The following is a 218,821-nucleotide window of genomic DNA, read 5'->3' on the forward strand; positions in this document are numbered from 1 at the left end:
AGGGGCAGTGGGGCTGACTGGGGAAAATGGATCAGCTCTTGGCAGACTTAATGGGCTCTATGGCCTATTTCTGCTCCAATGTCTTCTGAAGTTAAATTAAAAATTTTATATGTACATTAAAAAAAAATAGATCTGCAGCATGGTAACTGGCCCTTTTGTCCCACAAACTCATGCCACCCAATTACACCCAATTGACCTGCAACCCACCTTTGAACAGTGGGAGAATATTGGAGCACCCCCACACAGATACAAGGAGAACATACAAACTCCTTAGATTCAAACCCGTTTCTGGCATTGTAGCAGCGTTGCACTGCTATTCTAATCGTGCTGACCCAGTTCCTCCAGCAATTCTGTCTGCTCAAGATTCACAGCTTCTGTGCTTCCTTTTTTTCTTGCAATTCTCTTCCTTCATCTGTCACCTGTCAATCAACCATCTCCACATCTGTCCATAATCTTTCATCATTCCTCCCTGGTTCACCAATTTCCTACTGGCTCCTGTCCAACCCTCCCATCCTGTCCTCATTATTCGAACCACCTCCCCTCAAAATATTGACAGTCCTTTACTTCCATGGATGTTGCTCAAACAGCAGAATGCGTTTTTGTTGCAACTGTTAGTGACTGCACATTCAGAAAACACCATATGTTGACCTTCATTAATCAGTGTATTGAGTCTAGAAATTGAGAGGTCTTGTTGCAGTTGTACAAGACATTGTTGAGGCCCCATTTGGAATATTGTCTTCCATTTTGGTCACCCTGTAATAATCAGGATATCATCAAGCTGAAGAGGAAACAAGATTTATGAGGATGTTGTGAGGACTTGCTGTCAGGATAGGTGGAGCAGGCTAGGCCTTTATTCCTTGGTGAGCAGGAGGACGAGGATGATCTCAGAGATGGACAAATCACGATCAGGTGAATGGAGAGCTTTGCAAATCAGTAACCAGATGACAGATTTAAAATGAGAGGGGGAAGAGATTTAACAGAAACCAGAGTGGTAACTATATTAATACAGTACAACTCCGATTATTTGAAATGGTCGGAACGAGCCCATGTCAGATAAATTTTTGTGGAGAACTGGTCAATTTTTTTTAAAAACAGCCCAGTAGCAACAACAAATCACTTGTATCGATGTTTAAACAACAAGGGAAGGCTTTTTAAGCATTAAAATAACGATTAATTCTTACCAAAAAATTGTTGGCCACAAGTCGCCGCAGATCCCCAACACGAGCCCACCGCTGCTGCTTCTCAGGCTGGAGGAACACTCACTGGCGAGTTGGCGGGCTCCTGTCTGTTGGCGGTCACCAGAGCACCTGTCACCTGAGTCCAGACTCCGAATTCTCCTCTAAGCCTACCACACACCAGGGAGTCTGGTGAGTGTGTGTGCAATAGTACACCGAAAGCAGGGTTTGGAGATGGGAGCTCTGTTGTGTTGAGGAGGGATGGAGAAAAGGAGACAGGGGGCCATTCTTGCAGCAGTCAAATGTTTCTCCCTCCCCCAAATATAGTCAACATTTAGGGACTTTTCAGCTGGGAGTAAATATATACAAACATAATGAAAAAAAATCTTTATTAATAAAGACAGAAAACATCCTAAAGTGCAGTGTGGTAAAGCAGTCTTCTCATTGGATAGATTTATTGTCCTTGAAGAGGAGATCATCATTACAGGATCACAGACAGGAAATCGCATGCCTGAAAGAACAATCAACATAAACAAACACATGGCAGAATTCCAAAGCAAATTTGAAGACATTCATCAAGCATTTTGTCAGTAAATACCATACAAAACTATACATTATATTGTACAGTCATTACAAAATTAATACATTTCTTGGCTTCACAAATTTATGTAAAAATGAATAGACAGTAAAAATCCCCAATATCCAGAATTTAAGCAGCTGGCAACCCAACAGGCAAAAGGAAATTAATAAATTACAATAAATAAGAATAAACATAAATTTAAATAAAAGTTTAAAATTGTAAAGATAAATGATCTCCAAAGCAACACAACCCCTTGGGGAAGATGGGAGCAAACATTCAGTCAGAAGAGTGCCCCGGTCACGCCCTGCCTGCAGCAGCTGTTTGAATAATGTTTCAATAAAGTTGTGTTTGAATAAAGTGATGGTGCCCCAAATGAAGAGCAGCCGGCCAATGCTGTTCACTGCTATGGTGACTCTCCCAAAGTGTCTCACTATCCCTGGCTGGTAAGAGTCTTTATCTTCATTGCATTAAATATATTAGTAAAGGTTTTATAAACTGGGGTAGGGTTTATGACGACAGCTTGGTTAGCTCAGCAGTGTTACAACACAAAATCTAAATTGGAACTTCGGTCGCTATTAAGTCATGGGAATTACCTAATTAAGGATTACTATACTGATTGTTTTCCTATTACTACATTTTGCACTGTCTTTTAAACTGTCTTCTAAATAGAGGTGTATGAGTTAGGCAGGAGGGGGTGGCATGGCCTTGATGATAAGCAATGATATTAAATCACGAGAAAGAAGGGACTTAGGGTCCAAAGTGGTAGAATCCTTTTGGTTGAGTTAAGAAATGACAAGGGTAAAAGGACCCCAATAGCAGTTATATACAAGCCCCCAAACAGCAGCTGGGAAGTGGACCACAAATTACAGCTGGAAATAGAAAATGCGTATCAGAAGGAAAATGTCAAAATAATTATGAGGGATTTTAACATGAAAGGGGATTAGGGAAAATCAGGAAGGTACTGGATCTCAGGAGAGAAAGTTTGTAGGATGCCTATGGGATGGCTTTTTGGAGCATCTTGTCAATAAGCTCACCAGGGGATTGGATGATGTGTAATGAACCTGAGGTGATTGGGAAACTAAAGGTAATGGAACCTTTTTGGAAGTGGTGATGGCATTCAGTTTCAAATTTGAAAAGGAAAAGCTGATATCAGGTGTCTCAATATTTCAATGGAACAGAGGGAATTACAGTGGGATGAGAGAAGAACTGGCCCAAGTTGATTGGAAAAGTAAGCTAATTGGAGGGACGGCAGAGCAGAATTGGATGATATTTCTATAAAGTGCAGGATAGATATATTCTAAGAAAAAAGAAAATTATGAATGGAAAAATGGAACAAATGTGGAGAACAAGAGAGGTTAAAGTTAAAATAAAAGCAAAAGGAAGAGCATTCAAGGAAGCCAAAATTAGTGGGAAAACAGAGGACTGGGAAACTTAAAAACTTATAGGAAGAGACAAAGAAAGTCATTAGAAAAGATGAATTATGAAAGGAAGTTGGCAAATAACATACAAAAGGAATATTAAGCGCATTTTTAAATATAGAGCATGATGCTGAACCAAGCCATGAAAGACCCCAACAATGAAGACGCTGTTTACATCCGGTACCGCACGGATGGCAGTCTCTTCAATCTGAGGCGCCTGCAAGCTCACACCAAGACACAAGAGAAACTTGTCCGTGAACTACTCTTTGCAGATGATGCCGCTTTAGTTGCCCATTCAGAGCCAGCTCTTCAGCGCTTGACGTCCTGCTTTGCGGAAACTGCCAAAATGTTTGGCCTGGAAGTCAGCCTGAAGAAAACTGAGGTCCTCCATCAGCCAGCTCCCCACCATGACTACCAGCCCCCCCACATCTCCATCAGGCACACAAAACTCAAAACGGTCAACCAGTTTACCTATCTCGGCTGCACCATTTCATCAGATGCAAGGATCGACAATGAGATAGACAACAGACTCGCCAAGGCAAATAGCGCCTTTGGAAGACTACACAAAAGAGTCTGGAAAAACAACCAACTGAAAAACCTCACAAAGATAAGCGTATACAGAGCCGTTGTCATACCCACACTCCTGTTCGGCTCCGAATCATGGGTCCTCTACCGGCACCACCTACGGCTCCTAGAACGCTTCCACCAGCGTTGTCTCCGCTCCATCCTCAACATCCATTGGAGCGCTCACACCCCTAACGTCGAGGTACTCGAGATGGCAGAGGTCGACAGCATCGAGTCCACGCTGCTGAAGATCCAGCTGCGCTGGATGGGTCACGTCTCCAGAATGGAGGACCATCGCCTTCCCAAGATCGTATTATATGGCGAGCTCTCCACTGGCCACCGTGACAGAGGTGCACCAAAGAAAAGGTACAAGGACTGCCTAAAGAAATCTCTTGGTGCCTGCCACATTGACCACCGCCAGTGGGCTGATAACGCCTCAAACCGTGCATCTTGGCGCCTCACAGTTTGGCGGGCAGCAGCCTCCTTTGAAGAAGACCGCAGAGCCCACCTCACTGACAAAAGACAAAGGAGGAAAAACCCAACACCCAACCCCAACCAACCAATTTTCCCTTGCAACCGCTGCAACCGTGTCTGCCTGTCCCGCATCGGACTGGTCAGCCACAAACGAGCCTGCAGCTGACGTGGACTTTTTACCCCCTCCATAAATCTTCGTCCGCGAAGCCAAGCCAAAGAAAGAAGAAAGAAAAAAGAAATATAGAGTAAATGAGACACAGGTATAGGACCAATTGAAAATGATGGAGAAATTATGATGGATAACAGAGGAATTAAATGAGTATTTTGCATCAGTCTTCATTGAGGAAGACCATGATAGATAGTCAGAGCTCTCAGGGTTACAGTTAAGTACAGTCAAGATTATTAGAGAGATAGTGTTTGGTGAGCTGAATGGACTGAAGGTGGATAAGGCCCCCGGACCCCTTGGGTTCTGAAAGAAGTGGCTTTGGAGATTGTGGAGGCATTGGAAATGATTTTCCTCAAATCAAAAGACTCTGGGATGGTTCCAGAGGATTGGAAGGTCGCAAATATAGTTCTGCTGTTTAAGAAAGGGAAGCAGAAAAAAAGGAAATTATAGGCTTATTAGTCTGAAGTCGGAAAGTTATTGGAATCGATTCTCAAGGACAAGGTTTGAAATTCCTCGAGGTACATGACCTGAAAGGTCCAAGCCAGCATGGTTTCATGAAGGGAAGATCCTGCCTGACAAACCTATTGGAATTTTTTGAGGAAATCTCAAGTAGGGTGGACAAGAGAGAGGCTGTGGATGTTGTGATTTGGATTTTCAAAAAGCCTTTGATAAGGTGCCACATGAGAGGCATAATACGATGAGAGCTCATGGAACTACAGAAAAGATATTTGAAAGATATTCGGCTTTCTGCCGATCAGCCAAAGGGTGGAAATAAAGGGATCCTGTTCTGGTTTGTCCCTGTTACTAGTGGTGTTCTGCAGGGGTTGATGTTGGGGCCACTTCTTTTTACAATGTACATTAATGATTTAGATTATGGATTGAATGGTTTTGTGGTGAAGTTTTCAGATGACACCAAGTGGTGGAGTAGGAACTGCTGAAGAAACTGAAAGGTTGCAGAGAGACTTGAACTGCTTAGGAGAAGGGGCAAAGAAATGGCAGATGAGATACAATGTTGAGAAATGTATGGTTATACATTTTGGAAGAGATAGAAGTTGGATGGGGAGAAAATTCAAAATTTTGAAGTGCAGGATAACCTAAAGGTTAACCACCAGGTCAGCGGCAGTTAAGAAAGTGAATGCTACATTGGCATTCATTTCAAGAGGAATAGTGTATAAGAGTAAAGAGATGTTGATGAGGCTTTATGGGCATTGGTGAGACCTCATTAGGAGTATTGTGTGCAGATTTGGGCCCTTTATCTTAGAAGAGAAGTAATAATGTTAGAAAGAGTACATAATGTTAGTATTTCAGGATGACTCCTGAAATGCAAGGGTCAGCATATGAGGAACATTTAGCAACTCTTAGAGTATAGAAGAATGAGAGGGGATCTAGAAACATTTTGAATACAGAAAGGATTAGACAGAGTAGATGTGAATAAGGTTTCACTTGGTGGGTGAATCCAGGACAAGAGGGCACAGTCTTAGAATGAGAAGGTACTCATTTAAAACAGAGATGAGAAATTTCTTTACCCCGAGGGTAGTGGATTTGTGGAATTCATTGCCACATCATTGTGGGAGTTTAATAGGTTTCTAATTAGTCAAGGGATATGGGGAAAAGGCTGGAATTTGGAACTAAATGTGAGAAAGATTTAGCTCAGGGTGGATTTACAGGACAGACTCAAAGGGCAAAATGGCCTACTTCTGTTCCTTTATCTTGTGATCCTGTCTTTCTTTTATCATTGGATTAAGTACTGGAACTTCCTTTGGAAAGGCAAAATGATGAATAGTTTAACCACAAGGGTTGAAACAGAGGGTAACCTGGGGAAAATGCAGCTGTCAAGCAGCTCCAACAACCTGGGTTTAATTCTGACCTCTGGTATGGTCATATTTGCATGTTCTCGTTCATGTTCTCGTTCACCCATCGATATGTTAGTTGGTGGATTAACTGGTTACTGTGAATTACCTCTAGTGTACTTCGATGGAAGAACGAAAGGTCAAGGCCCAAAATGTTGGTTACCTTTTACTTCCTTTGCGTAGAGTTTTGCAGCTCATTTGTGCATTGCAATAGACCCCAGATTCTGCAGATTTTCTTGTTAAACTAGATTACCACATTTATAATCAAGAATGGACCATAAATTCTGGCCTTGCCAGCCTCTTCTCATCCCATAAACAAGGAAAAACACTTCTGGGCTTTGATGCAGAATCTGGGTGGTTGAAGTAAAAATACAGAAATGCTGGAGGAACTCAGTCAGTCTTGCAGCATCCATAGGAGGTAAAGATATATTACCGACATTTTGAGCCCTAGCCCTTCAAGGTATAAGCAAGTAAGCATCTTAAAGACCAGAAAGGGGGAAGAATGGATGGGGGAAGGAGTCCAGACCAACAACCAAAAGGTGTTGATTGAATATGATAAGAGGAAAGGTGAGAATTGATTTTGGCTTTATGAAAAGGGGGGGGGGGGAAGAGAGAGAGAACTAGAGAAAATGAAACAGGGTGGGGGGGGGAGGAAAAGAAGGGGAGATTCTTAAAGGAAACAGGAGAGGTCAATGTTAATGCCATCTGGTTGGGGTTCCCAGACAGAAGATGAGGTAAAACCTGAAACTGCAAACACCATGGTTGTAGTAAAAATACAATGCTGAAGGAACTCAACAGGTCAAACAGAGACCACTACGTAGCAAAGATAAAAGTATATAACCAAAGTTTGAGGGGCTCAAGTCCAAAACATGTTACATGAGGTGTTGTTAATCCAATTTGTGGTGGTCACAGTTTAGCAGTGCATGAAAACATGGATTGACATATCAGCAAGGGAATGGGATGGGAAATTGAAATGGGTATTCGCTGGGAGGATCCACACTATTGCGGTGGACAGAATCATGGTGTTATTCTGACATGTGTTGAAATTTCCTCTCATAAATATTGGGAGCCAGATAATGGAAAATGAGTCAGAAATGGAGATGGAGAATCTAGCTGGGTGGTGTCTGAAGAGCAATCTTGCTCTCAATGTCAAAAAGATCAAGGAATGGCATCATGAAGAAAGCCTCTACTTCCTCAGGAGTTTGCGGAGGAGCTAGTGGAGTTGTTCAAGTGAACCAGTACGGACTTGAAGGGCCGACATGGCCTGTTTCAGTGCTGTAAATGGTTATATGGTTAAGGTACTTAATAAAGTGATCTCCCAGTCTCTCTGATGCAGAGGAAACTATAATGGATGCAGTAGATAACTCCTGTAGATTCACAAGAAAAATATTGCTTCACTTGGAAGGCCTGTGTGGGACTTCAAATGGTGATGAGGGAGGAGGTGTGGGGCTTAAGAGGAGAATCTCCTGTGGTCACAGGTGCAGATGCCAAGAGAATGATTAGTAGGGAGCAGTGGACATGGGAATCACGGAAAGAGTGGTCCCTGCGGAAGGTGGAACCTGTTCTGATGGGATGGTTTGCACCTGAACTGGAGTGGGGTTTACAGGAAAAGTTAATACAATATGGAGAATTATCGGGGTATAAAATGAATTGGAATAAAAGTGAACTCACGCCATTGTCTGAAGCTGATTATTCTGTTTGTAAAGGAATAGTATATTTTAAATGGACTGATCAAATTAAGTATTTTGGTATTAAAATAGATGGACATATAGATCATTTATGCTTTAAATTATTTGCTGTTATTTTCTGTAATTAAAGAGGATTTAATTAAATGGAAAGATTTACCGATAACTTTAGTTGGTAGAGTGATATATAAAAATGAATATATTTCTTAAAGACTTCAGTATTTTTTTTTCAAACTAATCCTTGTAATATTCCTAAAAAGTTTTTTTTTTAATTTGAATACAGTAGTTAGGAAATTTTTATGGAAGGGTAAAATGGCAAGAGTTTCTATTCATAAGTTAACATGGAAATATGATTTAGGAGGATTACAACTTCAAAATTTTTAAAATTATTATAAGGCCTCAGTTAACATTTCTTAATAGAATGTTTGATCTTGATAGTATTTTGACTGGGGGGGTGGGGGGATATAGAATTAAATAGAATTAGTGAGGATAGAAGGGATCAGTTTGTTTATAAATAGAATGTTAAATTATTAAGTTCTTATAAGTCACCAATTTTATCTCATTTGATGGATATTTGGGATGGGAGAAATAAAGAAATTGGTACTCAAGGTAAAATATCTAGATATACTCCTTTGTAAATAAACTTTTTCCTTTTATGGTTAATAATGACCTTCTTAAGATTTGGGATCAGAAAAGGATTAAGATGATAAATAATTGCTACAAATTAGGTTGATTTCTTTCATTTGAAAGAATGAAAGAAAGATTTCAAATACCAATTCAGACTCTTTTTTTGTTATTACCAAATTAAATTAATGTTATATGATTTCTTTGGGGAGAATTTGTTTCTTCCAAAAGAGTCAAAATTTGAAATGTTGGTTTGTGATGAAGGGAAGAAAGGATTTATTTCTGAAATGTATAAATTATTGCAACAGAAAATATCTAAAATTGATTGGCATAAATCAAGACTTAAATGGGAAAAATATTTGGGAGTTGATTTAGATAAAATTTATTGGAAGACAATTTGTAATAATAGTATGACAAAAATTATAAATGTTCAGTCTAGACTTGCAACTTATAATTTTATACATCAATTATATTTAACTCCGGAGCATTTAAAAAGTTGTTCTGATTTGTGTTTTTGATGTAATGGTCAGAAAGATACGTTTTTACATTCAGTATGGTCTTGCGATAAGGTTAAGCCCTTTTGGTCTTGGTTTAAGGATTGTTTACAGAATATTTTGAAAATAAAATTTTCTTTAGACTCAATTTAAAAAAAAAATTGGTGATATAAGTGGAATTTGTTTGGTATATAAATTGGATAAATTTCAAATAGCTTTTCTGAGACTGGCATTAACAGTGGTGAGGAAATGTATAGCAATTTCGTGGAAAGATCAGATAGAACTTAGTTTAGAGAAATGGCATTCAGAATTAAGGTTGGATAAAGATAGCATATTTAAGGGATAAATATATTTTTAAGAAGATTTGGAGCCCATATTTGATTATTTTAATTGGAAAATTTGAATGATCTGGATATAGTGGGGTTTCCTTATTTCACAATGTATTAATTTGTGTTTTGGTGTTTTTCTTTTCTTTTCTTTTTATTAGGGGTTAGGTGGGTTATGTGGGGTAGAGATGGGAGGAGAGGAGTATATTATTATAGGGGTGGTTAGAAGGTTTTTTTTTTTAACATATATGAACCATGTTAAAATTAGGATATATTTGTATTATTGTTGTAATCATGGTTGCTTATATTTTAAATAAAATAATAAAAAAAAGAACTGGAGGGGGAATAGCATCCTTGTGGGTCGATTTGCTGGTGCTGCTCCAGGGGGAGGGGAACCAGAATGATAGAGCAGGTAGTGGGGTGGAGCATGTTAAGGGTCATGAGAAGACTGCGTGTAAAGACACAGAGGTTTGTACATGATTGAAATAGATACATCTGAGATTATTTCTATGTGAGGAGTATTGTCAGTAAGGCAGATGAGTTTAGGGTGTGCATTTGCATGTGGGATTATGAAATTATTGCTATTAGTGAGACGGTTACAGGAGGGGGCAGGACTGGCAGCTCAATGTTGAGGTTCCGATGTTTCAGAAGTGATAGAGGGGGAGGGATTAAAGGAGGAGGAATGGCAGTGCTAGTCAGGCAAAATATCACAGCTGTGCTTAGACAAGACAGCACTGTGGACTTGTTTACAGAGGCCATATGGGTGGAGTTGAAGAATGGGAAAGATGTGAACACACTAATGGGCTTGTATTAGAGACTGCCCAATTGTCCAAGAGAATTGGAGGTGCAAATCTTTTGGGAGATAGACCATTGTAAGAAAAAGTTATGGTAGTCAGAGATTTTAACTTTCCACAAATTGAATGGAACTCCCATACTGTAAAAGGACTGGATGGCTTGGAGTTTGTTAAATGCATTCATGAAAGTTTTCTAAATCAATATATAGATGTACCAACGAGAGAGGATTCAATACTTGATCTCCTATTAGGGAACCAGGGAGGTCAGGTGGCAGAAGTCTGCACAGGTGAGCATTTTTGGTCCAGTGAACACAATGTCAAAAGTTTCAAGTTAAGGATAGATCTGGTCCTCGAGCTGAGGTTCTAAATTGGAGAAAGGGCAATTTTGTGGAAATGAAAAAAGGATCTCGGAAGAGTCAAATGGAATAAGTTGTTTTCTGGCAAAGATGTGTCCGGCAAGTGGAAGATATTCAAGGGCGAGATTTTGAGGTGCAGAGTTTGCAAGTTCCTATCAGGATTAAAGGCAAAATAAACAGGCATAGAGAACCTTGGTTTTCAAGGGATATTGATGATATGATTAAGAAGGTGTATAGCCAGAATAGGCAACAAGGAGCAAATGAGGTACTTGCAGAGTATAGCAAATATAAGAAAATACAAAAGGAGGAAATCAGGAAGGCACGAGGTTGCTTTGGCAGATAATGTGAAGGTAAATCTGAAGTATATTAAGAGTAAGAGGATAACAAGGGACAAAATTGCTCCCCTAGAGGACCAGAGTGGTCAACTATGTGCAGAGCCTTCCGAGATGGGGTAAGATCTTAAACAGTTTTTTTTGCATTAGTATTGACTCAGGAAACTTGCATAGTGCATGTGGATGGAAGGGAAATAAACAGAAGATTAAGGAGGAGGTGGTGATTGCTGCCTTACAACGAATACGAGTAGACAAATCCTCTGGACCAGATATGACAGTCCCTTGGACCTTGAGGGAGACATGTTGAAATTGCAGGGGCCATGATGGATTTATTCAAAATGTCCTTAGCCATGGGAATGGTGATGGAGGACTGGAGAGTAGCTCATGTTGTCCCGCTGTTTAAGAAAGGTTCCAAAAGTAAACCAGATAACTATAGGCCAGTGAGCCTGACGTCAGTAGCAGGTAAATTATTGGAAGAAATTCTGAGAGATAGGATATACAAGTGTTTGGATAGCCATAGGCTGATTAAGGACAGTCAGCATTGGCTTTGTGTGTGGTAGGTTGTGTTTAACAAATCTTGTGTTTTTCGAGGAAGTTACCAAGAAGGTAAATGAAGAAAAGGCCGTGGATATTGTCTACATTGACTTTAGTGATGCCTTTGACAAGGTCCCACATGCGAAAATCTCTTGGTGCCTGCCACATTGACCACTGCCAGTGGGCTGATATCGCCTCAAACTGTGCATCTTGGCGCCTCACAGTTCGGCGGGCAGCAACCTCCTTTGAAGAAGACCACAGAGCCCACCTCACTGACAAAAGACAAAGGAGGAAAAACCCAACACCCAACCCCAACCAACCAATTTTCCCCTGCAACTGTGTCTGCCTGTCCCGCATCGGACTTGTCAGCCACAAACGAACCTGCAGCTGACGTGGACATTTACCCCTCCATAAATCAAAATTGGCTGTGTGGGAGAAAACAGGGTGGTAGTGGATGATTGTTTCTCAGACTGGAGGCTTGTGACTAGTGGTGTGCCTCAGGGATCTGTATCAATACCACTGTTGCTTGTTGTCTATATCAATGATTTGGAATGATAACGTGGTAAATTGACCAGCAAGTTTGCTGGTGACACAAAGATAGAGAGGTGCTGTGGAGAGTGAGGAAGGTTTTCAAAGTTTGCAGAGGGATCTGAACCAACTGGGAAAATGGGACAGTAAATGGATCAATGTGAAGTATTGCATTTTGGAAGAACAAATCAAGAATGTAAACTAAATGGTAGGGCACTGAGACCTGGGGATACAGGTACATTGTTCCCTGAAAGTGGCGTCGTAAGTGGACAGGGTTGTAAAGAAAGCTTTTGACATCTTGTACTTTATAAATCAAAAGTTTTGAGTATAGGAGTTGGGATGTTATGTTGAGGCCAAATTTGGAATATTGTGTACAGCTCTGGTCACCTAACTACAGGAGGATATCAGTAAGATTGAAAGACTGCAGAGAAGATTTATGGATGTTGCCGGGTCTTCAGGAGATGCGTTACTGAGAAAGATTAAACAGGTTTGGACTTTATTCCTTGGAATGAAGAAGAATAAGGGAAGATTTAATAAAGGTTTACAAAATTATGAGGGATATAAAGAGAGAAAATGCAAGCAGGCTCTTTCCACTGAGATTAGGAGAGATAAAATACATGGCTTTAAGGTGAAAGTGGAAAAGTTTAGGGGAACATTAGGAGGAAGTTCTTCACTCAGAGTGGTGAGAGTGTGGAATGAACTGTCATCTGATGTGGTGGGTGCAGACTCGATCTTGAGTTTTAAGAATAAATTGGATAGATACATGGATGGGAGAGGTCTGGAGGATTATGAAATGGGAGCAGGTTATTGGGCCTAGGTGAACAATAGTCAGAATAGATTAGAAAGGCCGAATGGCCTGTTTCTGTGCTGTAGCATTCTATGGTTCTATGGGAGGAGAGGGGAATATGTGTCTGGTGGTGGGAATCACATAGAAGTTTAAGAACCTGGTAGCCTGAACACTAGGGTTTTTAAAGAAAGTTTTCAGAGATATCAATGGGTGAAGCTCTGCAAGAAGTCTGTAAAGTTGTTTCTATTTATAGTGGATGTGTTGGTTGCAATCTGGATCTGGTTGGGGGACATGCAGAGCCCAGGTGAGATTTGAATCACCAAGAAGAGTACACCAATGAGGAACAGAAGGCAAACTTGTACGAGTGGGAAGAGAAGCCACCAAAATGTGTTACAGCACAGACAGATACATGCTCCAACTGGTGTATATGTGCAAAAGCACTAGCAGACTCTGAAATAATGACATGATTGGAGGGTAAAACACTAAAATGCTTATGTAACTTTTAATGGTGCAGCCAATCATCTCACTTACCTGACAACTCATTAGAAGCATGGCTTCTGTTTCTTTCCCATATATCACAGAGAAAACTGGACAACATCCACATAGACTGCTATGTTCAGTGACGTTGTGTTCAATGAGGGCTCGAAATAGCTGCACTGTCACCCCCTGTAAACAAACAGATGGAATCATGAAGCTCCTTAATAATGATGAGCTTGGTACCCATAATATGGTTAAGAGTGGCTGAAGGTTGCTTTGTCCATGATGACTAGACTACATTGACCTTGGGCTTAGATTTTCTGGCTCACAGATAAAAAGCTGCTGAAGCCCATGCATGGGAAACGTGGGTTTGGATTAATACATGGCAATTACAATCAGCATCTTATATGGGTTTGGACCATGTCCAACAAGAGTCCAAACATCTCCCCATGGACATACAAGGAACAGTATTTATTGCTCTCCTGGTAAATGTTTTTCGCTGACCTAGAGCAGACCATTTGGTGAAGGTAGGGAGTTCCATGGTTTTGATCAATCAGAATCAGGAACAGAAGAGACTGCAGATACTGGAATAATGAACAAAAAAAGTCAAACTGCATTCTTGGAGGCAAAAGGTGCATGTTAACATTTCAAGTTGAGACACTGCCTCTGGAGACAAACTGGGTTTTAACAACATGCATCATTATTTTCAGGGTGACATCAACCCAACACTGGGTGGTTACTTTTTCTTTGCTTTAGTGTCCAGTCTCTCTGATGTAGAGACCACAATGGGACCAACAGATGCAGTTGACCCTTGCAGATTCACAAGTGTTGCTTTACTTGTTGGAAGGACCGTTTGGGGCCTGAATAGTGGTGAGGGAGGGGGTGTGGTCACAAGTTAAGCACCTTCTGTGGTCAGAAGGATAGGTGCCAAGGTGGCAATTGGTGGCGAGGAAGGAGTGCTCAAGGAAGTCATGGATAGAGTGGTTTATGCAGAAGGCAGAGAGAGGAAGAGTAGGGAAGATGTGCCTAGTGGTGGCAGAAATATGTTGGATGTGGAAGCTGATGGGGCGGTTGGTGAGGACAAGGCGAATCCTGTCCCTTGTTGCATGTGGAGGTGGAAGGGGCCGGGGAAGATGTGCGGGTAATGGAGGATATGTGGGTGAAGGCCGAGTTGATGGTGATAGAGGGAAAGAAAGCCACGTTGTTTGAAGAAGCTCGATCTGGCATGGAAGTCCTCCTCCTGGGCGCAGATGTGACAGAAGAATTGAGAGAAAGGAATGGAATCCTTATGGGGACAGGGTGGGGTCATCGAACTGAGGGAGTTGGTGGGTTTGTAAAAGACGTTTGTTGAGACTTTGTCTCCCGAGATTGAGAGACAAAGAGATCAAGAAAGGGAATTGTTGCTAGAAATGTATGGTTGGGTGGAAGATGGTAGCAAAATAGATGAAGTTGAGCTCATCATGGGTGCGTGTGGCAGCACCAAGCACCAAAGTTGTTGCTGATGTAGTGGAGGAAGAGTTGAGGGACCTTGCCTGTGTCAGCTTGTACCAACAGACACAGCTGGGGCCCTCCAGACCTCTCCCATCCAAGTATCTATCCAATTTATTCTTAAAACTTAAGAGTGAGCCCACATTCACCAGTCAGATGGTAGCTTGTTCCACAGCCCACAACCTTTCCTCTTTCACCCTAAAGCCATGTCCTCTTGTATTTTAACTCTCCTAATCTGTGAAAATAGCTGACTCACATTTACTGTGTATACCTCTCATAATTTTGTAAACCTCTATCAAATCTCCCCTTATTCTTCTGAGCTCCAAGGAATAAAATCTTAACCTGCTTATTCTTTCCCTGAAACTCAACTGCTGAAGACTCGGCAACATCCTAGTAAATATTCTCTGCGCTCTTTCAATCTTACTGTTATCCTTCCTGTAGTTTGGCGACCAGAACTACACACAATACTCCAAATTTGGCATCACCAATGTCTTATACAACATTCAAACTCCTGTACTCAATACTTCGATTTATGAGCCAAAATGCCAAAATCTTTCTTTACAATCCTGTCCACCTGTGACGTTTCAGGGAAATGGGTATCTGTATTCCCAGATCCCTTTGTTCCTCTGCACTCCTCAGTGCTCAACCATTTACTGTGTATGTCCTACCAAAATACAACACTTCACACTTGTCTACATTATATTCCATCTGCATTCATTCTCTGGCCCATTTTTCCAGTTGGTCCAGATCTCTCTGCAAGCTTTGAAAGCCTTCCTCGCTGTCCACAACACCTCCAATCTTAGTGTCATCAGCAAACTTGTTGATCCAATTTAACTCATTATCATCCAGAGCATTGATATAGAACAACAAACTACAATGGTCCCAGCACCAATCCCTGATGCAAACCACTAAACACAGACTGAGAAGCAATCATCCACTACCATTCTGTCTTCTCCCATTCAGTCAATTTCAAATTCAGTTTACAACCTCAGATTTCAGATTTATTGTCAGAGTACATAAATGACATCACATACAACCTTGTGATTCCTTTTTCCTGCAGGCACGCAGAATTACCTCTCCATGGATATCTAGTGTCTGAAGCTTCTGAACTAATTTCCCACGTGGACTTTGTAAAAGGCCTTACTATGTAGACAACATTCACAGCCTTTTCCATATCTACTTTCTTGGTAACCTCCTCAAAAATCTCTAAGATTTGCTAAACATCACCTACCACAAAGCCATGCCGACTATCCTTAATTAGCCCTTGGCTGTCCAAATACTTGTTTACCCTCAGAACACCGTCTAATAATTTACCTACTACTGCCAATTTTCTGGTTTACTTCTGGAGCCTTTTTTTAAACAACGGAACAACATGAGCTACCTCCAATCCTCAGGCATCTCACCCGTGACTAAGGACATTTTAAATATTTCTGCTGTACCCCTGCAATTTCTATACTCTCTCTTAAATTATGAGGGAAAATCATGTCAGGCCTGGGGAATATATGAACCTTTCTTTGCTGTAAGACAGCAACCACCTCCTCCTCTTTAATCTCGATATGTTCCATGCCACAACTGTTTGTTTCCCTTCCTTCTTTATGCAGTATGCCAGTTTCTGGGATAAATAATGATGCAAAAACAAAAACTGTTTAAAATCTCCCCCATCTTGTGAGGCTCCACACATCTAGGGATGTCTTCTAGGGAACCAATTTTGTCCCTTAATATCCTTTAACTCAGCATACTTATAGAAACCTTTTGAGTTTACTTTCGCATTATCTGCCAAAGCAACCTCATGTCTTCTTTTTTCCTTCCTAATTTCCTTGTATTTTCTTTCATCTTCTATGCTCTTCTAGCACCTCATTTGCGCCTTGTTGCCGGTACCTGCTTTACATCTCTCCTCTTCTTAACCAGATTACCAACATCCCTTGAAAACCAAGGTTCCCTATGCCTGGTAATTTTGCCTTTAATCCTCTGCACTCTCAAAATTTCACCTCTGTAGGCCTTCCACTTACTGAACACATTCTTGCCAGAAAACAACGTATCCCAATTCATTTTTCCGAGATCATTTCTCATTTCCACAAAATTGTCCTCTCTCCAATTTATAATCTAAACTCAAGGGACCAGATCTATCCATAATTAACTTTAAACTAATGACATTATGGTCACTGGACCTAAAATGTTCATCTGCGCATACTTCTGTCACTTGACCTGTCTGGTTCCCAGTAGGAGAGTCAGTATTGCACTCTCTCTAGTTGGTACCTCTATATATTGATTTAGAAAACTTTCCTGAACACATCTGACAAACTCCAAGCTTTTATACTTTTACAGTATGAGAGCCCCAATCAATAAGCAGAAAGTTAAAATCTGCTACTATCACAACTTTCAGTTTCTCACATCGGTCTGCCATCTCTCTCTCTCTACAAATTTGCTCTTCCAATTCTCTCTGACTATTGGGTGGTCTATTATACAACCCCATCAGTGTGGTCACACCTTTCTCGTTCCTCAGCTCCAGCCATATGGCTTCTTTTGACAAGCCCTCTGGGCTGCCCTGTCTAAGCACTCCTCTCCCCTTCTTCCCTCCCTCTATTACGTCTGAAACACCGGAAGCCCAGAACATTGAGCTTCTGCCCCTGCCCCTCCTGCAACCAAGTCTCATTAATAGCAATAATGTCATCTATCTTTTCTTTTTTATTAAATACTTTAAAATTTTAAAACCACAATACATTTCAATTAATAATGAATTATATATTCTCTTTCTTTGGCTTGGCTTCGCGGACGAAGATTTATGGAGGGGGTAAAAAGTCCACGTCAGCTGCAGGCTCGTTTGTGGCTGACAAGTCCGATGCGGGACAGGCAGACACGGTTGCAGGGGAAAATTGGTTGGTTGGGGTTGGGTGTTGGGTTTTTCCTCCTTTGCCTTTTGTCAGTGAGGTGGGCTCTGCGGTCTTCTTCAAAGGAGGTTGCTGCCCGCCAAACTGTGAGGTGCCAAGATGCACGGTTTGAGGCGTTATCAGCCCACTGGAGGTGGTCAATGTGGCAGGCACCAAGAGATTTCTTTAGGCAGTCCTTGTACCTTTTCTTTGGTGCACCTCTGTCGCGGTGGCCAGTGGAGAGCTCGCCATATAACACGATCTTGGGAAGGCGATGGTCCTCCATTCTGGAGACGTGACCCATCCAGCGCAGCTGGATCTTCAGCAGCGTGGACTCGATGCTGTCGACCTCTGCCATCTCGAGCACCTCGACGCTAGGGATGAAAGCGCTCCAATGGATGTTGAGGATGGAGCGGAGACAACGCTGGTGGAAGCGTTCTAGGAGCCGTAGGTGGTGCCGGTAGAGGACCCATGATTCGGAGCCGAACAGGAGTGTGGGTATGACAACGGCTCTGTATACGCTTATCTTTGTGAGGTTTTTCAGTTGGTTGTTTTTCCAGACTCTTTTGTGTAGTCTTCCAAAGGCGCTATTTGCCTTGGCGAGTCTGTTGTCTATCTCATTGTCGATCCTTGCATCTGATGAAATGGTGCAGCCGAGATAGGTAAACTGGTTGACCGTTTTGAGTTTTGTGTGCCCGATGGAGATGTGGGGGGGCTGGTAGTCATGGTGGGGAACTGGCTGATGGAGGACCTCAGTTTTCTTAAATAAATAAAATGCATGTGGTGTATAACCTAATCCCTCCCTATAACCCCCTCCCTCCCAAGTACCCCTAAGAAAGAAAGGAGATGATTATCAAATAGATATATAGATTCAAATCGACTGCCATGAAACTGAGAACCACCACCAGGACAAGCTATTGAGAGCTTAAATTTTCAAACCAACATGTTGTAGATATGGACACCATATTTTTTAAAAAAGTTATCTTTTATCACATAAACATTTTTTCAAGAGGAATACAAGATCTCATTTCAATATGCCTTCTTTGCATCCCCAAATCCATCTCTAATTTCCAAGTAATACCTACACATTTACTTGAACAGCTAAAGCTAATCGTAAAAATTCAATTTGATAATTAATCTTAATTTTAAGATAAACATCTTAATATTTTTCAACAAAAATAACATTGGATCCAAGGGAAGTTTAAACTTTAATATTTTCACAAAAAAACTCTAATTTGTATCCAAAACAGCTCAACTTTAATACACTGCCAAGTTAAATGAAAAAAATTATCTATTGTTGCGGCTCACCACGAGGCAGGCAAACCGGCCCTGCTTGTAAGCCACGTGGTGGGGCAGCCGGCCAAAATGGCGCCGTCGGGGGGGGGGGGGTGTTGGGGGTTTCCCTTCCTTCTAGCTCGTTGCTCAGAAACCCGCGCTGGGGGACCACGTGACGCCCGGGTGACGTCAGCACCCTCCAGCGCGGTTCTCAGCCAGGTCGGGCTGGGAGTACAAGTGCAGCCCAGCAGCCTGCAATAAACCAGTCTGCTCATGGAGCTCAACCCATCTGGTTGTGTGTGTGATATTGCAGGAGCAGTGTAGCTGCCGCTACACTATCTCTTTATCACATCTAAAGCATAATTCTGAAGATATTAAATCTTTTTAATTTTGTGGTGGTAAATATAATTGATGCAAAAAATTATATTGTACTAACTTATATCTTACATTAATAATTTTACCCATATAATCTATACATAACATTCTCCAAATATTTTGATTTAGGTAGAACAATAGATCAATTTCCTACTTTAATCTTTATTTATGAATATCTGATCTGGACATTTTCCTTTGAAGTAATTTATACATTTCTGAAAAATTTCAACTTCAGACTCTCGAGGTAATCTTAGACTTTGACCTAATTTATCAATTAAAAAAGACTTGATAATAACAAAAAAGGTATTATTTTGAACATTGTATTTTGCTTTCATTTGTTGAAAAGAAACAAAATTACCAGTTTCTAAACAGTATTCTCGTTTTAATCCCCATTTGATTCCATATCTTTAAAAATTGATTATTAACAGTAAAAGGAAAGAGCTAAAGGTGGTTTATGAGAAATCTTACCTTTCCCACCTATCTCAATCTATTTTATTCAATAATTCAATTAAATGTTTCAATATAGGTAGGTACTTATTAATTATTATTAATAATTTAGTGTTCCATTTTTAAATAAATTCTTGTGCAAATATTTCATCTATTTTAGTTAATTCTATCTTAGCGTATGTTAAAGATTTATCTAAGTCAAACATTCCATTAATAAATTTCAACTGAGCAGCTTTAGAATAATTTGGAACATGTTTGGAAATTGTAAACCTCCTAGTTCAAATTTCCAAGTTAATTTCTCCAAACATACTCTAACCATTTTACCTTTCCACAAAAATTTCATAATGATTGTATTTAAATCCTTTAAAAAATGAGGTACATTACAAGGAATGGACTTTAAAAGATATTGCATCCTTGGAAAATATTCATTTTAATACAATTAATTCGACCTATTAATCCTCTTTAATTTTATAAAATAATTTATAAAATAATTATAAGTAATTATAAGTAATTCAAATTGTATATCTAATTTTTTAAAATCAATTTTAATACCCAAATATTTAATCACGTTATCTGACTACCTAAATTGAACAATCTTTTTACATTGAGTATAATCTCCCTCAAAGGCATAATTTCACTTTTATTCCAATTAATTTTGTAACCTGATATTTCACCATATTCTTTTAATATCTTATACAATGAATGCAAAGAATTTTCAGGATCTGTTACATAAAACAAAACATCATCAGCAAATAAATTAATCTTATATTCATCAGAATGAACCTTAATTACTTTAATAGTAAAACCTTGTCTTATTAATTGTTCTAAAGGTTCAATTGCTAAAACAAATAAAGCTGGAGACAAAGGACATTCTTATCTAGTTGATGACAAAAGATTTTTGTCCATTTGTCACCACTTTAGCAGAAGGATTTTTGCATAGAGTTTTAATCCAACTAATAAACACCAATTCAAATCAAAAATCTTCTAAAATAAAAAAATTCCATTCTAATCTAGAAAATAGGAATTAAATGAATTTACAGCAATATTATCTGCAGAATACTGTGGAGTTTTGTTTTTTTTAAATCCAGATTGATCTAAATGAATTTAATTTGGTAAATATTTAGTCAACCTATTTGCCAAAACTTTGGCTACAATTTATAAATCAACATTTAATAATGAAATTGGTCTATAAGATTCAGTCTTTAACAAAGCTCTATCTTTCTTAGGCATTACAGTTATAACTTGCTTGGTTCAGCATCATGCTGAAGAAGATTGAAAAGAGGGTTGGTGCGAGAACACAGCCTTGCTTCACGCCATTGTTAATGGAGAAGGGTTCAGAGAGCTCATTGCTGTATCTGACCCGACCTTGTTGGTTTTCGTGCAGTTGGATAATCATGTTGAGGAACTTTGGGGGACATCCGATGCGCTCTAGTATTTGCCAAAGCCCTTTCCTGCTCACGGTGTCGAAGGCTTTGGTGAGGTCAACAAAGGTGATGTAGAGTCCTTTGTTTTGTTCTCTGCACTTTTCTTGGAGCTGTCTGAGGGCAAAGACCATGTCAGTGGTTCCTCTGTTTGCGCGAAAGCCGCACTGTGATTCTGGGAGAATATTCTCAGCGACACTAGGTATTATTCTATTTAGTAGAATCCTAGCGAAGATTTTGCCTGCAATGGAGAGCAACGTGATTCCCCTGTAGTTTGAGCAGTCTGATTTCTCGCCTTTGTTTTTGTACAGGGTGATGATGGTGGCATCACGAAGATCCTGAGGCAGTTTACCTTGGTCCCAACAAAGCTTGAAAAACTCATGCAGTTTGGCATGCAGAGTTTTGCCGCCAGCCTTCCAGACTTCTGGGGGGATTCCATCCATACCTGCTGCTTTGCCACTTTTCAGTTGTTCGATTGCCTTATATGTCTCATCCAGGGTGGGAACCTCATCCAGCTCTAGCCTTAGGGGCTGTTGAGGGAGCTGGAGCAGGGCGGAATCTTGGACTGAGCGGTTGGTACTGAAAAGAGATTGGAAGTGTTCTGACCATCGGTTGAGGATGGAGATCTTGTCGCTGAGGAGGACTTTGCCGTCTGAGCTGCGCAGCGGGCTTTGGACTTGGGGTGAGGGGCCGTACACAGCCTTTAGAGCCTCGTAGAAACCCCTGAAGTCGCCAATGTCCGCGCTGAGCTGTGTTCGTTTGGCGAGGCTAGTCCACCACTCATTTTGGATCTCCCGGAGTTTGCGCTGAAGATGGCTGCATGCGCGACGGAAGACTTGTTTCTTCTCTGGACAGGACAGCTTTGTAAGGTGAGCCTGGTGGGCAGCTCGCTTCTTTGCCAGCAGCTCCATGAAAGACCCCAACAATGAAGACGCTGTTTACATCCGGTACCGCACGGATGGCAGTCTCTTCAATCTGAGGCGCCTGCAAGCTCACACCAAGACACAAGAGAAACTTGTCCGTGAACTACTCTTTGCAGATGATGCCGCTTTAGTTGCCCATTCAGAGCCAGCTCTTCAGCGCTTGACGTCCTGCTTTGCGGAAACTGCCAAAATGTTTGGCCTGGAAGTCAGCCTGAAGAAAACTGAGGTCCTCCATCAGCCAGCTCCCCACCATGACTACCAGCCCCCCCACATCTCCATCGGGCACACAAAACTCAAAACGGTCAACCAGTTTACCTATCTCTGCTGCACTATTTCATCAGATGCAAGGATCGACAATGAGATAGACAACAGACTCGCCAAGGCAAATAGCGCCTTTGGAAGACTACACAAAAGAGTCTGGAAAAACAACCAACTGAAAAACCTCACAAAGATAAGCGTATACAGAGCCGTTGTCATACCCACACTCCTGTTCGGCTCCGAATCATGGGTCCTCTACCGGCACCACCTACGGCTCCTTGAACGCTTCCACCAGCGTTGTCTCTGCTCCATCCTCAACATCCATTGGAGCGCTCACACCCCTAACGTCGAGGTACTCGAGATGGCAGAGGTCGACAGCATCGAGTCCACGCTGCTGAAGATCCAGCTGCGCTGGATGGGTCACGTCTCCAGAATGGAGGACCATCGCCTTCCCAAGATCGTATTATATGGCGAGCTCTCCACTGGCCACCGTGACAGAGGTGCACCAAAGAAAAGGTACAAGGACTGCCTAAAGAAATCTCTTGGTGCCTGCCACATTGACCACCGCCAGTGGGCTGATAACGCCTCAAACCGTGCATCTTGGCGCCTCACAGTTTGGCGGGCAGCAGCCTCCTTTGAAGAAGACCGCAGAGCCCACCTCACTGACAAAAGGCAAAGGAGGAAAAACCCAACACCCAACCCCAACCAACCAATTTTCCCTTGCAACCGCTGCAATCGTGTCTGCCTGTCCCGCATCGGACTGGTCAGCCACAAACGAGCCTGCAGCTGACGTGGACTTTTTACCCCCTCCATAAATCTTCGTCCGCGAAGCCAAGCCAAAAGAAAAGACAGTTATAACTGCATTAGAAAAAGACTCCAGTAAAGAATGGATTTCCATTGATAGTTTCAATACCTCCATTAATGGAAGTATTAATAAATCTTTAAATTTCTTATAAAATTCAGATGGAAAACCATCTTCACCTGTAGACTTTTGCATAGTATTAAGAGCATTATTTAACCGTACATGGGGAATCTAAATCTTCATGATCTTGGCAATTTAAAGAAGGAAGATTAAAAAAAACTATTAATCTTTACTTCATTATTGGATTGAGATGTATATAGAAACATAGAAGATAGGAGCAGGAGTAGGTCATTCGGCCCTTCGAGCCTGCCCGCCATTCAATGAGATCATGGCTGATCTTAAAGTTCAGTATCCCATCCCCGCCTTCTCTCCGTAACCCCTAATTCCCTTAAACTGAAGAAATATATCTAATTCCCTCTTAAATATACTCAATGAACGTGCCTCTACTGCTCTCTGTGGCAATGAATTCCACAGATTCACCACCCTCTGAAATTCCTCCTCATCTTGGTCCTAAATGGTTAGCCTATTATCCTCAAACCATGGCCCTGGGTTCTGGACTCCCCCACCAATGGAAACATCCCTTCCACATCCATTCTGTCCAGTCCTGCCAGAATTTTATATGTCTCTATGAGATCCCCTCTCAATCTTCTAAACTCCAGCGAGTACAATACCAAATTGCGCAATCTTTCCTCATAAGTTATTCCAGCCATTCCAGGTATCAGCCTGGTGAATCGCCTTTGCACTCCCTCCATTGCAAGAACATCCTTCCTCAGATAAGGTGACCAAAACTTCACACAATACTCCAGGTGTGGTCTCACCAAGGCTCTGTACAGCTGCAGTAAGGCATCCTTATTCCTATACTCAAACCCTCTTGATATGAATGCCAACATACCATATGCCTTTTTAACCGCCTGCTGTACCTGCATGCTCGCCTTCAGTGACTGGTGCACAGGAACCCCTAGGTCTCTCTGCACTTCCCCATCTCCCAATGTATTGCCATTCAAATAATAATCTGCCCTCCGGTTTTTATTACCAAAGTGGATAACGTCACATTTATCCACCTTGTAGTGCATTTGCCATGTATCTGCCTAGTCCCCCAATTTATCCTTCCTGACCCGCTCTTCAGTGCACACAACCCCTCCTAGCTTAGTGTCATCTGCAAATTTGGAGATATTACATCCGATCCCCTCATCCAGATCATTAATGTAAATTGTGAACAGCTGGGGTCTCAGTACAGATCCCTGTGGCACCCCACTGGTCACCGCCTGCCACTCAGAAAATGAGCCGTTTATCCCAACTCTCTGTCTTCTATCTGCCAGCCAGTTCTCAATCCACACCAATACCTTGCCCCCAATCCCATGAGCCTTGATTTTGCATGCCAGTCGTTTATGTGGGACCTTATCGAAGGCCTTTTGGAAGTCCAGGTACACCACATCCACTGGCTCTCCCCCATCTATTTTACCTGTCACCATCTCAAAGAATTCCAATAGATTTGTCAAGCATGATTTACCTTTTGTAAATCCATGTTGACTCTGTCCGATCCCTTCTCTCCTAGTCATATGCTCCGTTATTACATCCTTAATGGATTCCATCATTTTGCCCACTACTGATGTAAGGCTCACCGGCCGATAATTCCCTGCTTTTTCTCTACTCCCCTTTTTAAATAGTGGGGTAACATTAGCTACCCTCCAATCCATGGGTACTGATCCTGAGTCTATCGAGTTCTGGAAAATAATTCTTAAAGCATCTGTTATCTGAATGTCCACTTCCTTAATTACCCTAGGATGTAGATTATCAGGCCCTTGGGATTTATTGGCCTTCAATCCCTACAATTTCCCCAAGACCTTGTCCTTAGAGATACTGATTTCTTTCAGCTCCTCCCTTGCATTAGTCTTTGTGTTCCCCAACATCTTTGGGAGGTTATTTGTATCCTCTCTTGTGAAAACAGCACTAAAGTAAGAATTTAATTGGTCTGCCATTTCTTTATTCCCTATTATATATTCCCCTGATTCTGACTGCACGGGACCTACTCTGGATTTCACCAATCTTTTCCTCTTGCCATATCTATAAAAGCTTTTGCAGTTGGTTTTAATGTTTGCCCCAAGCTTGCTTTCGTAATTTATTTTTGCCCTCTTGATTAATCCCTTTGTCCTCCTTTGCTGCATCTTGAACTGTTCCTAGTCTTAGGATTTGATACTTTTTTTGGCCAATTGATATGCTCTCTCAGGAGTCACGTGATGGAGTAGTGGCCGGTCGGGGAACTCCAGCCCTCTCCGGAAAAGTAAAAAAAAACACAGAAAACACAAAGGCACAAACACAAAAATTAAAATAAAGTGGAAGTAAAGGTGGGAAGAAAATGGCAGTGAAGAAAGAAAAGTCGAAAGCAACGGGAAGAAGAGAAGAAGAAAAGACATCGGAAGAAGAAGGTGAAACCTGTCCGAGGAGCCTGCCGCGGAGAGAGAAGCCCGCTCCCTCAGGCCAGTCGAAGTCCCGAGCTCGGGACTACAAAAATGGCTCGCGGAGCCAAGCAAAAGTGCGCAACCGCGCATGACAAAAAAAAACTGACAGGAGGGGGGACCAGCTGAGGAGTCGATCTCCACAGCTGAGAATGACAGCTACAGCACAACAACAAGAAGAGAACATAGAAAACAACGAGAACAAGAAAGAAGAGAGTAAAAAGAAATCAAGGAAACAACAGATGACCAACCCAGAGGAAGAAGAAGAAGAAGAACATAGAGAAATGGAAGAAGGAGGGAAGGGCAAGACAATGGAAATTTTTTTTAAAGAATATATGGAATCAGTAAAAGAATGGCAATCACAAGAATTTAGTGAAATAAAAAGAAGAATTAAAAGTACAGAAGAAAAAATGAATAGATTAGAGATGATCATGTCAAATATAGGAAAAAGAGTGGACAAGGTGGAAGAACGAGAAACAGCCGTAGAAATGGAAGTAGAGGACTTAAAAAAGAAATTAGAAGAATCTAATAAAAAAGTTAAAGAGACACAAGAGCTGTTAGCTCAGAAGATAGATATAATGGAAAATTATAATAGAAGAAATAATATAAAGATAGTGAGCCTTAAGGAAGATGAAGAAGGCAAGAATATGAGAGAATCTATAAAAGATTGGATCCCCAGGGTCCTAGGAAGACCAGAATTACAGGAAGAAATGGAAATTGAAAGGGTACATAGAACATTAGCCCATAAACCACAGCCACAACAAAAACCAAGATCCATTTTAGTAAAATTCCTAAGATATACAACAAGAGAAAATATATTGGAGAAAGCAATGAAGAAAATAAGAGAAGACAAAAAGCCACTGGAATACAAAGGTCAAATATTTTTTTTCTATCCAGACATAAGTTTTGAGCTCCTGAAGAAGAGAAAGGAGTTTAATACAGCAAAAGCAATCCTATGGAAAAAAGGATATAAATTTATGCTAAAGTACCCAGCGGTACTTAAAATGGTTATTCCAGGGCAGCAAAACAGACTATTCTCGGATCCGGAGGAAGCACGAAAATTTGCAGAACAACTACAAAACAGACAGAGAGATGAAGACATGTAACGAGAGCAAAAATGACCACAAACTATATGTATGTGTGCATATGGGTATATATATATATATGTGTGTGTGTATGTATATATGTGTGCATATGAGTGTATCCGTATTTAAAAGAAAATATATAGAGTATAGATAAGAATTAATAAGGGAAAGAAAGGGAAGAGAGGAAGTAAGGAGGGAATTAAGAGTGACCTTTGTTATATATGAAAATTAAAATCTTTTCTGGGGGGGTTGGGTGGGGAGGAGTTACAGTCACTGTGAAATCAGTTGACGCTTGCGAGTGAATTCGCAAATCCAAATGGCGAGGGGAGATGTGGTTGCCCGACAAGGGATAAAGGGCAACTCAGGAAGGGGAGGGGATAGTGGGGTTAAAGAAATTTTAGATAGGAGAATAAGGGAAATGTTTGATGTTTTAGAAATGTTGTCTTATAAAGTGTTCAAAACAAGAAAGCAGAAATAGATAAGAAGGAAAGGTGATGATGAGGAAACAAAGGAAAGATAAACAAAGTATGAAATGGCTATGTTGAACTATACGACTTTAAATATTAACGGAATACATAACCAAAGCAAAAGGAAGAAACTGCTAAATTTACTGAAAAAAGAAAAAATTGATTATTGCATTCGTGCAAGAAACACACTTAACTGAAATGGAGCACAAGAAATTAAAGAGAGATTGGATAGGACATGTAACAGCAACGTCATATAATTCAAAAGCTAGAGGAGTAGCTATATTAATCAGTAAAAATGTACCAATTAAAATAGAAGAGGAAATAATAGATCCAGCAGGGAGATATGTAATGATAAAATGTCAGATATATTCGGAGTTTTGGAATTTACTCAATGTATATTCACCTAACGAAGAAGATCAAAAATTTATGCAAGATATTTTTTTGAAGATAGCAGACACGCAAGGGAACATACTAATAGGAGGGGATTTTAACCTTAATTTGGATTCAAACATGGATAAAACTGGGAAAAAAATTAACAGAAAGAACAAAGTAACCAAATTTATAATTAAATCGATGCAAGAAATGCAATTTTTGGATATATGGAGGAAACAACACCCAAAGGAAAAGGAATATTCATATTATTCGGGTAGACATAAAACATACTCAAGAATAGACCTATTCCTGTTATCAGCTCGCATGCAAGACAGAGTTAGAAAAACAGAATATAAAGCTAGAATATTATCGGACCACTTACCCCTGATATTGACAATAGAGTTAGAGGACATCCCTCCAAGAATGAATAGATGGAGATTAAACTCCATGCTACTTAAAAGGCAGGATTTTAGAGAATTAATTGAAAGACAAATTAAAATGTACTTTGAAATAAATACGGAATCAATGAAAGATATGTTTATACTATGGGATGCAATGAAAGCGTTCATCAGAGGGCAAATAATAAGTTATGTAACCAAGATGAAGGACTACAATCAGGAAACAGAGCAGTTGGAAAGGGAAATAGCAAATATAGAAAAAGAATTAGCAATGAAGGAAGAGAATTGGCAGATAAAAAAATAAAATATGAAACACTACAAAAATATAAGGTGGAGAAGAACATAATGAAGACAAAACAGAAATATTATGAACTAGGAGAAAAAACGCACAAAATTCTAGCATGGCAGCTTAAGACAGAACAAACTAAGAGAATGGTATTGAAATCAAGGAAAAAAGACAAACAAATCACATAAAATCCAACGGAGATTAATGAAAACTTCAGAGAATTCTACGAACAATTATACCAAACTGAAAACGAAGGGAAAGAAGACAAAATAGATGAATTTTTAACTAAAATTGAACTACCAAAATTACAAATAGAGGAACAAAATAAATTAACAGAACCATTTGAAATAGTAGAAATACAAGAGATAATAAAAAAACTACCGAATAATAAAACACCAGGAGAGGATGGATTCCCAATAGTATTCTATAAAACATTTAAAGATTTATTAATTCCTCCCCTCCTGGAAGTAATCAACCAGATTGATAAAACACAAAGCTTACCAGATTCATGCAAAACAGCAATAATACCAAAGACAGGGAAAGATCCACTCGCACCAGCGTCATATAGACCAATATCTTTACTTAACACAGATTATAAGATAATAGCTAAACTATTAGCAAACAGATTAGCCGACTATGTACCAAAAATAGTAAATCTAGACCAAACTGGATTTATTAAAAAAAGACGAACAACAGACAATATTTGTAAATTTATTAACTTAATTCATGCAGTAGAAGGAAATAAAGCTCCAACAGTAGCGGTTGGTTTAGACGCAGAGAAGGCCTTTGACAGAGTAGAATGGAATTATTTATTCAAAGTACTACAAAAATTCAGTTTACCAAAGAAATATATTAATTGGATTAAAGCATTATATAAGGGGCCATTTTCTCCCCGACCTTGGCACAAGGTTCGACACCCCGGCGATGTCAGAGCTCCTGGCGCGGATCTCAGCCAGGTCCGGGCTGGGAGCACAAGACCAGCCAGGCAGATCTCAATAAGTGAGTTTTTGCTCACTGAACTCAACCCGTTTGGTTGTGGAGTTATTCAGTAAGCAGAGTAGCTGCCGCTACATTGGTGACCCCGACAGGTTCAAAAGCTTTTCAACCCGATATGAACGACTCTTCGATCAACGCTATAGCCATCAAGCTTCCTGACTTCTGAGTTCAGGAGCCTGAGACCTGGTTCAACCACACAGAGGTTCAGTTTCACCTCCGCCAGATTTCATCAGATGCGACCAAGTTTTATCACGTGGTCACCGCCCTGGACCAGGTCACTGCCAAACGAGTGCTGCACTTCGTTCACCTCCTACCTGCAGAAGATAAGTACGGGACCATCAAGCAGGAGGTCACGGCTCCCTCGGCCTCTCCAGATGCCAGCGCGCCACTCGGATGCTGCACCTCGACGCCTTGGGAGACAGAACTCCAATCACGATGATGGATGAGATGCTCTCTCTCATGGGCGATCACACCAACTGCCCACTCTTTGAGCACATTTTCCTCGACCACATATCCGAAGACAACCGGCAATTACTGTGCCAGGAGAACTTCGATGACCCTAGGAAGATCGCTCAAAAGGCTCAGGAGCTATGAACGATTCCCAGAGGGCTCAGCGGTCCAGCAAGTTACGAGTCCCGGCCATGACCATGCCAAGCCTTCCTCTAACATTGCGGAGGAACACTTGGCCCCTGCAGTGGCCTCAGACACCATAGCCAGAAGCAAGTCATCCACTTCAGGCCTCTGCTTCTTCCACCAGCGCTGGGGAGCCAAGGTTCAGAAGTGTCATCAGCCCTGCTCGCTCCAGCGAAACGAGCAGGGCGGCCGCTGTTAAGGGCTGAGGCGGCTGGCCAAGAACACAGCCCTCTCTACCTGCAGGATGCAATCACCGGCCGACGCTTCCTCATCAACACTGTGGCCCAGATCAGGGTCATCCCGGCCACAGCCATAGAGTCCCGGAACCAGCCTCGAGGACCTCCACTCCGTGCAGCCAATTCGACAGAGATCCGAATGTATGGTCACAAGACCATCCACTTCAAGATCGGCCAGTGGAAGTTCTCATGGAAGTTCAGTTTCATCCTTCCCAACCTCCATTCTGGGTGTCGACTTCCTCCTAGTCCACGGACTCCTGGTCGACCCCCAAGGTAGGCAACTTGTCGATGCCCATACCTTCCAATCCATTCGCCTCAACACCTCCTGCACAGAGCAGCCGCAGATGACCACAGTCAGCGCACCCAAGGAAGAGTTTTAGCACATCCTGGATGAGTTCCCGTCACTCCTCTGGATAAGCTCCAGTGAGAAAAAGAGGAGTTCTCGCATCTGCAAGAGCTGGGGATCATTCGACACTCCAACAGTCCTCAGGCCTCACCGCTCCATCTGGTCCTGAAAGCCTCCAGTAGCTGGCACCCCTGTGGAGATTATCGACGGCTTAACAACACGACAGTACCTGACCGTTACCCCATCCCTCACATTCAGTACTTTACGGCCAACTTGCATGGCACGAGGGTGTTCTCCAAGGTCGACCTGGTGCATGGATGTCATCAAATCCCGGTGCACCCCGAGGACATCCCTAAAACAGCCTTCGGCTTGTTTAAATTTCTACGCATGCCTTTCGGACTCAAGAATGCCACCCAGACCTTCCAGTGCATTTATCTGGACGACATTCTTGTCGCCAGCAGAGACCGGGTACAACACAAGTCTCTTCTCCCGACTGGCCGACTTCGGCCTAACGATCAACCCGGCCAAATGCCAGTTCGGGAAAGAGTCCATACAACTCCCAGACCATACCATCACGGCCGAAGGAGGTACACCAGCTGTTACGAACATTGCTGCAATCAGAGAGTTTCCACGCCTGGACAACCTCAAGGGGTTATATGAGTTCGCGGGTATGGTCAACTTCTATAACCGATTAATTCCAGGTGCTGCACGTTACATGCAGCCACTCTTCGCACTCATTGTGGCCAAGGACAAGACTCCTGCCTGGACTCTAGAGGCCAACAGGGCATTCGAAGCCATGGAAGTTGCCCTCGCGAAGGCAATCCTGCTCGTCCACCCATGCACCGATCTTCATATGGTGTTCTCTGTCGATGCCTCTGCCACCGTCATTGATGCCACCCTGGAGCAGCAGGTTAACGGACAGTGGAAACCACTGGCATTCTTTAGCCAACTTCTTCATCCGCCAGAGCGCAAGTATAGTGCTTTCGACGTGAGTTGCTGGGCATGTACCTTGCTGTGCATAATTTTTGCTATTTCTTGGAGGGGAGACCTTTCACCATTTTTACTGACCACAAAGCCCTCACTCAGGCGCTCGCTATGGCTAGAGATCCCTGGTTGGCCCACCAACAGCGTCACCTGTCCTTGGTATCGGAGTTCACCACCGACATTCGGCACAAGGCAGGGAAAGACAATGTGGTCGCCGATGCACTCTCCCGACCGGCCATTTGCTCACTGACACCCGGCCTAGACTACTACCAGCTTGCCCAGGATCAGAAGTCCGAAGAGGAGATGCAGGCCTTCAGGACTTCCATCACGGGCCTGCAGTTCCAGGACCTTTCAACTCCTCTCAGTGATGATACCATCCTGTGCAATATCTCCATGAGCACCCCACGATCAGTGGTTCCCTAGCAGTGGTTCAGGCAAGTCTTCCACTATATCCACGACCTTTCCCACCCTTCCATCAGGTCCACGGTTCATATGGTGGAATAGTGCTACGTCTGGCACAGGCTTCAAAAGCAGATTGCAGACTGGGCCAGAACCTACACCCATTGCCAGCATTCCAAGGTACACAGGCACACCAGAGCACCCATGCAGGATTTTGAATACGTCAGAGAACGGTTCAGCCACATACATGTGGACATTGTTGGCCCCTTACCAGTTTCCCATGGTAACCATTACCTTTTCACGGTGGTAGACCGCAACACTCATTGGCTCGAGGTGATCCCGATGCCAGATGCCTCCACGGACTCATGCTCCCAAGCACTTTTGACTGGTTGGGTTGCCTGGTTCAGGGTCCCGACCCACCTCACCAGCGACTGTGGTGTGCAGTTCACCTCCACGCTCTGGGTGCAGCTCGCCAACAGACTGGGAATCGAGCTGAATCACACAACGGCCTATCACCCACAGGCCAATGGACTGATTGAGCGATTGCACCACCACCTTAAGTCGGCAAGCCCGCCTCACTGGCCCCGACTGGGTGGATGAGCTGCCTTGGTTACTCCAGAGCATCCGCTCGACACCCAAAGAAGAACTGCATGCGTCATCAGCCAAGCTGGTCTACGGTGCACCGCTAGCCCTGCCCAGTGAGTTTATCAATACACCACACAACCCGCAACAGTTTACTTCCCCTGTCTTCGGGCCCAGTTAGACACATGGACCTCTTACATTCCCAACGAGCTGTATTCCGCAGAGTATGTTTTTATCAGGCGAGACACTTCCACAGCACCCCTTCAAAGACCGTACGAAGGGCCGTACAGAGTCACCCAGCGTTCAGGATCCACCTTCACACTGGACATTGGTGGTAAGAGGGAACTGTTTACTGTGAACAGATTAAAGTCAGCACACCTCGACCCCAATGAGCCAGTGGTCGCGACTCAACCCAAGAAGCAAGGCTGCCCAGCAAAAAAGGACATTGGCGCCGGTTCTGGGGGGGGGGGGGGGGTGGGAGCTGTGTGGCGGCACACCATTAGATGTGCGAACTGGACCTGCATGTCACACACGTGGTGGGACAACTGGCCAAAATGGCGCTGTCGGGGGTATCTCCCTGAACTCGGCACCAGGCTCAGAAGCCTGCGCTCTGCGGCCCACGTGACGCCCCGGCGACGTCAGGGCCCCTGGTGCGGTTCTCAGCCAGGTACAGGCTGGGAGCATAAGACCAGCCAGGCAGATCTCAATAAACAACTTTTTGCTCACCGTTTGGTTGTGAGACCATTCATTCAGTAAGCAAAGTAGCCACCGCTACAAGGGAATGATTTTTTTTTAACCTCTTAAATAAGATTTTAAAGCATCCCATAAAATAAATTAATCATTAACTGAATCAGTATTAATATCTAAATATTCCTGGATTTGATTTATAGTTACAAAAATCAACACTTCCTAACAACGAAAAATTAAACCTCCATCTATAAGTTGTATTAATCTTTTCAGAACCTAAACATGAAATCAACAGAGGTGAATGATCTGATAAAATCCTAGCCTTATATTCTGCATGCATTACTCATCCTTGTAATTGATCTGAAATTAAGAAACATATCTATTCTGGAGTAAGAATCAAACCTAAAAGAATAAAATGAATAATCCTTTACCTTCAGATTTAATTTTCTCCAAATATCAACTAAATTCAAATCAAAGTTAAAATTCTTTTTGCAGTTTTTGTTTTGGTTACTGATTTTTGTGATTTATCCAATAATGGATCTAGACAACAATTAAAATCAACAACTATCACATTATCATGTGCTTTTGCAAGAATCCTGAATAAATTTCTCATCATCTATATTAGGTGCATAAATATCCATAACCATCCAAAATTCAGAATAAATTTGACAATTCACTAAAACAAATGCCCCTATAGTATCTTTAACAGTAGATTGCAATTTAAATGGTAACTTCTTATTAATTATAATGTCAACTCCTTTTGCCTTGGAATTAAAAGATGAAGCTATAACTTGACCTATTCATTCTCTTTTTAATTTTTGATTTTTTTTCAATTAAATGAGTCTCTTGTTAAAAAAAAAAGCAATATCAATTTGTAATTTTTTTAATATAAACTAAAATCTTCTTTCTCTTAATTGGGTTATTGAGCTCATTCACATTACAAAATTTAAATTATTTACTGCCATATTATAAATATATAAACAGCTCTCCAGCGCATGACGTACTGTTTTGCGGAAACTGGCAAAATGTTTGGCCTGGAAGTTAGCCTGAAGAAAACTGAGGTCCTCCATCAGCCAGCTCCCCACCATGACTACAACCCCCCCCACATCTCCATCGGGGACACAGAACTCAAAACGGTCAACCAGTTTACCTACTTCGGCTGCACCATTTCATCTGATGCAAGGATCGACAATGACATAGACAACAGACTTGCCAAGGCAAATAGCGCCTTTGGAAGACTACACAAAAGAGTCTGGAAAAACAACCACCTGAAGAAACACACAAAGATCAGTGTGGACAGAGCAATTGTCATACCCACGCTACTGTTCAGCTCCAAATCATGGGTCCTCTACCGGCATCACCTATAGCTCCTAAAACGCTTCCATCAGCGCTGTCTCCGCTCCATCCTCAACATTCATTGGAGTGACTTCATCACCAACATCGAAGTACTCGAGATGGCAGAGTCCGCAAGCATCGAATCCACGCTGCTGAAGTTCCAACTGCGCTGGGTGGGTCACGTCTCCAGAATGGAGGACCATCGCCTTCCCAAGATGTTATATGGTGAGCTCTCCACTGGCCACTGAGACAGAGGTGCACCAAAGAAGAGGTACAAGGACTGCTTAAAGAAATCTCTTGGTGCCTGCCACATTGACCACTGCCAGTGGGCTGATATCGCCTCCAACCGTGGATCTTGGTGCCTCACAGTTCGGCGGGCAGCAACCTCCTTTGAAGAAGACCGCAGAGCCCACCTCACTGACAAAAGACAAAGGAGGAAAAACCCAACACCCAACCCTAACAACCAATTTTCCCTTGCAACCGCCGCAACCGTGCCTGCCTGTCTCGCATCGGACTTGTCAGTCACCAACGAGCCTGCAGCAGACGTGGACATACCCCTCCATAAATCTTCATCCGCGAAGCCAAGCCAAAGAAAGAAGATAAATCTAAAAATAAATAACTCTCGCCACTTGTCCCAACAGTTCCCAGCTCCACAGCAGTTTAAAAATTTAGTAACATCTCCTAATAGAAAAAAGTAAGAAACCTCCAAAAAGTAAAATATACCCCCCCCTCCCAAAGTAATATTAAAAAAAGAACCAGTACTACTCCCCTCTATTATACAGGAAGTGGCCTTCAACACTAAGTACCTCACAGCTGCGGAAGAAGGCGGCAAAATAGTCTGCCTCCCCTAGACAGAACATAAACAATCATATTTCATCAGTCCATCAAGTATGATAAGTTTATTTTAGATCCTTATTTACTTGATCATCATCGATCTCAATCAATTCTCAACATTCCAATATCTGAGATCCATCTCAAGTTTTATCTTGACTCAATTTAGGTTGTTTAGAAGAATAACTCAGCAGCATCTTTTTAATTATTAGGCAATGAATTAGCAAACTCTAAAGCTTCATCTTCATCAGTAAAAAACCATGATTGGTCATCTCCAACAAAAACTAAGTATAACTGAGTATCAAAAAGCAAATTTATATTCTTTTTCCTGAAAACAGATTTCGCCAGAGTCCTCTGCCTTTTCGACGATACACCTTACATTGAAATAAATACACCATAGAATATTTCTATCATGTACAAAACCTTTGATTTCTTTCTGAACACGCAGTCCTTGCATGACCTTTATCCTCCTCCACTTCATTTTCTGCTTTAACATTCTGGTTCCTCTCCCCCGTAAACCTACCAGAGAAGCACTAGCAAACCTGCCCTCAAGGATACGAGTCCACTTCCAGATGTAAACATCCCTGTCAGAACATGTCCTACATTCCCTGGAAGAGAGCCCAATAATCCAGAAATTTGAAGCCCTACCTTCTACACCATGTCTTCAGCCACATGTTAAGTGAATTATCTTCATATTTCTCATCTCACCAGTACATGCCACGGGTAGCAATCCTGAGATCACTACCCTGGATATCCTTTCCTTCAACCTAACACCTAACTGCGGAGAAGGTGTGGCGTGATGTGGAGAAGATGCTTCACCCAACGGAATTAATTAAAACCACTTTTTCAGAATTTTTTTTATAAAACAAGTTTTAAATTTTCTTTTAAAGAAATACTATGAAGAAATCAAGGACACAGACAATGAAAAACGACTCCTAAAGAGACAACAGTTTCTTGGGTCTACCTTAGAAGTGGATCCTGGAGACATGCTTCTTCCTCTGAGATTGACTTGGCAAGTCCCAGCAAAATTTCAAGCAACTCCAGTGCCACTTACCCGGGGAAATGAGGAAGATGGTGCTGGAGTCAGAAAATGACAGGTACAGCTGTCGGAATTTCAGGATCAAGCGCGCATGCGCAAATCTCCACGCAAGCGTGTGATACAGACTGTGACTCTACTTGTGGGGCAGGCTGAGCCCTCACAGCCCAGTGCTTCTGGACTGTTGATGGGGGAAACCGAAACCCCTCAGGCAGGCTGAACAGACACCAACTTCAACAGAGGAAGACATCAGGACTGAAGAAAACAATACTTTACAAGTAATGGAGGGAGAAGAGATGCTGATACAACAGGGAAGGCCCTTACCTCAGTATGTTGTCCAAGAAAGTCAAGCTGGAGTTTCTAGTTACTCATTACGTAGACCCATCAGGTCAATTGGATACATTGTTAAAACAAATTCAAGTATTATCGACTCAAATGAATTAAGGATTTAGTCAATTAAAGATCAATTTGAAACATTATTTAGTAGTATGAAGGAAAAAATTATTACTATTAAGACTGATGTTTCAAGATGTGCTAAAACGATGGAAAAAATTCAGGTTAAAAATCAAAAAATCAAAGAAGATTTTCAAGACTGTCATGATGAAGTAGAACAATGTAAAGATATGGTTGGTAAATTATTGGAAGATTGTTATACTGCTTGGGAAGTTCAGAGAAAAAAGTTGTTGCAAAAAACTGATGTTTTGGAAAATCAAAGCCATAGAAATAATGTGAAAATTGTGGGGTTGCCTGAAGATTTTGAAGATTCAGATCCAGTACAGTTTTTTTACAGAAATGGATTCCTGAAGTTTTGGGAATTGAGCATTTTCCAAATGGGTTGGAGTTGGATAGAGCTCATAGAGCTATTAAAAGGAAACATTTTCCGGGTCAACGGCCATGCTCTATTCTAATTAAAGGTCTATGATGTCAAGATAAAGAAATGATATTGAGGGTCGTAGTTCAAAATGCGAGAAAACATCAGACTCCTCTGCTGGTTGGAAACAATAGAGTATTTTTCTATGCAGATCCGAGTCAAACATCACAAGGAATTTAATCCTGCTAAGGCTGTTTTATGGAAAAAAGATATAAATTTGCCTTTAGATATCCTGCCATACTTAAGATCTTTTATGGAGAATATCAGTCACAATTCTTTGCTAATGACGATTAAACTCTTTTATTTGCTAATTCATTGCCTGATAATAAGAAGGGGAATCATGATCAATCTTCCCAACAGTCCAGATGGTCCAAGAGAAGAAATAGTTCACAGAATGTGCACCATTATGAATTAACTGAAAGTGATATTGATGATGATCACATTAATAGAAACTTCGAAGCAGTTTATCATGCTTGAAGTATTGATGATTACTGTTGTTTTTTTTTTCTCCCTATTCTGTTTGGGGAGGCGGATTTTTTTATTTCTCCTTCCAAAGTACAATAGAGGGGAGTAGTACTGCTTTTGTGTAAGTGGTGTTTTTTTCTTGAGGGGGGGAATCCTTTTGTTTTTTTTAGGGTTTCTTTCTTTTCTATTTTATTTTGAAGAACTGCCGTGGATTGGAGTCCCATCACCTTTTTTTAATGCAATTAAAAGTTATTCTAAAGAAAAATAGAGATTCCTAAAGATTGAATCCTATAGACCTATTTAATTGTTAAAAGTTGATTATAAAATTGCAGCTCAAGTCTTTGCAAATAGATTGGCTAAGTATTTACCATTTAATTCATTTAGATCAGGCTGGATTTATTAAAAATCGTTATTCTGCAGATAATATTGCAAAATTAATCAGTTTGATTAGTATTTCTCAGAAGGAATCTGACTTACCAATGGTTTTATCATTAGATGCTGAATTTTTTTAAGTATTGGAGAAATTTAGGTTTGGACCAATCTTTATTAGTTGGATTAAGTCTTTACATAAAAACCTTTCTGCCAGAGTGGCGACAAATAGTCAAATATAGTCATCATTTTTATTCAAGAGATCTACTAGACAAGGTTGCCCTTTGTCCTAGCATTGTTTGTATTATCTATTGAACCTTCAGCTTAATTGATAAGACAGGATAGTAATATTAAGGGTATTAACGTTAATTCTGATGAATTTAAGATTAATTTGTTTGCTGATGATGTTTTGATTTATTTAACAGAACCACAGAATTCATTAAGTTCATTATATAAGAGACTGAAACAAAATAGAGAAATATCAGGTTATAAAATTAATTGGGATAAGAGTGAGATCATGTCGTTGATTGATGGTGATTATACTCAATGTAAGAAAACTATTCAGTTTAAATGGTTAGAATTGATAAGGATTTGGACAATCTATTTTATGAAATAAAGATAAATAATTCCACGTATAAAGGAAGATTTGAATAAATGGAAAGATTTACCTATTAATTGTATCAAGATGAATGTTTTTCATAGAATTCAGTATCTTTTTCAATCTATTCCTTGTAAAATTCCTCAGAAATTCTTTAAAGATTTGAATTCTATAATCTGGAAGTTTTTATGGAAAGGTAAAATGGTAAGAGTATCCCTACAAAAATTAACTTAGAAGTATGAATTGGGAGGTTCACAACTTCTGAATTTTCAGAATTACTATAAAGCAGCACAATTGAGGTTTATTAATAGAATCATTGATTTAGATAACCCTTTAATATGGGCTAACAGAGTTAAGTAAATGGAATACTGTTAATTATTAATAATAATCCACCTATTTTGAGACATTTTATTGAATTATGGACTGATAAATGATGAAATAGGGGAAAATTTCAGGTGAAACACCTTTGTATCAGAATATACTTTTTCATTTTACTTTTTTACAGTTTTGGAAAATATTGGATCAGAAAGGAATTAAAACAGTACAAGATTGTTATGAAGCTGGTTATTTTATTTCTTTTCAAAGAATGAAAGAAAAATACATGTTTCCAAATAATACTTTTTTGTGATTATCAAGTTAAGGCTTTATTATTTGATAATTCTGGACATAATTTAAGATTACAAAGACAATCAAAAATTGAAATTTTGCTTATGGCAGTACAAATTCAGAAATTTCAGAAAAGTATAAATTATTGCGAAGTCAAATTCCTAAATTAGATATTCACAAATTAAGATTATAATGGGAAAAAGATTTAGGAATAACAATAGATCAAGATGATTAAGTATGACTAAGATTGTTAATATGAGATATAGATTAGTCCATTATAATTTTATACATCAGTTGTATTTAACACCTCAGAAATTAAAGAGATATAATTTAAATTCTTTAGATGTAAAGAAGTAGGTTCTTTTTTTTTACATTTGACTTGGTTATGTGATGGTGTTAAATCAAAAGTTTTAAAAGTTTAATTACCTAATAAAAATAACGTTGGGTCCATTGCTTAGTTTCAAATTGAGATTGACTATGTATCAAATTGAGTTTTTAGATTAGAGATTGCTCTAGCAAGAAAATGTTCAGCTATTCCTTGGAAAAAATGAGATTGATTTGGGATTGCAGAGATGGCATATGGAAATGAAATCTTGTATTCAATTGGAAAAAAATAATTTGCTTGACGATTATCGATTTTTTTTCCAGAAAATATGGAGCCCTTATCTAGGTTAAATGGGTTAAAAAATGTGAATCTCTTGTGGCTCGTTCTGGTGGTATTGCTCTGATCCATGGCAGTTAATTGTATCTGTGATTGTTTAAATCTCTTTCTTCAATCCTTTTGGGGTTATTGGGTGGGAGAGGGTTGGCTTTTAAAGGGTGGCGAGAAGAGGGAAAGGGGGTTATTTTGTAATCCTATATTGGTTAAATTTTAAATAAAATATTAAAAAAACATAGCACTAAACTCCCTGAATTCTCCTTTCAGGACCTCCTCATCCTCCTTACCCACATCATTGGTCCCTATATGGACCACAACATCTGGCTGCTCACCCTCCCTCCTGAGAATGCCGTGAACTCGATTGGAGATATCTCAAACCCAGGCATCAGGGAGGCAACACAACATTCAGGATACTCTGTCGTTTCCACAGAACCTCTTATCTGTCTTTGTCCCCTCACCATGGAATCCTCTCACCTTTGTTCCTCCCTTCCCTTCTTAGCCACAGGACAAGACTCCATGCCAGAGACCTGACCGACCAATGGAAACAATTTACATACCTCTATCTTATCTATGTCTTTCACAATTTTATGTTTCTATAAGATCAGTTATCATTCTTCTAAATTCCAGCAAGTACAGGCCCAGATGATTCAATCTCTCTTTATAGGCTAACCCCTTCATTCAACTTCCTCTACACTGCCTCCAAAGCCAGTAGTGAGGGTAGGCAAGATACAAACCAGAGGACATGGGTTAAGTGTGAAAGGGGGAACATTTAGAGGGAACGTCTTCACACAGAGAGTAGTGGGAGCATTGAATGATGTGCCACCTAAGGTGGTGAATGCAGGCTTAATTTTAACATTTAAGAATTTGGGCAGGCACATGGATGGGAGAGGTGTGGAGGTTTATGACTTGGGTGCAGGTCAATGGGATTAGACAAGAAAATATGGTTCAGCACAGATTTGAAGGGCCTGGTTTCTATGCTGTCGTGTAGAGACCAGAACTACTCACAGTAAATTTGTAAAATCATACCTGCCTTTTCTGAATCTATTTCGCTCCAGATGCCTCACTATTTCTTTTTTAATGATAGCTTTAAGCATTTTCCAAACAACAGATGTTAAACTAACTAGCCTCTTGTTCTCTGTCTTTTGCCTACATCATTTTTGAATAGTGGCGTGACATTCGCCATGAGTAGTGAGACTGGGATTAGTGCAGAGAGAATGGAGGGCAAGACTTTCTGAGGAGGTGAGATTGGAATGGGTGAGGGGAGTGGTAAAGTCGAGTCAGTTGATGTCTTGCTGGCAATTGGAAATATTAAGGTCCAGTGCAAGCAGAAGGCTGCAACGAAGTGTCCAGGAGGAGGAAGACGGGTTAAAGTAGGAGGAGTTCTGGTGGGGTGTGGAGAATCTTGGTTGTAGATGTAGGCACGGAGACGGAGTAGATGGAAGAGTTCAGCATCACGGCATGGAGATGGTACTGAATTTCTTGACATAAAGTGTTTTATTTGGATGCACAAACAGCTAACGTGTATTGATCCAAAATGGATGTGAGTCTAGTAAGTTCATCTATTTTCCATTCTCATGAGGAAAATAAATCAAAATTAGACTGCTCTGTGAAAGATGCTTACCTGTGAATTAATGCACATTCCACATGAGCAAGTTACAGAGTCACTGCTAATGCTCAGGTAATTCCTACAAAAGAAAAGAAAATCCTTTGCTTAGTTTGTTATTTGTTTTGCTCACGTCTTGCATTGAAATAAGTTGTAGAGTAGGGGAAACGTGTACTGTCAAAAAAAAATTCTCATTTTTCCCTTTATTCATCCACTCCTAAACTTATGATAGGGTGCAGTTCCAAAACCAAACTGAATGATCTTAATTAAATTCATTAAACAGGACCATCTCCTCCAGTTCAACCAGCTGGAGGAACCAGTTGCATGACAAATTGAGACTCTTTATTTAAAATTACAACAAAACCCCTGGTATCCAGCATACATGGAGATTGGTAAATGCCAAATAAGGAATTTTCCAGTTGCTTGAGATTGCGTGTTGCGTAATTGGCAAACTAACAGCAAGGCTCGCCAATTTTAAACTTCTGTTCTTTTTATCTATTTATTTTTCATGATTTTTTTTGCCAATTGTTTGATGCTACTGGTTGCTTAAATTCTGGATAACAAGTTTTGCTGTATCTCATGGTGGAAGTTGATGTGTAAACTTCTGCTAACTCTATATATTAGTTAGGCAAATAGTTATTAAATTCAATTCTAAATCAGTTATAAGTCTATTTGCAAGAAATCAAAAGAAAGATACTTGATTAAGTAACCATATCCACTTAGAATGCACAATCAAGGGTGAAATAAAATCAGTCAAGTCAAATTTAGACATACAGCACGGTAAAAGGCCATTTATTCAGAACAGATTCGGATCATCATAAATTTGAAATATTGCAAATTGGAACATCTGCATACAAATAATTAAATATTGTTTCATGAATATGAGAGACTCAGATGGTTAGTATGAGCAGTTCCTTTGGTCATTCAGCATTCTCACTGTCCTTGAGAAGAAGCTGTTCTTCAGCCTGGTGATGCTGGCTCTGATCCTCCTGTATTTCTTTCCCAATGGGAGCAGCTGAAAGATGCTGTGTGCAGGGTTGAAGGGGTCCTCAAATGATTTTGCATGCCCTCTTCAGACAACAATCCCAGTAGTTCAAGTTGATGGGTGGGGATGGGTAGAGAAGAGATATTAGTGATCTTCTCTATCATTCTTATGGTCCTGTGGATTGACCTCGGATGAATTTCTCTGCAGCAACCGTAGCCCATTTTGATGCAGCCATCCAGGACCCTCTCGATAGAGCTCCTGTGGAAGGTTGACTGCTTCGGTGTTCCCAGGAAGTGCAGTCGCCGTTGTGCCTTCCTGGCAAGTGAACAGATGTGTGTGTCCACAATAGGGCACAAGTTAAGTGAATTCAAAGGAACTTGCTGCTTTCCATTCTGGCCTCTACAGTTGTTGATGTGTAGTGGAGAGTGGCTGGTCATTCCTGGTCCTCCTTAAGTCCACGATCATCTCCTTAGTCTTGTACACGTTGAGACTCAGGTTGTCACAGGATCTTCCACCTCTTCCCTGTTGTGCAACTCATCATTGTTGCTGATGAGGCCCACAACTGTTGATAACACCATTGGAGCTGGATCTGGCAGTGCGTGACATTTTTCAACTGACCTGGACAGACTGCAGTCTTTCCATTAGGAAGTCTGGAATCCAGTTACAGAGTGGGGTGTGGAGTCCCAGGAAGGACAGCCTCTGGGGAATGATCATATTAAATGCCAAGCTGAAGTCGATGAACAGCAGCCTGGCATTTTAATCAATCAGAATTTATTGTCATGAATTTATGGCAACATCACAGTCCAAATATTTACATTAACCAGATTACAAAATAAATAAAAATAGTGCAAAATAAAAAGACAAAGTAAGATGTCTCTGGTTCATTCAAAAATCTGATGGCGGGGGAGGAAGCTGCCTTTGCACCACTGAGTGCTCGTCTTCAGGCTCTTCCACCTTTTCCCACCTGATGGGAACAGAGTGAAGAGGGCACGGCCTGGATGGTGGGTCCTTGATGGAGGTTACTTTCTTAAGACATGGCATCGATGGACTGAAAACCATGATGCCACAGGCCGAGTTGTCAACCCTCTGGAGTTTTTTCTTGTCCTGAGTGAAGGCACCTCCATACCAGGCAGTCATGCATCCAGCCATAATGCTCTCCACCATACACCTGCAGAGAGTCATACTGAATCTCCTCAAACTCTTCAGAAAGTAATGGAAAGCTTTCTTTGTGATTGCATAGATATGGAAGCTCCAGGACAGATCCTCAGAGATGATGACACCCAGGAATTTTAAGTTCTTGACTCTCTCCACTGCTGACCCCTCGATGAGGACTGGATTGTGTTCTCCTGATTTCCTCCTGGAGTCTACGATCATTTATTTGGTTTTGCTAATGATGAGGGCAAGGTTTTGTTCTGGCACCACTCTACTAGCTGATCTATCTCCCTCCTGTACATTTCCTCATTGCCATCTGTGATTCTGCTGACAACTGCAGTGTCATTGGTAAATTTGTAGATAGAATTTGAGGCATCATTCTCCAGGTGGGCCAGCTCGGTGAAAGGACAAGGCGATAGCAATTTAGGTCCATCAGTAAATTGAAACATGACTCAACAGTTTCTTTTGCAACATGAGATCAGTTAGATCACTGCAAGGTGACCCATCAAAGCACAGAAACTGAACTGGCCAAGCCTGCCATGATGATTTCAGGTCAAGAAACACCTGAACAAAGAACTGAACAATTGGGAAGGAATGATCCCAAGTAAAGAATGACCAGAAAAGCTTCTTGTTCAGGACAGTTACACTATTGACTTGATTTGTAACTTTTAGAATGAGACTTCAAAATGCAGCCAGGGGAGTTTGACAATTTCTAAATATTCAATCATCTATCAAAGCCAACTTTTATTTTCATTACAGGGAATCTACATCACTGCTCTTAATCTAAACTGTTGCTAAGTGTACGGTTTTTTTATGTTAAATCAAAAACTCCTAAAATTACAAAGTATGCACTGGCTATACATTTGCTTTGGAACACAGATCTCATTAAAGGTTCTCTACAAGGCTCCTTTACATAAACCACAGGTATCAAGGGGTAGCTGTTAAGGAAGGGTCACGAAGACTAAATGCAATCTCCCCTCAATATTTTTCCAAAGAATGATCAGTGGGAATCCCTGGATATTTAACAAAGCCAGAAAGCTGAGATATTTTCTATCTTTCAAGCCCTATCGTATCCAATCACCTTTTTCAACCTTCTTTGCATAATGTTATTTTTCAGAAATGATAGAGGCTATTTGAAGTTTTAAGAATCTGTTCATTGATAGATAGTTTGCACCATTTTAGTAGCTTTCTGCTAAATTTAACCTGCCCACGCCTTTTTTTTTATATAAAAGATACAGTACAATCTGATAATCCAAAATAGGATTCTACAAAATCCTCATTTATCTAAATTTTTTTTAAGAATCAGAAATTCTCATTTATCCCAAATTTTGTCAGAGCCAAAGTGACCTAACAGGTTGAAAAAAATTAGAAATATGAAATTAGAATGACGATTGTCTTCCTTTCAGGTAACTCCCTCCCCTCTCTTTTTCCATTTCTTTTTTTTTTAACCTTCCCCTATTGACTTTTCAGCTCTCCCTCTCAAACTGCACACCGCTGTTTCCCAGCAGCAAGCAGTTATAGAAATCTCTTGGATCATCAAGGAGAGCAGCCTCCCAGGCAGGAGTGGGCCTCTGGCTTCCGCACGAGCCTCGAGCTCAGTAGCATACCCTCCCCTCCCCTCTATCCTCTTCCCTCCTTGGCATCTTCAAATCCCACTTCCCCAGTGGGTGTGCACGGTAGGCCTAGGGAAGGATTCGGAGTCAGGACTCCGGCAACTGCATAGACAGGTGCTCGCTGACTCGCCAGTGAGTGTTCCACGGGCCCGAGAAGCCTCCCTGGGGATCAGTGGCAGTGATGGCTCATGTCGGGCAGCGGTGGATAGTCTTTGTGATCGGCAGCCACTTTGGATTCGTGTCGGTAATCGGTGGCAGCCAGCATTTTTTTTAGGTGAGAATTAAACAATTGAATGCTTAAAAAGCACAGAAACTGAACTGGCCAAGCTTGCCATGATGATTTCAGATCAAGAAACACTGATACAAGTTATTTGCTGTTGCTACTGGGCTTTTTTTTTAAAAAATAACCAGTTCTCCCCAGAAAAAACATTAACCTGACCCATTTCGAATAATCTGGTATTTTCTTGAATCAGTTTTTTTGATTTTCCAAGAGTCTGGATCAAGTTTGTAGATGAGTTATTTTAGTTTAATGCCTTCTTATAAAAGTGTAATATTTATGGGAAATTGTTATGCATAAAAAGACTTTTCTAGTTAAAATTAAAAATGCTTGGGAACAGGATTTAAATTTGACTATATTGTATGTGGATTGGGACAATTTTTAAGTTGATCAATAGCTCTTCATTATGCACGTCATTGTTTATTATAATTTAAGGTAGTACACAGAGCACATATGTTTAAGTTTTAATAGTCTCACTTTTACTCTGCTATGAGTCCCTGTTGTGACAGGTGTAAGAGCAGTGAAGCTTCATTAATTCATATGTTCTGGACTTGTCCTAGTCTAGATAAATACTGGAGAGATGTTTTCCACACTTTGTCTACAGTTTTTAGAATAGATTTGGTACCGAATCCTTTGGTGGCTCTTTTCAGTATAATAGGAGGGAAGGATTCTTCTTTGTCTCTGGTACAGAGTCTTCTTTCATCTCTCTTTCAGCAAGACGTGCAATTTTACTTAAATAGAAGGATGCTGCCCCATCTACTCATGATCACTGGTTGTGTGACATCATGTCTTATTTGAATATGGAAAAGATTTGTTATTCATTTAATAATTCAGATAAAAGATTTTAGACACTGTTGGGGTTATTTATGACTCACTTTTTAATGATATAATTCTATTTCAATGTAATCAAATTGTCCCAAGAAAGCTGGGACATTTTCCCTGTAAACTAGAAATCCCATGCCACCTCTGATGATTATTATTATGCAAATATTGGTTATAATTATGCAAATATTATGACCTCTCTGAATCAATTTTAAATTACTTCCACGATTCAATGTGATGAAAGGAAGATCTGAGTATGAGTCACTAGTGACGTTTCTCCTTTGAATGTTCAGTTGCTCCCCTTCAACTCACACAGGTAAAACTGGTCAACAGTAAGCAGGAAAAGAAGTCATTCAGCCTCTCAAACCTGGCCTAATTTAATTAGAAGATAGGGGAGGAATGTCAGATTTGCACTGGTATGGATTTTTCCAACAATTCAAACACTTAAATAATGTAAGTCTACCTGTCTTAGTTTTGAACAATTAAATTGGATTCCTGACTGAAGGAGTGGCTGCAAGATTTTCACATCCTTTGTCATCGAGGCATACAGCATGAAAAAAAGGCCTTTGAGCCCAACTTGCTCGTGCTGAACAAGTGTTCCATTCACACTAGTTCCACCTTCCTTCATTTCCCTCCAAATCCATCCTATTTATGTATCTGTCCAAGTTGCTCTTAAGTGTTACAATAGTACTTCCCACAACCACCTCCTCCAGCAGCCCGATTTCATACACCCTCAGGTTCCTGTTGGATATATTCCCCTAACCTTAAACCTATGTCTTCTGGTTACCGATTCCCTTACTCTGTGCAAAGGACACTCTCCTTTCACCTAATCTATTCCTTGCATGATTTTGTACATGGCACGGCAGGCGTAGTGATTAGCGCAACATCTTTACAGCACCAGCAATCTGGACTGGTCCCAGGTTCGAAACCTGCTTTGCTTGTAATGAGTTTGTATGTTCTCCCTGTGTCTGTGTTGATTTTCTCTGGGGACTCTGGTTCCTCCCACCCTTCAAAAAAAGGTAAATGGGGTGTAAATTAGCCAGCAAGGACTTTTAGGGCTGAATTAGCCTGTTACAGTGCTGTTCGCCAAAGTTTAAAAATGTCTGTGAGATCACCCTCACACGCTCCAAGGAAAAGCCCAAGCCTGTTCAACCTCTCCTGAGTCCTAATCACTTGACTCATTGACTCCCTTGTTATTCAAGATGACTGTGAGAACATTTCTTACTGGCCAATCCCAGGTATATGGAGAGCTTATCTGGCTCTCAAGATCTTTGGCAACTAACTTGCTCTGCCACTTTCAGTTAACAGCCCAAATGCATAAGTATTGAAAGTCAGGTCTTCTGTCTCTGCTCCAGCTATTCCCATTGAGCACAAGTACAACGCGTGCAACAGCACCATTTAGTTGAAATTGCTATTGGTTTTCTGATGAAAAGAACGACTTTCTTTGGTTCTTAAACTTAAAGACCACAGACTTTGATACCCCAATTCCAATTCAACCACTTTTATCTACTACATATAAAAGGAAGGCAAACATATTCTAGGCTTAGAACATAACCCAGAAAACAAGCCCTTCAGTTTGAAGTCAGTGCCAAACTAGTATTGCATCTATTCCCATTGAATTGCACCCATTCCATATCCTTCGCGTCCATGTAATTATCTAAATTTTTCTTAAATGTTAAAATTGAACCCACATTCACCACTTCAGCTGGCAGCTTGTTCCATACTCCCATCACTCTCTGAATAAAATCCCCCTCCCCATGTTCCCCCTAAACTTCTCTCCTTTCATCCTTAATCCATGTCCTCTAGTTATCTCACCTAACCTCAATGGAAAAAGTCTATACCCCTCATAATTTTGTATCTATCAAATCTCTCTTCATTCTTCTACACTCAAGGAAATGAAATCCTCACCTGCTTAACCTCTCCTTGTAACTCAGTTCCTCAAGTCTTCTTTGCACTTTCAAATTTATTGACAACTTTCCTGTAGATAGGTGATCTAAAGTGCACACAGTACTCAAAATGTGGCCTAACAATGTCTTGTACAATGTTATCATAGCAATGGTAACCAAATTTTAACCCTGATACCATCTGTTGTACACGCTCCAAGATTAGTCTGTTCTCTGAAATGCAAAAGCCAAAATTAAATGCAGATTTCTGAATGGGCAAAGCAGAGCTTTAACCTTGGTTTTTCAGCTATTTGAAATAAATAGGCTAAGAAAAAAGCCTCCAGGAAACCATCCAGAAATTCAAATTGCAGACACACAGGAGGCTGCAGACACTGGAATCTGAAGCTACAAGCAACCTGCTAGAGGAACTAAATGGGTTGAGCAGCATCAGTGGGAGAAAAAGAATGGTTCATATTTTGGATCAGAACACGATGTCAAGATGTAGCAGAATGTTTCCTGGTCCTGATAGGATTTTTCCCAGGACCTTAAGGGAGGTCAGGGAGGAAGGAAATAGCGCAAGCTCTGAAGGTGATTTTTCAATGGTCACTGGAGGAGGGTGGTGCCACGGGATTGGCAGGTCGCAAACTAGGTTCCATTGTTTAAAAAGGGCACAAGGTGTAGGCCAAGCAATTATTGACCAGTAAATTTGACATCGGTGGTGGGGAAACTAATGGAAGGAATTCTTGGGGATAATATGTGTAAATATCTGGAAAGGATTGATCAGGGATACCCACATGGGTTTGAGGGGAAAGTCATGTTTGACGAATCTTGTTGAATTTTTTGAAGAGGTGACCAGAAAGGTTGATTAAGGTAGAGCAGTAGACGTAGTCTATTTGGATTTCAGTAAGGCTTTCAATAAGGTTCCACATGGAAGGTTGGCGAGGAAGGTTCAGTCACTAGGGATAGATGTTGAGGTAGTCATAGACGGGTTCAACGGTGGCTAGAAGATGGGCACCAGAGAGTCATGGTGGACAACTGTCTGTCAGGATGGAGGCCAGTGACAAATGATGTGCCTCAGGGATTGGTGTTGGGTCCTTTGTTGTTCGTCATTTACATTAATGATTTGGATGATGGAGTGGTAATTGGGCGAGTAAATATGCGGACGATACAAAAATAGGGGGAGTTGTAGATAGTGAGGAGGATTTTCATGGACAACAGAAGGATTTGAACTGTTTGGAAAGGTGGCAGATGGAGTTTAATGTAGGTAAGTGTGAGGTGCTTCATTTTGGGAGGAATAACCAAAATAGGACGTATGCAGTGAAGGGGAGGGCATTGAGGAATGCAGAGGAACAGAGGATCTTGGATTAACGGTTCAGCGTTCCTTGAAGGTGGATTCCCATGTAGATAGAGTGGTGAAGAAGGCTTTTGGTATGCTGGCCTTTATAAATCATAGCTTAGAAATATAGAAGCTGGGATGTGATGTTGAGACTGTTTAAGGCATTGGTGAGGTCAAGTTTGGAGTATTGTGTGCAGTTCTGATCTCCAAATTATAGAACAATATAAATAAGGTTCAGAAGATGCAAAGGTTTACAAAAATGTTGCCTGGATTGCAGTATCTTGAATACGGAGAAAGATTGAGTAGACTGGGGCTTTATTCATTGGAGCGTAGAAGGTTGAGAGGGGATTTGATAGAGGTATTTTAAATTATGAAGGGAATAGATAGAGTAGATGTGAATAGGCTCTTACCCCTGAGGGGTCATAAGTTAAGGGTTAGGGGGCAAAACTTTAGGAATAATATAAGAGGATGCTTCTTCACTCAGAGAGTGGTGGCTGAGTGAAATGATCTCCAGAAGAGGTAGTTGCAGCAGAGTCAATTCTGTCATTTAAGAGAAGATGAGTACATGGATGTGAGGGGGTTGGAGGGTTATGGGCAAGGGAGTGGGTAGGTGGAACTAGTGGAGTTAACATAAATCAGTGCGGAGTAGAAGGGCTGATATGGCCTGTTTCCGTACTGTAAATTGTTATATGGAATGTAATTTGCAGCACACTCACCTGTTGCAAACAGGGCAGACGAGTCTATCTGGATCATCGAACCCTTCAACAATGGCATTCATGCATGCATCATCAAAATGTAAACTAGCCTCATATTCTTCTATGATGGCTTTTTCTACAAGGGAGAAAAAAATACAGAAAAATCACAAATGCTACTTTATACAAACTGTCAAAATTAAGATTTTTAAAAAAGTTTCTTATTTTTTAATTCTAGATCAAAGTTTTAACAACCAAAGAGGCAATTCAATGTTTTAATTTTTGTTAATTCTATTTATTTTTGTTGTGCAACTATCTCTTCAACTTTGACAAGCTGTGTTTTATTCATCTAATGTGACTATTTCTGTTACTATTTTAGCTTCAATATCCTGCTCTTTGATTTTGTTCCTATGTTTAACTATATTCATAATTTACTACATTTCCATCCTTCAGATCAATTCCAATGTAATTCAATTTGCCACAGTTTAGAGAGGATTTCTATATCTCAAGTACAGGAGAAGGAGAGAGTTGATCAGTTGGGATAGGCTTCATTCAAATCACGTTGATTTCAGGTGTCTATGGAAGCACTCCACTATGCCATTTGATTGTGGGTGATAGGCTGTGGGTGATGCAACTGGGTCTCCAATGAGCTGGCTACGTACAGTGAATTGGGCCCTTCTGTCCGATGTGATGTGGGCTGGGATGCCAAAACGTGCTACCAAAGTTGCAACTAGGGCCCTGGGGCAGGATTTGATGGTGGTGATGAGAGGAACTGCCTCTGGCCATATAGTGAAATGGTCCACCATGGTGAGGAGGTACCATGCTCCCCGTGATACCTGCAGTGGCCCTACATATTGACATTGATGTGATCAAATCTGCGGGTTGTGGGTTGGAACTGCTGTGGGGTTGGGGGGGGGGGGGTGCGCACTTTGGTGTGCCTCTGGACCTTGGCTGTCTGACACTGTGTGTATTTTCTCGCCCAATCACTGATCTGTTCTTTTTTGACAAACTGACTGGATACCATGCAGATTGTGATTCGGATCAAGGGGTGCGCTAAGCCATGCACTGAGTCGAACACTCGCCGTCTCCAGGCTGCCAGGATTGCCAGTGGCTGTGTCACAAAGTCTGTTCAACTGGACCCAAGGGTTTGTCCTGCAGCTGCAGTCCTGAGACTGCGGTCCTGTAGCTGTGCATCCCCTTGTTCTGCCTCTGTGAATTCTGAGTAGCTGATCCCTTGTGCCAATGTTTGGACGATTGGCCTGGATAGAGCTTCTGCCAAAACATTGTCCTTACCAGAGACGTGCTGGATCGCTGTTGTAAACTCCAATATGTAAGAAAAGTGCCACTGCTTCCAGGCTGACCAGGGGTCTGATACCTTGGTGAACGCAAACGTTAGGGGCTGGTGGTCAGTAAAGGCTGTAAACGGTCTGCCTTCCAGAAAGTATCGGAAGTGCCAGATCACCAGCTCTCTGTTGAAGGCACTGAATTTCAACTCGGATGGTCTTAAATGTCTACTGAAGAAAGCCAGGGGCTTCTAGTGTCCGTCCACAAGTTGTTCCAGTACCACACCAATTGCTCTGTTTGATGCATCCACTATAACAGCCGTTGAAACATCTGTCCTGGGGTGTACTAGCATGGCAACGTTTGCCAGGGCCTCCTTTGTTTGGATGAAAGGTGCTTCGGCCTCCGGGTTCCAATTATGGTCTTTCGTTTTACCCAGTCAGAGTGAACAATGATCGCATGATGCTGGCTGCCGCTGGGAGGAAGTGGTGGTGGAAGTTTACCATGTCCACAAATTCCTGCAGCCCCATGTCTGTGGTAGGCCCAGTGAACTTCCGTTTGGCTTATAATTTGTTCAGCAGGGGTGTTTGAAATCCTGTGACCCAGGAAATAGATGATGTCCTGCCTGAATTGGCATTTGGCTGGGTTAATAGTCAGTCCAAACTTGCTCAGTTGGTGTACAGTTGGCTGAGGTGGGATAAGTGCTCTTTACGATTCCTGCTGACGATCAGAACATCTTCCAGGTATATGAATAGGAAATCCAAATCCTGGCCCACTACATTTAGCCCAAAAGGCATCTGCAGAAACTCGAATAAGCCAAAAGAGGTGATCAAAGCAGTTTTCTGGATTTCTTCTGGCTGCACCGGGATTTGATGGTAACCATGTACCAGGTCGACATTTGAAAAGATTCGGGCTTCATGTAGGTTGGCTGTGGTCTTGGATATGTGGTGGGGGGTAGCAGCCTGGTGTAGTGGCTTCTTTCAGCTGTCTGTAGTATACACATGATGCCAGCCTCTGGCTGTCTTCGGTATCACGTATAGCGGTGAGGACAAGGGGCTGTCTGACCTGCGGAAAATCTAAAGCTCTTCCATGCACCTGAACTCCTCTTTGGCCAGGAGGAGCTTGTCTGGGGGTAGCCCTCTGGCCCTTGCATGCAGGGGTGGTCCTTAGGTTATGATGTGGTGCCACACTCCATGGTTCAGTGTGGTCTAGGTGAACTGCAGTTTGAGCACTGATGGGAATTTGTCCAGGACCCTGCTGTACACATCACTGGATAATGTGTGTAGGCTGCCTTTACCGAGAGGGAATGTTTGGAAGGTTTCAGCGTGGACCAGCTAGCCTCCTGCCCTTCAGATCTACCAGCCTCCTGCCCTTCAGATCTACCAGCCTCCTGCCCTTCAGATCTACCAGCCTCCTGCCCTTCAGATCTACCAGCCTCCTGCCCTTCAGATCTACCAGCCTCCTGCCCTTCAGATCTACCAGCCTCCTGCCCTTCAGATCTACCAGCCTCCTGCCCTTCAGATCTACCAGCCTCCTGCCCTTCAGATCTACCAGCCTCCTGCCCTTCAGATCTACCAGCCTCCTGCCCTTCAGATCTACCAGCCTCCTGCCCTTCAGATCTACCAGCCTCCTGCCCTTCAGATCTACCAGCCTCCTGCCCTTCAGATCTACCAGCCTCCTGCCCTTCAGATCTACCAGCCTCCTGCCCTTCAGATCTACCAGCCTCCTGCCCTTCAGATCTACCAGCCTCCTGCCCTTCAGATCTACCAGCCTCCTGCCCTTCAGATCTACCAGCCTCCTGCCCTTCAGATCTACCAGCCTCCTGCCCTTCAGATCTACCAGCCTCCTGCCCTTCAGATCTACCAGCCTCCTGCCCTTCAGATCTACCAGCCTCCTGCCCTTCAGATCTACCAGCCTCCTGCCCTTCAGATCTACCAGCCTCCTGCCCTTCAGATCTACCAGCCTCCTGCCCTTCAGATCTACCAGCCTCCTGCCCTTCAGATCTACCAGCCTCCTGCCCTTCAGATCTACCAGCCTCCTGCCCTTCAGATCTACCAGCCTCCTGCCCTTCAGATCTACCAGCCTCCTGCCCTTCAGATCTACCAGCCTCCTGCCCTTCAGATCTACCAGCCTCCTGCCCTTCAGATCTACCAGCCTCCTGCCCTTCAGATCTACCAGCCTCCTGCCCTTCAGATCTACCAGCCTCCTGCCCTTCAGATCTACCAGCCTCCTGCCCTTCAGATCTACCAGCCTCCTGCCCTTCAGATCTACCAGCCTCCTGCCCTTCAGATCTACCAGCCTCCTGCCCTTCAGATCTACCAGCCTCCTGCCCTTCAGATCTACCAGCCTCCTGCCCTTCAGATCTACCAGCCTCCTGCCCTTCAGATCTACCAGCCTCCTGCCCTTCAGATCTACCAGCCTCCTGCCCTTCAGATCTACCAGCCTCCTGCCCTTCAGATCTACCAGCCTCCTGCCCTTCAGATCTACCAGCCTCCTGCCCTTCAGATCTACCAGCCTCCTGCCCTTCAGATCTACCAGCCTCCTGCCCTTCAGATCTACCAGCCTCCTGCCCTTCAGATCTACCAGCCTCCTGCCCTTCAGATCTACCAGCCTCCTGCCCTTCAGATCTACCAGCCTCCTGCCCTTCAGATCTACCAGCCTCCTGCCCTTCAGATCTACCAGCCTCCTGCCCTTCAGATCTACCAGCCTCCTGCCCTTCAGATCTACCAGCCTCCTGCCCTTCAGATCTACCAGCCTCCTGCCCTTCAGATCTACCAGCCTCCTGCCCTTCAGATCTACCAGCCTCCTGCCCTTCAGATCTACCAGCCTCCTGCCCTTCAGATCTACCAGCCTCCTGCCCTTCAGATCTACCAGCCTCCTGCCCTTCAGATCTACCAGCCTCCTGCCCTTCAGATCTACCAGCCTCCTGCCCTTCAGATCTACCAGCCTCCTGCCCTTCAGATCTACCAGCCTCCTGCCCTTCAGATCTACCAGCCTCCTGCCCTTCAGATCTACCAGCCTCCTGCCCTTCAGATCTACCAGCCTCCTGCCCTTCAGATCTACCAGCCTCCTGCCCTTCAGATCTACCAGCCTCCTGCCCTTCAGATCTACCAGCCTCCTGCCCTTCAGATCTACCAGCCTCCTGCCCTTCAGATCTACCAGCCTCCTGCCCTTCAGATCTACCAGCCTCCTGCCCTTCAGATCTACCAGCCTCCTGCCCTTCAGATCTACCAGCCTCCTGCCCTTCAGATCTACCAGCCTCCTGCCCTTCAGATCTACCAGCCTCCTGCCCTTCAGATCTACCAGCCTCCTGCCCTTCAGATCTACCAGCCTCCTGCCCTTCAGATCTACCAGCCTCCTGCCCTTCAGATCTACCAGCCTCCTGCCCTTCAGATCTACCAGCCTCCTGCCCTTCAGATCTACCAGCCTCCTGCCCTTCAGATCTACCAGCCTCCTGCCCTTCAGATCTACCAGCCTCCTGCCCTTCAGATCTACCAGCCTCCTGCCCTTCAGATCTACCAGCCTCCTGCCCTTCAGATCTACCAGCCTCCTGCCCTTCAGATCTACCAGCCTCCTGCCCTTCAGATCTACCAGCCTCCTGCCCTTCAGATCTACCAGCCTCCTGCCCTTCAGATCTACCAGCCTCCTGCCCTTCAGATCTACCAGCCTCCTGCCCTTCAGATCTACCAGCCTCCTGCCCTTCAGATCTACCAGCCTCCTGCCCTTCAGATCTACCAGCCTCCTGCCCTTCAGATCTACCAGCCTCCTGCCCTTCAGATCTACCAGCCTCCTGCCCTTCAGATCTACCAGCCTCCTGCCCTTCAGATCTACCAGCCTCCTGCCCTTCAGATCTACCAGCCTCCTGCCCTTCAGATCTACCAGCCTCCTGCCCTTCAGATCTACCAGCCTCCTGCCCTTCAGATCTACCAGCCTCCTGCCCTTCAGATCTACCAGCCTCCTGCCCTTCAGATCTACCAGCCTCCTGCCCTTCAGATCTACCAGCCTCCTGCCCTTCAGATCTACCAGCCTCCTGCCCTTCAGATCTACCAGCCTCCTGCCCTTCAGATCTACCAGCCTCCTGCCCTTCAGATCTACCAGCCTCCTGCCCTTCAGATCTACCAGCCTCCTGCCCTTCAGATCTACCAGCCTCCTGCCCTTCAGATCTACCAGCCTCCTGCCCTTCAGATCTACCAGCCTCCTGCCCTTCAGATCTACCAGCCTCCTGCCCTTCAGATCTACCAGCCTCCTGCCCTTCAGATCTACCAGCCTCCTGCCCTTCAGATCTACCAGCCTCCTGCCCTTCAGATCTACCAGCCTCCTGCCCTTCAGATCTACCAGCCTCCTGCCCTTCAGATCTACCAGCCTCCTGCCCTTCAGATCTACCAGCCTCCTGCCCTTCAGATCTACCAGCCTCCTGCCCTTCAGATCTACCAGCCTCCTGCCCTTCAGATCTACCAGCCTCCTGCCCTTCAGATCTACCAGCCTCCTGCCCTTCAGATCTACCAGCCTCCTGCCCTTCAGATCTACCAGCCTCCTGCCCTTCAGATCTACCAGCAAACCATGGGCCCTTAGGAAATCTGCACCCCCCCCCCTACGAGTCGTTTATCCACCATGGCCAATGTGAAGTCCCATTTAAACGTGTTGGCACCGAGTTGTAGTTGGACCTTGCATTTGCCATAGGTCCATATGGACCTACTGTTTGCGACTCTCAAGGTGGGTCCACACTGTCGGGTCCTTGTCTCTAGTGAGGTGGGTGGGATGATGCTGATTTCTGCTGCCGTGTCCACGAGGAAGTGGCGACTGCACCTTTTGTCCCACAGCCCGAAGCAATCAGTGGCGGCTGGCCCTGGCGTTTCCTTGAAACGCGCAGGGTGGTTGGCAGCAGTGGGCTTCTGTTCCCTATCTCTGGTGATTGAAACTCCATTGGTTCTTGGTGTCCTCCATCTTCCACCAGGGTTGCTGGTGCACCTGTGTCCCACTGGGCTTGGCTTGCTGTGGTGTCCGTATTCTGGTTAACTGGCTGCTTTGTTATCTCTCTTAGTTCTCCAGAGGATGTCTGTACTGGTTGCTACTTTTTTTTGGAGGGAGAGGGGTGTCTGTGAAGTCTGCATCTGCAAGCGTCAGTTGGATGTTGCCTGGCAGTTGTTTGAGAAATGCCTGTTCGACCATGAGGCAGGCCTTATGTCCCTCTGCCAGCACCAACATTAAAGCTGATGGGATTCTGTAACCCAAGCCATCTGGATCATCAGCATAGCTGCTCTTTGGCACCTAGACTGTCCAAAAAGTGCTGAGGAGTAGCAATTTCAGTGCTGCATATTTGTTGCCTTCCTCTGGTGGAGAATAGATGAAGTCATCTACCCAGGCAGCAGTTTCCTGATCCAAAGAGATCACCCCGTGGAAATACTTTGTAGAGTCTGATGTTATTTGCCTGATCTGGAAATGTGCCTCCATTTGGCTAAACCAAGTGTGGAATCACAGAGTCCAGAAGGTAGATAATTTTAGCACAAGGGCATTCACTGCTGCTGCATCCATAATGCTGGGTCCAAAATACCTTTCGGACAGTCAGGGTTTTCAATGCAGCATTCGCGCTAACAGAGTGAATAATGAAACTGGCAGTTGATAGGTTCATTCCAAAGATTGCTGATTTATTACTTGGTTCACAGAGGCTTTTTAAGGACACAACCTGTTCCCACCATTGGGAACTAGAAGTTGCGTCACTAACTAGCAGATTTTGTGCATGCAGGCTCTTTCCTTTGGGGAAAGGGGAAGATGCCCGGTGCAATTGGAGCCAGTTCACCTGTACACCAACCGTGTTGGTGGTCATTACCCCTTACTTAATAAAATCAATGAAGACTTAAGATAGATGGAATTACCTATAACTACCGGGAAGAGTTAAGTGCATAAAAATGATTTTTTTCTTTTTCAAACATTGCCTACATTTATTCCACAAAAATTTTTTAAGGAATTGAATAAATATGTAAGAAAGTTTCTTTGGAAGGGCAAAATGTTGAGAGTTTCATTAGAAAAGTTAACTTGGAAATTTGAATTGGAAGGTCTACAACTTCCAACATTGTTAAAGCACAATTGGGATTTTTCTTCCTTTTTTGAGAAGGGAGAAAAAAAACACCATGGATTAAGAGAGAGATGGATAAAATAGCTGAGACAATATCTGAAGATTTTATATATAAATGGGATAATAAATTAATAATTGGAGACAGGGATACTCCACTGTTGAAACGTTCGATTAATAGATGGAATATGGTAAATGTTAAATAGGGAATGAGGAATTATGCCATTAATTCAAAATAGATTTATTCTCTTTATAATGAATAATAGACTTTTTAGTATTTGGTCCAGTAAAGGAATTAAGAGAAGAGTGGATAGCTTTGAAAGGAGGAGCTTAATGTCATTTGATCAATTGAAATATAAATATGGGATACAAAATAATACAATATTGTGTTATTAGCAAATAAAGCCGTTCTTGTGGGACAACACCCCAAGACAAGCAAGCAGCCTGTGGACACCTTGTTTTGGTATTACCACAGGCGTTGGGGCATAAATGCCCGCAAGTGCCTTCCACCCTACTTATTTGTGGGAAACACCCAAGCCAACCTCCAGAAAGGGCTTCTGCAGATGGCGAGAAAACTGCAAGCCTATTTTACGTATGGGACCAGTTGTCCCAGCAAAAAATTCTGGTAGTCACGGGTTCATAAGTTAGTGCTTTTCCACCCACCAGTTTTGACACATGACATCCTAACGCAGACCTGCAACTATGAACAATTCCAACGTTCCATCTTTTGGCTCTAGGAAGATGAATATCAAGTTCAAGAATCATCTCTACACTTTGCCATTTATTATAGCTGCAGTATCCTGATCTTTGCTTGGTGCAGATTTTCTTCGGGCTCATTCATTCCTCATTGACTTCAAGGGTGTCAGTTAATAGATGGAATTACTTTCCAGACTATTCCTCTGGCAGCCCTGTTCTGCATCTTCAAACATTAAGTACACCAGTAGATGAACTCTCCAAGCTGTTGGAAGATTTCCCCAAGATTACTACTCTACAATTTTCTGCCTCCAATGCAAGGTTACACGGGTGATGAAGAGTAAATCTGTTTGCTTCACTCTAAAAACACCTTGTGTGGTTATTTCGTCATGGCCACACCACCATTCATCAATGGTGACATAAATTAACGGAGTGGTACAAACAAGGTGGTTTGCAGTTACCAAACTTTAAAAATTCTTATAGAGCAGCACAATTAAGGTATTTATCAGACAAGGGAAAAACCAGATTGGACTACAATAGACCTAGATAAAATAGGGGAGAAGGTACCGGAACATATACTTTATAAGTGGGATGAAAAGCTGGTGCATTATAAAAGGTCACCAGTACTGCATCAATATATGGAAGAAGATTCACTTAGAAAGGAAAAAAACAAATTACCAATAAATTATTATTGACGCAAAATCAACTAATCCCTTATACAATAGATAACCTTTCCTTTAGAGAATGGGAGAGAAAAGGAATTAAAAGAATAGAAAATTGTTTTTTGGGAAATAATTTATTAACATTTGAACAAATGAAGTACAAATATGAAATAACTCATGCTACAATGTTTGCATACCATCACCTGAAAGCCTACTTAAAGGACAAATTGGGAACCAGACTGAGATTACCAGAAGGAAGCAGCTTTGAATGTGATTACAGACACAATGATAATAAAAAGATTTATAACGAACATGTATATCAAGCTGCAAGAGAAGGAAAATGATGAAATAAGCTATAAACCTAAACAAAAGTGGGAAAAAGATTTAAACATAAAGATAAAAAATGAAATATGGGAAAAGTTATGCTCTGGAACTATGAATATAATAAACACAAGGTTACGCATGATTCAGTATAATTGGTTACACAGATTATATATCACGTCCCAAAAGTTAAAAAAATGGGATCCAACATTATCAGATAGATGTTTTCACTATAAGAAGGAAACGGGAACAACAGTACATGCAATTTGGGCATGTGAGAAAGTGAAAAAGTTTTGGGAAGATCTAAATCTGGTATTAAATAAAAATCACAAAAAGCAACATACCAAAAAATTCAGAGATCTTTCTTCTAAGTAATATAAGAAGAATTAAGCACAAAAAAGATTTATTATGATAACCTTAGCTGTAGCAAAAAAATGTATAATGTCAACTTGGAAATCAGAAGAGAGCCTGAGAATACAGCAATGGTACATGGAAATGAATAAATGTATTCCATTGGAAAAAAAATAACATAATTTAAAAACTAAAGTCATATTATTTGAACAAATTTGGGAACCGTACATGGAACACAATAGAGAAGGCTTGCCTCTGCCTCGGACCTCCACCTCCTAAAATGATAAGACAAAATGACTTGATCCAGTGTGTAAAAGTAGATGATACAATTTTCTTGTTTATTTTCATTGTGTGATGACATTGTTTAATGGTTTTATTGTATTGTATATGTTGAACATTTAATGGGTTTGGAAGGGGGGGGAAGGGTAGGTAGGGGGAAAAAGGGGAGAAAATGCCATTCTGTATATTTACAGACTCCACTTGAACTGGAGGGGGACCAATGTGCTGGCAAGTAGATTTGCTAGAGCTGTGGGGGTAGGTTTAAACTAGTTTGGCAGGGGGGTGGGGAACAGAGGGTGAGAGCAGTGTCCAGGGAGTATGGCCACCTAGTTATGAATAAAAAAGATAAGAAAGGTAGGATGGAGATTAGGGTAGAAGGTAAAAAAGAGAATATATGTGAGGGTCATTCTCTGAGATGCATATTTTAATGCAAGAAGCATAGTGAACAAGGTAGATGAGCTGAGAGCATGGATAGATACTTGGGGTCACGATATTGTGGCAATTAGTGAGACCTGGCTACAGGAGGGGCAGAACTGGCAACTTAATGTTCCGGGATACATTTGTTTTGGATGTGATAGATCAGGGGGTAAAAAAGGAGGAGGAGTTGCTCTGCTTGGTGGCAGGATGGTATGGAGGGATCGACCAGTGAGGCTGTTTGGGTGGAATTGAGGGGTGGAGGAGGCAAGAGGGTGCTAATAGGGGTGTATTACAGACCACCAAATGGGCCAAGGGAATTAGAGGAACAAATTTGTAGGGAGATAACATATATGTGTGAAAATCATAGGGTAGTGAACATGGGAGATTTTAACTTCCCACACATTGATTGGGATATCCATACGGTTAGAGGGCTGGATGGGCTGGAGTTCGTTAAATGTGTTCAGGATTGTTTTCTAAATCAGTTAGTAGAAGAACCGACTCGGGATGGTGTAATACTGGATCTCCTGTTAGGGAATGAGCTAGGTCAGGTAGCGGACATTAATGTTGGAGAACCAATTGGGTCTAGTGACCATCATTCTGTTAGTTTTAGGGTAGTTTTAAGGAAGAGCAAGGAGAGGCCTAAAGTTGAGGTTCTGAATTGGAAAAGAGCAAATTTCGTAGGAATAAGAAGGGATTTGGGGAGTATTGAGTGGGACAGGATATTTTCAGGTAAGGATGTTAATGAAAAATGGAGGATATTCAAAAAAGAAATTTTGAGGGTACAGAGTAGTTATGTCCCAGTCTGGATCAAAGGAAAGGCTGGAAGTCATAGGGAGGCTTGGTTTTCGAGGAATATTGGAAATTTAGTTAGGAGAAAAAGGGAGGTGTACAAGAGGTATAAAGAGACCTTTTTGGACAGACTTAGCAGTATTTTTTTTGAACAGGTCAATGAAGATCCAATGCTTTTTGTATTAGGTAATATATCAGGGATTAGACAAAAATTAAAATTTAATATGTTTCACATGGAATTTGTGAAAATTGCATTAGCAGTTGTAAGAAAATGCATAGCAGTGTCGTGGAAATCAGATTCATATTTGGGAATGGATAGATGGCATGCTGAAATTGAAGGAGGACTACAAGGAGTGTAGAAGGAATCTTAAGAAAGAAATTAGAAAGGCCAAAAAAAGGCATGAAGAGGCTTTGGCTGACAGAGTAGAAATAAATCCAAAGGGTTTCTATAAGTACATTAAAAGTAAAAGATTAGTGAGAGATAAAATTGGACCCCTTGTAGATAGCGAGGGTAGGCTGAGTGAGAAGTCTGAGGAAATGGGGGAAATTTTAAATGATTTCTTTGCCTCGGTATTCACTAGGGAAAAAAATGTTGAACCAGTTGAAGTAAAGAAAAATAGTGGGGAGGTCATGAAGCATATAAGCATAACCGAGGAGGTAGAGATGGCTGTGTTAAAAAAGAAAAAGGTGGATAAATCTCCCGGACCGGACAAAATATTCCCTAGGACACTCAGGGAGGCTAGTGGACAGTTAGTGGGGCCATTAACAGAGATATTTAGGATGTCACTGGCCACGGGGGTGGTACCAAAGGATTGGAGGGTGGCTCATGTGGTTCCTCTGTTTAAGAAAGGGTCCAAATGCAAACCTGGGAATTATAGGCCTGTAAGTCTGACGTCTGTGGTGGGCAAGTTGATGGAAAGTCTTCTGAGGGATGCTATTTACAAATTTTTGGAGGTACAAGGATTGATAGGGAGTAATCAGCATGGTTTTGTCAGGGGTAGATCATGCTTGACAAACCTGATTGAGTCCTTCAAGGGGGTTACAAAAAAGGTTGATGAAGGGAAAGCTGTGGATGTTGTCTATTTGGACTTTAGTAAAGCTTCTGACAAAGTTCCCCACAGGAGGTTAGGAAAAAAGGTGGAGGCATTAGGTATAAATAAGGAGGTAGTGAAATGGATTCAGCAGTGGTTGGATGGGAGGTGTCAGAGAGTAGTGGTAGAAAATTGTTTGTCCAATTGGAGGCCGGTGACTAGTGAAGTTCCTCAGGGTTCGGTCCTGGGTCCACTATTATTTGTTATATATATTAACGATCTGGATGTAGGGGTGGAGAATTGGATAAGCAAGTTTGCGGATGACACAAAGATTGGTGGTGTTGTGGACAGTGAGGTAGATTACTGTAGATTAAAAGGTGATTTAGGAAGGCTAGAGGTGTGGGCTGAGAAATGGCTGATGGAATTTAATACAGATAAGTGTGAGGTGTTACATTTTGGAAAGGCAAATCTAAATAGGTCATATGCATTAAATGGTAGGCTATTGAGATGTGCAGAGCAACAAAGGGATTTAGGAGTGATGGTAAATAGTACCCTCAAGGCTGATACTCAGGTAGATGGTGTGGTGAAGAAGGCATTTGGAATGTTGGCCTTCATAAATCGGAGTATTGAATTCAAGAGTAGGGAGGTTATGATGAAATTGTACAAGGCATTGGTGAGGCCAAATTTGGAGTACTGTGTACAGTTTTGGTCACCAAATTATAGGAAAGATATAAACAAAATAGAGAGAGTGCAGAGAAGGTTCACGAGAATGTTTAGGTTTGAGTTACAGGGAAAGGTTGTGCAGACTGGGGATTTTTTCACTGGAGCGTAGAAGATTGAGAGGGGACTTGATAGAGGTGTTTAAGATTTTAAAAGGGACAGAGTAAACGTGGATAGGCTTTTTCAATTAAGAGTGGGGGAGATTCAAACTAGAGGGCATGGTTTAAGATTGAAGGGGGAAAATTATAAGGGGAACATGAGGGGAAATTTCTTTACGCAGAGGGTGGTGGGGATGTGGAATGAGCTTCCGGCAGACGTGGTCGAGGCGGGATCATTGGTTACATTTCAGGAAAGACTGGATCGTTACATGGATAGGAGGGGACTAGAGGGTTATGGACCGGGTGCTGGTCAGCGGGACTTGAGGGTGGGGATTTGCTACGGCATGGACTAGTAGGGCCGAACTGGCCTGTTCTGTGCTGTAAGTGGTTATATGGTTAAATGTTTGTATGTATTTTGATTGATGTGGTCCACAGTGTGAAAAATAAAAATAAAAAAATTTAGAATGAGATTCCACACTTCAGTACATTTAAAATGTCCTAATACAAAATAATCTTATTAAATAAATAAAAAATCATGGGTGACATGATCATTGACTCTTCTCCACCTGTCTTTTCCCCATATCCCTTAATTCTTTTATTAAAATGTAAAAATCTGAACCTTACATGTTTAATGAAGTAGCCTAAACTGCTTCCCTGGGCAGGGAATGGAAAAATAGTTTTTCCTCATTTCCATCTTAAATTTACTCCCCTGAATCTTGAGGCTCTGTCCCCTAATTTTGCTGCCTGTCTTATCCATCCCTTTAATAATTTTATATGTTTCTATAAGATCTCCTCTCATTCTTCTGAATTCAAGTGAGTATAATCCCAGATGATTTAGTTTCTCCTTGTAGATCATCTCCAGGAGCAACCTGGTGATCCTCCTCAATTGCCTCCCAGACCAGTACATCTTTCCTCATGTATGGAGGCCAGAACTGCATATGGTACTCCAGGCCTCACCAGTGCCTTGTACAGTTGTAGCATGACCTCTCTGTTTTTGTAATAAATCGATTAAGAAATTTATTTCAGTCATGTATTCATTATTGCAAAAGAGAATATGGAAACATGGAATTCATAGATCTAGACAAAAATGGGAAACTGTCTTGGATATTAGTGTTGGGGAGAAAAATTAATCGGAATTATGTCATAAAAGTATGACAAACACAATAAATGTTCAAAATAATTTTCCCACTTGGGAAATATAATTGGTTCAATTATATTTTTACTCCACAAAAATTAAATAGGATGAAATCAGATTTATCAGACAAATGTTTTAGGTGTAATCAAGAGATAGGTACTTTCTTACACCCTACTTGGTCATGCTCAAAATTGAGACCTTTTTGGACAGACTTAGCAGTATTTTTTTTTTTAAACAGGTCAATGCTTTTTGTATTAGGTAATATATCAGTAGTCCGTGAACTACTCTTTGCAGATGATGCCGCTTTTTGTATTAGGTAATATATCAGTAGTCCGTGAACTACTCTTTGCAGATGATGCCGCTTTAGTTGCCCATTCAGAGCCAGCTCTTCAGCGCTTGACGTCCTGCTTTGCGGAAACTGCCAAAATGTTTGGCCTGGAAGTCAGCCTGAAGAAAACTGAGGTCCTCCATCAGCCAGCTCCCCACCATGACTACCAGCCCCCCCACATCTCCATCGGGCACACAAAACTCAAAACGGTCAACCAGTTTACCTATCTCGGCTGCACCATTTCATCAGATGCAAGGATCGACAATGAGATAGACAACAGACTCGCCAAGGCAAATAGTGCCTTTGGAAGACTACACAAAAGAGTCTGGAAAAACAACCAACTGAAAAACCTCACCAAGATAAGCGTATACAGAGCCGTTGTCATACCCACACTCCTGTTCGGCTCCGAATCATGGGTCCTCTACCGACACCACCTACGGCTCCTAGAACGCTTCCACCAGCGTTGTCTCCGCTCCATCCTCAACATCCATTGGAGCGCTTACACCCCTAACGTCGAAGTACTCGAGATGGCAGAGGTCGACAGCATCGAGTCCACGCTGCTGAAGATCCAGCTGCGCTGGATGGGTCACGTCTCCAGAATGGAGGACCATCGCCTTCCCAAGATCGTGTTATATGGCGAGCTCTCCACTGGCCACCGTGACAGAGGTGCACCAAAGAAAAGGTACAAGGACTGCCTAAAGAAATCTCTTGGTGCCTGCCACATTGACCACCGCCAGTGGGCTGATAACGCCTCAAACCGTGCATCTTGGCGCCTCACAGTTTGGCGGGCAGCAACCTCCTTTGAAGAAGACCGCAGAGCCCACCTCACTGACAAAAGGCAAAGGAGGAAAAACCCAACACACAACCCCAACCAACCAATTTTCCCTTGCAACCGCTGCAATCGTGTCTGCCTGTCCCACATCGGACTTGTCAGCCACAAACGAGCCTGCAGCTGACGTGGACTTTTTACCCCCTCCATAAATCTTCGTCCGCGAAGCCAAGCCAAAGAAGAATATATCAGGGATTAGACCAAAATTAAAATTTAATATGTTTCACATGGAATTTGTGAAAATTGCATTAGCAGTTGTAAGAAAATGCATAGCAGTGTCATGGAAATCAGATTCATATTTGGGAATGGATAGATGGCATGCTGAAATTGTAGTTGTACACCTCTTGAAAAAAATAACATATAATTAAAGAAATAAATGATCATTTAACATTTTTTTTAGTGCCTATACTTACATAATATAGGCATTATATTAAGAAATTATCCCCCAAAACCTTATCAAGTCTTTGATGTTAATATGTTCAATATTGAAGAGGCAAAATTTGATTGAATTTAGTGAAACTTTAGTGGCCAGAAGTATTTTTCTTCTATATTTCTTATATTTATGTTTTTTGGGGTTATTATTTTGGGGGGAGAGTGTGAGAGAGGTTGGGAAGTATAAAATACATCTTTATCTTTAGAGATGAATGAAAGATAATTCTGTATTTGGATATTAATACATCAACAAAATTTAAATAAAATATTCAAAATAAGTAAATACACTACAACTTCGATTATCCAAAATGGTCGAGACCTATGTCGGATAAATGTTTTTTTTCGGAGAACTGGTCATTTTTTAAAAACAGCCAGTTTAAACAAGGGAAAGCTTTTTAAGCATTAAAATAATATTTAATTCTCACCAAAAAAAATGCTGGCCACCACCGATCTCCCAATCACCCCCGCTGATCCCGACATATCTCCAGTGCTATTGCCAATCCACAACACGACCCCAGAGCCATTGCTGATCCCCAATACCTTTCAAAACGTGCAATAGGGTCAATAGGGTGTAAATTGGGCAGCACGGACTCGTGGGCCAAAATGGCCTGTTACCATGCTGTATGCCTAAATTTAAAATGAGGCTTATGGAGTTTTGGAGACACATAACAAGATAAGCCAAAGCTAGCATGGTTTCCTGAAGGGAAAATTTTGCTTGACAAACCTATTGGAATTCTTTGTGGAAGCAGCAACCAGGCAAGATAATGGAGATGCAGTGGATGTTGTGTATTTGGATTTTCAGAATGCTTTCTACAAGGTGTTGCACATGAGGCTACTTAACAAGATGAAATAACAGGAAACAACAGGGTAGAGCACTGGCAAGAATCAGAATAAAAGGATCATTTTCTGTTTGGCTGTCAGTTGGTGGTGGTCAATATTTTTATGTTGTATATTAATGATTTGAATTATGGAAAGAATGGCCTTTTGGCTGTTTTCAGATGATACAAAGGTAGGTGGAAAAAACAGGGAGGCTGCATAAGGACTGAGATTAGGAGAATGGGCAGGTAAGTGGCAAATGAAATACAGTGTGGAGAGTGTATGGTCATGCACTTTAGTAGAAAAAATAAATGAGTAGTCTAATTTTTTTTTTTAAATATGGGGAAAATTGAATACACCCAGATGCAAAGGGACCTGACGGTCCTTGTTCATTATGGCCTGAAGTTAACTTACATGTGGAGAATAAAAGAGCGGGGATATGACATTGAGGCTTTATAAGGCATTGATTAGACCTCAGAGTATTGTGAGCAGTTTTTGGCTTCTCATTTAAGAAAGGATGTGCTGATGTTGGAAAGGATTGAGAGGAGGTTCACAAGAATGATTCCAAGGATGAAAGGGTTTTGTGAGGAGCACTTGACAGCTCTTGGCCTGTAATTGTTGGAATTTAGAAGAATTGGAGGGGGGGGGGGTGGTGGGGGGGAAAGAGGGAAAAAAAAATCTAATTGAAACATTTTAAATCTTGGACAGAGTCAATGTAGAAAGGTCATTTCCCATGGTGGGAATGTTATGTGGAGAAGGCAGGGAAGTGGAGCCAAGTGGGAAAATGGATCAGCTCATAATTAAATAGCGACGTAAACTCGATGGGTTGAATGGCTTATTTATACTCCTATGTCTTACGGTTAAACCACTGCAACCAATTTTAAAAGAAATTTAATTATGCAATTTTTGCATAAAAAATAAAAAATGAATTTTTTCAATAAGTTTTAGAAAAGGAAAATTGTACAAAATTAGAATAAATTTCACAATTCAACATCAAGTCAACTATTTTTCCTCTTTACTGATATCAAACAGCAAAATAATTTGAAGAATATTATGACACCATTTTTTCAACACTAAGGTGCCTGCAAAAACAGCAATCTAAATAAACTATGATTTGGAAGCACATCTACCTTCATTCAGGAGTTCCTGTTCAATTTCTTCAAGTTCAGCCAATTCACTTATGTTTTCAAGTGTATTCAGTACCTTGGGATGAAATCAACCAACAAAAATGAAAAAATTAAAAATTAAAAAGAACAAATTCACACCATAAAGTTCAAATCAAACAAATTTATCTTTTGATGCAAAAGACAAGGAAAACAACAATCCAAGTCATGAATACAATGTATTCAAGATTGATATTTATATAAAAGAAACAAAGGCGAGAATTGATATGAAAAGGATACAGAAATTACCTCAAAAGGTTCAGAACCATAAAGCATTATTATAATAGTTTACAAATCCCATAATCTATACAAGTGACATACAATGAATTCCAACTGTGACAGATTATGTTATATTTTATATTGTATATCTTCTTCTTTCTTCTTTGGCTTGGCTTCGCGGACGAAGATTTATGGAGGGGTTATGTCCACATCAGCTGCAGGCTCGTTTGTGGCTGACAAGTCCGATGCAGGACAGGCAGACAAGGTTGCAGCAGTTGCAAGGGAAAATTGGTTGGTTGGGGATGGGTGTTGGGTTTTTCCTCCTTTGTCTTTTGTCAGTGAGGTGGGCTCTGCGGTCTTCTTCAAAGGAGGTTGCTGCCCGCCGAACTGTGAGGCGCCAAGATTCATGGTTTGAGGCGATATCAGCCCACTGGCGGTGGTCAATGTGGCAGGCATCAAGAGATTTCTTTAGGCAGTCCTTGTTCCTCTTCTTTGGTGCACCTCTGTCTCGGCCAGTGGAGAGCTCGCCATATAACACGATTTTGGGAAGGCGATGGTCCTCCATTCTGGAGTGTGACCTGCCCAGCGCAGTTTGATCTTCAGCAGCGTGGATTCGATGCTGTCGGCCTCTGCTATCTCGAGTACTTCGATGTTGGAGATGAAGTCGCTCCAATGAATGTTGAGGATGAAGCGGAGACAAAGCTGGTGGAAGCATTCTAGGAGCCGTAGGTAATGCCGGTAGAGGACCCATGATTCGGAGCCGAACAGGAATGTGGGTATGACAACGGCTCTGTATACGCTTTACTTTGTGAGGTTTTTCAGTTGGTTGTTTTTCCAGACTCTTTTGTGTAGTCTTCCAAAGGCGCTATTTGCCTTGGCGAGTCTGTTGTCTATCTCGTTGTCGATCCTTGCATCCGATGAAATGGTGCAGCCGAGATAGGTAAACTGGTTGACCGTTTTGAGTTTTGTGTGCCCGATGGAGATGTGGCTGACAAGTCCGAAGCAGGACAGGCAGACACGGTTGCAGTGGTTGCAAGGGAAAACTGGTAGTCATGGTGGGGAGCTGGCTGATGGAGGACCTCAGTTTTCTTCAGGCTGACTTCCAGGCCAAACATTTTGGCAGTTTCCGCAAAACAGGACGTCAAGCGCTGAAGAGCTGGCTCTGAATGGGCAACTATAGCGGCATCGTCTGCAAAGAGTAGTTCACGGACAAGTTGCTCTTGTGTCTTGGTGTGAGCTTGCAGGCGCCTCAGATTGAAGAGACTGCCATCCGTGCGGCACCGGATGTAAACAGCATCTTCATTGTTGAAGTCTTTCATGGCTTGTTTCAGCATCATGCTGAAGATTGAAAAGAGGGTTGGTGCGAGAACGCAGCCTTGCTTCACGCCATTATTAATGGAGAAGGATTCAGAGAGCTCATTGCTGTATCTGACCCGACCTTGTTGGTTTTTGTGCAGTTGGATAACAACGTTGAGGAACTTTGTGGGGTATCCGAGGCGCTCTAGTATTTGCCAAAGCCCTTTCCTACTCATGGTGTCGAAGGCTTTGGTGAGGTCAACAAAGGTGATGTAGAGTCCTTTGATTTGTTCTCTGCACTTTTCTTGGAGCTGTCTGAGGGCAAAGACCATGTCATTAGTTCCTCTGTTTGCGTGAAAGCCACACTGTGATTCTGGGAGAACATTTTCGGCGACACTAGGTATTATTCTATTTATGAGAATCCTAGCAAAGATTTTGCTTGCAATGGAGAGCAGTGTGATTCCCCTGTAGTTTGAGCAGTCTGATTTCTCGCCTTTGTTTTTCTACAGGGTGATGATGATGGCATCACGAAGGTCCTGAGGAAGCTTTCCTTGGTCTTGTATATAGATAGGTTTTAAAGGAGATTGTGGGTTTTTTTTTAAAGTGTAGATCACAAAAAGATACAAACACCAACACAGATCTCATTTAAAATGCAGAGCTCTGCTCAAGCCAAACAGTCCAGGCTCCAAGTGCCTACAAAGACTTCACAAGCAGGTGTTAATTGGACATGCCAGTGAGTGATGGGATTATTTTGGAAAGCAACAGATGAGATCAACAGTCTGTCTGAATACAGTTGCTGTTCTAGGAAGGTCATGTGGTTTTGCACATAGAGGGAGTCAAACAAGTTTTTCTCTGAGGGAGAGAGAGAGAGAGAATTCAGTTCTACAGTTCAGCAGCGGGACTGGAACATGACAAGCTGGTAAGCTTGTGGTAAAACCACATTTTGAACACGGGTTGTGAGTTTTTAGTTCAGCCTGGTCAAAGCCCTTGTGGTCCATACAAGAGGAGATGGCTGGCTGTATATTTCAATTGAAATAAGTGAAACAGAAAAGGAACTCTGTGGTGACCTGAAAGAAAGAGGTTATCATCTGGAAAAACCCTGATGGGGCAAGTTTCTTTGGCAAGACACTTAAATGGCTGATCAGAAGGAATCAGTTGTGGGTGTCCAATAAGCAACAAATCTCTCTGAAAACTGACAAGAATCTTCCTGAGCAGTAACCATTTACCTTTCATGCACCAAAGCCTGGTGAAGATTCATAAATGTTAAATTCTAAGCACAGTATAAGAATTGCCTGCAACCAGTGAACTTGGAGGAATTAAAATTGAGTTTGGACTGTGAATCAAAGAACTTACACACACTTTACATACAAGGTCCTCTCACATGTGAGCTGATTTTTTAAATAGACACTGTAAATTTTCCAAAGTGTGCAGGTGTGTGGTGGAATTTGGGAGAGTTGATGAGAATATGGGGGGACTTAAATATGGACTTAAAAGTAGTGGTCGGTATGCACTCAGTGAGTCATTGGGCCGATTTCTGTGCTGTATTTTTCTGACTTATCTAGTCCAACGAGTCACTCCATTAAGTTTAACAACCCGATGAAACAACATTTCTCTGGACCACAGTGCTCACACATACACAGTACACAATGATCACATATACAGACACGAGGTAATTGTCATTCAAGGCAAAAAAAAAACTGCTGATGCTGGAAATCATAAATAAAGACAGAAAGTGCAAAAGACTGTCAGGAAGCATCTCAGAGTCAACGATTGCTCGTTATCATTGACTCTGCTCACTGAGTTCAGGTGGACCATCAAGTCCCCATTTATATTCATCCCACATTAATCCCATTTTATTCTCCGCACCTTGCTGTCAAGTTTCTTGATTTTACCTCTCATCCAGACATGAGGAGCAATTTAGAGAGGCTCATTAACCAACCAACATGCACTTGTCTGGGACAATGTGGAGGGGGGCGGGAAAGGGAAGAAAAGAACTGCAATACCAGAGTGGGGGGAACTTGCATGGTCACAGGGAGAATGAGCAAATGAGCAAGCTCCAACTTCCAAGGTAAGAGTTGAACCCAGGTCAGTGAAGCTTCAAGGCAACGACTTTTCTATCTACACCACTGTGCAATCCCATTTGTGGGAAAAGCAGCAGAGTTCAAATGCATTTCACCAGAACTATCCTCAGAAAACCAACCTCACCCATTCTCTTGGTCCAATCCATCCCTCCCCACCTTCTCAACTAAAAATTATCTATTCTCCCTTTCCCAATTCTGACAACATATCTTCAACCTGAACACAAACTGTTTCATTTTCTGCAGAAGCTGCCTGTCCTGCCATGCATTTCCTATATTTATCTGCCCAAGGATGGGTGCTGAAGCAAACCAGACAATAGGGTTGGATTAAAACAGCTTAGAATTCTCATAAATTGCAGGCAAAACAGAGCAGTGAAATTATAAAGGATTTTGCAAGCATAATAAAATTATTGCTCAATAAAGGGAAAGTTTAAGCACTGTTGTTACATCTACACAACTGTAGAAGATGGGAATTCTAAACTGACTTAATCTAACCCTATTGTTCTCAGTCTACTCATCCGAACACTGTAATTGCTGGTTAAAGTACATTGAGGCCTATCCTCCATCAAAGTCTACATGGATCTTTCATGTACATCTGTAACTGGGCTTTTTCCAATAAACATTGCAGCACAGGTTTCCGCTCAGAAAAGTGAAAAGGGGAGCTGTGCCTGCCTCTACACCCTAGACCCTGCTGCATGTACTTGTTTAGGGCAGGAGAATTTGTGGCTGTGTAAACATATCAAAACAGTATGTTACAAACTGAGCAAAATATTGTTACTGACATGTTAAATTGAATATCAAATTATACATACACCTTGTTACTTAAAAACAAAAATATTTGCTGAACAAATGCATTTCAATGACTGATTATGAAAAGATCAGAAGCACTCTGTGCAAGACTTCACACACATTTAATTTGTTTTGTTCTATTCCTTCCATTTATTTCAGTGTGGCTCAGGACTTGCAGATCTCAGGACTCTCAGGACAGAGGCTCTATAATTTGAGAATGGTTATGTTCATATTTCAGATCACGTAGATTACATAAGGGCTCAGTGGATGCAAGACCCACATAGATTGCGGGCTGCTGGCGACTTGCGGTTGAAGGAGCCACAACAGATTGCTGGAGACTGGGTCATGGGAATGAGGTTACAGAACTGTGATTCAAGAGGGCGCTAGAGGTTTCCTGATCATATTGGTGGCTTGAGCCTGCGTTGCCAATGGTTTGAACAGGAGTCTGTGCAGTTGCAGAGGCTGCAGGAGAACTGGAGGTGAATATACAAACACTCTGTCTCTGAAGGGACTCTTTTTTGCTTCTCTCTTATTGTAAGGGCCCTTGTCAATGCTCATGGCGACTCTTTGCTTGCCTTATGGCTGATAAAAGTTGAAGCATATCAAACATGATAGGCTTCATTTTTATTTATTATTCCATGACAATAAAAGGAATTTTAAACCTTATTCAAAACCTAATAGATTTTAAACTAACTAACCTCTGGCAAACTCCCCTCCTTCCACAGTGACGGTAAATGTGTGTCCAATGCTTTCCATTCTTCTTCCATCACTTCTTGCACAAGAAAGGACTCTCTAAGATTACAACCTTGATCATTTCCCACATGCCTGTACCTTTCCAAAAGCTTGGTTCGACTTTTCTTCAGTCTTGCTACACATCTCTAGTCAAGGAGAAAGTTGAGAAAACAAAATCAATGTGGATGATAATTAAATACTTTGTGTGGCAAAAACAACCAAAATCATAAGCAACATTTGAAAGACAAAAAAGTCTGCCTACAAACTTGACGGCAGAGGTCATGAAAAGTACTAAATGCTCATTTTTAATCTGGTCACTTGAACAGAGGGTTTAATGTGAGAATTATTTATGTTAATCTCATTCCCTAGCTCTTATGACACAGGTTTGTAAGCATCAGCGATTAAAGACAGGAGGTAGGGAGTTGGTGCTCACTGGTTCCTTGCCATCCCAAAGGTGTACAGTAGTGGAAGAAGGTTAATTTAAAAACAATGCTGGAGAAACTCAGCAGATCACATAGTATACTTTATAGAGCTAAGAAAAAGATGCATAACCAATGTTTCAGGATTGATCAAGATATGGAAAAATGTCAGCAGGCGCCTGAACAGAATGGTGAGGTAAGGAGCACAGTCCCACAAGTAGGAGGTAATAGATAGATGAGGAAGGGCACACCAGCAAGCAGGGGAGGAGGGATGGCTCTTTGAATGGAGAGGGAAGGGTGTGGAGAGCTGGAGGAAAAAGGGGAAAGGGAGGGAGACTGAAGAGTAGGTCAGCAAAAACCAGAGGTCAATGTTAATGTCATCCAGTTGGAGAATGCCCAGATGTTAAATCAAGCGTTATTTCTTCAGTTACGGATAGTCAATTACGATGGCCATGAGGCCAAGGACAGATGTGTGAGCATGGGAGTGGGGTACATAATTGAAATGGTTGGCCTCTGGAAGATCTCTGTCGCTGATGTGGACAGAGCGAAGGTTCCAATCTCTCTGTCATGGAGAAGGCCACAAATGGAGCATCGGATGCAGTAGATCACTCCTGCAGATGCACAAGTGAAGTGTTGCTTCAATTGAAAGTCCTCATAAAAGGCTCAGTAATGGATAGGGTCAAGAACTTCAAATTCCCAGATGTCAACATGTCAGAGGATCCACAGTGAAGCAATCATGAAGGCTTGCCAGCAGCTGTACTTGGTGAGGTGTTTGAGATTCCATATATAACTGAAAACACTCAAAAACTTCTACAGATGTACCATGGAGAGCAGAGGTGCCTACGCTCAGGACAAGAAAAATCTCCAGAGGGTTGCTAACTCACCCTGCAACATCATGAGCACCAGTCTTCGCTCCATCAAGAACATCCACATGAGGCAATCTTAAGAAAGCAACCCCTCACCACCCAGGCCATGCCCTCTTCACTCTGCCACCATTGGAGAAAAGGTACGAGAACCAAAAGACAAGCACTCAGCATCTCAAAGACAGCTTCTTTCCCACTGCCATCAGATTCCTGAATGATCAGTGAATGAAAGTCACTGCTGTACTTTTACTTCTCGTGAACATTTTTTTTTTGTAAGGTGGTTGATATCAATGTCTGCACTCTGATGCTGCTGCAAAACAATGAACTTCATGACATGCTAGTAACAATAAATTTGGATTCTGTTTGGGCCCCAAATAGTGGTGAGGGAGGAGGACCACCATTCAGGGTCCCAAACAGTCCTTTCAAGTAAAGCAACACTTCACTTGTGAAGGGGTCACCTAACACATCTGGTGCTCCAGTTGTGGTCTCATCCCTGTCTGCCGCAATAGCGGGGATCTCCTAATGGGCACCCATTTCAATTCCCTGCCCCTTCGCTTCCTTATACATCTATTCATGTTCTCTTGCACTGTCAAACTGAGATCACGTGCAAATTGGAGGAACAACATATCATCTTCCATCTGGGCACTTTACCACCTGATGCCATTAACATCTATTTCTCTGGTTTCCATTAGTCTCCCCACCATTTAACCCTCTCTCCTTACATCTTGCTCTCTCTACATTTTGCTTTGTCTTCTTTCCCCCAGCTCTGTATTCACAGCCAACAACCCCTAATCTATTCTCTCTCTTATCTTCCTATCCTACATAATCTATCTGAAAGCAACTGTTGAAGCACTGCTATCTTTTCAGGCAGTAGTCACTGAAACTTGATTTCCAGCACCTCCAGGTTCAAAAAGTGTATCTTCCCCACCCCACCATTTATCAAGTTTGTGAAAGTGCACGTGCCACATGAGCCATAAACTACTCAGGACCACCAAAAGATGTCTGCACAATTGAAAGATTCTTGTATTAAGTGCAACTGTGGATATTTATCTATCCTTTAATATTTTTTCGTCTTATGGCATATTGAGATCATTGAATTTGTATTGTTCTTGGTGGATTATTCGCCCGTGACCACAAGAAGAAAGAATTTCAGTACTTTGTACTTCTGCATATAACAGTAGACTATCAACTCTGCTGTCAAGTTGGAAACTTAACATTGGCAAGTACTGAAGAAGTAGCCATCAGAGAACTACAGGGAATTCCCACCGTAGGAGTGGAGGGAGCACTCCAAATGGCCCAGGTCTTCAATACAGTAGGCCACACAATGTTCTTTATGGCCAAGATCTCCAACCAACATTTGCAAAAAGCTTACAAACGCTTCAACACAGCGAAAGACTAACGTTTCCAGGTGCCGTGATGGTAAAACCACCAAAACGTCGCGTCACCTGCGAGTGTCTCCAGCACCTCTTCATATTCAACGAGAACCACTGAGTTGACAAGACATTTTTGTTCAACTTCAACACAAAGAAATAAGAGGCCATTCAAACAGTTGAACTGGAGAGAGCACTCGGTTCCAGACTCACCTTCCTGTACATCTCCTTCCACGGGGTGGCGCGGCCTTTGTACAGAGCTCGGTATCTGGACACCACAGCAGCCATTTCAGCGCCACCGCCACCCTTACTGACGACACGTACGCATGCGCACACCAATCACAGAGACCAGTCCGCTCGCTGGCCAGCACGCGCATGCTCCCGGCCGGCCGCCATGGAAACTGACGTCACGTGGACAGGCGGCGAAGATGGCGAATGTGTGTGAGCGGTGGTGGGGTGAATTATTGAAGCACCCACTTCTAGATCAGCTCAGGAAAGGCGACTGGCGAATGAATGAACCGACGAAGAATCTCGTCTTCTGTCTCGACAGCGACATCTTCTTCTGGGACGGGGGTCTGAGTGTGTTTTACACCACTAACCTCAAGAAACTGAATTCGGGCATTGTCTCGCACCAGGTGAGGAGGAGAGGGAGGGGGAGGAGAGAGGAGAGGGAGGGGGAGCAGAGGGAGTAAGGGGAGGGGGAGAGAGGGTGGTTTACTTTTAAAAATATTTTTATTGATGTTTACATTAAGTACAATTATATCTTTTGATGTAAAATTTTTAAAAAAGGATAATTCAGAACCCTTACCACTAAGCAAGGTTAAAAGGTGACACATAGGAATCAAGTGACGACAACAACCTGGAGATGGACAGCACGGCATCAAAGCTTCAGAACACCCAAATTCTTTAGGTTATGATAATAATGCATAAATGGAACTCGTGTATTTTAGAAGTTCATCTTTAATGGCATATCTAATTTTTTCTAAACTTTACAAGACATAATCTCAGTTAACCATTGTGTATGTGTACATGAAGTGTTGCCTTTCCATTTAATCAAAATTGCACGTCTGGCCATCAATGAAGTAAAAGATAAAATTTGGTTTTGAGTTGGAGTCAGTAAAACATCATCTTGAACTGATCTGAATGGAGCAATTAAAGATAACTAAAGATAATATGAAAGATAACTTTCCAAGATATTCTGGACTAGGGCAAGTCCAGGACATGTGAACCAAAGAAGCATCACCAGTTTTACATTTGTCACATAGAGGATTTATATCTGAATAAAAATGACACTATTTAAAATTGGACATATGTACTCTATGGACCACTTTAAATTTTAATGGTTTTGTGCATAAAAGGAGGTTGTATTAATTAAACTATAAATAGTCATAAACCTCATCTGAGGATGGAAAATTCAAATCCTGTTCACAATGAGGCTATTATTTTTAAATCAAGCAAATTATTATAAATAAGAGATATTAAACTTTTATGAGAATGTTGTAAATCAAAAAGTGTATTAAGGATGTTTGCCGGAGGATTCGCGGAAATTCGGGGATCTGAGATTGAACAAAATGTCTAATTTTGTAAATGTCAAAATAAATGAGTGTTTGATAAGTTGAATTTTTCCATTAATTGTTAAAAGGAAGCAAAATTGTTTTGAATAAAACATAGTACCCAATCTGTGCCTGTCATTAAAGATAGTATCTTGCAAAGAAGGTTGAAAAAGATGATGTTGCGCGTGCTAGGACAGAACATGAAAGCAAGTACAGTTGATACTTTATTGATACTTCGCCCTGCCTTATATAAGCCTGCCATGCCTGGTTGTTACACTATTTCTGGCGGAAAACGGCGTCACAGGCTTGCCAGCCATGGATAGGCCGGGTGTTCGTACTAGTGCTCGCTGTTTCCTGCTGGGTGGCCAGCAGCTTGTGAAGAAAGTCGATTTAGTTAGCACAGCCCTTGCAGGATTGCTGCGTTCAGATGCCATCTTTCATGTTGGCATGCTGTGGGCCGCCACACAGCCACCATCCCTCCCCCAAGAACCGATGATCCGGGTGCTATCCTTGATTTTGGGCAGCATGCAGTGTGGAGCTGCTAGGTTAATTGGCTGGCTGGTGTCCAAATGTGCTGGTTTGAGCCAGTCAATAGTAAATGTTTCCTCCTTGCTGATATTCAGCATACCCTGACCACCTGGTATGGCCCCTCATGTGGCCGCTGTAGCGGCCCCCAGGGTGCCCCTCTATAAAAATGTGCACAGCTTCTCGGGTTCCCAGAGATGAACGTCTTGGGCTGGCCGAGCACTTAGGGCTGTGTCAGGACCAGTGTGCCCAATCATATTCTGTCTCTCAAGGGCTGCCAATGGTGTTTCGTCTGTTTCTTTGGTGACAGTCAGGAATTCCTCGGCGATGACCAGGGATTTTCCATACACCATTTCAGCTGCTGAGGCATTGAAGTCTTACTTGGGTGAGTTGCAGGTTCCCAGGAGGACCCACGGCAATTCGCCGACCCAGTTTGGACCTTTGAGTCGGGCCTGTGGATTCTGCCTATGGAGCCTCTTCATCAACCCGTTTGCCTGGGGATGGTATGCCATGGTGGAGTTGGGTTCCCAGGAGGCTGACTAAGGCCACCCAGAGCCCCAAGGTGAATTGTGCACCCTTATCTGATGTCAGGTACTCCAGGACTCCAATCGGGCTACCCATGTATTTATTAGGGCCCTGGCGCAAACCACCATTGAGGTTTCCTCCACCTTGTTAGACGGCCCACCATCATCAACAAGTACCGTGACACCGACAGGGTTCCCACAATGTCTATGTGCATATGGCTGAATCACAGTCATGCCGGTTTGAAGGGGGGGGGGGGGGGCACATTAACGTGTGTCTGTACTTTTTACATCTGGCAGTGCGTGCAAGTTCTGGCCCATTGGCTGACCTGCTTGTGGAGGCTGTACCAGACAAACTTGCTGGCTTCCATCTTGATGGTCAGGCGTGCCAGATTGTGGACCACATTGAACAATGGTCATCTCCATGCTGCTGGGACAATGGGACGAGGCTTGTCAGTGGATGGTCTGGTCATCAGGGCCGATGCGGATGTCCACCAGCTTGAGTCACGTCACTGCTGTCCTGTACGCGGGAATGTCGGGGGCTGTCTGTGGTGCCTTGGCCAGGGTCGTGTAATCGAATGCGTCGACCACAAGTTGGTCTTACTGGCAATGTGCTCTATATCCATGGTAAACTCAGATATGTAGGACAGATGCCTCTGCTGCCTGGTTAACTAAGGGTCTGACACTTTCTTGAAGGCGAAAGTCAAGACCTTGAAACACCTCCCCTCCAAGAAATACTTAAAATGTTGGACCGCTGAGTACAATGCCATGAGCTTGCGGTTGAAAGCACCGTACTTGAGCTCGGGGTTACCTGCTGAAGAAAGCCAGGGGTTGCCATCATCCCCCCACCCCCCCCGACCCTTTGCTCAAGTACTGCTGTGTTGGATGTGTCCATCGTAAGGGCAATTGGGATATCTATTCTCTGATGCACCCAGACCGTGGCATTGGCCAAGGTGTCTTTGGCCTTCTGGAAGGTTTCTGAAGCTTCCTCAACCTCTTTTTGCTTCCCTGCCATGAGTGAGAATAAGTGGTGATAGAAATTCATCATTACTGGTGACTCCTGGAGGCCTTTCACTGTATGTGGCTTGGTGAAATGCCTGATGGCCTATACCTTTTCAGACAGATGTCACCCCGTGTCTCTTGATTCTGTGTCCCAGGAAGTCTATTGTCTCTCGCCTTAACTGCTATTTGGCCAGGTTGATGGTCAGGCCAAATTCATTGAGATGGTTGCTTAACTGCATTATGTGGGCCATGTATTCTTGCTGGTTGTGGCTGGCTATCAGAATATCGTCCCAAGTAAGTAAATGCAAACTTGAGATCCTGGCCCACTGCATCCATCAGATTCTGGAATTTCTGAGCTATGTTTTTAAGCCAGAAAGACATCTTCAAGAACTTAAATAAACTGAAGGATGTGATAATGGCGGTTTTAACAATGTCCTCCATGTGGACTGGGATTTTGTGATAGTCCCTTATGACGTCAACCTTGGAGAATATCCGTGCTCCCTGTAAATTCGCAGTGAAGTCTTGTATGTGTGGCACTGGATACCTGTCTGCCATGGTGGCCTTGTTGAGGTGGTGACCTACATGGTCTCCATCCTCCTGCCACCTTCACTACTACATGCAGGGGGTGTCCCCAGTGACTGTTTTTCCATTTTTCCCACCTCTTCCATCTTCCGGGACTCCTCAGGGTTCTCGGGGGAGGCTGCGTACCCTGGCATGTAGCGGGATGTAGGATGTGGTGCTGAATTCCGTGTTTTGGTTCTGTTGAGGTAAATCATGGTACCACAATGGAGGAAATTATCCAGAATTCATGCAAACCTGTTATCATGGACGATGACAGAATGTAGGTGGGGTGTGGGTAGCTTGGCCTCCTCTGGGGGAAGGTCCGGAAAGTCTTGGCGTGCTCTAACTTTTTAGGTCCACCAGCAAACAATGAGCCTTGAAAAAGTTTGCTCCCATTAGTGGTTGGAGAAATACTCATTTGCTAGTAAGAGGCAGATATCCTCCGGCACCAAAAAGATCTGTTTGAAGAGTAGACACTGCTTACTGCCGTCTGCCAGCAGCAGCATGTCCCCTCATTAAGGCAGACAGTGAATGGTCGCTTAGGCTGGGCAATCACGTGGCCTGTTTGCAATGTGAGAGGCTGAAAGTGCTGATCAACAATGCTATCAGTGCCTCATACCTGCCGGCCTCTGGGGGCTGCTACAGAAAGTCCATTATTCGGCCTGCCGTCTCTTGGTTAAGTGTCACTACCATCGCAGAGAATGTTCCAGACCCAGAAATTGACTTCTGTTTGTTGAAACCAGACGAGGGCTGAGCAGTCCAGAGAGTTGGCAGTTCAAGCCAAACTGCATTTTGAAAAGTCGAGTTGCTTGTATTGTCCTCGTTGCTGGAGTTGTTTGTGCCGTGGACCTTCGGGGGTCACCAATGAGGCAAGCGGAAGAAACTCTGAATCGAGTAGAGTTTCAAACCTACTGATTCAAACTCGAGCACCTGAAAGCTCCACGCTGGTCCCAGCGGTCTCAACTTCCTGTCCATGATATTGCCCCACACTGAAAGCTCCCGAGAATGTCTCTGACTGCAGACTCAACCATGACTGCTGGCACTGGTTCGCCTCCCACATGGGTGTGCTGCTACAACACCAACATTTTTGCGACATCTTATTGTTAAATAATTATTACACAGTCTACATTAAATTACCCCAATACAGAAAGAATAAATGTATATTTTTAAAATTCAATGCAGATGTCTCTTTGTGGCCCCGGAATAGATTGTAAGTAGTCAATAGGGTAAGTGGTAATGGAAAGTTCAAGAGCCTGATAGCTGTTTTTGGATCATGCCTTCTTTCTCAAGGTAGCAATGAGAAGAGATTCTGACTAGGGTGTTGGTGGTCCTTTATGATGTTGGCTTCCTCCTTGAGACAGTGCCTCACATAGAGGTATTCAATGGATGGGAAGTTGGGGCCAATGATGGACTTGGCTAAGTTTGCTATTTTTAGAAACTGGTCCCTTTACTTTACCTTGCATAAGTTGGGATACAGAATGTTACCATTCTCTCATTTGCAGTATTTTACAAAACCATATTAAAATAATACTGCCAGAGCCAAATTCTTTGTGATTGTTAGGCTTGGTGGGTTCCTTGAAATTCATATGGGAGTGTGTTCTGGGGCTGAATCCAATCAATGTGCATCCATCTTAAAACTAAATGTTTATCACTGATAAAATGGGTTCTTGTTACAAATTTGAATCTAATCAGTAGTGATTAACATAAAAATTAGTTCATCTTGAAGAAACTAGTTTCAATAAATTGTCATGATCAAAGTGGTTACTGTGGGATACTGTGTATCCTTCTGGTGCAGTAGAAACCTCATTATCTACAATTCAATCATCCAGAAATTCAAACAACCAGCAAAAAAGATTGAGGAAGAAAATAAATAGATAATCAGATCAATAAGATGGACCCAGTGGGGGAGTGTGAGAATTCATTGGACATGTTCAGTTTTGCCCTGCTGAACTAGCAATGTCCCTCAGTGCATGTGGATTCTTTTCACTGTCACTGCTTACATGGAGGTGCATCTGGTTGTCAGCATGAGGAAGGTGTGCCGAGGGCCAGAGCAGGGAACGAGTTGGAGCCGGTGGATGGGGATAGGATATGGAGGTTGAAGATGGCAGCTGTCAAAGTTTGGATTTTAGACCTGGCATGCAAGAATACCCTGATTTTTGAGGTGACATTTTTAAGTTTCGAGGATCATTCTATAATCTGGATTTTTTTTTAAAAAACTCAAATTTTAAATTGGTGAGGATTAATTAATAATAGTAGAGTGTAGTGGCTAGTGCAACTTACAGCACCAGTGATTGGGGTTCGAATTTAAATTTTGTAAGTTACGGGAATTACCTGATTCAAATGAACTTCACATAATTAAAGACTAATATTGATTCCTTCTAATTACTTGACATTTTGCACTGACTTTTGTCTTTTAAATAGCGTATTCGTAATTCAGGTGTATTAGCTTGGCATTGAAAGAGTGAGCCTCAATCAACCGGAAAATTCGTATATCCGCGATCCCCATAGATGCCGGATAATGTGGATTCTACTGTACTTTTGCACTTGGGGTTAATACCTTTGCCACTGAACATCATGTTTGCCAATAAATAGGTTGAGGACTTGTAATTCTGAATATCAAACCAATAAAATTTCACTTCAGGATTTTAATCAAGAAATGTTCAACGTGTTTCTGATTGTGACATGAAATGAGTACAATTTTTACAATGTTCTTAAAATCTGTGTAATCTAATTGGCTGAAGCTGGAAGCTGGAGTGGTTGACATCTTCAATTCCACTTCCTTCAAAGTGTCATCTATTATTTTGGTGCCCAAGAAAAGCAAGGTGACCTCCCTCAACTACTATTGGCCAGTGGCACTTGCATCGACTGAAGTAATTTGAGAGGTTGGTTACAGAGCAGATTAACACCTGTCTCAGGAAGGACCCAGACCGACTTCAATTCATATTGTCACAGCAGAACAATAGCAGAAACTATCTTGTGGCACTCTGCATTGTATCACTTGTGCCACAAGACATCTACAATAACAACAACTTAGCAAAAAAGAAACCTGACCAAACTGAAGGATCTGGGACTTTGTTCATACCTCTGCAAAAGGATCCTCGACTTGCTTGTTTGTAGTTCCAATCAGTGCGGACTGGCAACATTGACATCTCCTCATTGACCATCAGCATGGATGCCCCTAGGCTTCATGCTTATGACCACAGAGCTATGTGTGGCTCCAACACAATCTATAAATTGGCTGATGATACCACAGTTGGTAGAATAAGTGGAAATAATGAGTCAGAATGGAGATTGAGAATCTAGTTAGGAGGTGCCAGGGGAACAATTTTGCTCTCAGTGTCACTAAGACCAAAGAGCTTGTTGCTGATTTTAGAAAGTGGAGGCTGAGGGACTATGCACCTGTCCACATTAATGGGATGTAGGTAGAGAAGGTTAGTTATTTCAAGTTCCCAGGAGTACATGTTTCAGAAAACCTTTCCTGAAGCCTTAAACATAGAAACATAGAAGATAGGAGCCGGAGTAGGTCATTCAACCCTTCGAGCCTGCTCCGCCATTCAACGAGATCATGGCTGATCTTAAAGTTCAGTACCCCGTCCCCGCCTTCTCTCCGTAACCTTTAATACCCTTATACTGAAGAAATATATCTAATTCCCTCTTAAATATATTTAATGAACCTGCCTCTACTGCCCTCTGTGGCAATGAATTCCACAGATTCACCACCCTCTGGGTAAAGAAATTCCTCCTCATCTCGGTCCTAAATGGTTTGCCTATTATCCTCAAACCATGGCCCCGGGTTCTGGATTTTCCCATCATTGGAAACATCCCATCTGCATCCACTCTGTCCAGTCCTGCCAGAATTTTATATGTCTCTATGAGATCCCCTCTCAATCTTCTAAACTCCAGCGGGTACAATCCCAATTTGCGCAATCTTTCCACATAAGTCATTCCTGCCATTCCAAGTATGGTGAATCGCCTCTGCACTCCCTCCATCGCAAGAACATCCTTCCTTAGATAAGGTGACCAAAACTGCACACAATACTCCAGGTATGGTCTCACCAAGGCCCTGTACAGCTGCAGTAAGGTATCCTTGTTCCTATACTCAAACCCTCTTGATATGAAGGCCAACATTTGCCTTTTTAACCACCTGCTGTACCTGCATGCTCGCCTTCAGAGACTGGTGTACAAGTACCCCTAGGTCTCTCTGCACTTCCCCATCTCTTAATCTATTGCCATTCAAATAGTAATCTGCCCTCCAGTTTGTATTACCAAAGTGGATAACCTCACATTTATTCACATTGTAGTGCATTTGCCATGTATCTGCCCAGTCCCTCAATTTATCCAAATCACACTGGAGCTTCCTGACCCCCTCTTCCGTGCACACAACCCCTCCTAGCTTAGTGTCATCTGCAAATTTGGAGATATTACATCCAATCCCCTCATCCAGATCATTAATGTAAATTGTGAACAGCTGGGGTCCCAGTACAGATCCCTGTGGCACCCCACTGGTCAATGCCTGCCACTCAGAAAATGAGCCATTTATCCCAACTCTCTGTCTTCTACCTGCCAGCCAGTTCTCAATCCACATCAATACTTTGCCCCCAATCCCATGAGCCTTGATTTTGGAAGCCAGTCGTTTATGCGGGACCTTATCAAAGGCCTTTTGGAAGTCCAGGTACACCACATCCACTGACTCTCCCCCATCTATTTTACCTGTCACCATCTCAAAGAATTCCAATAGATTTGTCAAGCACGATTTACCGTTTGTAAATCCATGTTGACTGTCCGATCCCTTCTCTGCTAGTCATATGTTCCGCTATTACATCCTTAATAATGGATTCCATCATTTTGCCCACTACTGATGTAAGGCTCACCAGCCTATAATTCCCTGCTTTTTCTCTACCCTGCTTTTTAAATAGTGGGGTAACATTAACTACCCTCCAATCCATGGGTACTGATCCTGAGTCCATCGAGTTCTGGAAAATAATTCTTAAAGCATCTGCTATCTGAATGGCCATTTCCTTAATGTAGGATGTAGATTATCAGGCCCTTGGGATTTATCTGCCTTCAATCCCATCAATTTCCCCAAGACCATGTCCTTAGAGATACTGATTTCTTTCAGTTCCTCCCTTGCATTAGCCTCTATGTTTCCCAACATCCTTGGGAGGTTATTTGTATCCTCTCTTGTAAAAACAGAAATAAAGTAAGAATTTAATTGGTCTGCCATTTCCTTATTCCCCATTATATATTCCCCTGATTCCAACTGCAAAGGACCTACTCTGGATTTCACCAATCTTTTCCTCTTGACATATTTATAAAAGCTTTTGCAGTCGGTTTTTATATTTTCCGCAAGCTTACTTTCATAATTTATTTTTGCTCTCTTGATTAATCCCTTTGTCCTCCTTTGGTGCATTTTGAACTGCTCCCAGTCTTTGGTTGTGGTACTTTTTTTTTTGCCAATTGATATGCTCTCTCTTTGGACCTAATGCTGTCTCTAATTTCCCTTGTTATCCATGGTTGAGTCACCTTTTTTGGTTTATTTTTATGCCAAACCGGTATAAACGATTTTTGCAATTTCTCCATTAGATCTGTGAATGCTTTCCATTGTCTATCCACAGTCAACTCCCCCATAAACACCACCCTATCAATCTTACTCAACTCCCGTCTCATACCATCATAATTCCCTTTATTTAAATTCAGAACCTTAGTCTCGGTTTTAATTTCATCACTCTCCATGTCGAGTGAGAATTCGATCATATTGTGACCGCTCCTACGCAAAGGGCCTCGTACAACAAGGTTGTTGATTAGCATAATCATTGCATAATACCCAATCTAAAATGGCCTGCTCCCGAGTTGGTTCCTCGACATATTGGTCTAGATAACCGTCCCGTAAACATTCAAGGAATTCCTCCTCCTCAGTATTTTTACTAATTTGGCTAGTCCAATCCATATGCAAATTAAAGTCTCCCATGATGACAGCTGTTCCCTTATTGCATGCTTTTCTAATTTCTCTTTTAATGCCTTCCCTCACCTCTACACTACTATTTGGAGGCCTATATACCACCCCCACTAACGTTTTCCGCCCATTGCTATTCCTCAGATTCCGCATCTTCCGAGTTGATATCCTTTCTGTCAATCGTGTCGGTCCCTTCTCTCACCATCAATACTACCCCACCCCCTTTTCTTTCTTGCCGATCCCTCCTAAATATCGTATACCCCGGGATGTTAAGTTCCCAGGCTTGCCCACCCTGCAGCCATGTTTCTGTAATCCCAATCAAATCATATTTGTTTATCTCAATTTCCACAGCTAATTCATCTACCTTGTTCCGAAAGCTTCTTGCATTAAGATATAAAGTCTTCAGATTTGCTTTTTTCACCCTCCTTGCTCTTTCTGATTTTTTTACTTTCACTGCCTAACCTAACTTTTCCTGTTTTATCTTTTCTGTCCTTTGCCATATCATACAGGTTCCCACCCCCCTGCCAAATTAGTTTAAATCGCACGCGACGGCTGTACCAAACCTAGCTGCCAATATATTGACCCCTTTTGGGTTTAGGTGTAACCCTTCCTTCTTGTAGAGGTCATGCCTTCTCCAAAAGAGATCCCAATGATCCAAGAAGCCAAAACCCTGTCTTTTACACCAGCCCCTCAGCCACACATTCATTTTTTTTAACCTTCTATTTTTGTCCTCAGTTGCACTTGGCACAGGTAGCAAACCAGAGATCACCACCCTGTCTGTCCTATTTCTTAGTTTCTGTCCAAGCTCTCTGTAATCCTTTTTCAGTACTTCCTCCTTTTTATCTATGTCATTGGTATCCACTTGTACCAAGATATCAGGCTGTTCGCCTTCCCCTTTTAGAATACCCTGGACCCGATTTGAGATATCCCGCACCCTTGCACCAGGGAGGCAGCACACCGTGCGGGCATACCTATCTGGCTCACAGAATTGTGAAGAAGGCACACTAACACTTCTTTGTAAGAAGTTAGAGGAGATTTGGCATGTTGAATATTCTTCAACAGGTGTACTGAGGAGAGTATACTGACTGGTGGAAATTTGAATATCCAGTACAACAAAGGAAGCAAACGTGGATGTGACCTCCTGTCCATTGAACATATCTCTGAGTCGCAACCTCAAGAAGGCAAACAAGAAGGGCCCCATCACCCTGGTCACAACTTTTTCTCACTGCTTCCTTTGAGTGGAAGGCACAGAAACCTGAAGATCAGCATCTCTGGTTCAAGAACAGTTTCTCCCAGCTATCAGGCTCTTGAACCACCCCTTGTTACACTAATTGTGGACTGCTGTGACATCACTAAAGAACCATCTGCAATGTTCTAGTGCCACTTTCTTCTCATTCTTCTTGAACTATGATGACAATGAATATTTAAGTACCTATCTTTATATTATTTTAATATATAGTTTTTCAAAAAGTACCTGTTTGGCTGCTGCAAAAAATAATTTCAATACATATGTGCATTAATCATTAAACTCATTGTCATCATTCACATAATTTGTTAACTTTTTCTCCTGCAGACTTTACTATGTATAAATCCACCCCTGTTTGAAGTGAACGAAGTTTTGCTCAGTCCAACACAGCGTCACGTGCTACTTATTGGAACTAAAGGCATGATGGTTTTGGAACTTCCACAAAGATGGGGAAAAAGATCAGAGTTTGAGGGTGGAAAATCTGAAATCAATTGCCGGTGAGTAGTTTTAGTTACTTTTTTATCTCTTTGCTCAGAATAGGGCAAATCTATAACCAGAGTACAAATTATTAAGGCGAGGTGGGAGAGATGTTAACATGAACTTGAGAGGGAACTTTTAAAAAAATTTATTCAGAGGGTGGGAAGTATATGGAGGTAGTTGATGTAGGTACTATTGCATCATTTAAATTTTTAGACATACAGCATGGTAACAGGCCAATTCGGCCCCACAAGTCCATGCCACCCCTTTTATACCCCATTAACCTACACCTCGGTATGTTTTTGAAGGATGGGAGGAAACTGGAGTCCCTGGGGAAAACCAATGCAGACTCAGGAAAAAGTGTACAAACTCCTTACAGACAGGTGCAAGATACAAACCCTGGTCCAATCACTGGCGTTGTAACAGCGTTGCACTAACCACTACGCCATCCTTGTCGCATTTAATTTGATTGATGCAAAATATGGTTAGGATAGATTTAAAGGAATTTGGGCCACACAGGCAGATCGGACTATTGTGGGTTAGATATTTTGGTCAGCCTTAACAAGTTAACATTGAATATTACAGCACCGTACACGGCCTTTGCCCCTCAATGTTGTGCCAATCTAGATATTCCAACAAAAACCCTCTACCCCCTAACCCTCTATTTTTCTTTTGTAAATGCCCCTAATATTTCAGCCTCCACCACCATCCTTGGCAACCACCTGTACCGCACGGATGGCAGTCTCTTCAATCTGAGGCGCCTGCAAGCTCATACCAAGACACAAGAGAAACTTGTCCATGAACTACTCTTTGCAGACGATGCCGCTTTAGTTGCCCATTCAGAGCCAGCTCTTCAGCGCTTGACGTCCTGCTTTGCGGAAACTGCCAAAATGTTTGGTCTGGAAGTCAGCCTGAAGAAAACTGAGGTCCTCCATCAGCCAGCTCCCCACCATGACTACCAGCCCCCCCACATCTCCATCGGGCACACAAAACTCAAAACGGTCAACCAGTTTACCTATCTCGGCTGCACCATTTCATCAGATGCAAGGATCGACAATGAGATAGACAACAGACTCGCCAAGGCAAATAGCGCCTTTGGAAGACTACACAAAAGAGTCTGGAAAAACAACCAACTGAAAAACCTCACAAAGATAAGCGTATACAGAGCCGTTGTCATACCCACACTCCTGTTCGGCTCCGAATCATGGGTCCTCTACCGACACCACCTACGGCTCCTAGAACGCTTCCACCAGCGTTGTCTCCGCTCCATCCTCAACATCGATTGGAGCGCTTACATCCCTAACGTCGAAGTACTCGAGATGGCAGAGGTTGACAGCATTGAGTCCACGCTGCTGAAGATCCAGCTGTGCTGGATGGGTCACGTCTCCAGAATGGAGGACCATCGCTTTCCCAAGATCGTGTTATATGGCGAGCTCTCCACCGGCCACCATGACAGAGGTGCACCAAAGAAAAGGTACAAGGACTGCCTAAAGAAATCTCTTGGTGCCTGCCACATTGACCACCGCCAGTGGGCTGAAAACGCCTCAAACCATGCATCTTGGCGCCTCACAGTTTGGCGGGCAGCAACCTCCTTTGAAGAAGACCGCAGAGCCCACCTCACTGACAAAAGGCAAAGGAGGAAAAACCCAACACCCAACCCCAACCAACCAATTTTCCCCTGCAACCGCTGCAATCGTGTCTGCCTGTCCCGCATCGGACTTGTCAGCCACAAACGAGCCTGCAGCTGACGTGGACTTTTTACCCCCTCCATAAATCTTCGTCCGCGAAGCCAAGCCAAAGAAAAGATATATATATATATATATATATGCTGTCGATGCTGTCCACGCTGCTGAAGATCCAGCTGCGCTGGATGGGTCACGTCTCCAGAATGGAGGACCATCGCCTTCCCAAGATCGTGTTATATGGCGTGCTCTCCACTGGCCACCATGACAGAGGTGCACCAAAGAAAAGGTACAAGGACTGCCTAAAGAAATCTCTTGGTGCCTGCCACATTGACCACTGCCAGTGGGCTGATAACGCCTCAAACCGTGCATCTTGGCGCCTCACAGTTTGGCGGGCAGCAACCTCCTTTGAAGAAGACCGCAGAGCCCACCTCACTGACAAAAGGCAATGGAGGAAAAACCCAACCCCAACCAACCAATTTTCCCCTGCAACCGTGTCTGCCTGTCCCGCATCGGACTTGTCAGCCACAAACGAGCCTGCAGCTGACGTGGACTTTTTACCCCCTCCATAAATCTTCGTCCGCAAAGCCAAGCCAAAGAAAGAAGATATATATATATATATATATATATATATATATATAATATATATAAAACTTGCCCTGATGTCCTCCCTTCACTTTACAGAGACATTCACCTGGTGTTTACTATTCTTGCTCTGGGGAAAAAGGCACTGGCCAAAGGACTGTATGAATGATAAGTTAAAGCCCTAAATTGGGGCAAGGCCAATTTTGATGACATTAGTAGAGGCTTTTTTTCAAGTAAAGAGATGTCTGGCAAGTGAGAAGTTTTTAAAAGCCAGATGGAGAGTTAGGCACAGCATGTTCCTTTGAAAATGATGTGGAAGACCAGCAGGAGTAGTAATCCCCAGATGACACAGAAATATTGAGCTATGGTCAAGGAAATGGAGGTATATCAGTTATCAGCAGCTGAGATCAAATGAATTCCTTAAGTGTCAGGGATATAGAGGGGAATCAGGAGGAGAAAAAGCAGATAGGAGCTAGTTTTGGTATTTCAAGAAACTCCAGAGATTCAACAACATGGGACCTCATGGAAGTAAATACCAATGTCTTGAAGAGAGTCCATAGACCAGAAAAGGAAATGCAGGAGATCTTAAAACACAGCAGATAAATCCCTAGGACTTGACAACATGGTGAGAAATTATGTGGGCTCTGGCTTGGATATTTATAATTAGCCACAGATGAGGTGCTGGTAGTATTTAATTAGGGCTACAACATACAAGCCTGGGAACTCCAAATCAGTTATCTTAACATCAGTTATGGATGATTTTTAAAAACAGGATTGACCTGCAATTGAAAAGGCAAGGACAGATAGTAAACATGACTTTGTGTTTGGAAAATAATGTCTCACAAATTTGATCAACTTTTAAAAAAAAAATTAAACGAAGATTGATGAGAACAAGCCATGAACTTTAGCAAGGTATTTCACAAGGTACCACATAGTATGACCAGTACAGAAATTTAATCATCGACGATCCAGGGTGAGCAAGATAATTGGATATAAAATTGCATTCACTGTAGAAGTCAGAGGAGGAATCGAGGGTTGGTTTTCAAATTGGAGGCGTGTGACCAATGGTGTGCTGCAGGAGTCATTGTTGGGTCCATGGAATGCTACAGCACAGAAACAGGTCCTTTGGCCCTTCCAATACTCTAATGAACTATAATTCTGCTTCATTCCCCTGACCTGATTCCTTCCATACACCTCCCATGTGCCTGTCCAAATTTTTCCTAAATGTCAAATTGAGCCTACATTTACTGATTCAGCTGGCAGCTTGTTCCACACACCCACCACTCTCTGCATGAAGAAGCTTCCCCTACTTTCTCCTTTCACCCTTAACCTATTTCCTCCAGTTTTTATCTCTCCTAACCTCAGTAGGAAAGGCATACTTGCATTTACTCTATACCCATCATAATTTTGTGTACTATCAAATGGTAGAAAGCTACAGTACAGGCCATTTGTCTCTCAATGTGCTGTCCCATTGTCCTATTTTTTTTAAGTACTAAACCTTCCCTACCTGAGACAGCATGGTTGGCGTAGCGGTTAGTGCAACACCTTAATAGTGCCAGCGATTGGGACTGATGTTCATATCATTGTCTGTAAGGAGTTTGTACATTTTCCTCATGTCTGAGTGGGTTTTAACTGGGGATTCCGGTTTCTTCCCACCATTCGAAGCATACTGGGGTGTAGGTTATTTGGGTGTATATTGGGCGGCATGGACCCGTGGGGCAAAATGGCCGTTTCGGTGCTGTATGTCTAAATTTAAATGTGCCCCATAATCCTCTCTTTTTTCACATTCATGTGCCTATTTAAGAATCTCTTAAATGCCCCTAATATTTTGGCCTAAACCATTCTTGACAGGCACACACAACTCTCCTGTATTTAAAAAAAAACTTGCTCCTGATGTTTCACCAAAGCATCCCTCCCTTCACTTTGTGTGTGTGTGTGTGTGTATGGAACAGGTGCTGACCATAATCTCTCATAATTCTATGCCTTGTGGCAGCGCACTCTCTCATGGTGAACCAGCCCAGCGTATAATGCCACGTGGCGGGGTGGTGCTGTCAGGGTTTTCTCCCTGCCTTAAGTCTCCTGCTCAGGGAGCGCCTGGGACAGTGATTATGATGTCACAATGCACGAGATGACTGAGCTCATGCTGCCCTTAAAAGGGCATGCGCTGAATTTGAATAAAAACAGTCATTATCGACTTTCAATGTGGTGCTGAGTCTTTCTTGGCTTTGTCCAGCATTACAGCTTCTCTCATCATGTCCCCACTCATTTTTCTACGCTCCAAGATTAACTGTTTAACCTTTCTCTGTAACTCCGTTCCAGCAACATCTTTGTCAATCTCCTCTGCACTCTTTCAATCTTTGGCCAAAACTGCACACAATACTCCAAATTTGGTCTCACCCATGTCTTGTACAACTTTAACATAACATCCTGACTCCGATACTCAATACTTTGATTTATGAAGGTTGATATACCAAAAGCTTTCTTCACAACAATATTCACCTGTGATGCCACTTTCAGGGAATTATGTATCTGTATTCCCAAATTCCTCTGTTCTACTGCACTCCTCAGTACCTTGCCATTCACTGTGTTTGTCCTTTCCTGGTTTGTCCTTCCAAAATGCAACACCTCACAATTATCTGCATTAAAGTCCATCTGTCATTTTTCATTCCATTTTACCAGCTGGTCCAGATCCTTGTGCAAGCTTTGAAAACCACCTTCTCTGTTCACAACACCTCCAATCTTAATGTCATCTACAAATTTGCTAATCCAATTTGCCACATTACCAGATAATTGATATAGATGACAAACAACAATGGCCCCAGTACCGATCCCTGAGTCACACCACTAATCACAGGCCTCCAATCTTAAGAAGCAATCTTCCATCACTACTCCCTGGCTTCTCCTGTTCAGCCATTGTCGAATCCAGTTCACTACTTCACCATGAACGCCTAGAGTCTGAACCTTCCTGACTACCTCCCACGTGGGAACTTGTCAAAGTCCATGTAAATATCCACAGTGCTTCCTTTGTCAACTTTTCTGGTAATGTCGAAAATCTCTATAACACGATCTACCCCACACAAAACCATGTTGATTATCCCTAATCAGTCCCTGGATATCCAAATAATTGTATATCCATCCAATAATTTACCTTCTACTGACGTCAGTCTCACCGACCGAAAATTTCCAGGTTTACTTTTGGAGGGTTTTTTTAAACAATGAGAGGTACCCTCCATTCTTCTGGCACCACACCTGTATCTGAGGACATTTTAAATATTTCTTCAAGAACCCCTGCAATTTCTGCACTAGCCTCCATCAAGGTCTGAGGGAATATCATGTCAGAACCTGGGGATTTATCCTACCCTTATTTGCTTTAAGATGGCAAGCACTTCCTCCTCTCTGCATAGGTTCCATGACCTCACTGCTTGTTTTCCTTACTCCCACTACTCTGTGCCCATTTCCTGAGTAAATACTGATTTTAAAAAAATTATGATCTCCCCTATCTCTTGGCTTCATACAAATTGATTTTCTTTTTTTTTATTCTTTCTGCATTGTATGGTCAGTTTGTTTACATTTGTTATCTGTTTACAGTTCATTGTTTACATGTTTATGCTGAGTATAGTTTATTTTTTGTACTACCAGTTTGTGGTAAATATGCCGTTCTCACAGGAAAAGAGAATCTCAAGGTTGTATGTGATGTCAATGTATGTATTGTGGCGGCTCACCACAAGGCAGGCGAACCGGCCCCGCTTGTAAGCCACACGGCGGGTCAGCCGGCCAAAATGGCGCCATTGGGGGTTTCCCTTCCTTCCAGCACGGGGCTCAGAAACCCACGCTGGGGGACCACGTGACACCTGGGTGACGTCAGCGCCCTCCAGCGCGGTTCTCAGCCAGGTCTGGGCTGGGAGTATAAATGCAGCCTGCAATAAACTAGTCTGCTCACTGAGCTCAACCCGTCTGGTTGTGTGTGTTATCACAGGAGCAGTGTAGCCACAGCTACAGTTGGTGACCCCAACTGGTTCAAACATCTTTGAACCTTCCATGAGCAAGCCTGGGATCAGCGCTATAGCCGTAAAACTGCCTGAATTCTGGGTTCAGGAGCCAGAGACCTGGGTTCGCCCTTGCAGAGGCCCAGTTTCACCTCTGCCAGATTTCATCCGACACAACCAAATTCTACCATGTGGTCGGTGCCCTGGACCAGGCCACCGCCAGATGCGTGCTGCACCTTGTTCAGCACCCACCTGCCAACGACAAGTAAGAGACCATCAAGCGAGTGCTTACTGGGTAACTCGGACTATCCAGACACCAGTGTGTCGCTTGGGTGCCACATCTCAACGCCCTGGGGAACAGGTCCCCAATGGAACTGATGGACAAGATACTCGCGCTCATGGGTGAGCACACCAACTGCCCACTTGTAGAGCGCATTCTAGAACGTATGCCCGGGGACGTCCTCCCGCTGCTGGTTCAGGAGAGCTTCACTGACCTGAGGAAGGTCACCCAGAAGGCCCAAGAGCTATGGCTCGCATGATTCTCGGAAGGCTCAGTAGTCCAGCAAGTCACGAGGAATGAGCATGACCACACCAAGCCCGCCCCTAGCCCTGCGGTAGAGCACCCGACCCCTGCAGGGACCCCCAAGAGCATAACCAAGGCCACAGCATCTGCTTCAGGCCTCTGCTTCTACCACAAGTGCTGGGGAGCCAAGGCCTGGAAGAGTCATCAGCCCTGCTCGTTCCAGGGAAACGACCAGGCTGGCCGCTGTTAATGGCAGCAGCGGCTGGCCAAGGACACAGCCTTCTCTACCTACGGGACTCAGTCAGCGGCCCTCGTTGACACTGGAACCCAGATCAGCATCATCCAGCCACGGCCATCGAATCCAGGAACCGACCTCGTGGACCTCCACTCTGTGCGGCCAACGCAACGGCAATCCAGACATATGGAATTTTGCATGGAGGTTCACCTTCTCGTCCCTCCTGACTGCCATCCTGGGTGCAGACTTCCTCCTCGCACACGGGCTTCTGGTGGACATTCGAGGTAGCCACCTGGTGGACGCCCGTACCTTCCAGGCCATTCGTCTCAATGCTTCCCGCTCAGAGCAACCACAGATGGCCATGATCAGCTTGCCCAGAGACGAGTTCCAGCAAATCCTGGACGAGTTTCCGACACTCCTCAAGCCACAGTTCTCCGCTGCCTCACCGCGCCATGGAGTGTTCCACCACATCCCCACCCAGGGCTCACCGGTTCTCGCCAAAGCACGCTGGCTCCTGCCTGATGAGCCCCAAGTAGCGAAGGAGGAGTTTTCACATCTGTTGGAGCTGCGGATCATTCGGCGGTCCAACAGCTTGTGAGCCTCGGCGCTCCACCTGGTCCCGAAAGCCTCCAGCAGCTGGCATCCCTGTGGAGACTATCGACGGCTCAATGAGGCAACCGTTCTTGACCGTTCCCAACCCTCACATCCAAGACTTTATGGCCAACTTACACGGTGCGAACGTCTTCTCCAAGGTTGACCTGGTGCATGGATATCATCAGATCCCGGTGCAACCTGAGGACATACCCAATACGGCCATCATCACCCTCTTTGGCTTGTTCGAATTCCTGCGCATGACATTCAGGCTCAAGAACACCGCTCAGACCTTCCGGCGCCTCATGGACTCTGTGGGCAGGTACTTGGATTTCGTATTTATTTATTTGGACAATATCCTCATCGCCAGCAAGGTCCGGGCGCAACACAACGCCCACCTACGTGCCCTTTTCTCCCGGCAGGCCGACTCTGGCCTTACCATCAACCCGACCAAGTGACAGTTCAGGAAAGAGTCCATGCAGTTCCTGGGCCATACCATCACAGCCGAAGAAGCCGCTATCAGGGTGTTCCCACGCCTGGACAGCCTCAAGGGCTACAGGAGTTCGCAGGTATGGTCAACCTTTACAACCGCTTCATCCCAGGAGCTGCGCGCATCATGCAGCTGCTGTTCACCCTCATCGCAGCCAAGCACAAGATGCTGGCTTGGAACCCAGAAGCCTGCACCGCATTCGAGGCCACCAAGGATGCCCTCGCGAAGGCCGCCATACTCGCCTACCCGCTCACCGACCTGCATATGGCACTCTCTCGATGCCTCTGCCACAGCGGTCGGTGCTGTCCTGGAGCAGCAGGTGAATGGACATTCGAAGCTGCTGGCATTCTTCAACTGCTTGCTCCGCCTGCTGGAACGCAAGTATAATGCCTTCGACCGTGTGTTACTGGGCATGTACCTGCCGGTGTGGCATTTCGGCTATTTTTTGGAGGGGAGGACTTTGACCATTTTCACCGACCACAAATCCCTCACCCAAGCGCTCGCGATGGTAAAGGATCCCTGGTCAGCCCGCCAGTTGCGTCACCCCTCCTTCGTGTCAGAGTTTACCACCGACATATGGCACAAGGCAGGGAAGGAAAATGTGGTTACCGATGCACTCTCGCGACTGGCCTTCTGCACACTGACACCCGGCTTCAACTTCGACCAGCTTGCCCGGGACCAGGAATCTGATGAGGAGACGAGGGCCTTCAAGACCGCCATTACAGGCCTGCGGTTCCAAGACCTCCCGACTCCGAGCAGCGAAGGCACCATCCTGTGCAATGTTTCCATGGGCACCCCGCGGCCAGTGGTTCCCCAGCAGTGGTGCAGGCAAGTCTTCCATCACATCCACGACCTTTCGCATCCGTCCATCAGGTCCACGGTCGTATGTTGGCAGAGTGGTTCGTATGGCATGGGCTGCGAAAGCAGATTGCAGGCTGGGCCAGATCATGCACCCATTGCCAGATGTCCAAGGTGAACAGGCACACCAGGGCGCCCGTACAGGAGTTTGAGCTCATCCGGAAATGGTTCAGCCACATTCACGAGAACATCATCGGGCCCTTACCCATTTCCCGGGGCAACCGTTCCCTGTTTATGGTGGTGGATCGCACCACTCACTGGCCCAAGGCGATCCCAATGCCTCCACCGACTCCTGCTCCCAAGCACTGTTGCATGGCTGGGTCGTCCAGTTCGGCGTTTCGGGTCACCTCATCAGCAATCGGGGTGCCGAGTTCACATCTGCTCTCTCGGCGCAGCTCGCCAACAGGTTGTGGATCCAGCTACACTGCACCAAGGCCTACCAGCCGCAGCCCAATGGACTGGTCGAACATCTGCACTGCCACTTTAAGTCGGCACTCTTGGCCCGCCTCACCGTCCCCGACTAGGCGGACAAACTTCCTTGGGTGCTCCTGGGCATCCGCTCCACTCCCAAGGAAGATCTGCAGGCGTCATCAGTTGAGTTGGTCTACAGTGCGTTGCTGGCACTACCTGGTGAGTTCATCAACGTACCTCACAATCCCCAGGGGTCGCCGCACGCACTACTTCCTCACCTCAGGGCACACTTGGACTTGTTTTGAACCCCCACCGCCGTGCAGGCATGGCACCCGCCCGTCTCACGTTTCCAGGAAACTGCTTTCCGCGGAATACGTTTTCGTTCGGAGGGGTCCCACCGCAGCACCTCTGCAGTGACTGTATGAGAGGCTCTACAGGGTTGTGCAGCGTTCCGGCTCGACATTCACGCTGGACATTGGCGGCAGGCGGGAGCTGTTTACCATGGACAGGTTGAAGCCAGCGCAACTCGGTCCCACCAAGCCCGTGGTCGTTGCCCAGCCCAAGAAGCGAGGCCGCCTGGCGAAAAAGGACATTGGTGCCAGTTCTGGGTGGGGCTGTGTTGGCAGGTCAGCCAGCCAAAATGTCGCCGTCGGGGGTTTCCCTTCCTTCCAGCACGGGGCTCAGAAACCCACGCTGGGGGACCACGTGACACCCGGGTGACGTCACCGCCCTCCAGCGCGGTTCTCAGCCAGATCCGGGCTGGGAGTAAAAATGCAGCCTGCAATAAACTAGTCTGCTCACTGAGCTCAACCTGTTTGGTTATGTGTGTTATTGCAGGAGCAGTGGAGCTGCCGCTACAATATCATGATAAATTTGAAATGGGTGATATAGTGGACAGTGAAGGTTATCTTAAACTACAATTTTATCTAAATCAACTGGGTAAGTAGGCCAAGGAATGGCAGATGAAGTGGAATTCAGACAAGAATGAGGTGTTGATTTGACTCCAACTTTTGTGTTTTTAGTATAATCACAGTGTCTGTCGACCTTTATTCTGCAAGTTGAAATATTCTGCTTGGAGAAGATTTTAAAATGGTGCTAGAGGAAAAGGCAAAGAAGGAATAAATGAGAAGTGTGCAATCATGAAGATTGCAGCAAATGTTAAATGGCAACTGATAATAAACCAAGGTAAAGGCTTAACGCCTTTAAGGACAAGTTAAGTCTTGTTTGGTGTAGTGAAGGATACAAGTGAAAAAGAATAATCTTTACTGAATTTCCAAAAGAATAATATTTATTAAATTCTTAGCTGCTAGTAATTGATGTCAATTATGCCTATCATTATGAGTTGAGTTCATGACTGATAGACATTAATTTACACTGGACTTTTTAATTATTTTTGATAATGTTTTCCTCTTGTTTGGGTTCACAGGACAGTTCCAATAGCTGAAAGGTTCTTTACAAGTTCAAGGTCACTATCACTAAGACACGCTGCCTGGTACCCCAGTGAAACTGAAGAGCCTCATGTTGTCGTATTAACCTCTGATAATTCTGTGAGGTAACGCACAGTATTTGTATGATCATTAAACAACTATTTTACCTGAAAATAGTATTGTCTCTTGCTTTTTAATTGCTAAAATGTTCATGATGTCAGTGTTCTGCTACTTTTCCCATTCCATCTTGGAAGTTTGAAATTTCAGAAGAATTCTTAAGTTCGGAACTTATCTTTTATGCTTGTACAGGTACACGATCCTTTATCCGGACATTTAAATTCCGGAAAGCTCCAAAATCTGGTAAGTGGGGAGAGAGGCAGCCAGTGCTAGGGGAGGTGGCTGAGTGGCCAGCGCTTGGGGGAGAGGACCGGCACTTGGGGGAGGCGGCCGGGCAGCCGAAGGACCGACACTTGGGGAAGACAGCTGGGCGACTGGAAGGGGATGGGGGTGGATATGGCAGCACAATTCGGGTGGGCATTCCGAATTCCAGAAAAATCCAAAATTCGGAACACACTGTCCCCCAAGGGTTCCGGATAAAGAATCATGTACCTGTATTTCCTTGTTGCCTTTGAGGCCTCCAACATTGAACTGCACTAAATTTTATTTTGATGTGGAAATGATCTAGAGACATAGGAGGAGAACAGAACACATACATGATTGCAACATAAGGGGAAAGGATTATTCTGTGTGGAACTATCATAATTTATTGTTGTTGCTGGGTCTTAAATTGGAATATTGCTTAACTATAATTCCATTGTAAAGCAAAGGAAAATGTAGATTCTGGAAATTTAAAATAAAGCTGAAAATACTTAGAAGATTAAGGAGAATCACATTGTTCCTGGGTCTTAAATTGGAATATTGCTCAACTATAATTCCATTGTCAAGCAAAGGAAAATGTAGTTTCTGGAAATTTAAAATAAAGCTGAAAATACTTAGAAGATTAAGGAGAATCACTGAAGAGAGAAATAGCAATGATACTCGAGGATGATAACCTGTCCTGATTTTAGAAACATTGATTCTCTTTTCTCTCTTTGCAGATGTTGACTGACCATTAAGTATTTCTAGAGTTCTGTTTTATATTAATTGCTTCAGATGCTTTACCAGATGTGGAGAGAGAAGGCACTTAAAATTGATCTTCTATTGTGATTAGCTATCAGCATTTTTTTTCAGGTTTTATGACTTAAAGCAACCTCAGACTCCTGTCAAGATGTTTTGCCTTACTCAGAGTGAAGAGGAAAGTATTGTACCAACTACAAGGTAAAATATTTATCTTGTGATTGATTTTTTTTTTAATTTTATTTTTCACACTATGAACCATATATACAGTCATTTTCTCCCCTTTTTCCCCCCTCCCTCCCTCCCTCACCCCCTCCCCATTTATTCAAAGTTCAATCTATATGATACATTAAACCTGTTAAACAATGTCGTCACTGAATAAAAATAAACAAGAAATTTTTGTCTTTTACTTTTACATACTGGGTCAGTTCATTTCGTTGTCTTCTTCTGTCATTTTAGGTGGTGGAGGTCCATGGTAGGATTTCTCTATTGTGTTTCATGTATGGTTCCCATATTTGTTCGAATATTGTGATGTTATTTCTTAAATTATATGTTATTTTTTCTAATGGAATACATTTATTTATTTCTATATACCATTGTTGTATTCTCAAGTTGTCTTCTAATTTCCAGGTTGACATAATACATTTTTTTGCTACAGCTAGGGCTATCATAACAAATCTTTTTTGTGTTCCATCCAAATCGAGTCCAAATTCTTTATTTCTTATATTACTTAGAAGGAAGATCTCTGGGTTTTTTGGTACATTGCTTTTTGTGATTTTATTTAATATCTGGTTTAGATCTTCCCAAAATTTTTTCACTTTCTCACATCCCCAAATTGCATGGGGATGGAGTAGTGATAATTTAAGAAAATATCAGCCCTCTCCAGAAAAGTTTTTAAAAAAAAAAAGTAAAGAAAAAGCAAAGCCACAAACACAGAAACCATAACAAATTAAAAATAAATGTGTGGAAAAAATGTCAGCAAAGAAAGAAAAACCAAAAACAATGGGAAGAAAAGAAGAAGGAAAGATGTCAGAAGAGAAAGGTGAAGGCCTTACCTGTACAAAGAGGCCTGCTGTGGAGAGAGAAACCCACTCCCTGAGGTCAGTGGAAACCCCGAGCGCAGGACTACAAAGATGGCTCATGGAGCCAAACAAAAGTGCGCCACCACGCATGCGTGAATCCTCACGCATGCGCGATGCACAAGACAAAAACAACACCGACGGGAGGGGGGACCAGCTGAGGAGTAAATCTCCACAGCTTAAACAGACAAGAATAACACGACAGCGAGGCTCCCAACAGGAAAACATAGAAAATAACGGGAACAAGAAGGAAGAGAATAAAAAAAGGAAATCAGAAAAACAGCAAATGACCAACCCAGAGAAAGAAGACCAACACCAAGACACCTTCAATAAAAATAATAAAAACAAAAATACCCAACAAAATTAAATAAATGACCCAACAAGAAAATCAGAAGAGACAGAGGTAAAGGACACAGATCCTGGAGTGGACTCAGAGAAGAGGAAGGAGAACATCAAACATCAAATGGAAGATAAAGGGAAGGGACAGTACATGGATAAAAAAAAATTTCAAAAATATATGGAAACATTAAAAGAAGAATTCAGTGAAATAAAAAGAAGAATTAGAAGTACAGAAGAAAAAGTGAATAGATTAGAGATGGTCATGACAGAAATAGGGAAAAGAGTAGACAAGGTGGAAGAACGAGAAACAGCCATAGAAATGGAGGTAGATGACTTAAAAAAGAAATTGGAAGAATCTGATAAAAAAGTTAAACACAGGAGCTGTTAGCTCAGAAGATAGATATAATGGAAAACTATAATAGGAGAAACAATATAAAGATAGTGGGCCTTAAGGAAGATGAAGAAGGCAAAAATATGAAAGAATTTATAAAAGAATGGATCCCCAGGGTCCTAGGAATGCCAGAATTACAGGAAGGAATGGAAATAGAAAGGGCACACAGAACATTAGCCCCTAAACCACAGCCACAACAAAAACCAAGATCCATTCTAGTAAAATTCCTAAGATATACGACAAGAGAAAATATATTGGACAAGGCAATGAAGAAAATAAGAGAAGACAAAAAAAACCACTGGAATACAAAGGTCAAAAAAATTTTTTCTACCCAGACATAAGTTTTGAACTCCTGAAGAAGAGGAAGGAGTTTAACGCAGCAAAATCGACCCTATGGAAAAAAGGTTATAAATTTATGTTAAAATATCCAGTGGTGCTTAAAATAGTTATCCTGGGGCAGCAAAGTAAACTGTTCTCGGATCCGGAAAAAGCATGAATATTTGCAGAACACCTACAAAACAGACAGAGAAATGAAGAGATGTAACAAGAACAAAAATGACAACAAAACTATATATAAAGAAGAATAAAGTATAAGTAAGAACTAAGAAGGGAAAGAAAGGAAGTAAGGAGGGAATTAAGAGAGTGAACTTTGTTATATGTGAAGATTAAAATCTTTTCTGGGGGGGCAGGGTGGGGAAGAATAACAGTCACTGCGAAATCAGTTGACGCTTGCGAGCGGGTTCGCAATCCAAATGGAGAGAGAGCAATTCGATACCTAGGTATACAACTAAATAATAATCTCGGCCATCTATACAAACTAAATTATCAGCCATTAATGAAAAAAATTACAAGACGACTTAGAGCACTGGAAAGACTTACCACTAACACTGATAGGAAGGATAAACTGTATTAAAATGAACATCTTCCCAAGGATACAAAACCTATTTCAATCATTACCAATTCACTTAACAGAGAAATTCTTCAAGGAGCTAAAGAAAATAATAAGGACATTCTTATGGAAAGGGGGGAAACCGAGGATAGCACTAGATAAATTAACAGAATGGTACAAACAAGGAGGCTTACAACTACCAAACTTTAAGAATTATTATAGAGCAGCACAATTAAGATACCTATCAGATTTTTATCAAACAAGGGAAAAATCAGATTGGACCAGATTAGAGCTAGATAAAATAGGGGAGAAGATACCTGAACATATACTATATAAGTGGGATGCAAAATTGGTGCAACATAGGAATTCACCAGTATTGCACCATCTGCTCAACATTTGGAAGAAGATTCAAGTAGAAAGGAATTAAATAAATGATCAACTACCAAAATTAATATTGACACAAATCAACTAATCCCTTTAACAATAAATAACCTTTCCTTCAGAGAATGGGAGAGAAAAGGGATCAAAAGAATAGAAAATTGTTTTTCGGGAAATAAATTATTATCTTTTGAACAAATGAAGGACAAATATAATATAACTCACGATACAATGTTTGCATACCACCAATTGAAAACCAACTTGAAGGACAAATTGGGAAACAGTCTGAGGTTACTAGAAGGAAGCAATTTTGAATCTGTGATTACAGACACAATGATAATTTAAAAAATTATAACAAGCATGTACATTAAACTGCAAGAAAAGGAGAACGAGGAAACAAACTGTAAACCTAAACAAAAATGGGAACAAGATCTAAACATAAAGATAAAGAATGAAACATGGGAAAAGCTGTGCTCCAGAAATATGAGAAATATAATAAACACGAGGTTACGCATGATACAATATAATTGGTTTCACAGGCTATACGTCACACCCCAAAAGTTAAATAAATGGGATCCAACAGTATCAGATGTTTTTGCTGTAAAAAGGAATTTTGATTGATTTTTGATGTAAAAGAGTATTATTTATGATCAGATTTTATTACTCATCCCTGATTTCTTCAGAAGGTAATGATTATCGACTTTCATGGCCACTAATTTGTGACCTGCTTGAAATAAAAATTAAGCTTGATCTTAACCATATTCTATCAGAGCTAAAGTGAGCCTGAGGAACAATTCAGGTAGGCTGTCAAGCTAAAGATTTAATTACAGGTGCAATGGTGCGTGAAATTGTCAGCCACTACATGTGGATCTTGTACATTGGATGGGGGAAATTAGCAGATTTCATACTAATACAACAGTACTATCTTTGTGAAGATACGTTAGCATTGTGTGTTACAGTGCTGTTACAGCGCCAGCACTGGTGTTTGAATCTGGTGCTGTCTGTAAAGAGTCTGTGCATTCGCCTTGTATATGCGTGGTTCCCCTAATGTGCTCAGGTTTCCTCTCACAGTTCAAAACGTACTGGAGATGTAGTCAATTGGGTTTAATTGGGTAGCACAAGCTTGTGGGCTGAAATGGCCCATTACCATACTGTATTTCTAAATTAAACACATCTGTTAAGACAGCATCCTGATCATATTGAGATACTAAACATGTCAGAGATGTCCATCACAAAGTTTGAAAAATGCTGAATAAAAAATTTAAATCTTTGAATCCAACAAATTCAAAGAAAAATTCAGTATTTTTTTTATTATTTTAACGATGAGACATAGCTAAATCTCTGACCTCCCATCCATTGAAAACATCTCTGCAAGGTGCTTCCTCATGAAGGGAGCCCACCCTGGTCACAACCTCTTCTCACTCCTACCTTCTGGCAGAATCAAAGGTAAAGAAGCCTGAAGCCAGTTTCTTTCCAACAGCTATCAGGCTCTTGAGTCTCCCCATACTAATCATGGATTGCTCCGACATCACAAAAGGACCGTCCACACTTGTATACATACAATTATGTGTGCTATTATAGTTTTTTTAAACAAAGTACCTGTTTGGTTGCTGCAAGTAAGAATGTCAGTGCATTTGTTCATTGTACATGATAAGAAACTTGTTATCCTTATAGGAAACATTGATTAAAACTTGAGCATTGAACAACTGACCAAATATGATTTGAGATTTCCCCCCAGCCCTTTTAACATTGGTCTGGTATCATCCTGATTTGGTGTGCATTGCAATGTCAGGCACCTGGATGATGATGGACTGCCCTCAATGTTACGTTGCTGTATGGTAACCTTCTGCCATTAATTTCAAGAAAGTAAGCTTGCTACGTTTAACAGCATACCTCAACAAAGGGAGGAAATTGGCTTCATAAACACAAGAATTCAAACTGTACTTTTACTATGCAGGGAGATCTAAAGATGGTAAAAAGGCACAACAGTCAAAAAATTAACTAACTAGTTTCTATGTACATGTAGTTGTACTTCCTGATGTTGATTTATTTGATGATGCTATCTTTGATTTTGCATTACTTATGAGCACTCTTATTAAATGAATTGTCATTGCAGAAAACTTAAGAAATGGAATACTATTTATTCCAGGCCAAAAATGCCTCTTTCAAGAAGAACCTCTTGTATAAATGTTCTTCCCATTTCTACTTGCAAGGTTGTTAGTAACTGTTTCTTGTGCTTTGATTTCTTATTGTTTTACAGCAGGTCATATGCAGCATCACTGGGTGAGATTGCAGTTGCATTTGATTTTGGTCCTGCCATGAATGCTCCTAGGCATCGTTCCAAAGTCACTTTGGTCCATCCACTCTATATTCTGTATGAAAATGGCGAGACCTTCTTAATATACTGTAATCTTACTCCCAACAGGTAACCAATCTATGCAGGGCACTGGATATAAATTGAGGAAGGGGGGTCAGAGGATATAAAATAGAATTAAAGTACGTAGACTTTTCTAACAATTTTATTACTTTTATAACATTCTACAGCAGGTCATGTGTAGTATCACTGGGTGTTCAGGATACAGAAATTTACCTTGACAATCTAAAGCTGTTACCCCAAAAATATGATATACAGAGTAATTTGTATGGGGGGGGTTATTGGTAAGAGAATGAGTACTGGCTGCACAGGGATGACAAACAGGTTCCATTTTAACAGTGTGCAAGTTGAATGAGGCGCAAAAAACTCACTTTATACAGTGACCATATCTCCACAGTATTGTGACAAATAGGATCAAGAGCAAGTTACACAGGAAATAATTAAAAAGCAGAGAGAGAGGAAACTAGTTTTTCATTTGTAGGATCGAACATGAATACATGTCAAACTTTTGAATTTAATAACATTGAGATGTCTGTAAATCAGGCATTCATAACAATGATCTGTCAGATCTTGGTTCTGTATGTTGTTCCAGAATGAAATTCACAGCATTTAAGCCTCACAATTTGGGTATGTTTTATAACTACTGGCGATATTTAAAGAATTGTTAGGATCCACAATATCTTGGATCTAGTTCTAGTTCTCAGTAGGGAAGGTGAACAGTCAGATGTTGTGGTCCATTGACATGGGTAGGAAGGATCAGGATTTCCCACAGAGAATTTGGGGAGTTGGGTGCAAATGACCTCCAGCATGGTGATCTCAGGAGTGCTACTTGTGCCATGTACTAGTGACACTGAAAATAGGAAGTTAATGCAGCTAAATACATGGCTAATGTGATGGTGTAGGAGGGAGGGCTTCATGTTTCTGGACAACTGGGCTCTATTCCAGGGAAGATGAGGCCTATTCCGATGGGACGATTTGCTCCTGAACTAGAGGGGGACTAACATCCTTGCGGGTAGGTTTGCTAGTGCTGCCCCAGGGTTTAAAATAGATTGGCAAGGAATGGGAACCAGATGTTAGAGCAGTTAGTGAGATGGAGGAGGATAAAGGTCATGTGAGGGAAGCATGTATCGACAGAAATCAAAGGTTTGTACGTGATAGAAATGTTCTCAGCTATATTTATTTCAATACAAGGAATAATGTCATAAAAACAGATGATCTCAGCGTGAATTTGCACATGGGATTACGACATTATTGCTGTTAGTGAGACGGTTGCAGGAGGGACAGGACTGGCAGCTCAATGTTCCTGGGTTCTGTTTCAGATGAGGTAGAGGAGGAGGGATGAAAGGGGGAGGAAAGGCATTGCTACTCGGAAATAAAATCACAGCTATGCTTAGACAGGGCAGCCCAGTGGGCTCGTCTACAGAGGCCATAATGGGTGGAGCTGAGGAATGAGAAAGGTGTGACCACACTAATGGCTTGTATTATAGTCTGCCAATAATCAGAATTGGAGGAGCAAATCTATGGAGAGATAGCAGACCAATGGAAGAAACAAAGTTGAAATAGTAGGAGATTTTAAATTTCCACATATTGACTGGGATTCCCATACTGTAAAAAGGTTGGATGGCTTGGAGTTTGTCAAATGTGTTCAAGAAGGTTTTCTAAATCAATTAATAGAGGTACCAACGAGAGAGGATCCAGTACTTGATCTACAAGGGAACCAGTCAGGTCAGGTGGCATATATGAAAATTTTGGGTCCAGTGACCATAATGTCATTGAGATTCTAAATTGTATAAAGGCCAATTTTACAGAAATGAAAAAGGATCTTGGAATAGTGGATTGGGATGTTGTTTTCTGGCAAGGATGTGTTCAGTAAGTGGAAGGCCTTCAATGGTGAAATTTTGAGAGTGCAGAGTTTGCATGTTCCTGTCAGGATTAAAGGCAAAGCTAACAAGCATAGGAAATCTTGGTTTGCAAGGGATATTGGCTATCTGGTTAAGAAGAAGAGAGAGATGTATAGCAGGTACAGGCAACAAGGAGCAAATGAGGTACGAGAAGAGTATGGAAGATTCTTAAGAAGGAAATTAGGAAGGCAAAAAGATGAGGTATCTTTGGCAGATAATGTGAAGGTAAACCCAAAGGGTTTCTATGTATGTTAAGAGTAAAAGGATAATAAGGGACAAAATTAGCCCCCTAGTATATCAGAGTGGTCATTTATGAATGGAGCCTCACAAGATGGGGTAGATCTTCAACAGTTTTTTCCATCAGTATTTAGTCAGGAAATTGGCATGGTGTATAAGGAAGGGAAACAAGCAGTAGTGGCATGGAACATATAGAGATTAAAGAGGAGGAGGTTCTTGCTGTCTTACAGCAAATAAAAGTAGATAAATCCCCCCAGGCCTGACATGAATAATCCTTTGGACCTTGAGGCCCCTGGCAGAAATATTTAAAATGTCCTTATCCACAGGTGAGCTTCTGGAGGATTGGAGGGATGCTCATGTTGTTTCATTGTTTAAAAAAGGCTCCAAAAGTAAACCAGGAAATTACAGGTCGGTGAGCCTGACGTCAGTGTAGGTTAATTATTGGAGGGTATTCTGAGAGATCAGGTGTACAAGTATTAAAACAACCAAGAGGTGATCAAAGCTAGTCAGCTTGGCTTTGTGCATGGTAGGACGTATTTGAATCTTATAGTTTTTCTAGGTGGTCACCAAGAAGGTGGATGTAGGAAAGGCTGTGGACATTGTCTACATGGACTTTAGTAAGACCCTTGACAAGGTCCCACAGGGCAGATAAGTTCAGAAGGTTCAGACACGAGGTATCCATGGAGAGGATGTAAACTGGATTTGGAATTGGCTGAATGTGAGAAGATAGAGCGGTAGTGGATGATTGCTTCTCAGACTGGAGGCTTGTGATTAGTGTTGTGCCTCAGGGATCAGTGCTGGGACTGTTGTTGTTTGTTGTCTATGTCAATGATCTGGATGATAATGTAAATTGGATCAGCAAGTTTGCTGATGACATTAAGATTGGAGGTGTTGTCAACAGCAAGGAAGGCTTTCAAAACATGCAGAGGGATCTGGACCTACTGAAAAAATGGGCCAGAAAGTGGCAGATTGAATTTAATGCAGACAAGTGTGAAGTGTTCCATTTTGGATTGACAAACCAAGGTAGGACATGTATGGGTAAATGGTAGAGCACTGAGGAGAGTGGAGGTATTAAGGGATCTGCTAATTCAGATATATAGTTTCTTGACAGTGGCGTTACAGGTTGTGAAGAAAGCTTTTGGCATCTTGGCCTTCATAAATCAAAGTATTGAGTACAGGAGTTGGGATATTAAGGTGAGGTTGTATAAGACATTGATGAGGCCAAATTTGAGGTATTGTGTGCAGTTCTGGTTGGCAAACTACAGGAAGGATATCAGTAAGATAGAAAATGCAGAGAAGGTTTACTAGGATGTTGCCCGGTCTTCAGGAGTTGAGTTACAGAGAAAGACTAAACTGGTTAAGACTTTATTCCTTAGAGCATTCATGTCAAACTCAGGCCCGCAGGCCAAATTTGACACGTGATATAATTATATTTGGCCCACAAGATCATATCAAATATGTATTAGAGCTTGCCCGCTGGCCGCCGCGCCAGTATAGCGCATGCACAACTAATACTACAAATCCCAGAATGCTTTGCAAATGCATTGGCGCTGGCCCGTCAGCCCACTAATCGCCCCCACCTCCTCTCTTTACTTTCATTAGCATCTGCGACCTGTCGCCTAACTCACATGTAATAAACCCCTTACGAAAAATGGCCAAACGAAAGACAGAAAACAGGACCTTTCAAGACAGGTGGGAGGCAAACTCTGACCCCAGAGTTTGATGAACTTGCATCTAAGAAGAGATGCCAAGTATCTGGTTTAGACCCAGGTTCATCAGAGTAAATCACAGTGTAGCAAGCTAAGCTTGGATTAATGTTTTCTTTGGTTAACTTTGGACTGTTCATAGTTGAAAGATTGGATTTTCATTGAAGCAAGTTGTTATTTTTTTTGACTTGTTGGCTTGTGAAAAAAAAAACACATTTAAAAGGAGCTTAAAGGCTATAGAGAAATATTATTTATTGAATATTTTATTTCTCATTTGTTAATGCTTCTGGAAAGAGTTTAACTAAAACTATTATTAAACATTTATTTTAATAAGAAAAAGTTTAACATTACATATGTTGAAAGAAGAGAAAACAGGCAGATGTTGTTGAAAATTTTCAATAAATATTTAGTTTGGCCCACGACTTAGTCCAAGTTTTTAATTTTGGCCCTATGTGAATTTGAGTTTGACACCCCTGCCTTAGAGTGTAGAAGAATGAGGGGAGATTTGATAGAAGTTTACAAAATTGAGAAGTATAGACAGAATAAATACTGTTACAACCCCAGAGGTCCTCAAAACCCAACATCAATAGATATTTACCAAGACAAATGGTTACTTAAACAAAAGTTGCTTTTAATTATCTTTTAACATGAAAACAGAATCACATTTTAACTTATCACTATTGACTTAACTAACCTCACTTAACCCCCTTCTAATTCTAAGTGCACATGTATGTAATGTGTGTGTAAGTTCAGAAAAGTTCTTTGATTCATAGTCCAATCTCACTTCTCATTCTTTGAAGTTCACTGGTTGTAGGCAATTCTTATACTGTGCGCAGAATTTAACATTTATAAAGTTCACCAGGCTTTGATGCTTAAAAGGTAAATAGTTACTACTCAGGAAGATTCTTGTCGGTTTTCAGAGAGAGATCTATTGTTCAATGGACACCCACAACTGATTCCTTTTTAATCAGCCACTTCAGTGACTTCCCAACAAAACTTGCCCCTTCAGGGTTCTGCAGATGATCACCACTTTCTTTCAGGTCACCACAGAGTTCCTTTTTGTTTCACTTATTTCAAGTGAAACATTAGTCCTCTCCTCTTGCATGATCCACAAGGGCTTTGACCAGGCTGAACTAAGCAGTCACAACCCATCTTCCAAATGGGGTTTTCCACAAGCTTTCCAGCTTGTCCTGTTCCAGTCCCAGTTGCTGCTGCTGCTGCTGACTAAATCTGCAGAACTGATCTCTCTCTTTCTCAGAGAGAAAGTCTGTTTTACTCTCTCTGCTTGCAAAACCGCATGACCCTCTTAGAACAGCAAGTACCACTCCAGACAATGTGTGGCTCTGACGTTCTTTAATCTGTTGCCTTTTTGTAAACAATAATCCATTAGTGAAGTCTCTTGGGCATTCTCCAAAGCTTTTGCAAAGGCTCTGAGGCCGACATGTCTCGCATTAGCAGAACTCTAGTATTTTAAGTAAGATCTATTTTAAAGTGTTTGTTGTGACCTACTCTTAAAAAAAAAATGCCCCAATTTATCTCCCAAAAATATATCTATATACAATACAAACACACCATAATCTGTCACAATTACCATTTAGATTAGGAAAGATAAATGGCTTTAGGGTGAAAGGAGAAAGGTTTAGGGGGATGTTTTTTACTCAAAGTGGTGGGACTGTGGAACGAGTTGCCATCCGACATATTAAATGCAGGCTCACTCACATTTTAAAATAGATAGATATATGGATGGGAGAGGTCTGGAGTGTTATGGAGTAGGTGTGGGTCAGTGGGACTAGCGATATGATGTTTTTAGCACAGTCTAGAAAGGCCCAATAGCCTGTTTTCTGTACTGAAGTGTACTATGATTCTATGAGTGTAATTCAGTTTAATGTCACTTCTAGTTCTGGTCTTGTTGGGAAATTGCTCGGTCCGCTGCCCATGCACCCAGCTGCTGAGGATAATTACGGATATGATGCTTGTGCGATGCTCTGCCTACCTAGTGTCCCCAACGTTCTGGTCATTGCTACTCAATCTGGCATGCTGTATCACTGTGTTGTGCTTGAAGGGGATGAAGACGAAGATCAGATGGTAAGATGGGAATATGGCATTTAAGATTTATGATTTACAGTAGAACCCCATTATAACGTGATGGTTTGGGGCCCAAAAAAATTGGATCGTGCTAAATTGGGGTTTCACAATAGTGTAGTGTAGTATATATACACACTTTGATCGCGGAAGTGCTCACCCCCAGTTTGCGGCGCCACCCACTTCTCTTTTTTTTGAATATTTTATTAAACTCATAATACATATGATTAATAAACAATTAATTCATAATATATGTTAGAAACCCAAAATCCCACCCTTTATCAATATAACCCTCCCCTCTTGCATACCCCTTCCTGTTCACCCCAAACTATCAACTATTGATCCCCTCCAAAAAAAGGAAAAGAAAGAAAAAAAGTTGTAAACTAGTATAACATAGATAATTACCATGGACTGATGTGCTTCCACCACAAGAAGGCTGAAGTATTCAAAAATTTAAACCCATATAATCCAAATAAGGGCTCCAAACTTTCCAATTAAAAAAAATTATCTTGTAAATTGTTTTTTTTTTCCCCAATGGTAGACAAGATCTCATTTCTGTATACTATCTTTGTAAATTCAAATCGATAGCATTTTTCCAAATACTCACATTTTCTCGCTACTACTAATGCTAATCTCAAAAAAATTATTTGAAATTTATCAATCTTAATTCCAAACAAATCTTTTTGATATTACAAAAATATTGATGGGTCCCAAAACCCAGCAGCAATAGATATTCTTCAAGATTAATGGTTACTTAAACAAAAGTTGCTTTTAATTATCTTTAAACATGAAAACAGAATCACATTTTAACTGAACTAACTTAACTTAAGCCCCTTCTAATTCTAAGCGCACGTGTATGTAATGTGTGTATAAGTTCAGAAACGTTCTTTGGTTCACAGTCCAATCTCACTTCTTGTTCCTCCAAGTTCACTGGTTGCAGGCAATTCTTATACTGTGCACAGAATTTAACATTTATGGAGTACACCAGACTTTGGTGCTTGAAAGGTAAATGGTTACCGCTCAGGAAGGTTCTTGTCAGTTTTCAGAGATTCGTTGTACACTGACACCCACAACTGATTTACTTCCATCAGCCACTTCAGTGTCCTGCCGAAGAAACTTGCCCCATCAGGGTTTTCCAGATGATAACCTCTTTCTTTCAGATCAAGTGAAACATTAGGCAGCCAGTCCTCTCCTCTTACATGAACCACAAGGGCTTTGACCAGGCTGAACTAACAACCCGTCTTCCAAATGAGGTTTTCCATAAGCTTGCCCTGTTCCAATTGCTGCTGCTGACTGTAAAACTGTAGATCTGATCTCTCTCTTTCTCTCTCTCTCTCTCTCTCTTTCTCTCTCACACACACACACAGCACATGATCCTCTTAGATTACAAGCAACTGTTCAGCTGTAGCAAGTAAGATTTTTGCTTCATATGTACATCATTACAGTGTGTATGGCAATAAACTCATCAGCCTCTCTCACTGCTCCTGTTCTCCCCACTGCTCACAATCTGTACATCCTCTGCAGCCTCCCTCTATCAGCTTTCTTCTCCCTCTCACAGGCATTCACTTCCCTTGTAAACCTGTGCTCTTTTCTTTCTTCCATTACTTCCCCCCCCCCCCCTCCCACTTTATGTCACTGTTTGCCCAGTTTTTTGCATATCTGAAGAAAAGCATGGGCCTGTAATGTTGACTTCCTATTGCTTTCCATGGATGCTCCATGTCCAACTGAGTTCCTTGAACACTTGTGTATTGTGATGGGAAAATGGCCAAGTTACAGTTGACACAGGTTTGAACTGGTTCTCAAGAAATGCCTGAGATTTGACTTGAAGTTTTATATATTTTCTATACCGTGCACTTTTGTTGTAACACTGTCTTTTGTTTTTATTCTTGTATTTTCTGCATAGGGTAACTTACCTGGATTGCACGTAAAACAAAGTTTTTCCAGTATCTTGATGCATGTTCAATAAGCAATTCAGATTTATGACTATGTTGTTCAGAAATTGAAGGGAAATTTTTCATGTTGCCTCTAGATTAATGATTCATGGGATCTGAGGTGTGAACCTGTTCCTTCCCTATACGTATTTGAATGTGTGGAATTAGAATTGATCCTGAAGTTGGCAACAGGGGATGATGATGAGCAACTACAATCTGATTTCTCCTGTCCAATTACATTGCACAAAGGTAAACCATGATAGTATATAGTATATTTGTATGGGTTATTTAAATGTTTAATGCTGAATGTAATTGAATTCATGGTGTATTTAATTAAACTGCAACTGCTGATATACGTATATCTATATATACGTATGGATGACATTGTTTAGCCTTCTTTGCTAGATTTCCCATGTATGATTTAGATTTGTCCCCATTAATTTTTCAGTGTAACCTGAGTAGCTGCATTTCATTTGTATAATATTGTCGTTCCAGATCCATTATGTCCTTCACGTTATCATTGCACACACATTGCTGGTGTACATAGTATTGGGCTAACATGGGTCAATAAACTCGAACAATTTCTCCTCACAGGTAAGTCTATAATTTCAAGGCTTTGCATTGATGTGGGAGCAAGGCTGGTCTCCTTTTGGGTTTACTTTATTTTACTGCAGGGCTAATGCAGGATGCATTTAAAAATGGGATGTTTTTAAAAGTGTGTTGCAAAAGTCCAGGACACGCTATTTGAGTGAAGGGTAAGGAAACTTGGATAATGAGGAAAATTCAGGATCTAGTCAAGAGCAACAAGGAGGCATGGGGCAGCTATAAACTGCTGGGAACAAGTATAAACGTGGAGGAGTTCTGAGAATGGAAATAAAAACTTTTAAAAATAAATAAATAGATCGGAGTGGCTAAAATAAATTGATGGAAGTAGGGTGTGGTGAAAATGATTTTAGCAGTACATGGGGCATTTAAGAAGGCTTATGGTATGCTGGCCATTATTTGATGAAATTAACCTTGAGGCCATGAGGTAATATTGCAACTCGATAAAACCCTGGTTAGACCATACTTGGATTATTATGTTCAGTTCTGGTTGCCTCATTACAGGAAGGATATGAAAGCTTGGAAGAGGGTGCAGAGGAAATTTACCAGGATGTTGCCTGGATTAGAGAACATGTGACGCAAAGTTAACAGCTATGGTTTTTCTCTTTAGAATGATCGGGTGGTCTGCCAGCACTTTTTTCCTGAGGCAACAGTAGCGAATACATCTGTTCTAGATTGGGGAAGAACCGTTCAGGGGAGAATCAGGGATGTGTGTGTGGTTTTTTTTTTTTTTTTTTGCAGATAGTAATGGGCGTCTGGAACCCATTGCCTGAGAGATGATGATGGAGGCTTGTACTATGGGGACATTTAAAAGGCTCAGCACATATATGTATGTAAAAAAAAAAATAGAGGGTGATGAATGTGAGATAGGGAAGGTTTAGATTAGGTCAGGACTGCAGCATGGGCTGAAGAGCCTGTACTGTGCCGTGATATTCCATTCCTTGTCAAGAAGGCAGGAGACAGATTTGGCGGGTATCATTAAGGATATTACCAAGATATTTTTTAAGTACATAAAGGGGAAAAGGTAACTGGAGAATATATGGATCCCCTCTGGAAACAATATTGTCAATTCTGTGCGGAGCCACTGGAGATGCACAAAGTTCTCGAGTACTTCTGTTTTTACCTTGGAAAGAAACAAAGATTGGGGAATTTGGGGCAGTCCATGGTAGTGTCTTGAAAACAGTATTATGGTTGTGGACGTGCTGAAGCTCCTGATGCATATGAAGGTAGACAAATCTCCTGGGCCTGATGAGATGTTTCTGAGGACATTGTTGGAAAATTTAAAGAAAATGCTCTGGTCTGGGTGGGATTTAAGTCCTAATTAAGCACAGATGAGGGGCCAGAAGATCAGAAAGTGTGAAATGTTGTGCCTCTATTTGAGCAGGGCTGCAGGGAAGAACCTGGGAATTTTTGGTCAGTGAGCCTAATGTGTGCAGTTGGTAAGTTACTAGAGATTATTCTGAGGGCAAAGATATACAGTACATGGGCTGTATGGACAAGGGCTGATTAGGGATAGTTAGCATGGCTTTGGAAGTGTGATGTCATGTCTTACAGATCTATTTTGAAGATGTGACCAAAAAGGTTGACAAGGGCAGAGCTGTAGATATTGTCCTGTTGGCCCAGATGACCCCAAGACCCAACAGCAATAGAAATTCACCAAGACAAATGGTTACTTAAACAAAAGTTGCTTTGAATAAACATGAAAACAAGATAAAGATTATTACTTATTACTATTAACTTAACTTTACCTAACTTAGCTCCCTTCTAATTCTAAGCTCCTGTGTATGTAATATGTGTGTAAGTTCAGAAAAGTTATTTGATTCATAGTCCAATCTCACTTCTCACTCCTCCAAGTATCAGGCAATTCTTATACTGTGCACAGAATTTAACATCTATAAAGTTCACCAGGCTTTGGTGCTTGAAAGAGAAAAGTCTGTTTGACTCTCTCTGCTTGCAAAACCACATGATCTTCCTAGAACAGCAAACTGCATTCAGACAGACTACAGCTCCGGTCCAAATCTTTTGAGTTTGTTCATCTGTTGCTTTCCAAAACAATAATCCATTACTCCACAGCATGTCCAATTAACACCTACTTGTGAAGTCTCCATAGGCATTCTTCAAAGTTTTTGGAAAGGCACTCGGAGCCTGGACTGTCTGGCTTGAGCAGAGCTCTGGCATTTTAAATGAGATCTGTTTTGGTTTTTGTATCTGTGTTGTGGCCTAATTTAAAAACTCCACACAATTTATCTCCTTTAAAACATATAATATAAAATACAAATATAAAGATCCAGCTGCGCTGGATGGGTCACGTCTCCAGAATGGAGGACCATCGCCTTCCCAAGATCGTGTTATATGGCAAGCTCTCCACTGGCCACCGTGACAGAGGTGCACCAAAGAAAAGGTACAAGGACTGCCTAAAGAAATCTCTTGGTGCCTGCCACATTGACCACCGCCAGTGGGCTGATAACGCCTCAAACCGTGCATCTTGGCGCCTCACAGTTTGGCGGGCAGCAACCTCCTTTGAAGAAGACCGCAGAGCCCACCTCACTGACAAAAGGCAAAGGAGGAAAAACCCAACACCCAACCCCAGCCAACCAATATTCCCCTGCAACCGTGGCAACCGTGTCTGCCTGTCCCGCATCGGACTTGTCAGCCACAAACGAGCCTGCAGCTGACGTGGACTTTTTACCCCCTCCATAAATCTTCGTCCGCGAAGCCAAGCCAAAGAAAGAAAGAAGATAAACTATAACAGCTTTGTGTCATGTAATGCGACTGATTACATGAGTATTGAGGTTGGGATGTCATTTTGCAGTTGTATAAGTTGTTGGGGAGGTCACATTTAGAGTATTGTGTTCAGTTGTGGTGACTGCTATCGGAAAGATATTTTCAAGCTGGAGAGGGTACAGAGAAGATTTACAAGAATGTTGCCAGGACTCTCATGCCTGAGCTAGAGGGAGAAGTTGAGCAGGGTAGAGCTTTACTCTTTTGAGCACAGGAGAAGAATGTTCACTCAGAGATCATGGTACTTATTAGTACCAATGACATGGGCATAGGTGGGGTAGCGGTCTTGCAAAGCAAGTTCGGTGAGTTAGGAAAGAAGCTGAAGAGCAGGAGCTCCAAAGTGGTAATTTCTGGATGTTGTAAGGGGCAGGATTTCAAGTTCTTGGATCATTGGGGAAGACTGACCTGTACAAGTTGCACATAAACTGGAGGGGAACCAATATCTTGTCAGCTAATGCTGTTGGGGTTTTAAACTAGATTTGCAAGGGGATGGAATTCAAAGTGATGAGGCAGAGGAAGGGCTGGTTGGTGCACAATTAGAAACAGTTGATGGGGAATTTGTGTGGAAGAATAGGCAAATGAGGCAACATTCCAGCCTGTGGGATGAGCTGCAATGCAACATTTAAAGGTAAGTAACAAATGCAGAGCTGAAGGTTTTGTATACACAGTATAAGAAATAAAATGGATGATGATGTAGTACAGGGACAAGTATGATGTGACCATCACGCATTCGTGGCTAAAGGATGGACGTCATTGGGAGCTGATTGTCCAAGGATACAGTGTATCGAAAGGATTGGCGGGTAATTGATTTGCAAGGTGAGAAAGAGCCACACAGAAGAGTTTAAAAAGGAGCATTCTCAGGCCTCGGTGCTTTATTGGACCAATTAAATCACAATTCATGAGCAGGAACAAATAAAAGATGGAGAAAATGATAGGAAGTTCTGTGAATGAGATAGAAAGTCCCAGATGGTATGTTGCCTCCCAGGTGCCAGGGTTAGGGAAATCTCTGCTCAAATCCACAGCATTCTCAGGCAGGAGGGTGAGCAGTCAGATATCATGGTCCCTGTTGCTCCCACTGACATAGATAGGAAAAGAGATGAGGTCCTAAAGAGGGAATATAGGGAGATAGGAAGTAAGCTAAAAAGTAGGACCTCAAAGATGATATTCTCTGCATGTGCCACGCACCATGAGGGCAGGAATAAGAAGTTATAGCAGTTGAATGCGTGGCTGGAAAGTTTATGGAGGAGGGCAGGTTACACCTGAATTGGAGGGGGACTAATATCCTGGTGGGCAGGTTTTTTAAATTTGTCGGGTAGTGTTCAAACTGGTTTGGCAGGGGATAGGAAACAGAATGAGAGAGCAGTGAATAGGGCAGAAGATGCACAAATATCTAAACTCTAGTGAGATTATGAGGAAGGACAGTTAATCAGGTAAAATTACAAGTGTAAGATTAAGGATTTATCTTGGGGTTCTTTGGAAACAGTATTGAAAATGATGACAAATACAGCACTGAAGGTTGTGAATTTAAATGCCTGCAGTATAAGAAATAAGGTTGATGATCCAGAGGCGTGGCTGGAGGTTGACAGGTACGACAGAGGGAGATAGAGAAGGCATGCAAAAAGGGCAAGGTTACAACAGTCATAGGGTATTTCAATATGCAGGTTGATAAGGAAAACTAGGTTGGTCCTGCATCCCTGGAGAAGAAATTTATCAAATGCCTTCAGGATGCAGGCATGAAATTTCTGCATTATAAAAATTGATTTTTGTACATTTTTAAAACAATTTCTGCATTTTTCACCCCAAGACCGATGGACCTGGTTGCCAGTAATGGTGAGATCAGCACTGAAAGTATTGTGGGGAGTAAGGTTTGGGTTGAGGCAAGAGGATGTCACTGTGTTCATCGACGAACAACAGACAATAGCACGACACCAGGTTCAAAGCAATGGCATTAGTGGTGTTATCCATCACGGAAGTTGTGTTCCCGCTGAAACTAATTTTTAAAAGACAAGCCTGACATTTGGAGCCAATGGTGTTTATTCCTCATGCATAGAGTCTCAAGTACAAATCTCCTGCATGTTCCCAACCATGTGGTCCTACCTGAGACAAGAACGCCTCCTCCCTTTCCACAGGAATAGCCAGCGTAGGAATTCACAGCAACTCAATAGAGGGTGGGTGGTGCGGGATTGGGTTGCAACACCTGTCAAATAGCCCAGCGACAAGGTCAGTAACCCGGAGAGAAATAAGAGCAACTTGGTAAGGCGGCTCACTTGGCCAGAGTTCGGCCCATTTGGATGGGGATGGAGAAAGTAAACAGAAGGTATGATGCCAACGGAAACACAAATTGCAATCCTGCTATCATGTCCTCTTTAGTTTTTAAGACCAATAATTTTACAAAAATCTAGCATGTTGGATACAATGATTGTAATTCAACTAAATAAATACCCAGTGAAGCTACAACATGTATGCACATGGTAGAAATAAGCAAAACCTACAATAGATTTGGAGATTATTTTTCTGTCGCTCAGCGAAACAATCGATTCCTCTGAACTTTGAGCTAAGGGAAGGAAAAGAGCCTTCAGGCTGAATGTGACACAGGGCATGTTTATTATAAAAGTCTTCCTGAATTTCATATTTGAGGGTTCAGAGTAGATTTGAATGGTGTCGTTCTCTTTTTTTTTAACACTGTTGTATATAGTTAAGTGCCTCCCACTTGTCTGTGTGGACTCATCATCCTTGTACTGATACATTCTATTAGACAATGTTTAAAATCCCGCAGTAGATTTCTATTCACTCACAATCTTGCTGTAACTCCTCTCCCTATTCCTGCCCCAACACCCGCTTCCATAAAATCCCCTGTATTTAATATGCGGCTGCTTTTAAATTCCCCTCTAGTTAAAGTTCCCCACTTGTTTATTTTGCTTTTAAGCTTTTATAGAGTTGCCAGAGCAGTGCTCCGGTGAACTCTGGCAGAACTGCACCCCTGGTTACTTGGGGATTGGATGCAAGTTGGGTAAGGGCACTGCTTGACATGCTGGGTACTAGTTATGGGCAAGTGTTGCTTGGGATCAGGAGAACCAGACACTCTGGTTTGAGCTTAGGTCAAGCAGGTGCTGCCTGGTGATGTGGAAGGGGCTTGGAGTCTGGGTACAGATGGTAATGTCTGTCATTGTTTTAAAAAAAAAAAAAAATTTTGTTTAAAATGACTCTTGAAACAGGTAATTTTGCATACGTTGTCAAATATTTTCCATGTGTTGGGTCCAGGAAATATGCTTTGAGATGGTGACTCCCGGGAACTTAAATTTGCTCACCCTCTCCTCCTCTAATCCTTCAATGTTCACTCTAGTTTTCCCTTCCTGAAGTTGGTTTTGGAGACATTAAGTGTTGTTGGTGGATCATTGAGCCAAGGTTTCAATCTCCCTCCTGTATGCTGGCTCATCACTTTTTTATGTCAGGCTTTTCTGTGATATCATCAGTGAATTTGTACATGGTGGTGTTGTTGTACCGAACCATATGCTCGCAGGTGTTTAGTGAGTAGAACGGGGCCATAAACGCAGCCCTGTGGTGCTCTGGTACTGATGGAGATTGAGGAGGAGATGTTCTTATCAATCCTCACTGATTGTGGTCCAAATTCAGTTACACAGTAGGTGAGTCTCAGGTTTTGAAGTTTGCTGATTAGCTTTGAGGGGATGATGGAGTTAAATGTCAACGTGTAGTCAGTAAAGAGCATCCTGATTACTGTATCTTTGCTGTCCAGGTGTTCAAGGGCTTTGTGTAGAGCCAGGGAGATGGCATCTGCTGTAGACTTGTCACTATGATAGGCAAACTGGAACGCATCCATGTCACTGCTCACACAGGAGCTGATATGCTCAACCCCAGCCTTTCAAAACACTTCATCATTGTTGATATGAGTGTCACTGTTCGATATTCATTTGATTGATGTCTGTTGCAATGAGATGTTATAGACAAAAAGTGAATACATAGGCAATTTGGTCAGCATAGGTTTTTAATACTCAGCCACGTACTCCATCTGGACCAAATGCTTTCCTCGGATTCACTCTTCTGAAGGCAGCCCGCACAGCATAGTTGGATACTGACAGGAGAGGATCATCAGGGACTTCGGGGAAAGTTTTTAAAAGCAAGGCAACTAAGAAGGCCATTAGGAAGGAAAAGGTGAACTTTAAAAGGAAGCTAACAAATGAAATGAAAAGGGATACTGAAATCTTTTTTTAGGTATATTGTGAATAAAAAAAGTGAGAGTAGGTAGAGACTGATAGAAAATTGAGAAATTTTAAGACCAGGAGATGGCAGAGGAACTGAAAATTTGGCATCAGTCTTCACTGTGGAAGACATTAGCAGTGTTCTGATTTTCAAAGGTGTCAGGTAAAATAGCTGAGTGCAGTCACCAGAGAGAAGGTGCTTGAAAAGCTGACTGGTCTGAGAGTAGATAAGTCTGCCGGACTAGATGCAGTGCACCTTCAGGTTCTGAAAAAAATAGCTATAGAGATTGTGGAGGCATTGGTACTGATCTTCAGATTCCGATTATTTTTTAAATTATATTAAATTTAGACAATTTCAGCCCAAGAACCCATGCCACCCAATTACACCCAATGTACCTTCAACCCCAGGTACATTTTTGAACGAGGAGAGGCAGCAGAAAGGAAATTATAAATCTGTTATGGTTGGGAAGTTATTGAAGTCAATTGACAAGGATGTGGTTATAGAGTCCCTGCAGGTGATTGACAAGATAGGCCAACGTCAGCGTGATTTCCTCAAGGAGAATCTTGCCTGAAGCTTACTGCAATTTTTTGAGGAAACCACAAGCAGGTTAGTCAAAAGAAATGCCTTGGATGTTGTACATTTGAATATTCAATAGGCCTTTGACAAGGTTCCACACATGAGGTTGCTGAACCAGATAAGAGCCCATGAAATTACAGGAAAGATACAAGCATGTGTAGAGCATTGGCTGTTTGACAGGAATCGGAGAGTGAGAATAGAGAGATTGCATTCTGTTGTGTCACAGGGGAGGGTGTTGGGGCCACTTTTTACATTGTATGTTAATGATTTGAATAGTACCATGAATAGCTTTGTGGCTAAGCTTGCAGATTATGCAAAGGGGTAGTTAGTGAGGAAGAAATGACAAGGCTGCAGGGAGACATAGATTAGGAGAATGGGGAAAGAAGTGGCAAATGAAATATGATGCTGGAAAGTGTCTGGTCGAAAGTTTTGGTGGAAGGAATAAAAGGGCAAACTATCGTTTGGATGGGAAGAAAATTCAAAATTCGGAGGTGCGAAGGCAGTGGTATGAAGGTGAATGTAATGTTAACATTCGCATCTTGAGGAATAGGAGACAAGACCAAGATGTTGACACTTTTTAAGGCACTTGGAGTATAGGGTACAGTTTTGGACTCCTTATTTATGAAAGAATGTAGTGGTATTGGAGAGGTTCACAAGAATGATTCCTGGAATGAAGGGATTAGCATATGAGGTATGTTTGATGGCTCCTTGACTATAATTCTTGGAGGTCTTTATACAACTGCCAACAATTCCTTTTACCCTCACCACTTCTGAGAACCTCCTAAAAGCATTTCTAATGTTAAAAGGTGTGGACAGAGTAGAGGGGAATCTAGCTTCCAACTTCAGGATTGAAGGGTGCCCATTAAAAACAGATGTGGAGGAATTTCGTTTGCCAGAGTGGTAAACCTCTGGAATTTGCTGATATGGGTGTATTTAAGGGAGGGATTGATAGTTATTTGAATAGTCAGTGTATCAAAGGTTACGGGGAGAAGGCAGGAGAGTGAGGGTCAGTGGGAGACCAGATCAGTACACGATGGAACTGTGGAGTTGATTTGATGGGGCCAAATAGCCTGTTTCTGCTCCTATATTTTAAGGTCTTAAGTGGGGGGGGGGGGGGGAAGAGGCATGGCTTAGTTGGTCAGGAATCACATTAAATCATTAGAAAGAAATGACAGAGGATCAGAAGTTATAGAATTATTGTGGGTTCAGTTAAGAAATGGCAAGGGTAAAAGGGAACTATTGGCTGTAGTTGGAATGTGGACAACAAATTACAATAGCAAATAGAAAAGGCTTGTTAGAAGGGCAAGGTTATGGTAGTTGTGAGAGGTTTTAACATGCAAATAGATTGGGAAAACCAGGTTGAGATTGCATCTCAAAGGAGAATTTGTGGAAAGCCTATGCAGTGGCTTTTTAGAGTAGCTTGTTGATGAGCCCATAAGTGGAGTGGCTGTATTGTAGTGGGTGTTTGGAGTAAATCACCCATCATAGGTGATTGAGAGTTGAGAGTAATGGATCTATTAGGGAGCAGTGATCACAATATGATGGAGTTCAATTTGAGATTTAATAAGGAAAAACTAAAATCAGATGTGCAGGTATTTTGGTGGAGTGAAGGGAATTACAGTGGCATAAGAGAGGAACTCAAAGTGGCACTAGTAGGGAGGATGACAGAGCAGCAATGGATGTAGTTTCTGTGAAAAATGAAGGTGCAGGATAGATGCCTCTCAAAAAAAGGAAATATTTGTAATAGTCAGCACTGTTAAAACTCTATTAAGAAAAGAAAATAACTGACATCAAACAGTTACCCACATTATCAGTTAATTCTGTTGAAGTTTCATGTCTTAAAAACAGTTGAGGTAATGTTTAGATGTCTTGCCTTCAATACATATCGAATATCCATGTTCGGTGTACCTTGGGTTAAGATTTAATTATCAAATGCTAATTATTTGTCTGGAGACTGATCATATCTGTAAGACACACAAAGCAAAGGAAGCCTTTCCTTAATACACACAATTCAAAGAAAATTCTGCAGCGGCCCACCCACCAAGACTCGCACCTACAAAATGGCTGACGAACAAGGCTACCGTACGAACCTGAGGGTTACACCGGCCGTCTTCCCTGGTGACTTTCACACGGCGGGAAGGTGGGAACGCCGACCAACCTGACATCAGCACCAGGGGCCCATATAAGCAGAGCTGCTGGAGCAATAAATCTGTCTTCAATTTCGACACCTCATGTGTGCGCCTTCTTTCCACACTCATTGTAGCGCCCACTACACTTGTACCTTTCTGTCAGGCATGATGTGAGTTCTCTGACTTCGGTAGTCAAAACAGATACTGACAACAGGTTCTGTCCGATCGTTAGCTTCTGTCAACCTGTTTAACAATGTGCAATTTAAAGCATCTTCGAATGTTTAGTTAAAATGCAAATCTAGTTGTCTGGAGAAAGCTTGTGGGTTCTGCTTTCAATAACCATGACTGTGACTTTGAATCCCTGGATTAAATGCAAGATGATTCTGTATTAATACATTTAATAAAGACCACCTCACTGACAAAAGACAAAGGAGGAAAAACCCAACACCCAACCCCAACCAACCAATTTTCCCCTGCAACCGCTGCAACCGTGTCTGCCTGTCCCGCATCGAACTTGTCAGCCACAAACGAGCCTGCAGCTGACGTGGACTTTCTACCCCCTCCATAAATCTTCGTCCGCGAAGCCAAGCCAAAGAGTTTTCCTTAATAATTGTCATTTCTGGATGACTTAAAAATAGAATCTTTCACATGTTGAATGGAAAAGTGTCATAATTGTGGCTGACAAGGGAAAAGTAAAGAGAGGGCATGAAAGGAAGCAAAAATCATTGGGAAGTTTTACAATTTTCAGAAGGTAACTAAAAAAAATGATAGGGAGGGAAAAGATTAATTTTAAATTTGCAATTAAATTTTAAACTTGCATTGATATACAGTATAGTAGCAGGCCCACATCCTGCTGCCCAATACACCCAATTAACTTACAACCCCATACATTTTGAAGAGTGGGAGGAAACCCACACAGGCATGGGGAGAATGTATAAACTCTTTACAGCAGCTGCTTCGAAACATGGTCATTGGTCCTGTAATAATGTTACACGAAACACCATACTAGCCATACCACCCAAGTATGAAATTAGGCTAGCAAATAATATCACAGAGGATATAAAAAGCTTCAGGTATATAAAGGGGGAAAAAAAGGGGTAAGAACAGATACAGGACCATTAGAAAATTACGCTGGGGAATAATCATGGGAGACAAGATGGGAGAGAGAAAAATTAGTACTTTGTAGCAGTTTTCATGATGGAAGTCGTGAGCTGGATGTCCAAAGATATCAGGGAAATGAATGCAATAACTCACAAGCAAGAATGTATTCAGAAACCTGAATGGTCTAAGGGTAGATAAGTCTCCCGGACAAATGCACCCTCGGGTCCTGAAACAAGTCACTATTGACATTCTTGAGGCATTATATTGATGGTTCAAGAATCCATAGATTCTGGTTCTGATTGAAAAATGTCAATAACCACTCCACTACTCACAAAGGGAAAAAGAAAATTATTGATTGGTTAGCGTGACATGAATGGTTGGGAACATGTTGGAGTTGATCGTCATGGGTGAGGTTATGGAGTACTTGGAGACACATGACAAGATGGGATAAAGTTAGCGCTGTTTCCTTAAGGGAAAGTCTTACTTGACAAACCTATTGGAATTCATTGAAGTGACAAGCAGACTAGATAAAGGAGAGGCAGTAAATGTTATGTATTTGGGTTTTCAGAAGGCTATGTATAAATCCATGGTAATACAGGAAAAGTCCTAGTGTGAGTGGAGCATTGGCTGATTGGCAGAAAGCAGAGATGGAAAGCATGGATCATATTCTTGGAAGCTAGTTGTGTTTCACAGGGTTCAATGTTAGGGCTATTTTTTGTATTTAGATCAATGATTTAGATAATGATGGATGGCTTTTTGGCCAAATTTGCATATGATAGGTGGAGGTGCAGATAGTGTTGAGGAACAGGGAAGCTGCAGAAGGGGCAGATTAGGAGAACGGGCAGAGAAGTGGCAATTGAAAATTTATGTTGGAAAGTGCACTGTCAAGCACTTTGGATGGACTATTTTCTAAATGGGGGAAATAAATTGAAAATTCCCAAATGCAAAGGGACTTGGGTTACCTTGAAGGTAAACTTGTAGGTTGAGTTGGTGATGAAGGTTAGAAATGTAATGCTGGCATTCATTACTAGAGGAATAGAATACCAGAGCAGGGATGTGTTGAGACTTTGTAAGGCATTGGTGAGACATCATTTGGAGTATTGTGAGCAGTTTTGTGCTCATTTAAGAAAGGATGTGCTGACATTAGAGAGGGTTCAGAGGAGGTTTATAAGGATGGTTCCAGGAATGGAAGGTTATATGAGGAACATTTGATGGGTCTTGGTCTGCATTCATTGGAATTTAGGAAAATTGGGTGGGGGTGGTGGGGAGGTGCATTTAATTATTTTGAATGTTGAAAGGCATGGACAGAGTATAGGTAGAAAGATTGTTTCCCATGGTGGGAGAGTCTAGGACAAGATGGTACACTTCAGGATTGAAGGGTGTCTACTTAGAACGGAGAAATGCTTTTAGCCAAAGGGTGGTGAATCTGTTGCCACATGTGGAGGCCAAGTCATTGGGTGTATTGAAGGCAGAAATTGATAGATTCTTGATTAGCCAGGGCATCAAAGGTTATGAGGAGAAGGGTGAGCAATGGGGCTGAGTGGGAGAATGGATCAGCTCATGATGGGGTAGAGTTGATCTGCTGAATAGCCTATTTCTGCTCTTCTGTTTTATGGTCTTGTCCATAGAAGTGTACAAATCATCAGCGTAATTGGTCAGGTCTTTTGCTCAGAATAAGGGAATTGATAACCAAAGGGTTAAGGTAAGTGGAGAGAGATTTAATGGGAACCTGAGGGATAACTTTTTAACACAAATAATGGTGGATGTATGGAAGAAGCCCCAAGAGGTGGTAGTTGAGGCTGTTACTATTGCAAAGTTTAAGAAGTGGTTAAATGGATACATGGATATGTTGGGTTTCGAGGGATTTATGCCAAATGCAGGTGAATGGGAGAGGGTGGGTGGAACGTTTTTGCCAGTGTGGGGAAGTTGGGCTGAAGGGCCTGTTTTCATGATGGAATTCATGAGCTGGATGTCCAAAGATATCAGGGAAATGAGTGCAATAACTATCACAAACAAGAATGTATTCATAAACCTGAATGGTCTAAGGGTAGATAAGTCATTGTATGACTTTATGAACTGTATTCACGTTTCTTCCTTGACTACAAGGGAGAGAGGAAATGCTCAGAATAAAAGATGGGAAATGAAAAAGCAAACTCAAGGAAAGGAAAAACTGGTATTAGAACTCCTACTGTGGATAAGCACCAGTTGGGTCAACTTATACAATTTATTGTGAAAGAATTTCTGACAATGATGTTTGACTCTATAATTTTTTAAATTCCTCCATTTCTGGTTATGTATTGTGAAAAGAAAAATACTAAGTATTGAACACTATTAAATCTTTCTGCATACACTGCTTTCTCCTGCACCTGCTGAATTTTAATCATGTTTCCTTGGATCTCATGGGCATGGAAACCAGAATCTGCAGTTTAATTTGGTCATAGGTGTATATATTGCTTGAAAAGCACTCAACTGACATGTTGGAAATTGCAATAAAAGTGATTTTCAAGATATGGTAGCTAATTGGGCTCGTTTTGACAAAATTCCAATAATCTGTCCAATTGTTCATAAAACTTTGTGTTTTGGCATCTGACTCGGACTATCTTGTGTAACGTTTTTGAAAAGCATTTGAAAATGAAGTATTCGGCTGAAAAATCTGCCAGTATGGCACCGTCAAGGTTGAATTATGCTAATTGAAGAGGCTTCATCATGACCATTGGCCAGCAATTGATGTACACATGAATTATTTTCATAAACATAACAGTAACCATACATCTGCATTTATTTCATAGAAGAACAAGATAAACAGTGCCTCCAGGACTTGGCAACAGATCAGAAGTGCATAGTGGAACATATCCTGTGTACCAAACCACTGCCGTGCAGGTACTGATGCTTTATGTTCCTCAACGCGAAACGCTGAGAAAATGTGGTTGGGTTTATGTCACAGTTGTATGGTTTTCACTGCAATAAACATTCTTCAAGATGTTTTGTTTATCTCTGCTTGTGCCATACTTAAGTCGAGAGGAAAATTCTGGTCTTGGTTATTTCCTGGGAAGGTTTTGCCTCTGGTTGACCCAGCAAGTGGATAGTAGGACTTTAGGATGGACTGGCTTGTTTTCTAATTTTGGATTTATGAACCTAGTTATATGTATACTATGGCTTTTCAGTTCTCTGTGCTCTGATCTTTAAATGTTTGTATATTGTTCTTTGAATTATGGGTTAGTTAAGAGGATGTTTTGCTGAAGATTCTCCAATTAAGTTAGTGTTTTGGAAATTCAAGCTATAGCATGTAAAATTTACAAGTGATCACAGATTTTGGTTTGAACTGGAGTTGCAGAAAGAGAGTGTGAGTGCTTTAAAAGTCTGAAGTGATGGTGCAGGAATTGAAGTAAGGACAACTCTGTCAAGGGATAAAAAGGATTCAGCTGGAAGGCACAGGCAATGGCAGGTTTTTTTTTCTCTCTCTCTAGTTCATAGACAGTGACAATGGGAGCAGGGGAATGCTCTTGCAGATTGTGGATAGTCAGGAAAGCCAGCAGTATCCCTGACTTTCATCTGTGAGAAGGGCATCCAGCTGCAGCTCCTTACAAACCAAGTTAGGGAACTGGAGCTGGAGTTGGATGAACTCTAGATCATTCGCGAGGCTGAGGGGTAGCAGACAGGAGTTACAGGGACACTATCACACCTATGAGGCAGGAGGAAGCAAGCTGGGTGACAGGAGAGGGAAAGGGCAGTCAGTGCAGGGCACCCTTGTGGCCTTCCCATCAATAACAAGTATACCATTTTTGGATACTTGGATACTTGGTGGTGGGGGCTAACAGGAACAACCAATTTCATTCAGGTCTCTGGCACGGAATCTGGTCCTGTGGCTAAGAAGGAAAGGGAGGAGAAGAGGCAAGCTATAGTGATAGGGGATTCCATAGTTAGGTGACCAGTCAAGAGGTTCTGTGGAAGAGATCGGAATCCTGGATGGTATGTTGCCTCCTTGGGTGCCGGGGTCCAAGATACCTCAGATTGAGTTCACAGCGTTCTCAGGTAAGTAGCCAGATGTCATGGTCAATGTAGGGACCAATGATGTGGGTAAAAAGGGTGAGGAGGTCCTGCAAAGAGTGTTCAGGAAAGTTGAGTGCTAAGTTGAAACAGAGGATATTCATGGTTGTGATCTCAGATTGCTACCCGTGTCATGAGCTAGTGAGGTTAGAAATAGAAGGATAATTCAGTTTAATGTGGCTAAAAAGATGATACAGGAGGGAGGGCTTCAGGTTTCTGGATGATTGGAAAGGTGGGATCTGTTCTGACAAGACATTTTGCATCTGAACTGGAGGAGGACTAATATCCTTGTGGGAAGGCTTACCAGTGCAGCTCCCGGCAGTTTAAAATAGATTCCCAGGAGTCTGGGAACCAGAGTGCCAGAGACATAGAGGAGTGAAGGAGGGAAAAGATTATGTGAAGATTGCAAGTCAAGTCAGAAATCAAAGGATGGTGGAAATATTCTTGGGTCCATCCATTTCAGTGCAAGAAGTATTGTTGGCAAGCTTAGAGTGTGGATTGGCACGTGGAATCATGAGATTGTGGCATCAATGAAACTTGGAGAGGCAGGACTAGCTGCTCAATTTTCTGGGGTTCTGTTGTTTCAGATGGAGCAGGAGGGATTGAAGGTGGAGGAGTGGCATTGCTTATCAGGAAAAATGTAGCTGTGCTCAGACAGGACAGACCAGAGGGTTCATCAATGGAATCTATATGGGTGGAGCTGAGAAATAGGAAAGGTGTGACCACACTAACAAGGTTGTATTATAAACCATCCAGTAGTCAGTGAGAATGGAGGAACAAATCTGTAGAGAGATAGCAGACAGCTGCAGGAAACAAAGTTGTGATTGTAGGAGATTTTTAACTTACTATGTATTGACTGGGACTCCTATACTGTAAAAGGGCTGGATGGCTTGGAGTTTGTCAGACGTGTTCAGGAAAGCTTTCTAAATCAATATATATAGATACCAACTAGAGAGTGCAATATTAGATCTCCTTTTGGGGAATGAGACAGGACAGGTGTAGTATGGGAGCATTTTGGGACAAGTCATCATCATGCCATTAGTTTCAAATTAATCATAGAGAAGGATAGGACTGGGCCTCAGATTGATATTCTAAATTGGAGAAAGGCCAGTTTTGAGGAAATGAGAAATGATCTGGAATGTGTGGATTGGGATAAGTTGTTTTCTGGCAAGGATGTGTTCAGTAAGTGGAGAACCTTCAAAGGTGAAATTTTGAGAGTTAGAGTTAGTGTCTTCCTGTCAGAATTAAAGACAAAGTTAACAGGCAGATGGACCTTTGTTTTTTTTTTGAGGGATATTGGTGATCTGGTTAAGAAGAGGTATTCCACAGGTATACCAACAAGCATCAAATGAGGTACTAATGGAATATAAAAATACAATTAAAAAATACTTTAGTAGGAAATCTAGATGGCTAAAAGAAGATATGTGGTTGCTTTGGTATACAGTGTGAAGGAAAATCCTCAGGGTTTCTACAGTTTGTTAAGAGCAAAAGGATAGATAGCAAGGGGCCAAATTGGTCCCCTGGATGTTGAGTGGAGCCAGAAGAGATTTGGGGTGGGGGGGGGGTGGGGTGTTCTTAAATGCGTTTTTTCATCAATATTTAATCAGGAAACTGTCACAGTGTCAGGGAAGTAAGAAAAACGAGCAGTGATGACATGGAACCTAGACAGATTAAAGAAGAGGAAGTGCTTGCTGTCTTAAAGTAAATAAGGGTGATAAATCCCCAGGGCTGACAAGATATTCCCTTGGACCTTGAGGGAGGCTAGTGGAGAAATGGCAGGGACCTTGCCAAAAATATTTATAATGTCCTTAGCCACTGGTGAGAGGCAAGAGGATTGGAGAATAGCTCATGTTGTTCTGTTTTAAGATTTCAAAAGTAACCCAGAAATTATAGGCCAGTGAGCCTGATGTGAGTAGTAGGTAACTTATTGGAAGTCATTCCAAGAGACTGGATGTAAAAGTATTTGGATAGCCAGGAACTTATTAGGGATAGTCAACATAGCTTTGTGTGCGTAGGCAGTGTTTAACAATCTTACTGAGTTTTTCGAGGAGGTTACCAGGAAATCTGTTGAAAGAAAGGGTGTGGATGTTGTTTTCATGGACTTTAATAAGGCCTTTAACATAACAATTTAACATAACATAACAATTACAGCACGGAAACAGGCCATTAGGCCCTTCTAGTCCGCACCGAACCAAACACCCCTTTCTAGTCCCACCTCCCTGCACAATGCCCATAACCCTCCATCTTCTTCTCATCCATATACCTGTCCAACCTTTTCTTAAATAATACAATTGACTCCGCCACCACTATTTCTCCCAGAAGATCATTCCACACGGCTACCACTCTCTGAGTAAAGAAGTTCCCCCTCATGTTACCTCTAAACCTCTGCCCCTTAATTCTTAACTCATGTCCTCTTGTTTTAATCTTTCCTCCTCTTAACGGAAATAGTCCTACGTGGGAAGTTAGTCAGGATGGTTCAGACCCTCAGTATTCATGGTGAGATAGTATTTATTAAACATTGGCTATACGGGAGAAGCCAGAGAATGGTAGTGGATGGTTGTTTCTCAGACTGGAGACCTGTGACTTGTGTGCCTCAGAGATCAGTGCTGGGACTATTGTTTGACATCTATATCAGTCATCTGGTAAATTGGATATGCAAGTTTGCAGATGGCACAAAGATTTGAAGCATTGTGGACAGGGAGGAAGGGTTTTAAAGCTTGCAGAGGGAAACTGGGAAAATGGGTTAAAATAAAAAGACAGATGGAATGTAATGCAGACAAGTGTGAGGTGCTGCATTTTGGAAGTACAAACCAAGGTAGGACATACACAGTAAATGGTGGAGCACTGAGGAGTGCGGTAGATCAGAGGGATCTGGGAACACAGATACATAATTCCCTGAAAGTGGTGTCACAGGTGGAAAGGGTTGTAAAGAGAGCTTTTGACATATTGAGTATAGGAGTTGGGATGTTATGGTAAAGTTGTACAATTTGGAGTATTGTGTCCAGTTTTGGTCACCTAACTACAGGAAAGATATCAATAAGATAGAAAGAGTGCAATGGAGATATTACTAGGATGTTGGCCCGACTTCAGGAACTGAGTTACAGGGAAAGGTTAAGCAGTTAGGACTTTATCCCTGGTGTGTAGAAATGAGGGGAGGTTTGATAGAGATATACAAAAGTTATGTAGGCTAGAGACAGAATAAATGCAACCTGGCTTTTACCACTGCGGTTTGGTGAGATACAAACCAGAGAACATGGTCTAAGGATGAAAGGGGGAAGGATTCGGGGCAACTTCCTCACAGAAAGTAGTGGGAGTGTGGAATGAGCTTCCAGCTGATGTGATGAATGCAGCAGCATCAATTTTCTCATTTAAGAAACATTGGACAGGTGTACAAGATGGGAAGGGATATGGAGGGCTATTGACTGGGTGCACATCAGTGGGATTAGGTAGAATAATTCAGCGCAGACTGGAAGGGAGGTGGGGCCTGTTTTCTGTGCTGTAATGTTTTATGATTCTAACATCTTCACAGCACAGGAAAAGGCCACTTGTTTCAATAAAATCCATGCCAGCTCTTTGCAGGCCAGTCCCAATCACACTTCTCTTTCCCTCCATTTTTTCTCTCCCATTTCCTCTCCCCACCCTGTGCTTTGACTGTGTAGCCCTGCACGTTATTTGCCTTTTGAAATACTAATTGTCCAAAAAGATGATGGAAGCAGGTCGAGCAATCTTTGCATCTTCCAGCATCTGTCCATTAGCTTAGATTTTTTTTTGGCCTTGGAGATCAGTTTTTCAGTGTGGCAACAGGCCTTTTGGTGCATCCTTGTTAAAGGGCTAGAATTTTGACAACTGCCGTATAATTTTCTCTCTTTTGCCTTTTTTTCTGGTCCTTTGGAATCTGACTGTAGTGATTCTTGGAAGATCAGTGCTAATGCGTCCACAATCTCTTCAGCTTCCTCTTTCAGAACTGTGTCCACTGGTTGAGGAAAAAAATATGGCATAAGCATTGTTTTCATCTTTTTTTTTACTCATTTGCACAGCCAGCCTGAACCAATCAAAGGATTCTGGATCGTTTCGGATCTCTCTCTTGGAGCTGCACTGATATGCATTACAGATTCATATGAGTGTATCTTAAGACAGTTACTGTAAGTATGAGTTTCATTTCACAAGCTTCTCTTGTAACAGGGTTGCATAAATGTCCACTTCAGCAAATTACTCGTGTGAAGGATTGGAAGTTGCCACTTCCAGTGGAGTTGAGACAAAGAAGATGAAAACAATGATTTCTTTTTAATTGTACAGTTCAAGTGAAAGTGATACAGTCCTTGGGCTAGTAAGTTTCAAGATTCCTTTATTTTTACATACAAAATTCACTAGATTTTGTTTTTTTTATTTGCCCTTTGAAGGCACCCCTAGTCCAGTGCCTACATCTAGATGAGAACAAAGCAAAAAAAGAATTGCTTCAGAGAAGTATCCTTGGATCCTGCCTATCTTCTCTCGTAGTGAACCCGAACCCCCAATGTGATTAAGAAGCTGTCAGGACCTAAGGGTCTTTGGAAGCCTTGCTCACCATTGTATCCCAGTCTTGATGCCTGATTCCCTGAAGCTGGTCTCCAGCAGCCTGCAGTCTGGTGTGAGGCCTTCCTTCCCTGTGGGATCCTCTCCCAGATCTCTCCTTCTCAATGGGGGTTTCTCTCCTGCACTAGTGCCCTGCGCTAGCAACTCGAAGGTCAGGGCTGTCTACCATGGGCACTGCCATCTTCAGCATAGTGGTCCAGACTTGCAGAACCGAGGGAACAATATTACGGAGGACAAGATTCCTCCAACAAATCATTTGCTCCAGCTAGAAAGTTGCATGTGGAAATTCTGGATGAACAGAGTGTGAAGAATCAAAGATATCACAAGGAAATATTGTAGATGCTGTATGTCATCAATCTGAAAAATTTGCTCTTTTTCTGCAGACCCTGCCAGAGCTGTTGAATGTTGCCAGAATTTTAAATTTGAATTTAGAAATACAGCATGGTAACAGGCCCTTTGGCCCTATGACCCATGCCACCCAATTAACCTACAGCCCTGGTACATTTTGAAGGGTGGGGAAAAAAAACAGAGCACCTGGAGGAAATCCATGCAGGCATGGGGAGAGCATACAAATTCCTAACAGACAGCATTGGATTGAACCCCAATCGTTGGTGCTATAACAGTGTTGTGCTAACCATGTTGGATGGTTTTTTGTGATGCCATTTGCCTTTGGAGTTGTACACTAACAATGAACAGCACTTGGAGATTACATCCAAACAGATTTTCAGCCACTTAAATCCACTTACCTGTATTAATTCCATGTCCCTCATTCAAGTACATGTTCAGATACCTCTTAATGTTGTTCTGCCTCTGCCACCTTCTCTGGGCATCTCATTAGAGAAATCTATCACTCTTCATTGGGAAAATTTTACCCACAGATTCTCTTTACGACTTCTCCCTCTTGCCTTAACTTGTACCCTCTAGTTTCAGACAGGAAACAGACTCAAGTTATCTACCCTCTCCATGCCTTTCATAATTTTACATACTTCTATCTATTCCTTTACTCCAGAGAAAACAGACCCAGCCAATCAAATCTTTCCTGATAGTTCAAGCTCTTCAGTTACATGTAAGGTATGGTTAAACTTAGGATGCAAAGACTTACAGAGATGGGAAACTTTCCTGCATTCTCTAGAGCTTGATCACATCTTTCTTATAATTTGGTGACCAGTATTGCAGTGTGGTTTAAGCCACCTATTCTCAACCTTCATTCACTTTCTAAAAAAATTTATACTCGGTCCACGAGTCCATGCTGCCCAATTTACACCCAGTTGACGTACGCCCCCGGTACATTTCGAAGGGGTTGTTGGTTATGGACTTTGAGCAGTTTATGGGCCCCCTTCCCTGTGAAGCAGTCAATTTGTAGTCTTTTCCATATTTCTCTCCTACCAACAACATTAAAAAAATATATATTGCACGAGGTGAAAGGAAAATGAGGCTTTTACATAAATGTGGTGTGGCCAGCCACCCCCTGGGGTGCTGTAGGGCCCCCATTGAAAATGACTGACTTGAACAATGTTTGTGTGATTGTAAAATGGCATGCTCAGTTCCTCAACCAGTGATGGCAAACACCACTTTCATCATGCTGCATTCCTGCATTGTCACTTCCAACATACTCTGTATTTGTACTCACAGGTCTGTCCATTTAATAATCCTCGGGGCTCTGCCATTCATTGTGTGTCTCCTTGCACTTGTCAGGTTTAAATTCCATCTGCCATTTGGTCAAAACTCTGTCACAAACCTTTCTTCACTGTTCTCTACACTCCAACTTCAGTGTCATCTGAAAACTTACCATGTATACCATTGTATAGGACAACAGAATTTTAAAGGTGACATTTTTAAGTTTTGAATCATCCTAAACAAAGGTTCTAAAATTCTTATCTTGCCAACAAAGTCACAACACTGCCACCATCTTCCCATTAGTTATGCCCCATTAGTTATTTGGGAAGCCTCAGTACTCTATATGCACAATCCAAATGCTGTTGGCTCTGAACAGAAATGGCCTGTTACAGAAGGTGTCATGACCCCCAAATCTGGCACTTACCACTGACCAGTGAATACTGTTATTGCTCAAAACCACAGTATTAGGGCAAATTCCAGGGCTGTCATATACACAGGTCGCCTTGTACAATGGCATATATGGTACTATGTAAGACAAACAAAACAAACCAACACTGACCTATGGCACCACATGGGTCACAGGTCTCCAATCTGAAAAACACTTCTCTGCTGCCATTTGCTTCCTACCCAGTTAGCTGGTTCACCCTGGTCCCATTTGTCCTAACCTTCCAGGCTGGGCTTCTATACAACATATTGTCAAGCAGCTTGCCAAGGTTTGTGTAGGCTACTTTGAAAAAAAAATGTCAAATTTGTGACATTATTTCCCACACACATCCTTGCTTATGATCCTGAATCAGTCCTTGTCTTCCTAACGCAAATAAATGCTGAAAACTCTCTGAATTCCTTCCAGTGATGTTCCCCTGATGCAATGATCACCAGCCTGGCTTATCCATCCTACTATACTCCTGTCTTCTGGTACATCACCTCTGGCTAAAAATTATACAAAAATCTCTGCCAAGACCTCCTCCCCTCCCTACTTACAGGTGACATCCTATGCTATCATTATCAGACCCAGAGACCAATGTGATGTTGATGTGCTCCAGGATATTATGGTTTCCTTTCCTAAACTCAGTAACTTCCATGTCTTTTCTATAGCAACTATAGGCAAGAAATATTTTGAAGCCCTCATATGGACATCCATACTAATCTTCAGGGTTACCTCATCTCTTCCTTTTACTCTTGATGTACATAAAATTTTGGGGGAATTTCTTTTATTTTGTCTGCCAGAAATATCTCGTGTGCCCTTTTTGCCCTCCTAATTTCCTCAAGTGTGTTGCTATATCCTTTGTTAATCAAGGGGCTCGCTTCATCCCAGTTGCCTACACCTGACATGTGCCTCCTCTTTCCTGATCAGACCCTTAATGTCCCTCATCAACCAAGAATCTTTAATCTTGACAACCTTGCCCTTCACTGCAATAAAATATGCTAGTCGTGAATTCTTGCTTTTAAAATCCTTCCTGTTGCAGATGTCCCTTATCGTGCAAATAGTTTGTTCCAATCAACATTTGAGAATTCTTGAATTGAAATTTGTCCTTCCCCGACTTAGGACATTAACTTAAATATCAGTCCAATCTTTTCCCAGAACAGTCCTGAAACTAATTAAATCCTGGTCACTGGTCCAAAAGTTCTCTCCTGCTGACTTATCAACCAGTCTACTCTTGATCCCAAAATAGGTGGATCTTAGAGAGAACATTTAAATTGGTAAAAAAAATTTGTTGACATCTTGGTGTATATGAATATTTGTAGCTGCTGAATATCTCCTGGCTTGATTCTTATGTAATGTAATAACATTTTCAGGGCCACCACGAGGCCAGTGTCTCCACCACTGCTGTGTTCCAACCCAGACACCAGCTCCATTGTATCACCACTAAGAAACTTCTCCAGCAATTCCTTTGAACAACACATCACAAACATCTTGCATCGTAATGCAACGAATCCACTACTTTTGAGGTGCCATTTTAACATGTAATCATGAGGCATGTTTCCATTAAAATGCATGCATTGTTTGCAGTCACGTTGCTTCTAACTTCAGGAATGTAACTTGGATAAAATAGCTAGACATTTTTTTCCACTTTTGTGGTAAATTTGCAGGCCCATTTTCACAGTGAAGCCTTCGAAAAGAGAACATTTGTTGGTCAGTTGTTGTTCAGTTATTAACAGGTTGATCGCTCTACATATTGTAAGAAACGGAAAGTTGTGGTAGTAGGAGATTTTAACTTTCCGCATATTGAATAGGACTCCCATACCGTAAAAGGACTGGATGGCTTGGAGTTTGTCAAACTGGTGTAGTGCATAAGGGTGCAAGGAAAACAAATAGAAGAGTCATGAAACATATGGAGATTAAGGAGGTGGTGATTGCTGCCTTACTGCGAATATTGGTGGACAAATCTCCTGGGCCGGATATGACATCCCCTCGGACCTCGATGAGGAAAAGTGGTGAAATTGCGGGAGCCTGACGGAAAGGTGCTGGAGGAGGTGTTGTCCTTCTGTTTAAGAAAGGCTCCAAAAGTAAACCAGGTAACTATAGGCCAGTGAGCCTGACATCAGTAGTAGGTAAATTATTGGACGGAGTTCTGAGAGACAGGATGTATAAGTATTTGGACAGCCATGACTGATTGAGGACAGTCAGCATTGGCTTTGTGCATGGTAGGTCATGTTTAACAAATCTTGTAGAGTTTTTCGAGAAAGTTACCAAGAAGGCATATGAAGGAAAGGGTGTGGATATTGTCTATGTGGACTTTAGTAAGGCCTTTGACAGGTCTCACGAGGGAGGTTAGTTCAGAAGGTTAAGACACTAAGTATACATGAAGGGGTTGTAAACTGGATTTGAAATTGGCTGTGTTGGAAAAAACAGAGTGGTAATGGATGGTTGCTTCTCAGATACGCTGTGATACGCTGTGATACGCCTTCAAACAATCCACGGTGAAAAGTTCGTCTTTATCCCCATGTCTGTAACGAGTGATGTGCCTCAGGGATCTGTGTGGGACCATTGTTGTTTGTTATCTATATCAATGATCTGGATGATAACGTGGTAAATTGGATCAACAAGTTTGCTGGTGACACAAAGATAGGAGGCGTTGTGGAGAGTGAGGAAGATTTTCAAAGCTTGCAGAGGGATCTGGACCAACTGGGAGAATGGGCCAGTAAATAGATGATGGAGTTTAATGCAGACAAGTGTGAGGTATTGCATTTTAGAAGAGCAAATCAAGGAAGACATATACTATAAGTGGTCGGGCACTGAGGAGTGCAGAGGATCAAATAGACCTGGATATACAAGTGCATCGTAAACGGACAGGATTGTAAAGAAAGTTTTTGGCATTTCGGCCTTTATAAATAAAAGTATTGAGTACAGGAGTTGGGATGTTATGTTGAAGACATTGGTGAGGTCAAATTTGTAATATTGTGTCTAGTTCTGGTCACCTAACTACAGGAAAGATATCAGTAAGATAGAAAGAGTTTAGAGAAGATTTACTAGGATGTTGCCAGGTCTTTAGAAGTTGAGTTACAGGGAAGATTAAACAGGTTATTCCTTGGAACGAAGAAGAATAAGGGGAGATTTGATAGAGAGGTTTACAAAATTATGAGGAGTATAGACAGAGAAAATGCAACAAGGCTCTTTCTGCTTAGATTAGGAGAGAGAAATACAAGAGGAAATGGCTTTAGGGTGAAAGGGGAAAGGTTTAGGGGGGGACATTGGGGGTAGTTCTTCACTCTGGTGGGAGTGTGGACAGCTGCCATCTGATGTGGATGTTGACTCAATCTTGAGTTTTAAGAATAAACTGGATAGACACATGGATGGGAGAGGGGATATAGAATTGGAGCAGGTTATTGGGTCTAGCTGAACAATGGTCAGCACAGACTAGAAGACCAAATGGGCTGTTTTCTGTGCTGTAGTGTTCTATGATTCTATCTCTTGGCAAGTGTAATTGGCATGATTGGTTTTGGATGTTGTGCTGTGGTTGGCTTGCTTGGTGAATTTATTTTTACTGTGCCACGTCATCACTGTCAGCAGTGGAGTGAGAGTTTTTCTCCTCTGAAATCCAACTATGGGTCATTTTGATGAAGGGTTACTGAGACTAGCAGACTGGACTCAATACCTGTTCTTATCTGGGTTAGCATTCTTTGCCTCTGGTGCTCAATAGGTGGGCTGGAATGACTCAAAAGTCTGCAGGGCAAATGGTGTACTTTAAAGATAAAGGTACATTTCCAATGCTATCATACCTTGATGAAGGGCTCAAGCCCAAAACGTTGGTTATATATCTTTATCTTTGCTACATAAAGTGCACTGTTTAACCTGCTGAGTTTCTCCAGCATTGTTTTTTAATTGTATTTTGACATACAGCATGGTAGCAGGTCTTTTACACCCAATTGACCCCAGTACGTTTTATGAATGGTGGGAGAAAACTGGAGCCCCAAGGATAAACCCGTGCAGACACAGGAAGAATGTACAATCGCCTTAGAGATGGCATGGGATTCAAATCATGGTCCCAATCGATGACACTGTTAATTGCCGCCTGCATTTTCACTTTGGATCAACTCAAGGCAGCTTGGATTGGAAGTGCACATACACCAGAATGAGAATGAGTACAGGATAAACATGACTATGTAGTGCTGGACACAGCCAAGAAAGACTCAACCACCACAATGAAAGTTGTTAATGACTGTTTTAATTCAAATTCAGCGCACGTCCCTTTAAGGGCAGCATGAACTCAGCCACCTTGTGCATTGTGATGTCATAATTGCTGCCCTGGACGCGTGCTGGGCAGGAGATTTGAGGCAGGGAGAAACCCTGACAGTGCCATCTTCCCATAGCTGACCTGCCACGTGGCATTACACACGGGGCTGGTTCGCCAGAACCAGCTGTGATACGCCTTCAAACAATCCACGGTGAAAAGTTCGTCTTTATCCCCATGTCCAAAGTGAAAGTACTGCCAGACCACTGGAGGACCTTGTATGGACCTTCATATGGGCATTGTAAAAGTGCCATACGTGGGCCACGTCGAACAAATACAAATTCCGCCAAGTCCAGCTCTTTGGGATGATGTGTCGGCTGGGCACCATGATGCGAGGGAGGCAGGGGGGGCTAGCAAGGATAGTTTCTTACAGAAATCTGCCAAAAGTTTTGCGTGCTCGGACTTAACGTTGGGCCAAAGAACTCACCGGGCAACGATAGCGGCGCACCGTAGACCAGTTCTGCAGAAGATGCCTGTAGGTCCTCCTTGGGTGCCGTTCTGATGCCAAGGAGGACCCAGGGCAGTTCGACTGCCCAGCCTGGGCCGGTGAGGCGAGCCATGACGATGAAACCTCCACCAAACCATTTGCTTGCGGGTGGTAGGCAGTGGTGTGGTGGAGTTTAACCCCCAGGAGGTTCGCCAGCTGAGCCCAGAGCGTGGAGGTGAACTGGGCACCCCTGTCACTGGTGATGTGCGCTGGGACTCCAAACTTTGGGGTCCAATGACTGACTAGGTTCCTGGCGCACATCTCTGCGGAAGCCTCTTTGATGGGAACGGCCTCCAGCCATCTCATGGTCTGATCGACTATTGTGAGAAGGTAGCGCGCTTCTCTGGACACTGGCAGGGGCCTACAACGTCAACATGAATGTGCTGGGGAGGAGTCACGTGATGGAGTAGTGGCCGGACGGTGAACTCCAGCCCTCTCCAGAAGAGTCGGGAAAAACAAAGGAAAACACAAAGGCACAGAAATAAAAGTTACAGAAAAGTGAGTATAAAGGTGGAAAGAAGATGGCGACAAAAAAAGAAAAATCGAAAGCAACGGTAAGAAGAGAGGAAGAGAAGACAAAGGAGGAAAAAGGTGAAGGCCTTACCTGTCCGAAGAGGCCCGCTGCGGAGAGAGAAACCCACTCCCTCAGGTCGATAAATAATGGACTACAAAAATGGCTCGCAGAGCCGAGTAAAAGTGCGCAACCCTGCATGCGAATGAAAAAAAACACACCGACGGGAGGGGGGACCAGCTGGGGAGTCGATCTCCACAGCCGGCAACGACAGCTGCAGAACACCTGCAGCAAGAAGAGACCACAGAAGACAATGGAAACAAGAAAGAAGAGGAGGAAAGGGCATCAAAGAAACAACAGATGGCCAACCCAGAGGAAAAAGAAGAGGAAGAGGAAGAGTACAGGGAAATAGAAGAAGAAAAGAAAGGCAAGGTAAAGGATATACTTGCTCTTATTAAAGGATACATGGAGTCATTTAAAGAATGGCAAACACAGGAATTTAAGGATTTAAGAAAAAGAATAAACAACACAGAAGAGAAAATAAATAAAATGGAGATGACCTTAACAGAAATGGGCAAGAAAATGGACAAGATGGAAGAGCGGGCAGTAGCAGCAGAAATGGAGGTAGAAGACTTAAAAAAGAAATTGGAGAAATCTAATAAAAAAACTAAAGAGACACAAGAACTACTAGCTCAAAAAATAGATACAATGGAAAACCATAACAGAAGAAATAACATAAAGATAGTGGGCCTTAAGGAAGATGAAGAAGGCAAGAATATGAGGGAGTTTATAAAAGAGTGGATCCCTAAGACCCTAGGATGTCCAGAACTACAGCAAGAAATGGAAATAGAAAGGGCACATAGAGTATTGGCCTCTAAACCACAACCACAACAAAAACCAAGATCTATTGTAGTAAAATTCCTAAGATATACTACAAGAGAAAAGGTACTGGAGAAGACAATGGAAAAAGTAAGAGAGGGCAACAAATCACTGGAGTATAAAGGGCAAAAAATCTTCATTTATCCAGATATAAGTTTTGAACTCCTAAAGAAGAGAAAAGAGTTCAATACAGCAAAGGTGATTTTATGGAAGAAAGGGTATAAATTTATACTAAAGCATCCAGCGGTATTGAAAATATTTATTCCAGGACAACAAAACAGACTATTCTCGGATCCAGAAGAAGCACGAAAATTTGCAGAACGATTACAAAAATAGACTGATGGAGGAAGACGGGTAATGAGAGTTAAAATGATCACGATTGATATGTATGTGGGTAAAGTCAAAAATAGACTGAGGGATGAAGACGGGTAATGAGAGTAAAAATGATCACGATTGATATGTATGCGGGTAAAGAGGTATAAGAGTGAATAGAGACAATGAGCATACATGAATGTATCTGTACTTAGAGGAAAATATAGATAGTATAGACAAGAATTAATAAGGGAAGGTAATGGAATAGAGAGAATAAGGAGGGAATTAAAAGAGTGACCTTTGTGACATATGAAAAGTGAAATCTTTTCTGGGGGAGGCGGGGTGGGGGGAAATAGCGGTCACTGCAAAATCAGTTGACGCTTGCGAGTGGATTCGCAAATCCAAATGGAGAGGGGAGATGTGGTTGTCCGACAAGGGATAAAGGACAACTCAGGAGGTGAAGGGGAGATTGGGGATAAATAAGATAGAAATAGGAGAATAAGGAAAATGTTGGATGTTGTAGGAATGTTGTCTTATAAAGAGTTGAAAATAAGAAAACAGAAATGGAAAAGGAGGAAAGGTAATGATGGAAAAACGGAAAGAGAAGATAAACAAAATATAAAAGGGCTACGCTGAACTATATGTCTTTAAATATTAATGGAATACATAACCAAATTAAAAAGGAAGAAACTACTAAATTTAAATGAATAAATGTATTCCATTATAAAAAATAACATATAGATTAAGAAATAATATTGAAATATTCGAACAAGTATAGGAGCCTTACATTAAGTACAATAGCGAAAACCTACCGGGGACAAACATTACCTAAGTTGATGGAAGGAGAAGGAAAGAAAAGAATGGACTCAGTAGAATTTCTGGTGTAATTTTGTTGAATGACAACATTGTCTGACTGGCTTAATGCAACCTAGATTGTATACCTAAAATGGATGAGAGGGGGGGGTGGGGGTGTGGTTTGGGAGGAAGGGGGGGGGGAGAAAAAGTCACTGTATATGTGTGAAAAAGAAATAGTGTATATCATGGCTAATGTGATTTATGGTGTGAAAAATAAAAAATTAAAAAATAAATAAATAAAAACCATGAATGTGCTGAAATCTCCGCACTGCCGGGTCGAATTGCTGGATTGGGGCCTGCATATGCCGGTGGACCTTGGAGGCCTGGGAGCTGGTGCAGTTCCTCGCCATCTCGGCCACCTTTTTGAGCCCGTGCCACACAAACCGCTCTGCCACCATTTGCACCGAAGTCTTCACAGAGGGATGGGCTAGGTGGTGGACTAAGCTGAAAACCCTCGACCTCCACTGAGGTGGGACTACCGGGCGCGGCGAGCCGGTGGAGACGTCACAGAGCAGCGTGTCCGGGCTGTTGGGCAACTGAATGTCCTGGAGCTCGAGGCCAGAGATGGTGGTCCAGAGAGCCTGTGTCTCTGTGTCCAGCTTCTGGGCCTGTGTAAAATGTGTGAGACAAGGCCAGGTGCGAGAACGTGGATCGCCGGACGAGTGAACTCATCCGCCACGACGTTGTCTTTGCCTGCCGTGTGCCGGATGTTGGTGGTGAACTCTGACACATAGGAGAGGTGGCTTTGCTGGCAAGCCAACCACGGAATTTTGCCATCGCGAGTGCCTGTGAGGGGCTTGTGGTCTCGTGAACAACGTGAAGGGCCTGCCCTCCAGAAAGTATCGAAAGTGCTGGATGGCCAGGTACAGCGCCAGGAGCTTCCGGTCAAAAGCACTGTACTTGAGCTCCGGCGGGTGCAGCTGTTTGCTAAAGAAGGCCAGCAGGCGCCACTGTCTGTTGAGCCACTGCTCAAGAATGCCCTGTACCGCTGTGGCTGAGGCGTCCACCGAGAGCACCGTGTTGCCTCCGAGCGTGAGTTGCGTTGGCAAATGGCTCCTTTGTTGCGGCAAAAGTGGTCTCTGCCTCCGACCAGGTTAGGACTTTCTCCTTAGTGGCAATCAACGCGAACAGCGGTCGCATGGTGCTGGTGGCACCGGGGATGAACCGATGATAAAAATTTACCATCCCCATGAACTCCTGCAGACTCTTGAGGGTGGTTGGCTTGGGGAACTGCAGGACGCTGCGACCTTTTCTGGCGCTGGGGCAGCCCCTGCTGCCGAGATGGTGTGCCCCAGGAACGTTGACCGTGAGGCCAAACTCCGCCAGTCGGGCAAACAGGGTACGGCATTGAGCCTTGTGCTCTTTGCAATTGCGGCTGGCGATAAGGATATCATGGAGGTAGATAAACACAGAGTCCAAGTCCCTACCCACTGCGTCCATGAGGCACTGAAAAGTCTGGGCCGCGTTCTTGAGGCCGAAAGGCATGCACAGGAATTCAAAGAGGCCAAAGATGTCCTCGTGGTGTACCGGGATCTGATGATACCCCTGCTCCAGATTGACCTTGGAGAAGACTTGCACGCCGTGGAAATTGGCCGAGGTCTTGAATGTGTGGAACTTGTCCGGTGTGGTTGCGTCATTCAAACGCTGGTAATCGCCGCAGGGTCTCCAGCCCCCAGAAGATTTGGGGACCATGTGGAGAGGGGGTGCCTAGACACTGTCCAAGCGACGGACAATCTCCAATTCCTGCAGCCGGGAAATCTCCTCCTTTGCCAGCTGCAGCTTTTCAGGCGGAAGTCGTCTGGGCTTGGCATGCTGGGGTAAAGTGGCACTGAACTGTGGTTGAAGGATGGCGGGGAACTCATGGAGTATGTTCAAATATTCATCCCTGGAAGTGGCGATAGTGGCAATTTCGTGGCGCCCAGGTGCACCCACTGAATTGGTGCGAGCGTTGACCAGCCTCTTGCCCTTCATGTCAACCAATAGTCCGTGTGCCCTCAGGAAGTCGGCCCCTAACAACGCAGTACCCACTGAGGCTAACACGAACTTCCAGCGGAATTTCTCTTTCCCAATCTGGATCTCCACCCTATGGGTACCGAAGGTCTTGATGGTGGAACCGTTGGCTGCCCGCAGGGTGGAACCACGGGACCGGGTGCATGTCTCGAGGCCGGTAGAGGGCAGGACGCTCAGCTCCGCTCCTGTGTCCACTAGGAAAAGTCTGCTGGTGGACTTGTCAGTAATGTGAAGGAGACTGTCCACGTGGCCAGCCATCACAGCAATCAACAGTGGCTGGCCGGGTCGTTTCCCCTGGTAGTCACACGGTTATCGGCACTTACGAGCTTGAGCTCCCCAGCGCTGATGGTAGAAGCAGCAAGTGGAATGGTGCTCCTCTGGTGGAATGGTGCTCCTCCGGCTTGTGTTGCGGCCGACTGGCTCTTGATCGTGCAACCTGACTGAGGGCTGTGCCATTCTCCCTGTTGGTGCGCCAGAGGGTATCCGCTCAGGCTGCAACTCAGCGTGGATCCGTGAAGTCCTCATCCACCAGGAGTAGTTGGATGTCCCCGGGTATCTGCTTGAGGAAGATCTGACGGAATAGGAAACAAGCTTTGTGATACTCCGCCAGCGCCAGCATCTCCTCCATTAGGGCCAATGGTGTGGGGTCCCCAAGCCCGTCGAGGTGCAGGAGTCTGGCACGCTGCTGAGGGGAGAGCCTGAAAATGCCAAGGAGCAGGTTCTTGAGGGTAGGATATTTCCCCTCGGCCGGTGGGTTGTGCATTAGATCGTCCTCCCTGGCTGCTGTTTCTTCGTCCAGCACACTCATGACGTGGTAGAACATCATGGTGTCTGCTAAAATGTTCCTCAGTTGAAACTGCACCTCCACTTGCCTGAACCACGTACACGGGCAATGGGTCCAGAAGGGGCAGTTTGATGGCAACGGCGTTGATCTCTGCCGGATCCATGTACTTGAGACCAGAGAGGCATCTGGGCTCAACGGGGTCACAATGTAGTAGTGCTGGACACAGCCAAGAAAGACTCAGCTACCACACTGAAAGTCGTTAATGATTATTTTTATTCAAATTCAGCGCATGCTCCTTTAAGGGCGGCGTGAGCTCAGTCACCTTGTGCGTTGTGACGTCTTAATCGCTGCCTCAGGCACGGGCTGGAAAGGAGACTTGAAACAGGGAGAAACCCTGGCAGCACCATCTTCCCATGGCTACCCCACCATGTAGTGTTACATGTGGGGCCGGTTCGCCATGAGAGAGTGCACTGCCACACATGCTTCCTTTTCCAAGGGCCATTGTTGAACTTGGATGACAATCCAACAGCATTCACAGCAGTCTTCTAATTCTACTTGTATTTTAAAGCAAATCCAAATTTGTAATTATGAAATATTAGTCCTGGATTGGTATTGCTTTATCCTAACTGTCGGGGTTATCTTCCTGCATTACCATTTCAACTAACTACTACATCAGGTTGAGGTGATATTCCCCATCAGCAAAGTCTCCTCTATTTCCTGCTGTTGTCACTCTGAACATAATTTTCAAGCGTCACTGACAACCTTTCATCTGTTAAGGACTCTTGTTGACTGCTGTCAGAGGCATCGAATGCTTATTAATTTGAGCTTACATTAGCCATTGATATGATGCACCTGCTAGAATTATGCATGATTATTCTATTCCATCCTGCTTGTGATTCATTTGGATTTGCATGCAATAACCAGGTCAGAGATTTTAGTTTGTTAATTTCTATGTTAATATATCTTCATTCATTAAGAGCTTCGAGCGCAGAGGGAGCTCCACCACCACAGGAGTGCTTGCAGCTCTTGAGTCGAGCCACCCAGGTTTTCAGAGAAGAGTACATCCTCAAACAGGCTCTTGCAAGGGACGAAATATCACGAAGGTAATGGATACAAAAATCTGTCTCAAGATTTTAAGCACTTGATTCTCCCTCTGTACTCCAATTATGAACTGATGAAGGTAGCAATGAAGCAAAAGTTTTCTCGAGAAAAGTAGCCACTGAAGTGCAGAAATTGCATGAATCAAATACTTTCTATATATATTCAATGTTTTGACATTGCATGTTTGTGAATGAGTCTTCTTCATGCAAATTTATGTATTCCAGGGTGAAGCTTCTAATTAGTCAGAAGAACAAGCAACAGCATGATCTTGCACAGTGCCTCAAGGAAAAGTAAGTATGTGTTCAGGCCCTGGAAGTGTTGACAAGCTGGTGAATTCCAGTAAAAGCTACCTTTGAGACACAATTAATTTGAGACACAATTTTTTGTGCCTTCAAAGCATCTTTCAGAAGAAAGCAAAAGACAGCTTAAGAAAATGAAAGGGGACAAATGGAAGATGCACATAAGCTACTGAATATAAATTAAATTGCAGAGCTAAGAGCACACAGAGGAAAATAAAACTGAGGCAGGCTTTAAATTATTTAGACATACAGCACAGTAACAGGCTATTTCAGCTCACAAGTCTGTGCTGCCCGATTTACACCCCATTACCCTTCACCATTCGTACATTTTGAACGGTGGGAGGAAACCGGAGCCCTGTGGAAAACCCAGACAGACATAGGGAGAACGTACAAGCTCCTTACAGACAGGTCGGGATTTGAACCCAGGTCCAATCCTGATCACAGGTGCTGTAAAAGCATTGCACTAACTGCTACACCAACCATGCCGCCCCAATTTTGGTTTTGGGAATAAGAAAATGGCAGAGTTGTTAAATGCTGGCAGTATTCTTATAATAGTGCGCATTTAAGAACAAGGAGCTTTAAATAATTGATGCCTAGCAAATGAACTGGAAGCAAAGCAGTGGGACCAAAGGATGAAAAATCCACAGAGCCCAATGGTTTGCAGTTTCCAAGGATTCTTTGAGCTCTTAATCTATGATTTTATTTTTGTATGTGTATTTTGGTTGTCATCTTCCACATTTCCTGAGAACCATAGAACACTACAGCATAGAAACAAGCCCTTTGGCCCATCTTGTCTGTGCCAAATTATTCTGCCTTATCGTATTGACCCAAAAATTCTGGAGTTCTAGAATATCCATAGCATAATGCTGTAGATAGAGGGCAAACAAAATGGTAAGTTCCAAGCACTGTTCCTCCAGGGATCAGTGCTGGATTTGTAACCTTTTACAATCTGTACAAATGATTGAAGAGGTGTTTTATTGCCAAATTGCTGTTAATGAAACAAAAATAATTTGAAGGAAACAGAAAATATCAAGAAACAAATATAGACAGGAAAAGTGTGTGGTCTGTGAAGTTTACATTTGTTGTAGAGTCTAGAATCAGGAGGTATACTTGGTGCATCTGTCATTGATACTGAGATAAGGAGCAATTTCTAATTGGCAAAGGGGTGTGCAAGTTGGATTCTATAATCCAGAAAGATGCTTCTTTGAGAATATTCAAGGTAGAATTTTGGATGGTGAACTAATTACATTTCCTGGCAGGAAGATATTGAGGCCAAAGGTTAGCTCTTACTAAAAGACAAAGCAGGATTTAAAGGGGTTTTTTTTAACCACTGATCACAGTGAGCCATTAATTCATTTTTAAAATTTAGACATACAGCATGGTAAAAGGCCCTTTTAGCCCACGAACCTGTGCCACCCAGTTGATCTTCACAGACCACCTTTACGTTTTGAACAGTGGGAGGAAACTGGACCATCCGGAGGAAACGCATGCAGACACAGGGAGGACGTACAAACTCCTTACAGACAACGCTGGATTCAAACCCCAATCGCTGGCACTGTACTGAGTTGCGCTAATTGCTATGCCCTAATCTGGATATTCTCATGTTTTTGAAACCAATGACCCCTTTATCGGTGACAAAGGAACTTGATTGGACTCTCACTAGTGGTATGTGAGATAGCTTTGATGTCCAGGCTTGTTATGTGTAGGAAATCGGCAGTGTTGCCAATAGCAGTAACATATCTCAAACGGAATCAGAAGAGTAATAGCTGTTGAGCAGAGTAAAAAGTTGTTCATGCGTGTTTAAAAGGGTATATTTTTCTGAGGGCAGCAATGAGGATTTTAAGGATTGTGTAGCCAACAAAAGGCCAGCTCTTGAGATGCACTCTGGGTTATAAAACTCAAAAGACTGCAGGATGTGGATAATAGGCATTGCAGAGAAGGTGGGAGGTTGGAGCATATGAGTCCTTGCAGATTAGGGTGCCAAATTAGGATGGGGTTTTACTTTGTTTTCTACATTTTTTTTGGAGTTTCTGACTTTGAATTACCAAGTCCTACTTCTCTAGGTTTTTAAGGTTGTTCTCAAAGACTAAAAATTTTCAATAAGATGTCTAGGAAAATCCAGCTTTTTATTCGTTTTTTATAATTATCCTATTCTGGATCTCCATCTCTCAGAAACAATTGAGCATCCCACCTTCAGGCATCAATTTCATGAGTTTGCTGAATTAACATACTACAAAAGGCAATCAAAGAACATTTTTAGATCATAAGAACATTTTTCTGGTCAAAAATTGTAATCTAAATTGTATCATTTTGGAATTTTATAATCCTTGTAACTAATCTTTAAAATTATCAACATGCTTGAACTGTGCAACAGTCTGTCACTCTGTTGGGATTGTGTTATTATTAATCTTTAATTATTCTATATATTTAGTAAAGTTAGTGGGCTGGATTCAGGGACACAAACACTTGTGCTCAAAAACCATTTTGAGAGACGAAATGTCTACTAGTTCATTGTTGGTTGAAGCTGTGTAAACAGACACAAAACCTGGAGTAATAGTCCATTGAAGACAATGCCGTTTACTCGGAGAAACACCTGTTCAAATAAACAGGCTTTTGCTTTAATGACCTGTGCAGACATATTGGAGGCCTTGGCTCGTAAATGCTTTTGGAAGAGAAGAATTTCAAACAAAATCAGGAGTGATGTTATGTGATTAAAGACACTTCAGCTTTTAATACAGGTACACGATCCTTTATCCGCACATCTAAAATCCGGAAAGCTCCAAAATCCAGCAAGTGGGGACCAGCGGTTGGGGGTGCCAGCGAGGGACCGGTGGTCGGGGGACCGGCAGTCGGGGGAGGCGGCCAGGGGACCGGCAGTCAGGGAAGGCGGCCAGGTGACTGGAAGGGGGTGGGAGTGGATATGGCAGCACAATTTAGGTGGGTTTTCAACTATCCGGAAAAAATCTGAAATTCAGAACACACTGTCCCCCTAGGGTTCCGGATAAAGGATCATGTATCTGAATAATACCAGTCATCAACTGAAGTCAGAAAAATGCAGGGACATACTTAGGAGAGGGTCGCCTTTGGTGTTCTTATCATGGGAGATGCACAAAATCAGTGGCAGTGAAAGAGCCACTTCACTGTCTCTTTGTCAAAAGAGGTGAGTTCTCTCATAACCATTTTTTAATGATCACTTGTGACTGACCCAATTCTGGGTAAAAGAAAGCAAGATTATTCTTGTTTCTGGATCATAACCATTTTGATGGTTACTTTGTCTGACTTGTACATGGGTCTGTGAAATTATTGTGATTCCGACACCTTCATGCAAGAGAAGGAATTTGTGGAAAATCATTGATATGAAGAAACATTTCTCTGAAAACAGATCTACAAAGAATTTGTGAGCCAGAGAACTTTTGAACAGCAGTTTTAAAGACTGAGCTTTAACAGAGAAGATTTCTGAGATTGAACTTTAAAATCATCTCTTCAGAAATATGCCTGAACTGCAATGGTCTGGATTTTCTTTCTCTCTCTCTCACACTCATTCATACACACACACACACACACACACACACACACACACACACACACACACACACACACACACACACACACACACACACACACACACACACACACACACACACACACACACACACAACAGACCCGCACACACACCAGGCAGACACCAGACACCATAGTGGGGTTAAGTAAGATTTTATATTATTAATAGTTATTAATAAAAATGACTGTTTTGAAGATATCATTTGGTGAATATCTATTGCTGCTGGTCGAGGTCTTAACACACTCTGTTGTGATCATCTTTATTATACCTTTCAAACTGACATCATATCTTAACTTTTCCTTAATTATGCACCACTGAGATGTGTCAAAGCTGAAATGCCTCACCTTAATTAGAAAATGTGTGTTGGTTCCTTTTTTTATAGAAGATGCAACAAAATCTACTGATTCAGCCTGCACCATCAGACTCCTCGACAACAAACTCAATCAGAAAATTATTGAACGACTTACTTCTCTTTCACAGCCAGTTTATTTATATTGCTTCATTTGTTTACATGTGTTTGTTGAGTCAGTTTTTGCATGATCAATAACGTGGGTGGCACAGTTAGTGTAGTGGTTAGTGCAACTCTGTTACACTAGCGGTGATCTGGACCTGGGTTAAAATCCCACGCTGTCTGCAAGGAGTTTGGATGTTCTCATTGTGTTTGTGTGGGTTTTCCCCAGGGGCTCCAGTTTCCTCCCACCCTTTGAAACATACTGGGTGGCACGGGCTCATGGGCCAAAATGGGAATGGGTTGTTACTATGTTGTATGTCTAAAAACAAGTGGGAATTCTGCCTCGCCCGCAGGAAAAAGAATTTCAGGTTTCCGTCTAATGTCATGAATGTACTCTTACAATAAATCTGAAATCTAAATCTTTTGCAGTAATAGGATAGCTGTCAAATTGAGGCAAACTGTAGCATTTTCAGTGATTGAGTTTACAAAGCTGTAAGGTTTGGGTAGAAGGACTGTAATTGGAGCAGAGTTTTGGTTTGTGAGTGATGAGATACAAACCTTTGTACCTGCCTGGCTCAGCAGTTGTTTGAAGGAAATGCATTTTTAATGCACAAAAGGAAGGATCAGTCCATGACAAGGAAACCCAAAATCCAATACAATACAGGTATGTGCTGCTTAACGTCCACGATATGTCCTGTGAAATTGGTTGTTATGCAATGTGGATGATGTGTGAACACCATATTACTGTGTATACTTAGCAAAATTACATGGGACACTGAACATGCGCTAAATTAAACTTCATTTTTTTCACTTTTAAAAATTTTAAGTAAACACTTTCTTAGCCTATAATCGCACACAATTTAACAAAAAGGATCAGGGTCATCTACATCACTGTTCTCAACTTCCTCATCATGTCCCATAGGAAAAGTTTCAGGTTGAATAACCTCCATTGATGAACTGTCACTCTAATGCCTGAAGGACCTGGCTGAGGCTCTTCTTGGGGAGGTGTTGGCTTCTTCAGAAAGATTTCCACTGTTGTTTGCCTAGTTTACTTTTACTTTTCTTAAATTTCTTTATATGCAGCAAACACGATATGAGCATTCCTTCTCTATCAGTGAAAAGCATTCAGTGTTTGGGTCCATCTCTTCAGCGAGCTGTTAAGGTCTGCTAAGAATTTAGCTAACCCTTTAACAGTGAACCTCTTTTGCACCTGTTCTCTTTCTGCAGTTTCCTTTTCCCTTGCCTCTAGCTATTCACTCTTACTCCAGCAACTTAGTTTCTGAGGAACCACCTCTTGGATACCTTCAATCTCCTTATCATCTATGTCTAGGTTCAGGTAGTTGTTTACCATGTCAACAACAGCTCTTAATCCTTGCAATCTCATCATCATTTTCAAATCCCTTAAAGTAATGCACATATTGCTTCAATATTTTTTTCCATATGCCATTCATGCACTCTTTGGTCACATCATCCCAGGCCAAAGCAAGGTTCTTTATGCAGTGGAAAATGTTGTACTCCTTCCAGAACTGCATCAGTGTCTTGCCAGTGTCGTCAGTTGCAGCAACAGCCTGAGCAAAGGTCCTCCACGTAGAAGGCCTTGAAATCTGCAATAGCCCCTTGGTCCATTGGCTGGATTAAAGAGGTGGTGTTTGGTGGGAGGAACACCACTTTGATGTTGGGGTGAAGGTTACCAATGAAAGAGGGATGTCCTGGGGCATTGTCTACATTTAGCAAAATCTTGAAAGGTACGTCTTCTTCCAACCAGTATTTCTCCATTTAACTGAGAATTGTATTGAGAAAGACATCCTGAAACAGCATTTGTGTCATCCAGGACTTTTTATTGCTCCTGTAATAATAAACTGGTAAAGTGTGTCTGTTAATGTTCTTGAAAACATTGGGGTTTTCACTATGCCAAATAAAATATGGCTTTATCTTGTAGCCAGCCACATTGCCTCCTAACAGCATTGTCACTCTGCCTTTAAAAGCCTTAAAGCCTAACATTGAAGTGGCTTTCTTATGGATGAAGGTCCTTTCAGGCATTTGCTTCTAAAATAAGGTGGAAAATTTGCTGGCGCAAATAACCTTCATCTACAATTAGTTTATCTAAGATTCAACAAATTATTCTGCTGCGTTCACGTTAGCACTCACAGACTCACCACTCACTTCCACATTATGCAGCTAAAAACATTGAACCATCCAGACCTAGCACTAAACTCGATATCATAATTTTTAAAGCATCTGAAATAAGCTTCATGCCTTAGCAATGATCATCAACATGCTGAGAGGGACTCGCTTTTGTGTTTGGTCCTCAATCCATGTCATTAGCAATTTCTCCATATCTGCTATAGGTCCCTCTTGCATTTTCGTTAGCCTTGTAGCTTTCAGTGCAACAAATCCTTTAATAGCCTGGATAATTTTTTTCTTCGTTTTTGAAGATCGTGATTTCAAGTCTGACATGCCTAAATTATGAGCAACAGCATTCCTGTTCTTCCATCTTTGTGTTATTTAATAACCTTTTTGTTTCATTTCCAAATCGAAACTTCTTCTTTGCCTCTTGCAGCTGCAATCTCTGGTACTGGTTTTGCTGTGTTTGGGAGCCATGATAGATAGAAAGTACAGTACCTATATACATAAACCTTTGTATACAAAAGACACGAGGCACGGGAAGTTGTGTTTGTCTGGTTACGTCTGCTATGTCCTCTCCGGTCAGGATTTCTGAACTCTTTTTTAACCTGATAGGACTATGGACGTATATGTGGTCGGACGTTCCCCAAATAGACATTAAGCAACACTTTCCTGTAGTTGGTAATATAGCTCTGCCAAAATGCCAGAGAAATCTTGTATGTGCCAGGAAGGATGATCTAAAAATCATGAGATGATCTGCCACTTATTATTTTAAGATATTGATTAAATTAAAAATAATAAGACCGAGGACAGAACAAGCCTCTAGGACAATTAATGCAATACGAATGGGGAATGGCCAGGTCTCATACCCCATTCCCCAATGGGGACCTCAATCAAGAGGATGAGTTCCTGGCCAGATTAGACCTCCCCTGCCTGAACCCAGAGGATCAGACAGGATTAGATCTTCCTTTTACTGAGGAAGAACTGGGTAAAGCATTGAGTGCGCTGCAAACAGGCAAGTCTCTCGGGGAGGATGGGTTCCCGCCTGAATTCTATCAAGAATTTAAAGACTTATTAATGCCTCTGTATATGGAGGTGGTAGACCAGGCTAGGAAAACAAGGTCCCTGCCGGAATCTTTTACAGTGGTGATTGTTACAACAATTTTGACGAAGGGTAAGGATCCACTTATGCGTCTTCCTATAGGCCAATTTCTCTGCTGAATACCGATTACAAGATCCTAGCCAAAACCTTGGCAAATAGATTGGCATTTCATTTGCCAAGATAAACCAGGATCAGACAGGCTTTGTGCAAGGAAGGTAAGCAGCAGATAATATTGGCAGATTGCTGATTGTTATGCATCTAGCACAATCTAGAAATGAGAAAGGTCTGGCCATCTCCTTGGATGCAGAAAAGGCCTTCAATAGACAGGAGTGGGAATTTTTATTCAAAGTGCTGGAGAAGGCCGTGTTGGGACCAATTTTTAAAAATTGGATTAGGGTGCTATATCACGCGCCCAAGGCGAAAGTTGGAACCAATGAGCAGGTCTCTCCAGCTTTCCCACTTACCAGATCTAGTAGGCAAGGGTGCCCACTCTCGCCGGCTTTCTTTGTGCTGGCTTTGGAACCGTTGGCAGAAGCCATTTGGCAGGATCCAGACATCAAAGGTTATAGAGTGGGCCAGGAGGAACACAAAATTAACTTGTTCGCTGACAATGTACTGATATATTTGACACACCCTGTGACTTCCTTGCTAGGCTGCACGAGGTACTGGAGGACTGGGGAACTTTCTGGGTATAAGATCAATTGGGATAAGAGCAAGGTGATACCACTCACTGAGGGTAATTATAATCAATTTAAAGGAATTAGTAGTTTAAAGTGGCCACAGAAGGGGATCAAATGCCTAGGAGTTGATATTGATAGTGACTTGAATAATTTATATGTTAAATTATGCTGGGAAGAGTCGAGGAGGAATTAGAGGTGGATGCCCCTGCCTATCACACTGGTAGGCAGGGTCAACTGCTTCAAACTGAATGTGTTTCCAAGATTCCAATATCTTTTCCAAACATTGCCTGTGCCATTGTCTTCAGTTATCACATATGGTTAGGAGGTTTCTTTGGAATGGTAAGGTACCAACAGTCTCTATGGAAAAATTAACATGGGACTATAGGGTGGATTGAGATTGCCAGACTTCAAAAAATATTATTGGGCTCAGTCGAGATAAATGGTCTCCCTTTTTCAGGGAGGAGATGTACCATCCTGGGCACAAATTGATCTGCACCTGGTGGGCGAGAAGATAGCCGAGGATTTTATTTATAAATTGGACATTAAATTGTTGACAGGGTAAAAGTGCACCCCCATATTAAAACAAGTGACTAGTATCTGGACCAAAATCAACCAGTATTTGGATATTAAGATGGGGCTGTCACCAAAAATGCCCTGGGCTCTGAATAAATTAATACGACTGACAGTGGGTAACAAGATTCTGGACATACGGCTCCATAATGGAGTCAGATGTATAGAGGACTGTTATGAGCAAGGGCAATTAATGTTGTTTGAACAACTTAAAAATAAATGTGATTTACCGAATAAAACATTCCACTGCTATGTTCAAATAAAGTTTTTTTCTATGGGACGTATTAGGTCTAGATAAGGTCTTACCTCATTACAGTAGCATAGAAGCCCTGATTTGAAGGGGTATTGGCAAGAAATTTATTTCAGCAATGTTCCAATTGGAGGGACCCAAACCGGGCCTTCATAGGTCAAGAGAAAGATGGGAGTTGAACTTGGGTAATACAATTGGTGAGAGGTGCTGGTCCAACCTGTGCCGGGAAGTATGACCATGATCGTTAATGCAAGTACAAGATGGTCCAGTATAACTTTGCACCAGTGGTACATAACACCGCAGAAATTCCATAGATAAAAGCCAGAACTCCCGGACAAATGCTTCAGGTGTGGTGTTGCAGACTGGATGTTTGTACATGCATCCTGGTTTTGTGCCAAGGTGAGGCCCTTTTGGGTGGATCTAGGCCAAATCCTGGAAGAAATTATGGGTAAGCATTTCCCTCAGAACCCAGAGGTGTTCCTGGTGGAGAATATCATGGACATGAGGATTACAATGAAGGTGTCCAAATTTCAAATCCAATTTGTGTTAATCGCATTGGCAGTGACCCGGAAGTCCGACTCCATTCTTAATATCGAGCGATGGAACAAGGAAATGCAATGTTGTGTTCCCCTGGAGAAAATAACTTACAATCTGAGAAACAAGTACAGCGCCTTTTGGAAGATTTGGCAGCCATTTCTGCACTACATAGGTGCATGGAAGTGATTGTTTTACCGTTCCCTGCTGCGACTCCCTCTCTCCTGCACTGATCCCGATCAGGGAAAGTCAAGAATGAGCCAAAAGCCGTCCGTTGAGCTGTTTCTTTTCTCGTTTCTTTCTATTATTTGTATTCTTATTCATTTCCTTAATGTTAGTGTTTGTTATTGTTGTCGACATTGTAGTATGAATGAATTGTTTCATTTATAGGTGGGGAGAGGGGTGGGGAATGACGCAGGCTTGTATATATATATAGTAATAGAGAAAGGGAATACGAGATTGCCATCGTTGGCAAAGCCTGTATGAAAAATTTATAAATAATTTTTTTTTAAACCATAAGACATAGGAGCAGAAATAGGCCATTGAGCCCATTGACTGAGCTGATCCATTTTTCCATAATGGTTTAATTTGACAGAAATATCATCACATACATACGTGAGGTGAACAGTCAGTCTTTTACCCAGAACAGGAGAGTCTAAATGTGTAGGGCATATACTAAAAGGGACCTGACAGGCACCATTTTCCACACAAGGTGATGGTATAAGGAACGAGCTGTCAGAGAAACTGTTAGAAACAGATATACAATGCTTAAAGGACGTTTGGACACCAGTTCATGGAGGGAGGGGAGCCAAACAAGAGCAAATGAGATTAGCCTGGTCAATTTGAATGACGTGCTGAAGGGCCTGTTTCTTTGCTGATTAGCTCTGACTGAGATTCAAGTTTACAAGTTTAGACAGGTCAAACAACTTACTAAAATTGGTTTTCAAGCTTTGGGTGTTCTGAACAACATTATCTTTCTTTGACAGGAAGCTGCTCCATGAAATGGCAGAGGAACTGGCTGGCAAATATGAGGATGTAAAATTCAACCAAGAAATTGTGATGAAAAGGTATGTGTCGAGGGTAGAATTTCATTCGAGCAGCACTTGTGAATCAAAAATTGATCTGACATGTTTAGTATTTTGGGAAGATAGTAACTTTTGATATTCCCACTTTGCAGGGTGAAGAAGGTTTTGCACAATTTTAATTCTCATCTTCCTGTGCTGTCTGACAGTGAGAGAGATATGAAGAAAGAACTGGTTGTTATCCATGACCAGCTCAAGGACCTGGAAAGCAGCATAACTCAGGCATAAATCATTTTTCACTTTCTATCATTCAATGTTAATTTCTGAATGCACTTGCAAAATGTTGTTTCTCAGTGATGTGATGAGATTTTTAATAATGTCAAATTCCAAAATGTCACAGTTGTTCTAAAATAACAGTAGTAGCTCTGGTGCTGATTTACTGGTTTGTCCTTCAGTGGTTTATGCAGAACTTGGTTTGAGTTTTGCTTCTGAGTCAGAAGACTGGTTCATATGACTTGTGTATGTGTTGTAAGCTTATGTTTTAGTGAGTGTTACAGGGTGCAAAACATACACAGAGTTCATGACATTTTCCCAGACACCTAAGTCCAAAACCATAAACAAAGTTAATGCTCTCAATTAAGAACCAGAACAATCCCCATTACTTTCAAAAGGAAAAGACATCTGTGGAGAAAGAAGTCCTATGCTTATGAGTCAGGAAATGGAAACAGATTTTAAGTATTGATCAAGCAAGTCGTGTGATTGAGACACTTGAAGAAGCAAGATTGATTCATAAGTAACCAGAGATCTGCAAGAGACAGAAGTGAAGAACTTTGTGTGAAATGGATACCTCTACTATTGGAAACCGAGATCTACTATGACCATTGTAATGGTCATTTTGGATTGGCCCATATCTGGGTAAAGAAAGGAGAATTGCTTCATTTGGATTGAGACCATTCTGATGGTCATTTTGTCTGACACTTGCCTAGGTTTTTTAAATGCATCGTGGAAGACACCCATTTAGTTTCTTTTCCCCCCCCCCCCCCCCACCCCACACACACAAGGAAGAGGGGAATTGTGAAAATCATTTCTATGAAAGCTTTTCTCTGGAGGCAACTTGACAAGGATTGGTGAGTGTTACATAGTTTGATTACTCTGTCTCATCTCCTTCATCAGTATTTCTGAACATCATTTTAAAGATTCTGGGTTTCAACACAAGGTTTCTAAGACTGAACTTTGAATGGACTTTCCAGATTGTGCCAAAGCTTTAATGGTTTGATTAACACACCCACACAGTGGTTGGTAGGTTAGTTAGTAGCTGTAAATTATCTTTGTTGAGTTCTGGAATATGGGAGGATTAAAAATAGAATTAATGTAGGCTCAAAAGAAGTGATTGATAATTACTGCAGACTTGGTGGGCTGAAGGGCCTGTATCTGACTCTTGCTCCAAAGTCAAACATTTCCCCAACTTTGCTTATTTTCACACCTTTCACCTTCCTCATCAATCCTTCCTTGACTTCTCTCTAATTCATTTTGTGAGGCTACCTGTCAACGTTCACTGAATGTATTTTCTCTGTGACTATTTTCTCTCTCACTCTTCCCTATTTTCCCTCTCATCTGTAGTGATGTTTCTGCTTTCTATAACCAGTACCAGTATTTTTTCCTCAACTGAAGATTCCCTTCACCATGGACAGTCTAGTGTGGTCTGCAAGGAGTTGCTACGTTCTTCCAATCTCAACATGAGTGGGTTTGAAGGTCATTGATATATTTGGCTCCTGAGCTAGAAGGGCGTTACCGTGTTGTATGTCAAAAAAAATTTTTAATTGAATGATTCACCAGATCCTTGACCACTATTTCCTTCCTCATACTCCAAATACCATCCTGTCCTCTGGCTCCAGCCCACCACAATCCGTGAATAATACTCTGCTGAGACCAACACAATGTGATGCCATCACTTCCCCTTCCCTGCTTTGAAGGATTTGTTTTCCACTGGCTGTTTTCCAACACCATCAATCCTCGTTCATCTTCCCACCTCTGCATTGTCCAGGGATCCAAATGCTTTCCTAGTGGTTTACATGAATTTCCAACATAATGCAAATTTCCCTCTATGGACTCCATCTACATCTATTGCTGCCCAGAAAAAACAGTCAACATTCTGAAAAATCCATTCACATTCTATTCCCTCTTGCTGCAACAAGGAAAGCACACACCAGCCAGCTTAAAGACCCTTTCTTTCCCATAGCCATCAGGCTTCTGAATGCATCCCAATAACAGTGCTCTCAAGCTGCTCTCACGTTGTGTTGATTATTCTTTAATTGCATTCCTGTGCTCTAAAATTGTGCTCTTTACACAGTTGTATTAGAATAGCCCTTCTCACTTTTAACTTCACGCTCTATGATGTGGTCTCTACAGTGGGGAGGCAAAGCTCAGTTTGGCTGACTTTTTTATGATCTGTATGTTCCATGCCAAATCTGATCAGTCCTCGTTCTCCTTGGTCTAAGCACATGCCTCACCTTCCAACGCTCCTTTTCAAACTCAACGTAATTCACCAATTTCAGTTATCAAGATACCAGTATTTACCCCCATTCAGATTTGAAGCTGAACCAATATTTTCTTTTGAAAATTCAGATAATTCTGCTTCAAACAAAGCTTGGAACATTCCAGTACAGAAAACAGTCCCTTTGACCCGACTTGTCTCGGCAGAACTATTATTCTAGCTCGTCCCACTGACCTGCACCTAAGTCCATACCCCTTCCATCCATTTGCGTCCAAATTGTTCTTAAATGTGAAAATTGATCTTTCATTCATCACTTTAGCTGGCATCTCGTTCCACACTCCCACACTCTCTGTGTGAAGAAGTTCACTCTAAAGTTATCTTCTTTTATCCTTAACCCATGTCCTCTGGTTTGCTCTATCTAAACCCCTCATAATTTTGAATACCTCTATCAAATCTCCCTCATTTTCTATGCCCCAGGGGATAAAGACTTCACCTGTTTAACCCTGTAACTCAGTTCCTGAAGTCCCGGCAACATCCTTGTAAATCTTCTCTACTCTCTCAATCTTATCTGTAGTTAGGTGATCAAAACTCCATACAATACTCCAAATTTGGCTTCTCCCATTAACTCTCCATGCCAATGTTTTGCTTTGTGATTTCTCATTTACTTAGCACTACTTTTAGAATTTATCTCGACTGTACTGGATCAGTGCCACATTGATGAAAGTGCCGTTCCAGAAGAAATGTAAAACCACAATGAGCACAAGCAATGCTGAAGTCCTAAGTGATAAATTTGTGTGTTAGAGATTTTGCCTGATTGAATCTAACATGAACATTTTTCATCCCAGGTGCAAATGAAGACTGAATACCAACAGAAAGAAGTCCATCCAGAAGAGGGTGTACAGAAAAAGAGCATCACTCTCAGTGCATCACAGAAGAAATGCATCTATTCCGTGCTAAAGGAACAGTGAGTACCACTGGGCTTTTTGTGATCTATGATCTTAATACATGGGCAGTTTGTACCTGACTCTGCCAGGCCTAGTGGCGTGGGACTCGGAGGGAGGCGTTTGTCCTTCGAGTCCTGGCCCCGGCACATGGTGCCTAAAGCTCCATGGAAAACAGAACAAAACTTCTGTAAGGACAGAAGAGCTACAAGGCACCATGTTCATCTTCGCTTGCAAAGGGATAGGCCATGATGATGATGAAATTGTACTGAAATTCTTGCTGCAGCCAGGTTGGTATTTGCAATGAAAAACAATAATAGTATTGTTACTATTATTGTAACTACTTGAATTAAATTAAGAGACAAAAAACATAATTAAGATGATGATACATATTTGCAGTAATCTTCATGGGGGAAAAAAGTGCAGACAATCTTTTTGTGGTGTCAGAGCAGTCCATGATTAGTGTTACAAGAGAAGGTGCAAGAGCCTGATAACTATTGCAAGGAAACTGTTCTTAAACATAGAGGTCTGTCAAGCAGCATACAGTATTTATTTGAGAAGTGTAAAATTCTACTGCAGGTGAAGGTGGTGGTGTTGCTCAAGTGAGTGGTAACCAAGGTATAGCAGTTTGGTTTGGGTTTCAAAGGATTCACCTGTTCCAACAGTTCAAGTGTACTTCTCTTTCCAGGAAAATGGTGACTTTAACAAATTTAAGTTTATTGTTGCAGTTGAGTGTTTGTTCTGTGAATATTCCAGATTCTTTTTTTTCTTTGGCTTGGCTTCGCGGACGAAGATTTATGGAGGGGGTAAATGTCCACATCAGCTGCAGGCTCGTTGGTGGTTGACAAGTCTGATGCGGGACAGGCAGACACGGTTACCGCGGTTGCAGGGGAAAATTGGTTGGTTGGGGTTGGGTGTTGGGTTTTTCCTCCTTTGTCTTTTGTCAGTGAGGTGGGCTCTGCGGTCTTCTTCAAAGGAGGTTGCTGCCCGCCAAACTGTGAGGCGCGAAGATGCACGGTTTGAGGCGATATCAGCCCACTGGCGGTGGTCAATGTGGCAGGCACCAAGAGATTTCTTTAGGCAGTCCTTGTACCTTTTCTTTGGTGCACCTCTGTCACGGTGGCCAGTGGAGAGCTCGCCATATAACACGATCTTGGGAAGGCGATGGTCCTCCATTCTGGAGACGTGACCCACCCAGCGCAGCTGGATCTTCAGCAGCGTGGACTCGATGCTGTCGACCTCTGCCATCTCGAGTACTTCGACGTTAGGGATGAAAGTGCTCCAATGAATGTTGAGGATGGAGCGGAGACAACGCTGGTGGAAGCGTTCTAGGAGCCGTAGGTGATGCCGGTAGAGGACCCATGATTCGGAGCCGAACAGGAGTGTAGGTATGACAATGGCTCTGTATACGCTTATCTTTGTGAGGTTTTTCAGTTGGTTGTTTTTCCAGACTCTTTTGTGTAGTCTTCCAAAGGCGCTATTTGCCTTGGCGAGTCTGTTGTCTATCTCGTTGTCGATCCTTGCATCTGATGAAATGGTGCAGCCGAGATAGGTAAAATGGTTGACCATTTTGAGTTTTGTGTGCCCGATGGAGATGTGGGGGGGCTGGTAGTCATGGTGGGGAGCTGGCTGATGGAGGACCTCCGTTTTCTTCAGGCTGACTTCCAGGCCAAACATTTTGGCAGTTTCCGCAAAACAGGACGTCAAGCGCTGAAGAGCTGGCTCTGAATGGGCAACTAAAGCGGCATCGTCTGGAAAGAGTAGTTCACGGACAAGTTTCTCTTGTGTCTTGGTGTGAGCTTGCAGGCGCCTCAGATTGAAGAGACTGCATTCCGTGCCGTACCGGATGTAAACAGCGTCTTCATTGTTGAGGTCTTTCATGGCTTGGTTCAGCATCATGCTGAAGAAGATTGAAAAGAGGGTTGGTGCGAGAACACAGACTTGCTTCACGCCATTGTTAATGGAGAAGAGTTCAGAGAGCTCATTGCTGTATCTGACCCGACCTTGTTGGTTTTCGTGCAGTTGGATAATCATGTTGAGGAACTTTGGGGGGCATCCGATGCGCTCTAGTATTTGCCAAAGCCTTTCCTGCTCACGGTGTCGAAGGCTTTGGTGAGGTCAACAAAGGTGATGTAGAGACCTTTGTTTTGTTCTCTGCACTTATCTTGGAGCTGTCTGAGGGCAAAGACCATGTCAGTAGTTCCTCTGTTTGCGCGAAAGCCGCACTGTGATTCTGGGAGAATATTCTCGGCGACACTAGGTATTATTCTATTTTGGAGAATCCTAGCGAAGATTTTGCCTGCAATGGAGAGCAGCGTGATTCCCCTGTAGTTTGAGCAGTCTGATTTCTCGCCTTTGTTTTTGTACAGGGTGATGATGGTGGCATCACGAAGGTCCTGAGGCAGTTTTCCCTGGTCCCAACAAAGCTTGAAAAACTCATGCAGTTTGACATGCAGAGTTTTGCCGCCAGCCTTCCAGACCTCTGGGGGGGATTCCATCCATACCTGCTGCTTTGCCACTTTTCAGTTGTTCGATTGCCTTATATGTCTCATCCTGGGTGAGGACCTCATCCAGCTCTAGCCTTAGGGGCTGTTGTGGGAGCTGGAGCAGGGCGGAATCTTGGACTGAGCGGTTGGCACTGAAAAGAGATTGGAAGTGTTCTGACCATCGGTTGAGGATGGAGATCTTGTCGCTGAGGAGGACTTTGCCGTCTGAGCTGCGCAGCGGGCTTTGGACTTGGGGTGAGGGGCCGTACACAGCCTTTAGAGCCTCGTAGAAACCCCTGAAGTCGCCAATGTCCGCGCTGAGCTGGGTTCGCTTAGCGAGGCTAGTCCACCACTCATTTTGGATCTCCCGGAGTTTGCGCTGAAGATGGCTGCATGCGCGACGGAAGGCTTGTTTCTTCTCTGGACAGGACGGCTTTGTAAGGTGAGCCTGGTGGGCAGCTCGCTTCTTTGCCAGCAGCTCCTGGATTTCCTGGCTGTTTTCGTCGAACCAGTCCTTGTTTTTCCTGGAGGAGAAGCCCAGTACCTCTTCAGTGGATTGCAGTATGGTAGTCTTCAACTGATCCCAGAGGGTTTCAGGGGACGGGTCCGTGAGGCGGATTGCATCGTCGAGCTTTGCTTTGAGGTTTGCTGGAAGTTTCCTCTCGCTTCGTCTGACTGCAGGTTTCCAACATTGAACCTCTTTCTGGGGGCTTTACTGTTCCTGGGCTTTGGCTTAAAGTGAAGGTTGAGCTTGCAGCGAACCAGCTGGTGGTCAGTGTGGCATTCCGCACTGGGCATGACCCTGGTGTGGAGCACATCTCGTTTGTCACTTTCTCGCACCAGGATGTAGTCCAGGAGGTGCCAGTGTTTGGATCGGGGATGCATCCAGGTAGTCTTAAGGCTGTCCCTCTGCTGAAAAAGGGTGTTTGTAATGACAAGCCGCTGTTCTGAGCAGAGCTCCAACAGGAGGCGCCCATTGTCGTTGCACTTGCCGACGCCATGCTTGCCCAGGATTCCTGGCCAGGTTTCTGAGTCTTTGCCGACGCGAGCGTTGAAGTCGCCAAGGATGACAACCTTGTCGGCTGTAGGGGTGCGTTGGATGAGGTTGCGCAGGTCAGTGTAGAACTTGTCCTTTTCTGCTGGTTCCGCCTGGAGGGTTGGAGCATAGACACTGATGAGGGTGATGCAACGCTTGTTTTGAAGGGGGAGTTGCATGGACATGATTCGGTCCGAGTGGCCTGTCAGAAGGTTTTCGAGTTTGGAGGCAATGAAGTTCTTGACCATGAAGCCTACACCAGATAGGCGTTGTTCATCCGAAGGCTTGCCAGACCAGTAGAGTGTGTAGCCCGCGCCGCGTTCTTGGAGGCTGCTTACATCTGCCATGCGGACTTCACTGAGAGCAGCTATGTCAATGTCAAGTCTGAGGAGTTCATGTGCAATGAGGGCAGACCGACGTTCAGGTCGGTGGCTGTCAGCCTTGTCTAGCATGGTTCTGATGTTCCAGCATGCTAGCTTGAGTTTGTGAGCATCTTTTGAGGGGGAGGACGTGGAGGGGGAGGACGTGGAGGGGGAGGACGTGGAGGGGGAGGACGTGGAGGGGGAGGACGTGGAGGGGGAGGACGTGGAGGGGGAGGACGTGGAGGGGGAGGACGTGGAGGGGGAGGACGTGGAGGGGGAGGACGTGGAGGGGGAGGACGTGGAGGGGGAGGACGTGGAGGGGGAGGACGTGGAGGGGGAGGACGTGGAGGGGGAGGACGTGGAGGGGGAGGACGTGGAGGGGGAGGACGTGGACCTGTCCTCGGGCCTGCGCCAAGGAGCTTTTAGGTGGAGTGCAGTGTGCGCAGTACTGGCCCCACCCTTTACACCCATGGTTCGTGTGCCGTGGCCAAGCGAGCTGGGACGTGGCAACGAGGTCCTTGGGTCGTAGGTTTTATATCGGAGTGGCCTTCTATGCAGGTTTCTTACCTGGGCTGGAGGGGTCTGCCTCCCCTCCTAGGTCGGACCATATTGCCCAGACCGGGGCCGAGGCCGCCGCTGCTCTCCCTGTGCCCTGACTGGGGCCGCCGCCTCCAACTCTCTGCCCAGACCGGGGCCTCCGCCTGCCTCACTCGACCGAAGCCAGGGCCGCCGCCTACCCCTTGCTCCTGCCCGGATTGAGGCCGCCGCCACCTACCCTCAGCCCGGAACGGGGCCGGGGCCGCCGCTACTCTCCCTGTGCCCGGACTGGGGCCGCCGCCTCCCACTCTCTGCCCGGATCGGGGCCCCTGCCTGCCTCACTCGACCGAGGCCGGGGCCACCGCCTCCCCCTTGCTCCTGCCCGGATTGGGGCCGCCGCCGCCTACCCTCAGTCCGGACCGGGGCCGGGGCCGCCGCTGCTCTCCCTGTGCCCGGACTGGGGCCGCCGCCTCCAACTCTCTGCCCAGACCGGGGCCTCCGCCTGCCTCACTCGACCGAGGCCGGGGCCGCCGCCTCCCCCTTGCTCCTGCCCGGATTGAGGCCGCCACCGCCTACCCTCAGCCCGGACCGGGGCCAGGGCCACCGCTGCTCTCCCTGTGCCCGGACTGGGGCCGCCGCCTCCCACTCTCTGCCCGGATCGGGGCCTCCGCCTGCCTCACTCGACCGAGGCCGGGGCCGCCACCTCCCCCTTGCTCTATGACTATAATAAACAGTCCAAGGATGTTCTCAAGGCATTGCTAACAATCCCTCAAACTCATGATTATCAACACATAATTACAACAGTATAAACATAGTTCAGAGTTGGAGATAAGTTTTAATTTGTTCAGGAATGGGAAAGAAAATGTCATTGAATCTGTATTTGATGTCTCTCACTCATGAGTCAACTTACTGACAGGAGAAGGGTGAAGAGAATGTGGCTGGTGTGAGATGTGTTGGCTGCTGAAGTGCAGAGGGAATGTTGTCAGTGAGGAAACAGATTTGGTAGGTCTCAAAGGCAAGGGCTCTGGACACATGGTTTTGGGTGCAAAGGATTTACAGAAGATAAACATGGGAAAATGGTAACCCAGACAACATACACATACACAATTTACAGCAGCCGTGGGAAAAGTCAGATTGGCATTAAAGCAACGTAGCAATTAATAGCAAACGTGCAAAAATAGCAGTAATGAAACAGCGTGCTCAGTTTGTAGTGAATATGGGAAAAGTCAGATCAACAAAACATACGTGGGCAAATAATGAACATGGAGAAAATCGTGTGTGACCAAAACGAACGCGCACACCACCACCCTCCACCTCTACTAAAAGGACAGGCTGTACCTGAACTGGAAATGGACCAATATCCTGGTGGACAGGTTTGTTAGAGCTGTTGGGGAGGGTTTAAACTAGTTTGGCAGGGGGGTAGGAATCAGAATGCGGGTGCAGAGATTAAGGTAGAAGGGAATCAGGGTGTTAGGATCAAGAAAGAGGAAAATAGAAAACGAAAAGTCAAAAATAAAATGCAACAAAGAAGACAAAAAGGATAGGCAGGTGAAAGGACAAGATGATTTGTTGTACAATAGAAATGAAGCAAAATCGGTACAGATACTGGTCTAAGGGGATTGTACTTAAATGGAGGGAGTGTTAGGAATAAGATGGATGACCTTGTTGTAAGATACAGATTAAAGGATATGTCACTGTGGCCATCGCTAAGACGTGGCTTAATGATGGATGTGATTGGGTGCTGAATGTCCAAGGCTACACAGTGTACAGGTAGGTAGAGGGGGTGGCGTGGCCCTGATGGTCAGCACTGATATTAAATCACGAGAAAGAAGGGACATAGGGTCAGAAATGATAGAATCCTTTTGGTTGAATTAAGAAATGGCAAGGGTAAAAGGACCCCAATACCAGTTATATACAAGCCCCCAAACAACTGCCCGGAAGTCGACTACGAGTTTCAGCTGGAAATAGAAAATGCGTGTCAGAAGGAAAATGTCAAAATAATTATGGGGGATTTTAACATGAAAGGGGATTGGGGAAAATCAGGAAGGTACTGGATCTCAGGAGAGAGAGTTTGTAGGATGCCTATGGGATGGCTTTTTGGAGCAACTTGTCAATTAAACCCACCAGGGATTGGTTGATGTGTAATGAACCAGAGTGATTAGGGAACTAAATGTGAGAATAATTTAACTCAGGGTGGAGTTGCAGAGCAGACTCAATGGGCCGAATGACCTACTTCTGTTCCTTGTGAACTCTCTGTAGTTCTTTGCAGTCTTGTGCAGAGCAGTTCCTGTAACATGCAGTAATGCATCTTGACAGAATAGTTCGATAGTGCATCTGTGGAAGTTGTTGAGGGGCACAGGCTTCTGAGAAAGTTGAGATGCTGATGTTCTTCTTTGGCCATTTCATCAATTTGTTGGACTAGAACAGGTTGCTGGAGATGTTTACACAGAAGAACTTGAAGCCATCTACTATCTCCCCCTCAGCACTGTTGATGTGGATTGGGGAGTGAGCTCGGCTCCTGGAAGTCTGTGACCAAATCATTTGTGTTGCAGGAGAGGTTGTTGTCCTGACTCTGTCCCTCTATTTCCTGTTTACATTTTGACTCATCATTGTTTGAGATCCAGTCTAAGACGGTGATGTCATCTGAAATTTTCTAGATGAAGTTGGAGCAGTGTTTGATCACGGAGTCATGGGTGTGTGGGAATATAGTACAGAATGGAGGGGGGTTTGCAGCCTTTAGAACTCTATTCTGCTTGTGTATAACTTGTATCATTCCTCGAACATATAACGACTAGTACCTAACTTCCAATTATCATGATATGCCTTCAGATGTACTGATTTGTTTTCTGCTCAGGTCAGAGGTTGTAGTGTTTTCAGAGGTGATACTGTAGAAATGGATATTGAATACAGACATTAGTTCAATCATGGATCACAATTCTGCTTCACCCAATCACACCACTGCTCATTTTTTTGTTTACTATACTAGCCCATGCCCTTGCTGCACATGATCATTCCATTTCTCCTTTGGTCTCCTGCTGGCCATTTTATTGCAGACCTCCCTGACATGCTCTATCAATGACTCCAAAGGCATAGAGTGAGGAATGAGAGGCTCTATTACACTTTAGACTTGTAGCTGGCCTGATTCCAAGTACTCGACTGAGGACAGGGAGAGGGAGGTCAACCTTTATTCCAACAGGAGAAGTTACCAGGGAACAAATCACCAGTGAGGGATGGGCCAGCTCCCCATTGACAGTCACATGGTACACATATTTGTATCACCACATTCACCCCCTCTTTTAAAACAAAACCCTGCCAGGCTTGAGGCTTAGCCGATTGGGTGATCTTTGCCTCTGCGACTGGAGCAGTTCTGCCGGTGGTACAATGGTTGGCACCATTGCTTATCATGTGTCCTGAGGCTGGGGAGGGAGGGCTAGCTCTGTAGGAAGTGGTGCTTGGCTCTATGTGGGGGCAGTCGTGGTAGTCAGAGTAACTGGAGCAGGGTCCGGGGTGTGTGGCATGATGAGTGGAGGTGGGTCACTAACTTGCACCGAGTCCCTGACAGAGGCAGTATGGGTATAGGTTGGACCTGAGTTGAAGGGGATGGGGGGGTGCGTTTGGGTCTCTGTCACGTGCCAGGTCCCATATGGGGACTGTGTCCTCATGGCCATCCAGGTACACTATGTAGGCATACTGAGGGTTGGCATGCAGGAGTTGCACCTCTTCGACCAATGGGTCGGACTTATGACCTCACATGTTTCCGCAGCAGGATGGGTCCCAGGGATGAGAGATAGGGTGGTGGTGTGGTTCCGGTCACTAACTTCCTGGGAAAGGAAAACATGCATTCATGTGAGGTTTAGTTGCTAGCAGTGCAGAGCAGAGATTGGATGGCATGGAGTGCTTCCGGCAGGACTTTCTGCCAATGAGACACCACCAGGCCTTTGGATTTGAGAGCCAGGAGAACAACTTTCCAAACTCTGACGTTTTCTCTCTCCACTTGTCCATTCCCCTGGGGGTTGTAACTGGTCATCTTAATAGTGGCAATGCCTCTAGCCAACAGGTACTACTGCAGTTCATCACTCATAAATGAGGACCCCCGATCACTATGGATGTATCTCGGGTACCCGAAGAGGGTACAGAGCGTCTTATGTCCGTGGCTGAGGTCATGTTGGGACGGGGATGGAAAAAGGGAACCTGGAGTACTCGTCAGTGACATTCAGGAAGCATACATTCTTGTCGGACAAGGGGAGGGGCTTCTTGAAATCAATGCTGAGTCGTTCAAAGGGGCATGTGGCCTTTATGAGGTGCGATTTGTTGGGGCGAAAGAACTGTGGTTTGAACTCAACGCAGACCTGACACTGTATGGTCAATGACCTGGCATCTTCAATGGAGTTGGGAAGGTTCCGGGCTTTCATAGTGGAACATTCTTACGACTCCAGGGTGGCAAAGGTCATTGGAGGGAATGGAGGTGGCCGAGATGCCCAGCTGGTATAGGATGTCGTAGTTGTAGGTGGAGAGCTCTATTCTCCACCTCAGGATTTTGTCATTTTTGATCTTACCCCGCATTTGGTATGGAACATGAACGCAATGGTTCATTGGTCAGTTAGCAGGGTAAATCTCTTCCCGACCAGGTAATGATGCCAATGGCGTACTGCCTCAACGATGGCCTGTGCCTCCTTCTCGACAAAGGAGTGTCATGTCTTAGGACTGTGGAGGGTACGGGGGGAGAAATGATAGTGGCCTGCCTGCCTGGTTGAGAGTGGTGGCCAGCGTGAAGTCGGAGGCATCGCTTTCCACCTAGAACGGGATGGATTCGTGGCTTTGGCGATGTCTCCCTTGATCTGGGTGAAGGCTACCCGGGCTTCTGCTGATAAGGGGGTTATAGATCTTACCAGTGGTATGCTTTATCGGCACAGTTGGACACCCATTAGGTGTAATAGGAGAAGAACACCAGACACCTTTTTAGTGCCTTGAGGCTGGGCGGAATAGGGAGTTCCATAAGAGGACGCATGCGGTCAGGGGTGATGACACCATATGCCATGACACATCCGAGGAGGGCCAGGCAAGTTGTGCTAAACACATACTTGTCCTTGTGGTAGGTCAAATTGAGGGACTTGGCAGTGTGGAGGAATTTGGCAAGGATTGCGTCATCGTCCTGCTGGTTGTGGCCACAGATGGTGACCTGTGAGGTACGTAGCCGTCAATTTGTGCTTGCCATTCCATTTCTCTCAGAGAGAAATAACGAGACACCATTGGTGACTCCAAACGGTACCTGGAGGAAATGATAGAGCCTGCCGTCCACTTAGGTATTCGGTTGGTCTCCTGGGTGAAGGGGAAGTTTGTGGTATGCCGATTTTAGGTCAATGATGGAGAACACACTAGACTGGGCCATCTTATTGACTTCGTCAGCAATCCAGGGAAGGGGGTAAGAGTCCAGATCCGTGAAGGATTGATCGTTTGGCTATAGTCGATCACCATACGGGTTTACTTCCACCTCTGACCACTGTGACCTCTCCACAGGCTGCAGCTGTGCACTATGAACCCCGCAGCCCCCTCCCACCCCCCCCCCCCTCTCCGCCAGGATTCACTACACCTCGGACTTTATGAATTCCCTGTCCTCAGCGCAGTAGCGTCTGCTCTTAGTGGCTCTGGGCTTACAGTCCGGGGTCAGGTTCTCAAACAGTGATGGTGGGGGAATGCGGAGGGAAGAAACTGCAGGTGGGGGCTGGCTGCAGGGTGGGGGGTGTGTGAGCTGGGGTTTATATACAGTGATGGGTGGTTGGGACCCCCCCCCCCACCCCAAATGCCATTATGACACTTCTGAACTGGAAGTCCAGCCCTAGAAGGATCAGTGCGCAGAGCTGAGGCATTAAGAGTAAATAGAAATTGTCATAACATTCACCTTGCACCGTTAAGCACGCAATACAGTACCCGCGGATCTTGGCAGATTGGTCCTATGCGGCCATTGATATCATGCCGCTCGTTGGTCTGATGGGGAGAGGGAGTTTGTGAGTAGTGTCTGGGTGGATGAAGCTTTCAGTGTTTCCATTATCAAACAGGCAGTTAGTTCGTTTCCATTTACTTCAATCTCCATCATTGAGTGGGTGATTGGTCACCGTTTTTGTCGGAGGGGTAGCTGGTTGACCTCGCGGTCACGCACATGGTTGAGCCGTTCAAGGCCAGAAATGACGTCGTTGCTCCGGGAGGAAGTGGAGTCGGGTTCAATGTCCGGCCCCCGGAGGGTACACGTGGCACTGCTCGGGAGGGAACGCTTTGACTTGGATGATCTCTTGTAGTGTCCTTTCTTCCCGCATCCAGAACAAATAGCTTCTCTCGCCAAGCAGCATCACTGGCCGCTGAAGTAGCACTTTGGGTGCTCAGCTGTGGCAGCAGTGGTGGGGTTGGGACCTCCCTATACTGAGGCAGCCTGTGACTTTGTGTCCCAAAATGGCTGCACCTGTGATGAGCCTGTTGCCGACAGCAATAAATTCAGCATTGAGGTGGGCCGGATCGAGTCTTAGCAAGCTGGGGGGCTCTCTGCAACGGCAACCTGTCTTCCTCTAACAGTCGCTGACAGATGTAATCGGACCTCACCCCACCCATTCAGGTGTCCTGGATCAGCTCTTCCACATACTGGTCTGCCGATACTGGGGCAAGAATATTGCCCCTGCGGGGCCCGAAATAAATTGTCCAGACACTCTCTGGGTTGCTGTTTTCTCGATGCCAGGAGGCACCGTGAGTTGACTTTGTTTACTTGTGGGGCCTCTAATCGCTAAGTACACATGGTGGCCGACCCTCGCTCACAGTAGCTTGAGTTTCTTCTCATCAGAATCCACAAGGTCCTCAGAAGATTCCAGGAAGTCTGTGAAATATTCGATCCACTGCTCCAGGTAGGTATCTGTGGGTCAAGGTCTAGCTAGTCTGGTTGCAGCAGTTTGTCCATCCCATGTGGAAGATTTAAAGTGTAATAAATTGATACAATATGACTCCAAAGCTGTAGAGTGAAGAACGAGAGGCTTTATTACACTTTAGACTTTTAGTTGGCCTGATTCCAAGTGCTCGACTGAGGTCGGACAGGGAGGTCGACCTTTATTCCAGGGTCACAAGGGGAGGAGATACCAGGGAGCAAGTCACCAATGGGGGACAGGCCAGCTCTACATTGACAGTCACATATACACATATTACCACATTCTCTTTTATTCTTTCTTCCATTTCAGAATCAGATTGCCACTATCTGTACTATTCTGTTTTGTCTTTTTGAAGGCTGTCTAGAAGGAACAAGATACAAAAACACATTAACCCCTGAAGGCTGTGTGATGGAATTCTTTCCAATCTTTTTATTATTATTATAATTTATAAACACATACAGTTCAAAGAGATATGAAAAATACATAGTAAATAACGAATTAATACAGAGATATTAAACAATAATATTGCAGAATAAAAATATATCATAAAGAAAAAAAAATTTTTAGATCAGTTTAGAGTATGAACTATCTCTAAAAAAAATGATATAATTAATAAAAATATATAAAAAAAGAGAGAAAAAAAAACCCCAAAAAGGAAGAAAAAACAAATCTGAATTTTAAAAAAACTTAAAAAAAAATACCTACCGATATAGCTAAACCACGCCGATCACTCCGATCTCATCTAACAGCCCAATTATCATACATAATCATAAAAAGAAAACAGAACCAGATCAACTCACCACAAATGAAAATATTGAATAAATGGTCGCCAGGTTAACTCAAACTTAGAAGGGGATTCATAGACAGAGTTTCTAATTTTCTCTAAATTTAAACATAGTATAGTTTGGGTAAACCATTGGAAAACAGTGGGAGGATTAACCTCTTTCCAATTCAATAGTATAGATCTTCTAGCCATTAGTGTAAGAAAAGCAATCATACGATCCGCAGGAAGAGATAAATAAGTCAAATCTATCATATGTAATCCAAAAATTGCAGTAATGGGATACGTAGTGTATGTTTAGCCATTGGATTATCAATTAGTTTAGATTTAGATTTAGTTTAGATTTCTGTAAATATTTTTTTCCCAATCTAGGATTCTTGTTTTGCCAGATATATGAAGACAATTTAGAATCGACCTTATCAAAAAAATAGGTATAGCTTGGAATATATATAAAAATTTAGGTAAGATCATCATCTTAATAGCATTAATTCGGCCTATCATGGATAGGGATAATGGTGACCAATTGGTAAGTAAACTACCGATCAGGTCCAATAGAGCGAAAAAATTAGTCCTAAACAAATCTTTATGTTTTTTAGTAATCTTAAACCCTAAATATATAAAAACTGGAGGGAGGATTGGCATTACCCAACTTTAGAATTTATTATTGGGCAATTAATATTAGTTACTTAAGGTATTGGTTGAATTATTCAGAATTATCTCTAAATCCCCATTGGGTAAATTTAGAAATTAAACTGGTACAAAATTTCTCAATTAGTTCTATTTTGGGAGCTGCTCTCCCTTTTACTCTTACTAAACTATATAAACTAATTGATAATCCAATGGCTAAACATACACTACGTATATGGTTTCAATTCCGGAGATTTTTTGGTCTAAGTCATTTTATCTTGGAAACCCCTATTGTACTAAATTTCTTTTTTCATCCCTCTCTAATTGATCAAGCTTATTTACTCTGGAAAGTTAAAGGTATAACATGCTTTTGGATTTATTCTTGGATAACTCTTTCATGTCATTTGAACAATTATCCATGAAATATGATTTACCTAGATCTCATTTCTTTCGATATTTGCAGATTAGGAGTTTCTTAGTTTCGACTTTACCCTCTTTTCCCAATCGGGAGACTACGACTGTTTTAGAGGATATACTATATTCAAAATTCCCTCCAAAAGGTGTGTTATCTAAATTATATAATATAATTACAAAAATAAATTCTGGGACTTTTGGAAAGTTTAAAAATGATTGGGAAAGAGAACTCAACCTTCATATTTCCAATGAAAATTGGAATAAAATTCTGCGACTGGTAAACTCCTCTTCTCTATGTGCAAAACATTCACTGATACAGTTTAAAGTTGTTCATAGAGCTCATATGTCTAAAGATAAACTCCATCGCTTTTATTTTCATATTGATCCTATATGTGATAAATGTCAATTGGAAATAGCTTCCCTTACACATATGTTTTGGTCCTGTCCCTCTTTACAGAATTATTGGAAGGAAATTTTTTCCATTATATCTACCGTTTTGAATATTGATTTACAACCACATCCCATTACTGCAATTTTTGGATTACCTATGTGTGATGGAATTCAATGACTCTCATTCTGTCTTTTATTCCCTTTTGTGTTACAAAGTCTTTATCACCCTGATCTGGACACCTCAGGATGTTTCTCTAGAGGGGAGCTAATAGAATTGTGTAATGATAGAACTTTCACCCTCTGGATTCTTGATATAGATGAGAGGTCTTCATTGGAACTTTGTCATCTGAACCTCTGTTAACTTTGTATACTTGCATCCCAAAATATTTGTCCTTTGTTGTGAGCCGGTTATTATTTGTTTTGTCTAATTAACCTTTCTTCATTTCAAACTAGCTAATTGAATTTTCCTAATCATTCATTTGCCTTCTCAATACCATTGCAATTTTATCTCTCTGCATTATTTACTGTGCAACCTAATTGCTGAATACCCTGGACAACAATTTTTTTTTTAAAAGGTTTGCTTCCTAAAAAAAATTGGGAATTATGATGGACAACTTTGAGCTGAACACACAGATAATTTTAGATTTGATCTATCACATTGGAAGTTGGGGAAACATTAAGTTAGCTTTTATTGAATTTAGCATGTTGAATTGCATAATGATGCTGACATATTGCGTTAGTTCAACTGACCTAAAGATGTTTTCCCTCTGATTTTCATTTGTATTCAGCATCTGATGACTCTTATGTCAGGGTCCAACAATAGTCAGGAGCATTGATGGATTCTAGTTGCCCTGATGCTGTTTTCCATGGTCACAATATCCTGGTGAAACTTTTTACCATGTTCATCACTGACTGCACCAAGATCAGCAGGGAAGAAGTCTGAGTACGAATGCAGAAAATAAATTTTCAGTGACATGTTGCACTTCATGGTTTTGGATGCTTAAAGTAGACTTAAAATATGACAGAAAATCACAAAAATAAGTTGTATCTAAAAAAAAAACAGTACGTGATAGGAAAATATTACGGTGATTTTCATGATCAGCCCAAAATCCATAAAATACACCCAAATATGTTCAGGAAGTGAAGTCTTCATTTCCAGTGATATTTGTATCTCCATTTTTTTGTGAAAATGCGGTGAAACATTTGGATCCCTATCTGTTAACATTCTATTTAGCTTGCAGAGACTGAGCACAGGAGTTGGGATGTTAAGTTGTATAAGACATTGGTGAATCCAAATTTGGAGTATTGTGTGCAGTTTTTTGTCACCTAACTACAGGAAAGATATCAATAAGATGGAAAGAGTGCAGAGAAGATTTACTAGGATGTTGCCCGACTTCAGAAACGTAGTTACAGTGAAAGATTAAACAGGTTAGGACTTTATTTCCTGGAGAGTAGTAGAATGATGGGACTTTATAGAGGTATTTAAAATTATGAGGGGGATAGACAGTAAATGTAGGTAGGCTTTTTCCACTGAGGGTAGGTGAAATACAAACCACAGGACAAGGATTAGGGGTGAAAGGGGAAAAGTTTAGGGGGAACATGAGTGGGAGCTTCTTCACGCAGAGAGTGGTAGGAGTGTGGAATGAAGTGGTGAATAAGGGGTCAATTTTAACATTTAGGTCAATTTGGACAGGTACATGGATAGGAGAGGTCTATGAGCTGGGTGCAGGTCAATGGGACTAGGAAAAAATGGTTTAGCACAGACTAGAGGGGCCGAGATGGCCTGTTTCTGTGGTGTAATTATTCTATGACCAAATGGACGAGACAAGGTTGGGATCAGAATGGGCAACTTGTAATAGAAACCAAACTCCTGTAAATGAAAAAAACAAACAAATGCTGGGGAAACTCAGGAGGTCAAACAGTGCCTTTATGTAGCAAAGGTGAAGATACATTACCAATGTTTCGGGCTTGGGCCCTTGATGCTACATAAAAGTACTGTTTAACCTGCTGAGTTTCTCCAGCATTAGTGGGTTTTTTCACAACCACAGTATCAACAGAATCCTGTGTTTTACTAAGCTCCTGTAAATCCTTTTAATATTGTTTTTTACTTTCTCTTTCAGGAGTGAACATATTACTGAAATGGTGAAGAAAATTAATGACATTCGAGCGCATGTAAACTTTTAAGTGCCATTTTTTTCTCTGCCAGCAGGATTTTCCTGTGAGATGAAATGTTTGTAAAGGTAGTATAGGATGAGAAACAATGGGAATTCTCTTGAAACAAAGTTACTTTGTAGCATTGCAAACTTGCTCATCCAGCTGTAGCTCTGAGTTTGGTGGCATTGTGTTGGAGATGGAATAGATTTCATTGCATTTTTCTGCTTGTAGTATACATAGTTTGCAGATTGTTGTCTCCCTTCACAAAAAACAATTAAACTAATTCCTTGTTTCTATAATTAATTAATTAACCAGCTCCTTTCAAGACTGGGCTGTTTTCTTCTCTCATTTCACTGATTTGTGCTGTAGACAGATGCGCCCTTTCTCTAAATGCCATTTCTTCATGTGCATGCCCAGGAATCACAGCTGCCTGATCCAGGTATTGCAGCCATATGCATATCAGTCATATCCACTATTTGGGTATCAATTTTTATAAGGAGCTAAAAAGAAACCACTCTGGATTTGTTAGCATGTTTTATTGTAGCTGGAAGGCCATTCAGTCCATGACCATTGCAGATTCTCACAGTAATCCCATTCCTGCTCATGTTTCTCTGTAACCCATTTTCTCATGCCCAGTGAGTGATTCACCTGCCACAAAACATGGTCAATTTACAGTAACCACTTCATCTGTAAATCTTTGTGGGAGAAGCAGCAGCAAACTCCAGACAGACAGCACTGAAGAACACTGAGAGGGGGGGGGGGGGTGGGGGGGTGGCTTGGGAGGAGGGAGGGGGGAGGGAGAAAAAGTCACTGTAAATGTGTGGAAAAGAAAAAGTGTATATCATGGCTATTGTGATTTATGGTGTGAAAAATAAAAAATTTAAAAAAAACACTGGAGCTGCGAGTCAACAATACAAACTGGAAATGCTGTTTAGATTAGAATGGTGAATATACATTTCCTACCACTGCTAGTGATGCTTGGTCTTAACGATGCTACTTCAATCCATCCCAGCACTGGAGCGTGGTGACTATAAATCCAGGACTAGTCACGACACTCCAGTGCTGAGATGAGACCATTTCGGAGCATCACAAGCAGCGACAGACAATGCAATTTTTGTACACTGCACATACTTTTGTGTCTGAATAAATATATTTGAAGTACAACAGTAATTTTGTTCTTAAATCTAGATAAATGAATGTGCAGAACAAGTTAAGTGCCTAGTAGTAGCATTGAAGAGGCTTCCAGATATAACCATAGAACACTACAGCACAGAAACAGCCCCTTCAGCCCCTCTAGTCTGTCCTGAACTATTTTTTTTATTTTGCCAAGTCCCACTGTCTTGACCAGCACCCATAGCTCTTCATAACTCTCCCATTCACGTACCTGTCCAAATTTGTCTTAAATGTTAAAATTGAGCCTGCATTCACCACTTCAGCTGGAAGCTCGTTCCACACACTCCCACCACTCTGTGAAGATGTTTCCTCTTTCCCATGTCCTCTGGTTTGTATCTCACCTATCCTTAGCAGAAAAGGCCTACCTACATTTACTCTGCATATCCCCCTCATAATTAAAATACCTCTATCAAATCTCCCCTCATTCTTCTACACTCCAGGGAATAAAGTCGACGATGACACATGTTACTACTATGTGGTGAACTCGCTCGACCAGGATACGGCAGCGAGTGTCGTTGATTTCCTACAGCAGTCTCTGTTGATGCTGCCCACCCTGCTCGTTTTCATGAAACACCATGACCAACTGTCGTTAATGGCTGTGGCAGTTGGCCAATGTGACAGCCTCCTCCACGTGTGAGACTCTCTGTCGGGATGGTGGTTCCTCATGGTCACTGGTGCCAAAATAAGCAACCTTTTTTCTCCCCCCACCTCCAGCCTACAATACCCGAAACACCAAGATGGGCCCGGCACTGAGGGCAGTGAACAGAACCTCTGCACGAACTTATGGCACTTGCACTGTGTCCCTTTGATTTGCTGGCCATCAATTTAAGTGGACCTTTACTGTCGCAGCAATGACGCAACCGCCCTGGTGAGCTGATTTCCTGTGTGCCCACTGCCTGCTGGTAGACAAAAAGGGTGGTGTTTGGTCCACGCCAGAACTTTTCAAACATAGCCCTTGGAGGAAGCCAAACGACTATTCCCCATCCCCTCCCCACCTGGACTCTATCATGCTGTCCGACAACACCTACACACACATCCTGGTAGAGTGCCCCGCAATCTCAGCGCCACTTTTATCCGCGGAACCAAAACACACACATCCTAACCGAAGGCCCCCGCTTCATGCCAGGGTGTGCCGCCTTCACCCCTCCTCTAAAAAAACTTGCCCTTGCCAAAGAGGAACTTAAGTTGGGGATTGTGCAGCAATTGGACAGCCCCTGGGCCTACCCCTGTTTGTGGTCCCAAAGACAGCAGCAGGGTGGAGGCTGTGTGGTGATTACCGACGGCTCAACAAGGCCACCACTCTGGACAGATAACCCATGCCTCATATCTAAGATATTACAGCCAACTTACAAGTGGCATGGGTGTTTTCGATTTAATCAGGAATTATGAAATCCCAGTGCACTCCAAAGACATACCCAAACTGCTACAATCACCCCCTTTAGCCTGTTCGAATTTATGAGGATGCTCTTCGGGCTGAAGAACGCAACTCAGACTTTTCAGCAGCTGATGGACGTGGTGGGACAGGACCTCCCATTCGCGTTCATCTACCTAGATGCTATCCTTATTGCCAGCTGCAACCATTCAGAAAACACGGCCCACCTCAGACAACTATTCATCCACCTGCAGGAGTTCAGGCTGACCTTCAACCCTGCCAAGTGTCAGTTTGGGCAGGACACAATTGACTTCCTGGGGCATCGGATTGACAGGTACAGGGCAAAACCACTGCCCGAGAAGATGGAGGCCATTTGGCCATTCACGAAACCTCATGCCGTGAAGGGGCTGCAGGAGTTCACCAGTATGAACAACTTCTATGTCCCAGCAGCAGCTCAGATCATGTGACCCTTTTTGTGCTCACAGCAGGCAAAAATAAAGATGTTGCCTAGGACGAGGAGGTCTGGGAGGCATTCCAGAAGGCTAAGGACACTCTGGCCAACGCCACCCTCTGGTCACCCCAGGCTGGAAGCGCCAACCTCCCCTCATGTTGAACACCTCCAGCACAGTGGTTGGAGGGGTCCTTGAACAGCTAATCGACGGGTAATGGCAGCCCCTGGCCACCTTTAGTGTGCACCTCTGGCCACCTGAAAAATACAGCGCCTTTGACTGGGAGATATTGATGCTGAAGCTGGCGCTCAGGCATTTCCAATACTTTCTGGAAGGCAGAATCTTCACAGACCACAAACCACTAATCTTCACCTTACACAAAGTGTCTGACCTGTGGTCAGCCAGGCAGCAGAGGCACTTTTCCTATCTCTCTGAATTCACCACGGACATCCAACACATTGCTGGCAAGAACAACGTGGTGGCCAATGCACTCTCCCATCCCGCCATCTAGTCCATCCACACCCTATCCTAGGGCATAACATAATGACCCTGAGATCCTGGTGTACAGGACAGCACTTTCTGGGCTGCGGCTGGAGGATGACTCCAGCAACCAAACGCTCCTCTGTGATGTCTTCACCAGCAAACCCCACCCCAATGTGCTGGCAGCATGGAGATGGTAGATCTTTGACACAGTGCATCTAGCCATCAGAACTCTGGTAAATATGGTAGCAAGCAGGTTCGCCAGCACAGGCTCCAGAAACAGGTCAGTGAGTGGGCCAAGACCTGCCGCTCTGCCAGGCGCCCAAGATGCAAACTCGCATGAAAGCACCTCCCCAGACTTGAGCCACGTCTATGTCGACATCGTGGGACTGCTACCAGTTTTCTGTGGGATGAGATACCTCCTCACTATGGTTGACCGCTCCACGAGGTGGCCAGAGGCAGTCCTGATGGCCAACTCGGCAACAGAGACCTGTGCCATGGCACTAATCAACACCTGGGTGTCCAGGTTTGGAGTCCTGGAACATCTCACCTTCGACAGGGGAGCGCAGTTTACCTCGGTGCTCTGAGCAGCGCTAGCCAAACTATTGGAAGCCAAACTATTGAAAACCCAACTCCACAAGACCATGGCATATCTCCCACAGGTCAACAGGTTGTTGGATCAGTTCCACAGACATTTAAAAGCAGCCCTGATGGCCCAGCTCAAGGGGCCCAGCTGAGCGGATGAACTGCCTTGGGCCCTTCTGGGGATACGTACAATGCCTTTAATGTCTCCACAGCAGAAATGGTCTACGGCGCACCCTTGGTAATCCCACTGCGAAGGATCCAGAACCCCCCCACGGTTGCACTAAAACAGCTGAGGGAAGGCTGGGTACCCACAGCCCCCAATGCACGGCCAGCTCAAATCTTGTCCCCAAGGACTTGTACACCTGTGAATATGTTTTTGTGCGAAGGGGAGCACACCGGGCATCCCTCCAATGACCTTACAAGGGGCCATACAGAGTTGTCAGGCATAATGGGTCGACATGTGTGTTGGACATTGTCAGCAAAGAGGAAACCTTCACCCTCGACTGCATGAAACTGGTCCACGTAGACATTAACCAGCTAGTCGAGACTCAGCCCTCATGACACAGAGGTAGGCAGCCCAAAGCACCTCCCATATAGCCAGAGTAGATGAGCCCTCTGGTTTGTCCTGCCTGAGCACAGCTATGATATTAGACTGACAAACAATGCCACTCCTTCCTCTTTCATCCCACCTGAAACAACAAGCCTATATTATTCAGATGCCAGTCCTGCCCCTCCTGCAATTAAAGCTCCTTTTCCACTGGCACATTGTCCCAGGAATTAACTGGGCCAGGGTCCAATGGAAAAAGAAAGTCAGCACACCAGAGTCAAATTATGTCATTTCACATCAGGGATTGACAGCCTCGACCCCTACCCCTGGTGTCAGGTGATGCTGGTGTGCCATTTAATCTGTGGTAAAAGGACAGCAGAGTGTCACCTGTTTCCATTTGAAGGTAGATCCCTGGGGATGAGTGTGTTCAGTGGAAAAGCAGTCACTGTCCCAGTTAAAGGTAGCCCAGTGGAAACAGCACCAACGGCTTCCTATCCTGGGACACTGCCCGGCCAATTGACTGGAATGTCAGTGGAAAAAGGGCTTTATTTTCACTAATAGTCTCAGTCCTAATTCCATGTGACAACCCATGCTCTCAGCTCGTCTGCCTTTCCTACAGTATACCTTGGATTGAAATAGATGCACCTTAGAAAATTTCCACCACATACAACCCATTGACATCTCATTGCTGCAGTACCCTCCCTCTTTTCTCCACCCATCATCTCCTGCCTTTGCCACCCCCCCCCCCCCTTTACTCTCATACTTTGATGAAGGACTCAAGGCCACGATATTGGTTAAATATGTTTGCTTTTGCTACAGAAAAGACACTGTTTTCACGGAGCAGACTCAATGAACCAAATGGCCTGCTTCTGTTCCTTTTTCTTATGATCTTGTGTTGAGCTTCTCTCGCATTTTGTGCTTTTACTTCAACCGCAGTGTCTACTGAATTTTTTGATTTACCGTTGACATCTAATGTAACATGTAATTTTCATATCTTTTCCTTCCTCCAATACTCTATCTGCTCTGGCACTCTGGTTCTCATCTCCTGCAAATCTCGTTTAACCCCACCCCAGAGCAGCACTAAAAAACCTTCCTGCAAAGATATTAGTCCCCCTCCTGTTCAGATGGAACAGTTCCCACCTTCCCTGGAAGGGAGCCCAATGATCCAGAAACATGAAGTCCTTCCTCCTGCACCAACTCTTTAGCCATATGTTAAGATGGATTATCCTCCTATTTGCAGGGATCCTGTGCAATCAGAAGAGATTTGCTATAACTTGGGTATGTTTGGCACAGACATTGTGGTCTGAACAATCCTATTGCCGTGCTGTTCCAAGTTCTAGGATTTAGGTTTGATGCTGAGTTAGGACATTTGGTTTGGGTGAAAGATAGTTGATTTCTCAGCAGTAATAGGGAGAGAAAATCTTTCTGAGTTTAGATTTCTGGCATCAGTTTTTTTTTATTGCAAGCATGGGGAAGTGTTCTCAGTAAATAATTGTGTTAAGGATGCTGTGAAGGATTTTCCATTTCGATTTTTCATTTCAGTGGAATTTCCTATAAGGAGGAGAAAAATGTTGATTTGAGCCTAAAACTCTAGAATAAGCTGATTTCATTGAAATGCACAAAACACGCAACCTGCAAACACTGCGATTTTAGTAAAAAAAAATGCTGGAGGACCTCAGCAGGTGTTACAGCATCCATAAGAGTATGAGTATATATGTTATATCCTGAAGAAGGGCTCAGGCCAGAAACGTTGGTTATATACCCTTACCTCCTGCTGAGTACCTCCAAAATTTGTGTTTGTACTTCATTGAAATGCACAAACATTTTACAGAGCTTGATATGGTTGATACAGAGGTGGAGATATGAGATGCTGGAATCTTGCAATAAAAATGAGAAGTGGAGTCTATCGAAAATAGATTATGGGGGTTAATTTTAAGGGAAACACAGAACATCACAGAAACGAGCCCTTCAGTGCAAAATATCTGCAGAACATGGTGCCAACTGAACAGAGAACATTACTGGTGTAAACCTACTCAACAATCTAATTTTGCCCTTCCTTTCACCCATACCCTCTTTTTCTAATATCCATATGAATGTTGCTGTTATGCCAGCCTCCACCACCAACCCTGGCAATTCTGATATCTTCCTTAAACAGGTGTCTGGTATTTGCAATTAAACTAAATGTATTATCCCTCTGTCATGTAGAAACCTCTCAAAAGGCTTCTATTGTATCTGCTTCCATCATGTTGCAGGCAAATTTCTGCATCTATGTAGTGGATAGAGTGCTGACTGGGTGCATCACAGCCTGGTATGGGGACACCAATATCTCTTGAGTGGAAAGCCCTGTCAAAGGTAGTGGATACAGCCCAGTATATCACAGGAAAAACTCTCTGCACCTTCAAGAACATCCACAGGGAACGCTGCCAATGGGAGAGCAGTAGCAATCATCAAGGATCCAAACCACCCGGGAGGAGTCACATGATGGTGTAGTGGCCGGACGGTGAACTCCAGCCCTCTCCAGAAAAGTTGGGAAAAACAAGAGAAAACACAAAGGCACAGAAATAAAAGTTACAGAAAAGTGAGTATAAAGGTGGAAAGAAGATGGCGACAAAAAAAGAAAAATCGAAAGCAACGGCAAGAAGAGAGGAAGAGAAGACAAAGGAGGAAAAAGGTGAAGGCCTTACCTGTCCGAAGAGGCCCGCTGCGGAGAGAGAAACCCGCTCCCTCAGGTCAGTAAATAATGGACTACAAAAATGGCTCGCTGAGCCGAGTAAAAGTGCGCAACCGCGCATGCGCGATACTTAGCGCATGCGCGATGCGAATGAAAAAAAACACACCGACGGGAGGGGGGACCAGCTGGGGAGTCGATCTCCACAGCCGGCAACGACAGCTGCAGAGCATCTGCAGCAAGAAGAGACCACAGAAAACAATGGAAACAAGAAAGAAGAGGAGGAAAGGGCATCAAAGAAACAACAGATGGCCAACCCAGAGGAAGAAGAAGAGGAAGAGTATGGTGAAATAGAAGAAGAAAAGAAAGGCAAGGTAAAGGATATACTTGCTCTTATTAAAGGATACATGGAGTCATTTAAAGAATGGCAAACACAGGAATTTAAGGATTTAAGAAAAAGAATAAACAACACAGAAGAGAAAATAAATAAAATGGAGATGACCTTAACAGAAATGGGAAAAAAAATGGACAAGATGGAAGAGCGGGCAGTAGCAGCAGAAATGGAGGTAGAGGACTTAAAAAAGAAATTGGAGAAATCTAATAAAAAAACTAAAGAGACACAAGAACTACTAGCTCAAAAAATAGATACAATGGAAAACCATAACAGAAGAAATAACATAAACATAGTGGGCCTTAAGGAAGATGAAGAAGGCAAGAATATGAGGGAGTTTATAAAAGAGTGGATCCCTAAGACCCTAGGATGTCCAGAACTACAGCAAGAATTGGAAATAGAAAGGGCACATAGAGTATTGGCCTCTAAACCACAACCACAACAAAAACCAAGATCTATTGTAGTAAAATTCCTAAGATATACTACAAGAGAAAAGGTACTGGAGAAGACAATGGAAAAAGTAAGAGAGGGCAACAAACCACTGGAGTATAAAGGGCAAAAAATCTTCATTTATCCAGATATAAGTTTTGAACTCCTAAAGAAGAGAAAAGAGTTCAATACAGCAAAGGCGATTTTATGGAAGAAAGGGTATAAATTTATACTAAAGCATCCAGCGGTATTGAAAATATTTATTCCAGGACAACAAAACAGACTATTCTCGGATCCAGAAGAAGCACGAAAATTTGCAGAACAATTACAAAAATAGATTGAGGGAGGAAGACGGGTAATGAGAGTTAAATTGATCACGATTGATATGTATGTGGGTAAAGACAAAAATAGACTGAGGGATGAAGACGGGTAATGAGAGTAAAAATGATCACGATTGATATGTATGCGGGTAAAGAGGTATAAGAGTGAATAGAGACAATGAGCATACATGAATGTATCTGTACTTAGAGGAAAATATAGATAGTATAGACAAGAATTAATAAGGGAAGGTAATGGAATAGAGAGAATAAGGAGGGAATTAAAAGAGTGACCTTTGTGACATATGAAAAGTGAAATCTTTTCTGAGGGAGGCGGGGTGGGGGGAAATAGCGGTCACTGCAAAATCAGTTGACGCTTGCGAGTGGATTCGCAAATCCAAATGGAGAGGGGAGATGTGGTTGTCCGACAAGGGATAAAGGACAACTCAGGAGGTGAAGGGGAGATTGGGGATAAATAAGATAGAAATAGGAGAATAAGGAAAATGTTAGATGTTGTAGGAATGTTGTCTTATAAAGAGTTGAAAATAAGAAAACAGAAATAGAAAAGGAGGAAAAGTAATGATGGAAAAACGGAAAGAGAAGATAAACAAAATATAAAAGGGCTACGCTGAACTATATGTCTTTAAATATTAATGGAATACATAACCAAATTAAAAGGAAGAAACTACCAAATTTAAATGAATAAATGTATTCCATTAGAAAAAATAACATATTGGTTAAGAAATAATATTGAAATATTCAAACAAGTATAGGAGCCTTACATTAAATACAATAGCGAAAACCTACCGGGGACAAACATTACCTAAGTTGATGGAAGGAGAAGGAAAGAAAAGAATGGACTCAGTAGAATTTCTGGTGTAATTTTGTTGAATGACAACATTGTCTGACTGGCTTAATGCAACCTAGATTGTATACCTAAAATGGATGAGAGGGGGGGGGTGGGGGGGTGGTTTGGGAGGAAAGGGGGGGGGAGAAAAAGTCACTGTATATGTGTGAAAAAGAAATAGTGTATATCATGGCTAATGTGATTTATGGTGTGAAAAAAAAAAAGGATCCAAACCACCCAGCACATGCTCTTCCTTCTGCTGCCATCAGGAAAGGGTTCAGGAACAGTTGCTTCCACTCTACCATCAAACTCAACAACAAACTTGCTCATTTCAGGACTCTCATTTTTATTACTCTTATTATTTCTGAATATTTTTTCTTCTGTATTGAAATTAGTTTGTTTATATTTCTTTTATTGAGTACAGTTTTTTTTTACACTCCTGCTGAGTAGAAATTTTGCTGGCCCAAGGAAAAATCGCAATGCGACGTCATTTATGTAATGACAATAAACATGAACTTTGACCAATCACAAAAAAACCTTGCACTACACATTTTTAAAGAACATGCACACACTAAATGCATGATCCCTTTGTGTGTGGGGGTGGATGGTAAAATTCTGACCATCTTTCCCCCATCAATGTCTGATTTTTTTTTAAACTTCACTTGGGTCTCCTTTTAGCCTCTGTTTAAGAGAAAAAAAACCGAAGAAGGTGCGACATACTGGTAAATCTGCCCTTTTTGTAAAAATCTCCTTATTTCTGTATTTTGTGCATCTGTGGCAAAGAAATTTGTACAAATGACACTAAACGCTCATCTTCCAAGCCTTACCCACAAAAGCAAAGAGCAGGTGCCCGCTTTCCCCTCCTTCCCACTGCCGTGGGACCTGCACATCCCTCTCTACATGAAGGTTCCTGTCACTGGGCTTTCCCCTCACAGTGCACCTCGGGAACAAAGCGCGAAGACTCCCACTTGTCCACGTTCCATTGTCCAGGCCGCCGGCGGCAGTGGGTCAATCGGGGGGGGGGGGGAGGCGGCGGGGGGGGGGGGGGGAGGCGGCGATTGGTGGGCCCGACGCGAGGTTCGGCCAATTGGCATTGGAGTTAGTTAATTTCTAACACGTGATGTTAGAATTGTCCAATCATAGATGTTGGGTTTCTCAAAGAACCAATCAGGCAACGGATGTCTTAAATTTGAACAGAGGAGCGGAGCAGTTGGAGCTGGAGCGCTTGGACAGCGAGAGAACCTAAACGGACCGCTGGGCCTGTATTTCAGCCGCAGAGGCCGTGATTATGGCGTTCTTGTCGGGAATGGCGACGAAGGAGAATTACGACCCTCAACGTCTGTGCGTCAAGGTGAGGGGGAGTAGGGCGTGAGGTGGGAAGAGGAGGAGGGGAGTGTGGGGGTGAGGAACTAGGGGGAGTAGGGATTGAGGGGTGGGGTGTAATGAAGGTGGAGGAGGTGGTTGAGGGTGGTGGTGGTGGCCATGGAGGGATGGGGCAGTGGGCGGAGGAGAATGAGTGTGGTGGGGAAGGGCTATGCATTTGTGAGGAGAGACATGCGGCACTGGTGTCTGGGTGAAAGGGGAAGTGTCGGAGCGCTAGGGGAATGGGTGGGAGTGATGGCAAGAGAGATTGGGCTGATGCACTCGATTTTATTGCGCTTTCTTCTTCCACAGCAGCCAACTCCAAATAGGTTGGGTAGTCCAAAGTATTGTTTGAAGAAGCAGCTGAGTGGATCGTGCATTTCTGTATCGTCTTCTCTGTTGCCTTTACGAAGCATGTCTAAAGCTCCAACACCATCATCAACAGGTATACAGTATCAGAATGTGAGATTGCTGGTGTATGGAAATTCTAATAACGTTGATGGATTATTTTATTCCTGCTGTACTTTTCATCAAGGTCGTGGGAGATCTACCGTTTCCATACCTCTAAATTACTCAAGAATCCAGAAGTCGGGTGCTCCTTGCTTTCATTGTTCACCTGATCTACTTCTGTGCCAGTACCACATACTGTAAACTTTTTTGGTAACCTGTGTGGGGTTTTATTGAAAGTAAAATCACACCGAAATGCTGGAGGAACTCAGCTGGTCTTTTCAACACCTCCTTCTCCACCATTTCAGCCACTTCTTACATAATCCCACCACTAGACAAATATTGCCCTTTCCACAAGGACTGCTCCTTCTGTAATTCCCTTGTCTACTCCTCCCCAATTAATTGTCCCCTTGGGACCTACCCCAGTGACCACAGGAGTTGCTCCACTTGCGCCCACACCTCCTCCCTTACCACCATTTGGGGCCCCAAACAGTCCATCCAAATGAAGCAACTTTCACTTGGGAATTTGCAGGGGTCATCTGCATCTGGTGCTTCCTTTATGATCTCTTCTACATCAGAGAGACTGAACGCAGACTGGGAGATGGCCTTGTTGGGATCCTCAGCTCTGTCCACCACAATAATGTGGATCACCCAGTGGCCACCCATTTCATTTCTCCATCTTGTTCCATGGCTGACATGTCTGTCCACTGTAAATTGAGGAACAGCACCTCATCTTCTGACTGGGCACCCTCCAACCATATGGCATTAATATCGATTTCTGTGGCTTTTGTTAAAAACCACCCCCATCGCCTTTCCCTAATTGGTCTAAATATTTTGAATTTCTGTAATTTCCCTAATTGGTATTGGTCTCTCTATTCCATCTCCTTTAATACAAACATGATAAATTCTCACCTTGTCTCTTGCATCCAATTAACACCTTTTGTTGGCCAGCGTTGTCTGAATTCTGAGATTTCCTGTTTCTGGCTTATTCCTTGAAGAGCTCAGGCCGAAAACATCGGCACTATATCTTGTGTCCTACAGATGCTAAAAAGACTGCTGAGTTTCACCAGGGTTTTTTTGAAAGCCTTGTGAATTTCTAACTGTGCTGACTCAACTCTCCTCTTGTCTATTTTCCTTGTCATATTCTCAAAAGATCTTGATAAATCTGTCAAATATGTTTTTCTTTCATTCATCCATGTGGACTTTCTTTTCTCTTGGGTTCATTATAAATTTCAGCTTTTTCCCAGCATTGATGTTGGGCTAACAGGTCTTTTGTTTACTATTTTGAATTTCTGTAATTTCCAAAATAGTATGGTCAATGCGAGAACCAGATCATCCAGATTTATGAATATTTTACTTCCTATGTTCTTGATGCTGGAATCTGGAGCAAAAAAAGAACTGATTAAATGCAGTTGTTGGTTCAGCATTGGTTGGAAGAAGGGTGTTGAGGGTCTGCGAGAATTATTCCTGATCCCTGGGGTTCTTTTTCTTGTGGGTGAGGCAAAATTTCTACTTTATCAGTCACGCAAAAAAAAACTACTCAAGAAAAGATTCAAGAAATGTCAACAAGAAGGAAGTGCATACAAACTGCAATATAGAGTAAGGGTCCATAAATGAGTCTCTTGAGTTTGTTGGTTAGAGGAGTGGAACTGTATAAAATACGGTGCTGCAGATTGCTGCAGAAGTAGAAAAATAACCTGATGCATATGGTCGCAATTTTTCTGTAGCTACGGTGTCTGGAGTACAAAGAGGAGCGGCAGTACCCAAAAGCCAGCAGCAAGTGGTTAAGTAAGTATTTTGGTTTTTTTTTTAAAGTTTGCCTGAATTCTTAGTTGGTTGGCTCTTCGTTTGATCTGCACTTACAAATTGGTAGTATGTAAGATAGTGTGTACTAAGGACAAGAAATCTTGTAATACTTTTCCTGTTGACTTGAAACTATCAAATTCTGTGCCTTACTGAGATCTCCAAAGATCTATATCTAACTTGCCCATTCCATAAGCCGTTGCATCTCATCCATGCTACTACAGAGTGATTCTAGATTAGTTTCACTTCATAGGTGTCAGTGAAGTGGTCGGTTATTGGAAGCTAAAATTAGGGCGATCTTTAACAAATCTTCGCAGTGCTTTACCAGAAACTATTGCCTTGTAGTTACTTTGTTTCTACCCCTCCCAGTTTTCTACCTCTCAGAAAGTTTTAGGAAAGGAGAACTAATATTCCAGGGGTGGCTCTTTGATATAAAATGTGCGGCTCACAGAAATGTATTGACTGAGTCACGAATCATATATTATACATCAAAGAGCTGCATGTAGCTGTGGACTCTCACTTAGGCTCAAACCGCCCTCCCATCCAGGTTCCTGGTGCCTCTGCTGCCAGCTTCTGAAGCTCCGTCAGCCCTCCCATCTGAGCTCCTGATACCCTAGCCACCCTCCCATCCGGGCTCCTGATGCCACAACTGTGGATTTACCACCCGGTCCTGGCTGCCCACCCATCCAAGCTCATGACACCTTGAATAATACAGGTACTTATGGCAGTCAAAAGTAGTGTGTGGCGTGTGAGTATTGGTCGATTCCCTAAGTTTTACCATAAAAATTGGTCCACAAAGTTTAACTATTACATGCGTATATATACTTTCTGATAATTGAAACTAAACTACATAAGCTGAATAAATATTATGTAATTTATTTCTTTATATGCTATTTTTGTAACAAAATGTGCATCTATGAAAATGTGTATGTACTACTTTTTCATGTCTTGCGGCTCTCAAATATCTGAGGTTTATCGTATGTGGCTCTTGCGATAAGCAAGTTCAGCCACCCATGTAATATTCCCTTCACTTTTAGTTTTCACTTTGTATTTTTTCACTTTATTGCCTTGTGCATCAAAAATTAATTCCTTTAAAAGTGAATTCCTGCTTGTATTGTGAGGTTTCACTTGATCAAAATACTCTTTGGCTTCATCTGTAACATAAAAAGGTACACATTATGAGGTAGTGTAGAATATTCTGCCATATTACTGCTCCATTGTTGTATTTTGTATCAAACTGCCTGAAGTTGCCTAAATGGCTAAATGGCTGTGGGGGGTGAAATTCCCCACATGAACTGGTTTTCATTTTCTTCCCTGTCCCTTTTGTAAATTTGAATTTTGGATTTACAAGGTATATTTTAATATCAGAAACTGGTGCATTGATGACTTTGACATTGGACGCCCTCTTGGAAAAGGCAAGTTTGGGAACGTGTACCTGGCTCGTACACGGGAATTGAAGTTTATTCTGGCATTGAAAGTGTTATTCAAGTCCCAGCTTGAGAACGACAATGTTGAGCATCAACTCCGAAGAGAGATTGAAATTCAATCTCACCTCAAGTAAGTTTTTTTTTAAACCATTTCCATTTCTATTCTTGTTTTACCTCTTGATTTCCTGATTTTTGCAAGTGGAATTTGGATATTAAAGAAGCAGCAGAAGGCCATTAAACCTCTGGTCCATTTTACCATTTATCCTCTTGGTTCTGTATTTTCCCCAGTTAATCAAGTTTCAACAATTCTTTGAAGGGTTTGGAAAAGAATCCAAATTCTCCACACTACCATTTTGAATTAAAAAAAGTTCAGCCTCCTTATTCTTGAATACCCAGGATAAATATGACATTCCTGTTCTCATTACAATTCCACATTTCTATGATTTCTATGGAGAGGGAGAGTTGGAAGGGATTAAAATTCTCTCTGCATTAGCTTACAGAACTTCATTCAGAATTTTTTTTTTTTTTTTTTGCTTTCTGGCACATCACTGCTTTTTCACTCATAATTATTTAAGGTTTGCTAAGTTCATTTTCCTTGGATAAATACATAAATCTTGAAAATAAAATTTTGTGAATTGGGCACAGATATATATTTCCAAAGGCATTTACAATTGATGTCAAAATGCCTTGACTTTGGGCATCGTTAATGAACTTAAGATAACTTGTTCTGACTACCACCTAAACCTTAGTGTTTCTGTTTTGGAATTTAAGCAGTATAAATATTATGAAGTAATTGATTACTATGGGTGCTAGTTTGTTTTTTGAGGTTTGCTTATTGCGCATAGGGTGTTGTGTTGTATTTGAAGATAACGTCTGGAAAATTAGCAGTTTGTTGAGACATCAACATGTGAATACATTTGATTTGCAGTGGGGGATTTAATCTGCTGATTGTTGTGTTTTTAATCAAATGGCATCCTGTAATGCACTTTGCTTTCATTTCAGGCATCCAAATATCTTGAGGCTTTACAACTATTTCTTTGATCGGACAAGAATTTACTTAATGTTGGAGTATGCTCCTGGAGGAGAGTTGTACAAAGAGCTGCAGAAATGTGGTTGCTTCACTGAACAGAGGAGTGCCACTGTGAGTAGGAATAAGTAAATAACCTGCATTTATGTAAACTGATTGTCATGCTTGGAAGTGGAGATGACTTGTTTGAAGTGATGAATTAAGTAAAATTTATTCCCACTAAGCAGTTTTGAGCAAAATGTTTAAGGAATCTGTGGAGGGAAATGGAAAGTCACTGGTTTGGGTTGAGTCTTAGTGTGGAAAGAGAAGATGGCTAGTACATAGAGGGTGTCCCCTGCCCTTCTCCTCTTGGATTCCTCAAAGAGCTCACCTTTTTCAAGCCACATCCCAGAGTCTTCAGTCTCTCATTTCCAAGCAATGTTTCTGCTTCCTTATTGGTGACCTCAACCCAACAATTTAGTTTTTTTAACTGTTATTTTTAAATGAAATACTAATTAATCTAAATAGTGGAATATGGGAATGCTGGAATTTTAAATTTGCAATTCAATTAAATTCATAAGAATGTATCTTATGCCAAAAGATGATTGGAAATTAACTGCAGATGCATCACTAAAATTTATGATCTGTAATAGAGTTTTGTTTGTCCTGACATCCCTTCATGGCCACAATCTATGCCCTCTAACGCTGTGCCTCACTTTGGATTGAAGCCTTTCATACCATAATTGTACAGATCACCAAAAAGCTTGTATCCCATTTGACAGGTGAACATGAGACTGATGGTTCACTGGGAGTGTTCCTAGCTTCCTTTTTTTTAAATCACTTTCAAAAAGTTCCTTTGCACCAATAAGTGTTGTATGGAGTGATGCTATGTGTTTAATGTTGCAGTACATTTTGGAGCTGGCAGACGCACTGCAATATTGTCATTTAAAGAAGGTCATTCATAGAGACATCAAACCAGAAAATCTGCTGGTCGGTCTTCGTGGCGAGCTGAAAATAGCTGATTTCGGTTGGTCTGTGCATGCTCCTTCATCGAGGTTTGTGATGAGTCTTTGTGTTGGGCTTTTTGTAAAATATGATAAATTTCAAATGGGACATTAACAAAAGCTGTAATTGAGTAACTGTTACACTGTGTTTAAATGACCTCTGGCAACATGAAATCCCACTTGTTAATTTGGACCCTGAGCTTCATTTATCTGTGGAAGTTACCACCTCCTAATGGGAAGCTTTTTCACTTAGACCCACTGAATTATCATTGAGGAAAAATGAAGGGATTATGTGGATGACCTAGCTTTCCAAATGATTATTTTTGTTAACAGGCCTTTGATTTTTGAAGTGTTCAGCCCAGCTGTCTTGATGATCGAAGCAGGTTTTACCATTATGCTAGTAAAATAGAAATTTATTTTTCAGATGTTTTATTTAATCCTTGTTTGACATACTTGACCTCTCACTTATTTGTCATCTTAAATACTTGCAGCTTGCACCAGAACCTGCTCTTTGTACAGTAGAACATGGCCAGAAAATTACCAGCACTGGATTTTATTGTGCCCATATGGAACCATAGAACATTATAGTACAGAAAACAGTTTCTTTGACCCTTCTAATCTGTGCCGAACTATTATTCTGCTTAGTCCTACTGGCTTGCACCCAGTCCTTAGCCACCATACCCTTCCCATTCATATACCTATCAAAATTTTCCTTCAATGTGAAAAAAATTACTCCATTATTCTCTGTGAAGATGCACCCATAAACCTTTCCCATTTCACTCTTAACTCATGTCCTCTGGTTTGTATCTCACCTACCCTCAGTGGAAAAAGCCTACTTGTATTTTATCTGTACCCCTCTTAATTTTGTTTGCTTATCAAATCTTCCGTTATTCTTCTTTGCTCCAGGGAGTAAAGTCCTAATCTATTTAACCTTTCCCTATAACTCAGTTCCTGAAGTCCAGACAACATCCTAGTAAATCTCTGCGCTCTTTCCATCTTATTCATAGGTTTCCTATAGATAAGTAACCAAAAGGCACACAATATGCACCACTTAACATCCACAATGTGTTCTGTGAAATTGGCTGTTATATGATGTGGATGTTGTGCCAACACCATACTATATACTTAGCAGAGCAATATGGGACATTGTAGTGTATCTGTAAACTTTTTATTTGTAAGTAGGGATCAGTGTGGGGTCTGACTGGGCTGTGGGGAGAAAGTGGGGCAGTGGGATCAGCGTGGGGAGAGAGCGGGGCAGTCGGATCAGCGGGGGGAGAGAGCGGGGCAGTCGGATCAGCGGGGGGAGAGAGCGGGGCAGTCGGGTCAGCGGGAGAGAGCGGGGCAGTGGGATCAGCGGGGGGAGAGAGCGGGGCAGTGGGATCAGCGGGGGGAGAGAGCGGGGCGGTGGGATCAGCGGGGGGAGAGAGCGGGGCGGTGGGATCAGCGGGGGGAGAGAGCGGGGCGGTGGGATCAGCGGGGGGGGGAGAGCGGGGCGGTGGGATCAGCGGGGGGGAGAGCGGGGCGGTGGGATCAGCGGGGGGAGAGAGCGGGGCGGTGGGATCAGCGGCGGGAGAGAGCGGGGCGGTGGGATCAGCGGGGGGAGAGAGCGGGGCGGTGGGATCAGCGGGGGGAGAGAGCGGGGCGGTGGGATCAGCGGGGGGAGAGAGCGGGGCGGTGGGATCAGCGGGGGGAGAGAGCGGGGCGGTGGGATCAGCGGGGGGAGAGAGCGGGGCGGTGGGATCAGCGGGGGGAGAGAGCGGGGCGGTGGGATCAGCGGGGGGAGAGAGCGGGGCGGTGGGATCAGCGGGGGGAGAGAGCGGGGCGGTGGGATCAGCGGGGGGAGAGAGCGGGGCGGTGGGATCAGCGGGGGGAGAGAGCAGGGCGGTGGGATCAGCGGGGGGAGAGAGCGGGGCGGTGGGATCAGCGGGGGGAGAGAGCGGGGCGGTGGGATCAGCGGGGGGAGAGAGCGGGGCGGTGGGATCAGCGGGGGGAGAGAGCGGGGCGGTGGGATCAGCGGGGGGAGAGAGCGGGGCGGTGGGATCAGCGGGGGGAGAGAGCGGGGCGGTGGGATCAGCGGGGGGAGAGAGCGGGGCGGTGGGATCAGCGGGGGGAGAGAGCGGGGCGGTGGGATCAGCGGGGGGAGAGAGCGGGGCGGTGGGATCAGCGGGGGGAGAGAGCGGGGCGGTGGGATCAGCGGGGGGAGAGAGCGGGGCGGTGGGATCAGCGGGGGGAGAGAGCGGGGCGGTGGGATCAGCGGGGGGAGAGAGCGGGGCGGTGGGATCAGCGGGGGGAGAGAGCAGGGCGGTGGGATCAGCGGGGGGAGAGAGCGGGGCGGTGGGATCAGCGGGGGGAGAGAGCGGGGCGGTGGGATCAGCGGGGGGAGAGAGCGGGGCGGTGGGATCAGCGGGGGAGAGAGCGGGGCGGTGGGATCAGCGGGGGGAGAGAGCGGGGCGGTGGGATCAGCGGGGGGAGAGAGCGGGGCGGTGGGATCAGCGGGGGGAGAGAGCGGGGCGGTGGGATCAGCGGGGGGAGAGAGCGGGGCGGTGGGATCAGCGGGGGGAGAGAGCGGGGCGGTGGGATCAGCGGGGGGAGAGAGCGGGGCGGTGGGATCAGCGGGGGGAGAGAGCGGGGCGGTGGGATCAGCGGGGGGAGAGAGCGGGGCAGTCGGATCAATTTGGGTATATAGTATACAATTTCCTATAGCTAGTGTTTCCGGCCCCAAAACCCAGCAGCAATAGATATTCACCAAGACTTAAACTTGCTTAAACAAAAGTTGCTTTTAATTATCTTTAAGCATGAAAACAGGATCAAACTCTAACATTACTATTAACTTTACCTAACTTAACCCCCTTCTAATTCTAAGCGCACGTGTATTAATGTTTGTGTAAGTTCAGAAAAGTTCTTAAATTCACAGTCCAATCTCACTTCTCACTCCTCCAAGTTAACTGGTATCGGGCAATTCTTATACTGTGCACAGAATTTAACATTAATGAACCTTCACCAGTCTTTGGTGCTTGAAAGGTAAATGGTTACCACTCAGGAAGGTTCTTGTCAGTGTTCAGAGAGATTTGTTACTAATTGGGCACAAACTGATTCCTTCCTATCAGCCACTTCAGTGTCTTGCTGAACAAACTTGCCCCATCAGGGTTTTCCAGATGATAACCTCTTTCTACCAGGTCACAATAGAGTTCCTTTTTGTTTCCCTTATTTCAAGTTAAACATTATACAGTCAGCATCTCCTCTTGTATGGATCACAAGGGCTTTGAAGAGGCTGAACTAAGAACTCACTACCCATCTTCAAAATGGGATTATTTCACAAGCTTGTCATGTTCCAGTCCCAGCTGCTGCTGGTGAACTGTAGAACTGAATTCTCTCTCTCTCTCTCAGAGAAAACCACATGACCCTCTTAGATCAGCAAGCTGCATTCAGACAGACTGCGGCACCGGACCTAATCTTCCTATTCTGTTCATATGTTGTTTTCCAAAACAATAATCCATTACTTCACAGCATGTCCAATTAACACCTACTTGTGAAGTTCTTATAGGCATTCTTCAAAGTTTTGCAATGGTACTCCGAGCCTGGACTGTCTGGCTTGAACAGAGCTCTGGCATTTTGAATGAGATCCGTTTTGAAGTGTTTGTATTTGTTTGTGACCTACGCTTTAAAGAAACCCCACAATTTATCTCTTTAATATAAAATGTAACATAATCTGACACATTAGTGATCACTTTTTCTAAGTTGCTACGGACTTGCTCATGGTAACTGAATAATTATGGGACCACGGTTGGTCGTTACCCGATCGGACATTAAACGGTGCATACCTGTACTCCAAATTTGGCCTCACCAATGTCTTATAGAACTTTACCATTATATCCTAACTCCTATACTCAATACTTTGATTTATGAAGGCCATTTTGCCAAAAGCTCTCTCTTCAACCACTTTCAGGGAATTATGTATCTGGAATTCCCACATTCCTGTTCTACCTCAGTTCCATAAGATTTACTGTGTCTTTCCTACCTTGGTTTGTCCTTCGAAAATGCAAAACCTCACACTTGTCTGCATTAAATTCCATCTGCCATATTTCAGCCAATTTTTGCAGCTGAAACCCTTCCTTGATGTCCATACCACCACCTCAAATTTACCATATCCAGATTATTGATCTAGATGACAAGCAATGGTCCTAGTACTGAGGCACATCACTAGTCCCTGGCCTCCAGTCTGAGAAGCAATCCACTACCACTGCCTGATTTCTCCTGTATTGTCAATGATGAATCCAGTTTACTTCTTTCCCATGAATACCGTACATCTGAACCTTCCTGTCCAACCTCCCATGAGGAACCTTGCCAAGGGACTTGTTAAAGTACAAATCAAGTACCTCTTATCCAAAATGCTTGGGACCAGATGTTTTGTTTTTTTCCAGATTTTAGCATCTGCAGAATATCAGTGGTTAAACAGCAACAACAAACAGCAACAACAAACAGCAACAGGCTTTTTGAACACCAACATGATGCCACAAGTGGAAAGTTTACATGAAATAATGTTAGTACTTACCAAAAGAAACTTGATCTCTGCTTACAAAAGAAGACGCTGCTGGTCCCCGCTCCTGCCCGGGAGCCCGATGCAACCTCAGCTGATGTTGAGAATAGAGTCATGATCACTAACTGCAGCCAATGCTGAAGACTTGGACCCAGCTCTCTTTGGCATCATACTGGTGCCAACAGAGCGTCAGAGCCCCAGATCATCAAGTCAGATGTTGAAATTTTCCCCACTTGTGACATCATTTCAGCACTTTAAAGATCTTCAGATAAGGGGTACTTGACCTGCATATCCAATCTTTTAGGACACCTTCCAAAAATTTACCTACTCTTTATATCTGATTCACCGGCCTATAATTTTCTGGGTTACTTTTGGAGCCTTTTTTAAACAACAGAACAACATGAACTAACCTCTGATCCTTCAGCACCTCACCTGTGGCTAAGGACATATATTTCTGCCAGGGCCCCTGCAATTAATGCACTGGCCTCCCTCATGGTCTGAGGGAATATCTTGTCAGGTCCTGGCAATTATCTCTGAAATATCTCTGATACCCATGTTTTCTGAGGTCCAGTAGCCTCTGTCTAAGAGTCATCTTTATTCTTCTGATTTTTCCCACCCACCCACCCTGGAATGGCCCCTGGTCTTGCACATTCTCCACAAAGTTCTGATGTAGTCTGACCTTTGCTTTTGTGATCTAACCTTCCCATCTGCCACAGTGGGATTTCTGAGCAAGGATTTTAAATGTGGTATTGTGGAAAATCATGCTGGATCTTGGATTTTTTTTTCATCATGAGGTTGAATCTGGAAGGGTGATTTGGTGAGTGTGGGGTAGTTCAATGAACAAGACACTGTGCAATGCTGGTGATATTAGTTGGAGGGCAAAGGAATGGTCTTGATGCTGTCAGACCTGCTTCTAGCTTGCTATAAGAAGATCCTGCAAATTAAATCCTTGCAGGAGAAAGACATTCTGTGGGACTTTGGATTACCTGCCTCCAGAGATGGTTGAAGGACGGATGCATGATGAGAGAGTGGACCTGTGGTCCCTGGGCATTCTGTGTTACGAGTTTCTTGTAGGACACCCGCCATTTGAATCTGGATCTCACCAGGAGACCTATCGAAAAATCTGTAAGGTGAGAGGTTATGCATAAAATTGTTTATACGTGTGTCTAAGCCATATGCACTCAGTCCATAGCCTTCCATACCCCTCGCGATCCTGTACCTGTCTAAATTTTTCTTAAATATTAAATTGAGCCCACATTTACCATTTCAGCTGGAAGCTTGTTCCCCACTCCCACCACTGTGTGAAGAGGTTCCTCCTAAGCATTTTGCCGTTCACCCTTAACCCATGTCCTTTGGTTTGTATCTCACCTGCCCTCAGTGGAAAAAGCCTGCCTACATTTACTCTATCTCCCTCAAAATTTAAAAACTCCCATCAAATCTCCCCTCATTCTTCTACGCTCCAGAAAACAAAGTCCTAGACTGTTTAACCTTTGCCTGTAATTCAGTTCCTGAAGTCCAGGCAACATTCAATTAAATCTCTGCAATCTTTCTATCTGATATCTTTCCTGTAGTTTGGTGACCAATACTCCAATGTCTAAAACAACTTTTCCATATCATCTCAACCCCAATTATCAATACTTTGATTTATGAAGGTCAATATGCAAATTGCAACCCTATCCACCTTTGATGCCACTCTCAGGGAATTATGAATCTGTATTCCCAGATCCTCTGTTATACTGCACTCCTCAATGCCCTACTGTTTACCATGTATGTCCTTTCTTGGTTTGTCCTTCCAAAATGCAACACCTCACACTTGTCTGCATTAAATTCCATCTGCCATTTTTCCTGCTGGTCAATATCCCTCTTCAAGCTTTGAAAACATTCTTCTGCACATGACTCCCATGTGCAGACTTTGTGATTCAATTTATTGCATTAGTCTGGACTACATTTTGAGCACCAGCAAACTTTCCAGGATCCATTACAGTTTAAAGGGTTAGCAAACACTTGTGGTTGTCATGGGTTGGTGTTTTAATTATTTTTTTGTGAATTTGCTCTATTTGTAGTGTATTGGAACTAGTAAATGCTGGAGCCACTGCAGGTCAGGCAGCTGTGTTAAACTATTTCATTCTGGTTCAACCTGGATATTAATTTCTCCTGTCTTGTATTTCTAGTACATTTTTGTTGAAATTGATATTTGGATTGGAGACCAGTGACAAGCGGTGTTCTCTGGGGATTGCTGCTGGATCCATTGTTTGTCATCCAAGTTCTTCATACAGCTGACAATGAAGTTAACAGGATTAGTAATTTTGTGGATGACACAGGAATTGGTAGTGTAGTGGACAGTGAAAGTTGACTGAGTGGTTTTCTTTCCACTCGCATCTTTTCTTTTAATCCCTATGCCATAGGTGCTCTGTGATTTTAAAAAGTTTGAAAACCACTGGTGTAGATGAACTTTGGAACAAGGAAGACAGGTAGAATTTAACTCTGATGAGCATTTTGGTAGGCTAACACTGGACAAGGTTGTAGTGTATGCTGGGGCCTGGAGAGAGAGTGTTGTTGAACTGAGAGTCGGTAGGGGGAGTGGGGTTTCAGGATCAGGGACATTACATAAAAGACACTGAGACCACACTCTTGGAGTGTGTAGTTCTGGTCACCCTGCTATAGGAAAGATATCATTAAAATGGAAAGGATGCAGAAGAGATTCACAAGAATGTACAGCAACTTGTCAGCTTGAATTATAAGGAGAGGTGAGGATTTTTCTCCCAGGAAGCAGGAGGCTTAGAAAATTGCAATGAGCAATTGGTAAGTCTTTTTGCCCAAGGTCAGGCAGTCTAAAAATAAAGAGCATAAATTACGGGAGAAGGGAAAGATGTGAAAGGAGTCTGTAGGAGTCCTCTGGCTTGAGCTGCCAGAGGAATTGGTAGAGGTGGATATGATGATGTTTAAAAGGCATTAAGACAGGCAATTTAGAAATGTTTAAGGGAAGAAGGGCCAAATACAGATATGTAGGACTAGCTCAGGTAGACAAATTGAGCTGAAGGGCCTGTTTCTGTGCTGTAAAACTGCACATTTTTGTAAAAACTGAAAATGTTCAACGTTTTAATTTATAGGTCGAAGTTCAATTTCCATCCAGCATGTCAGAAGGAGCAAAGAGCCTGATCAGCCAATTACTTCGCCATAATCCAGTACTGAGACTTCCCCTCAAGGATGTGATAGAACATCCATGGGTGAAATCTAATGCCAAGAGACTCCTTCCACCAGAATGTACAACCTCAGAGAATTAGCAACTGCACTGATCCAAAAGCTGTCTGTCTTGTATTTAAAATGTGCAATTCATGATGTGTAGCTTGTATATTATATGCCTTTTTCTTTAAGCTCTTCCTCCATCCCAGTTTCTGTCATGCACATTTCTGTTGTAATTTGAACTGCATCCTTGGTTTCGATTTGGGCTTTTATTATCTTCAATTTTGCTGTTTATTTTGTTCTTGTGTTACAAAGTGGTTTTGGCTGCAGGGAATTATTTGGTCTGCATCTGAACCTCTTTACCTGTTTCCTGAGGCTCATGGTAATTCAGAGCTAGTCAGGGTAGCTGCTTTTTGTCCAAGCAGTTGCTAAATTGTGAAAACAGAACTTGTGTTTTAAAGTTTTACTTGTGTTCATTTGCAAATAAATAAATTGAATCTTAAAATTGTCTTTTGGAAAGTTTTTCTTGTAGTTTTTTTAATAGGATGGGTTTTGAGCAGTAGTTTTTCAAACTTTCCACTTGTATACCAGTTTAAATAATCCCTATGCCATAGATGCTCTGTGATTAATAAGGGATTGCTTAAGGTGGGATGTGAGTGGAAAAAAAGGTTGAGAGCCACTGCTCTAGACCGAATTGTTACTGAAATATTTTGCTTCAGAAAAATTGTCATTGGCCCATTTCCTTTGGGGTTATGAAACAGTGCACATAACAAGTCAATTAGGTACGATTAAAACAGTGGTTTTCAAACTTCCCACTCACCTTAAGGTGGGATGTGAGTTAAAAAAGGTTGAGAGCCACTGCTTTAAAGAGATATGGGCCAAATGTAGCTGGGGAGGGACATATTTGTCAGCATAAGCAAGTTGGGCTGAAGAGCCAGTTTCTATGCTGTATGACTAACTGGACTTGGACATCTACATTTCCTTCAATGGCCTAGAAAATAGATTCTGCTCTAGTATCCTTGGCCTAATGTTTATCATTGAATTCCTGCACCTGACGGTCTGTCTTGTGGAAAGGCAATTAACCATTTCTCTAGTGACACAAGGAACATGGAAGTAAACAATCTTATGAAGGTTGTCAGGAACCTCTTGACGAGGAGGTTTTACAAGTTGATAGTGAGCCAACGTTGTTTGGTGCTGCTCAAGTCATTGGATCTGTTGACAAAATGTATCATTGTAGTGGTGAGTGCTTGATCTCTACATGTCACCAGCCTCTGATGGAAATCACAAGATCAGAAAACAGATGCCTACAGCACCAAGGCATAATTTCATACAGGCAGTTCTGGTAATCAACTTTCATCCCAAAAGCAGATAACTCTTATTAGAAGGTTAATTGTTGGATCTTGTTCCAACTTAGCTGTTGTACTTCCTGAATAATAGGACTTTGATCACATGCTGTACAGTTAGATTGGGTCAGCTTTTAATAGGACCACACTTTTCGATTAGCTGTAATGAGGTTTGTGGTTCTGTAGCTGGGAACAGCGTTGGATAGATGCAAGTCTGTGTGTTTAACTTGGAGCCAAAGCATAAGGCAGAATTGGATGATACGACAGGCGAATATGTGATTGTATAATTGATGCAGGGTTTCAGGTTTCTGGATCATTGGAATCTCTGAGGAAGTTACAATCTGTACAAAAAGGATGGATTACACTGAATTGGAAGGCAACCAATATCCTGGTAGAGAGGTTTGCTGGAGTTGTTGGGGAATGTTTAAACTAGTTAAGCATGGAGATAGGAGCCAGAATGATGGGGCAGAGAATAACAGATGATGGAAGGGTTGATGCACAGTGCAGTGAGATTGTGAGGAATGACAGGGAACATAAATGTAGTCATTTGGAAGGATTGAAATGTGTTTATATGATTGCAAGAAGTATTAGTGATAAGGAAGATGAATTTCAACCATGGGTCAGTGGAAAAGTTAAAACCTTGTGTTTTTGATTCTTAGTTAATTTGTGCCGTCTCTTTAAGAGAACTATTGTTTGTAGTGTTACCATAGTGACTGATGTAATATGCCATAATATCTGCCCAAGCTCATGACTTGCTCTTTTTCCATAAGGAGAGAAGGAAGTGTGAGCACGAGGATATATATAGATATATATTTGTATCTCTATATATCTTTACATTTTATAGCAGTCTTTAGCTATTGCTTTTGTTATGACAACTTTTAAGTAAAGTCTAAAGGACTATTCTTTAGCAGTAAATGCTTTGTTATTCACCATTATGAAAGTCTTGTGGCGAAGCTATGTAAAATGTTTATCTGTTCCATCAACAAAATAAAACTACATAAAGATTGAAATTTGGGATATCGCACCTCATGCTTTGGAAGATGATACTTTGAAATTAGGATATTATTAGAATAAGGGAAGTGTCATCTACAATCAGTACATGGAATTGTAATGTGGAGGTTATGTAGTATTAAAGTGAATATTAAAATAATTTATGTATTAAAGTGAATTAAAACACAAAATGGAAGCCTGATGTTTGAAAGATTAAGGGGAGGCACTGTGAATGTATTACAAACTGGTACGACCTTCACGAGTCACCAGCATCTGAATGCAGGCAGTGCAGATAAGAGATGTGTTTTTGCACAGTATTCTGAAACAATATATTATTCAACCTTGATATGGGGAGGGGGCAACAAGGGGAGTTTACCTTCCATGTAGAATAATGATGGGGAACTCTGGCAGGAAGGCTGGATAATCCTTGGCCAGCACTTCAGTGACGCGGGGCCCTGATGTCAGCACCAGGGGCTCATCAAAGTGTGACGGCAATAAACCATTCTCATTTTTCAAGGCTTTGGTGTGTATGTCATTCCTCTCCACACTTGCGTAGCGCAAAAACTACATTGATGACCCCGACAGGTCCGATCAGGAGTTTTACCTGAAGATGACGGATCAAGCAGAGCCAGCGACCATCCACGCTGTCTCTCTCAGTCGTTTGGGTGTGGCAGCCACACGTGGTTCCAGGAGACGACACCTGCTACTGTGACAGAGTATTTAGAGGTGATTTGGGAGGATTGTTAGAGCAGGTTGAGCACAAACATTTTAAAACAGAATTTTTGCAGAAAGCAACATTCAGCAGCGTGCCTGGGAGTGCATGGGATCTTTGCAGGCAGAGGAATACAGCTTTGCTCTCAGAGAGGGAGGGAGTTGAGAGATAGAAAAATCAGTTCCAGAGGGACAAGCTGGCAAACTTTGGAAGACCACAAAGGAGAAGATGTGCTGTCTGAAAGAAAGAGGATCATCTGGAGAACCCTGAAGGGGGCAAGTTTCATCAGCAAGACTGATTGGAAAGGAATCAGGTGCGGATGTCCTGGGAACAAAAGAAATCTCTGAAAACCATCCAGAACCATTTGCCTGTTAAGCACCAAAGCCTGGTGAACTTTATTAATGCTAACTTCTGTGCACAGAACAAGAATTGCCTGCAACCAGAGTTTGAACTGTGATCCAAAGAACTTTTCTAAGCTTATGTACACATTACACACACCTGCGCTTAGCATTAGAGGGGGGATTAATTAGGTTAGGTAGGTTGTAAGTTGATAGTAATAAGTTAAAGTTTAATTCTGTTTTGTTGTTCAAATATAATTAAAACCTCCTTTTCTTTAAGTACCCCTTTGTGTTGTGGTATGTATTGCTGCTGGACTCCACAACACATTGTGAGCACACTCGATCAAGACACAACAACAAGGGTCGTAGATTTCCTACGGCAGTCTCCAGAGCAAGGCAAATACGCGGCCCTCAAAGAGCTACTAACCCACACTTCTGCTTTCCCAGTGTAAGCGTGCTGCCCGATTGCTGCATATGGACAGATTGGGTGACAGGGCCCCGTCCACCCTAATGAGAGAGAGGCTCACTCTAACTGAGGGCCACAAGTCTTGCCTGCTCTCTTCGAGCAGATCTTTCAGGAACAGCTGCCCGAAGATATCTAAAACTTGCTCACAGATGTATTGAACATTGGTTCAGGCAATGCAGCAAGCTCCAGCAGTTGAACCAGTGTTGGGTCAGTCGGTGCGGCAAGCTCCAGCGGTGAGCCCAGTGTCGGGTCAGGTGGTGCGGCAGATCCAGGTCGGGAGGGGCGGCAAGTTCGAGCAGCGAGAGGGGCAAGAACCACGATGTGCTGAAGGCAGTGACGGAGACCATGAAAAAGCTTCACAAGGCTATGAAACCCGGGATAAACCGTTAGTGAGGCAAAGTAAGCAAGAGGGTTTGGAGCCCTCCCTGCAGGATGTGATGGAGGCATTGGGCCTCATGGAGGACAGACTGTTCCAAGCAGTGGACAACAGAGCCCAGGACATGGGGGAAAGTTAGATAGGATGCAAGGGGCCCTCTCAGGGCTAATGGGGAGAATGTCAGATGTTGAGGAAAGAATGGGGGCAAATGTTTGTATCTGAATGGGGGCAAGTCAAGACATGATACATGGGATGGAAGACAAATTGGACACACTGATGAGGGAGAGGGAACTTATTTGGGGAAAATTAGATGCCATTGAAAACTTCAGCTGGATAAATACTATAAAAATAGTGGGATTAAAAGAGGGCATGTGAGGAATTGCTTGAATGGTCTGCACACACACATTTTAAAACAAAAGAATTTTTGCAGAAAGCAACAAAGTAGCAACATTCAGCAGCTTGCCTGGGAGAGCATGTGATTTTTTTTTCAGACAGGGAGAACAGTTTTGCTCTCTGAGAGGGAGGATGTGAAAACAGAGAGAAAGGAGACAGAAATCAGTTCCAGAAGGACAAAGCTGCCCAACCTTTGGAAGACCGTCTGGTTAAAGGAGAAGGCTGGCTGTCTGAAAGGTGACCTGAAAGAAGGAGGGTCATCTGGAGAACCTGAAGGGGGCAAGTTTCGTCAGCAAGACTGATTGAGAAAGAATCAGATGCGGATGTCCTGGAAAAGGAATCTGAAAAGAACCCTCCTGAGCATTTGTCTGTTAAGCACCAAAGACTGGTGAACTTTGTTAATGCCAACTTCTGTGCACAGTACAAGAATTTCCTGCAACCAGTGAGAGAGGACTGTGATCCAAAGAACTTTTCTAATCTTAAATACATAATACACACATCTGCGCTTAGTATTAGAGGGGGGATTAAGTAGGTTAAGTAATAAGTTAAAGTTTAAATCTGTTTTCATGTTCAAATATAATTAAAAACTACTTTTATTCAAGTACCCCGTTGTGTTGTGGTGCAGGAATGACTTATGAGGAAAGATTGCGCAAATTGGGATTGTACTCGCTGTAGTTTAGAAGATTGAGAGGGGATCTCATAGAGACATATAAAATATAAAATATAAAATTCTGGCAGGACTGGACAGAATGGATGCAGATGGAATGTTTCCAATGATGGGAAAATCCAGAACCCGGGGCCATCGTTTGAGGATAATGGTCCTAAATGGTTTGCCTGAGATGAGGAGGAATTTCTTTACCCAGAGGGTGGTGAATCTGTGGAATTCATTGCCACAGAGGGCAGTAGAGGCAGGTTCATTAAATATATTTAAGAGGGAATTAGATCTATTTCTTCAGTGTAAGGGTATTAAAGGTTTTGGAGAGAAGGCTGGGACGGGGTACTGAACTTTAAGATCAGCCATGATCTCGTTGAATGGCGGAGCAGGCTTGAAGGGTCAAATGACCTACTCCTGCTCCTATCTTCAATGTTTCTATGTTTCTATATCTATTGCTGCTGGTTTTTGGGGTCCTCTGGACTCTAACATACTAAAAAAAACCTGCCACAATTTATCTCCCAAAATCTTATCTATATACAATATAAAACACAACAAAACGCAATCACACTTTCCTCCTACAAAGGAATTCTAACTCTTGAGTTAAAATTCAATGATAACTAAACTAACTTTAAAATCACTAAAGTGATACTAGTACACAATATCTTTTTTTTCTTTCTTTGGCTTGGCTTCGCGGACGAAGATTTATGGAGGGGGTAAAAAGTCCACGTCAGCTGCAGGCTCGTTTGTGGCTGACAAGTCCGATGCGGGACAGGCAGACACGATTGCAGCGGTTGCAAGGGAAAATTGGTTGGTTGGGGTTGGGTGTTGGGTTTTTCCTCCTTTGCCTTTTGTCAGTGAGGTGGGCTCTGCGGTCTTCTTCAAAGGAGGTTGCTGCCCGCCAAACTGTGAGGCGCCAAGATGCACGGTTTGAGGCGTTATCAGCCCACTGGCGGTGGTCAATGTGGCAGGCACCAAGAGATTTCTTTAGGCAGTCCTTGTACCTTTTCTTTGGTGCACCTCTGTCACGGTGGCCATTCAGGCCCATTCAGAGCCACACGGTGGCCAGTGGAGAGCTCGCCATATAATACGATCTTGGGAAGGCGATGGTCCTCCATTCTGGAGACGTGACCCATCCTAGTACACAATATATTACATATTATAACAATGTAACCCAATGTTGAGTCTATATTTCTGTATATGATCAATTTTAACATCTTGACAAACAATCTACTATCACATTATTTGTACCTCTGATATGATTACTTTGCAGATTATATTTTTGCAATATTAAACTCCAGTTTAACAAGCTTCTGGTTTTTTGAAATCTTGTTTGTTTTTCAAAAACACCAGAGGATTGTGGTTAGTAAATATCACAATTGGTTCCTGAGAAGTACTGAGATATACATCAAAATTCTGCAGAGCAAATATTATAGGCAACAATTCCTTCTCAATAGTGGAATAGTTCTGTGATGAACAAAATCATTATTTATTCTATTTGAGGCACAATTTTTGTCTGTTTGTTGCTCAAAGCAACTCATAAGCTTTCAATACTGCTTCCTTAACAGTATCATAATTTGCCACTTGCTGTGCAGTCAAGCTAGAGGATGCAATTTCTGCTTTTCCCTTCGATACACTTTGGAGCATAAGAGGCCATTTTTTTGGCCATCTTGAGCTCACAGCAACCTTTTCAAAAAGCTGAAAATATGTATCTATATCTCCCTCATCAAAAGGAGGAACTAGATTTACCTCTACTAGCCAAAATCCTCTCCCCAGGATGTACAGCCTCAATTATCTTACCTCACTCTCTCTCAATTTTTAACTTCTCTGTCTTTCAATCTTTTCCAGGTCATATTTTCTTTATCTTTCATCATCCTCCCTCCGTTTTTTTATCTAAATCTTACTCACATTTCCTCTGTTTTTCAGTGTCCTCTGCCTCATTTTATTGTTTCTGCAACTCAAAGTTCCGATTCTCTTTCTTCCAACACCATCAATTTCTCCAATTCCAATTGTAACTCAAAAGATCTATCCTCTGAAAAATTATCTAAGTCTTTCTCAACAAATTTTCCCTCACCTATAAAATATTTCACTCTAATCCTCTGTGTTTGTATTTTCCTCATCCAATGCATGACTTCAGACAGCTTTAATGCCTTAGAAATAACCATCAGTTTCTTTTTTCTCTTGCTCTGCAGTTCTGCAGGTAAGGGTTGTGACAAAAATGTATCAACATCTATGGCTGGTGTTTTTCCACACAAAAGCTTTAAATTAGCTTGGAAAAACTAATTAACTAATAAATTACAAAACTACAAAAGTTTAAGATGTCAAATTTTTCAATCTGAACGGACAATCCCCCAATGTTACAAGCCAAAAGGATGCCAAAGCCTAGCAGTAATAGATATTCACCAAGACAAATGGTTACTTAAACAAAAGTTGCTATTAATTATCTTTAAACATGAAAACAGGATCAAACTTTAACTTATTACTATTAACTTACTTAAACCACTTCTAATTGTAAGCACACATGTATGTAATGTGTATATAAGTTCAGAAAAGTTCTTTAATTCGCAGTCGAATCTCACTTCTCACTCCTCCAAGTTCACTAGTTGCAGGGAATTCTTATACTGTGCACAGAATTTAACATTTTATGAATTCCACCAGGCTTTGGTGCTTGAAAAAGGTAAATGGTTACCACTCAGGAAGGTTCTTTTCTGTTTTCACAGAGAGATTTGTTGTTCACTGGACACAAAGTGATCCCTTCTAATCAGCCAAGTCAGTGTCTTTCCAAAGACACTGCCCCATCAGGGTTTTCCAGATGATAACCTCTTTCTTTCAGGTCATCACAGAGTTCCTTTTTGTTTCTCTTATTTCAAGTGAAACATTAGGCAGCCAGTCCTCTCCTCTTGTATGGACCTCAACGACTTTGACCTCAACGACTAAGCACTCACAACCATCTTCAAAATGGGGTTTTTCCACAAGCTTGCCAGCTGCTGCTGCTGAACTGTAAAAACTGCAGAACTGATCTCTCTCTCTCTCTCTCTCTCTCTCTCAGAGAAAACCCTGTTTGACTCCCCCTCTGCTTCCAAAACCACCTGACCATCTTAGAACAGTAACCTCCACTCAGTCAGCCTACAGCTCCAAACTACTCCTCCGAGTTCTTTCATCTGTTACTTTGCAAAAAAAAAACTAATCCTTTAGTGAAGTCCCTTGGTCACTCCCCAAATCCTTTGCAATGGCATTCAGAGCCACCCTGTCTTGCAGTGTTTATATGTGACCTACACTAAAAAAAAACCTGCCATACATTATCTCCCAAAATCATATATATATACAATATAAAACACAATATACACAGTCACAAAACATTCTGGGAGTCTAAAGGAAATTGGTGGAGGTGCACAGCCTGTTATAACGAGGACATAGTCACCAATGGAGGGAGGGGCTATGAGAATTTGGATGGGGGAATTGTCTGGGGTTAATTAACTTTTATTATAGTTTGTATTTTGTCTTTTTATTTCACTTTGATTAGTTATTTGTTTCTTTGTCTTTTTTTTTCCTTAAGGTCTGGCACGGGTCTGGTGGTTAGGAGCAGACAGCTGAAGGCCATCATGGATGAGAGGGGGACTTGGGGCAGTAGAGGTAGAAAGGAAATACAACTCCAACAATCCCCAAGATAATGGCTAAGAGGATAAAGATTGTTATTTTTAATGTTAATGGTTAAAACGGATCACACGTTAAGAAAATGGGAATAGACCTGACCTTCTTCCGTCATGAAACCCACCTAATGGAACGAGAGCATCAAAAGTTAAAAAGACAATGGGTCAGCCAGGTAATACCCTCCTTGTTCTATTTGAAGGCAAGGAGGGAGGCAATTCTAACAGGGAAGAGTGTTCTGGTGAGTGCAGGATGTGACCGCAGATAAAATAGGTAGATTTATAATGGTGCACTATCAAACATACTCAGAATCCTGGACCTTAATAAATGTATATGATCCCAATGTCGATGATAAAAAAATTTACGCAGGACATTTTCCTGGAATTGGAAGAGGGGAGGGAGAACATTCTAATTGGAGATTTTAATTTCTGACTGGATCCTGTTTTACACATGTCAATAAAGAAAATAGTGAAAACAAGAGCAGCATGTGCCACCATTGATGGTAGGAAGTAGCTGAATTTCATCAATGTATGGAGGCAGAATCATCTGAAGGAGAAGGACTATTCCTTCTACTCAAGGTTGCATGACTCCCTTCTCTAGAATAGATATTTTCTTGGCCTCAGACCATGTAATCATCATGGAAGCTAAGTATATAGCCAAACTTCTCTCAGAACACACACCTCTGATAATTACGATTGAAAAACAGGTTACAGTATACAGATGGCATCTTAATGCCGGAGTTTTCTAGTTTCATAAGAAAACAGACATATTTTGTGAGGCCAACTGTACCTCCACTCCAGATAAATTCCTCTTATAGGACACCCTCAAAACATATGAGGGGGGGTCAAATAATTAGATATACTAAAACAGTAAAGAAAGAATATGAGAGGGAGTTGGGTGAATTAGAGTAAGAAATTACTTGAAAAGGACTTTCAAAAATCAGGCTCAGAAGATCAGTACAAAGTTTTAGCAAACAAGAAGCTGAAATACAACATGTTTCAAATGTATAGCATGGAAAAGGCCATATTTCGGTCAAAACAAAAACATTTTGAATTGGGTGAGAGAGCCCACAAGGTCCTTGGTTGGCAGTTGAGGACAGAGCAAGCCTCAAGAATGATCAATGCGATACAAACTGGGGATGGTAGGATCCCTTACAAGCCAAAGATAATTCAGAATTGGTAGGAAGGTCAGATAAAATCGGTGAGTTCATGTCCAAGATAGAATTGCCAAATTTGGACCCAGAGGGGAGAAAGGCCTAGATTTTCCCTTCACGGAAGAAGAGATAGAGTATTGAATTTGTTGCACAGGGCATGGCAAGATGGCGTAGAGTCTAGACGTGTAATCTCGACCTCTCTGGCCAGACTTAAGTACCCGTTTTTTAACCCTTTGTTTTCAAGTTTAAACTTTTTAAATTTTAGTTTAAAGTATTAAGGAAATATTATGGCCATTAATGGTAAAAAGATTAAACTTCAAGTGCAGAAGAAGTTACATTTTCGAAGTGCTGAAGTTTTGGGGCCTAAACAACTTGATACAGCTTCAGGATTAATTTCTTCAGTGTCTAAACCACAAAGACTGCCTGTGGGAGCTGAAAAAAAAAGTCTACTACTCACCAAGTGAAGGATGGTGCTGGAATTACTCGTTCTCTGGAAGAAGATGCGTGTTCCCAAGAAGTGGATCCTGATTCTGGTTGCCTTTCGATTTTAACGGAGGGAGCACGCAGGAAGACGACTCCATTGTTGGAAATTCATCAGGAAGCATTTCAACCTGAAGATATCACTTTCCTCCATGATTTTGCGCAAAAACAACAAGCTGCGGGGGGAGACCAGCGATGACCCCCTGAGGAAGTCAGGGTGCCATCGCTGGGAGTCCAGACCCGCAGTAAAACCTGTAAAATGCCTTTGTTGAGTTGCAGCAGGAGCTGCAGTTACCTGGTTCTGCCACTACGTCAGAGAAAGCAGGGCTGAGCTTTGATGAGTTACAATGTATGCAGTTAAATGCATACATGCAACCTTTAATAAATGAGATGGTTCAAATAAAATCAGTTCAGAATTGAATACAGTTAAAGCACGTGTGGATGCATCTTATGAAGAATTTTTTAAAATTCAGACTGCTTTTTTGGACTGTAAACAACAAGTGGTTTCTAACACAGCAAAAGTGTTGAAGGTTGAAAAATCAGTCATAGAATTGGGAGAACACGAGAAGGAGCTAGAGGGGAAAATAGACTACTTGGAGAATCAAAGTACAAGGAATAATGTGAAAATCATTGGTTTGCCAGAATGTATAGAAGGACAAGATCCTCTTCGTTTTTTTTTAAAGACTGGATCCCACAAGTACTAGGGCAAGAATTTTTTTCTGGAGGCTTGGTACTGGAAAGAGCTCATAGAGCTTTAAGAAGAACACCTTTACCTGGTCAACCACTGAGACCGGTAATAATTCGATGTTTGAATTATTTGGACAGAAAAGCAATACTTAGACTAGCAGTGCAAAATGCGAGACAACGACAAACTCCGTTATTGATTCAGAATAGCAGAGCTTTTTTTTAATCCTGACTTGAGTCAAGAGGTCATTCAATGTCAATGTGGATTTAATCCAGTTAAAGAAGTTTTGTGGCGTAAAGGTTATAAGTCTACTTTTCGCTACCCGGCGAGACCATCAATTTTGGTTTTTTGAGAATGATGTGAAGCAATGATTTTTGCTGATTCATTGCCAGATATAAGAGGACAAAGACATATTCCACCATTGTCTCCTAAAGAAAAATCTGGTTGTTCTGGAAATGGAAGAAATGGCAGAAATGGGAAAAACGGGAATGGAAAGAGTCTAACTTCTTCTGAAATGGGATCTCCGAGATTGGAATCTCTTGGATGAATAGAAGAATTTTCTTATTCTCATTTTACTTTTTTTTGTTATTATGATATTTTGATGTTATTGATTGTTTGGCTGGGGAGGGAGAGATTTGCACTAAGTTCTTTACTAGTCATCAGCCACTGGTGGGTGACCCACACCCAATTTTTGTTTAGGGATTACTAACTTTTGGTAGTTTTTTTGGGGGGGGGGGATTTTTTTATTTTCATTTTAGTTAGCTTTTAATTTGTGATTTTTTTCTCCTACTGGAGGGCCTATATACGTTGATTTGAATTTTCATATAAAGATATTATTGGTATTTAATAATAATAGTAGATATGTCAAAGTTGAGGTTTGCTACTTTTAATGTTCGAGGTTTAAACAGTCCAATCAAGTATAAGCGAGTCTTGGCGTATATTAAGAAAATGAATATTGATGTTGCTTTTTTACAAGAAACATATTTGAATGTGAAGGAAAGTATGAAATTAAAGAGGGACTGGGTTGGGGATGTATATTCTTCTTTATTTAATTCTAGAGCTAAAGGTGTAGCAATTTTGATACATAAAAATTTATCTTTTGAATTACAATCAATGGAGGAAAAGGCAGGATGTATTCTTAAATTGAATTGTAAGAGTTTTAGTGAATTTTGGACTTTACTTAATATTTATGCCCCATATGTAGATGATGAAATATTTATTTCAGATGCATTTTTATATTTGGGTCAGGCTAATGATAATATTTTAGTTGGTGGTGATTTTAATTGTGTTTTGGAACCTTTATTAGATAAATCTCCGAAGAAAGTTAAAAAATCCAAGATGGCAATTCAGGTCCAAGCGTTGATGAAAGATCTTAATTTAGTAGATATTTGGAGACGTCTTAATCCGACAGAGAAAGATTTCTCCTTTTATTCATCTAGACATGAATTGTTCAAGGATTTACTTTTTTTTAGTATCGGCACATTTACAAGGGAAAATACAACAAGCAGAATATAAAAGTAGGGTGATTTCAGATCATTCTTTGTTATATTTTACATATGCAACTTCTGAGAAAATTCAAGTGGCCTATCGTTGGTGGTTTAATACAATGTTGTTAAAAAATATGGAATTTATTGATTTTTTGAAAAAACAAATTAATTTTTTTTGAAAGAAAATTCTAATTCTGTTCAAAGTAAGTTTGTATTATGGGATGCTATGAAAGCTTATTTGAGAGGACAAATAATTAGTTATACTTCTAAAATAAAAAAGAATTGATTAAATCAGAGTTTTGAATTAGAGAAACAGATTGATGAGTTAGAAAAGGAATTTCAGAAAGATGCTACAGAAGATCAGAAAATAGAATTATCTAGGTTGAAATTGGAATATAATACTTTGCAATCTTATCAATTTGAATGTGTGATTAATAGGACTAAACAATGGTATTATGAATGGGGAGAGAAAGCACATAAGGTATTGGTGTGGTAATTAAAGAAAGAACAGGTTTTGAGGACTATTAATGCTGTTTATTACATAAACCTCGTGAGATTAATGATGAATTTTGTTCATTTTATAAAAAGTTATATACATCTGAAGAAAAACAAGAAACTGGATCGATTGATCTTTTTTTTATCACAGTTGAATTTACAAATATTAGAGGATGCAGATATACAGGAGTTAGAAGAACCATTTACTGATTCGGAAATTAAAATGGCTATGATGGAAATGCCAAATGGTAAATCGCCTGGTGATGATGGATTTTCGGTTGAATTTTATAAAATTTTTTATGATGATTTCTCTACAGTATTTGGGGATGTATTACGTCAAGTTGGAGAACATTATGAATTACCTGAGTCTTGTTCTAGTGCTTTAATTACAGTAATCCCAAAAAAAAATAGAGATCCTTTGAAAGTATCTTCATATAGACCAAATTCGTTGTTAAATGTAGATTATAAAATAATAGCTAAAATATTAGCGAATAGATTTTATAAAGAATAGATAATATTCTGCACGTGATTAGTTTGATTAATAGATTTAGACAATCTTCAGATTACCCAATGGTGATATCTTTAGATGCAGAAAAAGCATTTGAAAGAGTTGAGTGGAATTTTTTGTTTAAAGTTCTGGAGAAATTTAAGTTTGGTCCTTCTTTTATTGGTTGGATTAAGGCTCTATATAGTAAACCGGTAGCTAGAGTATTGACGAATGGCTTGATTTCGGAACCTTTTAAATTGACTCGATCAACTCCTCAAGGTTGTCCTTTATCACCAGCTTTGTTTGCGTTAGTGATTGAACCTTTAGTACAGCTGATAAGACAAAATACACAGATACAAGGTATGAAAGTTTTAGATGAGGAGTATAAAATTATTTGCTGATGATGTATTGGTGTATTTAACAAACCCAGCTCAGTCACTTTTGCACTTGAAGGAGTGTTTAATACAATATGGATGTCTTTCTGGATATAAAGTTAATTGGAAAAAAGTGAAATATTACCAGTAAGTGAAGGAGATTATTCAGTTTATAAGAATATTATTAATTTGAAATGGACTGATCGAATTAAATATTTGGGTATAATTTTGAATGTTAATTATCAATCTTTATATAAATTAAATTATGTTCCATTAATAAAAAAAATTAAAACTGATTTGATTAAATGGAAAGATTTACCTATTAATTTATTGGCTAGGATAAATACAATTAAGATGAATATTTTTCTGCATATGCAATATTTGTTTCAATCTATTCCATATTTACTTGATAATATTTTTTTTTGAGATTTGAATAAAATGGTTAGGGAGTTTTTATGGAGAAGTAAATTTTCGAGAGTAGCTTTGAATAAATTAACTTGGAAATATGAGTTAGGGGGATTACGTTTATCACATTTCCAAAATTATTATGAAGCAGCCCAACTTAAATTTATTAGTTCATTGATGGATTTGGAACAGCCTCCTCGTTGGGCCAAAATTGAGATGGCAAATATTTCTGAATTTGAAATACATCAATTTTTGTTTAGATGGAATATAAATTTGTTACAGCAACATAATGTGCCTATACTAAAACATCTAATGAAGTTATGGATAAAGAAAAATAAAATGATAGACTGTAGGGGTGAATTATTGGCTTTGACTCCATCGTATAATAATCAACTTATTTCTTTTTCAATACACAATCGAAGTTTATTGCATTGGAGATTTAAAGGTGTGGAAAACGGGAGATTGTTTTAAAGAGGGTACATTTTTATCTTTTAATCAGATGAGGGACAGTTTTGGTATTGATAAGAACTCTTTGTTTTTCTATTATCAAATTCAATCTTTGGTAAAACATATGTTTGGTAGAGATATGATTTTACCTGAAATGACTAAATTTGAGATTTTTCTTATGAAGGTACCAGAGAAGGGTTATATTTCATCTACGTGTCAAATATTACAGGATGGTATGGATAAAAAGGGTTGGGATAGATCTAAAATTAAATGGGAAGTGGATATTGGTTTTATTTTTTCTGAGGATGATTGGTTAGATATCTGTTATGATAGTGTAAATAGATTGATAAATGCATGTTATGCAATGATTAACTATAATTTTTACATCAATTATACTTAACACATGAAAATTTTAAAAAGTATGGTTTTCATGAATCAGATTTGTGTTTTAGATGTGGTAATTCTGTTGGAACTTTTTTTTCATGCTGTTTGGTCATGTATCTTTTTGGAAGAAAATTCAATTGTTTTTAGAATACCTGTATAAGATTAAAATACCTTTAGATCTGACAGTATTTTTATTGGGTAGTTTGACAAAATCAAGTAGGCAGGGGTGCCCGCTATCTCCAGATTTGTTTGTACTAGCTATGGAACCATTGGCTGATGCCATTTGCCAGGATCAAGATATCAAAGGTTTTAAAATATGCCAGGAAGAACACAAGATCAAACTACTTGTTGATGAAGTGTTGATATAATTGATAGATCCAATAAACTCGCTGTCCAAACTGCGCTCTACTCTGGAAGACTATAGGGATGTTTCCGGATATAAGATCGATTGGGACAAGAATGAAATCATGCCACTTATAGTGGGAGATTATAGTCAATGTCAAGAAAATAGTTACCTAAAGTGGCTGCAAAATGGGATTAAATACCGAGGAATCAAAATAGATAATAATCTAAATAATTTATACGAATTAAATTACACCCCCTTGTTGGGCAAAATTGAGGAGGACCTAAACAGGTGGATGTCCCTTCCCATAATGCTAGTGGGCAGGGTCAACTGTGTTAAAAGGAATGTGTTGCCAAGACTTCAGTATCTCCTTCAGACACTGCCTGTGGCATTGCCCCAGGGTTTTTTCCAAAACCTGTTCTCACGAGTGAGAGAATTTTTATGGAATGGAAAGGTAGCAGGGTGTCTATAGGAGAAATTGACCTGGGATTACAATCTGGACTGATTACGAATGCAGGTCTTCAATAGATACCATTGGGCAACCCAGTGGAGATACATTTTCACACTCTTTGGGGGAGGAGAGGTGCCATCCTGGGCACAATTTGGTCTGCGCCTGGTGGATGAGAAGGTGGCAGAGGACTTTATTTACAAATAGGGTGCCCTATAAAAGGGATAGCCCTATACTAAAATAAATTATGCTCATTTGGAATAAAATTAACCAATATCAAAGTTGGGGTGTCCCCAAAAACACACCTGTTGCCGAGTAGATTAATACCACTAATGGTAGGTAACAAGTTCCTGGAGACCTGGCGTCATAATGGTATCAGGTGTGTAGAGGATTGTTATGAGCAGGGGAATCTTATGTCATTCAAACAACTTAGACACAAGTATGATTTATCAAATAAGATAGTCCACTACTACCTTCAGATAAAATCTTTTAGGTCCAACTATGACCCCACCAGTGGACAGTGACATAGAGGCCATTATTAGAAGGGGGAACACACAGAAGTTCATCTCGGTAATGTATTTCTTTCTCCAAGCGCAAGAGCCAAAATCAGGCCTCCACAAATCAAGGCAGAGATTGGAGTTGGACTTGGAAATAATGATTAATGAGCGGTGCTGGTCCAACCTGTGTCAGACCATCATGACTGCAGTCATCAATGTGCGGTACAGGCTGGTACAATACAATTTCTTACACCAGCCACAAAATTGAACAGATCTAAACTGGAATTATCAGACCAATACTTTAGATGTGGCATCGAGACAGGAACCTTAGTGCATGCAACATGGACATCTGCCATGGCGAGATCCTTTAGGGAAATATAATGGACATAAGACTTAAAATGAAGCTGTCCAAATTTCAAATCCAATTTGTAATGATCGCATTGATGTCAGGATGCGCATAGTGGTTCCCTAGAAATCCGACTCTTGCCTGAGCATTACTCATGGAACACAGAAATGCAAAACTGTGTTCCCCTTGAGAAGATCACTTTGGGAAAGTATGATGCTTTCAAAAAAAATCTGGCACCCATACTTATACTTCATGGGAGTGCGGTTGTAGTACCTTGCTGCCCTGCTCTTCCCTGTCTACTCACCAACCGGTGCAGGGAGCAGAGGGAGGGGAAGCCCATCTCATTCCAGCCTGAGCTCAGATGCTGTGCTGTGACAGACCTACAAAACCCTGATATGATTTATACCTCTGTTGTGTGTATTTTTAGTCTTCTCTGCTTATGGTTAGTCAATACACTTAAGTGTTTAGGGTCAAGGAATAGGTTTTGGGGGGGGGGGGTGCGAGGGAAGGGGAAGGAAACAACTCGAGCCCAGCTAAGAAATCTGAATAGAATTAATATGGACACATTGTATTCAGTGTCCATTTGTTAACATTGACTTTGATAATGAAAACTATAAATAAAATATTCAAAAAAAAGATATGCTACGATCACCAACGATGGGGTGTGGAGGCCTGTCAATGCTGCCCACCCTGCAGGTTTCTGGGAAACACCCTGGCCAACCATCATTGATGGCTGTGTAGGTTGGCCCATGTGACAGCCTCCTTCACTTCTGGGACTCACTTGTCAGGCAGGCGTTTTCTGCTCGACACGAGCGCCAAGATAAGCATCCTGCTCCTCACAGGCCCCGACACCTGCAATGGCAGACTGGGACCAGCCCTGAGGGCAGACAACAGCTCCTACATTCGAACTTTTGGGACCCACACCATCCCCCTTCATTTCAGCAACAGCCACTTTGCGGCAGTGGCACAACTGCTCCTGGGGTTCGACTTCCTTCAGGCCCACTGCTTGCTGGTTGACTTCAAGGGACAGTGCTTGGTACGTGCCAGAACCTTTGAGACTCTGCCTCTGGGGGAAGCCATGCTACCTGCCCCCCACCTGGACTCTATAACACTCTCGGACAAAGAATTCTCCCCCATCCTGGTGGAGTTCCCTTTGTTACTGATGCCACAATTCTCTGTGGCCGAGTCAAAGCATGAGGTAAGGCACCACATTCTGACTGAGGGTCCCCCACTCCATGCCAGGGCACACTGACTCCCTCCCGAAAAACTCAGCTGGTGAAGGAGGAGTTGAAGAAAATGGAGGAGCTGGGGATTGTGCGGTGTTCCGACAGTCCCTGGGCCTTCCCCTTCCACGTGGTGCCAAAATCAGCAGGGGGTTGGATACCATGCAGCAACTACTGCCACCTCAATGAGGCCACCGTGCTAAACAGACATCCCGTGCCCCACATCCAAGACATTGTTGCCAACCTGCACGTGGCATGGGTGTTCTCCAAGGTGGGCCTCATGCAGGGATACCACCAAATCCCAATTCACCCCCCAGGACATCCCCAAGACGGTGATCATAACCCCCTTTGGGCTTTTTGAATTTCTCCACATGCCCTTCAGTCTAAAGAACGTAGCACCAACTTTCCAATGGCTGATGGACAGAATGGGCCGGGACCTCCCTTTTGCATCTATTTGGACGATATCCTCTTCGCCAGCCACAGTCACAAAGACCACGTCGCCCACCTGAGACAACTGTGCACCCAGCTGACTGAGTTCGGGCTGACCATCAACTCCTGTTCGGCCTGGACACCACTGACAGAATAAACAGGAATGGGGCCACACCCTTTTACCCTAAAAGGGCTACAGGAATTCACCATAATAAACTTTTACCATAGATTCATACTGACAGCAGCCCGCATCATGCGCTCTCTCTTCACATTGATGGGAGGCAAATCAAAGGACATTACCTGGGACTAGAAGGGCCGATATGGCCTGATTCCATACTGTAATTGTTATATGGGATGATGAGTCTTCACGGGCGTGACACACTGACCAACGCCAGCCTCCTGGTCCACCTCCGACCAGAGGCATCTACCAGCTTGACAGTCGACACCTCCAGCACAGAGGTAGGGTACTTCAGAGCCAGTGGCAATCCCTGACCTTTTTCAGCAGGCACCTCCACCAGAACATTTGACTGGGAGCTGTTGACGCTGTACTTGGCAGTAGGACATTTCTGTTACTTTTTGGAAGGTTGGCAATTCAGGGTGTTCACTGATCACAAGCCTTCCATAAGGCCCTATGTGTCCAAGTATACCACAGACTGTGACAGAGTATTTAGAGGTGGTTTGGGAGGAATTGTTGGAGCAGCTTGCACACACACATTTTAAAACACAGAATATTTGCAGAACTTTTGCAGTGTGCTTTTTGCGAGAGGCAACAAAGTATCTATCGACA

The 218,821-nt window shown here is 42.6% G+C and overlaps 3 protein-coding genes and 1 long non-coding RNA gene across 11 annotated transcripts; 2 read left to right on the forward strand and 2 right to left on the reverse strand.

The window, feature by feature from the left end:
- Nucleotides 1–1,547: 1,547 nt before the first annotated feature.
- On the reverse strand, nucleotides 1,548–75,792 carry rpain (RPA interacting protein). Its single transcript, XM_069885021.1, has 7 exons — nucleotides 75,534–75,792; nucleotides 72,635–72,814; nucleotides 67,522–67,594; nucleotides 50,164–50,278; nucleotides 41,398–41,461; nucleotides 13,219–13,353; nucleotides 1,548–1,686 (listed from the first exon to the last, which is right to left on the reverse strand). The coding sequence occupies exons 1-7, from the start codon at nucleotides 75,606–75,608 to the stop codon at nucleotides 1,657–1,659; spliced, it is 672 nt and encodes a 223-aa protein (XP_069741122.1). The 5' UTR covers nucleotides 75,609–75,792; the 3' UTR covers nucleotides 1,548–1,656.
- On the forward strand, nucleotides 75,632–176,161 carry nup88 (nucleoporin 88). 6 transcript variants are annotated; one of them, XR_011340088.1, is made up of 18 exons: nucleotides 75,632–75,955; nucleotides 87,009–87,178; nucleotides 97,946–98,071; nucleotides 99,177–99,263; nucleotides 104,399–104,563; nucleotides 110,255–110,441; nucleotides 112,468–112,618; nucleotides 112,865–112,963; nucleotides 126,567–126,657; nucleotides 131,862–131,966; nucleotides 135,811–135,978; nucleotides 145,562–145,687; nucleotides 145,910–145,975; nucleotides 156,244–156,324; nucleotides 156,435–156,561; nucleotides 159,619–159,737; nucleotides 174,041–174,195; nucleotides 175,373–176,161. XR_011340088.1 is itself a non-coding variant. In XM_069885012.1 (17 exons), the coding sequence occupies exons 1-17, from the start codon at nucleotides 75,647–75,649 to the stop codon at nucleotides 175,434–175,436; spliced, it is 2,241 nt and encodes a 746-aa protein (XP_069741113.1). In that variant the 5' UTR covers nucleotides 75,632–75,646; the 3' UTR covers nucleotides 175,437–176,161. The 6 variants fall into 6 exon arrangements, 5 of the variants coding, with proteins under 5 accessions (XP_069741113.1, XP_069741114.1, XP_069741116.1 ...); XM_069885012.1 differs by lacking the exon at nucleotides 174,041–174,195; XM_069885013.1 differs by lacking the exon at nucleotides 174,041–174,195 and having other exon boundaries at nucleotides 135,811–135,963.
- On the reverse strand, nucleotides 170,813–185,666 carry LOC138736102 (uncharacterized). Its single transcript, XR_011340089.1, has 3 exons — nucleotides 185,492–185,666; nucleotides 174,003–174,191; nucleotides 170,813–171,400 (listed from the first exon to the last, which is right to left on the reverse strand). It is a non-coding gene; the product is annotated as an uncharacterized lncRNA (long non-coding RNA).
- On the forward strand, nucleotides 185,223–199,938 carry LOC138736098 (aurora kinase C-like). 3 transcript variants are annotated; one of them, XM_069885017.1, is made up of 9 exons: nucleotides 185,223–185,386; nucleotides 185,862–186,015; nucleotides 186,339–186,471; nucleotides 188,201–188,261; nucleotides 189,645–189,833; nucleotides 190,706–190,844; nucleotides 191,616–191,764; nucleotides 197,206–197,380; nucleotides 199,361–199,938. In XM_069885017.1, the coding sequence occupies exons 2-9, from the start codon at nucleotides 185,953–185,955 to the stop codon at nucleotides 199,532–199,534; spliced, it is 1,083 nt and encodes a 360-aa protein (XP_069741118.1). In that variant the 5' UTR covers nucleotides 185,223–185,386; nucleotides 185,862–185,952; the 3' UTR covers nucleotides 199,535–199,938. The 3 variants fall into 3 exon arrangements, with proteins under 3 accessions (XP_069741118.1, XP_069741120.1, XP_069741119.1); XM_069885019.1 differs by having other exon boundaries at nucleotides 186,342–186,471; XM_069885018.1 differs by lacking the exon at nucleotides 185,223–185,386 and having other exon boundaries at nucleotides 185,842–186,015.
- Nucleotides 199,939–218,821: the final 18,883 nt, after the last annotated feature.

This window comes from Narcine bancroftii, chromosome 6 (genome assembly GCF_036971445.1).
Source record: "Narcine bancroftii isolate sNarBan1 chromosome 6, sNarBan1.hap1, whole genome shotgun sequence".
NCBI classification, from domain to species: Eukaryota; Metazoa; Chordata; class Chondrichthyes; order Torpediniformes; family Narcinidae; genus Narcine; species Narcine bancroftii.

Coding starts and splice junctions, on each gene's coding strand:
- LOC138736098 (XM_069885017.1), top strand. CDS start 185,953: ATGGCGTTCTTGTCGGGAATGGCGACGAAGGAGAATTACGACCCTCAA. Junction 186,472..188,200: donor TCCAACACCATCATCAACAG/GTATACAGTATC, acceptor ATTTTTCTGTAG/CTACGGTGTCTGGAGTACAA. Junction 189,834..190,705: donor GAAATTCAATCTCACCTCAA/GTAAGTTTTTTT, acceptor CTTTCATTTCAG/GCATCCAAATATCTTGAGGC.
- nup88 (XM_069885012.1), top strand. CDS start 75,647: ATGCGCACACCAATCACAGAGACCAGTCCGCTCGCTGGCCAGCACGCG. Junction 87,179..97,945: donor AAATCTGAAATCAATTGCCG/GTGAGTAGTTTT, acceptor TTGGGTTCACAG/GACAGTTCCAATAGCTGAAA. Junction 104,564..110,254: donor TGTAATCTTACTCCCAACAG/GTAACCAATCTA, acceptor TGTCACTTCTAG/TTCTGGTCTTGTTGGGAAAT.
- rpain (XM_069885021.1), bottom strand. CDS start 75,608: ATGGCTGCTGTGGTGTCCAGATACCGAGCTCTGTACAAAGGCCGCGCC. Junction 50,279..67,521: donor ACAGGAACTCCTGAATGAAG/GTAGATGTGCTT, acceptor TCTCCCTTGTAG/AAAAAGCCATCATAGAAGAA. Junction 41,462..50,163: donor GTCTGCCCTGTTTGCAACAG/GTGAGTGTGCTG, acceptor TTTCTTTTGTAG/GAATTACCTGAGCATTAGCA.